Source organism: Dipteris shenzhenensis, chromosome 18, assembly GCF_047967505.1.
Source record: "Dipteris shenzhenensis isolate YYH24624 ecotype China chromosome 18, Dip_SZ_1.0, whole genome shotgun sequence".
Classification (NCBI taxonomy): Eukaryota; Viridiplantae; Streptophyta; class Polypodiopsida; order Gleicheniales; family Dipteridaceae; genus Dipteris; species Dipteris shenzhenensis.
The window spans coordinates 1,060,371-1,348,728 of NC_141613.1; the positions used below are offsets into that span (position 1 = coordinate 1,060,371).

A 288,358-nucleotide genomic window follows, 5' to 3' on the forward strand; every position below is an offset into this window, starting at 1 on the left:
TGTGTATGTGAGCCACAATTTTGGGTTCCATTCTTCCCAGACATAGCTCACTTCTCAGCTCCATCGATGCAACGCTAACAGCAGGGACGATGGGGTATTTGGCACCGGAATACATCCACACAGGGAAAGCCACAGAGAAAACGGATGTGTTCAGCTTCGGGGCGGTGGTGTTGGAGGTAGCCTGCGGGAGGGGGCCCTTGGAGAAGGATCTACCGTCGAAATAGAATGTGCTGGTGGATTGGGTGTGGGGGTTGCACAGGTTTGGGAAATTGTTGGAGGCAGCAGATCGGAAGCTGGGAGGAGATTTTGACGAAGAGGAAATGAAGAGATTGTTGCAGGTTGGGCTTCTGTGCTCGCATCCTGATCCTCTTGCTCGCCCAACCATGCGTCAGGTGCTGCAAATCTTGACCGGCGAGGCACCTCTTCCCCCTGTTCCTCGCTTTAAGCCCACTCCCTCCTTCGCCCTGCTCAGCTTGCCCGTCAGCTTGCAGGACATCATCTCGGAGAGCTGCCACAGCCCCAGGTAACCGGTCCTGCCCAGCAGTCCTTCCAATTCCTTTGACCTTTAATTTTGGTGCTACCATGCTACAGAGCTACTTTCAGACTTTCAAACTTCAACTTCGATAGTCTTTGAAGTGGGGTTGAATTTCAGATGATACGGTCCGATTTCCATAATTATTTGGATTTGTTGCTGGTGTGAGATCTTTTCAAGAGCGTTTTATTCTTTCGATTGTGCTCACCGCTGCTAGGTCTGCACGTAATGAATGAACAATGCATAGAGAAGCGATCATCTCTGAGATGGCTGAGCTTTGTTTTTGGCTTTCTTAGCATTCCATGAGTTAGATGTATGGCATTCGCCAGAGAATCTCCTCAACCATCCCAAGACTCACATGGATTTATTACTCAACAAATAAACCTGTTTGTATGTAATTTGCGCGGATGAGTCCGAACTGATTGTCTTTGTTTGCTCTGAAGTAGGTAGGACAGGCGCTTCAAATTTTCCGTTGTAAAACGCAGCTCCAGTAAGCAAGTTATTGGGCTACGTATGCCTGCTAACATTATATTGAAGGAATTGAGGCCTATGGCTGCTATCTTTATATGGAAGCAATTTCGGGCTATGGTTGTTGAATCATGTATCATGTTGTGGGTGTAAATTGGAGCGAGAGGAATGTTAGACTTTAGCGTAGAAAAGTTAAATGTACAGGAACGGGGAAAAGGCTAGCAAGCAAGCTCTAATTTTGGTTCTTTTGGCTATCATGGACGTGGTGGTGGTGGAGGATGGCGCCAAGGAAGGCTATGGCAGCAACTATGGTGGACATGCGAGCAGCGGGCGTTCAAGCAAGGGAGTTGGAAAATCATAGGGGGCAAAGGCTTCTTCTGCACCACCAAAACAACCGAGTTGGGATGAAAAGCAAAGAGGAGGCGGAGCTTGAAAGTGGGGTCATTGGGAGACATAGAGATATTCCTCCGAGCAGGCTTCTATATAGATTAAGGAGGGAGGGAGGCAATAGTCTGCCATGTGTCATTCAGGGAGAGCCTTCAACTGCCACATGTTGCGTGGTTGAGACTGGAGGGCACCACGTGTCACATGGTTGACAGGAGGAGAGCTTGCAGGAGGGACGCTGACGAGGAGTGGAAGGGAGTGTGAATTTGAATTCTGGAGACTCTGACGGGGAGTGGAGGGAAGGCATCAAAGGGAGTGTGAATTTGAATTCCAGAGAGTCTTTCTCCAAGGTTTGCCAAGAAACACTCTACTGTTGGAGAGCTGTCTTTATGGTCATCAGGGAAGAGATGGAGTGGGGTGCAAAGGAGAAGCGATGGAACCCCTCCCTGAACACTTGCTGTCTTCCCCGTTGCCTCTCCCCTTTCTCATCCTTTCACTCAGCGCCTTGAGCCCAAGAGAGAGAGGGAGAGAGAGTTCTCCTCCCCGTTGCCTCTCTTGCCCCACTACTCAGCCCCTCGAGCCCGCCTCTCCCTCTCTCCTCGAACACTTGCTGTCTTCCCCTTTGCCTCTCCCCTTTCTCATCCCTCCACTCAGGACTTGAGCCCAAGAGAGAGAGGGAGAGAGAGAGCTCCTCCCTGTTGCCTCTCTTGCCACTGCTCAGCCCCTCGAGCCTGCCTCACCCCTTTCTCCTACCTTCGTTTAGCCCCTCGATCCCGAGAGAGAGAGAGAGATCATTGTTGTTTGTGCTTGATGGTGATGGCTGTAAAATGGGGAGATCAAATGGTGTCGTGGTGGCAAACTACGGGCCTGGAATCAACAGCAAATGCAGCGAAGGAAAAGGTAGCCGAGAGTAGAGTAGACAGGGAAGCATCCTCACTTCACAAGAGATTGGGAGCCAGGAGACCCATTCACGATTGTGAAGTACACATAAGTAAATAAGTTTTGGATTCCGTAGTTAAACACTTTTGTGTGTAATTCTTGGGACACACTATTAGCCTTCGCTATGGGATACCCTTTGTGGGGGCCATTTCTAACGGACGACCTTGATTCAAAGTTCGGGTTGTTCAGGTTGAGATAGGTGTATGAGAATTGCTATTTGGTTGTAGACCTTGCCAGATGGAGGAGGGGCTCAGGTTGGATTGCTTGAGGTCAAATGCAGGTACGTGATTGAAGTTGGTGGGGCCATCAGGTGCTACCATAGATGGACCTATGTACTACACCCACCCCCCTTCTTGCACACACACAAATGCATGTTAGATGGTAGGGGCTTTGCTGGTTGGTTTTTAGGGTTGGACCCGGGTCAGTTTTGGACAGCATATGTCAGCCCACTAGGGCTGTTGGGTTGGCTACCTTTGGATAGGGATTTGCCCTATATAAAGGGGCCTTTGGGGCCTCACTACTCACTCACCTAAGGAGTAGATTGAAGCTGCAGGTAGCCTGCCTAAAGGACCAAGACATGCACAAAGGAGGTGGCCATCAGCAACAGACAAAGAGCTCATGAGGATCAAGACCCTTTGCTATGCTCAAGGGTAGCAAGGAGACTGGGAGTTAGGAGACCCATTCACGACTGTGAAGTACACATAAGTAAATAAGTTTTTGATTCCGTAGTTAAACACTTTTGTGTGTAATTCTTGGGACACACTATTAGCCTTCGTTGTGGGATACCCTCTGTAAGCCCCCATATGAGGAGTGTGCGGGGAGGCGGAGTTCAGCTTAGGGTTCTCACATGGCAACAAGCTCTGAGAGAAAGTCATAAAGAAGGGCTTCCACATGGGCAACAAATAGGCTGCCATGTGGGCAACACAATGAAGGACATATTTGGCATGTTAGAGGCTCTACTGTTGGTGTCTTTATGGTCATCAGGGAAGAGATGGAGTGGGGTGCAAAGGAGAAGCGATGGAACCCCTCCCTCAACACTTGCTGTCTTCCCCGTTGCCTCTCCCCTTTCTCATCCCTTCACTTAGCGCCTTGAGCCCAAGAGAGAGAGGGAGAGAGAGTTCTCCTCCCCGTTGCCTCTTTTGCCCCACTACTCAGCCCCTTGAGCCCGCCTCTCCCTCTCTCCTCGAACACTTGCTGTCTTCCCCTTTGCCTCTCCCCTTTCTCATCCCTCCACTTAGGACTTGAGCCCAAGAGAGAGAGGGAGAGAGAGAGCTCCTCCCCGTTGCCTCTCTTGCCACTGCTCAGCCTCTCGAGCCTGCCTCACCCCTTTCTCCTACCTTCGTTTAGCCCCTTGATCCCGAGAGAGAGAGAGAGATCATTGTTGTTTGTGCTTGATGGTGATGGCTATAAAACGGGGAGATCAAATGGTGTCGTGGTGGCAAACTACGGGCTTGGAATCAACACAGCAAATGCAGCAAAGGAAAAGGTAGCCGAGAGTTGAGTAGACAGGGAAGCATCCTCACTTCACAAGAGATTGGGAGCCAGGAGACCCATTCACGATTGTGAAGTATACATAAGTAAATAAGTTTTGGATTCCGTAGTTAAACACTTTTGTGTGTAATTCTTGGGACACACTATTAGCCTTCGCTATGGGATACCCTTTGTGGGGGCCATTTCTAACGGACGTCCTTGATTCAAAGTTCGGGGGAATCTACTTGGATGTTTGGAGGATTGTACCCTTGCGGGAAAGAGTATGTTCAGGTTGAGATAGGTGTATGAGAATTGTTATTTGGTTGTAGACCTTGCCAGATGGAGGAGGGGCTCAGGTTGGATTGCTTGAGGTCAAATGCAGGTACGTGATTGAAGTTGGTGGGGCCATCAGGTGCTACCATGGATGGACCTATGTACTAGGGAGTTTTGCTTGGATGGGACTAGACTTGGTGGAGTGGGAGCCGTTGGATGAAAAGCTAGGAATCAAGACCCACACCAAATTCTACAAGATTGTTTCAAGAGGGAAGCCAATGGAGCTTCTTCATTGATGATTTGGGATCGAAACGAGATGTGTCTGTGAGAGGGATTGGAGGTTACCTCCTCATCTATAAGCCCCCATATGACGAGTGCATGGACTTTGGGCTAGGGTTGTCACATGGGCAACACTTTGGTTTCCATGTGGACTTCAAACCTAGGAGGGGGCTGCCACATGGGCAACATCTAGGCTGCCATGTGGGCAGCAACCATTTAGAGAAAGCCATAGAGAAGGGGCTGCCACATGGGCAGCAAACAGGCTATCAAGTGGGCAAGCATAATGAAGGAAATACCTGGCATGTCAGGCTCTTTGGAGGACTCTATCAGCACAGATCAGAGGCAAAATGATTGCAGGACACATACGATTGTTTGCAGCAGATAAAAGACCAGCTCCGAGACTAAAAGTAGTCCGAGGGCAAGGTAGGCTTGGGGTCTTACAAATGGAGAGGATGTTCACTTCGGGCTAGGGTTGTCACATTGTCACATTGGCAAGAATTTGGTAGATGTGTAGCACCTAGGCTGCCATGTAGGCAGCAAGCTTTTAGACAGAGCCAGAATGATTGCAAGACACATGGGCTGTCACATGGGTAGCACCTAGGATGCCATGTTGGCAGCAAGATTTTAGAGAGAACCATAGAGAAGGGGCTGCAAATGGGCTACAAACAAGCTGCCATGTAGGCAGCACAATAAAGGACATACTTGGCATGTCAAAGGCTCTTTGGAGGGATAGATCAACATAGATCGGAGGTAAAATGATTGCAAGACACATGCAACCCTTCGCAGCAAGTAAAGGACCAGATTTGCAACTGAGAGTGGACCAGACAGAGTGCAAGATAGGTAGGTAATTTATGCACTATCTACACAAGGTGTACGGAGCGGTTGGATGCTGAAAGGCCCAAGAAACAATAAGAACAAGGGCAGATTGGCCAAGCTGAAAAGCAACACAAGGTTTAGGGTTAGAGTATGCCCTAGAAAAATGTAAACGAGTTTTAGGATATGGCGCACCAGATTTGGGCCAAGAAGAGCCTCATATACTCACCTATCTAGCTGAGGTTGTCCTGGGAGAGTTTTGTATTGTTCTGAGGTAGGCCATGAAGGCTTGCTTATAGGCCAGGTAGAGCCAGTTGACCAAGACAACTTGCATGTCCACTGGTAGGGACTATGTTGATCGCGGCCATGCCCTAGCGACTTTCAAGACAACATAGGCTAGCTCACTACGGCTGTTGGGTTGGCCACCTTTGGAGGGGGATCTTCGCTATATAAAGGGACCTTTTGGGGCCTCACTACTCACGAGGAGTCCATCTGAGGGGCAGATTGGAGCTGCATGGAGCCTCCCTCAAGGACCAATACATGGACAAAGAAGGTGGCCATGAGACCCGCAGACAAAGTGCTCATGAGGATCAACACCCTTCAGTTTCCTCGAGGGCAGCAAGGAGGGCATCAGGAAAGCCATTTCAGCCATCCAGTGTGGAAGCTTCGATATAGTCTGCTAGAAGGGCTTCCACAAGACCAAGGGATGTGGCAAGGACATGAAGGAAACACTTTGCCATATGGGCAGCAAATCCAGGAGGAAGAGCATGAAGAGGGAGTTGGCAGTACCTAGGTTGCCATCTGGGCAGCAAGCTCTCATAAAAATCCATAGAGAAGGGGCTACCACATGGGCAGCCAATAGGCTACCATGCAACCATCACAATCAAGGACATAATTGGCATGGAAAAGGATATCTAGATGACTGGACCAGCATGGATCAAAGTCAAATTGATTGGAGGACACATGCGGCTGTTTGTAGTAGGTTAAGGACTAGATTCGAGATTGAGAGTAGTTGAAAAGAGGCTTGGACATGTGGGTATTATATGGGCATCTTCATAAGGTGTACAGAGCTGTTGGAGGCTGAAAAGGCTAGGGAAATAGTTAGAACAGGAGTGGATTGGCCAAGGTAGATGTGTGTCACCATGGAGCAAAAGGTTGATAGATTCAGAAATAGAATATGCTCTAGAAGAAGGTGACTAGGCTGCAAGGTAAGGTGTGCTAGATTTGGGCTAGGAAAGGCCTCATATATAGGCATGGCCAAGCATGGCCATGAACGCTTTCTTATAGGCTAGGCGGAGGCAGCCAACCAGGCCAACTTGCATGTTAGATGGTAGGGGCTTTGCTGGTTGGTTTCTAGGGTTGGACCCGGGTCAGTTTTTGGACAGCATATGTCAGCCCACTAGGGCTGTTGGGTTGGCTACCTTTGGATAGGGATTTGCCCTATATAAAGGGGCCTTTGGGGCCTCACTACTTACTCACCTGAGTAGATTGAAGCTACAGGTAGCCTGCCTAAAGGACCAAGACATGCACAAAGGAGGTGGCCATCAGCAACAGACAAAGAGCTCATGAGGATCAAGACCCTTTGCTATGCTCAAGGGTAGCAAGGAGACTGGGAATTAGGAGACCCATTCACGACTGTGAAGTACACATAAGTAAATAAGTTTTTGATTCCGTAGTTAAACACTTTTGTGTGTAATTCTTGGGACACACTATTAGCCTTCGTTGTGGGATACCCTCTGTAAGCCCCCGTATGAGGAGTGTGTGGGGAGGCGGAGTTCAGCTAGTTGTCACATGGCAACAAGCTCTGAGAGAAAGTCATAAAGAAGGGCTTCCACATGGGCAGCAAACAGGTTGCCATGTGGGCAACACAATGAAGGACATATCTGGCATGTTAGAGGCTCTTTGGAGAACTGGATTATCATAGATTAGAGGCAAAATGCTTGCAAGACAAATGTGACTGCTTGCAGTAGTAGATAACCGACTAGATCTGAGACTGAGAGTAGTCCAAACAGTGAGCAAGACAGGTAGGTATTTATCAAGCTATCTACACAAGGTGTACAGAGCTATTGGATGCTAGAAAGTACTGAGAAATAGTCAGAACAAGGGCAGATTGGCACATCCATCAGGCAAAAGGCAGATCAATTTAGAGCTGGAATATGACCTAGAAGAAGGCGAATACGTTGCAAGATATGGCACACCAGATTTGGCCATGAAAGGGTCTCATATACATGTATACCTGGCTAAGCAGGTGTAGGCCAATGTAAGCTAGCCATGTGGCCAGGCAATGCCATGAAGGCTTGCTTATAGGCCAGGTAGAGGCAGCCAACCAACCCGAGTTGCACATCGGCGGGTAGGAACTGTGCCTCAACTTTCAATGATTGTCTCTTCCCCTCCCTGCTTCCCAAGAGCTGCGCTTCTTCAATAGAGGATTTGCTTAAGAATATTAGGGGATGTTGCTGCCATAGAATGATCATTAGGGTATTGTATGGCTATAGATCTATGTCTGTAATGATTTAACATCCTCTCTCTTCTATTTGCATGCAACATGTTTGGTGTTGTTTTGTTCAAGCATGGGAGGAACGAAAGCTAGCTACAACGTGGTGCACTCAATCTCAAATGAGTGAAGAAGTGTTAGTGCTTGGGAAGGCATGCATTCCACTTCTATGTGGATGGAGCTTCTATCCTAACATTTTTTGACAAGCACGGACAATAATTGGCAATCATCATCTTGAACCACCACTGCTCAAGGCAAGGACCAGAAATACAACTACCACGGCCATAGGTCCGGGCAAGAACCACAGCCAAACACAAGATGAAGGTAGGTCTGTATACTTTTCTAACTCTTCTATATAATCAAAGCTGGAATGCGATCGATAAAGGTAGGAGGTTTTGAAATTTGGTTTCAAAGCTAGACTGCGATTGATAAAAGTCAAAGAGTTTGAAATTTTCTGGCAAAGCGGTCAATAAAAGTAGAAGATGTATGGTCTCCTATTACTGAAGGAGCAGTATGTCTCTTGCTAAGATTTTGCAAATGGAAGGAAGATCAAGGACCTCTGAAGCAAGAGCCACTGATGTTATTACAAAGAAAACTCAGCAATATGTATTGATGAGTTAAATATGACTAGGAGGTACTGAGGCATTGCTGATCATGGATTGCATTAAGTTGATTATCTCATGGATTCCATTATGTTTTCTATCTCATACTTTTAGAGTCCATGACATGGAATGAATAGGTTGAGAACTTTAGATGGGATAGAATGAATTTTGAGGAGACGTTCAAACCACTATATCAAACTTTGGGTGGGCTGTTAAATAATGGATGGAATGTTTATGAAAAAAGTGGAGAATGTGAGTACTCTAGGCATGATGTAGTGTGGGTACTCTTTAGAGTGAAGCTACATGTAGCTCGAGGTATTGCACGTTGCCAAAACAGTAGGTCACTTATGAGCACTTTTGAGGGATAACATAGGCTATATATAGTTCATACTTAGCTCTTAAGATCTTCGGATGTTATAGTCTTTTCATGTTTCATGAGGGGACCTTCCATACATTCTTAAATCATCCACTTGACGTTTCTCTATTTGAGCCACTATTCCTACTCGAGCAAAGCATTCATGCGATGCTTTTATTAGGTAGCCTAGCAGCCTAACGGTTGTCTTATTATATTGCTATGGGCTCCATCGAGTTGAGAAACATAGAATTGCTATTTCTCTTTTTGGTTGTCATTCCTTTTGCGTTAATCGTTATTATGTTCTAAGATAGTGCATGGATTATTGCCAACATAGAACTCTTATTTTCCTTTGACAAACTGAGATGTTGCTTGCTTTGACCGAGAATTCTAGCAAACTTGCAATGGAGATATATATATATATATATATATATATATAGAGAGAGAGAGAGAGAGAGAGAGAGAGAGAGAGTTTAGTGCATGTGCGTGTGCATCATGAGGGACACAATCAAAGGAAGAGAGAGAGAGAGAGAGAGAGAGAGAGAGAGCATTTGTGTGTGTGCAAGAAGGGGGGTGGGTGTTGTGCGAATGCTTTGTCTCTCCATCAACATCACATGGTCGCTCTTCTAACTGAATAGTTCAGTAAAACTGAGCATAGAGCCAAGCCAAGTGGTGCCTATGGTGGAGGTTGAAATTCTATTGCTGGAAATTACAAACATTTTAAGATCTCACTTTGAGACCCAGCGGAGCGGGTCTTTAACCCGTCGTAGACGGGTCATGCTACTCGTATATCATAATGGCACAAGACTCAGTATGAATATAAGTCATGTTGGACACAAGCAATGTACCAAATCTTGTCCCATAAAGAGCTCTATATGTGCTTTTTATTTTAAAAAACCACGTTGTATGTAGTAGAACACTTGCACATCTCCAACGTCGGTTTTTCATACCCATGTTAGGTATCGATGGTCAAAATAAGACCAAACTAGGTAGGACTTTAACACATGATGGTATAAAGATTTTGGGTAGGTGTTATTGCATTTGGAGTAGTGTAGCGTCTTGTTTTAGGGTGGATAATTCTTTTTTTGCCGCACCTTTGAGCTAATTTTTTTTAATAGGGTAAGGTCAAATCCATGGCACTATATATTGCAATGGCACAAGAATTGGTATGACTTGAATTCATATTAAACCCAAGCATCGTACCAAATATTGTCCCATAATAGCTTTATTCACAATTTAAAAAAAAAAAACCTCATCACATGCACTAGAATGCGTGTGGGTCTCTAATGTCGATTTTTCATTACCCATGTTGGGCATTGTTGGTCGGAAAAAGATCAAACCTTCTAGGACTCTAATATATGATAGTATAAAGATTTTGGGTAGGTTTTATTGCATTTTGAGTAGCGTGGGATCTTATTTTAGGGTGGATAACCTTTTTCTTGTCGAACCACGAGTTGAAACATTTTTAATAGGGTAAGGTTGAATCCAAGGCTCTATAACAAGTCCATACATGCTTTTTATATTAAAAAACATGTCGCATGGATCTCCAACGTGAGTTGTTCACACCCATGTTGGGCATCGATGGTTAAAATAATACCAAACTTGGTAGGAATCTAATACATGACAATATAAAGGTTTGGTCTAAGTTTTATTTATTTGGAATAGCATAGCATCTTGTTTAAGGGTGGATACCCCTTTTTTGTCGCATCTCGAGCTAAAAAATATTTTATAAAAAAGGTCAATCCATGGCTCTATATATCGCAATGGCACAAGATTGGGTATGTCTCTAAGTGACATTGGACCCAAGTACCGTAGCAAATCTTGTCCCATAAATACGTATATACATGCTTTTTAAATTAAAAAATATGTGTCACATGCACTAGAACACATGTGGGTCTCCAACATCAGATTTTTATACCCATGTTGAGCATCGATGGTGTAAAAAAGACCAAACTTGGCAGTAATCTAATACATGTCAGTGTAAGGATTTTGGCTAGGTGTTATTGTATTTGGACTAGCATAGCATCTTATTTTAGGATAACTAACCCTTTTTTTCCCACACTCGAGCTGAACATTTTTTGATAGGGTAAGGTTAAATCCATGGCTCTATATATTGTAATTTCACAAGACTTAGCATTCCTCTAAGTCACATTAGACCCAAAAAACGTGTCAAATCTTGTCCCAGAAGTAGGTCTATACATGCGTTTTTAATTTAAAAAACTCTGTCACATGCACTAGAACATGTGTGGGTCACATGGGCTAGAACACATGTGGGTCTATACATGCTTTTTTAAATTAAAAAAACCCCGTCGCATGCACTAGAACATGTGGGTCTCCGATGTTGATTTGTCATACCCATGTTGGTCATCGATAATCGAAACAAGAATTTCTAAGACTCTAATACATGACATTATAAATATTCTAGCTAGCTGTTACTACATTTGGAGTAGTGTAGCGTCTTGTTTTAGGGTAGAAAAAACATTTTTTACTGCACCTTGATAGGGTAAGGTCAAATCCATGGCTCTAAATCTCATAATGTACCAAGACTTAGTATTCCTCTAAGTCACATTGGACCCAAGCATTTTACCAAATAAAGAGGTCTATATGCTTCTTTTTTTAAAACATGTCTCGTAAGCATTAGAACACATGTGGATCTCCAATGTAGTTTTTTTTGGGGGCAAAAAATGTGATATTTTATTATCAAAAAAATATGTACACACAATTCCTGTTACATCTCAATCTCTTGTAGAGATTTAGTAGCAAAACATCAAAACATATAGCTGAGTATAAGCCATGAAGTGTAACTAGTAGTAGACATATGGTCATTGGGAAGCAGTTCACAGGAAGGTAGCAGAACACGGGAGGGTAGCAGATCACTGGAAGGCAGCCAAGCACGGTAGGCAACAGAACCCAAGAAGGCAACATAGCTCTGGTAGACAAACAACTGATGTGAAGAGTCATTAAGATTCCAGAGGTAGATTCAAGGATTCCCTTGAAAGGACACTATGTGTGGTGGAAGCTCTAGTATCGTTTTCATGCTCTTGGATCTCCACACAAAGGGTACTTGATCCTGGTTGTACAATTGAATAACATGGGCTAGCCTAGTCCTTTCTTTTCAACCATTCAAACATCAATAGCTCCACATTTAGTATCTCTTGGTTAAATTGAAAAAGGTTTCAGGCAAGCCAAATGAACCAAATGCGTGCGCCCTAGTAGCTGTCCAGATACCCTGCTTGACTTTTATTGCATCTCCCAACAAGATAGATTTGCAATTTATAAGTTCCTCTAATAAAATTTATGTGGTTTTCTAGACCTTTATGGCCTAAGGGCAAGCAACAAATAGATGAAAAAGATCTTCTTGGGACCCTAGGCATCACCTGCACTCACCATTCCCTTTACCTAACCTCAAACTTCTAGCATTGGTCCACAAAGCATTATGAAGAATGAGCCAAACAAGGGTAGACATTTTTTCACTAGTTTCCTTATGCTAGATTTTGAGGAACTTGCCCTTCCCCCAAGCCTGAATATTTTGTAGATTCCATTTGACATTTAATGCCCTATACACATCTTCAATTTCCTCGAAGGGAGTTTGGATAGGAAGCAAGTGAGAAGAGTATGCCTAGCTAAACTCACGATCATAAATAAGCACCGATCCTCCTTTCCATTGAATATTAGCATCCCACAGTGCCAACCGCTCTCTCATTAACCTAGAATGAAGATTGGAGAGATGGAATTCCCTTCTGATTTTAGGCCACATTTTCCATCTCCTTTGATCTCTCTGTCACCATTGGACCTAACATTGTAGACCTTTCTTGAAGAGGCCATAAGTTGTGAGATGAAGTCCTCATTCTTTAAGGGGGAAAATCTATGCATAGCAAAAACCCATATGGAGTCCAAAGCCAAGACCCCTTGCCAATTTGATCTGGGATTTGATTGCCTCAAATGCAGTCCACAATGATTTCCAGAGTTGATCGCCTTTAGTAAAGTAGGGTTCTGGGTTAAAAACTACAGACAGTGTGGGGAAGTGCTTCCACTTTCTCTCCCTCAAGGGTTAGATCTGCAAAAAGTTTCTAGCAAAAAGATGAGCCCAATCTTGATCTCTCTTTACTAAAGCTTTGATAATCCAACTGGCAGCAAGCTTAGCAGAAGAGAGCTTATGTCAACTACACCGAGGCCTCCTTCAACCTTAGGCTTGCTGCAAAAGTCCCACTTTACTTTGGGTATCCTGGAGCTACCTCCTCAAAGAAAGAATCTACACTCAGAGATCAACTGACCCAAGCCCTTGATGCTGGGGTACGAGTAGGATAGATAAAAAATAGTGATAGGCTATAAACAGTGATTAAGAACCATCCTTCTACCAGCAAGATTAGCTTGGAAACCCTTCCACTTCTCCAATTTAGATCAAAAATGGTTAAAACCCAGTCCAGTTGCCTTTCATACTGATCCTAAATCCCATAGGGATTCCTAGAAGTCTAAAAACCTTGCCATGAGGTAGTGTGTGGCATCCAAGAGCATCAAGGAAAGGCTCCCACTGGCTGACCATTGAGAGTAGTATACCTCGTTTTGGTGTGGTTAATGCAGAACCTAGAAGCTGTGCAAAAGTGTCTAGGCAATCCTCCATCACTACACTAACCTCCTGTAGATTGTTTCTAGGAGTCAAGATTGTATCAAATAGGGAATTCTTGACTAACCAGCCGCTTGCTAGAGGGGAAGTCAATGCCCCTACTATTACCTTGATGAATTCCCTCAGCTAAGAGGCATCCTAAGGAGTCTGCAGCTATGGCAAAAAGGAGAGGAGCAATATGGCATCCTTGTATGATGGAGCATTTCAGAGGGAAAGAAGAGGATGTGACACCATTTACGCAAACTTTAGCTAAGGCATTGGATATAAGAGCCATACTCTTGACCTAGTCCCATATCCTGGAGGGATTGGATTAGGAAATCCCATTCTAATCTATCGTAGGCTTTGTCAAAATCAACTTTCATGAAATAGATATCCTGCTTAGTGTCTCCAACATACTCGCATTCTTCCCATAGATTGATGATGACCTCCAAGAGGTGCCATCCCTCAATGAACCCTTTTTGCTCAGATGAGATCCATCTGTCCATTTTAGCTTGAATCCTTAGAGCTAAATCCTTGGCCAGGACTTTATAGCTGCAATTAAGCAATGTAAGAGGGCACCAATTCTTCAAAATATCTACCTTGCGACCTTTGGGGATGAGTTTACTAATAGCACCATTCAGTTGGTTAGGTAGCTACTATCGATGTGAAGGCTCTCCTGCCACACATCAAGGAGACATGGACCTACTACCTCCCAAAAGGTTTTGTAAAACTCAATAGGGAGCCCATCTTCTCCTAGATATTTCTCGTCTTTCATTGACATGACAACCTCCTTAAGTTCTTTTAGAGAAAGAGGGGCTTCAAGATGGACTTGATCAAAATGTTGTACCCTGGCCTTCTTGACCCTCTTGCACTTTTCTAAAATAGGAGGATTAACATGTTTAGAGGAACTTGTGAAAGAGATTAGCAATGAACTCTAGGTTTTCAATCTCGCTCTTAGTCCACTAATTGTCAGCTACTTCCAAAAGGGGAATGTCCTCAAGGGGCCTCTTCCTTCTGATTAAATTAAAAAACTCCTTGGTTGGCCTATCCATTTTGCCAGCCCATCGGTTCTTTAAAAAAATATGAATTTCTCTAAGTCTATCCTTTTTGAGCCTCACCCTTGGTTCTAATGACTCCATGGTCTCCGTGATAATTCCCATTCTCCTGGTTCTTATTATTGCCCTAGTTTTTCTTGTACTTTTTAAAATCTGTTGCATGTGCCATGACAAAAGGACGATGTATCCTACCCACTTAGTATCTTACTCCATACCTCAGTAATCTGGCATTGAACTGACTTGAAACGAAAAAGGCTAGGGTCAACCTTGAACGACGATGAGGATTTTTGTCCTTGACCGAAATCACAACTAAGCATAATTGGCTTGTGGTTAGAAAGAGGGAAGGTAGAGAATGTTTGAGCACCAAACTTGGAGATGTTGAGCAAAAGATGGTGAGATAAGTAGAATTTGTCAAGATAAGCTTCCCATCTATATTCTCCAATCTGCGTGTTAGACCGTATACTCACCGATAGAGTCAGGATCTATAAGCTGAAAGGAATCCTTAAGGTCCTCTCAAGCCTGCAATTTAGTGCACCTTAGCATGGTGCCCTTGCCCATCAATCTCTTTTGAATTCCACCGTGTTAAATTCTCTTTTGAATTGCGCCCTTGCCCATCCATCTCTTCTAAATTCCACCATGTTAACATCTCCCATCAAAAAACATTTCCATCTAAAACCTCCATTGACTACCAAGTAGTCACTCGATCTTGAGAACTAGTAGGAGCGTAAATTGAAACAATCCAAAAAGGAATACCATTCCAAATGCAGTGAAGTGTGATCCATTTGTGGCTTACATATGCAACAACCTTCTTCACAATTTGTTCATAGTATGAGAGGATACCAATGGCTGTACCTCCCTTCCCTACCTTATGATTAGTAAAAAGCTACTCAAGATCAATGTTGCAACATTTGAATTCTTGATGTGATAAACAAGTGCATTGCCCTTTGCATGAGTTGCACATGGATTCTCTAGTGGACCCTCTCCTCTGTTAGAGTCATGGGAACCTACTCTAGTTGATCATCGGCCATGCCAGTCAGTGCATCATCCTTTTCTTTTGGCTTCTTGGTGCTGGTATGTGTATCTTCTCTCTATTTCTTTGGTCTCTCTTTCAGTATCTTCTCATATCCGACAACTGCCCAAAAAAGTGCTCATTCTGGGGATGCATAAAAAACCTCCCGTTGTTTGCTATAATGCCCCCACATAAGAGGGGTGGGATTCCGCACCTTGGCTTGTCTTGCTTTTTGGAATTGCTCTAGTGAATTCACTATAAGGAGCGCCTCTCACAGTACTCTTGACTACAAAACTTTCTCCCCTACTATTGCCGAAGGGCCTTGGTGTCACTTTTCCTAGGGAAGGACACAAATCTTGTTGAAGTTCAGAGTGCTGGTCGAGAGGTGGGAACTCTATAAAGTTAAAAATTTTGATATTAGATCTATCCCAACTGAAAGGGATGTAGGGGAGATGAAAGCCATCAGTTCGTTGAGTGGCAGTCACATCATAAGCAAGATTTTCATGCACAAGATTTGGAAAGGAGAGTTGGAGAGGATGGGTTGTCCCATCTGATTGTTCCATACTTCAGCCTCCACACATTTGACTTTTGCCAATGTAAGACTTTTATACTCGTGTTCGGCATCGATGGTCGAAACAAGATGAAACTTGGTAGGACTCTAATATATGATGGTATAAAGATTTTGGCTAGGTGTTATTGCATTTGGAGTAGTGTAGTGTCTTGTTTTATGGTGGATAACCCTTTTTTTGCCTCACCTCAAGCAAAAAAATCTTTAATAAGGAAAGGTCAAATCCATGGCTCTATATCTCATTATGGCACAAGACTTAGTATGACTCTACGTCACATTAGACCCAAGCACCATACCAAATCTTATCCCATGAATAGGTGTATATATGCTTTTTGAACTAAAAAAACCCCGTCACATGCACTAGAACACGTGTGGGTCTTCAACATTGGTTTTTTATATCCATGTTAGGCATCAATGGTTGAAACATGGTAGGACTCTATTACATGATGATTTTGGCTAGGTATTATTGCATTAAGAGTAGTGTAGCATCCTGTTCAAGGATGAATAACCCATTTTTTTGTCGCACCTCAAGCTGAAAATATTTTGATAGGGTAAGGCCATGGCTCTATATCTCGTAATATATGAAGATTTGGTATGACTCTAAGTCACATTGAATCCAAGCATTGTAAAAGACCCATGTTGGGCATCGATGGTTGAAACAAGAATAAACTTGGAAGGACTCTAATACATGATGGGATAAAGATTTTTTTATAAAAAGACCCATGTTGGGCATGGATGGTTGAAACAAGATGAAACTTGGTAGGACTCTAATAAATGATGGCATAAAGGATTTGACTAGGTGTTATTACATTTAAAAGAAGACCCATGTTGGGAATTGATGGTCGAAACTTGGTGGGACTCTAATACATGATGGCATCAAGGTTTTGGCTAGCTGTTATTACATTTAAAGTAGCATAGCGTCTTGTTTTAGTGTGTTGTTGCACCTTGAGCTGAATTTTTTTTAATAGGATAAGATCGAATCCATGGCTCTATATATCGTAATGGAATAAGAAATGGTATGCCTCTAATTCACATTTGAAGCACTATAACAAACCTTGTCCCATGAATAGGTCTATACAGGTATTATTCTCAAAATATCCTAGTAGCTTGCGCTCAAACACGTGTAGATGAGAACAAGTAGAAATGTGTTTCCAACCATCGAAATGATATCTAATCAGTATGATATTTTGCACATGCATTAAACTAGATAAGATGAAGGTGTGTGCAAAGTATCATACCCATCAGAGATAAGCACATAGGGTAGGAGCACACCCATTCATATTTTTTAACACCAATGCTTGATGAGTGGTAACAAACTAGGAGATATGCATTTCCTAACCCTGTAAATGATATTGAAATATTGCACACTAATGTGTGGCTCGATTTTAAAATTGAAGAACTACCAAACTACACAGAACTTCCATCTCCAATCAATCGTAGTGCATTTGTAATTTTTTGAAAAATATTCTAGGAGGTTCGGGTGGGAGGTTATGATAGAAAAAAATTGGATATGGCGCTTGAAGGTTTTTGGATATGGTGGTTCAAGTGGAAGGTTTTTGGTTGCATTGCCTCTCTCTACTTGCTCTCCTCATCTCTCACCCTCCACCTCCATCCCCCCTCTCCCTTTCTCTGCAGCCTCTCCCTTCTTCGCTCCCCCTATCCCTTCCTTCACCACTGAGGCTATCTGTATTTATGCCCTCCGTACTCTACCTCACACGGCCGTTGCCTCTTTCCTCACTCTCCTCTCCTCACGTCTCTCTTTGCTCTTCTCATTGCTCTTCTAAGGAGCAGGGTGTCACATATTTATAAGTGCCATCTTATAGACCTTACCAGCTTCAAGACTATTCCATCACCTGACCAGCTTCTAGACTCTTCTACCACCTTAAGTTTTTGCACCTTATGTTATTTTTGTTAATTTTGCACGACGACACCCTTTACTTAGGTTAATCTTGCAATGATGTAACCACATAGACGAAACTAATTGCTAATACCTATTTTTCAATATTGTGGGTACCTATTCGGATGGGTATGATACTTTGCAACTGAGTTAAATTGAGTAAGATGAAGGCTTGTGCGAAGTATCATACGAATGGTGACAAGTACATAGGGTAGAAGCACAGCTGAAAATAAATAAAAATATGCATTATGAACCATACAAATGATATTCGATGGGTATGATACTTTGCATAAGCCTTAAACTAAGTATGATGAAGGCGTGTGCATAGTATCATACCCATCACAGATAAGCATATATGTATATGTATATGTATACATATACGTATATGTATGTATGTATGTGTGTGTATATATATTTATATATATATATGTATATGTGTGTGTGTGTGTGTGTGTGTGTGTGTGTGTATAATATATATATATATATATATATATATATATATATATATATATATATATATATATATATATATATATATATATATATATATATATATATGCATGCATGCATGCATGCATGTATGTATGTATGTATGTATGTATGTATGTATGTATGTATGTATATGTATATATATGTATATAGTTTTAAAGTATATGTGTGTGTGTGTGTGTGTGTGTGTGTATGTATATTGCATGTACACACACACACACTTTTTTTTTTGTAATATCCAGTGCTGTATTTATATGCTCATAAATTTACAAGATGGGAAATCTCCAAAATGGAGAGTATCCCAAAGATCAGGAACATAAAAAGAAAAGCTCTATGCAAGAAGCATCTATATCACCCTCATGGTAGGCATCATATAAAGATTGCCGCAATGAGGCTCAGAAAGATTCATATGACTTGTGAATTTGCCAACCCAAGTATGCCAAATTATGCTCACTCCAGATTGTCCAAAGAGCCCAATATCTCACCCAAGAGAGAAATAGTGAGTATTGACACAAAGACCTCATAAATCTGCCAAATAACCAAAAATGTTTCCCAAATCTGTGACTTGGGAAACGGAGTCGAAGATGATCTGAAATTCTCCCGAGGAGGTTCCTAGAACACGGGCAGTGCCAAAGCAAATCAGGACAGTCTCTGAAGGATCCTAACATCTTAAACATGTGGATGGTACAATGCGTCGTTTGGAAAGTGTGACTCCCACTGACAATGTGCCTGTCATGCATCTCCAAAGAAAAAGTCTTTGTTTCAAAGGCATTTTACACCTGATATGCCACAGAGTATTAGCATATGGCTGAATGCATGGAGTAGGCTGAAGAAGCCTATAGGCTTTGATGGAGGTCAAGGCAGGCAGAGGAACAGGATGAGAGCATGTAGTAGAGGGTTGCAATTGCCAATCCAATAGCCTATCCGTGTCAGCCATAGGGGGAACAGGTAGAAAAGGATGTAACAAATCAGCAATTTTCTTCCATATCGACCTATGGTGCATTCCCAATGCATAGGAAGCAGTGGCCTGAGGAAAAGATAAGACATAGCCCTGATTATCTACCACATCATGTATGTATCTAATTCCCAATTTCATGAGATTGTATGCCCGAACAGGTTCCTGTAAAGCGAGTGGAATGTCAAAGATGGCACTCCAATGAATACTTTCTTTCCTCATTGAGTTTGTCCCCAAGCAATTATCAGCAACCCATTTGACCTTAGAAAGTACTTGTTTCCAGTCAAGTATCAGAGCAATAGAGAAAGGATAGCCAGGTATCTTCCCTACAAATCTCCCAATGACAACCTCCCAATGATCAATAGTCCAATGATCATAAGCAGAAGTCCTCATGTTGACACACATGGATGCTATCATACAAGTCCATGGCTGTTGTTGGCAGAAAAAGGTATGGAGCATAGTCGCCTTCCTTGCAAGTACATGATATCTTATATTGAGGATATTAAGTCCACCATGCATCCTAGGAGAGCACACCATTTCCATCTTCATCAGTCTCAATGCTTTCACATTAGCTTTTGTCCTCCATAACATCTCCATAGCTTGAGATATAAAGGTTGAAATATCTCTGGAGGACCAATGCAGCAAAGGCAAAAAGAACTGGACATAGGACATTACAATGGACTGTACTATTCTGAGCCTGACATGAAGTGGCCAAGTAGAAATTTTCCAGTATTCCAGTTTATGTTGAAGTCTTGGAAGATCCATTTTAACTGCTACTTCCTAGTGATATGCCATCCTACAAGATATCCCAAATGCCTGACTACATCTTTGGAATGCACCACCTGACCTGGCCAGAGAATAGAATGCCAATCACATTGTTTCAGGGGAAGCAATTTAGATTTGTCAAAATTAACATGCAATCCCACTGCCAATCCATACAATGATAGAGTGGTCATAAGCATGTGAACTTCCCGAGGAGAATTCTATGGCATAAAGAAGGAATCATCAGCATATGCTTGTGCCAAAAAAGATGCAGCCCCAGGAATTTTAAGACCAATCATCTGTCCTATGTTTGTAAGATGATCACGATACATTAAGAGGGGATGGGTCGAAATGGCATAGAAGAGAGCACTAAGAGGGCAGCCCTGTCTAACTGATCTACCCAATGTCCATGACTGAGATAGATGACCCCCAAGAATGCACTAAGAAGTCGAGCCAGAATAAAGCCAGTAAACTGCATTTGCTATCTTTGGACCAAGGCCCAACGTTATCATGATTTGAGAGATAAAATCCCATTGAATAGTGTCAAATGCCTTAGCAATATCTACCTACAATATGAGCACATCTTGATGTGAGTACTTAGCATATTCAATTGCAGTCAATGCATTGGAGATATTGTCATGGATTTGTCTTCGCGACACAAACCCATACTGATGAGGATGAAGGCCCGCATTTAGTATCCCGTGAAGCCTATACACAATCTTTTTGGCAATGAGTTTGAAAACTACAGGCATCAAAGTAATAGGCCTCCAATCTGACATATGGTCACACAGATGTTTTTTGGGCATAAGTTTGACTATGCCATGCTTCCAAGAGTGCGGTAACTGATTTTCTTGCTAGGCAACATTGATCATTTGCAAGAGGACATCTTTCAAATCATCCCAAAAAGAAATATAAAATTCCATCGTAAGGCCATCCTAGCCAAGGGACTTGTATTTGCTAAGGTGGAACAATGCATTATCAAGTTCTATATCAGTAAAAGGTCTCTCCAAGGTAAGAGCATCATCCATTTCCACTATTTCAGAAACATATTGGAGGAATTCAGTCCTCGCATCAATCATTTGATTTGATGGGGAACCAGGAGCAGAGAACAATTTCTGGAAATAATTTTGGTATTCATCTTGGAGATCAGAGAAAGAGTGCGTCCAAGAGCCATCTAGCTTCCTTACCCTTAGACATGAGTTTTTCTTTCGAGTAGCATGCAAGCCCTAGAAAAAGGCTTTTGATCAGCAGCCCTTATCCATGAGGGGCTTCATTCTTGCTCTAATCTACCATTTGTGCAATGTCCTCTATTTATTAGCAGTCAATTTAATCCGAGCATGTGAAAGGGAATCATTTTCTGAATCAGAGAGAGGCCTTGACTGAGAAAGTTCAATCAATTGTTGTGCTGTCCTTTTTGCCCATTTAACCTCATTCCTCCATTTAGTCATATGCCAGGTGCCATACTCACTAATGACATTCTGTATACGAGAACAAAACTGTCCCAAGCATAATTCATGTCCTCCTAGGCATGCAAAGGCAAAGGATGAATTGCAAGTCTGATCATTTGCTAGAAATAGTGATGTCGGAAGTAAGCCTGATTAACATGCAAGAATCTACTGGAAAGGGGTGGCAAATCATCCAGAGGCATGCCAATCTGCAAATTCATCCACAACGGGGCATGATCTGACAAGCCCAATGAGAAATATATGAAGAGATGAGGGCTAAAATTTGCAAATTGTTGTGGGTAAAACAAATACCATCTGTCTAGCCTTGCCCAGTATGTAGTAAGTGCATTATGATGAAAAGTATATCCAGGCATTGACCCTTGGAGAAGCAGCCATAAATCTTCAGCCTGCACAGGAAGTAGCATGCTATCCCATTTCTGCCTTTCTAATGATAGCATATGAGATCTTGAAGTGATGTTATCTCTTGGTAGAGGGGAATTATTAAAATCTCCACAGATCAATGCATTGGATCTCCATGGACATCTACATAAAGAATCCCATAATGAAGCCCTCATGGCAGAGGTTTGGGAAGCATAAACTGATGCAAACTCAAAAATATCACCATTGACATTACATTGTATGACCATCCATCTGCCACTGCTGTCATTGAATGCTAACTGAGGTTCCAGCTCATGTCTAACTAGTATCCATACACCGGAGTAGGTAGTGGTACCAGCAAAATATATATCATAACCGCCAAAGTGATCATGATGACCAACCATAGAGTGTTGATTGTGTTCTTGCAAAGAAACAATATTTTATGTACATAATTCCAGACAAGCCTCCACTTGGAGACATTGCAGAGACTCTGTACATTGTATGTAAAGCACTTAAGTGTTTGGGACATAAGAAAGATATATACAGCAAGGTATCAGAATAAAACAAGACATCAAAGAGGCAAAGCCTCTACTTGCATGGGCTGCATTCCTTCAGGATCCATGAAAGACAGAGCATTTTCCCCTTCTTTTGAATCACATATGGGGATGCCCTTCTTCAATACCCCCACCCAATTGCAAAGGATAGGAGCTGAAGTAGAAGCCTGTCCGGGTGAGGGAGAAGAAGCATCCCATTGACGAGATTGAAGGGGGCATTGCTTCAATATAACCACCTTCTTAGGTTGTTGAAAGCCTTCCTGATCAATCCTTGCAGATTCCGGATCACCCGGAGATAGGGTCCAGCGGCTGGTTCTCTTTTGCTTTATCTTTTCCTTTTCTAGTAAGTGGCTGCACCTGATTGATTGGTTTGGCACTCTTTGCTCCATTTAACACCTATTTCATTAATTTTGGACTTTTTGTGTTGTTTTTGGACGAAGCCCAAAAATCCTTCCCAAATGAAAACTTTACTTTATGAAAATATCCTTTCCAAATCAAAATTTTACTTTCTAAAAAGTTTCTTCCTAAATCAAAAGTTCACTTTGTGGCACTGTCATATTCACATAAAAATATTGTTTTTTCAATCTATACTTTTGCACCAACATGCAAGAATTTGAAATAATCCTATATTAGAAATTCTAGCTATATCTAAGTTATTTGTTAATTTAATTATTTTTAATATTTTTCCTTGACGTTTTTCCTTCCCAAATCAAAAGTTCACTTTGTGGCTCTATCATATTCACATACAAATATTGTTTTTTCAATCTATACTTTTACACCAACATGCAAGAATTTGAAATAATCCTATATTAGAAATTCTAGCTATATCTAAGTTATTTGTTAATTTAATTATTTTAAATATTTTTCCTTGACGTTTTTCATTGACATGATAAATTTATAAATCCATGAAAGGAGACTTAAATATTTCATGAAAATAACATTGTCACTCGGCAATATGCACAAAATTTAACAAAACTTTTAATAAATAGAAAGAAGACATGATGCCATAAGACCAAAGAGGGATAATAGCAATTGTAGCTTTATGTATATGATTACATTGAGAGACGTTGCTCTTAGCTACAGTCTTTATATCCAAAATGATATAGATTGAACATATGTTTACAATTTAAATTGTTGCTCTTAAAGAGCCTCAATTCGTGCCATCTGCATAATTTGACACCCCATTGTCTTATTGCTCAATGTCACGACAGTCCCTTGCCAGTTGCCATCTGCATAATTTGACCTAGGCTTGTCTTGCCAAGCCTTGCCCCTTGGGTGCATTGACTCCCCATTGTCTTATTGCTCAATGCGATAGTCCCTTGCCAGGTGCCATCTGCATTAACTCCCTGTTGTCTTGCCAAGCCTTGACCCTTGGGTGACATCCAGTGCAAAATACAGGTGCCATCTGCATTAACTCCCACAAGTTATCTTGCCAAGCCTTGCCCCTTGGGTGCATTGACTCCCCATTGTCTTATTGCTCAATGTGATAGTCCCTTGCCAGGTGCCATCTGCATTAACTCCCTATTGTCTTGGCAAGCCTTGACCCTTGGGTGACATCCAGTGCATATTTTGACTCTCATTTGACATACGAGGTGATGACTCTGATTATAATTGTCTTGGATTGGCTCCTTGCCTAGTACCCAAATAAAATCCTTCTGAATCAATGGACTTCAATACAAAGCTTTAATCATGGACATTCTTCATTTGCGCTATCTCCTTCTACTTCCTCCATGGCGAGCATCCTTAAAAATTCGTGTATATGCAAAATAGTTTGCTGTGGTATTTTTATTTTTCCTTCTACCTCATATCCCATGTGCTTCTTTGATTTCTTTGCCCTTGAATGCCAAGACACTATGATTGTCTCTGTCGAAACTTGAGAGACTGCTTCATCATTTGGGACCCACTCCTTCATTATACAATTAGTATATAATGTGTTGTTATCCATATTCTCCTTCCTGCCCTTTGGCTCATACCATACCGCTGTAAATGTTGTAGCTCTCCCTTGGTCATCTCTTTGCACATCAACTACTTTTGCAACCCAAAACTTCACATTCTCATATTCATCATCCGATGGCCGAACCACAACAAAACAATCAACCTCTATATCTACTTGTGGCATAAACTCTCTCTTCTTCGGTCCACAATATGGACGTGGGAGTAATGATACAAAATCATTTTCAAAGACTGGAGCTGGGCGCAAATCGTTATGAACATTTGGCCAAAACATATTGCATTCTTCCTTGACATCCTTTGAGCCTCGCATTCTCTCAAGGTCCTTTATTAAATTTCGTGTCTTGTTAATTACAGTGGTAGTGTGTTCTCTCCAAGCAGGCTTCGAATCAGGATATCTCTGGAGCATTTCCTCTTTGTATGTAATAAATGCTTTTAATCCATCTATTTCACAATTAGACCTCTCATTAAATTCTTGTATAGGAGCCCATGTTGGATACCTTTCCTTGCTGGGAATTGAAGTTAAGAGACTGTAAGGTTCTTCAGGTTCCCATTTTGTATCATGAGAATACTGTTGCCATTGCATTACGGGTTTTTCATCTTTTAAAAAAAAACAAAAGTAGTGTGGATTGGTATGACCTGTCAATGCATCACCACCCGTTTGTATGAAAGGTAGAATGAAGCTCTTCCAATCATACATTCTTTCGAGCCTCTCACATACTGTACTTTCCTTACGACCACCAACTTGCCTGCCACATCTTCTTACCAAGTCATCTATTGTCTCCACATCCTTGCATTTAAGCTCCCTTGAGACTGTGCTAAAAACCTGATCGATATCCTCATGTGTATGCCCAACATACAAAAATCCACATTCGACCTCATTGAAGATTCGATGAGCAACTAGCATGGAGCAGAAGGCAAACATAAGTACATTCTTATTTTCTCGCCAGCAATTATCAGCTTGTATTCTCAAAGTCGGTGGCAGGCGACCTTTTTCTGCATGTACATTGCGAATTGCCTTCATAATAGACGTTACAACTTGATTGCTATCATGTAGATGCAAGGAATCAATCCATATATCTGCAAAGAACTTAATTCCATGCACTAACACTCCACATAGATGTGTCTTTAGAAAGTGCTTTCCTTGTAATTTAGGTGGAGTGGCAACAAAACGAGGCAATGTTGTTGTATTCTGATCCATGCCATCTACAATAAGACACATGTAGTCATCAGGATGCGAAATAGCTTGCTCCTTCCAAAATGCATATTTTTGTCTGGAATGTCGAATAAGGTCATGATGAGATTTTCGGTTTTTTTTGTATAATTCCCTTTGATTTGGACATGTTGCACTCTCAATCGCTCGCTTTAAATCATCACAGACATTGCACTTTGACATTTTTTGCCTCCTTGGGATTTTAACATATCCAAAGTTCTTCTTCCAAAGAGTATACAAAGTATGAGAAGAAGCTACAGCATCCCCTCTTTGCCTTTGCTTTTCTGCAATAGAGTCAAATACTTCGAGCTTTGTCAAGCCCATTGGAAGGTGCATTTCAGTGATCGCGTCACCGTTAGGGAGTTTGGTAGATATATGGGGTTGAGGCAAAGCATTTTCATGTATGAAGTCTTGTAAAATTGCTGCTGCCCTGACAGTTGAGATTCTTGATTTGGACCTTCCTCTATTACCGTGAATGCTAAATTTGTTGCCGCCCTTTGCCTTGGTGACTAAATCCCAATATGTACCATGGGATAATCCAGTAATATTGCGATATGCCTTATTGCAAATCCTTTTTCCATTTACGAGAGGTTTTACCTTTTGTCTTGAACTTAGCCTTTTATTGCCATTCTGAAGAAAGCAAGAGAGACTTGTGAGAAGGTATTCATTTCTTTCGCTTCCCCTTCTTTGCCACACGTGTCCTCTACATTCCCTGATGTCTGCAAGATCAATGAAGCGCATACATCTTCGCTTGCAACATAGATATCCCAATGCATTTAACATGTTCTCCTCCTTCATTACTCTCTTCCTCTTTGGTTGCTTTTGTGGATCTGCCTGGATTCTCTTTCTCTTCATGCATATGTATGATCGTTTTCGTTCCTCGTACACATTGTTATCTGTATTTATGCACTTCTTCTCCTCACATTTGTTTGTAACCAAGCATCCATGATTGGTCGTTGCATCCTTGTTCATATCACAATCAAAGTTAAATACTGAATAATCCTTTGTTGATCTCATCCTCATTTTTAACATACTCTTAGGACCATTCAATGAATTCAATATTCTACGAGAGTATTGAGAACCTTGAAACTCTTCCACTCCAGAGAGAACATCACTCATTGGGACATCTTGCATGGCTTTCACAAATCCACAACCTTGATTGACACCAGGTTTGTTAATATGCATGAACTCATCCACACTTGACAAGACATCGCTATTGAAACCTTTGCCCTTCTCACTGTGCAAGAATTCATCCACCCTAGATAAGGCTTCGCTTCTAAAATCATTTTGTTTCTTGGAACCAATGAACTCATCCACTCCAGATAAGATGTCACTTCTATAATTGAGTATATTGAAATCATCCACATTTGAAGTGATAGAGCCTGGCACATGGGCACGCTTTTTAGGTCCTTTGATATTGTAGTATGCGTTGTCTTTATCATTGAAAACCACGTGCCTCTTTCTCATGTTTAAAAATTGCATGCTCCATCTCATATTCTTGCCTACCTCATAGTAGGGATCACATAAGGATGTTATGTTATCAACCATACCATCATCAGTGACTTTTAGAATCCTCATCTGCGCAAATGACCATTGCTCCACTTGTTCAAATCCCAATACTTCACCTTCTGCTACAATCTTATTTGCAAATGATCTCATTTGTAAAATGTCCCCTACAGTAAAATCCAAGGTGGTGCACTTTGTATTCTTGATAATGTATGTTGCATAAGTCTCATCTTTGTCCCATGCTATAAATGATTTGTTGGATGTATTGTAGGGCATAACATCTCCAAGTGTTTCCATATCTCCACATTTATACTTTAGCTCAACATGTGCGCTAAGAATCTTTGATACAGTAACTGCTACCTTATCTTCGCCAAGTCTTCGAAAGTGGCAAAGTGAATTGGGATCACTATCATGGATTGTAGCAAATGCAACTACTTCTCTTTTGCTACATAAAATCACATCCATCCCTGGAACAAAATCTATAGCCATCTCCTTTGTGAGAGTCCTTCGCAAGCAAGCTGCAGTGGCAACAATTACATAAATATTAGTCTCTTTTTAATAATCTACTTATTTATTATAATTTTTAATTAGTACTTAATTTATTAGTGGGAGAAGTTATCCGATCAAGTACTCATAAGATGGACATGCCAAGTTATCCTTTGCATGGTCAATCAAGCATTAAATACTATTTTTGCTCTAGTGTCATGCACATCCGTAAAAAAACATGAGCCTACTAGGTACGTTATCCAATCAAACACTAATGGGATGCGGGTGCCACTTTGCATGTAAGTCAATTCCACCTAGTTGAGGTGTACAAAAAGTGTTGTGCCCATCAGATATGCTTTGCATGGTCCATCGAGCATTAAATACTATTTTTGCTCCTATCATGCACATCCATAAAAAAAACACGCTGCTAGGTGTGTTATCCGATCAAGTACTTATGCGATGGGAATGCCACTTTGCATGTAAGTCAATTCCACCTAGTTGAAGGTGTGTGCAAAGTATTTTGCCCATCCAATATGCTTTGCATTGTCGATCAAGCATAACACACTATTTCTGCCTTACTGTCATGCACAACCATATAAAAACACGGCCATAGGTGTGTTATTCAAATAAGTACTTATCAGATGGGGGCTCCACTTTGCACGCAAGTCCGTTTTAACTACATTGAGGTGCGTGCAAAGTATTGTCACCATCGGATATGATTTGCATGGTCGATCACGCATTATACACCATTTTTTCCCTAATGATATGCACATTCGCACAAAAACACGCCATTAGGTGTGTTATCTGACCAAGTACTTATCGGATGGGTGTGCCTCATTGAGAACATTTCAATACCACCAAGGTTGAGGCGTAAAAAAAGTTTTGTGCCCATTGGATATCCTTTGCATGGTCGATCGAGCATTAAATACCATTTTTGCCTTAGTGCCATGCATATTCGTCAAAAAACGCAGTCCTAGATGTGTTATTCAGACTAGTACTTATCGGATGGGGGCTCCAGTTTGCACGCAAGTCTGTTTCAACTAGGTTGAGGTGTGTGCAAAGTATTGTCACCATCAGATATGATTTGCATGGTCGATCACGCATTATACACCGTTTTTCCCTAGTGGTATGCACATCCGCAAAAAAACACGCCCTTAGGTATGTTATCTGACCAAGTACTTATCGGATGGGTGTACCTCTTTGACAACATTTTAATACCACCTAGGTTGAGGTATAAGAAAAGTATTATGCCCATCGGATATGCTTTGCATGGTCGATCGAGCATTAAATACCATTTTTGCCTTAGTGCCATGCACATTCGTAAAAAAACACGCTGCTAGGTGTGTTATCCAATCAAGAACTTATGCAATGGGAATGCCACTTTGCATGTGAGTCAATTACACCTAGTTGAAGATGTGTGCAAATTATCGTGGCCATCCGATATGATTTGCATGGTTGATTGAGCATTAAATACCATTTTTGCCTTAGTGCCATGCACATCCGTAAAAAAACACGCTGCTAGGTGTGTTATCTGATCAAGCACTTATGCGATGGGCGTGCCACTTTGCATGTAAGTCAATTACACCTAGTTGAAGGTGTGTGCAAAGTATTGTGTTCATCGGATATGCTTTGTATTGTCGATCGAGCATAACACACCGTTTCTGCCTTAGTGTCATGCACAACGATATAAAAATACGGCCATAGGTGTGATATTCAAATAAGTACTTATCAGATGGGGGATCCACTTTGCACGCAAGTTCGTTTCAACTACGTTGAGGTGCATGCAACGTATTGTCACCATCGAATATGATTTGCATGGTCGATCACGCATTATACACCATTTTTTTCCTAATGATATGCACATCCGCAAAAAAACACGCCATTAGGTGTATTATTTGACCAAGTACTTATCGGATGGGTGTGCCTCATTGAGAACATTTCAATACCACCTAGGTTGAGGCGTACGAAAAGTTTTGTGCCCATCGGATATCCTTTGCATGGTCTATCGAGCATTAAATACTATTTTTACTCTAGTGTCATGCACATGCGTCAAAAAACACGTTTCTAGGTATGTTATAGGATCAAGCACTTATGGGATGGGCATGCCACTTTGCATGTAAGTCGATTCTAGCTAGTTGAAGGTGTGTGCAAAGTATCGTGCCCATCGGATATGCTTTGCATGGTCGATCGAGCATTAAATACTATTTTTGCCTTAGTGCCATGCACATCCGTAAAAAAACACGCTGCTAGGTGTGTTATCTGATCAAGCACTTATGCGATGGGCGTGCCACTTTGCATGTAAGTCAATTACACCTAGTTGAAGGTGTGTGCAAAGTATTGTATTCATCGGATATGCTTTGCATTGTCGATCAAGCATAACACACCGTTTTTGCCTTAGTGTCATGCACAACCATATAAAAACACGGCCATAGGTGTGTTATTCAAATAAGTACTTATCAGATGGGGGCTCCACTTTGCACGCAAGTCCGTTTTAACTACATTGAGGTGCGTGCAAAGTATTGTCACCATCGGATATGATTTGCATCGTCGATCATGCATTATACACCATTTTTTTCCTAATGATATGCACATCCGCAAAAATACACGCCATTAGGTGTGTTATCTGACCAAGTACTTATCGAATGGGTGTGCCTCATTGAGAACATTTCAATACCACCTAGGTTAAGGCGTAAGAAACGTTTTGTGTCCATCGGATATGCTTTGCATGGTCGATCGAGCATTAAATACTATTTTTGCTCTAGTGTCATGCACATCCGTCAAAAAACACGTTGCTAGGTATGTAATCCAATCAAGCACTTATGGGATGCGTGTGCCGCTTTGCATATAAGTCTATTCCACCTAGTTGAAGGTGTGTGCAAAGTATCGTGCCCATCGGATATGCTTTGCATGGTGGATCGAGCATTAAATACCATTTTTGCCTTAGTGCCATGCACATCCGTAAAAAAACACGCTACTAGGTGTGTTATCTGACCAATTACTTATCGGATGGGTGTGCCTCATTGCGAACATTTCAATACCACCTAGGTTGAGGCATACGAAAAGTTTTGTGCCCATCGGATATGCTTTGCATGGTCGATCGAGCATTAAATACTATTTTTGCTCTAGTGTCATGCACATCCGTCAAAAAACACGCTTCTAGGTATGTTATCCGATCAAGAACTTATGGGATGGGCGTGCCACTTTGCATGTAAGTCGATTCCACCTAGTTGAAGGTGTGTGCAAAGTATTGTGCCCATCGGATATGCTTTGCATTGTCGATCAAGCATAAAACACCGTTTTTATCTTAGTGTCATGCACATTCGTAAAAAAACGCAGTCCTAGATGTGTTATTCAAACTAGTACTTATCAGATAAGGGCTCCAATTTGCATGCAAGTCCGTTTCCACTAGGTTGAGGTGTGTGCAAAGTATTGTCACCATCGGATATGATTTGCATGGTTGATCACGCATTATACACCGTTTTTTTCCTAGTGGTATGCACATCCGCAAAAAAACACGCCCTTAGGTATGTTATCTGACCAAGTACTTATCGGATGGGTGTGCCTCTTTGACAACATTTTAATACCACCTAGGTTGAGGTATGAGAAAAGTATTATGCCCATCGGATATGCTTTGCATGGTCGATCGAGCAGTAAATACCATTTTTGCCTTAGTGCCATGCACATCCGTAAAAAAACACGCTCCTAGGTGTGTTATCCGATCAAGCACTTATGCGATGGGAATGCCACTTTGCATGTAAGTCAATTCCACCTAGTTGAAAGTGTGTGAAAAGTATTGTGCCCATCAGATATCCTTTGCATGGTCAATCGAGTATTAAATACTATTTTTACTCTAGTGTCATGCACTTCCGTCAAAAAACACGCTGCTAGGTACGTTATCCAATCAAGCACTTATGGGATGGGTGTGCCACTTTGCATGTAAGTCAATTCCACCTAGTTGAAGGTGTGTGCAAAGTATTGTGCCCATCGGATATGCTTTGCATTGTCGATCAAGCATAAGACACCGTTTTTGCCTTGGTGTCATGCACAACCATGAAAAAACACAGTCCTAGGTGTATTATTCAAATTAGTACTTATCGGATAAGGGCTCCAATTTGCATGCAAGTCCGTTTCCACTAGGTTGAGGTGTAAAGTATTGTCACCATCGGATATGATTTGCATGGTTGATCACGCATTATACACTGTTTTTTCCCTAGTGGTATGCACATGCGCAAAAAAACACGCCCTTAGGTATGTTATCTGACCAAGTACTTATCGGATGGGTGTGCCTCTTTGACAACATTTTAATACGACCTAAGTTGAAGTATAGGAAAAGTATTATACCCATTGGATATGCTTTGCATGGTCGATCGAGCATTAAATACCATTTTTGCCTTAGTGCCATGCACATCCGTAAAAAAACACGATGCTAGGTGTGTTATCCGATCAAGCACTTATGCGATGGGAATGCCACTTTGCATGTAAGTCAATTCCACCTAGTTGAAGGATCGTGCCAATCGCGGATATGCTTTGCATGGTCGATCGAGCATTAAATACCATTTTTGCCTTAGTGCCATGCACATCCGTTAAAAAACACACTTCTACGTTTGTTATCTGATCAAGCACTTATGCGATGGGCGTGCCACTTTTCATGTAAGTCAATTCCACCTAGTTGAAGGTGTGTGCAAAGTATTGTGCCCATCGGATATGCTTTGCATGGTCGATCGACCATTAAATACTATTTTTGCTCTAGTTTCATGCACATCCGTAAAAAAACACGCTGATAGGTATGTTATCCAATCAAGCACTTATGGGATGGGCGTGCCACTTTGCATGTAAGTCAATTCCACCTAGTTAAAGGTATGTGCAAAGTATTGTGCCCATCGGATATGCTTTGCATGGTTGATCGAGCATTAAATACCATTTTTGCCTTAGTGCCATGCACATCCGTAAAAAAATACGCTGCTAGGTGTGTTATCTGATCAAGCACTTATGCGATGGGCGTGCCACTTTGCATGTAAGTTAATTCCACCTAGTTGAAGGTGTGTGCAAAGTATTGTGCCCATTGGATATGCTTTGCATTGTCGATCAAGCATAACACACTGTTTTTGCCTTAGTGTCATGCACAACCATATAAAAACACGGCCATAGGTGTGTTATTCAAATAAATACTTATCAGATGAGGCCTCCACTTTGCACGCAAGTCCGTTTTAACTACGTTGAGGTGCGTGCAAAGTATTGTCACCATCGGATATGATTTACATGGTCGATCACGCATTATACACCGTTTTTTCCCTAGTGGCATGCACATTCGCAAAAAAACACGCCCTTAGGTATGTTATCTGACCAAGTACTTATCAGATGGGTGTGCCTCTTTGACAACATTTTAATACAACCTAAGTTGAGGTATAGGTACAGTATTATGCCCATCGGATATGCTTTGCATGGTCGATCGAGCATTAAATTCCATTTTTGCCTTAGTGCCATGCACATCCGTAAAAAAACACGCTGCTAGGTGTGTTATCCGATCAAGCACTTATGCGAAGGGAATGCCACTTTGCATGTAAGTCAATTCCACTTAGTTGAAGGTGTGTGCAAAGTATCGTGCCCATCGAATATGCTTTGCATGGTCGATCGAGCATTAAATTCCATTTTTGCCTTAGTGCCATGCACATCCGTAAAAAAACACGCTGCTAGGTGTGTTATCTGATCAAGCACTTATGCGATGGGCATGCCACTTTGCATGTAAGTCAATTCCACCTAGTTAAAGGTATGTGCAAAGTATTGTGCCCATCGGATATGCTTTGCATGGTGGATCAAGCATTAAATACCATTTTTGCCTTAGTGCCATGCACATCCGTAAAAAAACACGCTGCTAGGTGTGTTATCTGATCAAGCACTTATGCGATGGGCGTGCCACTTTGCATGTAAGTTAATTCCACCTAGTTGAAGGTGTGTGCAAAGTATTGTGCCCATCGGATATGCTTTGCATTGTCGATCAAGCATAACACACTGTTTTTGCCTTAGTGTCATGCACAACCATATAAAAACACGGCCATAGGTGTGTTATTCAAATAAATACTTATCAGATGGGGCCTCCACTTTGCACGCAAGTCTGTTTTAACTATGTTGAGGTGCGTGCAAAGTATTGTCACCATCGGATATGATTTACATGGTCGATCACGCATTATACACCGTTTTTTCCCTAGTGGTATGCACATTCGCAAAAAAACACGCCCTTAGGTATGTTATCTGACCAAGTACTTATCGGATGGGTGTGCCTCTTTGACAACATTTTAATACAACCTAAGTTGAGGTATAGGTAAAGTATTATGCCCATCGGATATGCTTTGCATGGTCGATCGAGCATTAAATTCCATTTTTGCCTTAGTGCCATGCACATCCGTAAAAAAACACGCTGCTAGGTGTGTTATCCGATCAAGCACTTATGCGATGGGAATGCCACTTTGCATGTAAGTCAATTCCACTTAGTTGAAGGTGTGTGCAAAGTATCGTGCCCATCGGATATGCTTTGCATGGTCGATCGAGCATTAAATTCCATTTTTGCCTTAGTGCCATGCACATCCGTAAAAAAACATGCTGCTAGGTGTGTTATCCAATCAACACTTATGCGATGGGAATGCCACTTTGCATGTAAGTCAATTCCACTTAGTTGAAGGTGTGTGCAAAGTATCGTGCCCATCGGATATGCTTTGCATGGTCGATCGAGCATTAAATTCAATTTTTGCCTTAGTGCCATGCACATCCGTAAAAAAACACGCTGCTAGGTGTGTTATCTGATCAAGCACTTATGCGATGGGAATGCCACTTTGCATGTAAGTCAATTCCACTTAGTTGAAGGTGTGTGCAAAGTATCGTGCCCATCGGATATGCTTTGCATGGTCGATCGAGCATTAAATTCCATTTTTGCCTTAGTGCCATGCACATCCGTAAAAAAACACGTTGCTAGGTGTGTTATCTGATCAAGCACTTATGCGATGGGCGTTCCACTTTGCATGTAAGTCAATTACACCTAGTTAAAGGTATGTGCAAAGTATTGTGCCCATCGGATATGCTTTGCATTGTCGATCGAGCATAACACACTGTTTTTGCCTTAGTGTCATGCACAACCATATAAAAACACGGCCATAGGTGTGTTATTCAAATAAATACTTATCAGATGGGGCCTCCACTTTGCACGCAAGTCCGTTTTAACTACGTTGAGGTGCGTGCAAAGTATTGTCACCATCGGATATGATTTGCATGGTCGATCACGCATTATACATCATTTTTTTCCTAATGACATGCACATTCACAAAAAAACACGCCATTAGGTGTGTTATCTGACCAAGTACTTATCGGATGGGTGTGCCTCATTGAGAACATTTCAATACCACCTAGGTTGAGGAGTACGAAAAGTTTTGTGCCCATCGGATATCCTTTGCATGGTCTATCGAGCATTAAATTCTATTTTTACTCTAGTGTCATGCACATCCGTCAAAAAACACGTTTCTAGGTATGTTATAGGATCAAGCACTTATGGGACGGGCATGCCACTTTGCATGTAAGTCGATTCTACCTAGTTGAAGGTGTGTGCAAAGTATTGTGCCCATCGGATATGATTTGAATTGTCGATCAAGCATAAAACACCGTTTTTATCTTAGTGTCATGCACATTCGTAAAAAAACGCAGTCCTAGATGTGTTATTCAAACTAGTACTTATCGGATGGGGGCTCTAGTTTGCACGCAAGTCCGTTTCAACTAGTTTGAGGTGTGTGCAAAGTATTGTCACCTTCGGATATGATTTGCATGGTTGATCAAGCATAACACACCGTTTTTGCCTTAGTGTCATGCACAATCATATAAAAACACGGCCATAGGTGTGTTATTCAAATAAGTACTTATCAGATGGGGGCTCCACTTTGAACGCAAGTCCGTTTTAAGTACATTGAGGTGCGTGCAAAGTATTATCACCATCGGATATGATTTGCATGGTCGATCACGCATTATACACCATTTTTTCCCTAGTGGTATGCACATCCGCAAAAAAACACGCCCTTGGGTATGTTATCTGACCAAGTACTTATCGGATGGATGTGCCTCTTTGACAACATTTTAATAACAATTAGGTTGAGGTATAGGAAAAGTATTATGCCCATCGGATATGCTTTGCATCGTCGATCGAGCATTAAATACCATTTTTGCCTTAGTGCCATGCACATCCGTAAAAAAACACGCTGCTAGGTGTGTTATCCGATCAAGCACTTATGCGATGGGAATGCCACTTTGCATGTAAGTCAATTCCACCTAGTTGAAGGTGTGTGCAAAGTATCGTGCCCATCGGATATGCTTTGCATGGTCGATCGAGCATTAAATTCCATTTTTGCCTTAGTGCCATGCACATTCGTAAAAAAACACACTGCTAGGTGTGTTATCTGATCAAGCACTTATGCGATGGGCGTGCCACTTTGCATGTAAGTCAATTACACCTAGTTGAAGGTGTGTGCAAAGTATCGTGCCCATCGGATATGCTTTGCATTGTCGATCAAGCATAACACACCGTTTTTGCCTTAGTGTCATGCACAACCATATAAAAACACGGCCATAGGTGTGTTATTCAAATAAATATTTATCATATGGGGGCTCCACTTTACACGCAAGTCCGTTTTAACTACGTTGAGTTGCGTGCAAAGTATTGTCACCATCGGATATGATTTGCATGGTCGATCACGCATTATACATCATTTTTTTCCTAATGACATGCACATTCACAAAAAAACACGCCATTAGGTGTGTTATCTGACCAAGTACTTATCGGATGGGTGTGCCTCATTGAGAACATTTCAATACCACATAGGTTGAGGCGTACGAAAAGTTTTGTGCCCATCGGATATCCTTTGCATGGTCTATCGAGCATTAAATACTATTTTTACTCTAGTGTCATGCACATCCGTCAAAAAACACGTTTCTAGGTATGTTATAAGATCAAGCACTTATGGGATGGGCATGCCACTTTGCATGTAAGTCGATTCTACCTAGTTGAAGGTGTGTGCAAAGTATTGTGCCCATCGGATATGCTTTGCATTGTCGATCAAGCATAAAACACCATTATTGCCTTAGTGTCATGCATAATCGTCAAAAAACACGATCGTAGGTGTATTTTTCAAACAAGTACTTATCGGATGGGGATGCCACTTTGCACACAAGTCAATACTGCCTATGTTGAGGAACGTGTAAAGTCTTGTGTCCATTGGATATGCTTTGCATAGTCTGTCTCACATGATACACCATTTTGTTCCTAGTGTTATGCACAATCGTCATAAAATACATAGGAGGTGTGTTATCCGAACAAGTACTTATGAGATGGGTGCACCACTTTGTATGCAAGTCAATAAGACCTAGGTTGAGGAGTGTACAAAGTTTTATGCCCATTGGAGAAATGTAGATGCGATAATATTAGAAAATTCTCGGTATATGTATATGTGTGTGTGTGTGTGGCAAACAATTTTGGCACAAAGTAAACACCTAGTGCACAAATTATGCACTTCATACCTTGAGTAAATAAGCTTGTTGATGAGGATAAATATACCCTTGAATAAAAGCACAGTTGTTGTATGACCACAATAGGATCGCTTTGACACCTGTGATTTTGCGCATATGTAAGTTTACAAATAGTATAAAAAATCATGTAATAATATATTAATAGTTTGCAAATGTGTATAGCAAGTGAGTAATGGGAAGTGGAAGTGGGAATGAGGAGGGAGGAGTGGAATAGGATAGGGAAGTAATAAGGGTGTATGATAATTAGTATAAAAAATAGTATAATAATATATTAATAGTTTTTAAATGGCAAGTGAGTAATGGGAAGTGGAAGTGAGAGTGGGGAGGGAAGAATGGAATGGGAGAGGGGAAGGTAATAGGGGAGTAGGCTAATAAGGGAGTGAAATGAGTGAGGAAGTTAATAGGGGATGAAAAAGAGGAGGGTGAGATGGGGAAATATGGGATTTTGGAAAATGGGACGTGGTGGAAATGTGGGATGGGAGTGGTGGCAATGGGGAGGAAGAAGAAATGGATGGATGGGAGGAGGGCTAATGGATGAGGGATGGGGGTTCAATAGGAGAGGGGGAGTAATGGGAGCCAATGGGAGAGGAGATAAATGAAAAGCCAATAGGAGAGAGGGGAGGAATGGAAAGCCAATAGGAGAGGAGGAGGAAAACCTAATTTTTCTTATATATAGTCTTCCTTCATTCATTCTTTCTCCCCTCATTTCATTCAAGCAAGAAAGCAAGGACGATCAAGAGAGCAAGGAAGGAAGAGCAAGAAAGCAAGAAAGAGCAAACTTACAAACTGTTTCTAGGTACTTGCAAACTTTTTTTTCTAGTTTCTTTTTTAAAATTTGAAGAGAGAGAAATTAGAGAGAGAAAGGTTCAGGGGAGGGGAGGGAGGAGGAAGGGAGGGGAGGAAGAGGGTGGGACGGGAGGGAGGAGGAAGGGAGGGGAAGAAGGGGCGAAGAGGGAGGTGGGTGTGAGGGTGGGAGGGGAGGCTGGCGCGGCGGGTGGGAGGGAAGCGGGTGGGTGCAGAGGGGAGGCTGAGAGGAGGAGGGGGGAGCGGCTGAGAGGGGGAGGGGGGGCGCAGCTGAGAGGAGGGGGGAGCGGCTGAGAGGGGGAGGGAGGGGGGCGCGGCTGAGGGGGGGAGGGGGGGGGGAGGGTGAAGAGGGGGGGCTGGCGGCTGCGGCCGCCAGCCAAGGAGGGTGAGGGAGCGGCTGAAGGGGGGGAGGGGGGGAGGGGGGGAGGAGGGGGAGGGGGGGGGCGCGGTGAAGAGGGGGGCTGGCGGCCGCGGCCGCCAGCCCGGGGTGAGGGGGGGAAGGGGGGGTGGGGGAGGGGTTGCGAAAGGGGGGGGGCGGGTGAAGAGGGGGGGAGAGGGGGAGGGAGGGGGGCGCGGCTGAGGGGGGGAGGGGGGGGGAGGGTGAAGAGGGGGGGCTGGCGGCCGCGGCCGCCAGCCAAGGAGGGTGAGGGAGCGGCTGAAGGGGGGGAGGAGGGAGGGGGGGCGCGGCTGAGAGGGGGAGGGGGGGGCGCGGTGAAGAGGGGGGGCTGGCGGCCGCGGCCGCCAGCCCGGGAGGGTGGGGGAGCGGCTGAGGGGGGGAAGGGGGGGTGGGGGAGGGGTTGCGAAAGGGGGGGGCGGGTGAAGAGGGGGGGACTGGGTGAGAGGAGGGGGGGGGGCTGGCGGCCGCGGCCGCCAGCCAGGGAGGGTGGGTTCCGAAAGGGGGGGGGAGAGCGAAGAGAGGGGGGCTGGGTGAGAGGAGGGGGGGGCTGGCGGCCGCGGCCGCCAGCCCAGGGAGAGAGGAGAGGGGGTTGCGAAGGGGTTGGGTGAGAGGAGAGGGGGGGGGGCTGGGTGAGAGGAGGGGGGGGGGCTGGCGGCCGCGGCCGCCAACCAGGGAGGGTGGTGAGGGGGGGGAGGGTGAAGACCCCCCCTGGGTGAGAGGGGGGGAGGGGGCTGGCGGCCGCGGCCGCCAGCCAGGGAGGGTCAAGGGGGGGGATGGGTGGGTTGCGAAGGGGGGGCGGGAGTGTGAGGGGGGGGGGTGGGTGAGAGGAGGGGGGGGGCTGGCGGCCGCGGCCGACAGCCTAGGGAGAGAGGAAGGAGAGGGGGGAGAGGGGCTGGGTGAGAGGAGGGGGGGGGGCTGGCGACCGCGGCCGCCAGCCAGGGAGCGTGAAGGGGGGGGATGGGTGGGTTGGGAAGGGGGGGGGGAGGGTGAAGAGGGGGAGGGGCTGGGTGAGAGGAGGGGGGGGAGGGGTGGGGGGTGGGTGAGAGGAGGGGGGGGGGGCTGGCGGCCGCGGCCGCCAGCCCAGGGAGAGAGGAGAGGGGGGGGCTGGGTGAGAGGAGGGGGGAGAGAGGAGAGGGGGGGGGGGCTGGCGGCCGCGGCCGCCAGCCAGGGAGGGTGAAGGGGGGGGAGGGGTGGGGGGTGGGTGAGAGGAGGGGGGGGGGGGCTGGCGGCCGCGGCCGCCAGCCTAGGGAGAGAGGAAGGAGAAGGGGGGGGGGGCTGGCAGCCGCGGCCGCCAGCCAGGGAGTGGGATGGGTGGGTTGGGAAGGGGGGGGGGAGGGTGAAGAGGGGGAGGGGCTGGGTCAGAGGAGGGGGGGGGGCTGGCGGCCGCGGCCGCCAGCCCAGGGAGAGAGGAGAGGGGGGGGGCTGGGTGAGAGGAGGGGGGAGAGAGGAGAGGGGGGGGGGGCTGGCGGCCGCGGCCGCCAGCCAGGGAGGGTGAAGGGGGGGGATGGGTGGGTTGCGAAGGGGGGGGGTGGGTGAGAGGAGGGGGGGGGGGACTGGCGGCCACGGCCGCCAGCCCAGGGAGTGAGGAGAGGGGGGGGCTGGCGGCCAGCCCCAGGGAGGGCGGAGGGGGAGCTGGGTGAGAGGAGGGGGGGGTCGCCAAGGAAGGAGGGAGGGGGGCCCAAAGGGAGAGTGGGGAAGAGGGTGGAAAGGTTGGGGGGGTCGCCAAGGGGGGTGGGGAAAAGGGAGGAAGGTTAAAAAGGGGTAGGGGGAAAAAGGGGTAGGGGAGGAAGAGGTTAGGCGACGGGAGAGGGGAAGGGTAGCAAGAGGGGAGAGGGATTTTGGGGAAGGAGGGAGAGCGGAGGGAAGGGAGGAGTTTTGGCGGCGGAGGGAGGGGAGGGGAGGGAAGGAGGTTGGAGGAGAGGATTGGGTCGAGGGATGGATGGAGGGAAGGAGAGGAGAGAGAGGAGAGAGAGAGAAGGAGAGAGAGAGATGGGAGAGGAGGATTTGACTTACTATCACGAGCAAGAACGAAAAATAAGATTTGACTTACGAGAAGAATGAAAAGGACTTACGAGAATGAAAAGGACTTACATGAAAAGGACTTACGAGAATGAAAAGGACTTACAAGAATCGAGAAGAATGTTGAAGAAAGTATCAAGAAGAATGTTGAACATAAATTTGAATTCAAAAGGAACGTATAAGAAGAAAGTATAAGAAGAATGTTGAACACAAATTTGAATTCAAATTTATAATGAATTCAAATTTCCCTCTCTTTTTTGAAAATTCAAATTTATGTGTAGGAGTGGACTAGTTTTAACTCTCTCCTCGTTTCATTGAAGCAACCAAGAGCGGAAGAGAAAGGATAAGCCGAGCCTTACTTTTTTCACTTTTTCCAGGTACTTGCATTCTTTTTTATTCGTCTTGTAATTCTATTTCTTTACTTACAATTCTTTTCAATTAGTTTCTTGTTAAGGTTTTTGAGTTCTATTTCTTAAAGTTCGTATTGTAATTCTTTTTCTTTACTTATAATTCTTTTTCAATTAGTTTATTCTTAAAGTTTTTGAGGAGGGTGGTCTTTTAGAAGGCATTACAATTCTTTTTAAATTAGTTTCTTATTTGAGTTTTTGAGTTCTATTTTAATTAGTTTTTTATTTATATTCGAGTTTGTAAATTTGAGAAATGGGAGAATAGGGAGGGAGGGAAAGAGAGAAATTAAGAGAGAGAAGAGGGGCTCCTTAAGAGAGGGAGAGAGAGAGAGAGAGATTCACACAGAGAAGAGGGGCTCCTTAAATGAGAGAGAAGAGTAGGGAGGGAAAGAAAGAGAGAGGAGAGAGGCGGAGAGAGATTAAGAGAGAGAAGAGTAGGGAGGGAAAGAAAGAGAGAGGAGAGAGGCGGAGAGAGATTAAGAGAGAGAAGCTGGTAAAGAGAGAGGAGAGAGGGGGAGAGAGATTAAGAGAGAGAAGCGGGTCTCTTGGGGGCCGTGGCTACTTGAGGGAGGGAGAGAGTAGGGAGAGAGAGGGAGAGAGAAAGAGAGAGAGGGAGAGAGAGAAAGAGAGAGAGGGAGAGAGAGAGAAAGTTTATGGGAATGAAACGTGGCGAGAGGAGAGAGGAAAAGAGAGAGAGAGAGAGAAGAGAAGAGGGAGACTTAGGGAGAGAGAGGGAGAGAGAGAGAGAGAGAGAGAGAGAGGGAGAGAGAGAGAGAGAGGAATGAAACTTCTGTGCTAGAGGGAGAGAGAGGGAGAGAGAGAATAAGTGGGATGAGGATAGAGAGAAAAATACTTAAGAGTTGTCAAAGAGAGAGAGAGAGAGATTAAGAGAGAGAATGAGGTGTCTTGGCTATGACTACAAGGAGATTTAGGAGGAGAGAGAGAGAGAGAGAGAAAGTAAAGAGAGTTTTATATATTTACATCTTTTATATTATATTTTTAAATGAGAGAGAAGAGTAGGGAGAGAAAGAAAGAGAGAGGAGAGAGAGGGAGAGAGATTAAGAGAGAAAAGCCGGTCTCTTGGGGACCGTGGCTCCTTGAGGGAGGGAGAGAGTAGGGAGAGAGAGGGAGAGAGAGAGAAAGAGAGAGAGGGAGAGAGAAAGAGAGAGAGGGAGAGAGAGGGAGAGAGAGAGAGGAATGAAAAATACTTAAGAGTTATAGAGAGAGAGAGAGATTAAGAGAGAGAATGAGGTGTCTTGACTATGGCTGCAAAGAGATTTAGGAGTAGAGAGAGAGAGAGAGAGAGAGAGAGAGAGAGAGAGAGAAAGTAAAGAGAGTTTTATATATTTACATACTTTATATTATACTTTTAAAAAATTATAAAAGAGTGAATTTATGGTTTGTTTTGAAAGTGAGATAATGTTTTTATATATATTCATCTTTTAAATTGAAAAATGTTAACTTTTCTTTAGATACTTGTTCTTTATTTATATCACATGCAGGTTTAGCCTCTACATCACAACCCCTTCTTTTGCATATTTAAGCCTCTTAAACCCCAGCACATTAAAATGAACACAGAAAAAGAAATTATTTATTGCTTTTCTTCGCTTCGACGGTTGGTTTAGCATAGTTTAGCATAGATTAGATTGCCTTAGAGGAGAGACAATTCTCCAAGTTGCCAATCGAAGCCATGCTCAAATTTTTCTAACTAGTTCCTATTCGTTGTCAGTCCCTTCGCTCACATGCGGTTTAACACTCATAACATGCTATTAAATAAGACCTTTTACCATTTACCAAGAAGTTTATCAGTGGGCAGATTGCATGAGCAGATATCAGTGGACAGATTGCATGAGCAGATATCAGTGATCAGATTGCATATATCAGTGGACAGATTACATGTCATGGGACATATTGGAGCTTGATGATTATTGGTTATTTTTATTGCATTTGTATAAATATTTAAGCTCATTTATTGTCATAAAAATCCTTGTAAAGCCTTTTATGCTATTTTTTACATTTATTGTCATATGAAGCGCCTTGTAATAAACCCGACCATCCCGACCATTCACTAATTAACGAGTATCAGTGGGATGCATAAGTGGATATCATGTGGGCTGCATAAGTGGATATCAGTGGAACAGTTTTTAGTGGATAGATTGCAACAGTTGGGTATCAGTGCTCAGATATCAATGGATGGACAGATTACATGAATCTTCACGAAGATTGAAGCTTTATCACTAGACGACATTTTATATTACTTGTAAAGCTTTATTGGCTAATTCTTTTACATTTGTACAAATATTTAAGCCTTGTAAAGCCTTTTAGGCTATTTCCCACATTTATTGCCATATGAAGCCTTGTAAAGCCTTTTGGGCTATTTACCACATTTATTGTATCAAGGGTTGTATATTGTACTTTACTTGTATGTATCTAAATTCTTCATTATCTTTTCTTGTAGGATTATGGAGCAATCAGCTAATGTGATGGCTATGCTAGATGACTCTGAGATCAGAGAATGGGTTTCTGATGTCACTTTGAATTTCAAAGGAAAGGAATATAGCCCCAATGGCTTTGGTAGGTGGACTCGATATCACATGGGTAGAAGAGCCTGGTTTCTTCATCAAAAGGAAAAGAGACTCTTTCTACTTATGTCAAAAAGGGAGTTCAATGGTGTTGAAGATCCATGGGATGCTACTTTCTTCAAAAAAGATATGACTTCAAGCCTTGTAGTAGGCATAATAATTCAGCGAAAAGACACCTTTGTGGATATTTTAACAAAGAGTTCAGATCCTGAAGTTGGCGGTATGCATTTTATTGTGTCAAGGAGAGACGCAAAGACCTTTGTGATGCCTCCTCCTCAACCATCAAAGTTTCCAGAGTTGCAAAGGGCATTGGAGACTCTTTCATATACTTGGGAGCAATTTCCTAGTGTGGTGGCAAAAAGGATGCATGCAAAGATAATGCTTGAATACTTTCAGGATGCAGAATATGCTCTCCATATGCAAGAATCATCACATGAAGGAGATCAAAAAGCTCAGACTTCAATGCAGGGACAAGAAGAACAGGCACACTGTCACAAACCTGTAGAACATGAGCGCAAACTTGTAGAGCCAGAAATGGTGAATGTAACTAAGGATGATGAAAAACAAGCCTTGAGTGCACGGGAATTAGCAAAAATTGAAGAAGATCAAGGTCGATTCACTGCAGTTATGCTAGAAGCTCTTGCTAGCAAGCCACGACGTGAAATGCAAAAGGCTAGTACTGCAAGAGCCACGGTTCCAAGCAGTAAGAAAAGACATCGTCCCACTGTAGAGAAAGATAATGTGGATGAAAAACGGTCAAAAAAAGAGAAAGATGAAGAAGACTCAGAATCCGAGGCTGAAGATGATCAAGATGAACTCACATCAATTAAAAATCTTAATCTGCGTCTTAATGAAGCAGTTACAGATGATGATGTGGGATATATCTGGGGTCAAAGGACGTGGTTTGTGAATGCCAAAGATGTGGAAGCTGCAGCTCTGTTTACTAATAGCCGAAGCCTTGATATATCCTATGCAATGCAAATATACGAGGCTTTGAGAGATGGTAAGAAACCTGTGGCAAGTAATGTGGTCTTGCACCCAATAATGTTTTGTCCAACCAAAAATAGTTTTCTGGATCAAATAACATTTACAGGACCTACACATTTCGAGGAGATCTTCAGTCAATTCTTTAAAAACACTCTAAAAAATATTCCACATGAACAAGGCGAAGAGGCACAAGGAGAGAATATGCTAAAGGAAGTCAAGAAGGAATTTCTCCTTCATTGCAGATTCCAGCCCATTGATGGTCAACATTGGGCTTATGCTTGTAATCAGATCGCAAGGGAAGCAAAGGAGGGCAAAAGACTCACTCCAGAACAATTTGTAAAGATAAGCTCATTCCATTATTATCCTGCAACGATCTGTATATTCAAGCATGAGATTAAGTATTTGATTGAGTCCGAAAGACTTAATCATTATGTCCATGGAAAGCGTAAGATATCCTCAACATCAGAGGTCTTACAGAAGGCAAGGGTGATATGGACAACATTTGGTTCCCCAAATCCTGATTTGAAGCGAAAGGTCACAAAAGCAGACGCCGACACACTCACAAACTTTTATACTTCTTTGAGTGCAGTTGTGCCTAGGGGAACCCAAGAGCGGGAAGAAAGTATGACAAGCCTCAAGGTGGTGAGGGACAGATATGCCGACTATACTTCTATCATCTTTCATCCTGTTGAAGTGTTCAATGAGATGCTTGAAACGTGCATTGCTTGTGAGCGTGGACAGCTGACCTATGAAGCTCCTTTGTTTATCTCCGGCAAGTCAAAGGTAATGGATAAGAAGGAGTTGACGGCAAGGATGTGGAGGCCTGTAAAGTACTTACCTGATAAGTATGCATCCATGGCAGCACAAAGAATTTTAAAGAAAGAATGGTTTTTTGGAAAAAAAGACAAAGACCACTGCATGGAAGAATGCATCAATGTACAGGTGAGGCGTGATGCAGTGCATAGTGCCATCAAGTATTTGCTGTCAGAGAAACAAATTCCACTTACTCATTGCAACATTGACTATAATGTGGTGAAGCATATAGCTTCTTTGTCAACACCCAAGGTAAAGCTATGGGCCAACAGGTGGATTAAAAAGGATGAAGATGGGTCGGAAATAGTAACCTCTTATATGAGAAAAGAGATCCCACAACAGGTGGTTGCATATGTGGAAAGATTAATCAACGAGATAAGAATGCCAACAGATATGCACCAAAGCTTTCAATTCAATGTAGAGGTTACGGCAGAGTCTGGAAAGCTTGTCAACTTCAGGGGAGTCTCAGAAGATGACTTCTTTAAGAATGAGTCAGCATGGGATAAGCCACAACTATTCTTTATCAATGAAGTTTCTAGCGATGATATCCATAACTTCATTGATAGAATAGTATATACCACCATTAGCAAAGTGGCGATTTGTAACATTGTCATATTTGTTGATAAAAAAGACAAAGAAGCCATGCAGGTTACTCTAGAGCGAGCATATTCATCAGATTTGAAGATCTATAGTGGTGTTTATGCAGCAAAGAGAGGCAAGAGAGAATGTGGCATAGCGATTCAAACTCTTGAATCATTCTTTCTATGTATGCGGAGTCCCAACCCTGATCACTCTTTACAAAAGAACATAAGAGGGAATTCAAATAATTTGAGATTGATGCTAGAAGAGCAAGATATTCCCAGGTCCATACATTATCAAAAAAACAACTACGGAAGTCCTGCAAAAAGTGGGAGTCTCTTGCTTACCATGATGGAGAATTTGCTGCCGGCAGGTTGGGAGGTCACCTTGTGCAGGATGGGATATTTATTTGAGGATCTCCTAAGAAAAGGCAACTCCACCAATATTATTGAAAATAAGCATTTCATGGCCTATTTCCAGCTTCAAGCAGATCTAACCACAGGCTATGAAAAAGAGATAGACCACAAGGACACCGATGACATGGATGATTACCTTGAAGATCATAATGTCCCAGTTGTTAATGATGAAAAGATGGACTTACATGACCCATTCACAGAGAGGTTGGTGGATGAAGACAAATATGATGATGCCCTCTTTGATAATTATGGCTCGCAGGGTTATGAAAAAAGGCCACTACGACAATACTTAGCGGTATGAACTCTCTATTTCTCAACTAAATACAATTTTTTAAATAAGATTTAAATTTAAAGATAATGACTCTAATCTCTCATATTTATTTACAGGCAATAGAGGGAGAAGAAATGGATGAAGTCAATACGGAGGCACTCCCTTCCACTTCAACAATGCAACCACCTCTAAATTTGATTGAAAAATCAAATTTAGCTGCATTAGATAAAATGGAGAGCTCATTTCAAGTTAAGATCGTTTTGAAACGAGAACCTCAGTATTTAAGCTTTGGTAGAGAGGAGGTTTCAATCCTCTCCAATCCTTTAAAAGAGGTTAATGACAATGTTATCTTGGCCATTCTCAGGTAATGTTTATTTATTTATTGCTACTTCAATAAGCTAACATTTGTTTATTTATTCACAGTTCAGTTATATATCAGTTTCCTAGTGCAGAATGCAAATCAATTCTATGAGCTAATGTTTGTTTATTTCTTGGTGCAGTGTAGTTATTTCTCAACTTCCTAGTACAGTGCAGCATCGTGTCTACATGCTCGATGCTCTCCTTTCTTCTATTCTTAGCTCTCCTCAAAAGACTATAGAAGATGTCTGTACCTGGTTAAGCCCTTTGAATTTAGATGGGGTGCGAGTCATCTTAATGCCTTATCATGAGGCGTAAGTATCAACTCTAACCTTATTTTTACTATTTCTTTGGCAAGTTTGTGTAAAACAATAATCATTTTTATTCTGGTCGTGTAGCTCACATTGGAGTCTGATCTTCTGGGACCTTGAACTCAACCATTTATGGTTTGTGAATTCAATAGAAGGCTATCATGCCAACTCCCCAAGGTAATTATTCTCTTAATATTTTTGATACTTTCTTATTTTGTATCTTATGATCATGACATATTAATATATTTCATATGTCATGCTGGACAGTGCTGCATATCGGCTAGTATCTGCTGTCAGAACAACCACGGAGCAACAAGACCAAGTAGAATTCAAAAGACGTCTGCCAATGAAGCAAAAAGATGGACACAGTTGTGGGTGGAGAGTCGCCTACAACTGCATGTTGTTTCTTAGAGAGATTTTTGATCTGGAGTTACCAGTCAAAATGGAATCATATACAGAAGCTGATCTGCTAGCATTTCGGGCTGAGAGTATTCAGCATCTAATTACTACCATTGGGAAACAACATGAAAATATGACTACATTGCAGCATGTATAAAACCTTATCTTTATACTTGTATACTTGTTCCAGCCTTTAATTGGGATGTATAAATCTCATAACTTTTTTATATTTTCCTCCAAAAGGAGAAGAGAATGAGTTTAATGAAAGCATACTATCTTTATACTTTTATAATTATTTAAACCATTAATTTTATTTGGGATGTATAAATCTCATAACTTGTCTAATGAAAGCATGCTATCTTTATACTTCTATGATTATTTAAACCATTATTTTTATTTGGGATGTGTAAATCTCATAACTTTTTAAATTTTTCATCCAAGAGAAGGAGAGACTCACTCTAATGAAAGCGTGTATGAAACCTTTTTAAATTTTTGCTCCAAGCAGAGGAGAGACTTACACTAATGAAAGCATATATGAAACCTTATCTGCTTGTTTAAGCCTTTATTTGGGATGTGTACATCGCATAACTTTTTTATATTTTTATGGCAGAAGGAGGATGTGGAGGACATAGCAAGTGAAGAAGAATACGATGTAGACTACTCCCTCAATAAGATGAGTCATAAAAATATGAATCTATTGGAGCAGATTGGAAGTTCATTCACTGCTATGTTGTTAATTCGACAACAACCTCATTTTTTTGAATTTGGTGAAGAAGAGATTTCAATCCTCTTGAATCCTAAGAATGAGGTTAATGTCAAAGTCATTACAACCATCCTCAGGTTTGATGCAGCCTTTTCCTTGGCTTTATACTTTGCTTATTTTGATTAAACCCAAGAAGCTAATACTTTTTTTTTAAATATAGCAATGTTATAGCAAATTTTCCGCAAAATATACAAAGCGTTTCATATATGCTCGATCCTCGTATTTCGGAAGTGCTTATCAACAAAGAAGAAACCATAGAGAATGTTTGCAAGTGGTTGAAGCACATTCCTATGAATGACGCACGAGTTATTTTTACAGCATATTATGAGAAGTAAGCATCAAACCCTACTTGTTTTTCCTATTGCATTTGCTAGAATTGTCTCAAACACAGTAATTATTCTTTATTGATAATGCAGCTCACATTGGAGTCTGGTAGTCGTGGACATCCTTGCGAAGAAGTGCTTCTTTGCAAACTCAATGACATCCGTCCATGGCAATGTGTTAGAGTAAGTATAGACTACACTTGTTGTCACTTCTTGACATGTAGATTGATATGCAATGCACATATTCACTGTTGTTATATGTTTTGATATGCAGATCAGCTCGAAAATTAGTAGATGCTATCGACATAGTAATGCGGCAATGTGACTTGGCACAACAAATAGAGTATATAACATGTCAGGTATCACATCAAGATAATAGCCACATCTATAATTGTGGATGGAGGGTGGGCTACAATTGCTTTTTGGTACTTGGTCAAATTTTTGAGATGCAAAATGACACCACACTATCAACATATACGGATTTGCATCTCTATGCATTTATAACATGTACCATTCGAGCAATCATTGATTGCGAAATGAATGCCATCAAAGAGTCAAAGAGGATAGATGACCTCAACTCTACAAACATGGCCTCATTAAAAGAATTGGGAAGCTCTTTTAATGTTAGGGTTATGATTCAACATAGACCTCAGTATCTTGAATTTGGGGGAGAAGAGATTTCAATTCTCTCTAGAGCTTCAAATGAGGTCAATAACAACGTTATGATGGCCATTCTCAGGTTTGATACAAACTTTTTCTCTACTTGATAATTCAATATTTTGATTTAATCTAATAAGCTAATAAGCTAATATTCATTTATTTTGATTAAATCTAATAAGCTAATATTCATTTATTTGTTGGTGCAGTATAGTTATCTCACGATTTGGTAGAGTCGTACAAAATCGTGCGTATATGTTGGATTCCCTCCTTTCTCCTATACTTAGCGATAGCAGAAAGACAATAGCCGATGTTTGTAAATTATTACAGCCTTTACATTTACATGGCGTGCGAGTCCTATTTATGGCATATCATGAGATGTAAGTATCATGGCAACCTTTATTTTCATCTTGTACTGGCAACATTGTGTTAAATAATAATGGTTCTTAATTATTCGTGTAGGGAACATTGGAGTCTGGTGGTTTGGAACCTTGAAGACAACTATTGTTGGTTTGTTAACTCCATTGCAGGCTTTCATGGCTCAGTGCAAACGTAAGTATTCTATTAATCTGTTGTTACTTCTATATTATGTACCTTATGTGATAGATACACTAAGTTTTTTTAATATGTCACGATGAGCAGGTCGATTGAGAAGTTGGTATCTGCTATCAGAGAAACAGGACAGTACAAAGACTCGGTAGACTTCCAAAAGCGTTTAGTAGTAGAGCAGGAAGATGGGCATAGTTGTGGGTGGAGAGTTGCCTACAACTGCATGTTGATTTTCAAAGAAATTTTCTCACTTATGCCACAGATCTCATCGGAAGACTCTTTGGAGCTCAAATATTCAGAGGAGGATATACAATTGTTTAGGGCTGAAATCATTCGAGACCTAATTGCTACCATTAGAATACAACGTGCAACTGAAGCAATACCAGAGCTTCCCTTTAAGGAAGAGGAGACTGAGTCTACTATGAAAGCACTGCATACTACAGAAGAAGTAGAGACCCAATGTACACCTACAGCACCACAGCCTCCACTGGAAGCATCAGAAGAGTTGCCACCGCCTCCGCTTGCATTTAAGGAAGAGGATACTGAGTCTACTCCGAAAGCACTACATACTACAAAAGAAGTAGAGACCGAGTGTACATCTACAGTACCACAGCCTCCATTGGAAGCATCCGAAGAGTTGCCAGAGTCTCCACTAGAAGCATCACAAGAGTTGTGATGCATGTATGATGTTGTGTTTGTAGTTTTTGTTGATTATACACCAATTTGTGACTTATTACTTAAGTGGCATAATCATGATATTTATATAATTTCTTTATGCACACAATTTTATGATATGAATGTGTGATGATGTGATTATTTGGAAATAAATCCTTGTGTGATGGGAATTCTGATATGAATATTTGATGATGTAATATTTGTAATATATTTATTTCATGCACACAATTTTATGATATGAATGTGTGATGATGTGATTATTTGAAAATAAATCCTTGTGTGATGAGAATTTTGATATGAATATGTGATGATGTAATATTTGTAATATATTTCTTCATGCACACAATTTTATGATATGAATGTGTGATGATGTGATTATTTGGAAATAAATCCTTGTGTAATGAGAATTTTATTCAGTTGGACAGTCTCCACTCACTTAAAGTAGAGCATTCGCAATGCTTCTCTCACTTTATTCCAACCCTTATCCTTATCATCTCCACTCACTTAAAGTAGAGCATTCAATCTCCACTCGCTTTATTCCAACCCTTATCATAGTGAACACATCGTGCCACTCACTTTATTCCAACCCTTATCCTTATCGTAGTGAACACATCGTGCCTTAGTGCACTTGTATTCTTCCATCCTAGTCTTTCCACAAACACTCTCTTATTTCTTACATCCTAGTCCTTCTGAGTAACTTGTATTCTTCTATCCTAGTCCTTCCGCAAACACTCTCAGAGTCTTCTTTCATCCATCCTGATAACCAAGTATCCTTCTGAGTAACTTGTATTCTTCTATCCTAGTCCTTCCGCAAACACTCTCAGAGTCTTCTTTCATCCATCTTGATAACCAAGTATTCTTCTATCCTAGTTCTTCCACAAACACTCTCTTCTTTCATCCATCCTAGTGCTTCTCATTAACTTGTATTCTTCTTGTATTCTTCTATCCTAGTCCTTCTGCAAACACTCTCAGAGTCTTCTTTCATCCATTCTGATAACCAAGTATTCTTCTATCCTAGTTCTTTTGCAGACATTCTCTTCTTTCTTGCATCCTAGTGCTTCTCATTAACTTGTATTCTTCTATCCTAGTCCTTCCGCAAACACTCTCAGAGTCTTCTTTCATCCATCTTGATAACCAAGTAATCTTCTATCCTAGTTCTTCCTCCGCAGACACTCTCTTCTTTCTTGCATCGTAGTCCATCTCCCTTTCTTTATCATCTCCCCACCCATGGATGTCCTTGGCATTGTCGAAGACGTGGAGTTCGGAATTAACAATCTCAAAGAATGGATTGCTGACCAAGGAGCACAGAGAGAGGCCAGAATTCGACAAGGTTCTCCTTTGACACACATGGAGAGAGAGGAATTTGCTGCACAAAGGCACGCAGAGAGGGAGGAGACTCTCAAGATAGCAGACAGTGAAAGACTTCTAAGACGTATGATAAAAGCACGACAAGATCTATTAGATTTCTTAAGTAACCTGCGTTATCGTAGCTCTCGTCATGGGCGATTTGATGCGGATGCTGAGAGAACAATAAGAGCCTCTCAGAGAAATTATAAAGAAACAATTTGTGATTGCTTAAACTTCTTCTTCTCATGTAATTATGTTGAGGATACAGCTGTGGAGGCAGTGAAGGATTGGGTTGTTGAGAAGATAAGAGAGACCAATGATGAGATCTTCTAGACTTAGATAAGAGAGACTGTATTAAGGTGTTTTTTGACACCATATGGCTTTGTATTAAGGTGTTTTTTGACACCATATGGCCTTGTATTAAGGTGTTTTTTGACACCATATGGCTTTGAGTAATATGATCTACTTCTTGTACAAATGTGATGTTAAGATGATGTTAAGAGAGACTGTATTAAGGTGTTTTTTGGCACCATATGGCTTTGAGTAATATGATCTACTTCTTTACAAATGTGATGTGCTCTTTTTGAAATGTACTCTAGTTTTCATAACATGTCACGCCATTTTTTCTAATTTGATTTTTTAAAATCTTACTTTTTTGTCTCTTTTAACAATGTGATGTACTCTATTTTTAACATCTCACGTCATTTTTTCTAATTTGATTTTTTTAAATCTTCCTTTTTGACTCAATGTTTTGTTTTATAAGAGCCTCTTTTTTTGAAATGTTTTATCCAGAATTATCTCACAAAATGAATTTGGACAGTGCAAGAGTCCAAAATTAATGAAATAGGTGTTATTTCTATTTGCTGTCTTAGCTTGCAAATTCTCATTCATTTCCCGTGTCTGGGGCAGCGAGGCATTAGGAGGGGGCTGATGCAGAACCATTGGGCATTCAGAGGCTAGATGCCCAAACTTGTGGCAGGCAAAACAAGCTCCTGCAAACACTCCCCACTTCAATTCAAAATACTTTTTTCCCAATTGCACTCCCTCAACTTCCACTGCAATAGAAGGAGGGGTAGGTGTATCAGTGTCCTAGAGAATGTAGAACCTATTACGATTTCCCATAGGCCATGGAGGACAAATGACCTATCCCAGAGAAGCAGCCAAGCCAGGCGACTCTTCACGCATATAGTCCGGGAAGTTAACAACTTCAACCTATACAGGACAATGATGTCGTATAAGACTTTGATAATCCTTGTTTGGGGACCAAGGCATAGCATGTACCATCTGCTTGCCATAAAATAGGGGAGAGAATTCAAGGAGCCTCCGCTTGCACGAAGTATCTAATAAATGCACCTCATAAAAGCCTCTGGAAGCAAAATACTCCCTCTACAAAGCATCCTCCAAGGATGGACTTAATCCATTGCACGACATCGCTGGCCGCTGGGATTCTTCCTGGAAAGAAAATTATAACTGCAGTTTGAGACTTCTTCCTGAGAGGATTCACAAGAGAAGGCAATTTCAATTTGTATGTGACCTCTGGAACCGGTTTGCCCCATTCCTATCGTGACTGCTGAAAGTCATCCGTATTGAGCTTCCACAGTAAGTTCATCATCTTGTGATGCAAGTTCTGATAGACGACGCTTAGCATCTGTAGGTCTTTCTTTGCGAGCATATGTACAAACATCCAAGTCTGAAGCCATGATTGAACTGTGGCAAGACAAGAAGGAGAAAAAGAGCGTACTGACATGGGACTGTACGGAGAAGTACTAAAAAAAACAACAGACGTGTAAAGTGTTGGAGAAGGAACTATACAAAGATGCAGACATGGGATTGGACAGAGTTGTAGACGGGATTGTACGGAACTGTGTGCAGATCCGTACGGAGATGCAGAGACTGGACCGTACGAATAGCATACGAGAGCTGTATGGGGACCGTACAGGTGTACGAAAACCTTGACAAGGCTGAAAGGCAGAGATCGCACCATAGCACACACACAAAAAACAGAGAACTGTAGGAGGCTAGAAACGAGGCGGAAAAGAGACTAGATAGAGGACTAGAGAAGTGGCCGGTAGCAGCAATCAAACCTAGGAGGACGCGGGCTTGTACCGAATAGCAGCGGCAGGCTGGAATCTGTTTCTGATCTTTGGGATACTCTCCATTTTGGAGACTTCCCATCTTGTAAATTTATGAGCATATAAATACAACACTGGAAAAAAAAAAAAAACACACACACACACACACATTCTTTAAGAAGTGAAAACTCTGGATGCTTTATATTACAAGATATCTATCCAGTAAGAAATTGGCAAAGTGAAATAATACATCAAGCGAAAATTCAATGTAGGACAAATATACATCTTGATCTATGCAGTGAGTTTGCAAACAATCAAAGAGTGATTGCTGTAAAGAACAACAGAAGAAAACAAAAGTAGAAAAACTGGATCACCAAAGACTCTGTGGTTTCTAGCCTTCCAGAGAGTCAAGAGTGCCCAGTAGTAGCGAACCTAAGTAAAGAACAAATCAAAATCTGACCGTTTAGGATAGATCCCAAACAATCCAAAAAGCTTGCCAAAAGCAGCCTGAGAAAATCTCAATCTTAATTTGTGCCGAAGAATGCCCAAGAAGTTATGTGTCTCAGGGCAATGTCGAAAGATATGAGATACGGATTCCCTGGGAGATAAACACCGATGACAAATAGTTGGAGCAATACGTTTGCATGATAAAAGCTATCCGGATGGAACAACCTCCAATAGAACATGCCATAAAAAGACTTGTTTTGGCATAATGGAACCTTGGAGTGCCAAATCTGTTTCAATCTCTTTTAACACCATTTGAGTGGATGGTGCAGTGTCCAAATCTGATTGACCCTGTTCGACACCCAAGGTGGTGATACACAACTACATAAAGAAGAGACTATGATATGAGAAAGCTTTAGAGGACGATTGATGAGTATAAAGGAAGAAGAGTACAATCTTGAAGCCTTTCTTGAATTTCTAAAGGCGGTACTAGTAAACCATTCGAGTAATGACTTGCCATACTGAATGATATTGCATGCCCAAACCATATTTGGCAACAACCAAAGGGAAGCAGTGTCCAGGGCTCTAATAAGTCTCGAGAAAAAATGCTTACAGGTTTGCTATCCTGATAAAGCTAGAAGATGACGCTGTAATTTCTGACCAAATCCCAAAGCTTGCATAGTCTGAGCTATAAAATCCCATTGAATGGTGTCAAATGCCTTTGCAATATCTACCTACAAAATAAGCACATCTTGCTTTGTATACTTGTCATACTCAATCCCAACATGAGCATTGGCAATATTGTTAGTAATATGCCGTCTTGGAATAAACCCATACCGAGCTGGATGCAGGCCATCATGTCAATATTCCTTAATCCAATCAACCACCATTTTGGTGATGATCTTATATATCACCGCCATCAAAGTAATAGGCCTCCAATCAGCTAATGACTCACAAATGGTCTTCTTGGGAAGAAGTTTTACCAAGCCGTTCTTCCAAGAATCTAGAATATATTGATTTTGCCAAGTAGTATTGATCATTTGCAGTAAAGGCATTTTCAACAAATCCCAAAAAACCAATAAAAATTCTATTGTTAGACCATCCTAGCTAGGAGATTTCCATCTACCACATGATTTAATAGCATCACTTAGCTCTCGTTCAGTGAAAGCAGATTCCATATCCAAAGCCTGTGCCAGCGAGATAATTGGAGTGACATGCTGTAATAAATTTTCCCTTGATGAAATAACCTCCTGCGAAGGTAAATATGCTTTCCCAAACTGAGACCTTATGTAATGTAGCCCTTTAAAAAATGCTTTGGAGGAGCAACCTTTATCCAAAAAAGCTCTCTGTCACGCACGTGTCTCCTATTTGGCTATTTTCCTATTGTCATTGCATTACAGATAATATTTTGCTTGACATAAAATCAGATTTTCTTGACTTCCCCCTGTATAAGACATTGGATGATCGGCCATCTACCTTGACTATCATTTAGAGCAACCATTACCTGTAACTCATGTTTCACTAGGAAAACCACCCCTAAAAAAGTATGTACACCTGCATAGAAAATATCATAACCAAAAAAATGCCCATGATGACCAACATACATATGCTGATTCTGCTCTTGCAATGCAACTATGTCAGGCTGTAATCGATGTAGATATCCCAAAACTAGCTTCCATTTCCTGGGATCACATAGACCCCATACATTGAGAGTAAGACACTTGATGTATGATAGCATATTTACAAAGTATTTACATTGAAGAAACTAAAAAATCAAGTTTGCATTTCAATCTCAAAATCTGACCCTCGACTCGGAGATGAAACTGATGTCTATGGAGAAGATAAAAGAGCAGCCACTTTCTCTTCAAGAAAGAGAGTACAATTGGTTGTTACTGCAACCCAAGGAATTCCAAACCCTGAATTTTCTTGAGGTGTGTTCCCACTCGATGATGAGCCGTTCCAAGTATGTAATGGAAGAGGTCTCCTTGCTGTCATAATTTTCTTAGACTCTGCCAAGCTTGCTGCAAAGTTTTTTCCTTTAGTTTCAATTGAGAAGTTAAAGGCATCAAGGCAAAAACATTAGCATTTGACGCAACAGGAGCTTTCCCTTATCCTGAGCTGCATTTGCTAGTTTATTGGACTTATTCTTAGCCTGAGAGGAGGCAAAAGTATAGTTAAGATGTATATCAATAGGCATAGCATCTAGAGGCATTTTGAGATGCCCAAACTTTTAACACGCAAAGCACGCACACGCGCACACACACACACACATACACACATTTTTCAACACCAATGCTTGATGAGTAAAAAAACTAGGAGATATGCATTCTCTAACCATGCAACAATTAATATCGAATTGATATGATACTTTGCACATGACTTAAACTGAGTAAGTTATGCAAAACATCATACGCATTGATGATAAGTACATAAGAGAAAAGAACACGGATGCATGTTTTTTTAATACATGCATGAACGATGGTAAAAACCAAGAAATGATGCATTTCTTACCATGCAAATGATATCCGACGGATATGATACTTTGTATGGATCTTAACCTGAGTAAGATGAAGGTGTGTGCAAAGTCTCATACCCATCGGACATAAGTACATAAATTAGGAGCACATTGATGCATATTTTTAACACCAATGCTTCACTAGTGGTAAAAAACTAGAAGATATGCATTCCCTGACCATGTAATGATATCGGATGGATATGATACTTTACACAAGACTTAAACTGAGTAAGATGAAGGCATGTGCAAAGTATCACATGCATCAATAATAAGTACATAGGACAAAAACACACGGATGCATTTTTGTTAACACTGATACATGATGCATGATGGTAAAAATCAAAAAATTATGCATCATTTTTGCTAACACTCATACATGATGCATGATAAAAATCAAGAACTTATGCATTACTGACCATGCAAATGGCACACGATTGGTATGATACCTTGCACAAGCCTTAAAATGAGTAAGATAAAGGCATGTGCAAAGTATCATACCCATCAGAGATAAGCACATAGGATGGGAGCACACCGATGCATGTTTTTTAACACCAATGCTTAATGAGTAAGTAAAAACTAGGTGATGCATTCCCGACCATGCCAATGATATCGAATGGGTATGATACTTTGCACAAGACTTAAACTGAGTAAGAAGAGGCTTATGCAAAGAATCATATGCATTGATAACAAGCACATAGGATAGAAACATAGGGATGTATATTTTTTTCACTCATGCATGAATCATGGTGAAAATTAGAAAAATATGAATTTCTAACCATGCAAATGATATCCGATGGGTTGCACAATACTTAAATAGAGTAACATAAAGACGCGTGCAAAGTATCATAACCATTTAACACTCATGCATGAAGCATGGTGAAAATAAAAAATATATGGATTCCCGACCATGCAAATGATATCTAGTGGATATGATACTTTAATAGACCTCAAACTAACTAAGATGAAGACATGTATGAAGTATCATACCCATTAGAGATAAGCACATAGAATAGGGAGCACATTGATGGATATTTTTTAACACCAATGCTTAACAAGTGGTTAAAAAAGTAGGATATACTATGCAAATGATATCGGAATGGTATGATACTTTCCACAAGACTTAAACTGAGTACGATGAAGGCTTGTGCAAAGTATCATATGCATCAGTGAATACACATAGGATACACATAGGGTAGAAGTACATGGATGGATATTTCTTTAATAATCATGCATAAAGCATGTTGAAAATAAGAAAAATACGCATTCCGTACAATGCAAATGATATCCAATATGTATGATACTTTGCACAATCCTAAAACTGAATAAGATGAAAGCATGTCTAAAGTATCATACCCATTGGAGATTAGCACATAGCATAGGAGCACACCGATGCATATATATGTGTGTAGAATTAGTTATATTATAAACACTTTTTTTAAAAAGTGAACTTTGAGTACAAGATAGCTATTCCAAAAAAAAAATGATAAGCTAAAAGATTACACACACATTTTTTGTGAAACCATTGCTTTTATATTAGAAAAGCTTTTTGCAATGAGAATAGTCTACAGAATAGACTATTCAAAAAAATCAGTTGCTGTGGGAAAATACCTTTAAAAAAGATACATCCAAGTCACACATACAAACTTTTTTTTTTTTGGTGAAATCTTTGAGTCATTATATTACAAAAAAGGCTATCCCAAAAAGAGAGCTATAATACATCAAGAGAAAATCTCACTGTAGGACAAATATACATCATGATCAAAGACATGAGATTACAAGCAATCAAAAAGCGATTATTGCAAAGAGTGTCTGAAGAAAGAGAAATTGGAAAAAACAAGATCACCAAAGACCCTATGATTGCAATCCTTCCAAAAAGTCCAAAGTGCCCAGTATTCAACCCAAATAAAAAAGAAACAACACAAACACACACACACACACATGCATGCACGCATGCAAACGTGTCAAGAGGCACTTACTAGCAAATAGGTGTGTATAACATCTATAATTTAATAAATGGGAGGGGAGATAAGCATGAAAGGGGAGAGTGAGAGGGATTAATGGAAAGTGGGAGTGGGAGTGGAGGAGAGAGGAGTGGGATGGGAGAGGGAGAGGCAATAGGAGAGAGGGGAGTGTGATGAGGATAAGGGAGATAGATAGATATAGGAAAATAGGAGCATGGGAAAGGAAATGTGGAGGTGGGAAAGGTGGGAGGGGAGATGAGTATGGGAGTTGAAGTGAGAGTGAAAATACGAGAGGAGAGGAGCATATGGAAGGGATGAAGGCACATGATGGAGAGGGAGAGAGAGAGTGTGTACGCTAGGAAGAGAGGAAGTGATACTCTAAGAGATGCATAATGATTTGAAAATGAATTGACTTAGCAATGAACAAAATGAGAGTACCCACATGTAGACCAAATAGCTTGTACCTTGATACTTGAGTGATTTTACACTAGATAAGTACAACTCTTATATAGAGCCACACAGATAGCAATGAAAAAAATGAGAGTACCCACATGTAGACCAAAGAGCTTGTACCTTAATACTTGAGTGATTTTACACTAGATAAGTACAACTCTTATATAGAGCCACACACACATATGAACAATGTATATGGGATAACTCCCAATGTGACACGTGGCATCCATAAGACACACTAGACTAGAACTCACACTCGAACACACTAGAACACACCAAACTGACTCAACTTGGCTTCATATTCTAACACTCCCCCGATGAAGGCAAGGTAAGAGACTACTGGAATGAAACCAAGGACAAAACATGACAATGACAGGACTACTAAACTGTGCAATGTTTGAAGTAGACATGGCTGCCATGCCAACTCAAATACTGCAGTCTAAGCATGGTTCAGAGGTCGGACTGAGCACTCACATGGCTTTACGTCCCAAACATGACTCAGACGCTCATGTCTCAGTATGGATGCATGAACAACTCCGAGGTCTAGAAGACCAATGCACCATCATCCTAGAACTCATATGCCAAGCCTGATAACTAGACCCTATTAATGCCAATACATGACTCCTATATAACATCTCCCTCTTGACTCCACGGACTAACTAGAAACATGGAATCACACCCCATAAAAGAAATACATCATTTTAGGAGGATTATCCAAGACAAAGGACCCTCATTGATGCTTCAAACATTCATTTTAGAGGAACTACTCAAGGCAGAGAACCTTTAACTCAAACATATAAAAAATATATAAGATTTCATTCATTTTATGTATAGCAAGGGCAGAGAACCCATGAGCCCGAAGTAGCTACTGCACAAGAGTGCACATCTTGATGCCCTCGAATGATGTGTCGACAAAGGCATAGGAGAAATAGAGTGGATAACTCAAAAGAAAGTCTGCAGATAGATTTTCAGACATTCAAAGGTACAGGAGAGCTGAACATAAAAGTCTCTCTTGATATTTTCTTGAACAATAATTGATCTCAGCTTGAACCAAAAACATACTAATACCTCAGTCACCGATAACTGTTGGCTGCATACATCATTGTACAGACAAAATCAAAGAGACTTCTTGGAGACAATTATAACTATTTTTCAGTTACAGACTATATTCTATTCCTGGAGGTAGTGGCTTAGTGGGATGGTGGAGTTAGGCCTCAACATCTAGCACTCCCCAGTGGTTAATCTTTTTGGGAAAAAAAGATGTAGACTCGAACCCTTACCCTACTAGAAATACTTTTTCATGCACTGAAAGTTGATAAATGGGCTACATTTGATTTCAAAACTCTCTTTCATGCCAAAGAGAGGTTCATCCCAAGTGGGTACCCATTGTCCTGACTTGCAGGTTTGCCCCCAATAGGCTCATCTACCATATTAGATTCACTAGCGTCAGTGATAGTTGGCTCCTTGCCACTGTTGTGTTCCTCCCTAGGTGCCTCAATTCTTTTGCAAGCATGGGTTCTGCTATTAGTTCCACCTCTACTGCAGCCTTAATTAAAATATCGAGCTTAGAGATGAGAAACTCTATTTGGGGTTTGTGTACAAATGGGAAAGTGGAAACAAGGCTTTGATAACGCATGAAGGCACATGGTGGAAAGGGAGAGAGAGAGAGAGAGAGAGGAAGTGATACTCAAAGAGATACATAATGAACTAAAAAGGAAATAACTAAGCAATGAACAAAATTAGAGTACTCACATGTAGACCAATAAGCTTGTATCTTGATACTTGATTGATTTGACACTAGGCAAGTACAGCTTTTATATAGAGCACACATACACATATGAATACCAATGTATATGGAATAACTCCCAATGTGATACATGGCATCCATAGGACACACTAGACTAGAACTCACACTAGAACACACGAAACTGACTCAACTTGGCTTCATATTCTAACAACAGGGAGAGGGAATGGGATAGTTGGATGAGGTATGGGGGGCCAATGGGAGAGGGGGAGAAAAACCCTAGTTTTTCTTATATATACCTTCTTTCTCTCGTTCATTTCCCCATTTCAACAAGCAAGAGCAAAAGCAAGAGAAAGACCGAGAGTTGTTGAGTCTATTAAACATTGGACAACTTAATAAAGATTAATGTTTGTGGCTACTTTATTGCATTACAGATTATCTTTGGGCATTATGATACCATGAAGACAATATCAACAAAGGCTAAAAGTCTCTTTGTTAGTTTTTGAAAATCAATTCTACAACACCATTATTTATTAGACATCAGTGATAAATCAAGAAGTTCACATAGTATGGATTCTTTTACATGTACCACTTGAACGAGCCGGTGTTACATCTGCTGCAATTGAGGAGGCAATGAAGAGTGCTGCACTGATCATTTCTATAAGGCTCTGATTGTGAGCCTTACAATTTCTTTCTTGCAGAAAAATCTTTGCTGCACCTTGTGTCATACATAAAAGCTGTAACACAACTGCCTATATGCGGCTATTTTGCCGCTTCAGGCACATCATGCAAGGTAGTCGCTCATGTTAAGTGCCATTGCTTGGAAAGTTGGTGTCATGGATTTTATTTAAATCCTACTGTTTCACCGATCATAGCCAAGCCAAAGAAACGTCTGGATCAAAGAATCTCACCAGAAAAGATCCTGCACATGTCAGCAACCACTTATGACACTCCATATCCATTTAATCTGCGGCATAGAACATCACATGCAATCTTTCAATCATTTTTTCTAGCAAGCAATAATACCTCTGATATTTTCCCTTGCAAATATTCCAATAATGATCATATAGTACATCCCGTGGCTCACTGGAGAACTTACAGCCATCGATCCAGATTGTCCTTGATCCGATTGCTAATGGAGCTCACTGTACAGCGCAAATACTCGTTCTTCCATATGAGCTGGGTATTGGCGTAGGTTCACTCCCTAAATATGACAAAAACAAGATAGAACATGGAAAAGGATCAATCTGCAAATGTAATACCGTCAGGACTGTTCATTGACAACCACTCACATAGGGAGAACACTATTAGAAACTACAAAACATTGAACAGACTCTGGTGATGGAACAAAATCACAAATTCATACCAGAAGCAAGGGATTCTCATTTCTTGATATCTCCTGTTCTGGTTTGCGTGCAATCAAGAGCCGCGAGCCTCTTCCTACTTCTTGAAGGAAACCCGTGTAGTCCAGGGCGCTTTATTGTATCTGCAAATTTCACGTCTCTGTGGCTCTCATCTTTGTCACCAGGAAGATGCCGACCTGCATATAAAATATTCAATTAAATTGGTATTTTAACTCTTAGTCTATCAGTAGCTAGGGAAGACGGGTAAGCAATGTATACGAAGGATACCTCGATCCGTGAGAATGTAAATACCTGCAGACCAAGCTTGCAAAAAATGTATATCCATAGCATGCAGAATATGAGACTCTTAGTCTACCCGTAGCTAGGAAGCGGGCAGCAACAACTAGGGGAGAGGGGTATACAACCAATGGATACCTTGATCCATGAGAATATAAAGATATTTTAGAGCTGTGGACACCTCCAACATGGGCATAAATTAAAAAGGACTTTTGTCTTTATAACTACACCACACATGATGGTTGTGTGGTTAAAGGTGTGTATAGGTGTTGAATGAGACGGCCTGAGAGTGTATAGGTGTATGGCACGTATTAACTTTTTTTACTTGCACTATTTTAGTAAGACGGCCTGAGAGAGTACATGGTCCTTTAGAGGACACAAATTGCCTTCATATCAAATTAAAGAGGTTCATCCTATTGTTTCTTGTTTTAAGGTATGGTCATTTACAGTATATAACCATACTAAACATGGTTTGAGATGGTCCTACTACATGGGATAATGATAAAAGGTCCTTTTAGAAGGATATAAAGAGAGTGCCCCACATATGGAGCATTTGGAGGCCAAAGAATCTATCACAAAGGTGCCTCATGAGGCACCGCCTACCAAGGTTGTTGGAGTTTATTGAGCCTGATATTGTGAACAGGTGGAGCTGAGCTTTGTGTTAGATTATGAAGCTAAGTTGAGTCAATTTGGTGTGTTCTAGTATGAGTTCTAGTCTAGTGTGTCCTATGGATGCCACGTGTCATATTGGGAGTTATCCCATATGCATAGGTGTTCATATGTGTGTGTGTGTGTGCGCTCTCATATAATGGTTGCACTTGTCTAGTGTCAAATCAATCAAGCTACAAGCTCTTTGGTCTACATGTGAGTACTCTCATCTTGTTCATTGCTTAGTCATTTCATTTTCAATTCATTATGTCTATCTTTGAGTATCACTCTCTCTCTCCCTAGCCTACGCTTTCTTTCTCCCTTCTTCACCATTGTTGGAACTATCGGAGTCCTAGTGTGTGTGGTCCTAGAGTCCTAGGAGTGTCCTACAGTCGTGTGAGTGTGAAGAGTCTTGAGGTCGCTTGTGCCACCTCATGTGGTAGGTGTGATTCCTCCCCTAGATTATAGGATCTAGATTCTCTTGTGTGTGACCTCATCTATGAGGTGTCAGTGTGGGAAGATAAGGCTTGCCCAGCCTATAAATGAGGCCATGTACTTGCTACGATTAAACCATCTATCAACATCAGCTATTGTGCCTCAGCTCTTGTCTCCAATCATGTGATGAGTATCTCTCACCCTCTTCCCATTTTCAACAAATGGTATCAGAGCTCGGGTAGCTCCACGTACTATTTCTGCCCGCCATCGCTCAGCCCTTGAGAGTATCCTGCACCACGATTCTGGAGGAGCAACATGCTCTCATGATTTCTTCTTTTGCCATGGAGAAAGTCCCTGCGCATTTCTACATGCTCCCCTGCCCAGTTTGTCGCCTGCTTCTGCAACTACGTCTTGTGGAGATGAAGCCACATTGAAGCAGTCGGCCTCCCTCGCAATCTGCTCACGCATCTATCTCGGCCAGGAATTCTGCCCCGACTTGGAGAAAAGCTACTGTTTTGTAGGACGCCACTTTTCTCCATCGCTCCTGGAAAAGCCTCTGCTGAAGACTGCGTGCTCCTCCCCCGTTTTCGCTCTTCACGCCACCATGGGAGAAGACTAAGCAGATCTATTGCTTGTTCCTGCTAGGGCCTTGATCATGGACTCGCACGTCACCATCTCACCCAGCCGTCAAAACTGCATCAAAGTGCCTCTGCACGCCATCTTGGAACTGTCGCCATCTTCTGATGCCTTGTTTCTGAGACAACTGCTGCCATCTTTTTGACAATTTCTGTCGCCACAATTTTGAGAATTTCTTATCTACTGGCTACCTGCTCCAGCCTCGCTGTTTCAGAGTATTTCATTGCCATATCTTGAGGATCTCTCCATCTACTGGCTGACCTACTTTATGAGCAGCACCGCCTCTGAATTTCCGATGTCTGCACTAGCCTACAACTGAAATCTTGCACCGACCTGCTGTCTGGGAAGCAGCGCCTGAGGAAATCTGCCCCACGCTGCTGTTTTTATGCTGCCCCAGTTACTGATTTATACCACCTATACATGGCTGGTCTGCTTCTGCTCATATTCAGTTCTGAATTTCAAGGATCTGCTGCCTATGTTCTGCTGTTCATACTCAGCAAGGAGACATGACTGAATTACATTTACTGATGCATTTATGAAGTGTGAATTTTCTGTTTTTAAGCTACTGTCGAGCATGTATCTAGTATAGCTCCCTATCTTCCAATTCCATTCCTGAAGTTATGCTTCTGAAGGCTGAAATCAACATTCTTTCTTGATAGTCTGAGGTCTCCTCTGTGCCTATTTTTTTGAGTAAACATTGTAAGGGATTTAGACACTGGCTGTAATAACAACTAAGACCTTCCCACCAATGGATAGCATAAAAATCTCCTCGTTCATCGAGAAATTCTCAGGGAGCAATTTCCCAACTTGGCAGACGAAACTCCGGCTTCTTCATATGCGAGAAGGCATATGGAATATCACCAATGGCAAGGAGCCAAAACCCCAAAGTGATGATGCTAGAATCAGTTGGTGGGAGAACCAAAATGATAAAGCAATGGCTATCATAGGCCTAGCGTTAGCTGACAACCTTATCCACCATGTGGATTTCGATAAGATTGCAAATGACGTTTGGGAAAAATTAGAGAATTTGTTTGGAAATAAGATCAATAATTCCAAAGTCTTTCTCAAACAAAAACTCTTCAAGCTCAAGATGAAGGAAACTGAAACCCTCAATGAACACTTGAGCAATCTTGGGTCAATTCTCCAATAATTATCTGCCATCCGAGCCATTGTTGAAGATGATGATCAAGTTGCTGTACTTCTCTCAAGTATTGAAGACATTTCCAAGTACAGTGAAATCCTTGCTGTCCTAAGAGTCAGCCACAATATGAGCTTTAAAGATATGGTAGCTCATCTCATTGATGAGGACCGTAGGCTTACAGAGAAAGCAGAATCTCTTGTGAACCTAACAAAGCATTCTTTCTCAAGAATAAGCCCAAGAAGAAAGGAAAACCTCTTAAATGTAATTACTGTCAGAAGCTTGGCCATACAGAGAATCGTTGCTTCAAGAAGATGGCAAAGGTACAAGCCGAAGAAGAAGCCTGCACTGTTGCTGTTTCTGGTCTATCCCTCCATGAGGTGATAGATGAAGAGTGGGCTTTCTAGAGTCATGTGTGTGTTAGGTACTCTGCCTTGGGAAGTCCCCCTAAAATGATGTAATAATTTGTCATTTTGTGTGCCTTGTCCTATAAAAGGCTCCACTTATTTCCATGTACCCAGTTAGGAGACAGGGGGGTTGTTATGTCTTTCCTTTATCAGGCCTAGCCGAGTTCCAGGATGTTGGTGTACTCCCTATGAGTTGGTCATGCATCCATGCCTAGATTTGAGTCTCTGATCACGTTGACACCTAAGCCATGAGAGTGCTTGGTTCAACCTCTAAATTATGCTCAGCTGTTAGCCTCTGAGATTGCCTGGGATGCACAGTCTGGATGATGTCATAGTTTCTCACCCTAGCTCCGAAGGGGGGTTTGTTGGAACTATCGAAGTCCTAGTGTGTGTGGTCCTAGAGTCTTAGGAGTGTCCTACAGTTGTGTGAGTGTGAAGAGTCTTGAGGCCACTTGTGCCACCTCATGTGGTAGGTGTGATTCCTCCCCTAGATTATAGGATCTAGATTCTCTTGTGTGTGACCTCATCTATGAGGTGTCAGTGTGGGAAGATAAGGCTTGCCCAACCTATAAATGAGGCCATGTACTTGCTACGATTAAACCATCTATCAACATCAGCTATTGTGCCTCAGCTCTTGTCTCCAATCATGTGATGAGTATCTCTCACCCTCTTCCCATTTTCAACAACCATGTGCCTTCATGTGGTATCAGAGCCTTGTTTCCACTCTCCCCTTCTTCCCACTCTACCTAGAGGATGTCATGACAACAAAAATCACTAATCCGTGATTAGTAGACTTTAAAACATTATTATATATTATACGCCAATGGTGTAACACGTATTTGTATTTATGATGGACACCGACCGATTTGTTATGGCGGTGGATCATCTAGTTCCAGCCTGCCTGTACAAATGTGACACACCCGCCATTGCTGCTTGCCCTCGGGACTGCCACCACCTCGATTGCAGCGACACTTGCAGCCACCCCTGCCCTCAATTTTCACACCATTTGCAGCTGCTTATAGCCTCGACTGCTGCACCATCTGATTCTGTCTACTGCTGCTGCTCCTGCCCACGAAATCCACGGAAAAATCTGCACTTGATTCCGCCATAGATTGCATCTGCTACCGTCTTCATTCATGCTCCCGTTTTGGTGGTCACGAAGTTGATTTGAGCTGCCCACAATTTGCTTCTCCAACTGGGCATCTTTCTTGAGCATCATTGAAACTTCCAACATATAAATTTCTTTGGGGCTTTCTTCAAATTCATGTAGCCTCATTCTAATTTTGTACACTCTTAGGCATTTTTCCTTCTTTGGGCATAATTGCTCAAATTTGAGCCTCTTTTTCGCATTCGGTGACTCTCCGATCGGCACATTGAGAGTCATGACATGATCACCCTTGGTAGCTGCTCCTATGGCCTTCATCGACACATCATTTGAGGGCATCCTCACCTGGTTCTTTTTTTTTTCAAGAAAAGTACTTCATTAAGTATGAATAAAAAACTGTAGAGCAAGTTCAAGTGCGGGAGTACATCATGTCAAGCATGAGAGAAAAACAGCTCAAAATGAGCAAACAAAAATCTCGGGTGGCGGCTGAAAATGCCACCTCATCCCTGAAGGAGAGTCAAAGAAGAAGGGACAATCCTTCCAGACTCTGATAAAAGCAACCCTCCTAGCAATAGCAGTCCTGGAGGTTCCCTGTATGTTCGCCCAAATGGCCATGAAAGTGTGTACAGTATCTACCCAGATAAGTGCCATAGTCTGAGAAGGGTGAACCTGGGAGTCCAGCCTCTGTACATCTGGCTCTCCAAATATGCCATGCTGTGATACTAGCCAGAATCTCCCAAGATGTGTCTACAGAAGCGTGGGGAGCTCTGAAGGGAGTAAACAGAACATCCCGGAGGAAGCATGACTCCACAAGATGTCATCGAACAAAGAAAGCGGTGTCCGTGTCATGTCCCTCAAGATAGCATGTGGACCAGTGAGTGACAACCAAGCAACTGATCCCCAGGTCATGAAGAAGGGTGCTCTATGAAAAGTGCAAAGTATCCTAGCAACACCCTTCCAAACCATCCTCGCCTAAGTGCACTCCCAAAGGCAGTGCTACACTGACTCAACTGCTGAGTGGCATCAAGGACAAGTAGGGTCAGCCCCGAACCTGGATCTCCACAAGTTCACTGCAATCCCTCCATGAATAGTAAGCCAGATGAATAACGTGATTTTCCTATTCTTGAGGGATTTCCAAAGTATCATCCAAAAGGTTTTCTGCATCTCTGCAGAAATCTGAAAAGTATCCCAATGAGGAGCTCTAGAGGGCCTCCAGCCTCTACATCTGAGCTGGAATCTCCTGGCATTTCTGACCGTGTAATGAAAGAAGGGGATGCTCTTCTCTCGGTGCCCTGCAACTATCCACTCCCATTCCCCTGGATCCCACTGCAAGGATCTAATAGGGAAATCTCTATATAGCCAAAGCCTCCTCGCCTAGTTCTTCACCGACATGCCTCTTCAAAAGGATATGCACACTCTTGTGCGGTAGCTACTTTGGGCTCATGGATTCTCTGCCCTTGCTATCAATAAAATGAATAAAATCTTTTATATGTTTTTATATGTTTGAGTTAAAGGTTCTCTGCCTTGAGTAGTTCCTCTAAAAAGAATGTTTGAAGAGTTAATAGAGGTCCTCTGCCTTGGATAGTCCTCCTAAAACGATGTATTTTCTCTTATATGTTTGGTGTGTGACTACATGTTCCTAGTTAGTCCCTAGAGTCAAGAGGGGGATGTACTGTGGGAGCCATATATTGGCAGTCATAGGGTCTAGTTATCACGCCTGGCATATGAGTTCCAAGATGTTGGTGCATTGGTCTTCTAGACCTCTGAGTTGTTCATGCATCCATGCTAAGACATGAGCCTCTTAGTCATGTTTGGTACATAAAGCGATATGAGTGCTCAGTCCACAACCTCTGAACCATGCTCAGACTTCAGCCTCTGAGTTAGCATGAGAGCCATGTCTAGTTCTTTTATTTTTTATGCAAAAAGAGACTTCTATTAAGTATTAAAGAAAACCGTTAGAGCAAGCTCCATACGGGATACACCATGCAATGCATGAAAAGCTCAAAAGCCAAATAGAAAGGATTGGGGCTGAAAGTTCCATCTCAATCCTGTAGAACCCTCCAAGAAAAAGGGAGAACCCCTCCAAACTCGTAGGAATACAATCCTCCTAAAAGAGGCTGCCCATGAAGGGCCCTACATGCTAGCCCAAATGGTTATCAAAGTATGAACCATGTCAGTCCAAATACCCGTGAACACCTGTGAAGGGTGTATCTCGGTGCCATCCAAGGCCTCTGTACACCTGGCTCTTAGATGTGCCAAGAGGAAATGCTAGCCAGAATCTCCCAGGAAGTGTCCACTCAAGCATGAGAAGCTCTGAAGGGCGTAAATGGTACATCCTGAAGAGAGCATGTCTCTATCACCTGCCTGCGGACCGAGAGTGCCTAAGAAGAAGGCTCACCCTCATAAAACATATGGGGCCCGATAAGGGATAACCAGGCAACCGAGCCCCAAGTCATGAAGAAGGGGGAGGTATGAAAAGTGCTGAGTATTCGAGTAACCCCTTTCCAAACAATCCTTGCTTGACAACAATCCCAAAGGCAATGTCGCACTGACTCCTCTGCAGAATGACAACGAGGGCAAGTAGGGTCAGCCCCAAATCGTGATCTCCACAGATTCACTGCAATCCCTCCATGAATAGAAAGCCAAAAGAAAAGAGTGATCTTTCTATTTCTGAGGGATTTCCATAGCCACCTTTAGAAGTTCCTACGCAAATCCATGTCTAGTTCAGACATTGCACAGAGTAGTAGATACCGTCATTGTCATGTTCTATCCTTGGTTCCATTCCAGTAGTCTCTCACCTTGCCTTCATAGGGGGTTGTTAGAATATGAAGCCAAGTTGAGTCAATTTGGTGTGTTTTGTGTGTTCTAGTGTGAGTTTTAGTCTAGTGTGTCCTTTGGATGCCACGTGTCATATTGGGAGTTATCCCATATGCATAGGTGTTCATATGTGTGTGTGTGCTCTTATATAAGAGCTATACTTGTCTAGTGTCAAATCAATCAAGTATCAAGCTACAAGCTCTTTCGTCTACATGTGAGTACTCTCATTTTGTTTAGTCATTTCATTTCCAGTTCATTATGTCTATCTTTGAGTATCACTATCTCTCTCCATTCCCCTCCACATTACCCATTCTCCTCTGCCCCAACCTACAACCCTGACCCACAGCCCCACATTCTGTCCCCTCCATTGAGCTCCCTTGCTCCCTACTAGCCCCCTGGGGGTACCTCCTGTCATGGGGGAGAGTGGGCTCATGCTCGCACTCCCACTCCCGCTCCCGCACTAAGACCTGCACTAAACACGGGTCAATCAAACGAAAAGGGGAAAGGTGGCAAAGATATGGAAAAAGCCGCCAAGAAAGATGACAACAAAGCCAAGAAACAAACACAACTGAAACTCGAGGATGTGAACACACGCTACAACTGCAGTGGACTTGGAGTTGACATCAAAGCAAAGGCGGGGTCCACCTCTACCTCAGCTTCAGTCTCAGCTTCAACTTCAGCTTCAGTCTCAACTTCGGTCTTAGCTACATTCTCATCCTGAGCTTCAGCGCCAGCCTCAGCTTCACTTCAAGCTCCACTTCCGTCCACAGCCTCTACAGTTACAGCTACTGGCTCTGATATAGCCCTACCCATGAAATTGATTGCTCCACCCTCCCCTAAGATAGAGGAGTGTCACTGACACCATGTCTTCCATCTCTCCCTTCTCCCACTACAGTTCTCTCTTCGATTATGACACCTACTTTGGAGGGGTCAGACACTGTTCTGCACTACTCGAACTTTTTCTTCCCTCTACCTCTCAATCAGCCCACGTTACCACACCCTGTTGGGATTGCCTCCTCCAAGCCACTATCATCTCCATACTGCACCCATCTCACCCAACCTCCAGTCTCATCCTCACACTTTCATGCCACAGTGCTTTCAATTTCCGCTAGAGCACGGACGAGCTAACCCATCCGAGGCTTGGGAGAACTTGCTGATGGAGGTGCAAGAGGGAGCTGTCATGCTTCGCACAGGAGCAGACACGCTTCACCCAAGAGCAGGCGCATCGCATACAGGAGCAATCTCAGGCTATCCGAGACCGGGCTGATATTATTCAAGGGCTCAGACAAGAGATCTTGCAGCTCCGATAGGAGGTCACTGCTAGAGCACCCCAGTTGTGGAGGCACAAATTGCGAGCATGTAATTTGCCATCGAGGAGACGTCCAAATGGGTCGACGTAGCTAAACGGGAACCTGCAAGGGTAACCATTTCAGCTACCCTCCTGGAGCAGCAACAGAGAGCCAGCAAGGCTCTCAACATCAAAGTACGTGGCATCCCACGCACTGAGGCTACACCGATGGTGGCATATGCGACGGCATTCGTGGCCACTACTCTAAGGGTGACTGAGCATAGGATTGAGAGAGCATGGCGGGTAGCGAGGGACCCCAACCGAGAGCAGCCCCTTATCATACGGTTCCATGACGCCCAGGCACGACTTTCGGCTTTACATCGTAGGTCAGCCTTACGAGACCAGCCAGCGATCTCCATGGATGAGCATCTCACTCCACTACAGATAGAGGAGAGGCGCTTTCTGTTGCAGCAGCGGGATCAGGCCCGCAAGGAGGGAAAGTGGGCAGTAGTATAAGATGGATGACTCCTTACAGGCCACCGTCGGGAACCCACCTCTCCTCCTACATAGGGAGGCAAGGTCTGTGAGACTCAGACATCCGAGACCCTATCTTGTACCCTCTGGAACTATAATGGTACCTTATGGTCAGAATCAGGGAACTTCTCGAAATCCTATACAGGTCACCACATAGTCTTTTATACAGAGACACATCAGAGCCCAGAGCACCCACTACCAATAGTCAGCGGGTATACATGGGATTCTGCCTACAGAGATGAGATGAGGGATACAAGAGGGGTTCGAGGGTCAGGAGGAGTCACAGTCCTTTACAAATCCACACTTTGGGGGCCATCTCAGTGGAGCAGAGAGATACACATTCTAGCTTTCTCTAGATCCGGATTCGGCACATGGACAGTCGGGATCTATTTATTGTAGTTTGCTACTTCCCCCCCTAGACCTCCCGCTTTGCCAGAGATATTCAAGGGGAGGATGAGACATCCCCATTTGCTGCTCTTTATTAGTCCATTGTTAACTTCTCTAGCCGCAGAGAAGTCCTCCTAGTTGGGGACTTCAACGCGAGGACAAGCGCCACTCCTCGACTTTAAGGATGATTCCACTCTTCTGCCGAACATTGACCTCGAGGAGGCAAGTATGCTACAAGTTTCGGCTGACAGACGAGGACCGTTCACATCTTATGGACAGGCCCTAGTAGACCTCGACCGGTTGCATGATCTCATTATTTATAATGGTCTTGACAGATGACCCGGAGTAGGTGGCTTCACGTGCTTTCCACATGGGGGAGACTTCAATGTTGTGGACTACATCATGGGATTCCCTACCTTCACATCTCGCATCACTGACTTTACCGTAGCACCTCTCCCTCTAGGGGCTGATCATACCTATCTTTTCTTTAGCATTTCTACCCCCCGTCGCACAACACTTTCTACCTCGTTGAGTTCTTACTCCACCTACCATGATATACACTTTGATCGCGATCACTCACCTACTTACTCTGGCCATCTGTACAGACTTCTCGCCTACATTGACTTTATACCCCTATTAGAGGATATGGGATTTCAGGCGGGATCATGGGACCATGGACCACATTCTCGTGCTTAGATGTATCATCGAGGAGGCGAGGGCATAGAAGCAGAGGGTTTATTGTTGCTTTGTGGATTTCCGCAAGGCATTTGACACGGTTCCGAGAGCCCGCCTCATATGATGCCTACGAGATTTGGGTTACGACTAGGATATCATTTGGGCTGTCATGGCACTTTATGAGCGAGTTTCAGGCAAAGTTCGGATAGGATCTCGATGGACAAACGAGATCATGAGCACTATCGGGGTCAAACAAGGGTGTCCATTATCACCTACCTTGTTTGGCCTCTACATTGACGACCTCGAGACTGTGATGCAGACATACGGGGGGTAGGTTGCTCTCTCGCAGGCACACTGATACAAATATTGCTTCATGCAGATGACGTGGCTCTTTGTCTTCCTGCGCAGAGGGGCTCCAGAGACACCTTGATGCACTACAGTCCTTTTGTGAGTCTCATGATTTGAAGGTCAACCTGGGTAAAACCAAGGTTATGATCTTCAATACGTCTCGAGCCGTCATGCGCCAGGAGTAGTTCGCATTTGATGGGTCCCCTGTTGAGGTAGTTTCATCATATACTTATCTTGGGGTCGTCTTTCCCATCTTCACTATGAGACCCGCGATGCATGCACGTCTGAGCACAGGATAGGCTTCATTGGCTAGACTAGAGAGGCAGTGCTTCCGGTCTCCCTTTCAGGATCCACGGACCAAAGGGTTGCTTTTTGACTCCTTGGTCCGCCCAGTAGGGATGTATGGCAGTCCATGCTGGGGGCCAAACGTGTCGGATACAAAGTGGGTCAAGGCGGAGCGGCTACAGGTTCTCATGTTGTCATGGATGATCCGTGGTAAGCCATCCGTTCCTCACTAGACCATTCGGGCGGAGTTTGAGTCACCCCCATTATAGCTAGATGATGCATTTCAGGTCATCACGTACCTGTACCGAGTCAGGGAATATGGGAATTACACCTCTGGGCGAAGCATGATACCATGGTAGCACTGTCCTCTTCTATGGCACTTGCAGTAGGGGGAGACCAGAGGTGCTGGTATGCACGCACAGAGAGAGTTTGAGGGACTAGGGCTCCACATGGACAAACTATCTCCATTCCAGTACAGCATGGATGCTTCATGCTCTCCCCTCCTATCACACGAGGTCAACCAGGTTATCCGTGAGGATCTACTACAGCTACACACATTCCGGACTTGGTTGGGCCCGAGTGATCTTCCAGTGAAGCTAGGCTTCTACAGAGATCACTTCTTACATATCACAGTGGAGGGTTTCATTGATCCACCAAGATACACACAGATTCACCTACCCCACTTGTTGAGGATCTCTCTTGGGCAGTTCCGGATCTCTTCACACAGACTTCGTATCGAGAGCGGTAGAGCAAAGCGGTTACCCAGGGAGAGGCGCATATGCACACTGTGTGACATGTAGGAGGTTGAGACAGAGGAGCATTTCATCTTCACGTGTCCTGTTTACTATGAGATCCAAGGGCGTTTCTACTGCCTCTTCAAAGATAGTTATGGGGTTTAGGCCCGTTTCCTCTCCTACCCAGACCAGCGTATTTGACTGGTTTCATACCTCTATTACGAAGTTCTTTCAGCCAGATCACATAGACCCCCACGAGACGAGACCTCGACATGACCATGACCCGGAGCTTGTGGCCCGACAACTCAGACAGAGGGTTGACACACAGATCATACTTGGAGACATCCCCTCCTTGTTTAGGGTCGGAGCACGATCGACGGGGGTCACAGTGGCCCTGGATAGAGGCAGAGCTATGACCAGGAGACGTACGAGGACTGCACCCTTGAGGGACCGACAACGCTCTATTGTTGACCTCATGCCTCCATTGCCTCATCACCCATCATGATGTCCTGCTACTGCTGATGATGATGATGATGATGATGATGACGATGATGATGATATTGATGATGATGTTGATGATGATGATGATGCTGAGATTGATATATAGTCGACTATCGACATGACTATGTTGTACTTAGGACTTAGTATTGCCATTTTGTATTTTTTGCATTCTGCATTGGTGTGGATGCTCGTTTAGTAGCTCCACTACTAGAACTTATTGTATTGGTCTCCCGAAGACTTTAATAAACTTTCTTTCTTTCTCCCTAGCCTACCCTTTCTCTCTCCCTTCTCCACCATGTGCCTTCAATTTGAAGCTTGCAGTCCCACTTTAAAAGGTGATACCTTTTTTGTGGATGGATGCAGGTGAGTGGAGCTCCTTGAATATCATGTGGTATTTGTACTTTTCTACCTTCTTCATTGAGCATGTCATATGTCTTCTCATCCTTTGATGTCTAGTAAAGATTTGAATAGATAATGTTGGTTTTTGTATGTCAACACCTAAAGAAACAAAAAACCAGCCCCTGCCCCTTCCCAAAAAATATGAAGGCAACCCAAATTTTAAAAAAAATCCCCCCACAAAAATCGAATAAAAAAGTTCCCAATAAAAAAACCGAAAGCAATTTTTACAATATTTCGTCTAAAAGCGCCAAGTTTCGCACGTTTTGTAGATACGCTTCAGCTAGAAATTTTTGTCAAGGTTCAACCTAATGAAACAGATATTTTGATGACACTAATCAAGCCATGCCATAGGAAGACATATTGATTGAATTGAGATTTGAATAGATAATGTTGGTTTTTGTATGTCAACACCTAAAGAAATAAAAAACCAGCCCCTGCCCCTTCCCAAAAAATATGAAGGGAACCCAAATTTTAAAAAAATCCCCCCCACAAAGATCGAATAAAAATGTTCCCAATAAAAAAACCAAAAACAATTTTTACGGTATTTCGTCTAAAAGTGCCAACTTGTGCATGTTTTGTAGAAATGTTTCAGCTAGAAAGTTTCATCAAGGTTCAACCTAATGAAACGGATATTTTGATGACACTAATCAAGCCATGCCATAGGAAGACATATTGATTGAATTGATTCTCAACAACACACGAGTCATGGAGAGGGTGGTTTGGGAATGCTGGATCGAAGGAGTCTCTGGGCCTAATTACCAGCAAGAGACTAATAATGGGAATAATGCATAGAGAAGGGGTTGCCCAATAAATATAATGCAGGGTGGTGCGCCTTGGTGTTTTCCTTCTTTTAAGTTGACCTCCACGGCTCTCCTCATCCTTCAAATTCTCTCTCTGGTTTGTCACGTTGGGCATACTTCCCACGTGTTTCAAGTTTTAATAATGACCTCTTTGCCCTTCTAATATTCTAGAACATTATCAACTCCCTCTGAGCCTTTTCTCCCACTCACATATCCCTCCTGCCTCTAGCCATTTTCTTCCCCCTCTTCCAAATAAAGTTCTTCAGGTTACTTTACACTTAATAAAATTGCTTGCTTTTGTTTAGCTCAGAGTAAAGACTTGTGGCTTGCCTATGTCCTCGCATGTATTTTCAAGCAATAGCACATTTTCTTTTTTATGAATGACATCAAGGCATGGTATTAACCATAAAGGTTAAATTGGTGCAAGCCCAATCACCTACAATCTTTAAAAGGAAAACATGCAAACAATTTTCCTACATAAGTTGCTCATTTGAAAAGACCTTTCAAGTACTACTTACTCGACAACTCCTTCACAACAGCACATTTGGCAGCTAAGCATCTTTCATAGAGCTTCCGGTGTTGCGTTGGAACAAACTCGCCAAATCTATACCCACAAAGATATTCATTAGTTTTTCCTTGCATTTGGCCAAAGCCCAAAGCCTCCATTTTATGGTTGAAATATACAACAAACATACACATAAGAGCAAATGTTAGAAAAGTCCAGCATACAAGGTAAGGTGTTGTGCCCCACTGCCGCCAACAACACTTTGACTTCTGTTAGAACCACACATCATGGTAAACCCCCCTGTCCCAAAAGAAAAAAAGAAACAAAGAAAGAAAGAAAAAAGACACTCAATCCAAGACCTGCAGCAAAGTCAGCATGAGGACTCAAAGCATTGAATGAACACAATCAATCAAAGCATGAGAGGGCTATAGATGGCACAGTTATAAAATATTTCCCAAGGCTTTAGCACTAAGAATTCAACACAAGATGGACCGATGGATTTTGCAGGAACAAAAGGTATTCATAAAAGGGAGATGTCTCCTAGAGGCTATTGTGAATATCTGGGAAGGTTGTGAATATGCTAGAGAGTCAAGTCAAGATATTTGCTTCATCAAAATAGATTTTGATAAAGCGTATGATAGACTGGATTGGGATTTTCTACTACAATCCATGAAAGACATGGGTCTGGCCCAAATTTCATCTCCGCAGACAAACTTCTGCTCACCAACACCTCAACCAAGGTTTGCGTTAGTTGTGAGATGTCTTCTCCTTTCTAGTTGAAAAGATCCATTAGGCAAGGCTGTCCCATTGCTCCTCTCCTTTATGCTATAGCTGCGGACGCATTGGGCTGGCTGCTCAGGGAAAAAACCTCTAAGGGAACAATAAAGCAAATAGAGCTGTCTACTGGGAAGCAGTTGATTATGCAACAATTTGCAGACGACAAGAATCTTATACCTAGAAATTCCGCCCGCGAGGTGCGAGAAGTCATGGAATGTCTTGAAACCTACTGTCTTGCATCAGGCTCACTCATCAATCATAGCAAAACAGGGTATTGCACTCTTAGTGGAAAGCCACAAAGGGAGCTAGATCTCCTTGGCTGTCAACCGATCCAAAAAGGCATTGTGTTCAGATTGATTGGCATACCTATGGGTTTTGAGGTATCTATGAAGGATCGATGGGATTGGGTTCTTAGATTCAACGCACAGCTAGAGAAGTGGAAAGGCTTCCAATCAAACCTGGCGGGGAGAAGAATGGTGCTCAACCATTGCCTGTATCCGATTACCATCTTTTACTTGTCTTGTTGGCATCCCAATTAGGAGGGTTTAAATAAGCTCATTTCCAATGCAGAGCCTTCTTGTGGGGGGGTTATAACAGAATAGCCAAAGTCTAATGGAATTTCTACACCCGCCCCAAGGGTGAAGGAGGTCTGCAAGTAGTTGACATCAAATAGGCGGCAACAAATCTGGCTGCTTCTTGGATTCTCAAAGTCCTTTTAAACCCTGATCTGGATTGGGCTATACTTCTAGCTCGTAACTTTAAGCATATTCGGCCTGTTAGAGCTAAGAGGTGGAAGAATTACACAATACTGTCTGCAGTCTTCTGTCGAGAACCCTGCACAACAAAGGAAAGTGATCTGTGGAAATCCTTGTGGAGGGCACTTGAATCTATCAAAACGAGCTGAGCTCCCCATCCGAGCTCCTCCCCGGTGGTATGCATAGACTCACAGATGGTTTGTGAGACTAGGGTTCCACATCGATAGGATACCTCCTTTTCAGTATAGTTTAGATCCCCCTCCCGTACTCCCACCCACCATCCCGATTGGGCCACATACCAACCAGGTCATTGGAGAGGATCTCCTGCAGCTACACACCTTTAGGACCTGGTTGGAGCTGAGGGAGCTTCCAGTGAAGCTGAGTTTCTACAGAGATTACTGTCTTTGCATTTCGGAGGAGGGATTCATCAAACCACCGGGGTACACTGAGCTTCATATGCCTCACTCACTACGGATCTCCATCAGACAGTTTCGGGTATCATCACACCGCCTCCGCATAGAGAGCGGCAGAGCAGAGGGGATTCCTAGGGAGCATCACTTATGCATATTGTGCGACTATCAGGTGCTTGAGTCGGAGGAGCATTTTATTTTCAAGTGCACAGTGTACTACGAGATCCGAGGTCGCTACCACTGCCTCTTCAAAGACGGCTCTGGGATCCTTTCCAGATTCCTCGCCTACCCAAATCAGAGATGCCTCACGGCCTTCATTCACGAGGGAGTCCGACATAGAGAGTACTTACTCAGGCGACGGAGCTTGGCCACATCATCAGACACCTCTCAGAGCAGGATCACAGAGTTCTTCCCATCGAGTGACATTGATCGTCCACAGTCTCTAGCCGCCGACGTGACAGAGACCTCGACCCGCCGACGATCGCAACACGACACACGAGACGAGGGGACACACAGATCACTCTGGGGGACCTCCCGTCATTGTTTAGACCCAGGATATGTCCCACGGGAGGCACAGTGGCTCTGGTCTTGCGTCGAGCCTCGTCTAGGCGACCGAGATGCACGACACCCCTTGACGGGCACCAGCATCCCATCACCAGCTATGCACCAACCAGGGGGACATGACATACGAAGGATTCCGCTCCGCTCCAGTCCTTTTCTTTTCATTGTTACATCCAGATGTATTTGATTATGTATGATCGGACTTAGGATTCAACACAGGTGATGATGCTCATTTCAGTAGCTCCACCCTTACTGTGATTTGTATCAGGTTTTCTTTCAATCTCATAGACCCATCGGTCTTCTGAAGACTCTAATAAAATTTATTTCTTTTCTTTTTCTTTCTCCCTGCCAGCCCCACCTCCTGGGATGCTGTTCGCTCCCCTGCTGCCCTCTCCCGCTCCCCTCACTCCCTCTCCCGTTACTCTCTCCCCCCCTGCCCTTTCTCGCTCCCTTTCCTCCCTCTCCCTCTGCCTTCTCCCGCCCCCCTCCCTCCCTCACTTCCTCGACCCCTTCCCTCCCTGCCTACCCCCCGCAGCCCCTCCCTACCTACCCTCCGCTCCCCCTACCCGCCCCTCCCTCCCTACCCCCGTTGCACTTTCCCCGCCTCTCCCTACCCCCCGCTGCCCCTCTCTCCTTACCCCCCGCTCCCCCTACCCTGCCTCCCTTCCCCTCCCCCGCCCCTACCCCCCTCCTCTCCCTCCCTTCCTATGCCCCTTCCCCAACCCCTCCCTTGTCCTCAGCAGTTCCCTTCCTCCCTCCCCCGCCCCTCCTTCCCTATCCTGCCCCTCCCTTGCTTGCACCCCCCTCCCCCCCCCCCTTAGAAAAAAGAGAGAGAACCTCTCTTCCCGACAGCAAGTTTTCGGACAGACACAGCATTTTCGTGTTTGCGTCGGCCTTTCCACTTTGATTGACGAATGAGTTCCCATTCCGCCAATCCTCGACTTCCACCGGCCGCAAGAACGGTTACCTTTTCCAAAGATGAGCTTTAGCAGCTCAAGACAGATTCAGAGCATGAGTACACTACCTCACTCTTTGCTCGCATCCACGGTTCCCACCCTTCCAGGCTACAGGCTAGGGATTGGATGCTTTCGGCTTTACCTGGGGACCTTGCAGGGCACCTCACCGATGTTCGTCTGCCTGGACGAGGACTCTTCCAGGTGGTCTTTGATTCTCCGGAGTCAATAGGTTCAATACTTAGGGCTGGTCCTTTGGCATTGAGCTCCAAGAGGATCTTTTAGACACCTTTCACTTTGGGTTCCGATCCGGTAGAGGAAGATAGCAGGGTTACCTCACTTTTCATCAGATTCCCCGGCCTTCCTCAGGTTTACCATCGACTCTTACCGTCCATCGGAGCCGCTTTTGGGTTGGTCACAGAGATCCCCCCCTCCCTAGCATGTCCTCTTCAACGGCAGAGGCTGTCAGATCGGATGGGGTGCCATGAGTCAGAGTCATCGTCTCTAACCTTGATATTACAAATGATCAACATTATGCTTCAGTGACCAGATGGCTCCTTTTTTCGACACAGAGTCGAGGTTACTAGGAGACATGATCAATGTAGGATTTGCAAGACCCTTGGGCAGTTCGCCAAACATTACGCAAGGAAGAAGAAAAGGCCTAAACAGTTTATTTAGGCTTTTCGTCCTACTTCTTCTACACATGCTACCAGAGCCCCTCCTTCTCACCCAGGACCTTCGGGACCAACCCCTAGACCTGGACCCTCTTTTCCAATGCGCACAGAACGATTAACACGTTCTGCTCCTATCGTCGCCCGTTGGGTGCCTGTGAGGGTTGCTGACACTCCGCCACCTCTACGAGGCACCTTGGACCATTCCCAATTACAGGCAAGAGATATTCCTGTAATTGTTTTAGGCGTAGATGTGGTTGCCCTAGTCCCCCCACTTGCTCATCAAGAGGGGCAACCCATTTCTCTAAGGCCTATCACTGATGTTCCTAATCAGCCTCTCAGTCTCCATGAGCAGCCCCCTCCCTCTATAGTCACTCTTCACCTCTTGATAGAGGTAAGGGGGTTATTTCTCCTACTCCCTTGAGTGCAGGGATTCTTTGCACTCCTATGCCAGTTCCCTCTTACAGGAACTCCTTTGCAGTACTGGCAAATTTGGCAGACTTTGAGACAGAGGAGGAGTTTGTACCCTCTACCCTGGGGGAGCCGATTATTGGGATTCCGTTGGACTGGGATTCCCTCTCTGCTCGAGTGGGGTTTCTTTCAACAGTTGATTTCCCTCCGCTTGACAGGAGGACTCTTTCGTAGGAGAGGATTTTCTCCACCACCAGGTTGGGTAGGGCCTTTCACTTGGCCTCCTCATGAATTTCTTTGTCAAAATATCAAAGACTTCATTCATTAAACGAGTGCCCTGATCACTTACAAACTCAATTGGACAATCCATATCTGCAAATGATGTTCTCAAAGAGAAATTTAACAGTAATGTGAGGCGAGTTATCTCTGACTCTCATGCTTCAGCCCACTTGGTAGCATAATCCATTGCAACAATCATATATTTATTTCTGATTTGTAGGGACAAATAAGATATAGGATCCATCGCTGAAAAGCTTCCCAAGGCTCACTAGGTATGCAGATCCGGTGGAAGCATCCTTCTTGTAGCATCACATTCAACTATAAAGGCATGGGCATCCCAAAACAGTATCCACCACGATAGTCCTACCTGCAAAACTTTCCAAGCTGTAAGGTTGCCTGCAAAATGACCACCATCAAGACTCTAATGAGCCTCAGCGAGCATCATAGGTCGCTCACGTGGTAACACCCATCAGCGTAATATACCATCAACACATTGGCGATACAACTGACCACCAATCAAAGTGTATTTCCAGGCTTTAACAGCAATTTGCATGCGTTTATCTTTGGGCATTTGCTCGAGAAAAGTACCCTAAGACAAATATTGGAGCAAGTCATCGTACTCAATTTCACTGAAATCAACAGCAAATAGATTGGCATCAAGAAGCTCGGTCGTAACTCTTGACTCGGTTGTTTGTTGTGGAAGACGTGACAGACAGTCTGCTCCTGCATGTGATTTACCTGACTTGTGAATAATTCTGAAATTAAACTCTTGCAACAAAAGCATCCATCTCAGCAACCTTCCTTGAATGACAGTTTTATTGATAAGACATGACAAAACCTGATGATCCACATAAAAAATGAACTGATTGCCCAATAAATAGTGACGGAACTTCTGAACACTATAAACCATTCCCAAAGCTTCTCTTTCAGTGGTGCTATAGTTGCACTCAGGTTGGATCATGAGTCTATTGGCATAATAAACAGGATAATCCATCTTACCATCAGGCTGAGCTATAATTTGATTCTAATAACATAACCAAAAGCGTCCACATGCACATGGAATATGACATCCCATCTTGCTTGTCTGAGAATTGGTGTCTGAGAAGCTTTTCGCTTCCGCTCATGGAAACTTTGGATAACTAGGGAGTCCATTGGAACTTAACATTCTTTTTAGTGAGCTCATATAGCAGAGCAACAATTTTAGCAAAATCTTGAATAAAACGCATGTAGATAGTAATGAAGACAATGAAAGATCGAAGTTGAGTCAAACTAGTTGGTTTAGGCATAGATTCAATGGCTTTGATGTTACCAAGTTCAGTCCTGATTCCATCTTTGGATATAACACGGCCAAGTAGTACACTAACTTGGACACAGAAAACACTTTTGGCTGGATTCCAAGAAATACCCACTTGTCTATACCCATTAAATACCTTACTCAAATAATGCAAATGAGTGGTGACGACCGAGTAAACACAGAAGTCATCCAAAAAAATGGCAATAAACTCAGTAAGATAGTCTCTGAAAGTTTCCACCATAAATCTATGAAAAGATTCCTTAGTCCAAAAGGCATAACCTTAGTGGCATACACATCCCATTCAGTCATAAAAGTAAATTTGGTCTAATGTTCTTGTGCATCAAAAATCAGATTATAGCCACTGTAGCTATCCACTAATAACTACATCTCATGTCCTGCAACTTGATCCAATATAGCATCTGTGAAGGGAATAGGAAAAGGATCTGGTACAGTCAAGGCATTCAACTTTCTGTAATCCACACAAACTCAGTGTTTCCCATATTTCTTAGGTACTACCACAATAGGAAAAAGCCAATCAGTCATGTCAATTAACTAGATAAAACCTGCTTGAATGAGCTTACCTAGCTCAGCTTTAATGTGTTTTGCATGATTTGGGTTCATTCTATATCTCTATTGCCTGTGGGTTTGGCTTCAGTGACTAAAGGAATTCTGTGCTCATGAATTTCTGTAGGAACTCCCTTCAGATCTATATAGCTCCAAGCAAAAACATATTTATACTTCATGAACAGATTCTTAACTTCAGTGAGGTAATCATCAACCACATAGGCACCGATGACTCTCGGGAGGACACTGTAAAAACCCCATATAGCATGTGCGATCAAGGGACATTTAAAAAAAACCCTACCTATGGATTTTTATAACCTATATATGCCTCTTCTGTAAATGTTGAAATGATTAAAGTTATCCCTTATGTATGAAAATTTTCACTTTTTGAATTAAAAAACCCCTTATAAATGTATATTTTATGTGACTTCATAAAAATCTAAAACCCCTTTCGTTGATCGCACATGCTATCTTACATATTTCTTAGTGACCCCTCGAGCAATGACTACTGTTTTAGGCTCGTGTTTTTATCCCAGATTTAGTTCCTGAGTTGGCTTTGAAAGCAATTGCTAGCCGAGTAATGGTGAGTTGAGGGTCAACAATATCTCTTTACCCAACTATATCTTAAATGAAGTTATTAGGATAAAAGTTTTGTTGTCTAGCTATCTTTTCTTCCTTACTCCTCTACTAGAGGTCAGCAATAGCTACCTGAAAGATATCAATCTCTCCTACTGACAAGATCTTAAGCTACATAAGCCAAGTTTCAACATCCTATGGAAATGGATCCTTGACTTCCAGATCTTCTGCTCTACATCACTTAGGTACCTGGTTGGAATCTGAATTTCCTTCTCCCCAGTTTTAATTGTCATCAACTCGATTTCCCAATGATGCAACACACTGGCACTTTTCAACAAGGGTCCTCCGAGTAATAGAGGATATGCATTCTCTTCCAAGGGAATAAGCAACAAACTCAATGTATAATGATTGCCACCAATAGTTAAAACAACATTAAAAGCATACCTAAAGGCTCTATAGGTCATTGATCAGCCATTTAAACTCAGAATGGTGATGGTTTCATATTCTTCAACTGCAACTTATTCACCACAACTGCAGAGATAATATTCATTCCAGAACCAAGACTTTCAACTTCTTAATTTTTACTATAGTCACAAGCACATAATTGTCTACCATCGTGGTATCAATGATAGAATTAGAATCCACGGTATTGACAATGGCTTTGTTTATTTGAAAGCTGTTGCATCAGGAAATCCCTACAATAAGGTGTAACTTAAGCAATTCCGCTAGAGTGAAGCTTACATTCATTCGTTGGAAGATTTTCCATGCTTTAGTTATTTCAGGACTCAGTTCTCCTTCAAAACTCAAAATTTCTGGCTTGTCGATGCTTCTGTCGAATTGTCTGCAGTGGTACATTACTTAAAATCAAGAGGTGTTCGAAACATGGTGGAGAGAGAGAGAGAGAGAGAGAGAGAGAGAGAGAGAGAGAGTTTATTGAAGTCTTCGAAAGAACGATGGGTCTATGAGACTGTGACAAACCTAGTACAAACGAGCTGTGAGGATGGAGCTACCAAACGAGCATCCACACCAATTTAGAATGCAAAAATGCAAAATGATAGTACTAAGTACAACATAGCCATGTCAGTGATTGACTACATATCAATCTCATCATCATCATCATCATCATCGTCGTCGTCGTCGTCATCAGGACATCACGATGCCTCCAGATATGCCAGGATGCTATGCTCGCTAGACTCTCCCAAGAAGTATCCACAGAGGCATGTACAGCTGTAAAAGGAAGGTGTGGTACCACATCCAACGATGTGGACTCAATCTAACGATGTCGAACCGAAATGGCCCGAGAGGAGTCAAATCTCTCATAGAATACCTGAGGCCCTGTAAGAGAAAGCCAAGCCACTGAGCCCCATGTCATAAAGAATGGGGAGTGGGCAAAGTGACTGAAAATCCTGGCTACTTCCATCCAAATCATCCTCGCCTGTCTGTAATCCCATAAGCAATGCTGAATAGTCTCTAAAGCAGAGAGGCAACGAGGGTAGGTAGGATCGGCTCCAGACCTGGATCTCCAAAGGTTCACTGCAATCCCACCATGAATAGAGAGCCAAAAGAAGATAGTGATCTTTCTATTCCTGTGGGATTTCTAGAGTCTCCTCCAGAAGCAGCTCTGCAGATCCGCAGTGATATCAAATGTCTCCCAATGAGGAACTCTGGAAGGTCTCCAACCTCTACCTCTGAGCTGAAATCTCCTGGCATTACTGACCGTGTAACAAAGGAAGGGGATGCTCTTCTCTCGATGCCTTGCGTCAATCCACTCCCACTCTCCGGGGTCCCACTGCAAATACCTGATGGAAACTCCCCCATAGAGCCAAAGCCTCCAAGACTCGGTGGAGAGTAGCCGAGGGTCTAGGTCTAGGAACCACTCTGAATCTGATCCCTCCACCAAAAGACCTACAACCCTGATAGGCTGAAAAGCAGACTCAAGCAAGATGTCCTCTGTGGACCTGAGCAATCTGCCACCATCCTGCACACTAAAAACTAAAGCATCCTCCTGTGCATCTCGGAAGGCCAAAACTTGAAGCGGAACATCGCCTCTCGTAAAAGTACCTGCCCAAGTGGAGCTAGTGAGTGGCATATCATCTGTGTCTACCCAAACCTCTGGAAGGGTTGCCTCAATCTGCAAGATCCTCCCTGCACTCCCTCTGAGATGTCCTGTCAGCCTTGATTTGGTCTCCTCTGAAAGCCTGCGGAAAGCTTTCCAAGACCCCATAGATGATGCAGGTCCCCTCTCCCACCTAGACCACTGCATGTAGAGTGAGGCACCCAGTTATCTGCCATGATCATCTAAAATACTGTCATTTCACATGATAGGTTGCCTATCAATCTCTTCACGAGAGGAAGGAGGAATTCTCCGAAGAGTGCTCCTGAAATTGGCCCAAGCTTTCAGAATGGCAACCATGAGAGGGGACGAAGGTGATCTGAGGTGTACTGTGGTGAAGATCCACCTAATACTGCTCATCCAGTCTCCTCTTGAAGAAGGTGTGCACCTTTGTATGCTGCTAATAAGAAAGTCCTTCCACGGTTCCTGCCCTGGCATAAGTCCGTTTTCATTTCGGCAAGGGCCAGAAACTCCGTTTCCCTGGTTTTTTCTGTTTTCGTTTGCAACTGCAAAAATAAAAGCTAGAACAAAATTAGGGTTTGCAATTAGGGCTAGGGTTTCAAATTTGGATTAGGTCTAGGATGACATGGCAGCTATGGCAGGGTGAACCTAATCTGATACCATGCTAGAAACATGGTGGGGAGAGAGAAAGAAAGAAAGAAAGTTTATTAAAGTCTTTGAAAGACGGATGGATCTATGAGACTGTAAAAATCTTGCTACAAACGAGCCATCGTGGTGGAGCTACTAAACGAGCATCCACACCAATGCAAAATGCAGAAAATGCAAAATGATCATATCTTCAATCTGTGAGTAGTCATCAAGGAGGTGAGCGAGATCCCAGAAAGTCTACGCATGCTTTGTAGGTAGAATTTCAAAAGGTCTTCCACACAATCCCATGATCTCACATCATTAGGCGACTTTAGGAGATGCGGATTCTAGGAGTCATGATTGGGGGTGACAAGTATGTACGACTCACTCAAAAGGAAATTGTATGCCCCTGAATGAGAGCACGATAGGAGTGAGACAGGGATGCCCCCTCTCACCGATACTTCTTTTTTGGGCAAAAAAACATAGAATTTTAATTAAATCCTTCAAGATAATTTGTACAATATAGCTCCTGTCTTACAAAAGAAAACTTTGTGTGAGTAACAGATAGCATAGCTAGAGTTGCATATTTTATCCTGGAAAATAGCATAGCCAAGTATAGAGTAGCGTCTCTAGTCCTAAGGTTTTTCTTTGACTGGCACCAAGGATGGAAGGACATGTATAACTTGATTCTGTAGATCCTGAGGGGTAAATAAGAAGCCAAATGATCTTGGACTTCATCCTGCAACTAAGAGATGTACTCATTGAAATTGTGTCTGTCTTGATTGAGCAAGAATCTAGCCTGAGGCATAAAAATAACATGTTAGTTTTTTAAAAAATTGGCATTTTTAGAAAACCAGTTAGAGAACAACTGCTCTGTCCTCATCCTTAAATTGAAAAGCATTTCTAGAAAGCCAAATAAACCATAGTGCATGTGCTCTTACCACTACCCACAGGACGTAAGTGGTTTTGAAAGCATCTCCCAACAGTATGGATTTCCAATTGGCGTAGCGGTCACGAACGCAGTCGCATCTACCATCGGTGTAGCCTCAGTGTGTGGGATCCCGCGTACTCTGATGTTCAGAGCCTTATTGGCTCTCTGCTGCTGCTCCATGAGGGTAGCCCAAAGGATGAGGCAGTCCCAACGGGGTATGGGAGGGTGGGCTGATTGAGAGGGAGAGGGGAGAGTGAAGCGTAATGCGGCACATTGTATGACACCTCCGAAGTAGGGGTCATAAGCTGTGCGAGAGCTGTAACAGGAGAAGAGGGAAAGGGAACAACAACCGGCGCCATGGGCATGAGTATGTCACTGATCGTAGATGTAGATGGAGCTGAGACTGGAACTAGAGTTGGGCCTGAAGCGGGGATTGAAGTCGAAGTAGAGACAGAGCTGTTGGAGCTGAAAACGAAACTGACACTATAGCGGGAGTTGAGGTTGAGGCTGAGGCTGAGGTTGAGGTAGAGATAGAGGCTGAAGAAGCTGAGGTGGGTCCTACCTTTGCCTTGCTGTCTACTTCGAGTCCACTTCGGTTGTAACGTGTGTTCACATCCTCCAAATTCAGTTGTGTCGTTTGCTTTTTTTTTTTTTTTGGGTTATTTTCATCTTTATTGGCTTTGTCCCCCATTTCTCTTGGGGTGCGGGTGCAGATCTTAGTGTTAGTGTTCAGGAGCACCGGTTCTAGTTCCGGTTCCCCTCCCATAATGGGAGGTACGTCCAGTGCGAGGTGGTGGAGAGGTAGGGCAGAAGCCTGAAGTGGAGAGGCAGCCAAGAGGTGGAGGAGGAGAGGCTAAGATGGCGAGGATGGCGAGGATGGAGAGAATGAAATGGCTGAGGACACTCTAAACCATTCTGGTCTCAAGAGTTTGAAAATGATGTTAATCAGCAGGATGCCAACATGAGTGACACAGAGTTGGATTACTCACAAGAAGAAGTACCTATGCCTAATATTGTGGAGAAAGATGTGGTGGTGGTTAAGGGTAAACAACAAGCTACTTTACAGAATAAAAGAAAGTATCTCCCAAGTCAAAGGCCAAGGAGGCCCCCCCCCCCCCCCTAAAAAAAAGAAAGCCCTGTCCCCAAGGCTAAAAAGAGAAAAAGCACAAATGGTAAGTAGCCCCTTCTCTTTTCTCACTTTGAATGTGTGTGGGCTAACTGATCTCCTCAGGAGCCACGAACTAGCCAGATGGCTCGAGGAGAATCTCCTCTCTCCTACTTTCTTGGCCCTCCAAGAGGTCAAGGTAACACAGGAAATCTTGGAAAATCGTTTAAAAGTCATAGACAAAAGACGAGTTTGGTACTATACTACCCATGAGGAAGGGAAAGGAGGTGTTGCAATAGGAATTCTCTCTCACTACAAAGACCGAATTTCTAGCTTTCATAAAGACACCAATAATAGATGGATTTGTTTACAATGTAAGGTTAGAAACATTGAATATTCAGTCACTTCTGTATATGCCTCTACTGGTGCATCAGAAAGACGGTTGACATCGGATACACTAAAGTGTTAGACAGCACAGTGTTGTCAGGGGACTTTAATATGGTAGAAGGGCCACAAGACAGATGGTTACAGAATGGATCAGTCCCAAGGGGCTCTGAACAGTAGATTTGGAAGGACTTAAAGGAACAACTACAACTGGTAGATACAGGTTGCTCAGGGACTTTCACTTGGTGCAACAGGTAGTGTGGAGATTTAAGGAGAGAGGCCAGACTTGACAGGGTCTATATTTCTCAAGGACTGCTAGATTTGGCTCTTCAAGCAAAAAATAGAGTTTTCTCCTCTCTCACTCTCTCAGATTACAAACCAGTTCTCACCTGGTTGGATATGAGTTGGGGTACAAAGGGGAATTCTTGGTTTAAGGCTGACCCTTCTTTGTTTGAGTTCAAATCTGTTCAACAAGAGATTAGCTCTCAATGGGTCACTGCTTTTTATGCTGCTGACAATTGTGCACAGGGGTGGCAAGATGTAGTAGCAAGCACACAAAGAATTATGAAAGAGGCAAGGAAAAACAAGGCAGCAATAAGGGCTAAAAGAATGGACAAGCTAAGAAAAGAGGTGGAAGAGCTCGAAGCTAGAGCTAGACTTGGAGATATCAATGCACAAGATCAATTACTCGAAAACGTTGTGAGATTAGATAGGAGAAACAACTAACAATTCAGAATGCCAGAATACACTTCAGAGATTGGTGGGTGGGTAAAATTGGCAGGCCAACCAAGGAAAAATTTAGACTCATACGGAAGAAAAGGCATCAGGAGGTAATACCCCTTCTCAAAAAGGAAGACGGCACTGTAGCCCATTCAGAGGAGGAAAATGTGAAAATAATACTCAATCATTTCAGCAAAATGCTAAGTACCAATAGTCAACGGATATACATGGGAGTCTGCCTCCAGAGATGAGACGAGGGGTACAGGAGGAGTTTGAGGTTCAGGTGGAGTTGCAGTCCTTTTCAGATCATAGAGAAGAGAGATACACATTCCAGATTTCTTTGGATCCGGATACGACACATGGACAACTAGGATCTATTTCTCGCAGTTTGCTACTTCCCCCCAGAGACCTCCCACTTTGCCAAAGATATTCGAGGTGATGATGAGACATCCCCATTTGCTGCCCTTTATCCGTCCATCGTTGACTTTTCTAGCCACGGAGAAGTCCTTCCAGTGGGGGACTTCAACGCGAGGACAAGGACCCGTCAGGTACCACTTCTTGATTTCAGAGATGATTTCACTCTACTGGCAGATGTTGACCTTGAGGAGGGAAGTACGCTACGGGTTTCAGCTGATAGGCAAGGTCCATTCTCATCCTATGGGCAGGCCCTATTAGACCTAGGCAGGATACATTATCTCATCATCTATAATGGTCTTGACAGATGGCCCGCTTCAGGTGGTTTCACATGCTTTCCACATGCGGGGGGTTCCAATGTCGATTACATCATGGGATCCCCTGTCTTCACATCTCGCATTACTGACTTCACTGTAGCACCTCACCCCCCAGGGGCTGATCATACATACCTTTTCTTTCGCATCTCCACCTCCCTTCGCACAACACCTTCCACCCCACTCAGTGCTTACTCCACTTGCCACCATATACACTTTGATCCGGATCACTCACCTTCTTACTCTGGCCGTCTGTACATACTTCTCGCTTATGTTGACTTCATACCCCTTTTAAAGGATCGTGTTGCCCTTGTCACCCGCTCACTACACGAGACTGCCATTCACACTTTTCCCCACACCACCCGCTCCACCTATCCACCACCCCCTGGAACCGTACCCTGTAATAGTTGGTACGATGATGAGTGTAAGGCCTTACGCCATCAACTCAAATTCGAAACCAAAAACAGTCCTCCGAGCGTACCAGATACGCTACGTGAATACCGTAGACTGGTACGGAGAAAGAAACTACACTTCGTTCGTCGAAACGAGGAGGAGCTACTGAACATTTTGTTTAGTAACAACTCTAAGGACTTCTCGTGGGATTTCTAGAAGGACGGTCCCCTCCGCCACTCACTGACACCCAGATCTGGTTTGATTATGCACGCACACTTTATGACATCCCAAATCAGCCAGTCCCTCGCCTCACACATGCCTCATCCGACATCATGCACCCTCTTCACTAGAGAAGGGGTAAAGGATGCTGTAATGAAACTTCATAATGGCCGAGCGAAGGATCATGAGGGACTATGCACTCAGTTCATTGCATATGGGATTAACCTCCTAGCCCCGATATTAGCAAAGCTTTTTAATGAAGCAGTTTGTTTGGGATTTCCACACTTGGACCATTAACACTATCTCACCCATCCACAAGGTAGGGGATCCCATGAGCCCGGAAAACTACAGGACCATTATGATTGGACATGTCATGTGCAAGATTTATGCATCAGTACTTGACTCCGAGGTTAGCAGACTTGCAAAGTGTCGAGGACTCAGAGCAGCAGGACAGGCCGGATTCCGGCGTGATCATGGAACCATGGACCACATTCTGACGCTCAGATGTATCATCGAGGAGGCGAGGTCACGGAAGCAGAGGGTTTATTGTTGCTTTGTGGATTTTCGCAAGGGATTTGACACGGTCCCGAGAGCCCGCCTCATACGGCGCCTACAGGACTTGGGTTATGACCAGGAGATCATTTGGGCTGTCATGGCACTTTACAAGAGAGTTTCTGGTAGAGTTTGGGCAGGATCCGGGTGGACAGACGAGATCATGAGTACCATCGGGATCAAACAAGGGTGTCCTTGGTCACCTACCTTGTTTGGCCTCTACATTGACGAGCTTGAGACAGTGATGCAAACACAGGGGGGTGTAGGTTGCTCTCTTGCGGGCACGCTGATCCAGATTTTTCTCTATGCAGATGATGTGGCTCTCGTCTTCCGCAACAGAGGGGCTTCGGAGACACCTAGACGCACTACAGTCCCTTTGTGAGTCTCATGATTTGAAGGTCACAACTTGGGTAAAACCAAGGTCATGATCTTCAATACATCTCTTCTATGGTGTACATGTGTTGTGCAAATACACTGTGGAATGATCAGAACGTCTCAGATCGCCTAAATCAAAATGTCAGCCCTCTCTACTCTGAAGACTAACTCGAAACGCACTACTGCGACAGATTTACATGCGTAATCGTACTTCAGAACTGCGTATGAAAATTCATAGAGTAGAACAGTGATCGACAGAATCATTCATGATAAAACAATAAGGTAGATGCAATAGAATCTCTGTATTACATTTCTCCGAGCAGTACAACACCGTACTCCCTGATACATAACAATGTTCCTCTTCTGATCGCACTGATCCTTGCTCCGATCCTCATCAATGAGCCCCCTGAATGATCGCTCTCTTCTCTTTTATCTAACCGGCACACATAACTCCTTCACGGTTGCCGTGCCTATTCAGTTCTCCGCCTGCCCCTAGAACTTCCGTCTTTTCATATCTCACTATAAACTAGATACAACGTATTAATGATAATAATCTAAGGACTAATGATCTAAGGACTCCCCCCCTAGTTCCTCTTTGCTGTTGCTGCTTTTGCCCTTAACACAAAACAGGATTGAATTAGACACTAATGAAATGCTGTCTTCAGATTTGTAAACTTAGAAAATGAGTTTCAAAATGAGCCAAAAGAGCCACTATCCTAGGTATGATTGATCTTAGATTGTAGACAAGGAAAACAAGTTGCAAAACTATTCTAGGTACACTTGACCTTAAAGTAAATAATGGACTTACTCAATCAAGATTGGTCCTTCAAAATACATAGCATGTTTCGTAATGCCAATGATAAAACTTACCTATGCAACAGGAAGATGCGCTCAAGAGCTGAAAATAAACTTGCAACACTTTCAAGCAATGCGTCCATGCTCACGACTTGTTGTTTCAATCCCTTCATGCAGTCCAAAACTCTTTTGTACTCTGTCCTTCAAAATACATAGCATGTTTCATAATGCCAATGATAAAACTTACCTATGCAACAGGAAGATGCGCTCAGGAGCTGAAAATAAACTTGCAACACTTTCAAGCAATGTGTCCATGCTCATGACTTGTTGTTTCAATCCCTTCATGCAGTCCAAAAATCCTTTGTACTCTGGAGTGCTCAACCGTGCCTTTACCTTATAAGAGACAAAGATACAACGAGCCAACAGACAGAGATTTGAATTAAAGGAAGAATACGCAAGCACAGTAAATCATTGCAGAAGAATGAATATGCAGGATTCGGAACGAAACAGTGAGAAACATGGAGAACACATGCCAACAGACACAGCTGGAATACCTCTTTCAAAAATTCAGCCGCATTTTTACTCTGCTTGTCTTCTTTGATCACTGATCCATTCTTGTTCATACTGATTTCACCTTTCAAATTTTCATGGCCACAAGGTACACTGTGGGGTCTAGTCACAGACATACTACTTCCAGTGGCAATGCCCATAGATACCATGTTACTCTCATGTCTAGGGTTGGAAACACCTAGGGTCAAACCCACGTCCTTCTCAGCATCATCTGTAGCTTCTGAATGCCTCACTTTTGTGTAAGGAAACAAAGTCGACGAGTAAGCTGATTGGCTGATTCCTACGTGATTCAGGGTCACATTGACTTTTTCAACAGGATTATCAGGTTTCTTACTCCTTTGGAAAACAAGACCCTGTGCAGCAGCAGGAGAGGGAGTCCCTAGTTCTATGACGTCTAATTCAGAAGTACTTTCAGAAAGAAGATCAACAACTGTTTTGCTTTTGAAAGTACTACCAAAATGAGATGTAGGCATCGCATGAACAACTCCATCATCGCTGCCTATTGCACGGTTGGCTGGAGTGATTGCAAATGTATGGGGATCTTTGTTTGATGCGTTTCCACGATAGTTTCCTAGAATTGCAGATAGCAATTGTTGAGGCCTTGCAGATGATGTATCCAAGAACAAGCCAGGCTGTAGACCCTGCACACATTAACAAGAACACAGTCAGTACCAGCTTGTGAAAGAAAACAACTTTTCCTTGCATTTTGACCAGTCATGTACCATTCCCCACTAAACTTTATGTCCGACTTCCAAGTCTTTCACTCAGGACAACTTGGTCCAGTCACCTGAGAAGATCTCATCATCTTATCAAGATTTTCTTCAGAGCATTTGCAATCAAAAATCTCAACAACAGCCTGATTCAAGAGACTACAGGTCATGATGCTCTCATGCATGAATTGTGCAAAGAGGTGCACCCCAAATAATTTATTACTTGCAGAGCTTGCAGCATGGCCCTTACACACAGATCTATCTTCCGGACCATCATCTACCCAGAAAATTAAAGAGGATGGCACGACCGAGTGGGCCGCGGAACATCTTGTCATCATCCATGCAGCTTGCAGTGGATAGAGATGAGAGGTCTAGGTATTCACATGCCTAGTCTAGCACAAGAGTCAATATTTGCCAGCCTATGTTGACTCTTGGATAGTACAAGGGGTCACGTTCTTGCATTGGCCAACTCACGAGATTGGTACTGAATTACTTGTAGTCCGGATCTAATGGTACATATGACATGAGGACCAAAGAGATTGGTACTAAGTTATCTGCAGTCCGGAGATAATGGTACATATGACATGAGGGCCAAAGAAGCCTAGAGCACTATCACCTTGCCCTTGTATGAGGAAGGCCTCGATCTGACATCTAGTACAGAGCCTTGCTAGGAAAGCTGGTTGTTAGAGGACTCCTTCCAAGCAATGAGCCTTGGAAGAACTTTTTCACTCAATAGGTGCACTTTCTATAGAGGTAGTGATTGGACGATACGCTATTCACAAAAATGCCCACATCAAACTCCCCTATGAGAGTAATAAAATCTAATACAAACAAGTAGAAGGGTGGAGCTACTGAATGCTAAGTCCTAAAACTATATAGTCATATAGGATAAGTGGTGTCATCAACATCATCCTCATAAGTACAATGTGACCTCATGATGGTGTAGGTGTCAAGGAGACTTGAGGGAAGGGCGAGATCGTGATGATGTGTAGCCCGTGAGGAGTGCTAGCGGCTGTCTGTGAATGCAGCCCGACTCGGTCTCTTGGCAATGGCCCTGCTCCTGAACAAAGCTATTGTAACTCTTATGGGCCGTGCTCCAAGTATAAACAAGTAGGGAAGGTCACCAAGTGTAATCTTGTGTTCGTCCACTGTCGAATGTGGCGTGTCTCGGACTCTCGGTCTCTGATGCATCTCTCGATAGGGGCTGTGTGGTCCATACGATCTAAGTGGAAAAACTCAGTAATCCTGCTCTGAGAGAGATCGGATTGTGTGTCGGAAGCCTGTCTCTGCGCCTTGAGTGAAATCTCTCTATGCCGAAGTGCCTCGTGAAGAAAGGCAGCAAGACACCTCTGGTTTGGATATGTAAGAAGCTTGGTGAGGGCTCCGAAGCCGGCTCTGATGAGGCAGTGATACCGGCAATGTATATCATAGTATATAGGGCATTTGAATGCGAAACTCTATCTCATGTCGATCACACAACGTGCATATGCAGCCCTCCCTTGGGATCCCCTCGGCTCAGCCTCTCTCAATACGGAGTCGGTGCGATGACACTCAAAACTGCCCGATGGCGATCCTCAATGAGTGTGGTAGATGGATCCACGTGTACTCTGGGAGGTAATTAAACTCTCCTCCAAGAAGAGCAAGCAATGATCCCTGTAGAAACTGAACTTCACTGAAAGCTCCCTCGGCTCCAACCAGGTCCTAAAAGTGTGTAGCTATAGGAGGTCCTTGTTCTATGAAGAGAGTGGAAGAGAGGTAAGGAGTCTCACTTGCAGCTTTCTCACATACACAATCCGAGAATACACACAAAGGTGGAGGCTGAAAACAGTTCTACTCTTCTTAGTTGTGAAAGCCCAAAAAACTCTCTTACAAAAAGAAATAGATGAACCCTATATGTGGATCTCAAACCAAACTCAACTAACCTAGGTGGCATACTAACTGAGCCACTAACTAGAGTACATAAAGATAGCTGTCATCGAACTTATTCATGGGCTGTGTACCAACCGTATCTGCAGCTAACAAGTCAGTGACATAAATGCACAACGATCACCCTGGCATATCACGAGTAGAGCTCGATATCTCAACACTCCCCCTCGAGCTCAGTCCCAATTCTTGCACACCAAGCAGGTCTCTGAACTTGCGCAGCTTCTCTGCGTACAATGCCTTCATGAATATGTCATCTACCTGATCCTCCGTGCTGACATAAACTAGATCAATAAAACCCACTAGAACCTTCTCCCGCACATAGTAGTAATGTATCTCAATGTGCTTTGTTCTAGCATGAAAGACTGGGTTATTTGTCAAGTATACACTGCTCATGTTGTCACAATAAATGACAACTGGCCCATCTATAGACTGATGCATATCATCAAGCAGCTTATGCAACCAAGCTACCTCACATGCAACCATTGCTGCACCCCTGTATTCATCCTCTGTGCTCCACAAGACAACTGTAGGTTGTTTCTTGCTGCTCCAAGTGACTGCAGCACTCCCAAAAGAAAACACATATCCACTGTACCTCACATGCAACCATTGCTGCACCCCTGTATTCATCCTCTGTCCTCCACAAACCAACTGTAGGTTGTTTCTTGCTGCTCCAAGTGACTACAACACTCCCAAAAGAAAACACATATCCACTGGTAGATCGTCTATTAGAAATACTACCAATCCAATCAGCATCAATGTATCCATGCAACTGTATCTGAACCCTAGTCTCATAAAATAGTCCATACTGCAATATGGACTTCACATACCTCAGTATGCATCTAGCCGCATCCAAATGTGGTTTCCTTGGAGCCTGCATAAACTGACTTACCAACCCAACAGCATACCTCAAATCTGACCTGGTAATAGTCATATAAATCAAACTTCCTACTATTCGTTGGCACATAGTAGGATCTTCCAGAAGCTCATTTCTGCATCTGCACTCAGCTTCACATTCTGCTCCAAATGAACTGAAATAGACTTACATCCTATCATCCCATATTTGAACAGCATGTGCAATCCATACTGCCTCTGCAAGAGCCATATCCCACTTGTGGATCTAATCACCTCAATGCCCAACAAGTAACGCAGCTCTCTCAAATCCCTCTTCTCAAACTTCTGCTTCAATAGTATTTTCACATGAAGGATATCTTCATCACTATCACCTGTGATGATTAAATCATCAACATAAATAACAAGCAGCATAATACCTTTTCTCTGTTTTTATCACATAAAGTGAGAAATCTGCCGTGGAAATTTGAATGCCAATAGTGACAAGATACTGTCCTATCTTGTCAGACCATGCTCTGGATGCTTACTTCAAGTCATACAAGCCTTTCTTCAACCTGCAAACAAACTCAGGATGAACAGCATGAACATAACTTGGTGGCTGCTCCATATAGACCTCTTCTTGCAAATCACCATGCAAGAAGACATTCTTTACATCCATCTGACGTAAAGACCATCCCTTCGATGCAGCCATAGCAATGACTGCTCTTACAGTTGCCATCCTTGCAACAGGACTGAATGTTTCCTCATAATCAATGCCATATGTCTATGCATACCCCTTGACAACTAATCTTGCCTTGCATCTGCTCACAGAACCATCTGCATTGTGCTTCACCTTATAGACCCACTTGCAGCCAATTGCATTCTTATCTTTAGGCAAACGCACCAATTCCCATATAGCATTTGCTTCCAAGGCATCCATTTCTTCATCCATCGCCTTCTCCCATGGCTTGCTCAAAAGAAGTGGATTTTGGTTCTTGTATAACTTTAACCATATAGGCATAGTGAATGGCTGTAAATCCATCATATTTCAATCTATCCACAGGATACTCGACTCTGGTAAACTTCTCTGGTAAACTTGCGCAAAATAGGCTCACTACCAGGTGCTCTCAAAACATCCCTGGTCTTCCTTACTCCAGGTGTAACAATAGAAGGAATACCCAACTCATCATCAATGCTATGTTCTGAGCCATTGGATTCACCATCCACATAAGAGTGACCTGCATTCACATCAACCATGGGCTGATCTACTTTCTCTTTTCCTTTTCGTGATACCTGCATACCGCTATCTATATTGCTTTGAGGAGATTCTCCTGATCTCAATCTGCTTGTCCATGACGAAGTATGTGGCTACTGCTAGAGGACACTACAGGTCCACTAATATTTTGTGATTGCTGTTGTGAATTCTGTGCAGCATTACCATTTTGTGCATCTATATCATCAACCACCTTTACTGGCTTATACCAACTGCTCATCTCATCAAAAACATCACTGCTTACTCTAAACTTACGAGTAGAAGGATTATAGCATCTATACCCTTTCTGCTGCAAAGAATAACTAATCAAGATGCACTTCTCAGCTTTTGGATCCAACTTGGATCTCAACTCATCTGGCATATGAACATAGACAATGCAACCAAAAACTTTCAAATGAGAAATATCTAGTTTCCTACCAGTATATCTCTCCTCTGGTGTCATGCCATGTATTGCTGCAGTGGGAGTCCTATTCATTATGTAGACTGCTGTAGCAACTGCTTCAGTCCAATAAAAATCTGGCAGGTCTATTTCGTTGAGCATGGCACGAGATATCTCTTCAATATGCATGTTTTTCCTTTCTGCAAGTCTATTTGACTGTGGGGTATGACTGCATGAATATTGCTGCTTTCTGTCATGCTCCTGCAGAAACCTTGCAAACTCATTTGAGAGGTACTCTCCCCCTCCATCTGACCTTAGGCATTTTATTTGCAAGCCTGTTTCTTTTTCAATCATAGCTTTAAAGACTTTGAAATGCCCAAGTACTTCACTTTTCTTTTTCATAAAATACACCCAAACTTTTCTGCTACAGACATCAATAAAAGTGACAAAATAATGACACCCTCCAATAGATGCAGCTTTAGTAGTCCACACATCAGAGTGGGTTAATTCCAATAGCCTCTTACTCTCTTGAACATGTCTAGGAAATGGTTTCCTTGCCTGTTTTCCAAATTGACAGGCTTCACAAATCTTATGCATTTCTGCAACCTTGAACTTGAGCAATCTTGCAACAATATTTTAGGCCTACATTAATTTAAGTCGTTGTACATTAACATGACCGATGCGTTTATGCCAGATATCAATATCTGCAACTACACTGGTCCCATGTGCAAACATTGCTGTACTGAATTCACGCATGTTCGCATCCAACGTAAACATTGTGCCCTTTTCTTCCCTTTTGCTATCAAGCGACCTTTATTTTTCATATCCTCAATAAAGCATCCATGAGAATTAAATCTGGCCTGCAAGCCCTGCTCAACCATATGACCAACAGAAACCAGGTTCTTGATGATGTTCGGACATGAAATACATCAGACAAGTATTTCTTTTTCCCATCCTACATAAACAAAGGAATTTTACCAATCTGCACAATAGGACGTGCTGTATCATCACCAGTCTCCACAAATCCTGATTTTTTCATTTTCCTTGCATCCTGCATCCATTCTGCATGACCTGTCATGTGGTTTGACGCACCTGAGTCAACATACCACACATCATTGCTTTCTTCTGCACTTGTCACAGAATTGGTCATGTGCTGCACCATAAACAAATGCTCATTTCTGTCATCATTCTGTCTACTAGAGGATGCATAATTGCCTTGCTGCAACTTTCCATTCATAACGGCATTCTGCTTTTTGTAGCAGTCTTTAGTCATATGACCCATTTTACCACAATAGTAACATTCAACATTGTTGTTTGCATTTTAGCCTCTCTGCCATCCACCATGACCTCTTTGGCTCCCCCTGTCTCTAAGGTTACCACGTCCTCCTCCATAGGATTGATTTTCTTGAATTTGCTGCATATTCTGATTTCTGCCATGGCCTCCAGATCGGCCTGCTCTGCCTCTGCCTCTGCCTCTGCCTCTTCCAGCATTTGAGTAGAAGACAGTTTCTTTTGAACTTCCTCATGAAGAAGATGCACCACCATTTCTCTGCTTTTCAGAAATTAAAAGAGCAATCAACTCCTCAAAATCAGAAAATTTTTCACGGAGGGCAATGGATGTCCAGAATTGTGCATAATCCTTTCCTAGACCATTCAAGGTCACAGAAACTAAATCATCTTTCACTGGCGACCCAATGGAAGCAAGTGCGTCTGCAATCTTCTTTACCTTCATGTGATAGTCATTGATGCTCATATTTTCTCTCTGCACATTATGCAACTCCTGCTTGAGTTGCATTTTCCTCGCTTGCGTATTTGTGTTGTACATTTTTGCCAAAGTATCACACGCCTCCTTTGGCGTGCTTGCATCTTGAATATGCACAATCATAGAATTTGAAATACTGATAGACAACCAGTACATAACTTTTCTGGCTCTCTCATGCCAGCCTTTAAATGCCTGCATTTCCTGTTGATTGGGAACATTAGGAAGAACTGGTTCTTCTTCATTTCCTGTAATGAACTCCCAATAGTCTTTTCCCGTAAGGAAATTCGTCATTCTAAACTTCCATGGTTGAAAGTTGTTCTTGTCAAGCTTTTCGGGGACAATCTGTAAAAGAGAGTCAGACGCCATTACAGAACACTGTAAAATATTATGTCACTGCAAAAAACACAGCTTTTGCCTTACAAGGCAAATCTGCAAAACTGACGAAAGTGGTATTTGACCATACAATCACTTCTTAGTGATGATTTTTCATCAGCAGGCAATAAGAATGATACTGTCACTCCCAATATCTCTGCGCATAGGCATACGATGCAATTTCAGCATCAACTTTTCACCGACCTGCAAAACAATGGTCGCACAGCTAAAACAGGCCACTTTTCTACGTGCCTACGAAAAAATTTCCGCCACTAAAACGAGCCTCGAAACGGCCTCAAATCAAAAAATAATGTCACCCATGGCTTTGCTCTATCTCGTGGCATATACTATCCTCTCGCCGCATCGCGAAGGACGTCTCAATCTGAGACAGTGCACTCTTGGACTTTCCGACTGTGCTACCTACAGAGATTTGCTCCCAAAACTCGAAAAAGGAAAGCACCACTGATCCTCTTACCAAGACACTGCGAACTTCGTTTGCTTCCTTGAGCTCCTTACCACGAACCGAGCTCTGCTGATACCATGTGAAGAGACTGGGGGAGAGGTAAGAAGTCTCACTTGCAGCTTTCTCACATACACAATGGGGGAATACACACAAAGGTGGAGGCTTTGAAAACAGTTTTCCTCTTCTTAGTTGTGAAAGCCAAAAAAACTCTCTTACAAAAAGGAATAGATGAACCCTATATGTGGGTCTCAAACCAAACTCAACTAACCTAGCTGGCATACTAACTGAGCCACTAACTAGAGTACATAAAGATAGCTATCATCCAACTATTATTCATGGGTGGTGTACCAATCGCATCTGCAGCTAACAAGTCGGTGATATAAATGCACAACGGTCACCCTGGCATATCACGAGTGGAGCTCGATATCTCAACATGTTCATCTCATGGTACCCAAGTGGGATAGATGGAGCGTCTAAGTTGTACTGGAACGGAGGCAACCTATTAATGTGGAGTCCCAATCTCGCGAACCACCTACGTGTCTGTGCATACCAAGCCTTATCATCTCCTCCCTTTGCACATAAGTCAAAGTGCTATTATAGGTCCAAAAAAATCCAATGCGAATGGTATAAATAAATGTGAGTGTGAATGTGTGGCATTAATAGCATAAATATAGTGTGCAAGGGCCCAAGGTTGAGATCATTATATGCTACACAGGGCTACAAATCATGTCTGGCTAGAATGCACACCCCAGAGAATTGATCAAAGCCTGCATAAAATATATCATATCCTGAAAAGAACCCATGCTGGCCAGCAAAAGAATGCTGATTATGCTCTTGCAGACACACAACATCTGGATGAGTTGTATTTATATAGTGCCAAAGGAGCCTCCATTTATTCGGGTTGCAGAGGCCCTGTATATTGTAAGAAACACATTTAAGAGAAGCACGCATGAAAATATGGACAAGAAATGAGTAGTCCCTAGAAAGAAAAGGAGGCATCATGGGGCCTCTGCCATTGCCTCAGGGTCTTGCTAACCCTCAAATCCAATTCCCTGACAAGATCATCTCCTTCACAAAGGGGAATACCCTTCTTGATTGCATTGACCCATGCCTTTTGAGATGGGGCTATCAAAAGATGTAGATGGTTGACCAGGAGAAGAAGCAGAAGCATCCCAATTACGAGATTGGAGAGATATTTGTTTGGGAGGCACTATCTTCTTTGCAGTCTGCCAACCCTCATGAGAAGATGAATTATTTTCTACTTGCTTGCCCTTTTCTTTATCTTTGTTTTGAGCTGAAATGACTGGACTCCCTGTATGAACTGAAGGCTTTGCTCCTTTGGCTTCTGTCTTTTCCACATAAGTCTTCTGACCTCCTTTATTAGATGGCTGAGGAATGGCAGCTAGAGGAGGAGGATGAAGGATAGAGGGACACTTAGAAGCTAGGTGTCCAAACTTGTGACAAGAGAAACAAGCTCCAGCAAAAATTCCCCATTTCAAAGTGAAATATTTATTCCCCAAATTAACACCCTCAATCTCAACAGCAATAGAAGGAGGGGTTGGTCTATCAGTATCCCATAAGATGCAAAAGCGATTTTTATTACCTGTGGGACGAGGGGGACAGATCACTTGTCCCAATGTTATTGCTAAGCCACGAAGCTCCGTTCTCATGTAATATGGGAAATCAACCACTTCAACCCATATAGGGCAATGGTGCTTGATGAGATTCTGATAGTCCTTATTAGGAGACCAAGGCATGACATGCACCATCTGACGGCCAAAAAATAAAGGAGACATTTCAAGCATCTTTTGTTTTGTCAAGGCATCCAAGAGATGAACTTCATAAAATCCTCGAGAGGCAAAAAAAACTCCTTCCACATAGCAGCCACCTAAGAGGGAATTTACCCATTGTCCCACATCATTACCCGAAGGTAGTTTCCCAAGGAAAAAGATGATGATTGCAATCTGAGAGAGCTTCTTCAGAGGATGCACAAGAGAAGGCAACTTCATTTTGTAAATGAGTTCCGGAGCAGGCAGCACCCATTCTCTTCTACTTTGTTGAAATTCCTCATTCAACATGTCAAACACATAGGAAGCATCTTCAGATGAAGGGGCTATGGGGGGCAGAGTCTCCCTTGACTGACTTTTGGGTTCTAGAGAGAGCGCCCTCTTTACATAATACTTATTTGTTTCTGTCATTTTGAAGCTAGTTGATTCAATAGAAAGATTCAACACTGAAATTATACTCGCGTAACAAGCTATGAAATAGAGGGAGATGAGGGCCAAGACGAAATAAATAGGTAGGACATAAAATTCAGTCCGAGCAGATGGCAAGCAGAAATGGGATAGACAATCGGGGCACAAACCAAGTGAGAGAGGGAGTAAAAAGATGGGATGCGAACCAGACAGGTTGGGTTAAAACCAGAATAGGGGCGACGACGCTGGAGCGGTTGGGCCAGAAAATGTTCAGTAGAGCAACGAGAAGAGCTGGACACGGGACCTAGATAGAAGCGCACGAGACCTAGACAAAAGGGCACGAGAACCTATTGCGACGAAAATACTTGCAGGAATACTGTCCCACACACAACATACACAAACTCAACGCACTCACAGAGTGAGCAAAAGCAAAGAGAAAACCAAAAACGAGGCGCTGAAGGTGGCTTTAGAGAGCACACAAGATGGCAAACAGAGACGAAATCTCCCGCGAGCAAAGGTAATGGCTCCGAACTGGCGGCACACAATGCAAAGCAAACGTGGAGCAGGTCATCTCACTCACACGCACTTTTTTTTTTTTGTGAAACCAAGAAAATTATATTATAAAACATTCATTTACATCAGGGCAGTGCTCAAGAAAAGAGCCAATGCCCTATACATCAGAAGCAGTAAAAGAAAAGCTGAATACAAGAAACATCTAAATCGTCCTCATGTAAGGCATCATATAAAGATTGCCGCAATGAGGCTCAGAAGAACTCATAAGGGTGCTGAAGGGGTGAATTCAGATATGCATGATTTCGCTACAACCAGAGGGTCCATAAGGCCCAGTATCTCATCCATTGGAAGAAAAGAGAATACTGTGACAAAGAAGCTGATAGTTTGCCATACATAAAAAAAAACCTGTAGAACCTGTGTGCAGGAAATATGAGAGATAAGAAATAGGAGATCTTGTCTAGAAGGTCTCTGGAATATGAACAAAACCACAATAAATGCGAAATACTCTCAGGAGTGTGATGACATCTTGGACAAAGAGGTGAGGCAATCCTTCTTTGAGTCAAATATCACTCCCACTGGAAGAATACCAACAATGCATCTCCATAGAAAGAGTCTCTGCTTCAATGGCATTTTCAACTTCCATATCAATTTCAATTTTCCTTTCCACCAGGCTAATGACTTATTCAGATGCCATAGAGAATTAGCATGATGAGCAATCCAAGGAGGAGGTAATATCAATCGATAAGCCTGTATAGAAGTCAATAAATGCAAAGGCCGAGAAGATAATCTTGGACTTCAAGACTGAAGGTGCCAATCTTGAAGCCTGTCTCTTACATTCAATGTTGGAATCGGAACCAAAGGGAGTAAGAGATCAGCAATAGCTTTTCAAATAGGTCTGTGTTGCATCCCAAGATTGTATTGTCGGCATGCTACCGGAAAAGAGAGAATATGTCCTTGCGTATCTACTACGTCATCAATGAACCAGATGCCCAACTTCATAAGATTGTAAGCTCTGATTGGTTGTTGTACAGCAAGGGAAGAGGAAAACACAGCACTCCAATGAATGCTTTCCATTCTGAGTGAGGAAGCTATAGAAACAGGATGGGGAGACCATTTGATGTGAGAGAGAACTTGCTTCCAATCCTGAATCAAGAAAGTAGAAAATGGACAACCAAGGATTTTACCTTGAAATTTGCCAAGTACTACTTCCGATGGAACAACTAGCCAATGTCCATAAGCATTTGTGCGCATCTAACCACACAAAATTGCCAACATGATAGACCAAGGCTGCTCTTGTTGGAAAAATGTCTTGAGCATAGTGATCTTTCTTGCCAACACATGAAATTTGATGTTTATTGTATTCAAACCACCATGCATTCTTGGTGAGCAAAGCAGGTCCATTTTGAGTAACCTTAAACCTTTTCTATGAAGCTTAGTTTTCCAGAAAATCTCCATGGCTTGAGACATAAAAGAAGAGAGATCTCGAGATGACCAATGTAGAGGAAGGTAGAACTGGACATAAGCTAGAACAATGGACTGGACAATTCAAAGCCGTACATGCACGGGCCAAGTGGAGATCCTCCAATATTCTAATTTGTCCTGAATTTTGTTTAACACCCAAGATATTTGTTGCTTATTTCTGATTTTCCAGCCAATGGGATAGCCCAAATGTCTTACTATGTTTTCCGGATAAATAATATGACCGGGCCACAGGATAGCATGCCAGTCACAATGCTTGAGAGGCAAGAGTTTTGATTTCTGAAAATTAATTTTAAGACCAGCTGCCAACCCAAAATCTGAAAGGGCATCCATCATTAGGCGAAACTCCAAAGGACTGTTCTTTGGCATGAAAAATGAATCATCTGCATAAGCCTGTGCAATGAAAAGCCGTGAACCAGAAATCTGAAGCCCCACTAACTGTCCAGTATCAACCAGATGATCCATATAAAGAAGCAAAGGATGTGAAGCAATGGCATAGAGCAAAGCACTGGGAGGGCATCACTGTCGAACTGATCGTTCCAGAGTCCAAGACTCAGACAAATGATTCCCTATAAAGCATTGAGCAGTGGAATCTGAGTAAAGCCAATATATGACATTAAATAGCTTTGGCCCAAAACCAAATTTAAACATGATTTGAGAGACATAATCGCACTGTACCGTATCAAATGCCTTTGCCACATCCACCTGCATGACCAAAACATCTTGAGCTGTATATTTTGCATATTCCATTCCGCTGAGAGTATTAGAGATATTGTCATGTATATGCCGTCTTGGAACAAAACCATATTGCCTGGGATGAAGTCCATCATGAAGGATATCCTTTATCCGATGTACCAACATTTTCGCAATAAGTTTATATATAACCGGCATCAAAGTGATGGGCCTTCGATCATCCATTGTCTCACATAGAGGTTTTTTTGGCACAAGCTTAACCAGACCATGCTTCCAAGCTGAGGGAAGATGTTGATGCTGCCAGGCTACATTAATGAACTTCAAAATTGGACCCTTCAATTCAGCCCAAAAGGCTACAAAAAATTCAACCGTCAAACCATCCCAGCCAGGGGATTTATGTTTACCCAAATGCTTGAGGGCTTCATCCAATTCAATATCTGAAAAAGATATTTCCAGCATTGAAGCTTTTTGCAAAGAAACAATAGGAGAAACAAGCTCAATAAATCTGGTCCAAGCTACTGCAACCTGAGGTGTAGAAGAAGATGGCTGAGAAAAAAGAAGCTGAAAATGATCCAGACATTGTTTTTCTAGCTAAGATAAAGTCTGGGTCCAAAGACCATCAGGTTTCCTGACCCTCATGATAGATTGACTTTGTCTATGTGCATGTAAATTCCAAAAGAAAGATTTCAAGGAACAACCCTTACCTAGCATAGGTTTAACTCTAGCCCTGGTCTGTCATTTGGAAAGCTTGCGTTTATCATTGGCATCAATTATGGAGGAAGCACAAGACAATAAATGCTGCTCAGAAGCAGATAAAGACCTTTGATGGCTAATCTGTACCAAATACTGCTTGTATGATTTTGCCCACTGGATATGCTGTCTGGTTTCTGCCATGTACCATCTTCCATATTCCTTAATGATATTTTGAATACGATGTACAAAAGAGTTCCAAGCAAAGTCCAGATCCTCATGAGCATGGGATAACAATGGCCTGCAAGCCAGTCTGATCATTTGCTGGAATTTTTCATGAGAAAGATATAATTGATTGACCTGTAAATGTCTGACTGAAGAGAGCTGCATGTCATCCAGAGGCATTCCAAATGAAAGGGAGAGCCAAAGTAGAGTGTGATCAGATAGTTGTTGAGAATAATCAGTCCACATTTGACATGTATATTCATCATATTGCTGAGCATGAATAAGATAACATCTATCAAGCCTGGCCCAATATTCTGTAAAAGCATTATGATGATATGTAAATCCCATAACTGAAGGGTGAGTTTCTGTTCATAAATCTGCAAATTGTGTTCATAAATCTGCAAATTGAAGTGATGAAGTCATATGTTCCCATTGCTGGATTTCAGAGGGCAGCATATGGGATTTATGCATGGTATTGTCCTTCCAGTTAGGAGAATTATTGAAGTCACCACAAAGTAGAGCATTTGAAGACCAAGGATATTGCTTTATGGAGTCCCACATTTGAGCTCTAGAAGCTGAATTTTGAGAGGCATACAAGGAGCCTATTTCAAAAATCTCTCCATTGATTATACATTGGATAATCATCCATCGGCCACCAAGATCATTATATGCTATCAAGGGCTGCAGATCATGTCTGGCTAAAATACACAGCCCAAAGAATTGTTCAGATCCTGCATAAAATATATCATATCCACAAAAGAACCCATGCTGGCCAGCAAAAGAATGCTGATTATGCTCTTGCAGACACACAACATCTAGATGAGTTTAATTGTATATAATGCCATAGGAGCCTCCATTTATTCCGGTTACAGAGGCCCTGTATATTATAAGAAATACATTTAAGAGAAGCACGCATGAAAATATGTACAAGAGATGAACAGTGCTCAAAAAGAAAGGGAGGCATGAAGCCTCTGCCATTGCCACAGGGTCTTGCTGACCCTCAGAATCCAATTCCCTGACTAAATCATCTTCTTCACAAAGTGGAACACCCTTCTTGACTGCATTAACCCATGCCTTTGAGATGGGGTTGCTCGAAGAGGTAGAAGGTTGACCCGGAGAAGGAGCAGAAGCATCCCAATTACGAGATTGGAGAGGTCTTTGTTTGAGAGGCACCGTCTTCTTAGCAGTCTGCCATCCCTCATGAGAAGATGAATTATTTTCCACTAACTTGCTTTTTCCTTTATCCTTGTTTTGAGCTGAATTGGCCGGGCTCCCTATATGAACTGAAAGCTTTACTCCTTTCGCTTCAGTCTTTTCCACATGTCTTCTAACCGCCTTTATTAGATGGCAGAGAAATAGCTGCTGGAGGAGGCGGATGAAGGATAGAGGGACACTCAGAAGCTAGGTGCCCAAACATGTGACAAGAGAAACAAGCTCTAGCAAAAATGCCCCATTTTAAAGTGAAATATTTCTTTCCCAAATTAACACCCTCAATCTCAACAGCAATAGCAGAGGGGGTTGGTCTATCAGTATCCCATAAGATGCAAAAACGATTTTTATTACCTGTGGGACGAGGGGAACAGATCACTTGTCCCAATGTCATGGCTAAGCCTGGAAGCTCTGTTCTCATGTAATCTGGAAATTCAACCACTTCAACCCATACAGGGCAATGATGCTTGATGAGATTCTCATAGTCCTTATTAGGGGACCAGGGCATGATGTGCACCATTTGACGACCAAAAAATAAAGGGGACATTTTCAGCATCTTTTGTTTTGTCAAGGCATCCAAAAGATGAACTTCATAAAATCCTCGGGAGGCAAAATAGACTCCTTCTACATAGCATCCACCTAGGAGAGAATTCACCCATTGTCCCACATCATTAGCCGAGGGTATTTTGCCGGGGAAAAAGATGATAATTGCAGCTTAACAGAGCTTCATCAAAGGATGCACACGAGAAGGCAACTTCATCTTGTAAGTGAGTTCCGGAGCAGGTAGAATCCATTCTCTTCTACTTTGTTTAAAATCCTCATTCAACATGTCAAACACATAGGAAGCATCTTCAGATGAAGAAGCTATGGGGAGCGAAGTTTCCCTTGATTTTCTTTTAGGTTCAGGAGAGACTGCTCTCTTGACATAATACTTGCTTGTTTCTGCCATTGAGGCTAAGGGATTCAACAGGTACCAAATGGAGAGAAGCAGACGGGGCACGAGAAGGACTAACAGGTTGTACGGTAAACTAGAGAAGGAATTGTACGGAGAAACTGGACTGCGGCCGTACAGTTGTACGAAAACTGTACGACAGACAGGACAGAAGGGCAAAAGAAAAGAAAATTGTACGGCAAAAGCCTACGTGGCTGTACGGAAAGCAAACGGGATCAAACGTACGAAATCTGTACGGCGACCGTACAAATGTACGGAAACTGTACAACTGAAAACAGAGATCACACCACAATACACACACAGAAAACGAGGAGCTGCATGAGGCTTAGGACTAGGCGGAAAAGAAACCGACAACACATGCAAAAAAGCCTAGAAGAGGCGGGGAGAAGCTCGGGATGTACGGCGGAAGGCAGCAGCAAGCCACGGGAACCTGTACGGCAGGATGGCAACATGAGGAATCAACATTAGAGGCCATGAAGCAGGTGAAAGGCTGAAATCGCCACAGCTAGAGCTCTCCTCTCCTCAGCGCGCACACACACACACCACACACCAACACACGTCTCACTCACACACACACCTGTGCACACCTCTCTATCACACACACACACCTGCGCATACCTCTCTCTCTCACACACACACACTTTTTTTTTTTGGTAATATCCAATTATGTATTTATATGCTCATAAATTTACAAGATGGAAAGTCTCCAAAATAGAGAGTATCCCAGAGATCAGAAACATAAAAAGAAAAGCTCTATGCAAGAAGCATCTATATCACCCTCATGACAGGCATCATATAAGGATTGCCGCAATGAGGCTCGGAAAGATTCATATGACTTGTGCATCTAGCGACCCAAGTATGCCAAATTATGCTCACTCCAGATTGTCGAAAGAGCCCAATATCTCACCCAAGAGAGAAATAGTGAGTATTGAGTCAAAGACCTCATAAATCTGCCAAACAGCCAGAAATGTTTCCCAAATCTGTGACTCGAGAAACGGAGTCGAAGATGATCTGAAATTCTTCCGAGGAGGTTTCTAGAACACTAGCAGTGCCAAAGCAAATGAGGGACAGTCTCAGAAGGAGCCTAACATCGTAAACATGTGGATGGTGCAATGCGACGTTTGGCAAGTGTGACTCCCACTGACAATGTGCCTGTCATGCATCTCCAGAGAAAAAGTCTTTGTTTCAAAGGCATTTTACACTTCCATAATATCTGGAGATTCTTCCGCCACCATGAGAGGGGCTTCTTGATATGCCACAGAGTATTAGCATATTGCTGAATCCATGGAGCAAGCTGAAGAAGTATGTAGGCTTTGATGGAGGTCAAGGTAGGTAGAGGAACAGGAAGAGAGCATGTAGCAGAGGGTTGCAATTGCCAATCCATAAGCATGTCTATGTCAGCCACAGGGGGAACAGGTAGAAAAGGATGTAACAAATCAGCAATTTTCTTCCATATCGACCTATGGTGCATTCCCAATGCATTGGAAGCAGTGGCCTGATGAAAAGATAAGACATAGCCCTAATTATCTACTACATCATGTATATATCTAATTCCCAATTTCATGAGATTGTATGCCCGAACAGGTTCCTGTAAAGCTAGTGGAATGTCAAAGATGGCACTCCAATGAATACTTTCTTTCCTCATTGAGTTTGTCCCCGAGAAATTGTCAAGAGCCCATTTGACCTTAGAAAGTACTTGTTTCCAGTCAAGTATCAGAGCAGTAGAGAAAGGACAGCCAGGTATCTTCCCTACAAATCTCCCAATGATCTGTAGTACAATGACCATAAGCAAAAGTCCTCATGTTGACACACATGGATGCTATCATACAAGTCCATGGCTGCTGTTGGCAGAAAAAAGTATGGAGCATAGTCGCCTTCCTTGCAAGTACATGATATCTTATATTGAGGATATTAAGTCCACCATGCATCCTAGGAGAGCACACCATTTCCATCTTCATCAGTCTCAATTCTTTCACACCAGTTTTTGTCCTCCATAACATCTCCATAGCTTGAGACATAAAGGCTGAAATATCTATGGATGACCAATGTAGCAAAGGCAAAAAGAACTGAACATAGGACATTACAATGGACTGTACTATTCTGAGCCTGACATCAAGTGGCCAGGTAGAAATTATCCAGTATTCTAGTTTATGTTGAAGTCTTTGAAAGATCCATTTTAATTGCTGCTTCCAGGTGATATGCCATCCTATAGGATATCCCAAATGTCTGACTACATCCTTGGAATGCACCACCTGACCTGGCCAAAGAATAGAATGCCATCACATTGTTTCAAGGGAAGCAATTTGGATTTGTCAAAATTGACATGTAATCCCGCTGCCAATCCATACAATGATAGAGTGGTCATAAGCATGTGAACTTCTCGGGGAGAATTTTGTGGCATTAAGAAGGTATCATCAACATATGCTTGTGCCAAAAAAGATGCAGCCCCAGGGATTTTAAGACCAGTCATCTGTCCTGTGTTTGTAAGATGATCAAGATACATTAAGAGGGGATGGGTCGCAATGGCATAGAAGAGAGCACTAAGAGGGCAGCCCTGTCTAACTGATCTACCCAATGTCCATGACCGAGATAGATGACCCCCAAGAATAAAGCCAGTAAACTGCATTTGCTATCTTTGGACCAAAGCCCAGCTTTGTCATGATTTGAGAGATAAAATCCCATTGAACAGTGTCAAATGCCTTAGCAATATCTACCTGCAATATGAGCACATCTTGATGCGAGTACTTGGCATATTCAATTGCAGTCAATACATTGGAGATATTGTCATGGATTTGTCTTCGCGGCACAAACCCATACTGATGAGGATGAAGGCCCGCATTCAGTATCCCGTGAAGCCTATACACAATCATTTTGGCAATGAGTTTGTAAACTACAGGCATCAAAGTAATAGGCCTCCAATCTGACATATGGTCACACAGATGTTTTTTGGGCACAAGTTTGACTATGCCATGCTTCCAAGAGTGCGGTAACTGATTTTCTTCCCAGGCAACATTGATCATTTACAAGAGGATATCTTTCAAATCATCCCAAAAAGAAATATAAAATTCCAACATAAGGCCATCCCAGCTAGGGGACATGTATTTGCTGAGGTGGAACAATGCATTATCAAGTTCTGTATCAGTAAAAGGCCTCTCCAAGGTAAGAGCATCATCCATTTCCACTATTTCAAAAACATTTTGGAGGAATTCAGTCCTCGCATCAGTCATTTGATTTGATGGGGAACCAGGAGCAGAGAACAGTTTCTGGAAATAATTTTGGCATTCATCTTGGAGATCAGAGAAAGAGTGCATCCAAAAACCATCTAGCTTCCTTACCCTTAGACATGAGTTTTTCTTTCGAGTCACATGCAGGCCCTGGAAAAAGGCTTTTGATGAGCAGCCCTTATCCATGAGGGGCTTCATTCTTGCTCTAATCTACCATTTGTGCAATTTCCTCTGATCATTAGCAGTCAATTTAATCCGAGCATGTGAAAGGGAATCATTTTCTGATTCAAAGAGAGGCCTCAAATGTGAAAATTCAGTCAATTGTTGTGCTGTCCTTTTTGCCCATTTAACCTCATTCCTCCATTTAGTCATATGCCACTTTCCATACTCCCTAATGACATTCTGTATACGAGAGACAAGGCTGTCCCAAGCATAATCCATGTCCTCCTGGGCATGCAAAGGTAAGGGATGAATCGCTAGTTTAATCATTTGCTGAAAATAGCGATGTCAGAAATAAGCCTGATTAACATGTAATAATCTACTGGAAAGGGGTAGCAAATCATCCAGTGGCATACCAAGGTGCAGATTCATCCATAATGGGGCATGATCTGACAAGCCCAATGAGAAATCTACGAGGAGATGAGAGCTAAAATCTGCATATTCTTGTGGGTAGAGCAAATACCATCTGTCAAGCCTTGCCCAGTATGTAGTAAGTGCATTGTGATGAAAAGTATAGCCAGGCACTGACCCTTGGAGGAGCAGCCATAAATCTTCAGCCTGCACAGAAAGAAGCATGCTATCCCATTTCTACCTTTCCAATGATAGCATATGAGATCTTGAAGTGGTGTTGTCTCTTTGCAGAGGCGAATTATTAAAATCTCCACAGATGAATGCATTAGATCTCCATGGATATTTGCTTAAAGAATCCCATAAAGAAGCCCTCATGGCAGAGGCTGATCCAAACTCAAGAATATCACCATTGACATTAGATTGTATGACCATCCATCTGCCACTGCTGTCATTGAAGGCTAACTGAGGCTCCAGCTCATGTCTAACCAGTATACATACACCTGAGTAGGTGGTGATACCAGCATAGTATATGTCATAACCGCCAAAATAATCATGATGACCAACCTTAGAGTGTTGATTATGCTCTTGCAAACAAACAATATCTGGCTGCATGTTATGTACATAATTCCATAAAAGCCTCCACTTTGAGACATTGCAGAGGCTCTGTACATTGTATGTAAAGCACTTAAGTGTTTGATGCATGAAAGAGGTATATACAGTAAAGTATAAGGATAGAACAAGATGTCAGAGAGGCAAAGCCTCTGCCTGCATGGGCTACATTCCCTCATGATCCATGAAAGAAATAGCATTCTCCCCTTCTTCAGAATCACATATGGGGATGCCTTTCTTCAAAACCCCCGCCCAATTTTGAAGGACATGAGCTGAAGTAGAAGCCTATCCTGGTGATGGAGAAGAAGCATCCCATTGACGAGATTGAAAGGGGCGTTGCTTCAATACAACTACCTTCTTAGGTTGTTGAAAACCATCCCGATCAATTCCCGCAGATTCCTTCATCTTCTCTTTTTCTTTATCTTTTCCTTTTCCAGAAAGTAATTGCACCTGATTAATTGGTTTGGCATTCTTTGTTCCATTTCTATTTGTTGTCTTAGCTTGCAAATTCTCATTCTTTTCCCGTGTCTGGGGCGGCAAGGCATTGGGAGGGGGCTGATACAGAACCATTGGGCATTCAGAGGCTAGATGCCCAAACATATGGCAAGCAAAACAACCTCCTGCAAACACACCCCATTTCAATTCAAAATAGTTTTTTCCCAATTGCACTCCCTAAACTTCCACTGCAATAGAAGGAGGGGTAGGTGTATCAGTGTCCCAGAGAATGCAGAACCTGTTACGGTTTCCCATAGGGCATGGAGGGCAAATGACCTATCCTAAGGAAGCAGCCAGGCCGGGCAATTCTTCATGCATATAATACGGGAAGTTAACAACCTCAACCATACAGGACAATGATGTCGTATAAGACTTTGATAATCCTTGTTTGGGGACCAGGGAATAGCATGTACCATCTGCTTCCCGTAAAAGAGGGGAGAAAGTTCAAGTAGCCTCTACTTGCACAAAGCATCTGATAAATGTAGCTCATAAAAGCCTCTAGATGCAAAACATACTCCCTCTACAAAGCATCCTCCAAGGATGGACTTAATCCACTGTGCAACATCACTGGCTGCTGGGATTCTTCCTGGAAAGAAAATTATTACCGCAGTTTGAGATAGCTTCCTGAGAGGATTCACGAGGGATGGCAATTTCAATTTGTATGTGATCTCTGGAACTGATTTGCCCCATTCCTGTCGTGACTGCTGAAAGTCATCCTTGAGTGTATCAAACACGTATTCAGCTTCCATAGTAAGTTCATCATCTTGTGATGCAGGCTGTGAAGGACGGCGCTTGGCATCTGCGGGTCTTTCTTTTCGAGCATATGTACAAACATCCGAAGCTGAAGCCATGATTGAAATACGGCAAGGCAAGAAGATTGTATGGAGAAGTATAGAGGGAAAGAAAATGAGACAGGGAACTGTACGGTAATGCACATGAGCAAAACCCAAAAATCGTACGGAAAGGATACGGGATTGTACGAACTGTACGGAAAGCCTAGATTGTACGGAAGAGAACTGTACGGTACTGCACAGGAGCAAAAAACCCAGAAATCGTACGGAAAGGATTCGCGATTGTACGAACTGTACGTAAAGCCTGGACTGTACAGAGACTGTACGGGGATTATAACAACGGGACTGTACGGCAAGCCCTTGATCACAAATATCCCAACAAGATGGAGCCATGGGGCCTCTTAGACTTACGATAAGAAGGTTTGACTTTTTAAGGAATAAAATTGTCGCATGCTATTGATGATGCGCACCGCTAAACCCACATGGCAGAGCCTCCACCCACATCATGCATGTGGGAGGATGCATTTATGAGGGGAGCCCCCTTCCTTTGGTTATAAAAAGGAGGGACTATTGCTTGATGCGACACGCTCAAGCCTGTATAGCTACCATTCTAGCATTTTGATTTCACATCCTCCCTTTCAATAAAGTATGCCCCTCTCCTTGATGTCTCTCTTTCAATAAAGTATGCTAGCCTCTCCGCTAGTCCCTCAACTCAGCCTCTCCACCTCAGCGACCCCTCACCCGCTCTGCCTCCCCTCCACTCAGCCTCTCCACCTCAGCCGCCCCTCACCCACTCAACCTTTTCGCCTCTCTCTCTCTCTCTCTCTCTCTCTCTCTCTCTCTCTCTCTCTCTCTCTCTCTCTCTCTCTCTCTCCCTCTCTGATTCAAACCAAAAATAGTCTTCCGAGCGCACCAGATACGCTACGTGAATACCGTAGACTAGTACGAAGGAACAAACTAGACTTCGTTCGTCGAAATGAGGAGGACCTACTGAACATTTTGTTTAGTAACAACTCTAAGGACTTCTGGCAGAGATATCTAGAAGGACGGTCCCCTCCGCCACTCACTGACACCCAGATCTGGTTTGATTATGCACGCACACTTCATGACATCCCAAATCAGCCAGTCCCTAGCCTCTCACACATGCCTCGTCCCACATCCTGCACCCTCTTCACTAGAGGAGGGGTAAAGGATGCTGTAATGAAGCTTCATAAAGGCCGAGCGAAGGATCACGAGGGACTATGTACTGAGTTCATTGCATATGGGATTAACCTCCTAGCCCCGATCTTAGCAAAGCTTTTTAATGAAGCGGTTTGTTTGGGATTTGCACACTTGGACCATTAACACTATCTCACCCATCCACAAGGCAGGGGATCCCATGAGCCCGGAGAACTACAGGACCATTATGATTGGACATGTCATGTCCAAGATTTATGCATCAGTACTTGACTCCCAGGGTTGCAGACTTGCAGAGTGTCGAGGACTCAGAGCAGCAGGACAGGCCGGATTCCGGCGTGCTCATGGAACCATGGACCACATTCTGACGCTCACATGTATCATCGAGGAGGCGAGATCACGGAAGCAGAGGGTTTTTTGTTGCTTTGTGGATTTTCGCAAGGCATTTGACACAGTCCTGAGAGCCCGCCTCATACGGCGCCTACAGGACTTGGGTTATGACCAAGAGATCATTTGGGCTGTCATGGCACTTTACGAGAGAGCTTGAGATCACGGAAGCAAAGGGTTTATTGTTGCTTTGTGGATTTTCGCAAGGCATTTGACACAGTCCTGAGAGCCCGCCTCATGCGGCGCCTACAGGACCTGGGTTATGACCAGGAGATCATTTGGGCTATCATGGCACTTTATGAGAGAGTTTCTGGTAGGGTTCGGGTAGGATCCGGATGGACAGACGAGATCATGAGTACCATCGGGGTCAAACAAGGGTGTCCTTTATCGCCTACCTTGTTTGGCCTCTACATTGACGAGCTTGAGACAGTGATGCAGCCACAGGGGGGTGTAGGTTGCTCTCTTGCAGGCACGCTGATCCAAATTTTGCTCTATGCAGATGACGTGGCTCTCTTGTCTTCCTCAGCAGAGAGGCTTCAGAGACACCTAGACGCACTCCAGTCCTTTTGTGAGTCTCATGATTCGAAGGTCAACCTGGGTAAAACCAAGGTCATGATCTTCAATACATCTCGAGCCATCATGCGTTAGGAGCAGTTCACATTTGCGGGGTCATCTGTTGAGATAGTTTCATCATACACTTATCTTGGGGTTATCTTCTCCGGACCTAGCTTCACTATAAGATGCAAGCACGCTTGAGTAGAGGGTATGCCTCATTGGCCAGGCTAGAGAGGCAGTGCTTCCGCTCACACTTTCAGAATCCACGCACCAAGGGGTTGCTTTTTGACTCCTTGGCTCGCCCAGCGGGGATATACGACAGTCCTTGTTGGGGGCCAGACTTGTCGGATACAGAGTGGGCCCATGTGGAGCGGCTACAGGTTCTCATGCTATCACGGATGATTCGTGGTAAGTCATCCCTTCCTCACCAGATCATTCAGGCTGAGTTTGGGTCACCCCCTTTACAGCTAGATGCTACATTTCAAGTAATCACATATCTGTACCGAGTTAGGGAATATGGGAATTATACCTCCGGGCGTAGCAGGCTACCAGGGATAGCTTTATCCTCTTCTATGGCACTTGCAGCAGGAGGAGATCAGAGGTGCTGGTATGCATGTACAGAGAGATGGTTTGAGCGACTGGGGCTCCACATGGATAGACTACCTCCCTTCCAGTATAGCATGGATGCTCCGTTCTCTCCCCTCTTATGACACGAGGTCAACCAGGTTATCCGTGAGGATCTACTACAGCTACACACTTTTCGGACCTGGTTAGAACCGAGTGAACTCCCAGTGAAGCTTAGCTTCTACAGAGATCACTTCTCACATATCACAGCGGAGGGTTTCATTGACCCACCAAGATACACACAGATTCACCTACCCCACTCGATGAGGATCTCTCTTGGGCAGTTCCGAGTCTCTTCACACAAACTTCGCATCGAGAGCAGCAGAGCAGAGCGACTACCCAAGGAGCGGTGCATATGCACACTATGTGACATACAAGAGGTTGAGACAAAGAAGCATTTCATCTTCAGGTGTCCTGTGTACTATGAGATCCGAGGACGTTTCCACTGCCTCTTCAGAGATAGTTATGGGATTTTAGCCCATTTCCTCTCCTACCCAGACCAGCGGTGTTTGGCAAGTTTCATTCATAGGGCACTTAGACACCGCGAGAGGATACTTCGAGCACGGAGACAAGAGCAGACTTCTTCCTCGGTTGATCCCTCTCAGAGCTGTATCACGGAGTTCTTTCAGCTAGATCACATGGACCCCAACGAGACGAGGCCTCGACATGACCGTGACCCGGAACCCGTGACCCGACAGCTCAGACAGAGGGTCGACACACAGATCACACTTGGAGACATCCCCTCCTTGTTTAGAGTTGGAGCCCGACCGACGGGGGTCACAGTAGCCCTGGTTAGACGTAGAGCTACGACCAAGAGACGTGCCAGGACCGCACCTCTGAGTGGCCGACAGCACTCTATTGCCGACTTCATGCCTCCACTGCCTCATCCATCCTGATATCTTGCTGTTGCTGGGGATGATGATTATATTGATGATGATGCTAAGATTGATATATAGTCGACCACCGACATCACTATGTTGTACTTGGGACTTAGTACTTCCATTCTGCATTTTTGGCATTTTGCATTTTGCATTGGTATGCACGCTCGTTTAGTAGCTCCACTACCACAACTCGTTGTATCAGAATTTTCACAGTCTCATAGACCCATCGGTCTTCCGAAGACTTTAATAAACTTTCTTTCTTTCTCTCTCTCTCTCTCTCTCTCTCTGTGTCTCTCTCTCTCTCTCTCTCCCTCTCTCTCATAGGCCATGTATGGCCTTCCGTGGACCTTTAATAAAATTTCTTTCTTTCTTTCTCTCTCTAAATATTTAGGCATTGACATACAAGCCGACCACAGATGGTGGCAATGTGCACAAAGAAGGTTGGACACAAGTTGGGGAAAATACTATCAATTTGAAAATGATTGTAGGCACACTGACACCCGGAACTAGAAGATCTTGCATATGTGGTCCAAACAGTGCTCTACGGAGTAGAAGTATGGGGAGGCAGCATCTCTCCATCTACATGGAATGAGATTGAAAAAATGCAGAAAGCATTCCTATGATGACATCTAGGAGTCAAGCCTACTACCGCGTACTCTGTGCTCCTTTTGGAAATAGGCAGGAGGAAAATTGAGTGTCATGCATTGATCAGAGTGATGCAATATCTAGTGGACGTGCAACAAATGCCAATAGACAGATTACCACACACAGCAGCATGGACAGCAAGTATGAAACTTCAAAAGAACCATAATAAGGAAATGGTTCAGCAAATGGAAAGTGGAACCATACTTAACTATGCCACCTGAAAAGATCAACCTACAGGAATTCCAATTGTCCTTACTATGCACCCTACAGGCTCAATGGCTGACAGTAGAAAGGAAGACCAAGTTAGAATACTACCAAGATCAAATAAATCCTCTATGTTGGTCATCATTCATGAAATCAGATGCCTCTGCTCAGCCATACATCAGCACTCCCATCCCTCTTCTCTATCGCAGGAATATTGCCAAATTCTGCACACGGTCACATGCCTTGGCCATAGAGAAAGGAGCTTGGCTGAGTTTGCCACGACATGCCAGAGTTTGCAGATTTTGTGATTCACAAACAGTTGAGACAGAGGCACATGTAGCCCTACAGTGCCCCAGATATGCACATATTAGGGATGATTACTAGAAGATACTGCTAGACACCACACAGCTCTCATCCGTTCTCTCCACCACCACCTCTCCGGCAACGTTGGGGTCTTTTGTCACTCTCTTTTTTGCTGTCAACCATTGGGTTTGTAGGGACAACTGGAATTCTTGCATCTTGACCTTTTCAGGAGGTATGATTCCACTTTCCATCTGCTGAACCATTTCCTTATATCTGTCCCCCATCCTGTGCAGATGATCTTGCTTTTATGATTCTTTTGAAGTTTCATACTAGCAGTCCATGCTCTATGTGGCTATCTTTCTTTTGGCATTTGTTGTACTTCCACTAGGTACTGCATCACTCTGATTAGTGCATGGAATTTAATTGGCCGCCTGCCCGTTTCCAATAAGAGGACTGAATAAGGGGTAGTTGCCTTGATTCCTAGATGTCTTCGTAGGAAAGCTTTTTGCATTTTTTCAATCTCATTCCATGTGGAGAGAGAGATGCTGCCCCTCCATACTTCTACTCCATATAACACTGTTTGAACCACATATGCATCAAACAACATATTCCGAATCTTCCAGTTCGAGGTGTTAGTGTGCCTACAGTCGTTTTCAAATTGATAGTACTTCCCCCAACCTGTATGAGAGAGAGAGAGAGAGAGAGAGAGAGAGAGAGAGAGAGAGAGTTTATTAAAGTCTTCGGAAGATCGATGGGTCTATGAGACTGTGAAAATCTTGATACAACAAGCTGTGGTAGTGGAGCTACTAAACGAGCATCCATACCAATGTAAAATGCAAATATGCAGAATGGCAGTACTAAGAGAGAGAGAAGTAGAAGTAGAATTTATTATCGTCCTCGGGGGGCAAAAAATGACCCATGGGACCTAATCCTCAGTGCAAAAAATCTCCTCCGATGTGGAGGGGTCAAGAGTTTTCAAGTTCTTGACAATACGAAAAAAGACCAAGCTAGAATACTATCAAGATCAAATAAATCCTTTATGCTGGTCATCTTTAATGACAACAGATGCCCTTACTCAGCCATACATCAGTACTCCCATACCTCTTCTCTATCGCAGAAATATTGCCAGATTCCGCACACGGTCACATACCTTGGCAATAGAGATAGGAGCTTGGCTAAATCTGCCGCGACATGTCAGAATTTGCAGATTCTGTGATTCGCAGACAATAGAGACACAGGCACATATAGCCGTACACTGCCCTCGATATGCACACATCAGAGATGACTATCAACAGATACTGGCAAACACCACTTAGATCTCGTCAGTTCTCTCCATTGCCTCTCCCGCAACGTTGGGATCTTTTCACTCGTCTTTTTTTGTACCATCAAGAACTTGAAAATTCTTGACCCCTCCACAGCAGAGGAGATTTTTGTACTGAGGATTAGGTCCCATGGGTCATTTTCTACTTCTCTCTCTCTCTCTCTCTCTCTCTCTCTCTCTCTATCTCTCTCTCTCGACATCGAGGGGGGACACAAATCACTTTGGGGGACCTCCCGTCATTGTTTAGACCCGGGATACATCCCATGGGACTCACGGTGGCTTTGGTCTTGTGTCGAGCCCCGTCCAGGAGACCGAGATGCACGACACACCTTGACGAAGGCCAGCGTCCCATCATCGGCTATGCACCAGCCAGGGCGACATGACATAACGGAGGATTTCGCTCCGACCGCTCCAGTCCTTTTCTTTTCTTTTCATTGTTACATCCAGATGTATTTGATTATGTATGATCAGACTTAGGGTTCAGCACGGGTGATGATGCTCGTTTCAGTAGCTCCACCCTTACTGTGATTTGTATCGTTCAGTCTCATAGACCCATCGGTCTTCCGAAGACTCTAATAAAATTTCTTTCTTTCTTTCTTTCTCTCTCTCTCTCGCTCATCCGTACAACCCGTCGCCCGTCAGCCGCCATCTGTCAGCCGTTCACCTTAGCCAACAGTTACCTCAGCCAACAGCAAACACACTAACCCTAACCTCGAGTTGGGCTAAACCCCTAACCCAACCCGGAGGTTAGGTTCAGCTAGGGGGTTCAACGGACAACAAATTATGGACTGGCCTACCCTCTCCTCAAAGTCCCCATCAACTCCTTACAACCTCCATCAAGACTCCGTACTCTACAATTGCAGCCATGACACCCTCTCCCTATGCATGGAATTACCAACAAGAAGGCTCAAAACGACCCATCCTTGGGCAACAGGATCAGATTTTTTATATGCCGGTAGTGAGAGAGCTACAATTGGAACTGGCAAAAGTAAAGGCTCGACTTCACATTCTGGAAGGGCCTGGTAAGCAGGCAGTAATTGATGAGGCTGTAAAATCTTGTAAGGATTCCCCCCCTACCCCACACCTAGTCTCTACAGTCAAAGATCTTGTTCACATTGAAGTACCAATTGCTAAGAAGGAAGTGGTTGTGGAAGTGGACACCAAAGCAAGTAAGTTTGATATTCAAGCAGAGATTAAAGAAGACGAAGCTAGAAGCAATAATGCACTGAAGATTAGAATAGGGGGACTCCCAGAAGATTGGTACAAAGAGAAGGACACATATAGTGAAATATTGACAAAGCTCAAAGTAAGCTTGCCCAACACTGAATGGGTGGATGATGATGAGCAGGATGATGATGACTCCAGGCCAACTTCTATTATGCACTATAAAGGTCATGCAATCCTTACACTGAAGTCAAATGATATGCAAATCAAGCTCCTTCCAGTATGGATAGCAGAGGAGCTTACACACGCTCAACTCAAGAATAAGGCAACTGAATTAGCTAAAGTCAAAGCTGCCAGAAAGGATGGAAAATGGGCGGTTTACCATGAAGGCGTAGCTCTAATCAGAGAGTTTAAATCAAAACCAAAAGACTCTCAGTCTTAAACTGATGTATGGTTGTTTACCCTTTCAGAGTATTATGTGGGTACTCTAAACTAATGTGGGTTGCTTTTGCACTCCTTGGGAGCTGCCATGTGCCCTCCCTAAAGCTGATGTACTAGAGGGCTTCTAACGGTCCCATAGACCTTTTGGTCTCCAGTGGACGTTAACAGACTTTCTTTCTTTCTTTCTTTCTTTGTATCTCTTACCATATGCATGCCTCTGATCCCCCTCCCCCTTCCCTCTTGTGCAATAGCCTCCTTCTTCATCTCCACCCCTCTTCTTTCGTTTTTCCCACCCATGCTATCGCTTTCTTCCTCTCTCCCTCTTCTCCATGGCTCTACAGCATCCTCATGGTTTGCGCCTTACGGCATGTGGTGGCTTCTTTTCCGCATAACAGTGCACCTCAGTCATCCCACAGCTTATTACTCAAGATGCAATGCCTATTTCTTTGCAGAGATATAGACTAGCTTGGGAGATCATTGCCAATCTAGAGATCTAGATACACAGAGGCCTTAGATGGGACTCATATTTTGGTCTTCAGCCACTCATAGTGATTTGGCAAGATAGTGCACACACCCTCCTGGCCAACTGGGGCATTATTTAGGGCTGCTTACGTGCTGCAATGGCCCAAAGAGCTTCTTTAAGAAGGACTTGGAATCATGGTTTGTTTTCCATAGATACGCCCAAAGGGCCTTCATGGCACTTTCACGCTTGGGTTTGTTGTAACAGCCTCATTTCTTTTCCCCGGGATTTGAATGAGGTTTTCAAAGGATTCTATTATGATTCTATGAATTTTGGTCATACTTAATAGAAGTTCACTTTTTTTGCAACAAAAATAAAAGAGCATGGACAAGCTATTAACAGGAAAAAAGAGAACATTAACTAACGTCAATTAAAGCTCAGAAAACCAATCCATAAAGCAACATGTTACACATCAAACGGCATTAAAAAGGGCCTCCTTTTTATGAAATGATAAGATCAAATGCAAGGTAATGCATTTTATGCAACTTTGAAATACTACTTACACAAGGTCTTGTAAGCTTCTGCCCTAAAATCCCCAAATCGCCAATGTTCTTATCTCCTTGTGTGGAAGACACCCCTTGAGCTGCATCACAAATGCAATATTTTAGTTGCAAGGAAGAAACACCATGGTAGTTGTCAACCCCGATTCCAAGCAGATAACTGTAATTGTCAATATTTTATAGCAGCTAAGTTACAGATAGTTCAATGTGACCCCTCCCAAAAAAAAGTAAAAAGATCCTTTATGACGGAAAAGAAAACCAAGACAAAACACATAAGCAAAAAAGCCAAAGCAAACCTAGGTACGTAGCTCAAATCAAGATGCAAGACTCCCTAGCTGTGAAAATTGCCATTATGCAGAAAGCTGTGAAAATTGCCATTATGCCAGACATGATCTGTGAAAATCCCCAGCTATGTCTACTCCTTGTGGTAGGGAAGAAAATGAGAAACCAAGCTGCTCTTAGAATGATGAAAAATTGCACCCTTGTAAAGGTAAAAGTTGCATGAGTCTCCTTGCAACTAAGAGAAATGTCCATGTGGTCGGTCTGCAGGCCCAATACTATAGCTACAATGATTTGATCCCAAATGCGAGCCTGTTCTTTTCTCATCACATACCTCGTTGCAAGCAATTTTGTTAGCACACCTCATCGCAAGCCACAAGACATCCAAATTTGAGGACTGATCATAGAATCTCCCAAAATCAGTGGCTCTAGGCTGCCTAGCTGGGAACCCGCTCTGGTTACCCACAGCACAACTTCTTTGCATGTAGGCGTTGCCACAAGAGATGAACCCAAGTCTCCTTGAAAAACAAAAATGCAAGCAAAAACATACAACTTGGGTGCTCAAATCTAAGCACAAATGTGAATGCCACAGCCCGAATTAAAGACACACGATTCGGGAATCCACCAAGTGAGAGAGGTATCGAGCTGATCGCGGACCTGGCTGCTCCCGCTGCCCACCATCGCCACCCCACCTCTAGCTTCCCCTTTGCCTCCTCGTTGCCTCACCCCCACCCCCGCCTCGCCTCCCCTCCACCTAGGCCGCCGCTCCGCCCCTGCCTAGGCTGCCACTCCGCCCTCCTCCCGATGCCTCCCCACCTCGCCATCTCTCCCCGCCTGCACCTCCCCTTCCACCTTTCGCTCCACCTCCCTGCTCACCTCCTCCTTCCCTCCCCCGCCTTCTCTTCACCACCCTCCCGCCCCTTCACTCCCTCACCCTTGCCTCCCTCCTTTTTTCGCCCCCTCCTGCCTCTTCTCTGCCCCCCCGAGCTTCCTTCCCCCTCCACCTCCCTTCCGCCCTCTTCCTAACCCCCCCCCGCTGCTTCTTCATCCTCCCCCCTCCGCTTCTCCCTTTCTTCCCCCTTCTTCGCCTCCGCCCTTCCGCATTGTCCATTCCCCCTCCCCCACCTCCCCTTTTCCCTCCTTTCTTCACCAACAGCAAGAGCATTTGTGTTTGTCAGTAGGAAAAGCATCTTCGTGGCGACCTTTGGTCTGGACAGAGGGGCTCTATGGCAGCACCGTTTGATCAATGCAGTGGGATCTTAAACACACCCCGTTTGGAGATTCCTAGTCCCCAGAGGTGTTTGATGCTATTATGGGAGATCAGATTTCACGCATGATGGACGAGTGGATGGGGTCACAAGGACTCGACCTTTGCCACGCCCATGGCGCGGAGGTGAACTTTCAACTGAGCTTCACGCACGAGAAGCCGATGTGTGGTTGGGCGCTAGGAGTTATCAAATTGCCGCTAGAGGCAAAGGTGGAGCATGCATACTTCTAGCCCCTCCAGAAGTGTGCGGAGCAATTTGGGGTGGAAGTCTCCTTCATGATGAAGTGGGCATGGAAGATCCATATTGAGCCGGTATCCACCCTAGTACGTCGCCGCACAGATGCGGACTATTCGCCCTCCAAACCCCCGGCAAAGTCACAGAAGGCAGTCTTTCTGGAACAAGCACCCACTCGCAGGAGAGCCTTCTTCTCGACACCCCCGACCAGAAAATTTTGTTAGAATAGAGACCAGAGTAGCACGAGAGTCCTCCTGGAGGGTCAATAAGCATTTCTTCTCTACTCATTCTCTGAGATGCCAGCAGTAGAGTGTAGCACCTGGGAGCAGTTTATTTTCATGATCAGTGGTGGCAGAGACCCGTGGAGAGATCCAAATTCCAGCAGGACACCTGGCAGCCTCCTCTTCTCCTTTGGACAGAGGAGACAGGCTGGATTGCTTGAGAGACTAGACCCTTTCTATGTTGGGAATTGGGCACTACATAGAGACGGCTCTACCGGGATTCTGGCAGGTACCACGATGTCAGACCACTCTCCAGTAGGACTTCACTTGAATCAGCCCCGTTGAGGTCTCCCCCAGAAGGGGGCCCACATTCCAAAGGACCTCCTGTAGGACGAGGAGATCCAAAAGGTCCTCGCAGGGATTTGGAAGCAGTCAGAGATGTCACCATGCAAGGGCTGGGCTACGTGGGTGGCCGATGTGATTCAAAGGAGCAATGAGGAGTTGCAAGCTCACACCCTTAGGCGGAGAAGGACCCTTCAAGAGCGTGAGCAGGCTTTGAGGAGAGACCTCGCCTCCATCGAGCAGCTCAGGGAGCAGAACCCAAGTTCTCAGTGGCTTAGCGACAAATTCGAGAGTGCTTCGCCTTGAGCTTCAAGACACAGAGATTCAACGAGCTAAGTTCTCCTACCACTCCTCCCGAGCCCGTTGGGTGCAGCAGGGGGACAGAATGACGAAGCGATTCTTTCAGACCACTGGACCCGGTGGGTGCAGTAAGGGGACAGGATGACGAAACAATTCTTTCAAACCACTGGGCCCCGATCAACAGGCACACAGCTGCAACGTCTCCGGGATTCGCAAGGCATCATGCACACTGACCCGCAGGAGATTCTAGACCTAGCCACGGGTTTTTATAGCCAGCTCTTTCAAACGGAGAGGATGACCCCAGCCAGTCTTGTGGCCCGAGATGTACTCTAGGATCACGTTCCGACAATAGTCTCGCAGGATTTATGCAGCAGACTTGAGGAGCCTTTCATAGATGAGAAGCTCTGGGAAGCCCTCAAGTCTCTCCCGACCCAGAAGTGCCCAGGTGAGGATGGCTTGATACCGGCCTTCTTCCAGAACTCCTGGGAGATTATCTCCACCCCTTTTCGTTTAGCTTGCCAAGAGATATTTGACACAGGCTCCCTTCCTCAGTCCATGAGAAGGGAGTGGATTTGTTTGATCCCGAAAGGGGGAGATAGGTCAGACATCCGACAGTGGAGATTGATCACTCTGCTTGATACTGCATACAAGATCCTCGCCAAGGTCTTGAGCTTGCGGTTACAACCCCATCTTACCGACATCATTCACGACAGCCAAATTGGGTTTGTCCAGGAGCGTAGCATCCTAGATAGCATCTTCACGCTCTAGGAGGCAGTGGATTGGTCCAGGGAGGAGTCACAACCATTGGCCGTCCTTCTCTTGGATTTTGAGAAGGCCTATGACAGAGTGGAGTAGTCCTTCCTGGAGGGGACTATGCAGAGATTGGGTTTCCCAGACAGCTGGGTCAGAGGAGTCTCAGTGATCTATGCAGGAGCTCTAGTCAGATGCTTATCGTAGGACACGGGCGAGGCCTTTTCTCTCTCTCGCTCGGTCCGCCAGGGCTGCCCACTCGCTCCCTTCCTCTTCTTGTTTGTGGCAGAGGCTTTGAGCTACTACTTGAGATCATAGGTGACGGACCTCATAGGGTTGAGGCTCCCAATCAGACAAAAGGAGGAGCTGCTTTACTCGGAGTTTGCAGATGACACGGCCTTGTATGTTGAGGGCACCATGGCGAGTCTGAAGAGAGTCAGGGGTGCCCTGGCTATGTACTGCGAGGCCTTGGGTGCACATATCAACTGGACAAAATCCATAGGTTTCTTCAAAAGCTTTGATGAGAGTTTGAGTGGGGGAGTGACTTTGGCTTCAGATGGATACCGCACGGCCAGATCGCACGGCCAGATAGCGAGATACCTCGGATGGATACCGCAAGGCCTACTTCAGCCACTCACTAAGAGAGACCCTAAGATGGATGGGAGTCTTGATGGGATTCACTGGCAGATGATCAAAGTGGTCGGATGTTTGGGGAAGGAGTGGCACATTGACCCTCCCAATATCTCAAAGCAAGACGCCCCTAGATGGTGCGTTTAGCCGAGGAAGATTTCATACTTCTTTTGGCTGGCCGCCCACGGAGAATTGCCCATCGGACCATGGTTAGAGCGGATGCGAGTGGAGGGGCAGTGCCATTGTTGCTCCGATGGTGTCCTGGAGACTATCCTGCACTGCCTCTGGAGCTGTCGCAACGCAACAAGGATTTGGATGGGAGCCCTCAGGATCATGATACGTATGTAGAGTCTTTAGAGAGACTATACTTGGGCGATGATGGCCTGGTTGACAGAGGGAAGACATGCATTTCAGATTAATGAGGTCTCTCCAACCTACCGGATACAAGGTCAGAGCATCCAGAGGATAGCACTCCACGAGGCAATCCCCCCTGACAGCCTAGCTCCTCCTCCTCCTATGGAGGATAGCATTTGGGAGGTGGTAGCCAGCATCACGGCATGGAACATTTTGGTGGCTCGTTGCAGTCTTGTGATGGGTGAGCACCCGGTTCCACCCTCGGCTACCCTAGTCGCCATGTGGCAGGACATCATATACACACTACGGTCCACCTGGAAGCGTGGGACTCCAGGGTCCAAGGCGACTATTGAGAGGCGTGCTCGTTTTTGCAAGGCTTGGCTTGTAGGAGTTTTCTACATCTTCACCCCGCGAGGTATTCGCTGGTTGTATAGTCCCCCCACTTGGTTGTTAGCCCCAATACCAGAGATCCCCTAGAAAGTGAGATGGGTTTCTCTCGAACAGGCCGGTTCTTTCTTTCAACCTTTCCGGTTTTTTGCATACTCAGCACCTTCGGGGCTGCTTTCTTGTATGAAAGCTTTCAAGCATTAATAGAAGGTTCCTTTCTTTGAAAAAAAAAAGAAAGACACCCAATTCTTGGCTGCATAAATAGCATTTATGCAAACCACAGCATTCAAACGGGGTCAACCAACCCTGAGCAAGCAATAAATCCTTAAGTGCATCAAGAAAAGAGAAAGTCATAGCGCCATGTCCACAAGAAGGGCTCTCATAGATGTCTGAGGATTAAACTCACATACATACATATTTATTTATTTATTTATTTATTTGTATATTTATATTTATTTTATATATTTTTTTATATTATATTTATACTTATATTTACATTTACATTTATATTTATATGTATATGTATATGTATGTGTATGTGTATGTGTATGTGTTGTATATGTGTATACGTATATGTATATGTAGATTATGCATGTATATGTGTGCATACATACAAACATACGCACACACATAAGTGTGCATGCTTTTCTTTTTTTGGCAAAATCCATTTATATTAGCTACAACATCAAAAAGATCTCATTATAAGACAAGAAAGCAAGAAAAACTAAATCCCGTGCATGGAGGCACTCATAGAAGGATTGCCATAAAGGTGCCTAGAAGAAGTGACAGGACAGGATACCAAAGACCCTATTGTTGCAGTCTTTCCACGAGTCCATAGTGCCCCAATAGCAAACCCAATGAAAGAAGAGACCATACCCTTGCCTCATATGATGAATACCAAACAACCAAAATAACTTGCCAAAACATGCACTAAGGAAATGAGCTTGGAGCCGCTGCTGAAGCAAAGAGAGGGAAACCCCAGATCCTTGGCATCGCCAAAACAAATGAGGCATAGTCTCATGCAATGACAAACATCAGCAACAAGTGGCAAGGGCAACGTGTCATCATGTCCAAATCTGCCCAAATGGGAGCAGCCCAAGTAGAACGCGCCAAAAGAAAATCGGTTGCTGAAATGGAAGTTTGGATGCCCAAATTTGCAGCAATTGTTTGCACCATCATCAAGAAGATCACGCCATGGACCAAATCTAATTGGCTGCTCGGCATGAGGAGAAACCCAAGCAGGAGGCAGCAAAACCTTATATGGCGATGCAATCGTGATGCCTGCTAACAACAATGAATGACCAGCAACATCATCCAAAAAACGATCCCAGTCTTTGAGATGGTCTAGAGACACAAGACGAGGCATTGGCTCTAAGGCATGAAACGTATGTGATAATACATGCCAAAGAGACCGATATGGCTGTTACAAACCAAACTGTGTGACTGTTGCAGGAAAAGATAGCACCAGACGAGCATCATCAACTACAACCCCCACAAGACAAATGCCTTTGGACCAAATAAAGTAGAAGCAGTGGGGTTCTTGCAATGCCAACGGAAGCGTGAACACCTTAGACCAATGAAGACTCTCCGGACGGAAAGAATTTCCAGCAAGAGTATCCCGTCCATCCCATTTAAGGTGGGAGAGTATTTGCTTCCAATCAAAAAGCAAGCTCGAGACAACGGACATTTGCTGACCTTGCCACCAATGTGACCCAAGAGAAAATCCCATTGGGTAGGCTGCCAGCACGACCAAAGGCTGCAGTAGACAAATGAAAAAGTAAATGCCACATCAAATACCCAAGGCTGATCACCTTGCATGAACTGAAGCATCAATTTCCCCTTGTGAGCAAGAATAAGCATATGTTCGTTCCAAATATTCAAGCCCTCATGCATCTTATGTGAGCAAAGGTGATTGACAAAAGGTAATCTGAGAGCTTTAAGTCGAAGAGATGACCACAAGAAAAGCTCCATAATATGAGACATGAAAGAGGATATGTCCTGTTTAGCAAACACCATCAATGGCAAATAAAACTGCATGTACGCAACCATGATTGATTGGACTATGCATAGGCGAACATGTGATGGCGAGGTAGCCAACTTTAAGTATTCTAGTTTCTTCTTAAGTTTATCAAGCACCCAATCCAATCGCTGGTGCCGAGTGACTATCCAGCCCAAGGGTAACCAAGATGATGCACAAGATGCGTGTGTAAGACAATCTCTCACGGCCATAAAATACGGTGCCAGTCTTTCATATGCAGCAGAAGATGCTTAGACTTCCAAAAATTCACACGTAGACCAACTGCCATACCATATAAAGATAAGGCATGCATGAGGCAAGAAAGATTCCTTTCAGTATTATGGGGCATGAAGGACTCATCAACATACGCTTGAGCAATCAACAGCATTTTATCCTCAATCTGAGTCCATGTAAAGCACCCGCACCTAAGGGATCCATAAATCAAAGAATAGGATTGGTTGTTGCTAAAAACAAAGCAATAAGAGGGCAGCCTTGACGTACTGAACAAGAAAGAGTCCCTTCAGCGATAATGTTACCCGCTAGAATGCCCATTTCAGTATTATGGGGCATGAAAAAGGAGTCATCGACATACGCTTGCGCAATCAACAGCATTCTTCCCTCAATCTCCAGCCCATGTAAAGCACCCGTAGCAGTAAGTAATCCATAAATCAAAGCATAGGATTGGTTATTGTTACATAAAACAAAGCACTAAGAGGGCAGCCTTGACGTACTGAACAAGAAAGAGTCCCTTCAGCGATAATATCACCCGCTAGAATGCCCACACACCTAATGTCTTGATATAGCCAATAAATGACATGGTCCAGCTTTTTCCCCAATCGCTTGCATACTCTACAAGATGAAGTCCTATTGTACAATAGCAAAGGTATTAGCAATATCCACTTGCAATAAAAGAGCATTCTATTCAGTGTATTTGGGATATTCAATCCCCACACAGGAATTTGCAATATTATCTGTAATATGTCTACGGGGAATAAAGCCATACTAGACCAAGTGCAAACCCTCATGCAAAAAGCCATTAATACAAGTCACTATCATCTTAGCAACCAGCTATGATAGGCAGGAGAGTAATGAGCCTCCAATCCGCAAATGACTCACACAACTATTTTCTAGGAAATGATTCAATCGAGCCTTTCCTCAAACTAGGAAGCATTTCCCGAGTTTCCTAGGTATGATTAACCTTAAACAAAAGGGCACGAGACACAACATTCCAATAATGCAAAAAGAACTCCACTGTGAAACCATCCCAACGCAAACATTTCCATTTGCCACAAGACCTGATGGCATCTGTCAATTCCCTATCCTTAAGAAGAAGTTCAAGTTGCAGAACCTGTTGTAGAGATAGAATGGGGATGAAGTGTTGCAGAAGTTTCTACCGTGCAGACAATACGGCATGCGATGGAGAAGCAACATCCCCAACGAATTTAGCAAAGTGACCAACACAAGCATCAGCAAGTTGAGCCCATAAATTAGTCCCGCTACCATTCCCAGTTTTAAGTCTGCAAATATTTGCAGCTTGCCTCTTATAATGCATACCTTTAAAGAATTCCTTCGATAAGCAGCCCTTATCAAAAAATGCACTTTGCCTGGCCCTGGTTTCCCATTTCTCCATCTTTCTACGATCACTATGTTGAAGGAAATGTCTAGACTGACAGAGGCACGTACCCTCATTTTGAGATAATTCCCGGAGTTGGCTGACCATCAAGTTTTGACAGGTGCTTTTAGCCATGGCAACATTCTCCCTAAGAGTATCCATCTAATGCCTGGCATACTCACAAATTACATGCTGCATGCGTCTGAAAAAACCAATTCATGCATAATCAATATCTATGCAACTATGATCCCAATAGGAGCAATGGCATAACACACAAAACTTTGCATGCTCATGCTACAAATAACTAGTATTTGTAAAGAGCAGCTTTTGTCCCGACAATATCCTTCTGCAAATCATAAAACTAGAGCTGCAGCCAAAGAGGAGCATGAGCGGAATGCGGTAAGGCATAATCAGCCCACATGTTACAAGTGAATGCACTATATTGATGTGCATTTAACATATACCAGCCATCCAAACAGGTTTGATATGCAAACTGCGCATTATGATGAAAAGTAAAGCCAAGAAGCAAAGGCCGTGTCACTTTCCAGAGGTTACAAGACCAAACTAGAGAAGCAGCTCATTCCATCGCACTCACTCAGAGACAAGCATTTGTGTATGACCAGATGTATTATCTTCTTCTTTTGCAGAAAAGTACTTCTATGAAGTATGAAAGAAAACTGCAGGAGCAAGCTCAATGTGGGAGTACATCATGCGATGCATGAGAAAAACAAAAACTCCAAAAGAGCTAGCAAAAAACCAAGGTTGAGGCTGAAAATGCCACCTACCCCTGAAGCAGAATCAAAGAAGAAAGGCGATCCCTCCAAACTTTGAAAAATATATCCCTCCTAGCAGAGGCTGCTCTCGATGACCACTGCATGCTCGCCCAGATGGCCGTCAAAGTATGTATCATATCAGTCCAATACTGGCCAATGTCTACTAAGAAGGGTGAACCTGGGATCCAAACAATGCCTCTGTCAGAGGCCCCTGAGACCCTACTCACAGAGATACATAGTTTCCGTGAGCGTGAGATGGAGCTGGCTCGCTTCGCACGGGAGCAGGTCCGCTTTAACCAAGAGCAGAGCCGCATCATACAAGAGCAGGCTAGGGCCATTCGGGAGCAGGCAGGTCTTATTCAGGGACTCAGGCAGGATATCATGCAACTCTGACAGGAGGTCACAGCCATACACACTGCCCCAGGGAGTACCCCGGTGGTCGAGGCATAGATTGCGAGCATGCAATCTGCTATTGAGGAGACTTCCAGATGGGTTGACGTGGCCAAACGGAAACCCGCAAGGGTCACCATTTCGGCTACCCTCATGGAGAAGTAGCAGAGAGCCAGTAAGGCTCTCAACATCAGAGTACACAGGATCCCACGCACTGAGGCTACACCGATGGTAGATGCGACTGCGTTCGTGACCGCTACAGGGCGTCCCATCACAATTATCACAATTATCAAGTATCAAGTATAGAAATAGCCCAAAGTTTCCATAAGGAGTAATGAAAAAGACTCCAAAACATTATTTTGGTGGTTCAAAATCTCCATCGCAAAAAGTATTATTGTAATAGTCCTTTCAAATTTTGTTCAACATCATGAAGGTGTGCAATCTGCAAAAACCAAGCCTTGAGGCATGCAAGATAATGCTGTGAAGATCTCTTTTGTACTCAAGTTAGCTTGGTGACCAAAAATATTATCTTTTCTATCCATATAAGTAATATGTAAATAATATATAGCCCAATTTTAAGTCAAATACACTCACAATATTTTCTATTTTGTTATTTGTTGTATATTCCAATACATGTTCATATTATTTCAAATAAGTTTCCAACCTATGCAAATGAAAATGAAGACATGATTTATCACATAGAAGATATGTTCAAACTTTTGTGATGTAAAATCATCCTTCAAAATGTCCTACCACAATTATCAAGTGGAGAATAATTAGCACACTATCCTTGTGGTTCAAATTACTCATGGAAAAAAGGATTTCTTATATCCAATCCAAGGTACAAAAGGAAATGTAACAAATATAGCCAAATTTTAAGTCAATATTTTACACTCATAGTTTGGTATTTTGCTATAGATGTGTTGAGTTCATGTTATTTCAAATAAGTTTCCTACAAAGCGTCCTGCCACAATTATCAACAAGTAGAGAAACAAACCAAAAATTTACACAAGGAGAAATGCAAAAAGGCTCCAAAAACATTGTTCTTGTGGTTCAAAATCTTCATGAAAAAAAGGATTATTATAGATATCTTTTCATTTTGTATTCAACATCATGAAGGTTCAGTCTTCAAAAAAATACCATTTTTGTGGTTCAAAATCCCCATGGAAAAAGAATTATTATAATAGCCCTTCCATTTTCTGTTGACCATCATGAAAGTACAGTCTCCAAAAACTAAACCTCAAGGCATGCGGGACAATGCCTGGAATATCTCTTTTTTACTCAAGGTGGCTTGGTGAACAAACATATTATTTCTGCTATCCAATCCAAGGTATGAAAGGAAGATGTAATAAATATGTTTGCATGGAATATAGGCATCCAATTTGCATGATCATCCAATGAGGTCTTCAAAACTGCAAGAAGGAAATGGAGAAATATCAACCTTGTATTCAATACCTTTTTGCATTGATCCTTCTGTAGAAACAATGAACTCAGCATGCTCCATGGCCTTCACGACTGTTGCGTCCTTAACAATGCATTTCATGACCAATGACCTCTGAATTCTATCTTCCATTTCTTTGGAGATTTTGTTTCGCCATCTGATTGCTTTGCCATCTCGACGCCGAGGTCGATCTTCATGCAATACTATTGTTTCATCATGGGCTTGAATTGGTGAAGCACAACTTGCACCCACCATCGGAGTTGACAGTCCTAATATGACAAACCCCGAGCTTGTCAACCTGGCAATCTCTACACTTGTCAAGGATGTTCCTGATTGAACCTTCCACCTTCCTGGTGATGGTCCTGGAATACCTGTAATGCTACTTGTTGGCTTCCAAGTGTGGGTTACATCATTTCCATAAAACCAAATCATTTGGGAGCGCACTCCAATTGGTGTTTGAATCCTCCCAAAGAATGATGGTGCAACAACTCCACGTCGATTTTCACGATCCTTTATATTGACAAGCTTGTTACATTTTCCTCCTTGTCCAAGCCAAGCCTGGCAACGGACTTGGCTTGTTATAAGAACTCTTCGTAATGCCCAATTTGCATCATGCACTTCATATTCTTGTACACTCTTGAAATCATCATCCTCAAAACTCTCTGTTGCAAATTTAGTACTAGATTTTGAAGACATGGAGTATCTTTTCTTATTTGCATAACTGTACTCAGGGCGGTGACTATCATCCTCACATATAATTGAAGGCATTGACTTTGGCCTTTTCCTTCGCACAGTCTTGTCATCTCCATCATTAAAACATACTTCAGATACAACACCCATTTCCTTTGCAACATTACTTATTAGATCAACAACTATTTTGGCACTAATGTCAATCCGCGATTTCGAAGATCTTTTTTTTAAGGTCTCTAGACTCGGCCCACTTTCGATAAACTGGCTCTTCAAAAAAGATGTGTATCTAGAGCTTTGTAAAATTGCATTTGAGAGGTCACTAATAGAGGCATTGTAGAGACCAACATATTTGACATGGTTCAATCCAGCTCTCCAACTACCATGAATAGACTCTGCTAGATTTGTTTGAGGTATCAAGTACTTCTCGTTATCTAACATACTCTGCAAACCAAGCATTGCAGAGATATTGTAATGGCAAAATTACATTATTAACATGATTAAAAAAAATTCAAGAGAAATACAAAACCAACCTCTATAATGCTGTGGCCCCAATGGGAAATCCTAGCATGCCACCATGCAAACCAAGTTTCAAGCTGTGGCAAGTCTGAATCACTTGCATGGCCTGCATTCCACCATGCCCTTAGGCTTCTCATTTCGACTTCTGCAGCTTGCTCTGTAAAGGCATCCTTCCAACATCTACATCGGATTTTAAATTCCTCTTGGCCGCTAACTTTTATACATGCCTTTGCATGGGAATGAAAACTTTGCTCTCAATAGAAAAGGCAAGAACGCTCTTTCCCTTCCATTATATTGTCAAGGCCACCATTGAAAGTGGCACGTACAGCTCTCCAGTTGGCTTGGGCCTCATCTGCAATGAACCCTTTGAATTCAGCATTGTCAAACCCTTCTGAAACCATTACTTTGTTGAGAGTATCCCAAAATAGAATTTGTGCATCAGTATCTTCCACCTTGAAGTCACAAGTTGCAATTGTTTGCAACTCTTGGATAAAAGGATTATACACATGGCAAGCCATGGTAGTCCAATCTTTCATTCGCTTCACAAAGTCAAACAACACCCAACAATGACCCAATTTTCCTCTAGGTCTCGTTTTATTTACCAAATCAACCCCTGAACCAAAACCTTCGGTAAGACATTTTAAATACATGACACCTGCTGAGTGAACTATGTTGCAATTGTCCAGGAAACACTACACTTTGGAAATAATTATATCTACAATGTCTTTTCAAGTATAAAATTCCATCTAGCCCATCTGACACACGTCGAGAGTCACGTCGACCCTCCTCAATCCATATTGATAATCTATACATTGTCAATATTCATTGTCAATAACATAATTTAATAAACCAATGCAATAACAAATATTATGGTAGTTACCTTCTTTTGTCGAGCAAAGGTTCACATTGTTTTAGCAAATCTTGTAGCTCAACATCCAACATCTTAATCCCATCTTGCACTTTTTTAGACAATAAAGTTTTCAGAATAATGTCTTGGACAATTATATTTTGTATCCCTTTAGGGCATACAACACCACCAGCCCTCACCATTTCAAAAACTTTGGTTTTAATGGCATCCTTTGTTCTTCTAGTCAAACCATCTCCAACGGGATGATTATGATGGCCATGGTGTATGACTGCACGAGTAAGATTCACACCATCTCTACATTCTGGCATGCAAAGTAACATTTCACAAAAACATCTCTCCAAGCAAATTGGTGGACGACCACAATGTATACATGATAAGGAGCCATATGATTCAATTGACACATTTGTTGGGGCCACGGTAATCGATCTCCCATCCCATTGTGTCTCATTCTCTATCCCAATTCTTTTTTTATAACCACAAGTTGCATTTATACAACGGAGGTGACCTCCACATTCCTTTCTACGAACCACACCAGGAAATACTATATTTGTTGTAATAGGATCACTCCAAACATGACCATCAAATTTTGACTCCGTACCTTTTGTGCGATGTTTCATTGAAGTAGCTGGTAGCTTAAAGAAAACATCACCATCATAAGTAGAAGGCAACTCATCCACAGTGACGTGCATTTCAACCTTCTCATAGGCCTCACGCAATCTGTTCTTTATAGATAGTTGCATAATAATCTCAATGACACTATGTTGTTTGTCATTCTCAATGTTGCTAGCTGAATCATGTTTCCTTGCCTCATCATTTTTGTTGCAAACAGAGTAGAAATCTTTTTTGTTTTCGTGCACTAGAGTCTTATGAAGTTCATTGTCATCAAGCTTGAATCTTTCTCCCTTTACGGTGAAAATATCACCAAACTGCACCTCAAGGTGAAACATTTTGTATCCATCGTCATGGACTTCGTATTGCAGCTCCATTGTCAAATCAGACCCATTAACACCAAAGTGCTGATGGACAGATATGGACCCAAGTGTAGCAAGCACCATCTCTGACAACACTCCTCTACCTATGGAAGTGCGAACAAACATATGCAAAGACCTATGCTCGTTCTGAATTGTGACAGATTCCATAAGAACGGAATGGTTGAGCTGTGCAACTCAATGAGATGAAGTGCAAAGGGTGAGATCAAGAGCAGAGTGTTCGTTTCAAGAACTCATTTGAAACAAGAGTCTGCCGCAAGAAAGTTGCTCACAAATGCTTTGCACACACTGCCCATTGCTTATACTCACAACTTTGTAAGATAGGTCTTGTGAAAGTCGGCACAAGTGTGACAATGGTACTGAACCACAATTATTAATGAAAGGTAGAGGCCAATAGACCCCTTTCGTCAACGAAAGGGGTCTATGGCATTTAATTATTTTCTCCAAAAGGGGTCTATTGGCCTCTATCTTCCATTAACAATAAATAAAAATTATTTTCTCCAAAAGGGGTCTATTGGCCTCTATCATTAATTGAATATTAATCAAAAAGATATTTAATTGTATGTCGATAAAAGGGATCTATTGGGCTCTATTTTTTCAAAAACAATTATGAAAAATTATCAACCTCACACAGTAATGATGTTTAATTAAATGATCACTCATCATTGCTGCATTCTCATTAGCAATCGAATTCGTATGATAATCATTATAAGTCATGGTTCCTATTAACATCATAGTTTGGTAGCATTTCTATAGCCAGATGTCGTCCGGTCATGGTGAATAAAATAAACGCATTGATTGTAATGATTTGAAATAATAAAAACGAGTGCTAGCTAATAAAGAGGCAACGTTAAGTACTTGGGTCGGTCGAGGACATGTGGTGGTCCCTTGCTAGCAAAGGTGTTCTTTATCATGGAAGACGGATGATTATATCTACAAACATCAATGTGAACTTTAATTTTTATGAGAGCCCTTAAGAAAATTAAAGGCCAATAGACCCGTCGACGAAAGGGGTCTATTGGCCTTTCATTTTCATGAGAGCCCTTAAGCCCTTAATAAAATGAAAGGCCAATAGACCCCTTTCGTCGACGAAAGGGGTCTATTGGCCTTTCATTTTCTTAAGGGCTTTCATTTTCTTAAGGCCCCTCCCTCCCTCACTCCCTGGCTCTACCTCCCTCCCTCCCTCCCTCCCTCCCTCTGCCTCCCTCCCTACCTCCCGCTCTGCCTCCCTCCCTCCCTCCCTCCCGCTCTGCCTCCCTCCCTCACTCACTCCCTCTCCCTCACTCTGCCTCGCTCCCTTGCTCTCCCTCGCTCCCTCGCTCCCTTGGTATCCCTCGCTCTACCTCGCTCCCTCCCTCACTCCCTCCCTCCCTGTCTCCCTCCCTCCCTCCCTCCCTCTCTCCCTCCCTCCCTCCCTCCCTCCCTCGCTCTGCTGCCTCTCTCCCTCCCTCCCTCCCTCCCTCCCTCGCCTCGCTCCCTCCCTCGCTAGGCCTCCCTCCCTCCCTCGCTCTGCCACCCTCCCTCCCTCCCTCCCTCAGTTCCGGTAGCATTGGATCGGCTTCTTCAATCCGATTGCCTTCAGCTAGACCTCAGGCAGCAACAGAGAAGCTGTCTTTGTTCAAAGTTCAGCCTACAAACCCATCGCGTCAGAGTCCTCTCACACTGACGGTTGTTGCCGAAGCTGGTAGAGACGAGGCTCGCAAGGAAGTAGAGCGAGCGGGTTTAGTGCTTGCTCTTCGTACACTTTTGACCACCGTCAATCCTGCCCGAGCTGTCACTGCACAAGACATCACGACTGTGCTCTTGAAGGTAGGATCTTCCACCTCGTCTTGATGTTTCCAATCGCCTTCATTTCTCTTCAAGCCGGTTTGGATATTGCTTCTGAGCCATTCGCGTCCCTCCCTCGATAAATACACAGATGGCTGGCAAGGAAGCAGGTCTATGATTTTCTACTTTAAGTTTATGGTCGCTCACGAGAAGCCATTGCTTGTGTTGCAAAACCACTAAAGTTCACAAGCATATATACCATTCAAGTGCAAGGCTTACATTTCTTTACCCTTGTAGTCTAATACTGAAGGCTTCACAGTGGATAAAGTAGGCCATGTCCAATCTACTAGCTTGTAAAGTCATGCAGCCTTGGCATTGTAGCTAGGTTCGTCTAGAAAGCAATTATTACATGATATAGGATCCTACGATTCATCATCCTTCACAAGAAATTTCAATGTCAAGGACACTTGTAGCTCACTGATGGTGGTGATTTTCTTTTCTTTGGCTTGGAAGTTTTTTTGTAGCAACGTAAGTATTGGCGGGCTCAATCACCATTGCATGGTCAAGTGCTAGGCTGCATGGAAACTCTTTGAGTTTGTGGGGTCCTATGAAATGATTCCAATTAAGTACCACCAATGGCTAGCTTCATTTTGTGGTACTGGGGCTAGAGGTCGATTTCCTTTGTCTTATGGATCTTTTCCTTCTTCAACATTAGCACTTCATCCTTTGTCTCAAACATTGTGAGTTTTCAAAACGCAACAACTTGCGAGTATTAGAGGGGAGGCTTGGCCTTTGTGATGGGTGCTAGACTAAACAAGGGAGAGGATTGGAATTGTGAAAGAGTGCTAAAGTGAAGAGGGGGGGGGAGGGAGAGAGAGAGAGAGAGAAAGAAAGAAAGAAAGAAAGAAAGTTTATTAAAGTCTTCGGGAGACCGTGAAGGTCTATGAGACTAAAGATAACTAATATAATGAGCATAACGGTGGCGGTCTCAAAACGGGCCAGCCAACCGTTTCTACAAAAAAGAGGTAATGAAGGACGGTGTGTCTAGTCCTGATACAAAAAATATGTGTCTACCTCCACATGATACATAAAAGAAGGGAGGGGCACCAAAAATGGGGCAGAGGGGGGAGATACAGTATATATGTGCAGGTGGTGATCGTCAGAAACCAATCATAGAGAGAGAGAGAGAGAGAGGGAGAGATCAAATATGGAATTGTTCAATAATTTGTTATTTGTATATAAATACATCGATTTCTTTTCTTATTTGCAAAAGTTTGAGTATGATGGTACCATGGATATATTTGTACGTGTTTCAATTACAATCACTACTTGAATTGGTGGCTTTTTTAGCAAGAATTTTTATTGCAAGAGGTTGAAACTTCTCACAACTTGACCCATTTATATCATTAATTGTTTATGACATGTCCTTGGCCATTTTCTTCACATAGTTAAAGTTGAAATATCCTTGTTCAATGCAATACTTATCAAATTCCTACATGCCACATGCATGTTCAAATCATGGGGTTTTGGGTTACATGTGTGTACTATGTCATAAAATTTTCAATTTTCTCTAGTAGTTACTAATGTTCCACCACTCAAAATCTAATAGCAAGCTTACACTATGTGGAGGAATGTACCTACCACCAACTTTTTCTTCAATAAGAATGCAACTACGTCCATCTAGCTACACTAAAGGGTGCACTTCATCCTGTCAGGCCAAGAAAATCTTGTTCAAAATCCCACCATATCTTGTAAGTTTTTCCCAAAGTAGGCACTTTAGCATCAAAATCCCTTAATGCAAACATGAAAGGTTGACTCACAACAACTTTCATCTTCCACTCCTTTCCAAAACATTGTGTTTGTAATGATAGCCTTCACATCCCAAAGATTTATTTCGTTCTCTTGTTCTCTAAATTTAAACCTCTTTCCCAAGTTATATAATCTTGTGAGTGGGATGTATCTATGATAGCATCTCGATTCTCTAAGATGGATTCAATTGTATAGAAATCAATAACTCTGCAATGTATTGGCCAATTTGGATCTCACCACTTTTTTTGTAAGACTTCTAGAGGGCTTCTCCTTTGGGAGAGACAATCATCACATTGGTGAGAGAGCAATGCTATATCCATCCATCCTTTAGAAACAAATGTATAGCCTATTGAAGCTAGATCATCAATTATGGATTCCTTCAATTTGTTTTGCATATCCTTATACGCGACCTCCAACAATGTGGTGCACATGGCATAATAGGATGGAATTATAGAGTTTTCAACATGATTGCAAGGATCTATGCCATGAAGGATAATGAAGAATATTAAATGATAACCTAGAGCAGCATACTATGTTTGCAGCATCAACTTGGATATTTTGAAGTTCGGTACCTCTCAAGGCTTCTATGATTGTTGGTTGCCTATTTTGAGTAGTAGAAGAGACTCAGTAGGAGTTTAATGATCAAGATTCTTGGTGCTTTCCCCCAATATCTCCCTTGTGATATTAGGGAGGTTTTTAGTACATATTTTTTGAATTAAATATGTTTAAAATGCAAAAAAGCATGTCTTTTCTAGTCAATCATTGCAAATTGGCTGACTAGATCATTATTGCACAGTGAACATATATACCAAGCTGTATAAACAAAATACACTGTGTGGTTTAAGGGCACATCACGTGGTTTTCCTATACACCACATGATATTTTGACATATGTACGCATAGCACTTGGAGATTTTTTGTTTCCCTTTAAGACACATGCACTATTATGAAAATAAGGCAAGGAGGGGGAGGCAAGGAGACGAGAAGGCCTTAGGAGACACAACACAGTATATTCGAGATATTGTACGCTTTTGTGGTTAATAACTTGTTCTTGTATGCTTAATAACTTTTCTTTGTATGCTTTTGTTGTCCAGATAGTCTCCTCAAGCCCCATCATCTAGTCAAGTGCAGCTTCAATTAGCAGCATCACGATCAAGCTTCAGGTATTTTCTATTTTGAAGCCTCTTGGGCTTTCTTTGTATGCTATTGAAGTAATGCTGGGACTTAATTGACCTTGTAAGTCTATTATATGCCATGCGATGACTTCTTTTTTTAAATGCATTTGTGTCACATTGACAGGATGGTAAAAATAAAAACTTCTGAGAGGAGGGAGAGAGGTGGAAGAGGAGAACGAGGAGGCGAGAGAGGTGGAGGGACAAGTAGCAAGAGAAGTTTGCAAGTGGAATCTACACCAAATTTAGAGTTTCAAAAAGAGGTTGAAATTGGAGTTGAAGAGAATAAGGAGATGGAAGATGTCACGGGGGCGTGAAATTCTAGGTACTTTAATGTACTACAAGACCGTGACAACTTTGGTTTTAAAAGTCCAAGCGTGGGCTTAATAATGTGTAATTAAACGCGGCATGGTGCCTAGCACATAAGCGTAATTAATCCCTAGGCCCAAAGGCATTCCAAGGAATTAAAAGAGTGGTTGTTGGGAAATGATGACGTGGCATTTTTAATGGGCCCCCTAGAGGGCCATGTACCTTCAGTGGCCCCCCTAGAGTTCCAGGTGGCTCTAGTGCCTTCTACATGCTCCTTTGCCATTCCTGGACCTTCCTGGGCCTTCTAAACTTCACATGTGTGGTTTTCTCTCTCATCTTCTCCCTTTGTTGAGATTTTGGACTGGTTTTTCAGCCTCCTTCAGCTGAATTCCGTTTTTCTTCATAACTCCTCACCCGTTTGGATTCCTCGACTTCCGTTTGGCCCGATGGCTTCCCCTCTGCCTCCCCTTCGTAGTGATATGCTTTTCCCTCCGTGCGTTTGGTAGAACGGGCAGAGCTGAGCACTTCTTTTGCTGGACGAATTTGCAAAAGTGGCTTTTTCTGGACCTTTTTGCTTCTACCGCCTCCTGGGCCTCTCCTCTTGCAAAGCTACAGCTTTCTGTTGAATTTCGAGTGGTCCGACGTGCTGGTTGACTGGTTTTTCTCAGTTTTGGAGGACTTTCCGGCGATGAAACTTCTCCAAAACCTTCTCAATGCATTCCTCTCTGAAGCACGCTTCTTTTGAGCCCAAGAACTCCCACTTCTTCGCGACAGAAGTGTTTCTTTTCGCATTTTTCAGTGGAATTCTTGCTGGTCGGCTCTTGTAAATGCTCTTTCTTCATGCCTTTGCACTCCTCTTTGGCTGAGAATGCAATTGGGCATTGGCTACTATGTCCTCTTGGCGATTGAGGACTTGGTTCGAGTCTTCAGGGCTTGGTGAGTTGTGATTTTGCTACTGCAATTTCTTTTTGTCATAAGCTATTGGTTGGCCTCGTGTGCCGCCTCTTTCTTGGCTCACAGGTGCCCAGGCAGTGCTACATGAGTCATTCTTTGGTTGGGTACTTTGCTGATTTTATTTCGGAGCTTTGAAAAGCTTTGTGAATGCCATCTGGAAACCACTCAAGGAGAGTGCAGCTGGGGTGCAGTGTGATTGCATCTGGACAGCCAATGGAATTGCACTCGGAAAAGAGAATGCCTTTGGGTTGAGCCTACGGGTTAAGTGCACTTATGTGATGGTGTTATATGCTTGAAAGCCTTGCGAAGGCTTAGTGAATTGGGGCTGCGTGCTCAGTTGCAGGGAAGGTCTCCCAGATGCAACTTGTAATCATTTCACTGTGAAATATAAAGAAATACCGAAAGGGGCGCCACGGTGTTTGGGGCCAATCGGGTGCACTTGTCCATGTCTGTTGAGCAGGGGCATTCTAGCCTCCATCCCTTTTTCAGTGGTTTTGTTTGTGAACAAATGGGTAAATGCCAAATGGTGATCATGCAATGGTTAATGGTTGTGATATATGCTTTGTGAGCTGTAAATAAGTGCTGAAGTGATTAAAGGTTTAGTTCCACTGCCCTCTGAGTGATTAGAGGCCGGTTTCATTGGTTCCATTGCCGGGATACCACACACTCTTTCTCAAGAGGTGGGCCTCGGTAGTTTGGTGGAAGGATATCTTTGCTGCACTTTTTGACAGCTGAATATTACAACCATAAACATGGTGAGTACCCATGAGCAAGAGAGCTCCACAACTCCTCAAAGGAGAAGGCAGGAAAGCCTTAATGATCCAGCTAGTGTACAGCTGCAGGGAGCACAACAAATGCCTTTTGAGCAGGCCACACATGAAGCTACAACTGAGCTCAACGGTGATACTAGTTCTAGCAGTGAGTCAGATGATGCTACTATGTTGAATGCACAGCTTGCAAGTGCAGTGACTGCTTTGACTCAGCTGGCTCAAAATTTGGCTCAGATTGTGCAAACAAATGCCAAGAAGAAGAAAAAATCAAGAAAGCACAAGAACGGAAAGAGTGAGTACACACATGCATCAGTTTCCCATGAGGGACAGCCATCAAAAATGACTCAGAAAGTGACTTCCAAGAGAGAGGAATCGCCCAAAAGAGCACTTGAGAAAGAGGTACAAAAAGTACATCCAGTGCAACAGTATGAGCAGCCAGCACAAGGCCTTGGTTTGGGTATTTCTACTCCTCAAAATAATAATGTGCAGTCCATAAATGTGGCTCAACCACCTCAGCCATATTTGAGGCAGCAACCTGAATATTTTGGTACAGATTCTATCTTTGATGCTATGTTGATTTCACCGCCAATTGGGCATAGAAAACAAGCCATGTATGACAATGTGGGAATGCAGCCAGGCATGCAAGCCACAGCATATGCTCCCATGCCTAATGTTCAGCCAAGCATGGCTCTCCCTAGTGAAGGGAATGCTGCAAATATACAGCCATCTTTGGGACAGCCAATATCAAATGTATATAAAGAATTTAAGGATGGTGGTTCTCATGTCAAGTTTGATACATATAATGGAGTACAGGACAGGTACAAAGCCCTCACATTCCTTCAACAGTTTGATGCTGCATTTCTTGGGGGTTTGTTTACAGAAGCATCCAAGATGAGGAAGGTTGCCACATTTTTGAAAGGCAATGCACTTAAGTGGTACACTAACCTTATGCTTCATGGAGATGCACCTGCTACTTGGCTGGAATTTAAGCAAGTGTTCTCTTCTACTTGGCTTACTCCAACTTTTGAAGTTGAAGTACTTTCACACTGGCATGACTTGTCATACAAACTTTGCAAGAATCTTGATGATTACACCAAGAGGTTTTGGGATGTTTTGCTGCCATTGAGCTCTTACAGGCATGTTTCTTTGAAAGAGCAAATAGAGAGGTACTGTTGTGGATTGCCTAGTGAGCTACGTGATTATTGCATCAAAACCAAGGTGGGTTCTATGACTCAATTAATTGAGAATGCAAGGACAGCATATGCATGGATGCAGGAGAAGAATTTAGGCTTTATGGACAGCAAGAAAGAAGACAACAAACGGGCTGCCAAACACCAGGATAAGGACATCAAATCTGAAAATAAAAATTATGGCAAACGACCGTTTCAAAAGGGAGGAAAAGCCCAATTCAAAGCTGGTCAAAGGCGTGGACAGCCTAATAAACAGCCCCGTACCAAGTTATCTGATGAAGAGAAAAAGTCACTCATGGAGCAAAACAAATGTTTTATATGCAAAGAAGAGGGACACCGCTCTTATGATTGCCCATTCAAGAAAAGAGACAGGTCAGATGATGATAAGAATGGTGATAAACAGGCTGATCGGAAGGGCAAAAAGCCTAAACCTTCTGCAGGACTTCTTCCAGATGTGATTGGGAGTTTGCCACATGCACATGATGAAGAGGAAATGAAAAAGACTGAGATGTGCAGAGCATGGGGAAAAATCAGAAATCAGAATTGTTTGTTTTTCTTTGATTCTGGGGCAAAGGCAAATTTCATAACTCCCGATATGGCAGGAAGGCTTGGCATCGAGCCTGAGGAAATGGGGCCATCCGGCATGTGTGATATGGCCAACCCTGAACTCAACACACCTGTCACTCCTATCATTGGCAAGTTGAGGATGCATATCCAGGGATATCAGGATGTAGAGGACTTCTACATTATGCCTTTGCCAGAGTGTGATGCTTTGCTTGGGATGCCTTGGATGTACAGGGTGGGGGCTGATGTGCAAATGAGAAACAAGAAGATTTCTATAACTCATAGAGGCAAAAATCATGTACTTGATGTAAAGTTGAAAGGGGAGTCCATCCCTGTAGTTTCAGCTTCTTGTATTTCCAATGTAATAAAGCGTCATATTTCAGCGTACTTGATTTTTGTCAAAGAGGACAGCCAACCAGTTCAGGAGGGCTCTACTCTTTCTGCTTTAGATAGAGAAAGGGCTGCTTTTATTTCAGATTTTCAGGATTGTTTCTCAGATGCACTTCCTCAAGAATTACCTCCCAAGAGGCCCGAGGATCATCAAATTGATATAATTCCAGGAAGCTCACCGCCTAATATACCTCCCTATCGTGTCAGTAAGGCACAACAGGAAGAGATAATGTCACAAGTGAAGGAACTCTTGGAAAAGGAATTAATACAGCCAAGTAATTCTCCTTACTGTTCCCCTGTGTTGCTTGTGCAAAAGAAGGATGGCAGTTGGAGAATGTGTATTGATTATAGGGCTTTGAATAAAGTCACAATTAAGAACCGTTTTCCAATTCCACGCATTGATGATATATTGGATCGGTTGGAAGGTTCCTCAATGTTCAGTCGTATTGACCTTAAAAGTGGATACCATCAGATAAGGATACGGCCTGAAGATGTCTACAAGACTGCCTTCCGCACTTCATTTGGCTTATATGAGTTCCTTGTGATGCCTTTTGGTTTGACTAATGCACCTGCCACTTTCAATAGAATGATGGACAGAATTTTTAGAGCACACAGAAAGTTTGTGGGCACTTTCTTTGATGACATCATTGTGTTCTCTAAAAATGAGCAGGAGCACAGGAAACACCTCACTATTGTGTTTCAAGAGTTGAAAAGACACAAGCTATTAATAAACACCAAGAAAAGTGAATTCTTTATGCATGAGATTCATTTTCTCGGTCATATAGTGTCAAAGGATGGAGTCAAGATGGATCCTGCAAAAGTTGAGGCCATAAGGAGTTGGCCAATTTTGAAAAATCTGCATGAAGTCAGAAGCTTTCTTGGGTTGTGTTCATACTATCGGAGGTTTATAAAGTACTTTGCAGAAATTGCTTCTCCCTTGCATGCTTTACAAAAGAAAGCTGTACCGTTTCGATGGGGACCAAAGGAAAATGCAGCTTTTGAAGAGCTGAAGCAAAAATTGTGTTCTGAACCCGTTATTATCTTGCCAGATCTTGCAAAACCCTTTGCTGTAACTTGTGATGCATGTGGAAACAGCATAGGAGGCACTTTGATGCAGGATGGCAGAGTGGTTGCATATGAGAGTAGAGTTCTCAAAGATGCTGAATTGTACTTGCAGACATACGAGAAGGAAATGTTAGCAGTGATACATGCTTTGACCACATGGAAACATTACCTTCTTGGAGCTGATTTTTATGTGCAAACAGATCATCAGTCACTTAGATATTTTCTCACGCAGAGAAAATTATCTGAAAAGCACATGAGATGGGCTAACTTCCTCTCAATGTTTCATTTTCAAATTGTACATGTACCGGGTAACAAAAATGTCGTGGCTGATGCACTTTCCAGGAAACCACAGCCTGAAGCAGTCTCCAAGAAACCCAGTGTTTCAGCAGTGAGCATTGCTTACAACAATGTGTTAGATGTGATGAAAGATCAGTATGTTAATGATGCTGATTTTTCAACTATTTATGATCAGCTTTCTGATGGTCAAAGGCATAATCACTATATGTTGAAAGAGGGTTTCATTTTGATGCATGGACGACTCTGTGTCACTGATCAGATGCGACAGAAAGTCATAATGGAAAGTCATGCTCCTCCATATGCAGGACATAGGGGAATTACAGCAACAATTACAGCAGTGGAGCAATACTTTTATTGGCCATCTTTGAGGAAAGATGTGGAAGAATATGTGAGAACATGCATGGTTTGTCAGAAAGTAAAGTTTGACAGGCAGAAGGCACCTGGGTTGTTACACCCTTTGCCAATTCCTGATAGACCATGGCAAAGCATAGCTATGGATTTTGTGTTTGATCTTCCACGTACTCCTACTGGACATGATGGATTGTGGACAATAATTTGCAGGTTTAGCAAACAAGCCCACTTTGTGCCAGTAAGAAAGAAAATTACAGCAGATCAAATGGCCAGATTGTTTTTGCAGCATGTCTTCAAGTATCATGGGATGCCTGAATCCATAATCAGTGATAGAGATCCGAGGATGACCAGCCTCTTTTGGAGAGGACTGTTTGAAAATATGGGCACTACACTGAATTTTTCGTCATCTTTTCACCCTCAGTCTGATGGACAATCGGAGCAGGAAAACTCTACCATCTTGGATATGTTTAAATGCTATGTCTCAGACCACAAAAGCAAATGGGAGCATTATTTGCCTTTGCTGGAATATGCTTACAATAATACGGTGCACACATCCACAGGTAAAGCACCTTTTGAAATAGTGGAAGGTGCCAGGAAGATACCTCCCATTTTGCATACAAAAGAGAAAATCTTCGAAGCTGATCGTTTTGTGGAAAGCCTTGAAGAGGCTTACAAGAAGATCAAATATGCCTTGCAAAGAAGTCAAGACAAGCAGAAAAGAGCAGCAGATAAGCACCGCAGGGAATTGGTATTCACAGAAGGTGATTGGGTTTTGCTGCGTTTTCAGAAGGCAAGGCTGAAAAATAAGAAAGGCAAGGAAAGGTTGTACACAAAGCTGAACATGCGTTACTATGGTCCTTTCCAGGTTTCTGAAAAGATAAACGAGGTAGCTTACAGGCTGAAGTTGCCTCCGCATTGGAAGATACATAATGCCTTTCATGTGAGCTTATTAAAGCAATATCATGGAGATATTCCCGAGGATGTACTTGATGAGGTGCAGCCTGAAGTGGAAGAACAGGATGAACTTCTGGTCCCAGAGCAGATTCTGGCACACAGAGATAGAAAGCTCAAGGGTAAAGTTATCCGTCGCTACTTGGTAAAATTTCAAAATTACCCATCACTTGATGCGAAATGGATGGAGGAAGGTGAACTGGCAGATTCACCTGGGATATTGCAGCTTTACCTTGATGCTTTCCAATTAGAGCCGACTGCGGTCCGGGCTCCTACAGGTAGTTCAGCAGAGCGAGCGTCTGGAGCATTACCTGATGTTCGAGAGGGGGGTAGCACCTCCACTCCCTCAGTACAGACGGGCTCACCGTGATTTCATGAGGTCGCTTGATGACACTGTATGTTTCATCTGAGATACTGAGCTGACAGTATTTCTGCTGTGAGACTTCATGATATTGATGCATCTTCACTATTGATCGCCGAGGATCACATAGATTTTGAGCAGTATATATGGATGGATGCATGCCTCTCCTAGCCATATTTTCACTGTCTCTGTATACTATAGCTGCGGCTTTCTTGTATACTCTTTTATGCTATATTTCATGCTCGCTCCTGTGTTTTGGGGCAGCAAACTGTGGTTTGCTGTTTCAAGAGAGGGGTATGTCACGGGGGCGTGAAATTCTAGGTACTTTAATGTACTACAAGACCGTGACAACTTTGGTTTTAAAAGTCCAAGCGTGGGCTTAATAATGTGTAATTAAACGCGGCATGGTGCCTAGCACATAAGCGTAATTAATCCCTAGGCCCAAAGGCATTCCAAGGAATTAAAAGAGTGGTTGTTGGGAAATGATGACGTGGCATTTTTAATGGGCCCCCTAGAGGGCCATGTACCTTCAGTGGCCCCCCTAGAGTTCCAGGTGGCTCTAGTGCCTTCTACATGCTCCTTTGCCATTCCTGGACCTTCCTGGGCCTTCTAAACTTCACATGTGTGGTTTTCTCTCTCATCTTCTCCCTTTGTTGAGATTTTGGACTGGTTTTTCAGCCTCCTTCAGCTGAATTCCGTTTTTCTTCATAACTCCTCACCCGTTTGGATTCCTCGACTTCCGTTTGGCCCGATGGCTTCCCCTCTGCCTCCCCTTCGTAGTGATATGCTTTTCCCTCCGTGCGTTTGGTAGAACGGGCAGAGCTGAGCACTTCTTTTGCTGGACGAATTTGCAAAAGTGGCTTTTTCTGGACCTTTTTGCTTCTACCGCCTCCTGGGCCTCTCCTCTTGCAAAGCTACAGCTTTCTGTTGAATTTCGAGTGGTCCGACGTGCTGGTTGACTGGTTTTTCTCAGTTTTGGAGGACTTTCCGGCGATGAAACTTCTCCAAAACCTTCTCAATGCATTCCTCTCTGAAGCACGCTTCTTTTGAGCCCAAGAACTCCCACTTCTTCGCGACAGAAGTGTTTCTTTTCGCATTTTTCAGTGGAATTCTTGCTGGTCGGCTCTTGTAAATGCTCTTTCTTCATGCCTTTGCACTCCTCTTTGGCTGAGAATGCAATTGGGCATTGGCTACTATGTCCTCTTGGCGATTGAGGACTTGGTTCGAGTCTTCAGGGCTTGGTGAGTTGTGATTTTGCTACTGCAATTTCTTTTTGTCATAAGCTATTGGTTGGCCTCGTGTGCCGCCTCTTTCTTGGCTCACAGGTGCCCAGGCAGTGCTACATGAGTCATTCTTTGGTTGGGTACTTTGCTGATTTTATTTCGGAGCTTTGAAAAGCTTTGTGAATGCCATCTGGAAACCACTCAAGGAGAGTGCAGCTGGGGTGCAGTGTGATTGCATCTGGACAGCCAATGGAATTGCACTCGGAAAAGAGAATGCCTTTGGGTTGAGCCTACGGGTTAAGTGCACTTATGTGATGGTGTTATATGCTTGAAAGCCTTGCGAAGGCTTAGTGAATTGGGGCTGCGTGCTCAGTTGCAGGGAAGGTCTCCCAGATGCAACTTGTAATCATTTCACTGTGAAATATAAAGAAATACCGAAAGGGGCGCCACGGTGTTTGGGGCCAATCGGGTGCACTTGTCCATGTCTGTTGAGCAGGGGCATTCTAGCCTCCATCCCTTTTTCAGTGGTTTTGTTTGTGAACAAATGGGTAAATGCCAAATGGTGATCATGCAATGGTTAATGGTTGTGATATATGCTTTGTGAGCTGTAAATAAGTGCTGAAGTGATTAAAGGTTTAGTTCCACTGCCCTCTGAGTGATTAGAGGCCGGTTTCAGAAGACTTTGAAGACACTACTATAATTGTGAAGGAATCTTCTAAGAAGAGAAAGAAAGAGGATAAACAACTAGATGAGGAGTTTGAGCAAGAGTTTCCTGTTGCACTTGATATTGGCCAAGGGAAGGATGTTATTGAATCTCTTGCAATCAATCCTGGAAAGATTGCTCCCTTGATCCCATTATGTCGTTGTGTTGTAAACACAAGAGTGAGAGGCCTACGAACTGTTATGGATAGCCTAAAGCAAGCTCTAGAGGCTGAAAAATATATTCAACAGAAAGGAATGTTTATTTTATCTACAACACTTCCAGATGGTGTTTCACAAGAGGTGACAAATGAAATTGAGCAATCATGGGATTCTTGTTGGAGGGATGTAAATGTAGAATTTAAGGCACAGATTGTTGATGATGCTGATTGGTCATTTTTGTCTCGAAAGATGTTTTTTGTGTAGGAGGGGAATCACCGTACTGTTGCATGGATGTCTCTAATTGAAGAGAAATTCAAGACATCAAAGGCATGGCATATTCAAGTTTCAGCAAGTTTTATTACTCCAGAGAAATAAACAGAAATGAAGCTAATAGCTGCTCTTCAAAGGTTCAATCTGTAAGTGCGAGTTCTTGCTTATATGTGTTACCTTTTTTCGAGCTTTTAAGGGTTTTGTGAACAATTCGTAATATGTTTGAAGCTATATATTTTTTATTTTTCAGCCTTAATGAAATAGCAATTATTAAAACAAATCTCAAGGATTATTTGTACAACACGAAGACAATGTGTTCGTGCGATGAGAATGAGTACTTATCACTTTTTTCTGAGGAAGAAAAAAAGACACTAGAAAAGCATAGGGCAAATGAAAGCAGTAAAGGATCAAGTACTTGGTATCCTTTGACATCTCTGATGCTAGGGAGAATGGTATTTGCAGTAAGTTTCATACCATTTGTCATGGATGTCTTTTGAATTAGAACTAACTAATTCATCGTACTCATTCATTTCTTTGGAATATATTTTAGCCACTATACAAGCAAGATTATGAGGCAAAGCTAAAGGAACTTCAGCCAAATTCGAGTGTTGCTCAGATGAAGAAAGCACTTAAAAGTATTCGAAAGGATGTGAATCTCAAGTATGGTCGAAAAATGATCAAGGTATGGTTAATTTAATGATTCTTAACATAAAGTTGATTTTTTAAAGTGTTCAAGTGTTTTTTGAGATTGAGAAAGATCTCATAATATTAAAAAATGATGTAAATATGATGTTTGTTTAGAAAATGATCAAGGTATGGGATATGCATGTATTGTATGATCAGAAAATACAGTTGAGTGTGACGATCTGTCTATTGTCAAACCAACAAATGGTGAAGATTGGTTTAATATCTTGTGGAGCCTCCCATTTGATGATAAATCATCCATTGTCACATTGGAAAAGATGTATAACATCTCCATTGCAAAGGTCTCAAAGGAGACACAACTAGCAACCCTCAAAATCTTAGGGTCAGATTCAAATTTGAGAACAAGTTATGGGATGCCAAAAGCTGATAGAGAATTCATAAAGTGGATGGCAAAAGAGGCATGGATGGATCAGTTGCTTTGTGAATCTAAGAGGTTACTCTCTCAGGTCTTGGTTGCTAGTCAACAAGCTAGCTTTGTGCTTTCTCAAGATCCTACGTTGATAGAGTATTTTGGGGAGATACAAGCAATGAACAGACTTGAACTTTATGAAGATTTAAAGGATTCAATGACTATTGCTACAGCTGCAACATGACAAATGGAGATGACCAGGGCATCTCGACAATTGGTATTTAGGTAAGCAATACATGTTTTTTCCTTTTCAATTAAAAATCCATCCTTAACTATTTCGCTTTTGTACTAAGACTCTTATTGTATGCAGATTCTTGCAATCCTTAAAAGCTGTTGGTAAGATTGAAAAATTGTTGCCCATATGTCGAGTATGGACAAAAATTCAAGACTTAAAATTCTATATGTACTCTCCAAACATGATAGAAAAAGAAGGGAAGCAAGTGCTCTCTGAGTAGAAGAGAAAGAACTACCCGTGGTGGCTCGATATGAAAAAAGGATGTTGCATCGAGGAGGAGATAGAGCTGTACACACAGCATAAAAAGGGAGAGATGGGTTCATCAAGCTCAAATTCAGTCCACGAGGATGATGCAGTCATTGAGATTCAAAAAACACTTGAGAAGATGACTAAAAATGACAAGGATTCAAGTATGGAACTAAAGAAGGGTAACATATGTTGTTATCACTTTGTGTCTTTACATATGTGGTGTGGATACAGATGTGCAAGTACTGCAGTCTACACCCATTTTGAAAGGATATAAATGGAAAGATAGGTCTATCCGCTTTTTGTACATTCCATTGACCTCTGTAACTTTGAATCGGAGTGGCACATGTGATGCTTCACATTGCAAGGTTTGGTGCTATGATTATGTCGAGTTTGGGAAGCAATTGTTTGTCTCAAACTTCACACAAGCCTATATAGACATGAAGGAATACTTTGTGGGTCTTGGAGGTGAAAGAAAAACAAGAAATGGTAAGAGTGTTGCTTGGGCTGCAGATTGTGTCATTCTTGATCTGCCTACACAGCTAGAAGCTCTTGGAGTAGAGAATTCCACATCTCCATCTTGGAATTTATTAACAGAGGACCATGTACACTACTCCTTGCTAGTAGCGGCAACAGTTGTTTCAGATTCTGGCTGGATCCTAGTTATGTGTGCTCCTCATGTTCTTCATTTGGTTGAGTGTTATGCTAGGATCAGTAGATTGGAGTTTGCATGTTGAATGTACATGCAATGCTTGGATGCATATTGTACAATCAAAGTTGGTGGTATTGATCATAAGGTGAGACAATTGTCTTACAATGACCTGTTGAAAGAATTTATGCTCTTGTATAATGAAATGGCTCGTACTAAGCATAAGTTTAATTCTTTTCTTGTCTTTAGGTGGATGTTGTGGTTTTATGCCTTCTTCATCGGGCTGGTATGTCTTGTGTTTGTAATCCTGGAAATGCTTCCGTGGTTGGTACCAAATTGGGCATTGCTTTTGGAAGTAGTTTGTTTCATCATTATTTACCAACAAGTGAGCAGACTATAAAACATGGAGAGAGTATTCCATGGAGAGGTGCATTGGAGAAGACTCCATGCATGATGTTGTACTTCTTGGAGTTGTTGTGTCCACTTTCTGGACATGTGGTGGACTTAGCTGCTCGGACTGGTTCTATGCAAAAAGCATGCGTGCATTCTGGGAGAGCATACTTATCTATTGAGAATGATCCTGACATTTGTAATTCTATATTGCAACCATTTTTGGATGGACAAAAAGGAAAGGGAAATGTGTTAAGAAACTATGGGACTCTAAATGATTCCGAAGATGTGGAAATGGTTGTTAATCTTCCAGATGACTAGTAAGTATGTTACTCTCGTCTTTTATCTTTTTAACCTATTTGTTGGAGAATATTATTATCAATGAGGCATTGATATTGATTGATCTATACCTTCTTATGCAGGTGCTATGGCTAAGATGATGTGTAATGACATTGCATTCAATGCCCCCATCAAAGAGAGAAGGCATTATCGCAATATCTATGTGGATGACATCAGTAAAGAAGATTGAGTCTAGTGATTTGACATGAGTTTTTCCCTTCAAGCAATTCATTTTGCTTGTGATGCCCTAGTATTGAACATGCATAACTTTTGTGGTGTCTTGCACCTATTTCATTTGCTAGAGATGTAGTAATCATATTGAAGAACTATTAGTACATCATGTGAGTACCCATGAATATAAATCTCAATATCACATATTCAATTTTGAGCATGTTGGTTTCATAAAACTTTTTCTATTTGCTAGAGATGTGACAATCATGTCATATCTTAGTTAAGGTTTGCATGTCAAAACTGAGTTGTGTACAAATGATCATCATGGTGAATTGAATCTTAAAGTATCTCCTTGATGCAACTAATAAATGTTTCGGCATAGATGCATGCAAATTTGCACCCTAAATTCTTCACCATGTGACTTGCAATCATTTCATCGATAAATCACTATCTATCATGATAGTATGAATGATGTATGATATAGGTGGAGGGTGTTGAAATGAAGTAGACATGAAAAGTAGTTTTGTGAATAAAGGGATCTTATAAGCCCTAAATACTATTGGAAAGAAATGTAATTAAATGTATATAGCATCTTTGTGGGGTAGTTTTATGACTAAAGGGTGTGTGATGTTAGCGGCATCTTTGTGGGGTAGAAATGTATATAGTATCTTCTTGGAGTAGTTTTATGACTAAATGGTGTGTGATGTTATGATAAAATTGTCTACGAAATCACAATATAGGCCATGCTCAGAAAAATATGCTCAGACCAAGACGCTCAGAGAAAAGACGTACCCCCAACTAACCCACAAACACAAAACGCATGCACCCACACACAGCAAGCTGCAGCAAGGAAAGCTTGGAAGTGCTGCACAAAGCGAAAATTGGGGGCACCAGAGACAGCGGATGTCAACTTCTATGTCCTGTGCAGAGAGATTCACTGACTAAGGAGGCTCCTAGCAAGACAATTTGCAGGTCACAGCAACAAAGAAGCTCCTGAGCAGGTCGCCATGGCTGAGACAGGTGGTCACAAGCTTTGAGTACACCAAGGAGGTGGCACAGGAAAGGGGCTGAGCCCTAGAAGGCATAGCAGCAGAGATTCGCCATAGCCCAGCGCCACAAACACACTCTTTGTTTTTTGGGTGAAACCAATGTTCCACCTCTCCCATGTATCTTTATATTAAAAAGAGGCTGTCCCCGAAGTGGGGATCAGCAAATACAAGATCAAAAAATTTCATTGTAGGACAAGCAAACAGTGTAACCTATCTGACAAACAGACAGGAAATCATAAAAGAATTGTCTGAGGGACATCCGGAAATAGTAGAACATGAAAGAAGTAGGCTCTCAAAAGATTCTGTGGTCCTGTCTTTCCAGTTCCACACACACACACACACACACACACATACACACATGTTTAGCCAGATACCAACAAGAATGCTAGCTTCATTCCTGGCTCCAAATGTTGGTGAAAATGCAGCGGGATACGCAAATAGGTTTGCTATTTATGTCACTGTTAATTGTAAGTTGAAATTTGGTATGGTTTTCCCCACCCTCATTTTCCAAATCATCAGAAACGTACTTTTTTTGGATGTGATAAGCTATCACATTGTAAGCAGAAGCCATATCCAGAAAGAAAAGTTCAAGCACTCTGTCCGTATTACACTATGCCCATCCAGATAGACAGCGGGGTCATTCCCAGATGCAAATGTATCTCCAGGAACTCTGGATCTTTCACGTCTCTTGCACTTTGCATTACTCATACAGAAGAGCTAGTACATCTCGAAAGTCCTTACTAAGATTGAGAACCTAGAGGGATTTCCATCACATGTTTGGACTCATCAAAAGCTCTTGAATGCTACCTCTGTTTCTGTTCTCTAACATATGTTATTTCCTTGCATAATATGCACTTCGCATATATACAGCAGAAATTCTACAACATATAGTAACTTACCTTGGACATTTGAATATAATCCTCTGAGGGTCTTCTCTCCACCAGAGTTTGGAGCACCGTCCCTTAGAATTAAGTCTGCATGTGATTCAATGGTGACTTCTGCAAAAGCAAGCACACCATCTTCGCATTGTAAGAGATCATACACATTTCTAGGATTAATCATTTCCTGAACCAAATCACCAGGTGATGGAATATGAAAATTGGAAACACCTTTCTTTTATATCAGAAACTGCACATTCATTTAAGGTATAGATCAGAATTTATTTTTAACTTGTACAACTTGATTTGACATCCAAGATGGCCACTGTAAGCATTAATAATGCTAAATCCCTAGTGTCAATAGTCATCATCTCTACATCTACTGAACTGCAGAGAATTGCAATCTCTGAATAATATTGTCTGGGATCTGCAAGGTACGAATAATGTATGTATAGTTACCAGTTGGGATGAAGGAACGTAGACGGGGAACAGGAATGCCATGTCATATGACAAATCATCAAATCACATGGAAATTTACCAAAATATGAAAATGAAATCGCTTTTAATGACATAGTGTCAACACCGAACTGCTGAGCTCCCCGTCCTGCTGCTCCCTGCTGCCCCCCGTCCTGCACCCCTCTCCCCTCCCTCCCAGCCCTTCCCTTCCCCTCCCTCCTCTCCCCCTCCAGCCCCTCCTCCCGGGCTGCTGCCCCCTCATCCGCTGCCTCACGCTCCCTTCCCTCCCTCTCCCGCTGCTGTCCCCCCTGCTGCCTCTCCCGCTCACCTCCCTCCCTCTCCTGCTGCCTACCTCTCCCTCCCTTCCCCCGCTACCTCTCCCTCCCTACCCCGCTACCTCTCCCTACCTACCCCCACTGCTTTCCCCGCCTCTCCCTGCCCCCCCGCTGCCCCTCCCTCCTTACCCCCTGCTCCCCCTACCCACCCTCCCTCCCTACCCCGCTGCCCTCTCCCCTCGATCCCCCCCGCTGCCCCTCCTTCCTATCCCCCTGCTCCTCCTACCCCCGCTCCACCTACCCCGCCTCCCCTCCCCTCCCCTGCCCCTACCTTCTACCCATCCCTCCCTCCCTCTGCCCCTTCTCAGCCTCTACCTCACCACCTCTATCCTTCCCTCCCCCTCCCCTCCTTCCCTCCCCCTCTCCTCCTTCCCTACCCTGCCCCCCCTTGCCTGGCCCCCCCCCCCGCCACCCTTCACCCCCCCCTCCACACTTCAACCCCTTTAGGAACAAGAGAGAGATTTTCTCTCTCTGGCAACAGGTTGTCAGACGGAGAGAGCATCTTCATATTCGTGTCGGCCACTCCACCTTGATTGACAAATGGGTTCCCATTCAGCCAATCCTCGACCGCTTCCACCGGCCACAAAAACAGTTGCCTTTTCCAAAGACAAGCTGCAACAGATCAAGACAGATTCAGAGCATGACTATGTCGCCTCACTCTTTGCTCGCATCCACGGTTCCCAACCTTCCAGGCTACAGGTTAGCGATTGGATGCTTTCGGCTTTACCTAGAGACCTCGTAGGGCACCTCACCGATGTTCGTCTACTTGGACGAGCGTTCTTCCAGGTGGTATTTGATTCTCCAGAGTCAACAGGTTCAGTACTCAAGGCTAGTCCTTTTGCATTGATCTCCAAGAGGATCTTTTTGACACCCCCATAAGCTGGATGGTAGAGATTGTGCCAAGTCAGGTAAGCTTCTTTCTGGCCATACTTTTTGGTCATCTACCTTGGGCACCACGTCTAATCCACTCCACAAAAAATTCCTAATACGTCTCTTGAGATGAGTGATACTGCTTGTAGATCGGCACCAACAAGAGCAAACAAACCAGGCTGTAGCCGATAGTACCTGGTTTACAACCATCACTCTAGATGCGAGGTCAAGTTTGGCCGAACTCCAAAATCGGAGCGAACTGCTGTGCTAGAGAAATGCCCACCCCAACCTGGCATCCAAGATACCTAATAGAGACACCCCTCTTAATCCAAGTAGAGCTAATATCAGCACCCCAATCTGGAGTGTCCTCACCACTAATCCAGAAACCATTGGATTTGTTCCAGCAATGTCAGCCCCTGCTGCAATGCAAAATAAATCCAAGGCTGTCCTGAAAGAGGTGAGTGTCTATGGAGTCGCATCCAAAAAAATAGTTGAGTCCTCTGCCAGCTCACTATCCAGCAACTCCTCTTCCAGTCTCAACGGAAGTCTCAGCCCAAAAATATCAACTTGAGCTCTAATATAGAGGCTCATAGCTTCCGCCACAAATAAGAATAGAAAGGGGGCTAGAGGGCATCCCTATCGGACTGATCTGGATATCTGAAACCTATCTCCCTTGACTCCACCTATGAGTATCTGGTTATGGGCTGACCTGTACAGAGCAGAAACCCCTCTAATCCACAAATCTGAAAATCCAAAGCGAAGAAGGTTTCCCTGTAGAATACCCCAATCTACGATGTCATATGCTTTTTCGAAATCCAGGAGTAGAATTGATAGTCTATGGCCCTCATGCATAGCCCAACTCAGAGGCCTTCCAAAATGAGAATATGTTATAAAAAATGCTTCTGCCATGGACAAAGTATCTGTGTCTCATGTATAAGATCTGGCAAGATGGGCTGCAATCGCAAGCTGATGGCTTTTGCCAAGATCTTATGAAAAGTGCCCAATAAGGTGATCGGTCTCCATTGAGACACTAAATTTCTGCAACCTCCTTTTGAAATAAGACGAATGAGACCCTCCGAGAGTGAGTCCGGCATCTCACCCGAGTCCCAAATGCCTTGTGGGACTGAGGTGATGTAATCCCCAATCTGATCCCAAAAAATAATAAAAAAAGAAGATGAAAGTCCATCTGACCCTGGACAACTATCCTTATGCAGGGCAGCAAGAGCGGTCCTTAACTCTATGTTGGTGAAGCATGCATCAAGTGAGGCTCTCATACCTCTATCCACCAACATAGGAATATTCTACCAAATAACTTGTCTAGCATCACCTCTGGCCTGTGAATCAAGATCTACAGTAAAAAGGGAGGCATAGTAATCTGAAGCAATCTGCATGACGGCATCTGGATGTGTCTAAAGTATCCCGTCTGAGTCAACAAGCTGCAAAACACTCTCTCTACTATGTCTAGGGCCGAGACTAGAGAAGAACTACTTGTTGACTCTACCTCCGATCTGCGTCCAGAAAGACTCTCTGGCGTGAAAGGCATACTTTGCTCTCTGATCTAAAAGCGTCTACTGATGAGCCCTCGCTGCAGCAAGGCGCTTCTAAATCCAAGCATCTGTAGGCCTTTTCTGCTCTTCTCTCTCAAGAGCTTCCACATGCTGTCAAATGGCAATCTCTCACCTGCGAATCTCATCTCTGCTGATACTAGCAACAGAATACTAATGTCAGTGAGGGCTGCAGCCACATCTGAAGGGGACGAATGCCCACCCTACAGGTGAGAAACCCAACTCCGTAGCACTGCCTCTGTGAGGCCCTCCTCTGCATAGAAGGCATCTGGAATCCTGATATTGGCAGAACGGCCTCTCGCCGGAGGCTCTGAAACCACCAAAACAATCGGAATATGATCTGAAGTGGACACCCCAGCACTGATGCATACTGTCCCACCTTTGTCCAGTGCCCAATCATCCACATAAAATCTGTCAATCCATCCGAGGATAGGCAACCTTACTCTTCTGTTCGACCAAGAAAACAAAAGAGACTGTGGCTGAGTGTGAAAAGCATCATCATACCAAACATCTCTGCCACTGAACTGAAAAAGGAAGGCCTCCCATGCTGCTCTCTCAAGGGAGTGAATGCCACCTTCCCTACCCCCTCTTTTGTCTAAAGGCATCTCAACCATGTTGAAATCGCCCCCAATAATCCAAGAATCTACAAATATGTCACCAAGAGAGTAACTCCTTCCAAAGGAGAACACGATCCCCTCTCAAGTTGGGTGCATAAAGGTTAACAAAGCCAACCTTATGCCCACCAATCATCAAAATAACCCACCGTGCTCTAGAGGGGACTATGACTTCGCGTCCAATGCTGTCCCAAGCTTTTAGAATGGCAGCCATGAGAGGGGAGGTAGGAGATCTAAGACGGACTGACGTAAAGATGCATCTACGGCTGTCGATCCAATCTCCTCCTTGAGAAAGTGTGCATGTCTGTATACTGCATAAGAAAAAATCCTTCCATGGCTCCTGACCAAGGATCAAACCTCTGACTACCATCTTGCAGAACAAGCCTCTACACTGCAAGTCTGGATCAATAATATTGAGGCCCCCTTACTCAATGGGTAGAATCAGAGTCTCCCAAGACACCCTGGCTATCACATCTGGCATTTGCATTTCTATCTCTTCTTCGATTCCACCCTCCTCTCGTGAAGAAATTGACAGGCAACCTGTCATGTGGAATGATTGCATACTATATGAGCATGGCAAATCACTGGGCATGTCACATTATATGCAGTAGTCTAGATGGGAGTTGGACCTACATCTACGGTTGGTGCCTGGAAAGCTTTCAGGATGCTTCCAGAAGATCAAAGAGCTTGTTCACTTAGTCACATCAGAGCAAGTGCAGCCAGGATGCAGCAAATAGATGCAGCCATACCAATGGAGTAGATGGATACAGACCATTTGCCTATTTCCAAGTCCACTTGGTTGGGGGCTTTTTCAAGGACAAGTATCCCTCTACAGGTTATAGCCTTGTGGGATGCACATAAGGATACCCTTGTCTTTCAGGTTCATGTAGGAGATTGACTCCATAGATCTTCAAAGGACATTCTTTTGGAGGCTCCTTTGCAACCTGTCAGGATTGCAGGATACATGGAGATGGGTAGAGACTCACAGTGGTATCTAGATCCAAACCCCGTTCTCCTAGCTATTCGATCTTGGAGGCTTTGGTTGTATGGAGGTTCCCCTATTAGATCCTTGCAGTGGGATCCAGGGGAATGGGAGTGGATAGATGCAAGGCACCAAGAGAAGAGCATCCCCTTCTTTCGTTACACGGTCAGAAATGCCAGGAGATTCCAGCTCAGTTGTAGAGGCTGGAGGCCCTCTAGAGCTCCTCATTGGGATACTTTTCAGATTTCTACAAAGATGCAGAAAAACTTTTGGAGAAGACTTTGAAAATCCCTCAGGAATAGGAAAGTCATGTTATTCATCTGGCTTACTATTCATGGAGGGATTGCAGTGAACCTGTGAAGATCCAGGTTCGGGGCTGATCCTACATGTCCTCGATGCCACTCAGCAGTTGAGTCAGTGCAGCATTGCCTTTGGGATGACGTGGCATTTTCAACCGCCACCTAAGATTTTTGTTTACTCATTCTGAGCTGTTTTTTCTCATGCTTGACATGATGTACTCCCGCACTTCAGCTTGCTCTGTGGTTTTTATTCATACTTAATGAAGTACTTTTCTTGCAAAAAAACAGAAATCGCTTTTAACAGCTCTAAACTTTCCATTTCAGCTTGGAAGAAAGAAAGTTTACTAAAGTCTTACAAAAGATGATGCAACACACACATGGTATGAAACGTCAACGTATGCCTGATGACGGACTGGGCAGTGTAGGCAAGAAGCCCATGATATATTGATGTCTACTGTCTGGAGGAGTAGTAGTTTGTTGTGCCCTCTTGCTAAAGCTATACGCCTGACAAGTGCCATGGTAACCCCTATCGGCCATATTCCAGGTTTGAGCATAGATGAGATGTCACCTAGCGTTATTTGTGCATCCATCCTCTGTCAAATGAGTTGTGTCTCAGTCTTGGGGTCTCTATACCTCTCCTGCTATCTGTGGCCAGGGAGGCAGCATGCTCTAGCTGAAAGAACTCTATGAGCACACTCTGAGATGGGTCAGATAAGACCTCCTGCCCCTGTCTCTATAATCTAATGAAACGCTCTCTATGTTGGATTGCCTCATGAATGAAAGCGGCAAGGCACCTCTGGTCTAGGTATGAGAGAAGTCTGGAAAGGCCCTCGAAGCCATCTCTAAAAAGGAAATGGTATCGCCCACGGACTTGGTAGTAGACTGGGCAACGGAAGGTGAAGTGCTCCTCTGATTGTCACTCACACAGTGTGCAGATACGACTCACACAATGTGCACATGACGTGGCACTCTTGTCGTCCACACCCGAGGGGCTCTAGCGACACCTGAATGCACTGCATGCTTTTTGTTTATCCCATGATTTGGTAGTCAACCTTGGCAAGACCAAGGTCATGATCATTAACACCTCTCGAGCAAACATGCAACGGAAGCAGTTTACTTTTACTTTCAGTGGGTCACCAATTGAGATCGTATCCTCATACACTTACTTGGGGATCTTCACAATGAGACCAGCGATGCAGCCAGACTGAGCAGGGGATACGCCTCATTGGCTCGGCTAGAGAGACAATGCTTTCACTCCCACTTCCAGGACCCTCGCACCAAGCCTCTTCTCTTCGACTCCTTGGTCTGACCAGCCGGTATGTATGGCAGCCCTTGTTGGGGGCATGACATGTCAGAGATAAAGTGGACACGGGTGGAGTGCCTGCAGATCCTCATGCTCTCACGGATGATCCGGGGGAAACCGTCTGTACCACATCACATCATTCAGGCCGAGTTTGATGCTTCTCCATTCCAACTAGATGCAGCCTTTCAGACCATCACATATCTACACCGAGTTAGATCATATGGGGATTTCACATTAGGGAGAGGTTGCCATGGTTGGCTCTCGATTCCTCCATGAGGTTGGCAGCAAAGGGAGACGAGCGATGCTGGTATGCATGGACTCACAGATGGTTTGTGAGACTAGGGTTCCACATCGATAGGATATCTCCTTTTCAGTATAGTTTAGATGGCCCTCCGGTACTCCCACCCACCATCCCGATTGGGCCACACACCAACCAAGTCATTCGAGAGGATCTCCTGCAGATACACACCTTTAGGACCTGGTTGGAGCTGAGGGAGCTCCCAGTGAAGCTGAGTTTCTACAGAGATGCCTCACGGCCTTCATTCACGAGGGGGTCCGACACAGAGAGTACTTACTCAGGCGACGAGCTTGGCCACATCATCAGACACCTCTCAGAGCAATATCACAGAGTTCTTCCCATCGAGTGACATTGATTGTCCAGTCTCTAGCCGAAGACGTGACAGAGACCCCGATCCGACAACCGCAACACGACATACGAGACATCGAGGAGGGACAGAGATCACTCTGGGGGACCTCCCGTCATTGTTTAGACCCGGTTTTGTGTCGAGCCTCGTCCAGGAGACTGAGACGCACGGCACAGACGGGTGCCAGTGTCCCATCACCGGCTATGCACCAACCAGGGCGACATGACATACAGAGGATTCTGCTCCGCTTCGCTCCGCCGCTCCTTTTCTTTTCTTTTCATTGTTACATGCAGATGTATTAGATTATGTACGATCAGACTTAGGGTTCAGCACGGGTGATGATGCTCGTTTCACCAGCTCCACCCTTACTATGATTTGTATCAAGTTTTCTTTTAGTCTCATAGACCCATCAGTCTTCCGAAGACTCTAATAAAATTTCTTTCTTTCTTTCTTTCTGCTCATCCACTCTCGATACGGAGTCAATGCAATGACACACGGAACTGCCCAATGGCAATCCTAAGCGAATGTGGTAAGTGGATCTGAGTGTACCCTGGCAAGATCGTCATGACAAGAGAAATCACTAATCCGTGATTAGTAGACATTAAAACATTATTATATATTATACGCCAATGGTTTAACATGTATATGTATTTATGATGGACACCGACCGATTTGTTAGGGCAATGGATCATCTCAGTAGATAGGACTAGTCAAGTTGGAGCCACTACTTCAGACGGCATCGAATTTGGACATGTGACACTTATTCTATTAATAAAAATGTGCACACATATGTCTAAGTCCTAGGGGCAATAGGAAGGGAAGGGTGCATTAAGGTGCATTGAATGGTAGATGCATGGGTCATAGGCTAAGGGTAGGTGTAAATGGGAAGATGGAACTTGAGTGATCTCAAGGGACAATAATGAAAGAGAATCACCCTTTCATTGTGAATCTCATGTAGCATTTTTCATTCACCTTGCATTCATCCGCCATCTCACACACACCTTGCATGTAGGTCGAAATAGAAATAAGCGAGGGCGCTCTTCCCCATTGGAGGGTGAATTGGCATTCAAATTCTGCATGCATTGCACACATTTGCATTCTCGAGAACGCTGGCTCTTCACATTTGATATTCGAGCTATAACAATCCACGATCGGGACAGAAGAAGAGCGTGCAGGACGGAGGCACGGACAACAAGCGGGAGTGCATGAGAAGATCGAGACGCCCCCCCCCTGTTCTCCCCAACAGAAAGTCAGATCGGATCAAGATTTTAAGGGGGTGATCCACCCACCAAGTACCCCCTATAACGGTATCTAGAGCTCCAATCCACTCAAAATAAGTAGCCCAAACAGAGCGCACCAGTTTACAGCAGAAATACAAGAAGAAAAGCCTAAAAGAGAAGGAAGAAGAGGTCATTTGAAGTGGTTTTTTGACACAAGCGAAGCGGGAGTCGGATAAGTACCACCAACTTTACAACACTTGACTTTTGCTGTAAAATTAACCCCTTTTTCTGAAATTACAGCAAGTCATTTTCTCTCTTGTATTACTAAAAGGAAGAGTGAGGATGATAGAAGGAAGAAGTATTTAGCAGCCCTAACCTCGAAAGTGAGGTATGAGGTTGAAATGTTCAACCCAACCACCTTGAAAGACCTCACTAAATTGGCTGAGATTGCTGAGAGGAAATTGAATCCTCGGAAACCTTTCAACAAAGGAAAAGAGAAAGCTAATGTACAAAATGTTCACCTCCTGGATGGATGCCATTTCCTTCCATGACTGACGATGAGAAGAAAAAGCTAATTAAGGAGGGTAAATGTTTCGGATGTAAGAAACATAAGCCAAGGCATCCATGGCATAAATGTCCTACTCTATTAGCCAAAATTGCCAAAACCAATTCTGTAAAAGGGAAAGGCAAAGCATCCAAGCAGGAGGGTGAGGCTTCTACCTATGATGAACATAGAACCAACAGTAAATGCTATCCATTCAGCCAACACTGGTGTATGGATGTGTGAACTGAATAGAGAGTAGGCATATTCATTGTAGAGTATGGACAAAGAATAAATATTTTTCTTCTCCATGTAGCGCGTCTTATAGGATGAATAGGGCTGAAATAGGAGAGTTGAAAAAAAAAAGGAGATTGAAGGTCTATAGTTTTTATAGACTAAGTAGTTCTCCATCGCAAAATCAACTATGGCCAAGGTCTATCTTAGTCATAGGGAGGGAGGAGGAAGAACCCGTTGCCCTCTCCCCTAAGGGAGGAGGATCGGGGAGAGGGGGAGTGTGAAGAAGGAGGGAGGGGGGTTGAGGGGGGAACAAGGGCGGAAGCTGACGGAGTCGCCTGAGGGGCGAATGGGGAACACCTAGTCAGAAGGCGCTGACACTGCTGGTGCTGCTAGAGCTCTCTGATTCTAGTGTTGGGTCGGCTCATGAGAAGACTACCTTGCTGGCAGGCACAAGAGGGCTGTCTGAGCTGCAACGGCTGCCTGTGACTGAGGGCAGTCCACTGAAGCATCCTCCGCCTGCTTCCCCAAGGCTAGGGGGAGCCTAAATACTCTGAGACTGAGGAGTGGCCTCTCGCTCTGTCCTCCTCCACTCCTACTGTCGAGTGCGCTGCCGCCTCTGCTTTAAGGCATTTTGGCTGGGCTTCTTCCATTATTCCCTAGTCCAAGCCCCTCCCAAAGGCTCAACACAAGGTATTTGGGACTCCAATTGCTGACGACACCATGCTGCCCACCCTCTAGTCAACCAGTCCGCTGTACAGGGTGCGGCGGCTGAGGTAGATCCATGCTCTGGCCTCTCCTGCAATCCCTGGCCAGGTGTCCCATATGCCTACACCATAAGCACTACCCTAGCAAACCAGAAATCTCAACACGCTGTCGGAGCTCTCCACCATCCAGCGTCTCTAAAAAAATCTCTTCCGGTTCCTTATTGGCTGTTTTGAATATTCTTCATGATTGGGACCCTCCCATGCTGCCTTTGTGATTTTGCATGTTAAGGGTTGTTCCCTCATGTTGTAATTCAGGGGGTGGGGAAATCTTTTCCCTTCCCATTCCTTCTTTGTTGCTGAGATTTTGTTTTGCAAAAGAGGAAAGAGGGACAATCATGTTCTCCAATCTAAAGGATGCCCTGCAACCAGCACACAAAAATAATTGAAAACAAATCCAAGTCATTCCTAAAGGCAATCAAGACCAATACTGCACTACCCTGACGAAATCACACCTGCAATTATTGTTTCCTTATTATCTTGGGTGGAGAACCTCGACCAGTAATGTGCCTATTGCCAGACGAGGAAAGTGCTCCCTCCCCCCCTCGCCAGCCCAAAAAAAAAGTCCCATTCTCATGGAACTCAAACTTGAAAGGATTCCAAATCTAGTGCCAATCTCTTTAGACTGAGGGCACCCTAATACATACCATGAGCAATGGCTTCAATTGAATGAAAGCAACGAGAGCAGCTAAAATAAGTAGCTCTAAAAAGCTGACTTTGTTGCTTGTTGAGAGCTGCAGTCATCTTAAGAAGACAAGCCAAAGAAAGAAAGAAAGAATGTTTATTAAAGTCTTCGGAAGACCAATGGGTCTATGAGACCGTGAGAATCTTGATACAAAACAAGCTGAAAGGGTGGAGCTACTAAGCGAGCATCAAAACCCAAACTACATGCTGCATAGTCATAAAGAACATCAATACAGAGTCATAATATAATGTCAATACGACCCTCCACATCACCTATGTCATCATACCATCAAAGTACAAAGCAAATCCGGCCCATATCATGGAGGACCTAGCAACCTGTGGGACGGTGGTAGAATAAAATCAGAGATAGGGTGCTGCCGACTATCTGTGGGTGCTCTACGGCATGATCTAAACCACTTAGATTTCCATTATCACCCTTGATAGTCATGTTTCTTTGCAGAAACTAGTCAAAGTCTTGCTAACATATCAGCCATATGTACCCATACTAAGCTTAAATGTTCCATCCTTTCCAATGCTCAATTAGCTCTGTCATTGAGTTTCTTTAGAAAATGAATGCTAGCAGCACCCACTTCATCTTTGTCCTTATCAAAAGGCAATACTTTAACACCTGGTGCCAAAATCATCATTTCCTCACATCTGTTGTCAACATCCTATAAAACATCTCTGCCCCACACTATCTCATAGACAGCAACGCTTGCTTATTTCAACTCTCCCCCAATTGTATTGTTGAGAAGAAATATGATCCAGTGTTTTATTACAATGGTCCAGAGTCAGCTTCCAAAAATTGCAGCCATTTATTGCCATGCATAGCAATGATTACAACATCACTTCTAGGCAATTCCTTTGCACAAGGGTACAGGCAATGTTACTATTCGAACCATATCGAGCTTCCAAAAACATGGCAGAGTGAGCAATGGCAAAAGTTAACACTAGAGATCAAAGTTAATAATTCAATGGGAGATATTTTCATCCATTTGGCATTCTCACTACCAAAAGTTCCAAGGATACATGCACAGAAGGCAACTACTTAGGCAAACCTACCACAGATTATCATAAAATATAATCTTTTTCTTTATCATCCTGTATAGAGAGAAAGATAGAGAAAACATATGCACAGATGTCTCCTTGAAAGTACCATGCTGCTCAGCCCCACTTAATCACTCCATCTTTTGTACTTTCACAAAGCACTCCAGAAGTTGCTATTACTCCACTCTTTCACAAACCTTCTGAACAAGAGACAAAGCATGACTCAAGGCCGAAGAGAAGAGCTTGTATGATAATTTAACATCTACCTTTAGCAGAGTGACTGACAATGGAATCCGTGCAGGACTTGGTACTAACTTTGTCTCGAAAGAATCTTGTCAGTGTAAATGCAGCATCGCCAAATTTTGAGTAACACTGTTTTCAAAAGATTTGCATTATGATCTACATCATTACAAACCTCATATGTACTCTTTCAAATCAAGCACCATGAATAATATGTCAATTAAAACTGAGACATGCCATGCTGCTACAATGCACTCTGAAGCAAACTCCCCCAAAACAAAAAATAAGGAAATATCCCTAGTTAATATTCCCTGCATCATTCAGACTAAACATTAGCAACTTTCAGCAAAGGACCAAACCAAAAAGGTTCACCCCAGGAACAGAGAACAAGGTGACAAACCCAAATCCTTTAAAAGCTTGAATATATGTATAAGTATATGTATTTGCATATGTATATGTATATGTATGTGCATATGTATATGTATGTGTATACACACAGTTTCACCAAAAAAAAAGTATGTGTATACACACATATAAACATATATGTATATATGTGTGTATATGTATATGTATACACACACATATACATTTACATATACATACGCATATACATATGTGTGTTACCGGGCACCTTGGAACCCCTCCTTTGCTAAATATAACTCCTCTGTACAAGAAAACAACTAGAAGTTAGTCGAAGAGAAAGGGAGAACGAGATAAAAGAGACGGACAAAACCAAGAAGGACAACAAAAAAAAACAGCAAACACAGCTGAAACTCGAGGATGTGAACACACGCTACAATCGAAGCGGACTTGGTGTGACTGCAAAGCAAAGGCAGGATCCACCTCAGCCTCAGCTTCAGCTTCAGTCTCTACTTCTACTTCTACTTCTACTTCAGCCCCCGGTTCAGCTTTAGCTTCAGTTTCAGCCCCCACTGCATCCTCATCTTTAGCTTCAGCCCCAGTTTCAGCTGCAGCTCCTACATCCACAGCTATAGTTACTGCCAGCGACATAAATCTGACATCGGCCTCCTCCCTCTCCCCTGGGATAGGGGGGTCATTATAGATTTCATCCCTCCCTTCCTCTCCCGTTACAGAGCTCTCACCGATTATGACACCTACTTCGGAGGTGTCACACACTACTCCGCATTACGCCTCAACCTTTCTCTCCCCTCTCTCTCTCAATCAGCCTCTGCTCCCATACCCCGTTGGCATCACCTCATCCATGCCACTGTCATCTCCATATTTTACCCAGCTCACCCAGTCACCACCTAGCTTCCGGCGGCCTCATCCTCATACTTTTATGCCTCAGCCCTTCCAATCTCAGCTAGGACACGGACGGGCTCACCAACCAGAGGACTGGGAGACCTTGCTTATGGAGGTACATAGTATTCGTGAGCGCGAGATGGAGCTAACACGCTTCGCACAGGAGCAGATCCGCTTCACCCAGCAGCAAGCTTGTGCCAGTTGGGACTAGGCTGATCTCATTCAAGGACTCAGACAGGATATCTCGCAACTCCGACAGGAGATCAACCCCATACACACAGTCCCAGGGAGCACTCCAGCTATTGAGGCACAGATTGCGAGCATGCAATCTGTAATTGAGGAGACTTCCAAATGCATCAACGTGGCCAAACGGGAACCTACAAGGGCAACCGTTTCAGCTACCCTCATAGAGAACAGCAGAGAGCTAGTAAGACTCTCAACATCAGAGTCAGTGGGATCCCGTGCACTAAGGCTACACCGATGACACATGTGACGGCCTTCCTGGCCACTACGCTAGGAGTAGCTGAGCACAGGATTGAGAGGGCGTGGCGGGTGAGGAGAGACCCCAACCGAGAGCAGTGCAGCCCCTGATCATACAGTTTCATGATGCTCAAGAATGACATTGCTTTATGACGCAAGTCAATCCTGCGAGATCCGCAAAAAATCGCCATGGATGAGGACCTCCCCCTCCTACAGGTTGAGGAGAGGCGCTCCTTGCAGAAGCGGTAAGGATGGAAAATGGACAGTAGTACGAGATAGACGGCTTCTTACAGGCCCCCATCGGACATCAGCCCCCCCTCCCACATAGGGAGGCGGGGTCTATGAGACTCAAATCTCCGAGACCCTATCCTCCACCATTTGGAACAGTAATGGTACCTTATGGTCAGAACCAAGGAACTTCTCGGAATCCTATACTGATCACGACATAGTCTTCTACATAGAGACACACCAGAGTCCAGAGCGCCCGCTACCAGTAAACGGGTACACATGAGTACACTACAAAGATGAGACTAGGGACACAGGGGGAATACGAGGGTGGTGAGGAGTAGCAGTTCTTTACATATCCACCCTTTTGGGGACCCTTTTAGTAGAGCATAGAGTAGATGCACATTCCATGTTTCTTTGGATCCAGATCCGCCGACACATGGACAACCGGGATCTGTTTGTTGCAGTATGCTACTTCCCTCCCGAGACCTCCCACTTTGCTAGAGATATTCGAGCTGAGGTTGAGACATCTCAATTTGCAGCCCTCCATCAGTCCATTGTTGACTTCTTGAGCTGCGGCGACATCCTCCTAGTTGGGGACTTTAACGCAAGAACAGGCGCCCGTCAGGTACCACTCCTCGACTTCAAGGATGATTTCTGAGGAGGGCCATCTATCAAAACCATTATAAATAATGAGATCATGCATCTTGTCGAGATCTAATAGGGCCTCCCCATAAGATGTGATTGGATCTCGTCTGTTACCCGAAGCCCGTAGCATACCTGCACGCTCAAGGTCAATTTTTGGCAGTGGTCTCACATGCTTTCCACATGGGGGAGACTCTAGCGCTGTTGATTACATCATGGGATCCCCTGCCTTCACATCTCGCATCACCGATTTTACTATAGCACCTCTCCCCCCAGGAGCTGATCATACCTACTTATTCTTTAGTATTTCCACTCCCCATCGCACAGCACCTTCCATCCCACAGATTTCTTACTCCACCTATCATGACATACACTTCAACCGCAATCACTCACCTATTTACTCGGGCCGTCTGTACATACTTCTCGACTATATTGACTTCGTATCCCTATTTGAGGACCACGCTACCCTGATCACCCGCTCACTACACGAGGCTGCCCTTCACGCTTTCCTTCACACACTCGCTCCACCCACCCACCACCACTAAGGACCGTATCTTGTAATAGCTGGTACGATGATGAGTGCAAGGCTTTACGCCGTCAGCTCAGATTCAAAGCTAGAAATAATCTTTCGAGCGAACGAGAGATGTTACATGACTATCGCTGATTAGTACGTAGAAAGAAACTAGATTTCGTTCACTGGAACAAGGAGGAGATACTGAACATTTTGTTTAGTAACAACTCTAAGGACTTTTGGCGGAGATTTCTAGAGGGATGGTCCCCCTCACCACTCACTGACACTCAGGTCTGGAATAACTATGCACGCACACTATATGACATCCCAAATCAGCCAGTCCCTAACCTCTCGCACATATCACGCCCCACATCCTGCACCCTCTTCACTGAGGGGGGAGTGAAGGATGCCGTGATGAAACTTCATAATGACCAAACGAAGGGTCATGAGGGGCTATGCACTAAGTTCATTGCATATGGGATTAACCTCCTAGCCCCGATCTTAACAAAGCTCTTTAATGAAGAAGTTTGTTTGGGGTTTCCACGCACTTGGACCATTAACACTATTTCAGCCATCCACAAGGCAAGGGATCGCATGAGCCTGGAGAATTACAAGACCATTATGATTGGACATGTCATGTCCAAGATTTATGCATCAATGCTTGATTTCGAGATCAATCGATTTGCAGAGTGTCGAGGACTTAGAGTAGCAGGACAGAATCGATTCCGATGGGATCATGGAACCATGGATCACATTCTCACGCTCAAATGTATCATCGAGGAGACGAGGGCACGAAAGCAGACGGTTTACTGTTTCTTTGTTCATTTCCGCAAAGCATTTAATACGGTTCCAAGAGCCTATCTCCTCCGACACCTACACCATTTGGGTTATGACCAAGAGATCATTTGGGCTTTCATGGCACTTTACGAGAGATTATCAAGCAAAGCCCCGGCAGGGTCTGGGTGGATAGACAAGATCATGAGCACTATTGGGATCAAACAAGGGTGTCTCTAGTCTAGCCAATGAAGCGTATCCCCTGCTTAGGCAGACTTGCATCGCGGGTCTCATAGTTAAGATGGGTTTGGAGAAGACAACCCCCAGATATGTGTATGATGAAACTATCTCAATAGGTGCTCCTGGTGCATGACGGCTCGAGATGTATTGAAGATCATAACCTTGGTTTACCAAGGTTGACCTTCAAATCATGAGACTCACAAAAAAACTGTAGTGCGTCAAGGTGTCTCTGGAGCCCCTCTGCTGAGGGAGACAAAAGTGCCACGTCATCTGTATACATCAATATCTGGATCAGAGTGCCAGCAAGAGAGCATCCATCCCCCCCTGTATCTGCATCACTGTCTCGAGCTCGTCAATGTAGAGGCCAAATAGGGTAGGTATGTTTCCGCTCACACTTTCAGGATCCACGGAGCAAGGGGCTGCTTTTTGACTCCTTGGTCCACCTAGCGGGGATGTATGGGAGCCCTTGCTAGGGGCCAAACTTGTCGGATACAAAGTGGGCTCTTGTGGAGCAGCTACAGGTTCTCATGCTATCGCGGATGATTCACGGTAAGCCATCCGTTCCTCACCAAATCATTCAGGCTGAGTTTGGGTTATTCCCATTATATCTAGGTGCTGCATTTTAGGTCATCACGTATCTACACTGAGTCAGGGAGTACTGGGATTACACTTCTGGGCGTAGCAGACTACCTTGGCTAGCATTGTCCTCCACTATGCCACTTTCGGCAAGGGGGGACCAAAGATGCTAGTATGTACGTGCTAAGAGATGGTTTGAGCGACTAGGGCTCCACATGGATAGACTTCCTCCCTTCCATTACAATATGGACGCTCTGTTTTCTCCCCTCCTGTCGCACGAGGTCAACCAGGTAATCCGTGAGGATCTCTTATAGCTGCACACATTCCGAACCTGGTTGGGAACGAGCGACCTCCTAGTGAAGCTCAGCTTCTACAGAGGTCACTGCTTGCACATCACAGAGCAAGGTTTCATTGACCCACCAAGATATACGCAGATCCACCAACCCCACTCACTAAAGACCTCTATTGGAGAATTCTGGGTCTCTTCACATAGACTTTGTATCGAGAGCGGCACAGCAGAAGGCATACCCAAGGAGAGGCACATATGCACACTATGTGACATGCAGGAGGTTGAGATGGAGGAGCACTTCATCTTCAGGTGCCCTATTTACTATGAGATCCGAGGACGGTTCTACTGCCTCTTCAGAGATAGCTTTGGGGTTTTGTCTCGATTCCTCTCCTACCCAGACCAGAGATGTTTGGCGGGCTTCATCCATGAGGTAGTCAGGCACCACGAGAGGACACTTCAATCAAGGAGAAAAGAGCAGACTTCTTCTTGAGCGGATCCTTCTCAAAGCTCTATCACGGAGTTCTCCCTGCCGGATCACATGGACACCCACGAGACGAGGCTTCGACATGATCGCGATCCAGAGCTAATGACCTGACAGCTCAGACAGAGGGTTGACACGCAGATTACTCTTGGGGACATCCCCTCTCTGTTTGGAGTCAGAGGCTGGCTAGTAGGGGTTACTGGGGTTACTGTGGCCCTTGTTAGACACAGAGCTATGACCAGGAGATGTCACAGAGCTGCACCCATGAGCAGCCGACAGCACTCTATCGCCGATTTCATGCCTCCATTGCCTCATCCACCCTGATCTCCTGATGACAATGATGATGATCTGATGAGAATGATGATGATGATGATGATGAGACCCATCGGTCTTCCAAAGACTTTAATAAACCTTCTTTCTTTCTTTCTCTAAGCCAATTATTACATGATTTTCTACAAGCTCGGGATATACAATATCTTGCTTTCTTGTCATATCATGGCATCTTCTGATGTTTATAGCTGGTTGTCCCTTTCTTTACGATTGTTCTTTGTAATATAGTGACAAATGGATTTCACCCACACACAAAAAAGTGTGTATACACACTAAAAGATGCCAAAAGTAGCGTCTCCAAGCCCGGTTTCCTACTGCTTGCTTTGGCAAGCTTTTTTGGCTATCACCCATGACTCTATGGAAAGACAAAAATCATATTCTTTGGAGATTCTATTTTTTTTACTACTTTCGGATGTCACTCCGGCAATCTTTCTATGATTGTTTGTGTGTTCGTTAGATAGATTACTCTGTTTACTATCTTACACTGAAATCTGAATATCCTTCATATTCATGTGCACATTTTAGCTCACAAAGGCAAACTGATGCTTCGGTTTCTTCCAGATCATCACTTGGGCTGCTATGATGCACTCCTTACTTATTCACATCACCACTCCTGCTTTTGGCTTTTGGCACCCACGCAATGGGATTTTCTTTTGGGCTGCATTGAAGGCAACATCAAAGGTTGCCCTATGGTTTCTCAAATGTTTCTAGATTGGAAGCATATTCTTTCACATTTGGAATGGAATGGAAGAGCCTCCTTATAGGGTAACTCTTTGCAAGCTGAGAGCATACATTGGTCACGGGTTTTTTCTCCTCCTTTGGCTCTGCAAGAGCCCCGGCGCTCTTATTTTCTTCATACAAAAGGGATTTTCCATGTTGCTGATGTACTTAAGGATGATGGCACTCTTTTATCTTTCCCTTTGGACTCTTCTTCCTTTATACTCGTCCATTCGTCCTTAAAAGGTGTCACATATAATAGTCTCATAAAGTTCTGTTATCACCACCTTGGGTGTCAGACAGGGCCGACATTGCATCATCCACTCAAATGGTGGAGAAAGAGATTGAAACACATTTGGAATTCCAAGCCAACAGGTCTTTTTATGGCGTGTTCTGTTGGGGGTTGTACTGTCTGGACAGCTTTTATCATGCAAACGTATTGCTCCATCTATCGATCATAGGTGTTTAGCTCCAAGGGAATCAATACCTCATATCTTTTGACATTGTTCCGAGACACAAAGATTTTTGGGCATCCCCCCACAAAGATTAAGAATGCGCCCTCATTAGGAGTGACCCAGAGATGGATGGGAGTCTTGATGGGATACACAAGCAGATGATCAGAGTGGTAGGACGCTTGGGGAAGGAGTGGCACATCGATCCTCCCAGTATCCCAAAGCAGGACCCTCTAGATGGCACCTCTGGCTATGGGAGGGTAGACCCCCGAGGGAGGTCCAGTGGGAACCCATGGAGTGGTACTGGCCCTCCAGGGGCGGCCTTGCTGGACGACAGATGAGGTGCCTTTCTTTTCCTACACCACACGGATTGGTAGGAGACTTCAGGTGGGCTCGTCGAGATGGACCCCCTCGAGGGAGAGACACTAGGAGACCCAAAGAGTGCCCCGAGATGTTCGCACCAGGTTTTGGCCGCGGTTGTGGTCCAGCTTGCGATCGAGGAAGATTTCTTACTTCTTCTGGCTGGCAGCTTATGGAGACTTGCCCATCGGCCCATGGTTGGAGCAGATGCGAGTGGAGGGGCAGTGCCATTGCTACTCAGATGGTGTCCTAGAGACTATCCCACACTGCCTATGGAGCTGTCGTAGCGCAACGAGGATCTGGATGAGAGCCCTCAGGATCATGAAACACATGCAGAGCCTTCACAGAGACTACACCTAGGGGATGGTGGCTTGGTTGACAGAGGGAGGACATGCATTCCAGATTGATGAGATCTCCCCAGCCTACCGAATACAAGGTCAGAGCATTCAGAGGATTGCACTCCACGAGGCAGCCCCCCTTGACGCCCTAGCTCCTTCTTCCCCTAGAGAAGACAGTGTTTGGGAGGTGGTAGCCACATAGTTACTAGGGAACGTGAACGGCAACGAAACATCGACCCCCTGGGAAACGGGAACACCCAAATCCTAGGGAATGTGAACAGGAAGGGAACGCCACGTCACCATACCCATAAACAAACATACTATTCTATATATTAGAAAGCTTAAACTTAGAATCCAAGACTAAAAGACATTGCAATTGCTTTTGGAGTAAGCCTTAAGGACTCAAGACTTAGGACGTAGTTCACGAATAATCATTGATAATAGAATCTAGATTAATCATTATAGCTTGCCAATGGCATGCAAGGCACAAACATATGAGATTATCTTGAGTCTTGGAATCTTGAATCTGGATACAAGAAAAGGAGAGCGACACCTCCTACTATTGAGGCTCCTAGAACTTAAAGAACTAGCTGCTACATGCATGATCCACTCAACACTGTCAACATCAATGATCAATCTAAATCTGCAGCATTGTGGTTGCTGCCCTCTTCCTCCTCTTCATCATCTCCATCATCTGGATGATCTCCATCTTCTTGGTCATCTCCAACATCATCCATGGATGCACCCACCACAAGAACGATTTGCTGGCCTGTTGCCTTACCATTCTTCTCTTGCCTTCCAATGAATTCCTCACGGCTGTACCCAGCATTCATCTTCTGAAGCAAACGTAAGTTTGCATGCACAAACACAAGGTCACTTGCCTTTTGTGTCCCAAGTATGTTCCTCTTCTTTGATGCAATGTGCCCAAAGCTACTCCACAAGCGCTCACAAGGAGAGGAACTTGCTTCTTGACTCAAAATGCGGATAGCCAAGTTCAGCAACAAAGGTGTATCAGCCCCATAATCCTCCCACCATAGAGCAGACCCCACAATATACCTGTCCCTTTGTGCATCCTCAAAGCCACACATTCCATATTTCTTCCTATAAAAAGCCAACTCATCCTTTACTTGCCTTCGCTCTTGTGCATCTGGTACCATTTGCTTCAGTATCTTCTCCCATCCTCACATCACCTCCTTATCCGACTCTTGCTTGTTACCCACCACCTCCTTCACATTTTCAATCACTTTGTCCATCCCCTCATAAGCTTTGCCAATGCATGGCTCATCACTATCCATAAGCCTCATCAAAAGGATGATGGGCTTCACTATTTTCACCATATGATTGACATCCTCCCAATAGGCATCAGATAAGCATAAAGACTTGCATTCCAAGGCATTTGCATTGTTTGATTCCTTCCACGCCTCCCATTCATTACACACAACAAGCTGCCTTAGAGTATTTTTTACCTCTAGAAGACGCTCCAACATGATGAAGTTGTATGCAAAACGTGTCTTTGAATACTTCAAGAGGTCTTTGGAGGCGAGCTTACGATACACTGCAAGAATGTAGTGGTGTCGTGTGATAAAACCAATAATATACTCTGCAAAATCAATTATTGGATGAGCCCAAGCAAGCTTCCCTATGTCCTTCAGCAAGTTATTCAAGCAATGTGCCATGCAAGCACTACAAGTGAGCTTAGGATAACGTGCCTCCAAAATGCGACTCCTTGCCCTGTTGGAATTCTCCCCATCTGCTATGAATTGAATGACATAATCAGCCCCCACCTGATTAATAGATTCACTCCACCAATCAGCCAACCTCTCTGCTGTCTTTCCGCCCTCTAAGTTATCAATGGACTCCAAGAGGCATGACTTACCCCTAAAATATGCAACTATGCCCTGAATAGATCGACTACATGTATCACTCCATCCAAAACCCATCAAGGTAGCACCAAATGTCTTCCATTCCTCTTTAACAAGCCTCAAAGCCCGCTCTATGCTATGCTTCTCTCCTTCTAAAATCTTGGTTCTCAAGGCTTCATAAGATGGCAGTGTGTAAGAGGGACCAAAAGCTGCAATAGCCCTCACCATATCCACAAAATAAGGATTGCGGGCTTGATTCAAGGCAATGTCACCACTATAAAAAAATTGCCCCACTGCATCATCTACCTCTGCCTTCTTGCCAAGGTGCCAAGTGGCAGCTAAGGAAGCTTGTTTCTTGCCCTTCCCAAGACTGGAAGTGGCAACTGAAATAGAAGGCATTGTTGAAACGGAATACTTGTAGACACTGCACTTCCAACATGCACAAAAGCTCGAGCACCATGCTTAGATGCTTTTGCCAATGCTTTTAAGCATAAAAGAACGATTTCTGGCACTGAAGGACATATGCTAATGCCTTTATTCTGCTCTCCTAACAAGTGAGCTTTCACTCTCACTGAATTGCTAGTCTTTGGCTGGCCACAATAGCGGCATGTCCATTTTCGTGAACCTCCTGCAAGCAACTCCTCTAGATTTAGAAGGTCCGCTTCCTTCCACCAAGGGGATTGGGCATCAGGGCGTGGAGAAGCCATGAGAATTCAAACTTCAAAGTTGATTGTTATAACTTATTTGCTGCTCTCACAGTTCACTGTTAAAGCAACAAATTGAAGTCCATCAATCTCAACTTGGTACATTGCACAATAGGCAAATATATGATGCATTGATACATTATACCTGCAATTCATTATGACCGAATTGTGCTACTTGCACACAGCATTGGCACTGTGCATATGTATATAATTTTTGTAGTAATGTGCCTGCAGGTTGCTAGTGAAGAGAACGCCGTTCCAACATTCCATAACTATGGAACGGCATATAGCTAGCATCACAGCTTGGAACATTTAGGTGGCTCGTTGCAGTCTCGTGATTGCAGAGCACCCGGTTCCACCACCCTTGGCTACCTTGGTTGCCATCTGGCAGAATATCATTTACACTCTACGGTCCACATGGCAGCGTGGGACTCCAGGCTCCAAGGTGACTATTGAGAGGCGTGCTCGTTTCTGCAAGGCTTGGCCTGCAAGTGTTTTCTACATTTTCACTCCGCGAGGGATTTGATGGCTGTATAGTCCCCCCACTTGGCTGTTAGCCCCAGTTCCCGAGATCCCCTAGGCAGTGAGTTGGGCTTCTCTGGAACAAGCCGGTTTATCTTTCAGCCTTTTCTGGTTTTTTTCATACTCAGCACCTTCGGGGCTGTTGTCTTGTATGAAATCTTTCAAGCATTAATAGAAGGTTCCTTTCTTTTTTTTTTTAAGAAAAAAAAAATAAGAATGCGGTTTTCTCAGGCTTCTTTTGGCAAGCTTTTCTGGTTGTTTGGGATCTATCCTAAACGGCTGGAATTTGATTTGTTCTATACCTGGGTCCGCTACTGGGCACTCTGGACTCTTTGGAAAGCTAGAAACCACAGAGTCTTTGGTGATCTAGTTTTCTCTACTTTTGTTTTTTTCCATCATTCTTTGCAACAATCGCTCTTCGATTGTTTGCAAACTCGGTGCATAGATCAGGATGTATATTTGTCCTATATGACCATTTTCACTTGATGAATATTTCAGCTTGCCTGTTTCTTCCTGGTTAGCCATCTTGTAATATAAAGCATTTAGAGCTTTCACCCAAAAAAGCGTGTGCATGCATGCGTGCGTGCGTGCGTGCGTGCGTGTGTGTGCACAATCACACACACGCATGCACGCACGCACGTGTGCATGCGTGCATGCGTGTGTGTGTGTGTGTGTGTGCACGCACAGTATGTCCAGTTCTACCTTCCTTTATTACATTGGTCATCTCGAGATCTCACTTTTTTTATGTCTCAAGCCATGGAGACTTTATGAAAACCTAAGCTTCATAAAAAGGCTTTAAGGTTGCTCAAAATGGACTTGATTTGCTCAACAAGAATGCCTGGTGGTTTAAATATAATAAACATCAAATTTCATGTGTTGGCAAGAAAGATCACTATGCTCAAGACTTTTTTTCAACAAGAGCAGCCTTGGTCTATCATGTTGGCAATTTTGTGTGGTCAGATGCACACAAATGCCTATGGACATTGGCTAGTTGATCCATCGGAAGTAGTACTTGGCAAATTTCAAGGTAAAATCCCTAGTTGTCCATTTTCTACTTCCTTGATTCAGGATTGGAAGCAAGTTCTCTCTCACATCAAATGGTCTCCCCATCCTGCTTCTATAGCTTCCTCACTCAGAATGGAAAGCATTCATTGGAGTGCTGTGTTTTCCTCTCCCCTTGCTGTACAACAACCAATCAAAGCTTACAATCTTATGAAGTTGGGCATCCGGTTCATTGATGATGTGGTAGATACGCAAGGACATTTTCTCTCTTTTCCGGTCGCATGTCGACAATACAATCTTGGGATGCATCACAGAACTATTTGGAAAGCCATTGCTGATCTCTTACTCCCTTTGGTTCCGATTCCAACATTGAATGTAAGAGACAGGCTTCAAGATTGGCACCTTCAGTCTTCAAGTCCAAGAATATCCTCTCAGCCTTTGCATTTATTGACTTCTATACAGGCTTATCGATTGATATTACCTCCTCCTTGGATTGCTCATCATGCTAACTCTCTATGGCATCTGAATAAGTCATCAGCCTGGTGGAAAGGAAAATTGCAATTGATATGAAAGTTGAAAATGCCATTGAAGCAGAGACTCTTTCTATGGAGATGCATAGTTGGTATTCTTCCAATGGGAGTGAAATTGGCTCAAAGAAGGATTGCCTCACCTCTTTGTCCAAGATGTCATCATACTCCTGAGAGTATTCCGCATTTATTGTGATTTTCTTCATATTCCAGAGACCTTCTAGACAAGATCTCCTATTTCTTATCTCTCAGATATCCTGCACACAGGTTCTACAGGTTTTTTTGGATGTATGGCAAACTATCAGTTTCTTTATCACAGTATTCTCTTTTCTTTCAATGGATCAAATACTAGGCCTTATGGACCCTCTGGCTGCAGCGAAATCATGCATATCTGAATTCTCCTCTTCAGCACCCTTATGAGTTCTTCCGAGCCTCATTGCGGCAGTCTTTATATCATGCCTTACATGAGGACGATTTGGATGTTTCTTGTATTCAGCTTTTCTTTTACTGCTTCTGATGGATAGGGCATTGGCTCTTTTCTCGAGCATTGCCCTAATGTAAATGAATGTTACATAATATAATTTTCTTGGTTTCACCCCAAAAAAAAAAAAAAAAAAAAAGTGTGTTTTCTCGAGCATTGCCCTAATGTAAATGAATGTTACATAATATAATTTTCTTGGTTTCACCCCAAAAAAAAAAAAAAAAAAAAAGTGTGTGTGTGTGTGGTAGAGAGCTTGAGGAGAGAACTCATGGCAGTTGTAGCTTCCCCCAACCCCTTTTAGGGTTTTTGAGGCCTCCCAGCACCCCGTGTACGGCTCCCGTGAAGCCCACACCACTACCTATCTCCTCCGCTCTCCTTTTTCTGTCCCATTGTGCACCGTACAGCTCCCTATCCACCCTGTTAGCACCTCTGCCTGTACGAAATCTACCCTGTATACTTTCTATCCAAACTGTACTTTTGTACTTTCTATCAGGTACTTTGTCTGTACTTTCTGTCAGGTACTTCCTGTCAAGTTGTTCGTACTTTCTATCAGGTACTTTCGTCAGGTCGTACTTTTTGTTAGGTACTTCTATTCGATCATACTTTCTGTCAGGTACTTCTGTCCAGTAGTACTTTCTATCAAGTACTTTCTATCAGGTCATACTTTCTATCCGTACTTTCTATCAGGTACTTATGTCATGTACTTGTCCGTACTTCTGTCGGATACTTCTGTCAATACTTTCTGCCTGTACTTCTGTCTGTACTTCTGTCAGTACTTTCTGTCCGTACTTCTGTCAGGTCGTACTTTTTGTCAGGCCTGTACTTTCTGTCAGGCCCGTACTTTCTGTTCAGGTTGTCAATACTGTGTTAAGTTGTACCGTCCGTACTTTCTATCAAGCCGTACTTTCTGGTTGTCAATACTGTGTGTCAGGCTGTACTGTCCGTACTGTCAAGCGGTCCATACAGTTTTTGCTGCTGCTGTACCTGCTGTGCTTTCCTCTTTGTAAAGCCTTGCTGCTTCCAAGCCTTCTAGATTCAAATGGCAAATTATTCCTATGAGAAAACCTTTCACAAAGACAAGTCGGTTTCCAACAAGAAACAAAAACAGGTGATGGATTCAGATGATTCCCTTCATGACTCTGCTGAGCTCAGCTTGTTTATGAGGTTAGGCATGAAGGGTTTGAACACACCCGCAAAGGTTGGAAAGTTCCACTTCCCACCACTGGTATTATGGTGGAAGTGGATGCTATATTTAATCCAGTTAAGGAATATGCAAAGCGTGCCATTATAATTTTCTTCCCAAGACGGATGCCTGCTGCAATAGATGTTGGGAATCGGTTGACTCGAACCCTGGGTGGTTATTATGTCAAAAAAGTTCATTATGTAGCGAGGGGGTTTTTTGAGATTATCATGGCTGATGAGGAGCACCATCAGGTTTTGCTACAGCACTCTCCTCTCTTCTATGGCCAGCAGATGGTCCATGTCCTATCCTGGTCTCCCACCCGGGATTATCAGGCATTGATTGAGCATCATTGCCCTGTTTGGGTAGAAGTTGTGGATTTTCCTCAATGCTTGTCTTCTCTTCTACCTAAAATTGCAGCTTCCCTCGGTAAGGTGGTATATCCACCGCGACCCAATGAAAATTCGAACCGCTTCTGCATTTTGTGGGATACGGATCATCCCACTCCAACTTCATATTCGGTTACTGTGAATAATGTTTCCATGGGGAGTGCCTTTTACAAGCTCAAGTGGGGGCTGTTTACAGGTGCTTGCTTTGAATGCAAGCAATTTGGGCACATGGCTTCACAATGCCCTTCCCGAGCTCCACGGATGCCAGTGCAAGCTGAAATGGTTCAGCCTTTGAATAAGAATGCAAATGCCTCTTCTGTGGTCAAAAACAAAGGGGTCAAACAGTTTTTCTCTATTCAAGACAAAGGCAAAGCCCCAGCTGTCTCAAATGGTAATGCTTCTTTTCCTGTGCCTTTGTCCTCTCCACCTCAGGGGAGGGGGGAAATTTTTTTGACTAATGGATGGCAAACTCCTCGCAAAGTGATCTCCCCCAGGCGACCTTTGCCTTCTCGGACTTGGAGTGGTGCATCCTCTCATGGGAAAACACCTGTTGAAAACTCTGCTGTTGGCTTGACCTGGGCTGCTATGACTACAAATCGGACCTTGTTTCTTGAAGAAGAAGTTGCTGCACTTTTGTCCTCTCCTCAGGCTGATGCTTCATCCCAGGGCAAAGGCCCAGACATTGAGGTGGAAATGCAAACGTAGATAGTTGTTGTACATACCTGTCCCATAACTGTAAATATGCTTGATCATCTGAAATGTGTTACTCTCAATGTATAGGGAATGTGTGATGGTAGCAAATGGAAACTGGTCTAGATGTATATCAGGAAATTGCAGCATGATATAGTTGCTTTGCAAGAGCATAATCAGCATATGTATGCTGGTCAAATAGGCCATTTTGCTGGTTATGATATCTTCTATGCTGAAGAGCAGTCCTTTTTTGGTGTGGCTTTTTTGGTAAAGCACGACCTTCAACCTGTTGTGGCTCTCAATGATCGCCATGGTAGATGGATTATTAATCAATGCCTTGTTCAAGGGAAAATTTTTGAATTTGCATCGGTTTATGCCCCCAATCTTCTCGTGATAGAGCTTTGATCTGGGCTGCCATGCACCCTTATCCATGGCGACAACATGCCTTCATTTGTGGTAACTTTAATAATGCCCCTCAATCGGGTGACAACACCTCAGGCCACACTCATATGTTGGCTTCTGAGCATGGTTTGATTTTTTGCTTCAGTTGCGCCTCGATCTCTGGAAGGAATTACAACCCATGCTTCCGGGCTATACCTTTCAGCATAATGCTCAATCTTCTTATCGGGCACGCTTGGACAGATGGTATCAGATTGATTCACAGCATTGTGATGCCTTTACTTGTCAAATTTGGGTTCATCATGCTTTCACGCATTCGGATCATGCTCCTCTTTGATTGAGGCTTTCCTTACATGAATTTCCCACTGACAGATTGCCTTGCCGAAGGCTTTTGCTGATTAATAATAGTTATTTGGAGCATGCTGACTTTAAAGCCTTGGTTTCTGATGCTATTCAACCTCTCTCTCGTCAGATACGCATTGGTTTGGATTATGCCTCGCAGGCTTTTGTTGCTTGGATGCAAGCAGCTATTCGAGATTATGGCAAATCCTATATGCAAGCCATAAGGGAGACTGTAGCACATGCCAAATTTACTTGTCAGAGTTTGACTGAGGTTGCTCATCTTCGCCCAAAAGCATGCTCTTATGTCAGGCTCAATTCTCTCTTCAATCCAATGATCGCAGAAAGCTTGCTAAATGAGAAACTCGATCTAGACAACGGGCATTTTTTGATAAAGGCTGCTCTTTCAAGCAATTTTTTAAGAGATTACACTACAAAAGACAGGCTGCCAATATCTGTCAGATCCGGATGCCTGATGGTTCTTGGTCAACATCTCGTTCAGAGCTTGCTGATTTATGTGTGTAGGACTTCTCCACTCATTTTGGACATGTGGATACTCTTTCCCCTCGGGTCGTGTCTGCACGTCAACTTCTTTTACAGCATGTTCATCCAATTCTATCTAATCCTCAAGATTTGGAAATTGAACATCCCTTCACTGAAAGGGAATTATCTGATGCACTGAGATCCTGTGGCAAATGGAAATCTCCAAGATGAGATGGTCTCACTGTTGAATTTTTTCTGGCATTCTGGGATCTTCTTGAATTCACCTTGCTACAAATGGTAAGTACATCATGGCTAAATCAACAGATGCTGGTGTCATGGAAAAAGGATCTTCTCAAGCTGATTCCAAAAAAGCAACTATGTGATTCACTTGGTGATTGGAGGCCCATCACGCTCATGCCAATCATTTACAAGATCATTGCCAAAAAGGTGGTTGATCGGATTAAAGGTTGGTTGCATGATGGATTGCATCCCTCCCAATATGGCTTTGTTCCACGTCGTCATATCACAAATAACGTTGCCAATGCTTATATTGGGATTGAATATGCCAAATACACGCAGCAAGATGTTCTACTCTTGGAGGTAGATATTGCAAAAGCCTTTGACACAGTTCAATGGGATTTCATCTCGCAAACTATGCAAGCTTTGGAGTTTGGACAAAAAATGCAGCAGGTTATTTCCTGGCTTTACAGAGATAGCAATGTAGCCTGCATTCTTTCTGGGGATATCTTTGATGAGTGGACTCTTCGTTATTCGGTCCGCCAAGGATGCCCTCTCAGTGCTTTACTTTATGCCATTGCTACTCATCCTATGTTGCAATATATTGATCATCTTGTGGCTACAGGATCACTTCATGGCTTGCAATTTGATGCTAATCGCAGCATGGTTGCTCAAACTTATGCTGATGATTCTTTCTGTACCCCGAAGAATACGCCCCATGATCTTGGTGCCTTAATGCAGGCCCTCTCTATTTATGGTTTGGCAGCTAGTCTTCATGTTAATTTCAAGAATCTAAGCTGCTTCCCTTGCATTCCAAAGACTGGCATAGTCTATTCTGGCCCGGGGATATCATTCCACCCACTTAGTTTGTTCGTCATCTTGGTTACCCTTTGGGGTGGGAACTCACTCGCCCACAACAAACTAATTGGGTTTTGACTAAGCTTCGGAAAAAGCTTGAGTATTGGAAACTGGCAACCTGGCCTTTGCACGTTCGTCTTCGAATAGTGCAGTCCTTGTGGCATATATTCAATTTTACTTGCCATTGACCATGTTCACTAAGGCAGATCTTACATCTTTCATGTCTGTCTTTATGGAAATCTTCTGGCGATCCAAACATGGCAGAAAAAGTCTCAGGCTGCTTTCGATGCATCACATTTGTTCTCCCAAAATGCATGGTGGATTGAACATCACGGAGATTCATGTGCATATTCTTGCCTGTAGGAAAAAAATGTTGCTGCATTTTCTGCAAGGTGATCAGCCTTGGGCTCTTATGATTAGGACTCTGGTCACTCATATCAGTATTTCTACGTTTGGTAATTGGCAACTTGATCACTGGGATTTCTTTTTTGGCTGCATTGATGGCACTTTGCCAAGCTACCCTTGTCTCCCGCTTGCTTCTTGACTGGAAGCATGTTCTTTCTTATCTAGAATGGAATGGACGGCAATCTTTGCTTGGGAATTCTTTGAGAACTGAAAGCATTCACTGGTCGAAAGTCTTTCAGCCTCCCTTGGCTTTATGGGAGCCTCAAAGTTCCTACTTTCTCTCATTTAAAGGCATCACCTCAGTTGCTGATGTTATAGATGATGCTTGTACTGTGCTCCCCTTTTCTCTAGCAGCCACTACATATGGATTGGGCTCTCATTATCGTCCTTTGTGGCGACAAATTACTTCTATGATTTTGCCTTTTGTTCCGATTCCTCCTTTGGAGCTCCAGGATTCGCGGCTGGAAGATTGGATTTTGACTTCTCCAAGGTCCTCTTCTCGTCCTTTGAGGCTATCTCAGAACACTGTACCTGCATTGTATAAAATCCTTTTGCCTCAACCTTGGGTTTCAGAGCATAGTTAGAGGAAACGGAAACGGGGAAACGGGGAACGAAAACGGAAACGGAAACGTTTCGGGATTTCTGGGAGGGCTGAAACGGGGAAACGCCACGTCCGCAAGGGAGGGGAGTAGATGATGATGGAGGGCTGAAGCAGGCTGCAGGAGAGAAAGGAGAGGAAAGGAGTGAATGGGGCTGAAGGAGGGCTGGAAAACCTTGAGGATGGAGAGAGTATGAGGCTGAAGGAGTGGAAGGAGCCTGGAGACCAAAATCAAAAGCAAAAAGACAAAAAATGTGATTTTGGAGACCTAGCAGCCTGTGTTGTCTGAAACGGCATGTTTCAGGGCTTTGAAACGCGTTTCAGACTGGCTGAAACGTTTCAGCCAGCCGTTTCAGGGTCCTGAAACGCGTTTCAGGAAACGGGGCTTCTCTGAAACGGCGTTTCAAGCCTGGCTCGGCTCTGAAACGCGTTTCAGCGTAACTGTGTTTCAGAGAGAGGTGATTCTGTTTGGCGAATGCATCGCCCAGCCAAGTGGTGGAGGAAAAGATTACAGCAACTTTGGGCCTATAAAGTACCGCTTCGGCGACAAGTTTGCTTTTGGCGAGTTCTTTTCCATCTGGACAGTTATTAGCTCATCAACACATTGCTCCTGCACTTTGCCACAGATGTTCTGCTTCATCGAAGACTGTGCCTCACTTATTTTGGCATTGTTCGTGCTCTCGTGAACTTTTTGATCTGCTTCGACAGCGCCTGCGAGCGAGATTCCCGTCTGTTCCGTTTGGGAAGTTCTTCTAGCTATTTGGGTTTCATCCATCCCGATCGGAGTTTCATCTTTTCTTCATCTGTATTCCCTACTGGGCACTACGGACATTATGCACATATAGGAATTATAAAGTCTTTGGTGATCCTGTTTTCTCGCTGTTAGGCTTTTTTAGGCATTCTCTGCAGCAATGTCTGTATACTGCGTAAGAAAAAATCCTTCCATGGCTCCTGACCAGGCATCAAACCTCTGACCACCATCTTGCAGAGCAAGGCTCTACACTGATAATATTGAGACCCCCTTCCTCAATAGGTAGAATAAGAGTCTCCCAAGCCACCCTGGTTATCACATCTAAAGTGCCGTCCAATCCACTCCACAAAAAATTCATGATTGGTCTCTTGAGCTGAGTGATACTTGTAGATCGGCAACAACAAGAGCAAACAAACCAGACTGTAGCCAACAGTACCTGGTTTACAACCACCACACTCGATGCAAGGTCAAGTCTGGCCGAACTCCAAAATAGGAGTTCCCTCCTGATGCTCTCCAACACGGGAGCGAACCACTGAGCTGGAGAAATGCCCACCCCAACTTGGCATCCAAGATACTTGACGGAGAATCCAAGTAAAGCCAATATCAGCATGCCAATCTGGAGTGTCCTCATCACTAATCCAAAAACCATTGGATTTGTTCCAGTTAATGTAAGCCCCTACTACATTGCAAAACAAATCCAAGGCTGTCCTGAAAACGGTGAGTAACTGTGGAGTGGCGTCGAAAAAAATAGTCGTGTCATCTGCCAGCTCACTGTCCAGCAACTCCTCTTCATGTCTCAACGGAAGTCTCAGCCCAAAAATATCAGCTTGAGCTCTAATATAGAGGCTCATAGCTTCAGCCACAAATAAGAATAGAAAGGGGGCTAGAGGGCATCCCTGTCGAACTGATCTGGAAATCTGAAACCTGTCTCCCCTGACTCCACCAATGAGTACCTGGCTATGGGCTGACCTATAAAGAGCAGAAACCCCTCTAATCCACAAATCTGAAAATCCAAAGCGAAGAAGGGTTCCCTCTAGAATACCCCAATCTCTACGTTGTCGTATGCTTTTTCGAAATTCAGGAGTAGAATTGCCAATCTATGGTCCTCATGCATAGCCCACTCAAAGGCCTCCCAAAATGAGAATATGTTATCAAAAATGCTTCTGCCATGGACAAAGCCTGTCTGCGTGTCATATATAAAATCTCGCAAGATGGGCTGCAATCGCAGGCTGATGGCTTTCGCCAAAATCTTATACAAAGTTCCCAGTAAGGTGATCAGTCTCCACTGAGATACTAAATTTTTGCAATCTCCTTTTGGGATTGTGGGAAGGGAGAGAGGGAGCACACCGACACACACAAGCAGGATAAACACAAGAGTGTGGGGATAAAACATATGTGTGTACCTCCCCTAGCACACAGTCAACCTTTTATATGAAAGGATAAGGTTACAACACTAAGTACGGTGTACTTAGTGTACTTAACAAATAAAAGTACTAACTGTACTTAAGTGTACTAATTGTACTTGGGTGGCCATAGTGCCTTTACCCCAACAACCTCCCACTTAAAGGCAATATGCCCTCAAGTAAAAATAAATGAGACTCAACCTATACCCATCAACTGTCGGCAATGTGCAAACCGCTCTGCAGGCAAGCCTTTTGTCAACAAATCTACTGGATTATCATCTGTGTGAATCTTGACAAGCTGAATCAGCTTATCATCTATTACCTCCCTGATGAAGTAATACTTCACATCAATGTGCTTTGTCTTTGCATGAAAGACAGGATTGTGTGCCAACTGAATAGCACTCTGACTGTCACAATGCAACAATGGAATATCACCTGTAATGCCCAAGTCTCCCACTAGCCGAGATAACCATAAGGCCTCCTTGCATGCCTCTGTGGCTGCAATATATTCAGCTTCCGTGGTAGACAAGGCTATGCACTGCTGCATCCTTGACATCCATGACACTGCACCTCCAGAGGATGTATAAACATAACCGGTAGTAGACTTCCGGTTATCGGGATGACCAGCAAAATCTGAATCCACATAACCATGCACCTTTGCATCTCGCTTGCCAAAGCATATGCACAACTACTGTGTGCCCTTCAGGTATCTCATGATACCTTTCACTGCATTCCAATGCTTTTTGCCTGGATTTGCCATATACCTGCTAACCACTCCCACTGCAAACGCAATATCAGGTCTGGTAGCAACCATGGCATACATGAGACTGCCACAAGCTGAAGCATACGGAATCTTGGCCATTTCAGCCCTATCAGCATCTGAGTGTGGGCTGTCCATTGCACTGAGTTTCACATATGGAGGCAATGGAGAACTAAGGGTCTTCCCCCAACACTGATATGCATAACAATGTCAAAAGCCCCAATTTTAATTACACATTCAATACTCAATGTAACAATGTGGTACACACTGTATCATATGCATCTGCCACTGTCCCGTAAGTCATAAAATGCATCAAATCCTTGCACAAATCAACTCCAATCAGGAGGATATACGCAAACAAGTGCGTGTATAAGCCAATGCTTGGCTGTGGCTACAAAAGCCCCTTGACTCTGTACCTTGTGACTTGAAATTCTCAACACCGACTAGGTACTCACGGGAGTGTAGTCTGCATCATTTTGTAAGCCAAAGCTCTCCAAAGATTTTAAGGAATACCAAAGGCATTAATCAACAGTTTGTCCCGAAATCAAGGCGAGGACGCTTGGCGGGAGGCGGGGAAAGAAGCGATACTGGCGCCCATAACAAGATTGCGATGGAGACGCTGATGGCGGAGCTGCTGGCGCCTGTGGCGCTGGTAGCGCTGCTACTGGCGCCTATGGCGCTGGTGGCGCCGCTTCTGCTGGCGCCTGGCGGCTTGGCTGCTGGCGTCGCCGGTGGCCACGACGGCTGATAGCGCTGGCAGCGCTAGCAGCTGCTGGCGCTGCTGGAGCAGCTTGCTGCTGCTCCTAGCGTGATGCAGTAGCGAATGCTGCTGCTGCTTCTCCTTCTCTGTCTGCTGCTGCTAAGACCCACGTTTGGGCACACACAAGAAAGACGAAACTAGGCAACTGCAGAATAGGCGAGGATAGGGAGAGTGTGCTGCTCCAAGCTCTGATACCAGTTGTGGGAAGGGAGAGAGGGAGCACACCGACACACACAAGCAGGATAAACACAAAAGAGTGTGGGGATAAAACATATGTGTGTACCTCCCCTAGCACACAGTCAACCTTTTATATGAAAGGATAAGGTTACAACACTAAGTACGATGTACTTAGTGTACTTAACAAATAAAAGTACTAACTGTACTTAAGTGTACTAACTGTACTTGGGTGGCCATAGTGCCTTTACCCCAACAGGGATAAGATGAATGAGACCCTCCGAGAGTGAGTCCAGCATCTCACCCGAGTCCCAAACGCCCTGCAGGGCTAAGGTGATGTAATCCCCAATCTGATCCCAGAAAATTTAAAAAAAAGCTGCAAGTCCATCTGACCCTAGACAACTACCCTTATGCAGGGTAGTAAGAGCAGTCTTGAACTCTTTGGTAGCTAAGCATGTATCAAGTGAGGCTCTCATACCTCGATCCACCAACATAGGAATATGCTGCCAAATAACTTATCTAGCATCATCTCTGGCCTGTGAATCACGATCTGCAGTCAAAAGAGAGGCATAGTAATCTGAAGCAATCTGCATGACGGCATCTGGATGTGTCTGAAGTATCCCGTCTGAGTCAACAAGCTACGAAACACTCTCTCTACTATGTCTAGGGCCAAGAGTAGAGAAGCACTACTTGTTGACTCTACCTCCGATCTGCATCCAGAAAGACTCTCTGATGTGAAAGGCATACTCTGCTCTCTGATCTAAAAGTGTCTGCTGATGAGCCCTTGCTGCAACAAGGCGCTCTTGAATCCAAGCACCTGAAGGCCATTTCTGCTCTTCTCTCTGGAGAGCTGCCAACTACTGGCGAATGGCGATCTCTCGCTTGCGAATCTCATCTTTCCTGATACTAGCAATAGAGTGATAAAAGCTGCTAATGTCAGTGAGCGCTGCAGCCCATCTGACAGAGACAACTGCCCATCTGCAGGTGAGAAACCCAAATCTGTAGCACTGCCTCTGTGAGGCCCTCCTCTACATAGAAGACATCTGGAATCCTGATACTGGCAAACCGGCCTCTAGCTCGAGGCTCTGAAACCACCAAAACAATCGGAAAATGATCTGAAGTCTCCGGAAAATGATCTGAAGTGGACACCCCAGCGCCGATGCATACTGTCCCACCTTTGTCCAGTGCCCAATCATCCACATAAAATCTGTCAATCCGTTCGTGGATAGGCATCCTTCCTCTCCTGTTCGACCAAGAAAACAGAAGAGACCGTGGCTGAGTGTGAAAAGCATCATCATACCAAACATCTCTGCCACTGACTTGAAAGAGGAAGGCATCCCATGCTGCTCTCTCAAGGGAGTGAATGCCACCTCCCCTACCCCCTCTTTTGTCTGAAGCCATCTCAACCATGTTGAAATCAATCCCAATAATCCAAGAATCTACGATATGGGACCAAGAGAGCAACTCCTTTCAAAGGAGGACACGATCCCCTCTCAAGTTGGGTGCATAAAGGTTAAGAAAGCCAACCTTACGCCCACCAATCAACAAAATATAACCCACTGTGCTCTGGAGGGGACTATGACTCCATGTCCAATGACCAAGGGGAGCATCGAAGAAGAGATAGAAATGCAAATGCCTCCCTTGGTGCCCAAGGCAGGTGACCAAAAAGTATGGCCAAAAAGAAGCTTACTTGACTTGGCACAATCTCTACCATCCAGCTTATGCTCCTGAAGCATAAGGATATTAATGGGACCACCTGAAACACTTGGATGGAGTTGGTTACGAATCAGCTGCCTACGGTGGCGATGAAGTATACCACCGAGGCCCTGAACGTTCCAACTAACGATCCTCATCGACGGGAGGAGGAGGCGAGGTGAAAGGCCCTACCCGACCTGGTGGTGGAGAAAATCCTCTCCTGTGAAAGAGTCCTCTTGTCAAGCGGAGGGAAATCAATTGGTGAAAGAAACCCCACTCAACCAGAGGGGGAAGCCCTGTCCAACGGAATCCCAATAACCGGCTCCCCCAGGGTAGAGGATACAAACTCCTGCTCTATCTCAAACTCTGCCAAATCTGCCAATACTACAAAAGAGTTCCTGTAAGAAGGAACTGGCATAGGATTGCGAAGAATCCCTGCACTCGAGGGAGTAGGAGAAATAACCCCCTTATCTCTATCAAGAGGTGAAGAGTGACTAACAGAGGGAGGGGGCTGATCAGGAACATCAGTGATAGGACCTGAAGAAATGGGTTGCCCCTCCTGATGAGTAGGTGAGGGGACTGGGGCAACCACATCTACGCCTGAAACAATTGCAAAAATATCACCTGCCTGTAATTGAGAATGGTCCGAGGTGCCTCGTAGAGGTGGCGGAGTGCCAGCAACCCTCACAAACATCCAACGGGGGATGACAGGAGCAGGATGTGTTGATCGTACTATGTGCGCTGAAGAAGAGGGTCCAAGTCTAGGGACTGGTCCCGAAGATCCTGGGCGAGAAGGGGGGGCTTTAGCGCGTGTAGAAGAAGTAGGATGAGTAGGATGAGAAGGCGGAATAAACCATTTGGGGCTTTTCTTCTTCCTTGGGCAATCTCTGGCGAAGTGCCCAAGGGTCCTGCAAATCCTACACTGATCCTATCTCCCAGTAACCTCAACTCTCTGTCGAAAAAAGGAACCATCTGGTTGTTGAAGCATAATGTGATCATTTGTAATATCACGGTCAGAGATGATGACTCTGACTCGTGGCACCCCATCCGATCTGACAGCCTCTGCCACTGAAGAGGGCATGCCAGGGGGGGGGATCTCTCTGACCAACCCAAAAGTGGCTCCTATGGATGGTAAGAGTCGATGGTGATGAGAAGGAAGGTAACCCTGCTATCTTCCTCTACCAGATTGAAACCCAAAGTGAAGGGAGTCAAAAAGATCCTCCTAGAGCTCAATGCCAAAGGACTAGCCCTGAGTTTTGAACCTGCTGACTCTGGAGAATCAAAGACCACCTGGAAGAACCCTCGTCCAAGCAGACAAACATCGATGAGGTGCCCTGCGAGGTCTCTAGGTAAAGCCGAAAGCATCCAATCCCTAGCCTGTAGCTTGGAGGGGTGGCAACCGTGGATGCAAGCAAAGAGTGAGGTGGCATACTCATGCTCCGAATCTGTCTTGAGCAGCTGAAGCTCATCTTTGGAAAAGTTAACCATTCTTGTGGCCGATGGAAGCAATCGAGGATTGGTTGAATGGGAACCCATTCGTCAATCAAGGTGGAAACGCTGACGCAAACACGAAGATGCTCTGTCCCTCCGAAAACCTACTGCCGGAGGGAGGTGCTGAGGCCGAGGAGGGGCTGAGAAAGGGAGTGAAGGAAGGGAGGGAGAGGCAGAAGGAGGGGGAGGGGGGGTAGGAGCAGGGGATAAGGAAGGAGGGGGAGCGGGGGGTAGGGAGAGGCGCGGAGAGGGCAACAGGGGTAGGGAGGGAGGGGCGGAAGGAGCGGGGTAGAGGGAGCAAGGGGTTAAGGAAGGAGGGGCAACAGGGGGGTAGGTAGAGGCAGGCAATGGCAACAGGGTAGGGAGGGAGAGCTAGCGAGGGGTAGGAAAGTGCAGTAGGAGAGGGAGCGAGGGGAGCGGGGGAGGGCAGTGGGGGAGAGGGCTGCGGGAAAGGGAGGGAAGGGAGAGGGAGAGGGCTGCAGCGGGAGAGGGCTGCAGCGGCCCGGGAGGAGGGGTTGGCAAGGAGAGGAGGAGGGAGGGGAAGGGAAGTACGCAGAATGATCTTTCTGCTTTGATGCAGGCGCTCTCTGTTTATGGTTTGGCAGCTGGTCTTCATGTAAATTTTCAAAAGTCTAAGCTGCTCCCATTGCATTCTAAAGACTGGCATAGTCTTTTGTCCTCGGGGGAATCATTCCACCCACTCAGATTGTTCGTCATCTTGGTTACCCTTTGGGTTGGGGTCTCACTCATCGTCAACAAACTGATTGGGTGATGGTCAAGCTTCGAAAAAAAGCTAGAGTATTGGAAATTGGCAACCTGGCCCTTGCATGTTCGGCTTCGGATAGTGCAGTCCATCCTTGTGGCTTATACTTTCGCCTTTTGTTCCGATTCCTCCTTTGGAACTTCAGGATAGGTTGGAGGATTGGACTTTGAGTTCCCCAGGGTCCTCTTCTCGCCCTTTGAGGCTATCTCAGATTACGATGCCTGCATTGTATAAAATCCTTTTGCCTCAACCTTGGGTTTCAGAAAAAGGCAATTCTATTCGACGAATGCATCGCTCAGCCAAGTGGTGGAGAAAGAGATTACAACAGCTTTGGGCCTACAAAGCCCCTCTTCGGCAATAGGTTTTCTTATGGCGAGTACTTTTGGGCATTTTCCATCTAGATAGATGTTGGCTCGTAGACACATTGCTCCTCCTCGTTGCCACAGATGTTTGAGTTCTGAGGAGACTGTACCTCATTTATTCTGGTTTTGTCCATGTTCTCATAAGTTCATTGATCTTCTTTGGCAGCGCCTACGAGCGAGATTCCCGACTGTTCCTTTTGGAAAGTCTTTCTGGCTCTTTGATTTTCATCCACTCAGATCAGAGTTTCATCTTTTCTTTGTTTGGGTTCGCTATTGGGCACTCTGGACTTTATGGACACATAGGATTTGTAAAGTCTTTAGTGATCCTATATTTTCCTTGTTTGGCTTTTTTAAGCGTGCCCTTTGAGGCTATCTCAGATTATGGTGCCTGCATTGGGTTTCAGAGAAAGGCAATTCTATTTGGCGAATGCATTGCCCAACCAAGTGGTGAAAAAGAGATTACAGCACCTTTGGGTCTACAAAACTCCTCTTCGCCAACAGGTTTTCTTCTAACGAGTGCTTTTGGGCATTTTTTCATTTAGACACATGTTGGCTTATAGACACATTGCTCCTGCTCATTGCCACAGATGTTTGAGTTCTCAAGAGACTATGCCTCATTTATTCTGGTTTTGTCCATGTTCTCGTGAGTTCATTGATCTTCTTCGACAGCGCCTGCGATCGAGATTTCTGACTCTTCTTTTTGGGAAGTCTTTCTAGCTCTTTGGTTTTCATCCACCCAGATCGGAGCTTCATCTTTTCTTTGTTTGGGTTCGCTATTGGGCACTCTGGACTTTATGGATAGACAGGAACTATAAAGTCTTTAGTGATCCTATATTTTCCTTGTTTGGCTTTTTTAAGCGTTCTCTGTAACAACCCTCGGATTGCTTGCAGACGCGCTGCAGAGATCATGATGTATATCTAGCATACACTAAGATTTTCAACTGATGTAATTTTGGCTGCCTTGTTTTGAGGTCGCTACTCTTGTAATATAATCAATCAAAAGTTTTCACTATTTAAAAAAAAAGTGTGTGTGTGTGTGTGTGTTTGTTTGTTTGGGTTCGGTACTGGGCACTATGGACTCTCTAGAAGGATCGCAATCATAGGGTCTTTGGTGATCCTATTTTTTCCACTTTCTCTTTCTTCAGACACTCTTTGCAGCAATCGCTTTTTGATTGCTTGCAATTTCGTGTCTTTGATCATGATGTATATTTGTCCTACAATGAGATTTTCTCTTGATGTATTATACCTCTCCCTTTCTGGGATAGCTTTTTTTGTAATATAATGACTCAAAGATTCTACACAAGAAAGAAAGTGTATGTCTGTGTATGTGTGTCTTTGGTGATCCTATATTTTCCTTGTTTGGCTTTTTTAAGCGTTCTCTGCAACAATCCTTCTTTGATTGCTTGCAAACGCGCTGCATAGATCATGACGTATATCTAGCATACACTGAGATTTTCAGCTGATGTAATTTTGGTTGCCTCGTTTTGAGGTCGCTACTCTTGTAATATAATTAATCAAAAGTTCACTATTTAAAAAAAAGTGTGTGTGTGTGTGTTTGTTTGGGTTCGTTATTGGGCACTTTGGACTTTGTGGATAAACAAGAATTGTAAAGTCTTTCGTGATCCAACTTTCTCTTTATTTGCTTTCTTCAAACGTTCTCTGCAACAATCTTTTTTTGACTGCTTGCACACTCGCTACATCGATCATGATGTAAATTTAGCAGATACAGAGATTTTCAGTTGATGTGATGCACTTTGGACTTTGTGGATAAACAAGAATTGTAAAGTCTTTGGTGATCGAACATTTTCTTTATTTGCTTTCTTCAAGCGTTCTCTGCAGCAATTTCTTTTTGACTGCATGCAGACTCGCTACATCGATCATGATGTATATTTAGCATATACAGAGATTTTCAGCTGATGTAATTTCTAGCTCCTCGCTTTGAGGTGGCTGTTCTTGTAATATAAACAATCATGGCTTTCACTAAAAAAGTGTGTGTGTATGTGTGTGTGTGTGTGTGTGTGTTAAGGTACTTCTGAGGTTTCCCATAGAGAAATATAAGATTTCACTAAAAAAGGTGTGTTGGGAGGAGGGGGGGGAGGGCCTGCTGTAGGAAAAGGGTTATGTGATGGGATCAGCATTAACTATTACTATTTAGAACATGCAATGTTTGAACAATGAGACAGTTTTCCTCTATCGAATCTTAACTATATTTGTATTGATTGTTGCATTATTAAATGACTTGAAACAGAAGGATTATTTACACAATGATAAAGCACAAAATGAACAAGTATGTTTTTTAAGCAATAAGCCCTGACATCATCGATTAGATTGAGGGTCTCTGAAAACAGGATGTAAATAACGCCAAAGAGTATAATTGTAGGAAGTTCCATTACCTTCACATGAGGTCGAAGCCAGAGTGACATTTGCTTCTGTGCATTCCCTTGTGCAAACCTGCAATGTAAATCCATTGCCACAATTTTGTATTTCCATTAAAACCTAGATAGCATTGCATTGTCTAGAGACATGTGGGTAGTTGTACAAATGCCTTCTTGCTGATTATTTGAACTTTATACAGTTGAAAATGCAAAATAGCATTACTAAACATGTGCCATGGTTGGCATAAAGAGCAGATGATCACCATAGACAAGAGACTGAAATCACAATGAAGGGTAGAAATGCAATACCGAGGAGGGCGAAGGACTTTCCACAAACCACAGACCTCAACTTGTGTTCATGCTTTGTGTAGGTGTTATGATAGCATACATTTTAGCAAGACCAGCCCATCCTTTTTCAAAAGAGAATCTTCAACACAAACAAAATATGGGCCATCTTCATTCCAAGAAAGGCACTCAGAAAGCTTCAAACAATCAACTTCACATGTCCACATATTCACTAGGAAAATCTGCATAACAACAGTAGTTAGAGAAAGATGCTTCTTGGGAACATTTACTATAGGCTATAGAGAATTGAGAATTTTGAAACAACCACCAGCCACAATCTTAAACAAAAACCTGAAGAGAGCTTACTGTTTCTGATACAGCAAAAAATAATAGAAAGAAAAGGCAAGGAGCTTCGAAAGAAGCTAGATCCTAAGTCTAGGAAATGCATCTTTATGGGTTATGGTGAAGGTGGAGAGATGGACTATCGTCTCTGGGATCCAGAAGCAAAGAAGATCATACACAGCCATGATGTAACCTTAAATGAGAAGAAGATGTATAAGGCACCCATAAGGGATGTGGAAATGAAGAGAATCACTTTCTAGGACATGAATCCACCTGCATATGTTGATAGATAACAAGCTGTCCATGCTCCAAATGTGCAAGAAATGGTACCACCAAGTACTCCCACGGGTATACAATCAAGGGTAGATGATGGATCATCTATTGGTCAAAATGATGAGCCAAATGTGGTTGATATGTAGGTGGGAGAGCAAGCTGAAATGCCCTTGAGAAAATCATCTAGAGTGTCTAGACCGCCTGATAGGTTTGTTCCAGGGGTAGACTATGTGATGCTTACTGATTGCGAGGAGCCTTCTTGCTATAGAGAGGCTATGATGCACAAGGATCAATGCAAGTGGGAGTATGCTATGCAATCAAAGATGAGTTCACTTATGAAGAATAAGACTTGGGACTTGGTTTCTTTACCACATGGAAAGAAAGCATTGCCATGTAAATGGATCTACAAGATTCAATTTAGCATCCATGGAACGAGGGATACCGTAGGAGGCAAGTCTCGCGTACACTTTATTCTGCAGGAGTCCAAAAAACTTCACCATCTGTAGCATCAATTGCTTATCATGACATCCGCCCCTAAGCTAGCTGCCCTCCACCCTAACACACTCACTTTACTCCCTTCTCATCCCTTCCAAATCAGCCCCTCCAATCCGGAACTGCACAATAGAGATCCTCAGTGAGTCGGGTAAGTGGATCTGCATGTATCCTGGTGGGTCAATGAAAACCTTCTCTGTGATATACAAGCAATGATCTCTGTAGAAGCTAAGCTTCGCTGGGAGTTCCCTCGGTCCCAATCAAGTCTGGAATATGAGACAAGAGCAAAGAAAACGGAGCGTCCATACTGAACTATAAGGAAGGGAGTCTATCCATGTGGAGCCCAGTCAGTCAAACCATCTCTCAGTGCGTGCATACCAGCATCTCTAGTCACCTTCTGCTGAAAGTGTCATAGAGGAGGACAATGCTAGACATGGTAGCTTGCTGCATCCAGAAGTGTAATCCCCATACTCCCTGACTCGGTACCAGATACGTGATGACCTAAAATGCAGCATCTAGCTGTAATGGGGATGACCCAAAATCAGCCTGAATGATCCGATGAGGAACAAAGGGCTTACCGTGAATCATTCGTGATAGCATGAGAGCATGTAGCCGCTCCACCCAAGCCCACTCTATATCTGACAAGTCTAGCCCCCAACGAGGGCTGCCATACATCCCCGCTGGGCGGACCAAGGAGTCCCAAAGCAACCCCTTGGTCCGTGGATCCTGAAAGTGTGAGCGAGAGCACTACCTCTCTAGTCTGGCCAATGAAGCGTATCCTCTGCCCAAGCGTGCCTGCATTATGGGTCTCATAGAGAAGATGGGTCTAGAGAAGACAACCCCAAGATAGGTGAACCATCAAACGTGAACTGCTCCTGGTGCACGGCGGCTCAAGATGTATTGAAGATCGTAACCTTGGTTTTACCCAAGTTGACCTTCAAATTATGAGACTCACAAAAGGACTGTAGTGCATCAAGATGTCTCTGGAGCCCCTTTGCTAAGGAAGACAAAAGAGCCACGTCATCTACATAAAACAATATCCGGATCAGCATGCCAACAAGAGAGCAACCATCCCCCCCTGTGTTTGCATTACTATCTCGAGCTCATCTATGTAGAGGTCAAATAGGGTAGGTGATAAAGGACACCCTTGTTTGATCCCAATAGTGCTCATGATCTCGTCTATCCACCCAGATCCTATCTCGGACTCTGCCTGAGACTCTCTCATAAAGTTACGACAGCCCAAATGATCTCCTAATCATAACCCAACTCCTGTAGGCGTCGTAGGAGACGGGCTCTCGAAACCGTGTCCAATGCCTTGCAGAAATCCACAAAGCAACAGTAAACACTCTGCTTCTGTGCCCTCGCCTCGTCAATGATACACCTAAGCATAAGAATGTGATACATGGTTCCATGATCACGCCAGAATCCAGCCTGTCCTGCTGCTCTAAGTCCTCGACACTCTGCAAATCTGCTGACCTCCGAATCAAGCACTGATGCATAAATCTTGGACATGACATGCCCAATTATCATGGTCTTGTAATTCTCTGGGCTCATGGGATCCCCTGTCTTGTGGATGAGTGAAATAGTGTTAATACTCCAGGTGCGTGGAAACCGCAAACAAACAGCTTCATTAAACAACTTTGTTAACATTGGGACTAGGAGGTTAATCCCGTATGCAATGAACTCAGTGCATAGCCCATCATGATCCTTCGCTCGACCATTATGAAGTTTCATTACGGCATCCTTCACTCCCCCCTTAGTGAAGAGGGTGCAGGATGTGGGGCATGATATGTGTGAGAGGTCAGGGACTGGCTGATTTGAGATGTCATTTAGTGTGCGTGCATAGTTATGCCAGAGCTGAGTGTCAATGATTGGTGAGGGGGACCGTCCCTCTAGAAATCTCCGCCAAAAGTCCTTAGTTGTTACTAAACAAAATATTCAGTAGTTCCTCATCCTTCCGGCGAACGAAATCTAGTTTCTTTCTACGTACTAATCGATGATACTCGCGTAGCATCTCTAGTTCACTCGAAATATTATTTTTGGCTTTGAATCTGAGCTAACGGCATAAAGCCTTGCATTCATCATCATACCAGCTATTACAAGATACGGTACCAGGTGGTGGTGGGCGGGTGGAGCGAGTGGTGTGAGGGAAAGCGTGAAGGGCAGCCTCATGTAGTGAGCGGGTGATCAGGGCAGCGGAGTCCTCTAATAGGGATATGAAGTCAATATAAGCGAGAAGTATGTACAGACGGCCAGAGTAAATAGGTGAGTGGTCGCGGTCGAAGCATATATCATGATAGGTTGAGTCAGAACTCACTGGGGTGGAAGGTGCTCTGCGACGAGGAGTGGAAATGCTAAAGAATAGATAGGTATGATCAACCCCTGGAGGAAGAGGTGCTAAAGTAAAATCAGCAATGCGAGATGTGAAGGCAAGGGATCCCATGATGTAATCAACAGTGCTAGAGCCTCCCGCATGTGGAAAGCATGTGAGACCACCTCTAAGAAGGGCCATCTATCTAAACCATTATAAATGATGAGATTATGCATCTTGCCGAGATCCAATAGGGCCTCCCCATAAGATGTGACCGGACCTCGTCTGTCAGCTGAAACCCGTAGCATCTGCACCCTCAAGTTCAATGTCTATCAGTAGAATGGAATCATCCTTGAAGTTGAGGAGTGGTACTTGATGGGCGCCTGTCCTCGCATTGAAGTCCCCAACTAGGAGGACTTCTCCGCAGCTCAAGAAGTCAACAATGGTCCACGAGGGTAGCCGAAACGGTTGCCCTTGCAGGTTCTCGTTTGGCCCCGTCGACCCATCTGGAAGTCTCGTCAATTGCAGATTGCAAGCTCGCAATCTGTGTCTCAACAACTAGAGTGCTCCCTGGGACTGTGCGTACGATAGTGACCTCCTGTCGAAGCTACAAGACATCATGTCTGAGTCCCTGAATGAGATCAGTCTGGTCTCGAATAGCACGAGCCTACTCCTATATGGCGTGCCCCTGCTCCTGGGTGAAGCGAACCTGCTCATGTGCGAAGCATGTCAGCTCCATCTCGCGCTCACAAATACTGTGTACCTCCATCAACAAGTTCTCCCAAGCCTCTGATGGGTCAACTCGCCCATGTCCTAGCTGAAACTGGAAGGGTTGTGGCATAAAAGTGTGAGGATGAGGCTGGAGACTTAGTGACTGGGTGAGCTGGTTACAATATGGAGATGATGGTGGCATGGAGATCCCAACGGGGTGTGGGAGCGTAGGCTAACTAAGAGGGAGAGGAAAGAGAAAGGTCGAGGCGTAATGTGGAGAAGTGTATGACACCTCCGAAGTAGGTGTCATAAGCGGTGAGAGAGCTATGACGGGAGAGGAAGGGAAAGCAAGAACACCTGATGTAACTGGCTATAACTGTAGCGGGGGATGTAGGGGCTAGAGCTGAAACTGAGGCTGAAGCTGAAGCTGAAGCAGGGGATGTAGTGGGGGCTGAAACTAACTCAAACTAAAGCGGGGATTGAAGTAGAAGTAGAAGCGAAAACTGAGGCTGAAGTGGACCTTGCCTTTGCTTTGCTATCGACCCCAAGTCCGCTTCAGTCATAGCGTGTGTTCACATCCTCGAGTTTCAGTTGTGTTTGCTGTTTTTTTTGTCGTCTTTCTTGGCTTTGTCCGTCTCTTTTTCACCTTTTCCCATTTTCTTCGGATTCCTAACTTCTATATCCTTGGTGCAGGTCCTAGTGCAGGAGTAGGAGCAGGAGACTAGCCCCCCCCCATTTACGACAGGCACACCCAAGGTTGGGACCGGATGTTAAGGAGGAAGGAAGAAGGAAGAGGCGTGGAGGGTGGCCAACGAGAGACAAAGGGCTGCAGGCGGAAGGAGCAAAGGGGCTGCAGGCAGAAGAAATGGAGCGGAACGGGCTGGAGGCTATAGGCGGGCAGAGGAGTTGCTATAGCAGCAGTGAGGGGAGGAGCTGAGGCAACGCAAGGAGGAGCTGAGGCGGTGCAAGAGAAAGCTGCCGTGAGGGGGGCTGAGGTGGCGCAGGGAGGAGCTGAGGTGGCACAAGAGGGATCTGCCACAAGGGGGATCGAGGCGGCGCAGGAGGGAGGGGCTAAGGCAATGCAGAAGGGAGCTGCCGCGAGGGGCTCTAAGGCAGCGAAGAAGGGAGGGAGGCGAAGAGCCTAGGCGGAGGGGTGGGGAGCCTAGGCGGAGGGGTGAAAGGGAGGTGTGGAGGAGCGCAGCAAAGAGGCGGGAGGGTCAAGTGGGAGTAGCAATGGGGGTATTGAGGAGGAGAGAGTTGGGAGTTTGGGAGAGAAGACCAAAAGAGACGTACTGATGCTTGAGGTTCCAAAGCCATTGGTTCCAGCCTGAATGAGGAAATGGGGTTTCACCAAAGGGCCAAATCAAACGAAGGACTACGACCAAGGAGCGAAGGCACCAGCAAGGACGAGAGCAAACAACTCGGTTAGGAGAAGCAAGGGGTGATCCATTTGCCCAAGTCAACATCATATTCATCGAACCAAAATAGACGTGGCATATCAAATCAAGCTGGCGGGGGCCGCCTATGTCAAGGAATGTCAGAGCATTTCAGCACTCGCCTCGATGGCACTCACCCTTCTGACAAGTGCAGACGTATGTAAATGCAAGCGAGTGGTAAGCACCACACCTTGTCAGAAGGCTTGTATATAAGACAATGGACATGAGGAAGTTAGGATCGTCTTCTTGCCGATGCAACTATTGGGTGCAGAGTTCGGCCAATGAGCAGGTTGTAATTGCACAAGGGATTTGCTTTGAGTACTTTCTTTTCCCTCCTCTTCCATTCATTACTAAGCAACATGTTTACGCACCTTCCACCCAACATTTCATCCATTCATTGTACACACCTAGCACTCATTCCATGCAGCACGCCATCACTTGACTTCTAGAAACAACAATCTACCCTGCATACCCAGAACGAATGTGAATGCTCTAAGCATGTACAGACGAAGAATGCATCTATTGCATGCCACCATGATTCGAGCTTAACATTTAGCAATCTTGCTTGGTCTACGCTGGATGAGGCAGTGAGGAGAATGGTGTGAATCACCTTGCAGTGAATGTCAGAAACAATGAACACAAAAAATTGATGCCAACGAAGTTATCAATAGCATAAAGAGAGAGAGAGAGAGAGAGAGAGAGAGAGAGTGAGAGAGAGATGGAGAGTGGGAATAGAAGCTCAAGTTAGTGGACTGTCAATTGTGAACAAAAAGAAGCCCAAACCAAGGATGGAATTGAGTAGACCGACCAATCATCGGATATGAGGCCGAATGAAGAGAGGGAGAAGGGGAAAACCAAAAGAGTGAAGAAGGAGATTCGAAAGAAATTCCTGGCAAAAACTAGAAAGCAGATCCTCACAAATCTCATGAAGCAAACTTCAAATTCGACACTGCAAGTTTTAATGGAGATACTCAGTGGAAGCCTAGCACCAAGTCCGCGCAGAGCTATAGAAGCAACAAAGTGACCAAAGATGAGGATGAAATTCACGGAACGAGAGGGTGAGAATTCCCGATCCCATGTGCAAAGTTTCCTACAAATGGTGGCAATATTGCAAGAACATACGGAAGAAGAGTACTTGATCCACTTCCCCACCACATTCGTAGACAACACCATCGAGTGGTCTAATCAATATCGAGATGATCACTTTACTACGTGGGACGAATCGAAGAAAGTCTTCTTGAGAGGGCTTCAACACAGTTTCAGCAAGGGAGGTGTCATGCTGAAGCTCAACAGAATCAAATAGAAGGCGAGAGACCCAGTGTATGACTTTGCAACGCAAGTCACGGTGATGACCAACCAGCTGATTTTCTTTCTTTCTCATTCTAAATGCAAAGCCAATTCGGCAACAACAGTACCGAATGAATCCCAACTATGCCAAGTTGGTAAAAGCCAAAATAGATCAACTACAGAGGGAAAGATTTATTTACCAGGTAGATAGAAGCAATTAGTTGTTCCAAATCGTGCTTGTGCAAAATAAAAATGGCAAGTTGAGTCTATATCAACTACAAGAAGCTTTAAAAATAGACGATCAAAGATGGCCTTCCCTAGATGCCAGGTCATCTATACCATGGGCTTTATCACAAGAGTCTTAGGCCAAAGGCTCTCGACATATCCATCCACTTTATGAGTATCTCTAATATCAATCATTACAACGCTCTCTAATACTATAAAACTCATTTATACAAACTACGTGACAATGCATTAGCACCTTTATTATCCTTCCCTCTTCGTTAGCGAATTTCCATATTAAATTATTGCATCGGTTCTACCCACCTAGATTGATGGCCCTCTCAAATCAGGCTGTTTACAAATTTTAGACTCCATGATTGACATCAACATAAAAGCCTGCACCATATAAGTAACATCTCCATAGTTTCAAAGCATGAATCATAGCATGCAGCTCTTGTTCATACGTTGGCCATTTCCTTTGAGAGGAAGAAAGATTCTTGCTGTCCAAGGTAACGCACTTTCCCTCTTGCAATAGAACCACTCCTACCGCATGATAACATGCATCAGTTTCTAAGAAAAAACGGTATTCGAAGATCAACAATCTTTAACACACATCCTTGAGCCACTACTCTCTTTACCAGGTCAAAACTTTCTTGTTGGTTCTTTCGCCAAACGTAACGTACTTTATCTGAGGTTGATTCATACATTCTCACTGATACCAAAATATGCTTTCATGTGTCTTCTTTAAACCTAAACAAATCCTAAGAATGATCGTAAAGGTGGCCACACTAAAATGTAGCCACTTTCTCTGACTCCATTTCAACCTCACCGGGAGTTATGATGAACCCCAAATACTTTAACCTAGCCATGCATAACATAGTTTTCTTCTTATTTACATAAAGACCAGTTTGTCTCATGATACTGAGCACTTTTCTTAGATGTTCTCTTCGTTCAGCAATAGTATTGATTAAACCAATATATCATCAATAAAAATGCACTATGAACTTCCCAATATATGGGCGTAGTGGATCATTCATCGAAATAACGAATGTAGCTAGAGCATTGATTATCAAAAACTCATAATGAGCAAACTTGCTTCTAAAAGCAATTTTATGCACATCCTATTCTCAAATTATGATCTGATGGTGACCGCATTTAAGACATCAATCTTACTAAAGATTAGAGCCCCATATAATGCAACCAACAGATCATCAATTCTATTATTCAATCCTTGATAGTGATACACAACCAAAAAGTATTCTCTTTCTTTTCGTTTTTATCATTGATGAAGCAAAAGATGTTGAATTGCTGCCCCTACACCTTGGCTTCTTTTGTAAAACTCACCCTGTAAGGTAGATTATTTACAAGTTCGTCCAATTTTATGTTTAACATTTCTTTCCGAAGGTAACTCAAATGTTAATTCATCTTTGAAACAATCAGAAAACTCACAAAGAATCCAATTGGCTAATTAGGCCATCTCCCCATCTTGGGTAGCCAAGGAATCTGTTGGTGCATCCATGCATGACTCAGCAAGACTGAAGGACGTTAAGGAAGATTTTTCTTACCTTGAAGACCATAATCACACTCTCAAATTCAAATTGGTAGATGTGTTTCTACCAATCTACAATAGGATTTTTCTTGACGTACAACTATGTGATCCTTTGGTCCAACACCTCAGGTCAACTATAGTCTACCATCTTGACTGTATAAGCAAAGTCACATGGACTTGTTTTCAGCTTCAGTCGTTTTCAGCTTCAGTCTTTTTACCAATTCGCAATTAATAATATTGTGTGTCGGTGCTGAGTCAAACAACAAGACGTGACTCAACAAGGATGATATGTTTGCCTACTTGTCCTTTCATCTTTATTAATTTCATTCCAGCAAAATTTGAGTATCATGTTGTTGCTTCAAGCTTTGATAGAAAATTATTAGACACATCTTTACGATTGTTAGAAACGAAAACACACAATAAAGCAATTTCTAGCTTGTGAGGGGATCCCGCTAGCTAGATTTGAAGCCCCTTAATTGTAGGACTCTCCTCCATTTTTGCATCACATTTTGAGATTACCATCTCAGCCATGCTACGGCTTTTGTTTTTTGGTCAATCCTTCTAAGAGGTGGTTGAAGGCATCTAAAGAATCACTATGCTTTCAGATGCAGTGTATACTATGAGATCCGCGGACGGCTCCACTGTCTTTTCAGTACCAATTTTGCGATCGCGGAATGTACAACTTTTATTTCTTGTCAAGGCATCAGCCTTGGGTAGGGGTGCCCATTTTAGTGGCCGCCACCCTTAGGTTTCTTTGTATCTACTTTCTTTTCAGTCTCATAGACCCTTTGGTCTTTCATAGACATTAATAAACTTTCTTTCTTTCCACCATTGTAAATAGCCCATTCCCCTGCTTTCTTTCTTCCTTGACTTTCTCTAACTGCCTTGACTTCTGCTTCAGTTGAGCTTGGGTAGACCATCTGACAACCAAACCTTTGTGCCTTTCAATTTCTTAGCTTGTTTCAGAAATTAAATTTTATGTTCTTTGATTCATGTGTAGCAATGATAAGCTTACCGACTTGATTGATGCCAACTATCAGATCGTAATCCCATTTTATCTTTGATACGGCTTCCCTTAGATGCCTAATGCAAGTGTAGAATCTTCCTTTGTTGTACCAATCATCTCTTGGGAGGCCCTCTGCTTCCTCTCCGCTTCTTTAAACTTCTTTGCATATCTTCAAGTTTGTTTCCTTGTGATTAGTCTCAACCATGTTTCCATAAACTGCACCTTCTCTATTATTTTAGATTTCAAGAACCCCTGTCTTCACTAACTTAAAGAAGATGGACATCAACTCGGATGTTGTAGACGAAATGCACTTCTCAATCACCTCATGGACCCTTCTTTGCTAGCTGTAGTATTTGTCTGCTCCATTTTCTTCTCCCTTTGTTGCAGACGTGATTTGAGTTCTGCAATTTTTTGTTGTAGTGAAAAGCACATTCATGCATGTCAAGTAGAGTCGCCTTGCGTTCGTAGGACTTCAGGAAGGGGATGAGCAGCCTCGGAGTTGATGTCATAGCTGCATATGATTTGTTTAACCCATCGACCAACTTGTATGGGCTGTCATTGAAAGTCAGCCCTTTCAGCATCAATTTGGATATGGATGTCTGAGTCTCCATTTTGAGCTGCTGTCTGCAAATCTCTCAGCTGCTTCCCCCTGTTCTTTCTTTACTGAGACTAACCCCTAGATTAGGCCCGGGAGGAGCCCAATCTAGGGAGGGAAGGGCTGTACGAGTTAGCTACGAGGAGGACTAGAGGAAAAGAGAGAGGACGGGCTGAGAGGACGCATTTACCTTTCATCACAAAGTATAATTGCACCATAGTCATGCCTATGGCGTATGACCCGACCAACAGCTTGATTTACAGCCCTGGATGCTTGTTGTACATACCATTCCTCCCCTCTTAAGGCCTGAAAAGAGGGCACACATAAGATATCATATCATCATGCCCTTTGACATAATTTATGAAAGGCTTTTCAAAGAAAACTCCAGGTACGATGTTAACTCCGATCACTATAATTTTATCATTGTGGAAATGAAAATATATCTACACACCTTACTTTTGTTGCTTGGAAGCCGAGCTTGCTCATCCAAAAATTCGCGCTTAAGCCTTACCTGCCATAAAGTTTATGTCATCAACATTTTCTTGAGAAGATTGAATTGGTGATTGTGTCCTTTCAAACCATAGTACCTTTGGATCAGTTTTCATTGCATATGGTATGCCCGTTATTACAACAGCACGCCCAGCTTTATCAGCAAAATCAAGCCCCTCACTTACCTGAAAAACACTTAAGAGCACCCCTCCAAATCAATTTAAAATTCGGAATCATACTGTCTCAATGAATAATAACAATGCATCAGAAAGGGTACTGACCTTGCCTCTGCACACTGCAAAGAAAACAGCACCAGCAGAAGTAGCATCATTCAATTTCACAAGAAAATCCTGTGCAGCATCCAAATTAGCTCAATTCCAATTTCCAAATACTCATCTAAAGAGGATTCCTTCAATTTATTGTTTCAAAACACATTAGAAATCGACACAAAAAAGGCCGAGTTCAAGAACTGTAATATCTGCTGGATTAGCTTTAAGATCCTGAATTATATAAGTTAACAAGAAAGTAATATACACACCAATTTTTTTACAAAAAAAAAGGAAGGTCTAGGAAAAGAACCTCATTGGCTTGATTAAACAGGGCTGATTCCTTGGGCTCTATAACCGGCTGTTTATGCTTGCATATTCTCTCCCACACAGTGCTTGATCTCGCCGATGCTCCCGAACTCTAAATTGTATCATCCAAAACAATTTATTCATTATAAGCAATTTAAACATGCAATGTGCTTATTCCCCTAGACGTTAAGTAAGAGTGCAATGTGCACATAGAAAGAAGCAGGGCCAGCGATATGAGACCAAACAAACTTGAATGACCGGTTTCAAAAGTACATCAGAAAAGCTCCCTCCAGAACCTTCATACACCAGTAAACTTGTGTGTTTATGTAAGCTCCTTCTACTTTCAAATAACGGCATTTGCTTGTGCTTTAAAGAGAAATTTCAAGCCTCTTTAAGTCTTTAATATTGATTGAAAAATTTCCAGCACTAACCGATGTCTGCCAAGCTTCAATGCATTGATTCAGCAGGTAGTAAGACGGAAAAAAAATAAGAAGGCCATCTGGGACGATACGTGCAAAATTCACTGCACCAAATACATAAAACCATTGTGCGTCGTTGGGGAGAACAGTCAACCTAAAATGTCGTTCAGATGTTTCAACTTCGCTAATCTTAAAGAAGTAAGACGTGTTTCACACGAAATTCTATTTCATACTGTACCAATAGTGTTGCCAAGCTCAAGCTTGTACTCAATAGAGTCCCGCATTCGATATGAAGAATTCAACGATCGTCCAGATGGTCCAGAGGATACTACTCCAACCCATATTTGGTCTGGTCCGATCACATGAGGGTTTTCTAAACGTATTTCGAAGGGCCTACCAGTGAAAAAATAAATAGAACTTTATTAGCAAGCTGCTAGCAAAAAATACATTCATTACTTTGCAAAAGCTGACTGTGGCTAGGTTGAGTTTTTTTTCAAAAGAATCAAACTTGGCACACTGAGCCCTTACAATTTCAATCAAAAGCAAATGAATCAAGAGGGGCCAAAGTGCCTGATCAAACTGAAAGACGAATTTGGCACACTGAGCCCTTACAATTTCAATTCAAAAGCGAATGAATCAAGAGGGGCCAAAGTGCCTGATGTCAATATGACAGAGCGGACACCAAGTTGTGAAAATTCCTCCATAGCAATTCCAGGATTGAAACACCACCAGCTTAGCATGCGGGTGCTTTTCATCCCTGCATCACTAGCATGAGTCAGAAGACTTTTTTCTTCCATAAACTTGTTGAAGTGAGCCATAATGCAAGCACTAGGGCTTGCAAAAAGCACTACTGTAACACTGTAAAATTAAACAGCCCAGAACCAAAAACAATTTGTGTAAGAATGCGAATTCTGTTCACAAATAAGTCACCACTGAGAAAAGTTAAGTAAAAACCTTTGCGTAGATCTTTGTCCATATCCCGACCATAGGGCTCATGAATGTGAAACTGCAATAAAACTCATGTCCCTTAGAACTTGGATTGCAAAACCCTAGTGCTCAAAAAACTTAGGAATTGGATTTATCATAATGTACACAGTAATAATATATACTGACCCGATAATAAGTTGCATGGGACGTGTCTTGTCCTCGAAAAACAAGACGTAAAGCATCTCTTAATGCTTGAAGGCGGTAAGCAATACTAGGCCTTGTGTGCACCTTCACAGACCCCAAATTTGCTTCTGCTCTCAATCGAACAGAGCAATATTATAAGAGGACCTCACATGCATTCATGTCGGCAAAAATAACAAAGTTAAGCACATAGCATACCATCTTCAAGAAGATTTATTGCATAATCAATGGTATCGAGAAGCATGGTCACTGTCTCCTGAGTTATCTTCATGTCGCCAAGAAATTCATACATATATGGTCCCGGTCGTGTAAAACCCGACTCTTCTTCTGTGAATGGTACATCATTAATTCTTTTCTCCAGCTCAAGCAAAAGCGCTGAAAAATACCACGGAATCAAAATTGAGCTTGAAGCCACATTTTGAAGAATAATATAGAAAATGTAAATTGCAGAGCATTAATTAACCAGTTCCATTAGTCACCCTTGATTTGCCACTTTTTATCAATAAACATAGTTTACCCTTAAGTATGGCAAAATTGTCAGGATCTACCGATGTGTCAAATGCATTATCCCTGTTTCTATGAGCAAGAGCAAGATCCACACATTGCTTGGCTTCCATTATACATGTAGATAAATGTGCTGCAGGTAAGTCAAATGATGCAGCATCTGCACAAATATTCTCCTACAATCAGAAATAGATGATTAGATGCTCATTAAAAGCTAGGAAAGTGACTTTAAAGATATTATAAACAAAGTGCCAGTTGTTCCAAATCAAGCACCTGAATCAAAAAAACTAGACAAAGCTTTGAAGAATTCTGCTGGATGATAACTTTTACTTAAGAAAAGAAAAAATAGGAATTCACCAGGTTGTGTGCCTCATCAAATATAAGCACAGTATTCTCCCAATGGATGCCTGTTAGTGAGTGCCTGTTTTCCTTTTCGATCACGTAGTTGTACGGAACAAATAGAACTTCAGCTGAATTATGGAGCTCGCGCGAGAGATAATAAGGACATCTGCAGGTCTTAATGTCAGATCAAAAAACATACTGACAAAATATGAATCAAAGCATATGCGACAGTAAAGAGTAAAGACCAATCAAAAATTTGCACACGAGCAAGTAACATGGCAAGACCAAGGAATACATACGGGCCTTGTATCCTGCCAACGCTGACCAATTCTTCGATATCAAAAGGCTCTTGACCCATTTCTGGATGGCTCTGTAGGTATTCTATAAGATAAGCATAACCCAACCCAATAAGCTACGTAGTTAAACAAAGGAATGCCTAGTAAGGTTGCATTATACAAAATCAATCCACCGTGCGTAAATGCATTGGTGTGCATATATCCTTTGGCATAACCAAATTCATCAAACATGTAAAAAGTGTTAATGCAAAACATAAAAGTTGTATGATTATAAAGATTTGAAATTCATGCTAAATCAAGAAAAGCTAGGTGGGCTGTAATGATGCAAGTTTGATATTCAATTGACATATCGGAAAGGAAAGTTCAATGTGGTAGCAAACTCCCTATTACCCAATTCCAAAATGATTTCCTGGAGTCCTTGAAAGGAAAATGTGAGTTTGATCCTCGCTTTTCTGAAATATGGAAAGCAATAATGAGGAGGGATCCAACTAATCGAGGAGTTTTCACTTAAGAGTCACATGGAAATGGTGACACACGACAAGTTGGTGATAAAGGACTCAAGTGGAAAAAGTATACTAATAAAGATGGCTACCTGCTCTACAAGGGTAGAGTATGTGTCCCGGACATTAAGCGCCAAATTCTTTTTTAGTGTCATGATACTCCGAGTTCTAAACACCTGGAAATTCAAAAGACGTACGCACTTCTGAAGAGGCTGTTCTTTTGGCCTAGAATACATAAGGACGTCCAAGATTATGTAGTGAAGTGCCAAAAATGCCAAGTCAATAAGGCTGAATGCATTAAGGTACGAGGTCTCATACACCCATTGGAGATTCCATTTGGCAAATGGGGAAGCATCTCCATGGATTTTATTATTGGATTACCTAGGATATAGAGGCGGCACGACTCTCTGTGGGTAATTGTGAATCGATTGACCAAGATAGCTCACCTTATTCCAACCAACGAAGAGGTTAAAACTCTAGAATTAGCTAGGCTATTTATTAAGCATATTTATAAATTGTAAGGGCTACCAGCCCATATTGTTAGAGACGGTAATAGCAAACGGAACAGCCATTTTTAAAGGTTGTGTTTATGAGGTTGGAAACTTCTTTGAATATGAGCACTACAAATCATCCACAGAGCGATGGTCAAACTGAAAGGATCAATCAAGCCATTGAGGATATGTTTCGAGCATATGTAAGTAAACGGAAAAATTATTGAGAACAAGATTCGCCCACATTAGAACTTGCATATAGCAGTGACAAACATTTAGCTGCATGTTTTAGTCCATTCATGATAATGTATAGATTTCAACCTAGAGCCCCAGTTGCAATGGGACTGAAAAGATAAGGTTCCTGCAATGGCCAAAGACTTTCTTGAGGATATGAATCAAATGCTTAAATTAGCTAAAGATAGTATCAAAAGGGCTCAAGATAGAGCAAGAAGCTATGCAAACCCACCGTAGAAGGTTGGACTCTGGTACATGAATCTTCGGAATCACTAAAGACATGTAAATGTCCAAAGTTGTCCCCTAACTTGCTTACAAATTAGCCTTATCAGAGGGATATAGAGTACATCCAGTTTTTCGTGTAATTAGGCTAAAAAGGGAATTAGAAGATGATGATAGTCTCATTGGAAAGGCATACAATATGGCAAGAATGTCTTGTTAAGTTTGAAGGATAGACTCGAAGAGAATTCAACATGGGAGAGGGTAAGCAATCTCCAAAAGAGGTTTCGTAAAAAAAATTTTGAGAACGTGGGAAGGGAATGTTACATCGACCATAATCACGAAAGCCTATGGCTCGGTTATGGCAAGGTAGGAAACCAAAGGGCTCGCCAATGCTTTTGCATATCATGGGACCTACAGACCTTGGGTCTAGGGTCACCCTAGGCCTAGCCATTTATGAGGAGGTGCATAGGATAGCCCAGGAGAGGGCTTAATGGAAGCAGTCCATTAGGGGACACATGGCACTAAGAGATGAGGCCATTTGGCAAGCACTGGGCTCGGGGGAGAGTTCTAGAGAGAACTCCAAGGTGAAGGAGAGAGAAAGAAGTCGACTATCTCACACAGAACTAGGTGTTTCTCTCACGAGCTCATGGCTGGGGAGGGAAATCAAGCAAAGAGCCCTCTTTGTTGTGGTAGATGCTTCACGAGAGTCTCTCCATGAGGAGATCTATCTCGAGACACTAGACGGGGGGGAGTTACGCTAAAGGGTAGAGATATCAAGCCTCGTAGGCCAGTGCCTTCTATGCCAATTGATGGGTACGTGGCACGGGACTACCCTAGAGGTCAGAGACGAGCTCCCCCTCCCCCCCACACTAGAAGATGCAACAAGGACCATAGACTGCTTCACAAGCAGCGAGACCTCAGTGGGCCTATAGAAAGGAGCAGCAACACGATTCCCAGACCCCTTGGGTGGAGCCATTGGAAGGGAGTGGACCAAAGTTGGGAAGAAAAAGAAAAAGCGAAGAAAGCAAGGTGAATGGAACCGCATAAGAAAGGCAAAGGGGAAGGAGAAGTTGTGGGCAAAGAGTGAGGCCGCTTCCGAGGCAATGTGCATCCCTCCGCACACCCTCAGATACCAATGGATGAGACTTTCTTCGACCTTCCGGAGGACCCATAGGAGACTGGGACCAAGGCACACATGCACAGGTACAACAGCAAGATGCGGGATTCTCCGAGGTTCCGGGTCAGCTGCCCCATCTACCAAGCCCCCCTCCTCGCCCAAAGTCCCTAGGATAGCAACCGTCGGTGTTGCAGAGGGTCTGCAATAGGTTCAACAACAGCCTTTTCTTTGGCTAGCCATCCTCCCCACTTGTTCTTCCCCCTCAGCCCAACCCTCCCCCTCCCTCACACCCTTCATTTCCTCCACCACCACCTCCCACTGCTGTAGCATCCGTCACCACCCGCCCTTATCCATAGGTGCCACTCATTCCTCGGTATGTGTCTTGTAGGCCTAGTTACCATCAGTTAGGTCAGTTGGTACAATTAGTACATGTACCACTTAAGACAATTAGGACACTTAGCCCTAGGGTTTTGTTATATTGGCTCTCTCTTGAGCCTCCACTCAGTTTTCAAGCAATTCATTACAGCATCTCGTTTTTTGTCTTCTCCCCTTCATTTTGAGCTTCCATTGCTTGCCATAGCCTATAGTGGTATCAAAGTAGGTTGGGGATTCATTCCTAAAACCATTGGCAGCTTGTTCAAGCTGTTTGGCAGCCCCTAGACCTCTCTTTTCTACTGGTTTGCTGGTTTTCTACACACCCATGAGCATTTGTGGCCTCTCCAAGCACTTCTGTCACGAAAACTTTGCATTTGACACATGAAGACCGCATTTTGGAGCAGCTACCACAAAGGGAGACACATTTCAAGGCATTTCGAAGCACGTTCTGCAGCAACAGGTCCACGTGCAGGATTCACCCTACTGCATGGAGTCCATACAACTAAATGAAACTGTACGTCCATGTTTGACAGCATTTAATGCACTGTACGAATCTGTACGGCAGTTTTTGACAGCATTTATTGCGGTGTGCAGCCTGTACGGATATCTGCGCTTGCAAATAATGTGTTTTGGGATCAGCAAGGCCTGTTTTGAACATTTATTACTCACATGTGTGGTCCGCACAACAGTGCGGACTGCTGTATGACCACTTCCACAGCTATACGGACCTGTTTGAGGCTCATATCACTTTGTTCAAAGTTCATTCCCACTATTCAAAGCTTTTTTTGAGCCCTTTGGAGCTTTCTCGTGCTGCGTGCCAATGCTAGAAGACATTTGGAGATTGCTGCAGTGATCTGGAGGTCCCTCCTTGAGCCCATTCCTCTTCATTTGGCTTTCCCTTGCCTCAGGCTGAGAGTTCCCCTCCATTGGATCACCCTCCTCTCATCTCAAGTGCTCTCCTCCTCGTGGGAGCACTTTTTCTTGCTGTAAATCTCATTTCCATCCTTCTCTTGGCATCTCTCTCTGCCATTTGTTGTCTTTTTCACCTCTCCCTCAAGGGAAACTTTTACTCACATTCGGAGCCTTTTCCCTGTTATCTTTTCGAGCTACATTGTTGGGTAAGCCTTTGTTGCATTAGTTCTTTCCAATTTATGCAAATGATCCTTTTCTTTGAATTATTTACATTTTGGAAAAAATCCATGTTGCCGTGGAAGACCCCGTGTTGCCTTTCTTGGGAATTTTTGCAACAAGTACACCTTGAGACAACAAAGTCTTTTGTAGTGAGAAGTTGAGCAGTGTTTCGCCTTTTGATCTTGAGAGGTTGCCCTTCTCTCATTTGCCTTGGCAGTTGGTGCATTTGCCTTGAATTTCAGCACCACGACTAGCAGCAAGGATGATTTGTTTGGGATGCTTGGGGCTGAGGACAAGCTTGGTGGCACAAATTACCCCATGTGGGCATACATGATGGGGCATGTTTTGGTTGCCAAGAATTTGTGAAACATAGTTTCAGGCACTGAGGTCAAGCCTACATGTAATGCAGCTTCTGCTGCTACATCTCCTGCCTCGATACTACAGGTACTGCTTCAAGCTCATCTAGTGATGGGAATTCTACTTCTAGAGCAGCTGCATCTTCTACTAGAGGTACTTTGCCTCCTACATAGTAGCAGATTCAGTGGGATGGTCGTGATGCCAAAGCAGATGCCTTGATTGCTCTTTCAATTAAAAGGGTCATTATCCCTCATATCCGCTCTTGCAAGACAGCAAAGCAAGCACAGGATCAGTTGCATCCTTATATCAGGTGCGGAATGAGGCGCGGGTCGCCTATCTCTACAAGCATTTGAAGGACTTGAAGCTTGAAGAGGGTGGTAACATGGATGCCTGTCTTACCAGTGTGAAGGATTTGAAAGAGCAATTGGCTAACATTGATGAGGTGGTGCCTAATTCTCAACTCATTTCCAAAACCCTTGATGGGTTGCCTGACTCTTATCAAGGCTTTGCTACTACATTGAGGTTGGTTGCAGGTGGCAATGCCAACCATTATTCCTTTGACTAGCTGGTTGCCCTTCTACTTCAGAAGGAACAAAGCCGTGCAAACCGCAATGCTTCTATGGCTAATGATCAAGCCTTTGCTGCCCAACTTAAAAACAAAGGCAAAGGTAAGGTTTCAGCTAGTAAACCTCCTCATTCACATGCTGGTCACTCCCATGATGCTTCTTCTTCGGGGGATAAGAAGAAGAAGAAGAGATGCAGCTATTGCAAGAAATCTGGGCATGATATTTCTTAATGCAAGAAGAGAATTGCATCTAAGAAAAAGAAGAAAGAGTCTGGTCTTGCATTCTCTGCTTCTCCTATAAGGAGGGGACAGTCACATGTGCCAATAATGCATCATATACAATGAGGGGCGTTGGGCAAGTTACTCTTATGTTTCCGGTGGTCTAGTCACTCTAGAGAATGTACTTTATGTTCCAAGCATTCACAAGAACCTCATCTCTATTTCAGCCATAGCTACTTGTGGCTATCAGGTTCTCTTTGATGGTGTTCAATGTGCCATCTATGATGCTACACATGGCTTTACCATGATCTTGACTGTGACATTGACTAGAGGGCTGTATAGACTTGATACCTATGATAGATGCTTGGATGATGCTGGACTTGCACATGCAGATGCCTTTGCTGTTGATTCCTCTACCATGGCAGATACCCATTTGTGGCATGAGAGGTTTGGACACCTCAACTTGGGGGCTTTGATGAAGGTACAAAAGGATGGTATGGTTCTTGATCTTCCCAAAATGTATATGCCTTCAAAGCATGATCGTGAACCTTGTTTGCTTGATAAGATGCACCGTTCTACACTTCCCAAGGATGGGAAAGTTGGTGCCTCACGCAAGCTTTATTGTGATGTTTGTGGACCCATGCAGGTTGCAGTTCTTGGGGGGTTCTATTATTATGTCACATTTATTGATGACTTCACCAAGTATACTTGGATTTTCGCATTGAAATCCAAATCTAAAGTTTCCACATGCTTTAGGCATTTTATTGCCTTGGCTGAGAATGAAAGTGGGCTGAAAATTTCTCACATTAATACAGACATAGGGGGTGAATATATGTCAAAGGAGTTTGCTGTTTTTTTGGCCTCACGTGGCATTCATCGTCAGTTCACGGTGCCTTACACTCCTCAACAGAATCCCTTGGCTGAAAAAAGAATAGATCAGTGATGGAGATGGCCACATGTATGTTGAAAGGCAAGCACTTGCCTAACAAGTTGTGATTGGATGCCGTTATGTGTGCGAATTACATTTTGAACAGATGTCCCACAAAGGCATTGAAGACCATCACACCTTATGAGGCTTGGACAAGTCATATCGCCTGTGAAGTGCATGGATGCTAGGATGCACCGCTCGTTGTCCTTCGTAGGCATCATTGAAAAATAACTTTCGAATTGATTGAGCCACGAAGTCAACACTAAAGGTTCCTGCTTACCATTGTAGCGTGTGAAGTTGAGCTTCCCCGGAAAAGAAGGCTTGGTTGGAGGTGGAAGTCTCTCCTTTTCTCCCCCCTCTTGTCGAAGTAGAGAAATGAGAAGCTGCCGATCCCATTCTTCCTTCTCTTCTCGAGCAATACATTCTCGGAGCTCCTTGGCCTCTTGAGCCTCTCGGTCTCGGAGTTCCTTGGCTTCTCGAGCCTCTCGATCGTGTTCGTCTTTTGCTTCCCGAGCTGCCCTTTCAGCTTCTCGAGCTTCCCGATCACGTTCTTCTTTTGCTTCCCGAGCTGCCCTTTCGGCTTCTCGAGCTTCCCGATCGCGCTCTTCTTTTGCTTCTCGAGCTTCTCGATTGCGTTCTTCTTTTGCTTCTCGATCCTCCCAATCGCGTTCTTCTTTGGCCTCCTGAGCTAGCCTTTCACGCTCTGTGGCGGCATGCTCACGACCTTCCCGCATCTCCAGAAGCTGGGTCATGTGGGTGAAGAGAGCCTCGGACTATTGTTGTTGCATCTGCATCATAGCCCACAACATGGCTGTCATGGCAGACATGGAAGTGTCTGTAGGGTTTTGTGGTGGGGGTGGTGGCAGTTGAGGCACTGAACCCTCACCCCCCCCCCCCCCCGGTGTTGGAGTGCTCACTAGTACTCATGGTATCCTTGTTGGATTTTGTCTGGACCATAAACCAATAGAGCTGCCCCTATCTTAGGAAAGAAAATTGAAGCTGTGATACCAATGTAGCGGGAGATAGACCATCCTCAATTTCTCTCTTGCTCAATACTAACTGCAACTGCAAGATGATGCACTCAATACACAAAGTGATGTTGTGGATGTGAGTGAGAGAATCAGAGGGAGAGAATGTAGTGGACCTTCGAAGAGGAAAATAGATACAATTGAATAATGAATGCCCAAAGGGCTGAATACAACTGTATGAAGGGGCTGAAACCCTCACTGTAAAACTGGAAGACTAGACTACCTAGAGGAGGTGAATCCTTACTAGGTCCCTAAAGAGGCTGAGGCTACTCTGCTGGTCTGTTGCGGGGAGGCCTAATGCTGCTGCTCTGAAGGAATGAGGGCCAGAGGTTGCTCTTTTATAGGCTGATAGGTTAGCTTGGCTAACTTGGTCAACGCTGACCATTGATCTTGGTCAGTTGGTCAACGTCGAATGTTGACCAAGGTTGGCAAAAAGCCAACGGCTATAAAAAGTCAACGCGTTGACTTTGACTAAACAATCAACTCTTTGTTTTTTGGCTTGCAATGGTGTGGCGTTGACTTCCCGTTGACTGTGTGCTGATTGTTGATTGCGCAGGGCTGCCTAAGTGGCTATATGGATGCCTACGTGGCCGTTGACCATGTTGCCTGCACTGGCATAAGCTAGCATGGCCACGGGTGTGTGGATGCCCGTGACAATGCCTTTCACACTTTGCCGCATTCGCTCCAGTTTTGTTGTTTGAATAGGAGGTTGCAAATGCCCATACATGCACGGCTAGACAGATTTTTCGTTTCTTTAAGCGGCATACCTTCCGTTTAATTTTATAAACCCACTTAGTTCCAATGGCATTCTTGCCAGGAGACAAGTCACATAACTCCCAAGTGTTATTCTGATAGATAGAATCCAATTCAGCTTGCATAGCCTTCAACCATCAATCATTCTGAAAGGCATCCTTATGGCATAATGGCTCTTCATTGCATGCTGTAGTAGCGCTTTATCATCCAACTTGGTGCGTGTATGAGAAGGCACATGCAGATATGCCAAGCATCCAAAAGTCCTCAGGGTTGGGTACACAGTCCACCGCTCAAGGTCGCACCTACTCAAGCAACGGACGTATCTTGGGAGCACGATGGTGGCACCAGTTCGAAGTCCAACCAAATTATCAACACCACGGCTTGGATGTCAAAATCTCAGGCCATGGGTCCAAGTTCATCTATTGGAGTAAGGGTGTTCCACCTCGGCCTTTGATATCAATTATTCAAGGGGTTTGAGGCTGGCGCCAACAAGACACAGTATTACAATAGAATACAATGTTACAGCAAGCAACAGGGTTACACCAAGACCGGGATGCCTCTCTCAAACCAATCTTCCTCCGTCCCTATCACCTATATGCACCAAGGAAAACCACAGGGAGCATCATCCTGGAATATTAACCCACAACAAATATCCATACCAGAAGTTAGCACCAAATCCAGGCATTCAGTACTTGCAGATCAAGATTCATGAGTTCAGCAACCATTTTCGGATTCAGGAACCAAGCATTCGGATCAGGATTTATCATCCAGGTATACCATAGACACTCACCTCCGTCGGCACGATGGGAAGCCTCTTTCATACACACGCCCGTGGAGTTTCAGCAAAAGGGGATCTCACGGGCATCCACACGCCTGTGGCCATGCTAGCTTGTGCCAGCACAAGCAACCAAGTCAACGGCCACATAAGCGTCCGTATAGCCACTTAGTAAGAGCTATGCAATCAACAATCAGCACACAATCAACGGGAAGTCAACGCCACGCCATCCCAAGTCAGAAAACAAAGAGTTGACTTTTTGGTCAAAAGTCAACGCGTTGACATTTTTCCACCGTTGACTTTTTTACCCGACCTGGTCAACGGTTGACGTTGGCCAGCCGACCAAGGTCAACGGTCGACGTTGACCAAGTCAGCCAGGCTGACCTATCAGCCTATAAAAGGGCAACCTCTAGACCTCATTCTTCATCCACTCCTCAGGCCTTTAAAGCCTTCAGAACAACAGAGTCACGCCTCCCTGCAACGGACCAACAGGGTAGCCTCAGCCTCTTCAGGGATCTTGTGATGATTCACCTCCTCTAGGTAGTCTAGTCTTCCAGTTTTGCAATGAGGGTTTCAACCCCTTCATATAATTCAGCCCTTTGGGCATTCATTATTCAATTGTATCTATTTTCCTCTTCGGAGGTCCACTACATTCTCTCACTCACATCCATAGCATCAATTTGTGTTTTGAGTGCATCATCTTGCAGTTGCAGTTAGTATTGAGCAAGAGAGAGAGTGAGGATAGTCTATCTCCTGCTACAGGCATCATCTGTTCAAGCATCTCTGTCATTGTACTGAAAGAGAAAGGCATCCCAAGCAAATCTTGGTTAGAGGCATTTACAAGATTAGGGATTCCACTTCAGGTCCTAGGATTTCGAGGATCGGACAAGGATGCCTTGGTCATTGATGTCCATTTTGGGGGCAAGCTGTCCAAATCTATAGAAAATATACTTATGCCTTTTCCAATTCAGCTTGTCGTGGTCGTAAGTCATGTGGAGACCCCAACTTAGATTACATTCCCTCGGGTTCATGGAGGATTTGGCTCTATGGAGATGTCCCCATCAAATACTTGCAATGGGATCCCGAGGAGAGGGAATGGAGTCATGCAGGGCACCGAGAGAAGAGCCTCCCCTTCTTTTGATAACATAGTCAGTAATGCCAAGAACCTTCAACTTAGCCTTAGAGATTCAACGCCCACCAGAGCCTCTCATTAGAAGGATTTTTAAATTTATGTTCATTTGTAGAAGCTAGTACCATCTAACCACACCCAATGTTTTTAAATTATCATTTTCTTGACGTGCAATAGAAAAGCATGTTGTGGATTACAGTGAATTAGTGGAGATCCAAGTTCGAGACAGATTCCACATGTATTCGTTGCCTTTCTGCTAAAGAGTCTACTCAGCATTGTTTATGGAACTACAGACAAGCGAGGGTCATTTGGAAAGGGATCACTAGACTATGAAGCACTTTTACGCATCCTCCTTTCTTCATGAGCTGGGGCTCAATAGCTCGGCTCACTCTGTCCAGACCTTAGGTGTTTTACAAGAGACACAACTCTTCTTGGGCTATTTTGGTTCGACAACATTTAGTTGAGTCATGCTCTTTGGATGACATTCTTGCCTAGCTGTATAAACCGCCGCATGCCTCTGTAGACAATTCTTGGGAGATTCTAGCAAGCATAGCAATGTGGCATATTTGGAGATCCAAATGCAGTTGATTCCCAAGTCCATCCGAACATACATTGGCCAATATTTGGATAGAAATGGTGGTAACACCTTAATGGCCATTTGGGGGAGTATGCAAGGGTCTTAACGGGCAACGTCTACAAGGAGGAATACCTTCTTTAAAGAATGAAGCCGCTTGCCCCTCTTCTCTGAATCCCCCCAAACTCTTGAGGTGGCATTTTCAACATCAATCTTAAATTTTCTCGAGCTCTCTTTTGGGAGGTTGATTTTGCCTTATTTGGGTTTAAATGTTTTCAAATGATTACATGATGTATTCTTCCCTTGAGCTATGCTCTAAGAGTTTTTTTCATACTTATTAGGAGTCCTTTCTTTGCCCCAAAAAAAAAAAAGTTACTATCCAATCATATCTAATGATCAACTATTGCCAGTGAGAAAAACATGCAACAGGTTTTTGGAGAAGTGCCAACCAAAGTGGAGAAATAGAAAGGATTCCAAGGTACTCTAGCAGGCATAAAGATGGTTCATTGCATTTATCCAATTGGCACCTTCTTTCTGTCAGTGTGTTATCATTGACGAGGAGACTCATGTTTGCCAGAACCTACTATTCAGAGAAGTTTGAGCGCCAAGCCCTTCTCTAGCATCTGGAGATCCGAGATCTAGAGGTACACAAATCCTTGTTCTGAACCAATAGAACTGGAGAGTAATAAAGCGATGAACTAGACTGAATCAACCCCTTCTCCAAAAGTTCATTTACCTGACTCATGATCTGCTCCTACTGCACCACACTAACTGAAGATGCAAGACACGGAATGGAATGGAATGGAAAGGAAAAGCAAGACTAGGAAAGCATAATGGAAATGAAATAATGCGAGAAAGAAATACACAACTAAGCAAAGTACTTACATGATCAAGAAAGGCATGAGGCTTGATGAAAATGACAATGAAAGTACAATGCCTTTATAGGATAGGCACACACACTCTAAGTGTCAAATGTATATGGGATAAGTCCCATAGTGACACATAGCACTCCAAGATATAAAGTAGTATAGTACTACTCTAGAACACACTAAAAGTCACTCAAATTGACTCAATTTCCTAACACCCCCCCATGGAGGAAAGGTGAGGGACTACTGGGATGGAACCAAGAACAGAACATGACAATGATGCTCATCAAAACTATGCATGCCGGTTTGAAACTAGACATGACTCCCACACAATCTCAGAGGCAAGTGAGCATGGCTCAGAGGCTAGTGAGCATAACATAGAAATCTCATCTAGCATGGCTCAGAGGCTCATCATGCATGGATGCATAATCAACTCAGAGATCTAGGAGACCAATGCACCAATAAATAGACCTATCAAAGCCAAAAACACATGGCTCCCACAATACATCCCCACCTGGCTCCAAAGACTAATGAGAAACAGGGAGCCACACACCAAAAATATAAAAGAAATACATCATTTTAGGAGGACTATCCGGACAGAGGACCTTTATTGACTCAATACACATGATTTATTGCATTCATTTTTTGGAAACACCCCTAGGCCAAAGTACCCAAATATATTATGCTTTAGAAAGCAAAATCATGATCTGCCACCTCTCTTCTCCTTCCTTCTTAGCTACATCTTTCTGTGACCTGCGGACGATGTGACGCTTCTATTCGGATCTAGAAGCAAAATCACAGCTTTGTGTCTTCAGCAAAGTTTTCTGTAAAAAGTTACAGCCCTTGCAAGAAGTGACGAAATTTGTTTTTGTGCACGAATTTTGTTCTAGAGCTCAATGATTTAACAGACCAAGCATGATGCAGCCAGCTCAACGTGGAGCTGTCCATCCTCTTCATCGTTGACCTCTAGTCCAACCCGGCCATTTGCTCCTTCTGCCTAACATTCTCTTGGAGCTGCTACCCGCAAGTTGGTGCCCGTATTTTGCCTGCCATTTCTTTCTCTCCTACATCTCCACTGTGCCCGCCATTTTTTTTTCCTTTTGCTCGCCATTTCTCCCATTTCTTCCTCAGCCCTTCATTTCTCCCTCAGCTCGCTTGTGCCCTTCATTCTATCCATCACTCTTCTCTCTCCTAGCTACCAGCTTTATGGGTTCACTTTCCACCAACTCTCTCCTTGTGGACCAATTCAAGGGGGACGGATTTCCCACATGGCAAACAAAAGTGCAACTCCTTCCCATGAAGAAGAATGTTTGGGATGCCATCGAAGATGATGAAGCACTTGAGGCATCAACAGAGCTTCAAACACAAAAGATTTGGAAGCAACACAATTCGAGAGTCATCGCAATCATCGGGCTTTACCTAGATGATTCATTGATTCATCACATCAACTTCAAGTCTAAGGCAAAGGAGATTTGGGCACGCCTCGAGAATACATTTGATAACAAGATCACCAACTCCAAGGTATTTTTGAAAATGCAATTTTACAAGCTGAAAATGGAAGAGTCTGATACTTTAGGAGCACATATAGCAAAAATTCAATCTTTAGTTCAACTCTCCAATTTGAAGTGTTGCCCGGATGACGAGGACAAAATGGCTGTCCTGATGACAAGTATGGAAGGGATTTCTCGCTTTGAGAATGCCCTTGAAGTACTTCGCATTGCATCGACTACATTTGAAGATATGATGTCTCTTTTGCTTGAAAAGGATTGCCGCAACAAAGAATCTCCATCCTATTCAACGAATACTACACAGGCACTTGCCTCCATCAACAAATGGAGACCTAGGCCATCGACTCCACCAGCACAAGGCAAGACATTCAAGCCAGGATGATAGATCATGGCGTGGAGAAGAGAGCTCTAGATGGAATTGAAGAAGCCATTCCTCCAAGGGGAATGAGGGAGAGAGGCTTCAATGTCCTCAACCTCTTACCTCAACCTCTTGGAAGATAGTCTAGCTCTGATACCATATGAAGATGCAAGACATGGAATGGGATGGAATGGAAAGGAAAAGCAAGACTGGGAAAGCATAATGGAAATGAAATAATGCGAGAAAGAAATATACAACTAAGCAAAGTACTTACATGATCAAGAAAGGCATGAGGCTTGATGAAAATGACAATGAAAGCACAATGCCTTTATAGGATAGGCACCCATACTCTAAGTGTCAAATGTATATGGGACAAGTCCCATAGTGACACATGGCACTCTAGGATATAAAGTAGTATAGTACTACCATAGAACACACTAAAAGTCACTCAAATTGACTCCATTTCATAATACTAACTCTATAAGGTGGTTTATTGAGTAGACTACTACCAAGTATGATGTCAATCCCATGGTCCTCCGGTCTTTCTGCTGAAAACTCACTAGGCAACTCATTAGAAAAGCAATCTGAAAATTCAGTTAGAAAAACTGCCCTTTGCTTTCCAAACAGGAAACAATATGCTCTTCATTTACAAGGGGTATCTCTCTAGCAAAAACCATGTACGCAAAAATATGACATTTCATTACAGAATTAATGGCAGAAGCCGTTATAATTGGGACAAACTCCCCTTTTAATTTTCCATCAATTACATGGGTCTTCCCCTTATGTGAAACTGTAATTTTTCTCTTCTTGGCTTCTATCACCGCATCCAACGATGCATCCATGGCATACCCAACAAAATGTCACAACCTGCAAGGGGCATAATATAATGCTCCCCTTCGCAAAAAGGTCCCCACTAATTCATCAAAATGCACAGGTGGTTTTTCGGGTGGGGAGAAGTGTCAAGAAGAAAAAGCTGGTGGTACTTCGACACAAGACCCAAGGAGGAAGGAGACATTGGTGTTACTGATGTACAAAATGCTGCTCAAAAACTTTCTCGTTCCTGGATTCTCAAGTCTAAAAGTTCACAAGGTTTCACAAAGTGTTTGTTTCCACCCTCGAGGACCCTATGGTGGACAGGAAATTGTCTCCAACCGTGAAGGAGAACCATCTCTAGTGAGCAAGTCTTTGCATCCACTGACATAATGCTTTTCTCTAGGGGCAGGAGCTGGTTCCTTCAACATTTATTTCGCCACTAAAAGATAAGCCCATAATGTGATAAAAACGGAAACACTCAAAATTTATGAAATACCAGAGACACGATTTTGATGATGACAGGATCTTGACTTGCACAACGAACGGCAAGCTTGGTTTTGAGCCCTCCCACGCAACAGCTTGATATCAGAATGTATGCACATCTGCTCTCTAGAGCCAAGTACCACCATCTTTGGCCTGCATTTGGTAATTGCAAAGCTACCCCTTTAGTGGAAGCAGATGACTGAGGAGGTACAGTTATGACTATCAATAGTGACACTTGAGATGAATGAGAGAGAGAGAGAGAGAGAGAAAGAGAAAGAAGAGGGAGGGATCATCCGACCCTTTATCTATAAATGAGCCATTCTTTACAGAGAAGAAAGGACGTTTAGAAGCCTTGAAACCTGTAGGCAGTTGATTTCAGCTCACGGATCACTTGCTGCAGTTGGCTGTGCGTCCGTGATGCATAGATGATTGTAGGAAGTTTCCGTTTAACGATGTCTTGTGACAATTCTAAATCCAGCTTAGACTGAACGGTCTCCATCTTGAGCCTTGCCTCTAGGGAAGATTCAAGGCTCTCTCTCCAGGCCAAGGACGCACAAAGTAAGCACAAAGTTTTCCCTGTGCCTGTGGGGCTCTCGAGAAGAGCATTACAACCCTGCAAATGAGTAGTATTAGACTAAGCCAAGGAAAGCTGAAACAAGCTTTTGCAACGAAAGAAAGGACACAATTTGAAGACGAAAGCTGAACAATGGAACCTGTTGAAGAGATTGAATGACACGCTCCATATAGACAAGCTGGCAATCGTAAGCATCGAAGGGAAAGCTGACGTTAACGCCAGCAATCTTGTAGGTGGGCATCCTTGACGCCAATTCGCGAGTGCACGAGTGGCGGGAAATTCCTACGCTCCAGCGTCTTTACGAGACTACTACTCTTCTTATAATGATTTAAATTTAAAAAATCAGAGTGTCTTTTATGAATTATTCTTTGGCCTGCCGTAATAGCAGGTCTAAGTAAAGTCTCTGCCAAAGAAGCCAAAATTATTTTTTTGGCCTGCCGTGGGTGGAAAAGTGAAAAATATTTTATGGTTATTTATTTGGTGTTTCCGGTGATGTGGATTTTCTGGTCTGGCTAAGTGCCCTAGGTGGTCGCCACGTTTTGAGTTGCTATTGGTGCGAATGGTTGTGGTCCGCAATGTCTTCATGGGCCAACACGTGTCCATTTGATTTGCCTTCGTTCTTGCTTCGCCCCGCTTCATTCTGGTTTCATGTTTCTGCAAGATTGCTGTCTCCCAAATCTGTCCAGAACATCTTCGCTACTCTCTTGTCTGCTCTTGTATGCAGGGATTGCGCCATGAAGATGGTGGGTGAGCTCTTTCGCCCTTGCCTTGTTCGGCAATGAAAAAGAAGCCTGACCGCATTACTGTTGTAACTCACGTTATCATTCTCTGCATAGATATGCTTGGCAGGAAGGCTACCAGGAGAGAACACTACAGACATTTTGCCCGCCTGGCTGTACATGGTTTTGCCCAAGTACGAAGCTCCACATCATTATGTTCTCCAGCAGTTATATGTGCTACGCAAGGCAACAATCAAGAGAAATAAAATTGCGAAGGAAGCACTCCAGTCAAACATCAATATGAAGTTTGGCAAACTTCGTACATCCAGAACATGAGATGAGCCTGAGCTATGTGAAATTGTGTGTTTGTATGCTCGAGTCCCATTTCGCTGGATTTTGTGTGTCCGCTTTGGGTGAGGTGCACGTATTCATCTGTACAAGAATTAACTTCCATCTCGAGGTGTTTGTTGGAAAATACATTTTACTATCAAATGTGTCTTTCCAACTCCAATGCGTCGCAGGAGAGTGAGCGATAAGGAACACCTTAGCTAGTGATTGGGGGTCTGCAGCTATAAGCTTATACGTTTCTATTTGCGAGTTCCTTGTTCATTTTTTTCCCAGGAAAATTGTAAAGTTGTGAAAAGACTTCGACAAGATGCGAGCTCATAAAACCATCTAACGATTTACGCTCTCTGTGCCTTTTTTTTTCTTCGAGCAACATTGTATATTATGAACGAGCCTCAATATAAGGCTCCAACAGACTAGTGTTCCTGGCATTTGTGATCGTATGCATGGCGGCCGTCACTTTAATAGATTTCGTCTGCCATCGTGCTTGAGCCTACCTTTTACATGTTACATAATGATTCCTTACGTATCTCTGAGTATTCAATAGTCTATATAATGTTTCCTTCCTGATCCCACATCGATCTTCCCCTCTTAACTCTCTCTCTCTCTCTCTCTCTCTCTCTCTCTCTCTCTCTCTCTCTCTCTGTATAATTCTCTACGTTGGTTGGAATCCATGCTCTCTGCAGCTGCTCTATAGTGTGTGCTTCCTCTTCCCATGTCGTTGAACGATTGTTCCAATGGTGAACCTCTAGAAAGAGCTCACCATTAACAAACAGATTTGCATTACCTTAGTTTTGATTTTGATTCAAAGCCGGGAGGGCCATTCATCAGCGACGCCAACAAGCTCTACTTATTACTTAGTGAACCCGGAGCCTTCTGCATACGTGATGTTTGAATTTTGAGTCTTTTCGACAATGCTTTGAGTTTTATGCGTTGCTGTTCAAGAGCACTTACGGGAACCAGCATGACTGCCAGAGGTCTTAAACCATCACTGGCTTGTTTCAGTGGTTATGATATTTCTTCTTCCCGCGAAGGACGTCTTTGTCCTTTGATTGCTTTGTTTTGCCTCTCCAATGATTTTTATAGGCCGATAAAGTCGTTCGCCCCTTCAAAAAATTTCGGTCTAGTCACCTGCTGCAGCAGTGCTTCCAATGGCGCTATTCTTCGCGCTGGCGTTTAACACTTCTATAAACTTCCCCGGCTTGCAGAAGGGGACGACTCTCTCGATTGTTCCAATGTTGGGATACTTTTTTGGTGCTTCCTGCCTAGCTCGACCCATCGAACATCACGCTAAAAGATGGATACCGTTTCAAGACATAGCACAGCTTGCCCGTATGTTTGTAGCTCTACATAGTTTCTTCGTTTTGTCCGCGATCATGGGTGGCGATCTGGAAGAGAATGAGTTCTCGGGTAACTCCGAAAACCAGGACTCTGCAGACTCAATGGACACTAGTAGTGGCCAGTTTGAGAAAGGTGCGAGTGCGTGTACTCTGCATTTCTAAATTCCATTTCGACATTCCCGTTCTCGTTTTCTTTTTTGTGTTTTCTGGATTCGTCGTTGTCTTGCATTGGTTGTTGAATGATTGCTTATTGCTGCTGTCTCCAGATATGATGAGCCTAGCCGAGCCTCGCCCAGCCTGCGCCGAAGAAGCCACTTCACGCTTTCATGGTCGATTGTCCATTTTCTCCCTCTCAATAGAGCCTTCGTGTTGATGTTGTGTAACTCTAGTCGAGCCGATTCTCTTTCTCCTTCTGCTCTTTCGTTGCATCCCCTCAAATGGCTCATTTCGCAAATGTAGGTGAAGATACTCGGGAGCAAGCAACAAAGTTTTATTCAGACGAAGTGAAAGCCAAGGATCAAGGTAATTGCTTCGGTGGACGAACGTTTAATCTTTGTTGGCCCAGCCTAACTCAAATCTGCGCTTCCACAGTGAAAGCAAAAATTGATGAGACTGCAAGTGGATCACGTAACGCACGAGGCCACGGTAACTCCTGCGTAGCAACACGATTCTGAGGACTCGTTGGCTAGCGTTGAATATCTGTCTCTCTACTTTCCTGTTGCGCTTTCTGAACCAACGTCTGCTGGCCCTCCAAATATCGTTGCGCTGCCCGTCTCCCTTGCTTTTCTATTTTAGTGTCCATGCGAGTATTTGGTTTTGATCTTTGGAAATCTTTCATGCTGTTCATTCCTTCCGCAATCACACCTGTAGCAGATGTGCCTGCGTATGTTCCCTCAGTTTCAAAGCCAGTTTATGCAGCCGACTATCAGCGCGGATGTCCAGGCTCTTGCCAATAAAGGGTTTGTGTTTGTCTCCGGGGGCTGCCTTCTCAAAACTACAGCACCTGCTCCACCCTGCTTGATCGATGTCCCGTTGGTCCTGGGCCCCTCTAAAACGCTACATAAGGATGGAACTCTTCTGAAAAACACCGGGTTATGGCTTTGCTTATAGGTACTTTGTTATTTTGGCTAGCTCGAAAAGAGATTCGCAACTAGGGTTGTCTATTGGAGATGCGTTGCCGAATTGAAATTACCACATCTTGAGAAAGACAGTGAATCAGACGTCGCTACGGAATAGCTAGTCGCTTTGCTTTTCTTTTCTTTTTTTTTGGGTTGAAGGAGGTGCTTGCAAACATTCACTAGCCCACAAACTTTTGGATACATGGTATTGAGAGTTAATGTGCCCACGTCATAGCCCAATAAACAAGGGTCCTGTAGGTCACCTAAGGGGAATGAATGCAAAGAGTAATCTATAATATGTTGATTATAAATTAAAGATGAAGAAAGGATGACAGGCCGGTGTTTGAAAATATATTTTATATAACCACACATAGTGTGGGCGGGGAGGCGACGCGCTTCCTTTCCCAAATAGTTATAATTCGAGGGAACTGACCCTTCCTCGTGCGTTGAGGTTGTAATCGCCGAGAATATTAGCGTCGAGATTGAGTATCGCGAATATGTAAGAGAATTATATATTACCTAAATCTCAATGAGTGTATCTGTATTCCAACTCGAGCATCGACAAAATTCTTGTCATGATTTCTTCCATCATTTGCCGTGGAAATCCTACCTCTACCTCTAAAGCGGTTTCTCGATGTGAGCGATGTTAGAGAGAGAGGGCGGCAGAGCCAACATCAGCTAGATGATGCAAAGGGTTGAAATTTGTGAAATATATAGATTTAGAGGCCTTCAAAAGTGCTCATGCCTTCCATCAATAGCTTTTCATCCAAAAGCATGCTTTAGATCAATATTAAATCCAGGGCTTATATTAGGACACGTGGCTCAAGGAGAGGCCAAGAAACTCAAAATTCCCCATAGGCTGCCTACCGTAATGAAAATACTTTGCATCTTCTTTCAATAGTTTGTCTCCATCATTTGTGCACTACAAGCCATAAACTTTGATGAGCGTAACGTATGAGGGATTGCAAAGCACTTTAACGCATAAAAACCATTAATAATTACATGCAATTAACACAACTAGGGTTGCAAAGTGCCGCCTGTTTGATTCAACACTTTCATCCAATCTTGCGTTACTCTAACCAGCAAGCTCCACCGTTCCCCCAACGCTTGACCGCGGCAAGGGCATAGCCCCCCCTAGACTTTGTTGCGACGCAGTCCTGTTAACCCTATGGCAACAAGGGCCAAAAGTGCAGTCTAGGACAACAACTATGAGAGCATTGTGTGTGTAGAGTAGCGGCAAAGCTCCAACTCCAATTACGGCACATGGAAATACTGAATGGAGTCCATTCTTCTACTTCAAGACAAATGGGAGTATGTCGATGGGTCTATACCTAGACCATTGGATGATCCAACCAGTAGTGGCTCTACTCCACCTGTTGCCATAGCTCCAGCAAGGAGATCTATAGCTACACCAAGCGTGACTGCATCAGTAGTAGCAAATCCTGCCATTGCCCGTGCAGAAGCAGAATGGGACAAGGAAGACAAGTATGCACATCATCTAATCAAGCAGAATGTGCAAGATGTCATGCTAGCATAGCTCAACATAGTGCAGACATCAAAAGAAGCATGGGATATGTTTGCAGCTCTTTATGAGTCCAAGAACACTTCCAAGATTCTCACGCTGAGAAGATCATGATTTTTTCACCAGCAAGCATAAAGCCCGCTTGGCAAGCAAAAGCTCTTTTAACAAAATAGATTTCTTGACAGTATATATTTTTGCAAAATAGGTTTTGGCAAAATAGTTTTTTGGGCAATTGGCAAAACAGAGTGAGCAAGGACTTGCAGTAACCTTCAACATTTAGAAGCCCCACTTACAGAACAACATTGCATGTAAATAAATCCAAAGCAAACTCTTTACACGATTCGATTGTTTCTGCATATTCCAATATTCTCTCTAACATGAAGTTTCCAAATGCTAGCATGAAAAGTATGACAAAACTCCTCCTCCTCCTTCCTCCTCCCTCCTCCCTCCTCCCTCCTCCTCCCTCCTCCCTCTTGCTCCCTCCTCCTCCCCCCTCCTTCTCCTCCCTCCTCCTCCTCCCTCTCCCTCCCTCCTCCTCCACTCTCCTCCCTCTTCCTCCTCCTTCCTTGTCCCTCCTCCTCAACCCTTACCCCTCCACTCTCCTCCTTCCTCCTCCTTCCTTGTCCCTCCTCCTCAACCCTTACCCCTCGAATCCGCAAAGGAGACTAGCTCTCCACCCCTCAACCTTGGACTCCTCCTAAACCTTGCAACCCCTCTAAACCCTGGAACTCCTAGTTAGCGCTCTCAACCCTATCCCCCTTTCGAACCTTTTCTAAACCCTTGAACTCTCGTGGAGGCCAAAGCCTCTATCAATCGTTATAAGCAGTCCCTCTTTCTCATTCACGCACGCATGAGATCTGCTTTCCACACTTTAGCCTACACCTCTCACTGAAACACAACCCGAGGAACTATGCTACACTTGTGAACACCTATGCTACAACGAGCAACAACACGACTGTAAGTGACCAACACCCTCGGAACCTGCACTTGGGTAAACAGAGATAACATTTGGCGTCGCTGCCGAGGAGGTTAGCGAGACTGAAGCGAAAGCGGAGCACGTGCTTGCATGTGTGAAAAAGAACCCTCTTCAAAAAACCATTCAAGATACATCCCTCAAGGCAAAGGAGTGAAAAAATACTTCCAAATGATGCAAAAGGATAACGTTGACTTACAAAATCATATTAATACACTAAACACCCAAAATTAACCCTTGATCCACCCCCTCATTTCTTTCCCCACACTTTTGCTAGCCACTTCCTTCTCCAAATTCCGTTAAGCCTTCATATTTTCCATCTATCTCTATTTTCTGTCCTCCAACTTCCAACCACCACCACCACCACTTTTTCTGTGAACCCCCCCCCTCCACCATCACTTTTTCCATCACCCCCCCTTCCATCTCCATCTCCACCTCCCATCATCTTCCTCCCCACCACCTCCACTTTTTCCGTCCATCATCCATCTCTCCCACTCAAGGTAACCATCCTTTTCCCCTCCACCATCTCTCTACACCTCTCTACAGCCCATCTCCCCTTTTCCCCCTCCCTCTCCACCTCCCATCTCCTCCACCACCCCCCATCTCCTCCACCTCCCATCTCCATCACCCTCCACCCCACCATCTCTCTACCTCTCTCTATCCCCCACTCCCTCCACTCCACCATCTCTATACCTCTCTCTACCTCCCACCTCCTTCACCCCCCCATCTCCATCACCCTCCACTCCACCATCTCTCTATCTCTCTCTACACCCCATCTCCCCTTTTTCTCCTCCACCCCCCATTTCCTCTCCCCCTCCCCCTCCACCTCCACCCCCCATATCCAGCATCTCTCTATCTCTCTCTACACCCCATCTCCCCTTTTCCTCCTCCACCCCCTCCACCTCCACCCCCCCTTGTCCACCTACCCCCTCCACCCTCCCTTTTTCTCCCCTCCACCCCCACTCCCCCTATCTCCACCCCCCCCTCCACCCCCACCATCCCCACCCCCCATCCCCCCTCTACCTTCCACACCCTCCCCCCCCCCCCCCCCCCACCACCCCCTCTCTCTCTTTCCTCCACCCCCCCTTTTTCTCTCGCTTCTCCCCCTCTTCTATCTCTCTCTCTCTCTCTCTCTCTCTCTCTCTCTCTCTCTCTCTCTCTCTCTGTGTCTCTCTCTCTCTCTCTCTCTCTCTCTCTCCCCCCCCGCTTCCTTCCACCCTCCTTTTTCTCTCTCTTCCCCCGTCCTCTTCTCTCTCTCTCTCTTCCTTCCACCCCCCTTTTTCTCTCTCTTCCCTCCTCTCTCTCTCTCTCTCTCTCTCTCTCTCTCTCTCTCTCTCATCTATCTTATAAGACCCTTAAGGGGCCTTGGGGCTTGGCTACCCCAGCACCACGAGGCGGCGCCCTAAGCCAGTCAACAAAGGCCATAAGGCCTTTACATTATCACCCCCCTCCCCCTCCTTCGCGGCCCTCTCGCCCACCTCCATCTTCTCCAAACTAATCCCGCCCGCCTTCATCTTCTCCAAACTAACCCCCCCTTCCTCCCCTCAGCCATCGCCCGCTACCGCCCCCCCTCAGGAAAACAGACCCAAAAAAGGAAAAAAAAGAAAAAAAGGGAGTTAAACTAACCCTTAAAAATTACTCGTATTTGGGTTAGTTGCACTTAGGTTAGGCTAATTAACCACCGGTTAGATTAGTTGTCCATAGGTTAGGTTAACTAACCATAGGGTTAGATTAAGTTAACTATGGATTAGTTAGTAACAAACTAACTGATATAGTTAGATAAACTAGGTTAGGTTAAGGACCAACTGAGTCCAAACTAGCTATAGCAATTAGTACACAACCCTAATTAGGTCAAAGGTTTAGGACCATTCACACTTAGCCCTAAAGACAAAAAGGCCCCTAAAATCCCTTAACTTTGAGGGTCCATATCTTGCCCGTTTGGGACCTGAATTGGACCCAGATTAAACCACAACTTCACACAGGGAACCATTGAGCTACGAGAACTTTTTCCAGCCAATCCCACACCATTTAGGCATCCATAAAACACGTCAATTTGCACCCCCGTGTGGGCCTCTTTTTCGCACTATTTCGCTCATAAGATTCCACCGTGACCTCCGATTGACAAACCGTCTGCACCAACACATTTTTCCACTCATGTGGAACAATCCTAGCCACGTTTTTAGCATGATGATCCCTATGACACTAACACATCTCTAACCCCCCTAACAATTTTCAAGTCTTTTTACCATCATTTTCAAACTCGGTAGTCGCCATTACGTAGGCACTGATTTCAACTCGTTGATTGCATATTTTTTGCCATTATCGGGCTACGAAGGTCGAAATCAATTGCACATTTCAAAGTCAAAGGCACTTACTTAAAGGATACACTTAAGCATTGTGTATGCACCTCAGATCTAGATGAAGACTAGCCCCTACATACTTTCACGAGCTTTCTTTGGCCCTCGAAGCTCTTCAAGAATTTAACCTACAAGTAGCATGGAGGACATAACAATTGAAGAAGCAATAAGTAGCGACGATCAAAATCCTTCAGAACACCTTAAAGAACAACGCAATCGCAACAACAATAATGGCAGATGAGACTTTGGTAAATTGGAAATGCCAAAGTACAATGGACGAGGAGATCCTGCCAGGTTCCTTCAACTCTTCGACGTAGCATGTTGTGCTGGAGGCGACCAGTCAAATGAAACCAAAGCCGCCTAGTTCCCGATGGCTCTAATCGATGAGGCTTCGGAATGGTACCTTGACCTTTTCGTAGAGGAACGAGCCACATGGGCACTGCGAACAAGCATTCGAAACCCTCAAGTGGAGATTGATCACAGTCCCTATTCTAATGGCACCAAATTGGGACATAGACTTTCATGTACATATTGATGGTTCCAATTATGTAGGGAGTGTGTTATGTCAACTTGGCAAACACAACAAAGACTACCCATTATACTTTGCAAGTAGACAGTGAAATGATGCGGAGGTGAATTACACCACAACATAAAGAGAATCCTTGGCAATGATCTCTAGCGTGAAGAAATTTCGACACTATCTATTGGCTACTGACTTTATCTTCTACACAGATCATCAAGCCTTATTATATCTTGTGAATCAGCCAGTACCACAAGCCACATCACCCGAAGGCTTCTACTGCTACAAGAATTCAATTTCAAGATCATGGTGAGAAAAGGAGCTCAACATTTGATTGCCGATCACATGTCACGATTGAGGACATTAGAAGAACTGGAAGAAATAGAAGATGACCTACCAGATGCCGCATTATTTCAAATAGTCGTTGTGCCTAATTGGTGTGCATACATCATTGGGTACTTAATGGCAGGAAGACCACCTCCTAAAATGAAAGCAATGGATGCTCGAAAACTAATTCTGAAAGCTGCACCCTATCAACTCATTGCGGGACAACTATACAAGATGCGCAAGGACCAGGTTTTAAGGAGATGTTTGATGCCACATGAGATCCTCAATGAAGCACATGAAGGCATTGCAAGTGGACATTTCCAAGGGGAAGCAACAGTAAGAAAAGTCCTTCTCGTAGGATACTGGTGGCCAACACTTTGGTCAGATGCCTATGAATGTGTCAAAAGCTGTGATGTATGCCAACGAACTTCTAAACCACAACACAAAGACTTCAATCCCCTAACAACAGTCGTTGCATAAAAACCTTCGAAAAATGGGGGATTGATTTTATGGGTCTCATCCATCCAATAGCAGCAAAAGGAACATAGGCACGCTACATTATTGTGGCCACTGATTACTTTACTAAGTGGGCTGAAGCTAAAGCTGTCAGAAAGACAGATGCCAGAAGCATAGCAAGGTTCTTGTACGAGAATGTGATAACCCGATTTGGATGTCCCATTGAAATTGTGTCAGATAAAGGCACACATTTTGTCAATGAGGTCATCCAAGAACTCTTGTCTGGCTTTATGGTAATCCATAGAAAGAGCACACGGTACTACCCCTAAGGGAATGGACAAGCCGAATCCACCAACAAAATTCTATGTATTGTCCTCACCAAGGTAGTAGAACCAAAGTGTTCTGATTGGGCAGAGAAACTAAATGCAGCCTTATGGGCATACAGAACCACACTCAAGGTCAGTACAAGAAATACACCTTTTTAATTGGTGTACGGCCTTGAAGCTATGATCCCACTAGAATTTGTAATACCTAGTCTATGCATAGCGATACAAGAATGTATGGGAGATCATGCATCGCTAAAAGAAAGACTCTACCAATTAGAGAAGCATCCAGAGACCAGATTAGTTGCCTACCATGCCACGACAACAGGAAAACGAAGAAGGAAGGCATGGTTTGATAGAAACCTCAAAGATAAAGACATCAAGAAAGGTGACCTGGTTTTATTGTACAATACCAAAGTCCATACGGGCAAGCTTAAATTTCTAGGTCAAGGACCTTATAGAGTCAAAAAAATGAATCCCGTCGGAGTTGTGCTATTAGAAACACTGGATGGAGTCCAATTCACAACAACAATAAATGGGAGCCAAGTGAAGCACTACTACATCAACATGCAAGCCATCCCCAACAATAATAAAGATTTGGGGGCCCCAAGTCTTCCATATTTATGACTAGATTGTATCACGAGCACTCACTAGCATATGTGCACCTTCGCACATATAGGTAGTTTCAATTGATTTCAACCTAGAGCTTAGAGGTGATGACTGAGTCCTAGCTGCCCTATGATTCCCTTAGCAAATTAAGCATATAGGAGGAATGCCCACCTCACTAGTCATGCATAGCGCACCCACACGACATTTCGAGCACCACGAATAAATTGCACAAATAAAAGCCCCAAGAGATACTTGTTTTGATCCACACACACGGCACCCTCATCACAAAAAGAGAAAATGTATTAGCCACTTCACAAAGAAACATGCACTCTTAGCACATGGCACTATATTGGCACTCTCAAACTGGGACCTGATTCATGTGTGCAATGCCAGGGTAAAGACAATCCAACAAGAAGGGAAAAGGCCTACAACACCATCGACAAAGTGACATCATGCCAAACGGCCCAAGCCTCAACCTCAATAGCCCTCCTCAAATCACCAACCTAAACAAGGGTATGGTCCAGAATCAGTAAGCCAGAGGTCAGCACCAAAATGACCACGGCTAGTGGTTCTGGACAGTGATACTGATGAGCAAATAATTGCAACATGCCAAGAAGAAATGCCACAGAACCAAGGGATGCTAGAGGCAGGAGAAATTGAGCCAGAGCGATTGACTATGCAGGATGCAGGTGCAGAACACCTTGAGGACTAGACCAACAGAAAGCTAGCAACAGATGGAACAATACAACTTGTATGGCTACGAGTCTCAACGTTTGCCATGTCACCCGATGCTTACAACTTCTTGTAGTCAAAGGGACTAGGTAGTCTTTTTAAGAAGCTAAAATCCTTCTTACCAACACCTGCTATGACAGAATACATTTGTTAATTCATAACATCATATAAAAGCAGAGAGTTGGAGAAAGATAAGTATGGCACAGTAACATATAAAGAAAAGCCCTTACAGATCTACCTCAGTAGATCCACTATGTAGGATGCTTTCTCATTTCCAAAGGCACAAGAAGAATATCCAAAGAAACATTTGGATGCAAGGATTTATTCCCACCTAACACAAAGTCACAAAGTGGCGGAATACGCCATGATATGATTCTGGACCCCATATGCAAAGAGGCAGCTAAGTTTTTGGCTAACATTTTCAATCATACAAGATTGAGAAAAAACTATATGTCAGTAAAAATTGTTACACTCCTTAGTAGAGCAAAACTACAAGACTGGGCTCAACACATATCCTTGTTGCTGCTAACCAATTATGTATCCACTACCCATAAATGGCAAAAGCTACATTGCCCATTTATTGGCCATAATAATTGGGTTTGCAATAGAGCAAGAGGATGACTCTACACCCCTCTCAACACAAGATATAGAGGACTTTGAAACATTTATATTATCGCCAGAATGGGAATTAGACCCTCCACCTACTCTCAATGTGGATAGTATGGAAGGGCAACAATCTAAACAAACTCCAGAGAATGACAATGTGGAACTATGCCAAAGAATACTGCAACTCAGTTCAGTCTTGCTCCCGCAACAGAAGGACTCAAGCGTGGAAATCCAAGAGGATACCATTCCACATAATGACTTTGCAAGAGAGCCAAATAGCATGCCTATCAAGGAATCACAAGTCACCAATGTTGATGGCTCCACGACTCTAGAGTCACAACCCCCAAATGTCTCTAGTGGCACCATACAACAGATTGATGTTCAAGAAATAGATCAACATTCCACATGGGCACATGGGAGTCAACTGAATGTCCAATACAAGCAAGGCCATAGCACATTGTAGATCATACAACATCACAACCATCAGTTACAACAATGGTCTCAATTATTTGCTACCATGGCGTCAGATAAGCAGGAAAGAGAAATGGAAAGACAGATGCTCCCATCATTCCAATCCAAGTTGCAAAGTGCCGAAACTAAAATTATGAAGCTCAAGGAAAGCATGGCAGAACAAATGCAACAACAACTCCTTGCACAAAATGCTCCAGCATAAAGTAGAAAGGATGCCCTGTAAGCCACGGTTTCTCTCCAAGAAAAACACCTATAGTTATCCGATGCCTTGAACCAAAAGGAAAAGGTCGAGTTATCCCTTTCCCATATGCAACCCACTTGTCATGGTATCAAGAAGGAAATGGTGCACTTAAATGAAAGATTACCACTTAAAGAGGATCAGCTCCATGCCACATTAGACACAAACAATGAGTTGCAGAACAGTCTCAAAGAGGATGAACATCAAATTCAAGCACTAGAGAAGGAATGCATTGCATCAAGAGAGATACTTGTGCACACCAAAGTAGAACTAGATGCTCAAGAACAAGAGATACTCCAACTCCGCATGCTTAATGATCAATTTCAAGGGCATCCAAAAGCAGCTCAACAATTCAATAGTTTAAAGCTTGTATACACCTCCACATTGGGTAAGTATAAAGATAAGTGCATGGAGTGGCAAAATCAAAAAGCAATAATTTCCAAGTTGGAATTTCAACTACTGGGTCAAGCCAATGATGATGCAGAGGGGTCAGCACAAGATCTTTTGCTCTACAAGGCAGCACTACATTATACCAAGAGCTTGTTGCAGTCCTCCAGCAAGAGGATCACCTTGAAGGAAGAATACACATACTCTGGAAACACTTGCAAATCAAAATATTACATGCAGTATCTGGTCTTGATTGGACCAGGCCAATAAGCACAAAGACTATCCGACATCTATGCCAGCATATGGATGAAGACGAGACGAATGTGTTATGTCTCTCAGTGCATGCAAATCTCATACGGTTAAAAGTTAATCCAATACTACTATATGAATGCTTGATGAGAAGCCCCCCTCTTCAGGTAGTAGTCAGACTCCTACCTTTACTGCAACAATCACTAGCAACTTCCATGGGATACAATTCCCGTTGCAATCCAAAATTAAAGCTGTTAATGCCTACCAGAAGCGACAGGGATCTACCAAAGGAATATGTGGTCTACCTTCAATCTAATCTCCCCTATCTTGCCAGTCTTATTCTCATCTACTCACATCCCTACCTAACTCCAGTTGTTGGCTCTTTCCTACAGTTTCCGTAGGAAGAGCAGGGTATTCTTAGTATGCACAGTTCAGAGGCTTTTTGTCACCTACAGATATATTGGGCTTGTCGTTTGTAGTATACGTGTAGCTTAGGACCTCGAGTCATATTTCGGTGAGAGACGTAGGCTTAAAAGTGGTAAGCAAACATATTGCATGCATGTGTAAAAGGAACGTGTATCATCATGGTTGAGGTAATGAAGGCTTTCGCCTTCATTGGGGGTTGCAGGGTTTAGGAGGAGTTTAACGGTTAGAAGGAGGTTCCAGAGTTTAGAATGAGGTTCTAAGGTTTAGAGAGAGGTTCCAGAGTTTAGAAGAGGTTCCAGGATTAGAAGGAGGTTCCGAGGTTTAGAAGGAGGTTCCAGAGTTTAGAAGAGGTTCCAAGGTTCAGGGTAGAGTACATGGTGGAGAACTCCTCTCCCTCGTAGATCATGGAGGTTAAGGTTTGAGGAACTAAGGGTTTAGGGGGAGCATAGGAGTGGGAGAGGAAGAAGGTGTAAGAGCATGGGGGAAAGAAGAGAGAGGAGTAGGAAGAGGAGGAGGAGGAGGAGGAGGAGGAGGGAGGAGGAGGAGGAGGAGGAGGAGAAGGGAGGAGGAGGACGGAGGAGGAGAGGGAGAGGATGGGTTGTAAGGTTGGAGGAGAGGGGAGGAGGAGTGGCAAGGTTAGGACATGCTTTTAGACGTGGAGTGCAAGGAAGCATGGACACTTGAGACAATTGCTTGGAATACCAAAGTAGAACTCAACACAATGCCCCATAGAGTCCGGGCTTCATTCCATTATGGGGTATTTATATAAGTTGGAGAGCTTCTCTCTCTGCATGTAGGAATTGTAAGACATTCTATCTCTACATGTAGAACTTGCATATAGAAGTTGCATGTAGGAGTTGCATGTAGGACTTGCATGTAGAGCTCGCAGGTAGGACTTGCATGTAGAACTCGCATGTAGGACTTGCATGTAGGACTTGCACGCATGTAGAACTTGCATGTAGAACTCGCATGTAGAACTTGCATGTAGAACTTGCAAGTTGGATTTCTAGGAGATTATTTCTAGCTCTATGCAAGTACAAGTGGAGCTTTGCCGCTACCCTTACACACACATTCTGTTCTACCTAAGTCCATGTTGACACAGAGACAACATACTTTCGGATCCATTTTATTACCTGTCCTCAGGTTATTGCTTATTGCGAGCACATACCTGGATTGCCATGCCTTCAGCCCAGTGGCTATGGAACTTGTGTCGTGCCAGTCGATCTTGCTGTAAAGCCTTGGCACCATACAATTTTTGCTCAATTTTTAGGTAGCCTATATCCACCATTTGTTCGAATAGAGATATGTGGCGTGCTTCTAAGAAGATCACTCTTTGATAGAGTTGGCTTGTAACCTGAGCATCGACCCGTTCATTGGGATTGAAACTGAGTGGAGGCAAATGGGTATCGAGGTAACATGGGACCTCCGGAATGAATTTCAATGTTTTACAGAATGTAGCACTTAGGTGAAGGAAGCGATCAATGTTGCCGCACATTATTTGCTCATGCTGCTGAAGTGCTCGGATCATTGTGCCTTGGATATTCCATTCTACACCACAGTATGGTTCAATCATTGGCCAATTAATGGTTCGATCTTCATCCAAAGTGTGTATGTTGGCTTTATATTTTTTACATTGTGGAACTACAGAACTTAGGATGGGTTCTGAGACATGGACGTGCACGTAGGTACTCCTCCAAGAAGATTACATCAAAGAGCTTGGGATCCAATCTGGTTGTGGATTCAAGTTGCTAATCCAACCTTCACTAATTTGACGCTGATGAAGGTTGGTAAGAAAGTTGTCCAGGGTCCATCCACCTCGAGTTTTCATATCAGGATATTTGCTCCAAAATTCCTTGATGGGGTTACTGGGAAGTGGTATCTCATCAAAATCATACCCATCATTGGAACTTGGCATGGGAGTATGAATTGGATTATCCGAATCCTGATATTCAAAATCAAATACTGTCATTTTCTTCTGATGGAAGCACAAGTAGTGTTGGAAGTGATGGCGGGGCAGGGAGATAATCTAGGGACATGGGGGAGAAATATGGAAGAGTGTTAGTTGCGGAAGAGGGAGCAGAGGAGAGAGGGGGAAGAATTGGGCAAATGGTTTGAGCAGCTTGGTAATCCTCAAGGGTAGGATTAGCAAGGGAGGGGAAGAAGCTAGGTGTGAGGGGCTCATAAGTTTGTGACTGTTGGGTTAGTTGAAAATGGTGAAAGGCATGAGCAAAGAGACGATGCAGGGAATAGATGTTAGGATGGAGCTGGAGGAAGGTTAAGAGGGTGATAGCAGCAAGGGTAAGTGAGGTTATGAGGTTGGCAGAAAGAGTAGTTAGATATGGAAAGTTGGATGTGAGATAGGCCCTGTCATCTTCCGACACTTCTTTTTGCTGGTGCAATGGGATCATCAGTTGCATGGGTGGGATGTCGATTATGTCGTGCCTTGCAAATAATAGTGATGGTCTTTGTAACAATGGCAACAAACCTGCAATAACCCTAAGGGGAGGACTACCCATGAGGCATATATATGGAATGAAAGCATCCGTCTTGAGTGCTATAAACCCAGCATGTGTAGACAGGCAGAAGATATTTTTCTCATCTTTGGACAAGTCTTGGCAAATTATGCGCAGGGTTTTGGTCCCTATGGAGCGTTCCCATTTGATTGTTGGATGAGTAGATATGATCCTGATTTGGAGTTGCTTCCATTGGATAAGCGCACGTGCGTTGAGGTGATCTTCCACTTGTAGAGCAGCCACAAGCTCTAGGTACACCACCGTTGTGCATTGTAGTGGGGCTTCATTGGTGTTGTCTTCCAATGCCTCATTGTTGTGCATTAGCAATTGGAGTTTAAGCTTGGAGATGATTATCTTTTAGGAGTGCATCTCATTCATTTTTTCTTTGTATTGCTGGTAGATGGTTGTATATGCCTCCTTAAGCTTTCTCATTTGCAATGTGACCTTTGCCTGTTGAGGAATGTCTTCAGTGGTATTAGACCATTGGTCCAAGACTTGTGCTTGTGAAGTGCTGGCCTCTTGAGCGGTAGCAAGTTGGTCCTTTAAGATTCTGCGAGTATTACCAGAATTCAAGCGACTACGTTCGAGCGAGGTGATGGATCGAGTGAGGAATTTCATAACTTTTGACATTCTAGTGTGATGTTTTATGTTCAAAAAGTAGCATTCATTGCTTACTTTTACAGTTGTTTTCCTACCCATGATATTGTGAGTAATCAATTGTCTTATAGACAAACAACAATTTTTGAAAATGTTTGGCAATGTTTTTCAAGGGTCAACGAAGGAGGGGTGGAAGAAAGGGGTCAAAGTATGTGTTTTTCTTGTGCAATTTCCATTTTCAAGGCAAAAAAATAATGGGAGGAGGAGCCTCCCTAGAGGCCGCGATATCGTGGCCTCTTGGGAGGCTCCTCTTGCCAATTTTATTTGGGCCGTAACTTGGTCAATTGGACTCTAAATATGGTCATGTTTGTAGTCAAAACGATCGGAATGATATGAATGAATACATTTATCATGTTAAAGTATCAAAATACTAGATCTTTAGAAATTTTATACTTATCTTTGTTTCATGAGAGTCGGACCTTATCAAACTCTATATTTAAGTATGACCATGGATTTTTCTCATATAGAGTCTGGGTCCTTGGTTTCCTCCCTCCATCCTAGAGGTGTATCCATGGTCAAGGACATATGAAGGTGATCCATATTTAGTTAGCATCATCATGGTCATAAGGTGATCAATAATTTATTATTTCCATAGTTTAAACATTGATCATTTTGTATACAAAATGGATCAAATCATGTCAGTAGCATAAAAATCGATGAGCTACAAATAGTTGTTTGTGAGAGATTTTGCTAGGAGAAGCTTCTATATCATCGGTGGGACTATTGTTGCCATGTATGTAACTCATTGCAACATTTTTCCTTTTGTATCTATTGAATGATTACTAACTTACATGTATTTATTATTTATCGAATAATAGGTTTTCTCTTTGTATGTTACCAAGAATTTTTCCTTTGGTATTCATTAAATGATTGCTGACTTGCATGGATTTATGAGTTATCCAATAGTAAGTTTAATCTTTGTAAGTTGCCAAGAATCATATAAAAAATAATTTAAAACAATCTATAATAGTGTCATGTAGATTCAACCTTTTTTACTAAAAAATTTATTGCTCTTATAGGTTTAGACAAAGTTCCTCATAAGTGTCGCTCGAACTTTGGGCTCGCTCGAATGCAGTCACTCGATGTTTTGACTTACTCTCTGCTTCTTCATTCCCTTGTAAGCTCGTCAATGCTGAAGGCATGTACTGCCAAAGATTGTTTCATGTCTTCAAGCTTGTCTTTGCAATCCCAGAGCTCTTCTTCTTTGTGAATTAGAGTGAGTCGAGCTTGTGCCACTACCTCCGTCTGTTGAGCATGTGCGGATGTCAAGGAGTTATAGTAGGTCTGTAGGATTGCCGTTGCTTGTACTGCTGCTGTCAACTATGTTTGACTTTGGTGGAGGTTGGAGGTCACATCCCTCATTGTCTTCTCTTGAGCTTGGAGAGCTTGGTTCATGCGCACTTCTTCTACCTCCTTCTCATCTATCTGCACCCGAAGTGCCTTGACCTCTATGGCGATTGCCTAGAATTGGTCTTCGATTTCTGTTGCGGTTTGTCTGTCCAATTCTCTTCCATATTCTTCCTTGGCCAAGCTAGTGAATAGTTATGACATTTGGATCATTTGGCTAGCTTGATGTTGAAGAATGACAGACGGTGATGAGGTTTGGCGATACTACTAATACAAGTGGTGCCCATGTAGCCATCCCGATGATTCTGTAGTACTTGGGGGAGGTTGTTCCAATGGTATCTCAGTCCCTTATGTATAATAGTCATACTGTTGATCTAGCACTAGCTCCCCTTGTGCCTCATCGACTGGCATGGCATCGATGGGCGGTTCTAGTGATGATGTAGCCTCAGGTTTTGGTGTCGATCTTTCCTCAGGTTCTGGTGCCGATCTTGCCTCAGGCTCTGGTTGATGCTGTTGTTGGAGATATATTGGTTGCAGTTGTGCACCGAGCTGTAGCATCTCGTGGGGCAATTTCTCAATCATGACCTCCATAATAGGTATTTCTTCTAAGGCCTCTGCACTTATCAATGTGATAGTAGGAGAAGTTGGTGACGGCTTCCATACTGGGGGTGAGAAGGGTATGTCCAACTCCTCAATTGGTTTTGGTGACTAAGGTAGAGTCATTTCTCTTTCTTGTAGTTCTTTTTTGATGATTATAGCCAATAAGTGTGGAATTTTGCATTTTTGGCCTGATGAACCATCTGGTTTCTTTGTAAAGAAGATAACTAAGTGCCGGACCAAGTCTTGTTTTAGCTTTCTACTCAACAAAACAAATGTGTGGAGTAGAAGGGATCGATTCTTGCCGCACTTAACCCCCAGGATTGTGGATAGGAATTGTGCTGCTTCCTTGAGGCGATGGTTAAGGATTGTGCGAAGCAATATGCCGTCCCTATGGAACAGTGTGCCCTTGGTAAGGAGAGACTGTACTTCGAGAAACTTTGCATCGGTAGGTCGTGTAGGGTATTTGGCACGTGTGTTGGCAGTGAGAAAGCCCTTTGAATGACTGTACTATTGAGGATAATGTTTAGTGGGCTCTGATGTACAGTGATTGTACCATACTTGCCAACCTTTGCATTGATGGAATGGTAAGAATTGAGAAAGTACCTGATGTATGTGGTCATTGTAGGATTGTCTTCCAAGGATTTTAGGCTCTCATGCAAACTGCCTAGACCCCTTTGCTCTAAGTTAGATGTTGCTTCCTGGGAAAGAACATAAGTCGATGTGGGTGGCCAAACAAGTTCTAGTGATTGGGCCTCGTCAATGGTTGTGTAGGCCGGTGGTGACTGGGGTGGCATTTGTTCTTCTTGGTCATGCACTGAATCCTCTTCGGAGCTATCGCTCTAGACCGCAAATGCCTATGGTCGTTGTGGTTGAGAGGATGTAGATGGCTGCGAACTCTAGAGGGGGTTCTCATGGTTGAGGTAGTGGGCTCTTTGTGTGCATCCTCTTTAGTGGCGGCATCTTGTTTGAACCTGTATCCATGTGCATGTAGTGTACCATTGATTATTAGATTTGTTGGCATGCAGGTATGACCTTTTTGTGTGTTTGTGGGAGATCTTATTTTTATACATGCTTTGAGAGTGGAATGAAAGTATGTGGTATAATTATTCATACAATCATCTATGTGTCTAAGCAAAAGTGTGTGAGTGCACGTGACCTAGTAACTAGGTAGGGACTAACTATATGCTTTTTTTGTTGCTAGGATTGCAAGTGAGTGCTTCTGATACAATCTAATCCTAACTTAGGAAGACTTGGTTTCCCAAATCTTCATTTTTGTCGGGGATGGCTTGCATGTTGAAGTAGTAGCGCTTCAGTCGGCTCCCGTTTATTGTTGTGTTGAATTGGACTCCATCCAATGTTTCTAGTAGCACAGCTCCAATGGGATTCATCTTTCTTTCTCGGTAGGGTCCTTGACCTAGATACTTCAGTTTCCCCTTGTGTACTTTGGCATTGTATAATAGGACCAAGTCACCTTCCTTGATGTCTTTAGCTTTAAGTTTTCTGTCAAACCATGCCTGCATTTTTCTATTGTCATGGCATGGTATGCAACTAGTCTTGTCTCTGTATGCTTCTCCAACTAATAGAGTCTTTCTTTCAAGGATTCATGGTCTCCCATGCATTCTTGTACTGCTACGTGTAGACTTGGTATTACAAATTCTAGTGGGACCATAGCTTCAAGCCCGTACACCAATTTAAAAGGTGTGTTCCCTGTACTGACCTTGAGTGTGGTTCTATATGCCCATAAGGATGCATTCAGTTTCTCTACCCAATCAGAACGCCGTGGTTCTACTACCTTGGTGAGGATAATGCATATTATCTTGTTGGTGGATTCGGCCTATCCATTCCCTTGGGGGTAGTAGGGTGTGCTTTTTCTATGGATTGCCCCATAAAGCCATACAAGAGTTCTTGGATTACCTCATTGACAAAATGTGTGCCTCTATCTGACACAATTTCAATGGGGCATCCGAATAGGGTGATCACATTTTCGTATAAGAATCTTGTTGTGCTTCTGGCATCTGCCTTTCTGATTGCTTTAGCTTCCATCCATTTTGTAAAGTAATCAGTGGCTACAATGATGTAGCATGCCTGTGCTCCTTTTGCTGCTGTGGGATGGATGGGACCCACATAGTCAATCCCCCATTTTTCAAATGGTATTTGTGCAACAACTGTTGTTAGGGGATTGAAGTCTTTGTGTTGTGATTTAGTAGTCCGTTGGCATACATCACAACCTTTTACATATTCATAGGCATCTGCCCATAGTGTTGGCCACCAGTAGCTTGCGAGGAGAACTTTTCTTGATGTGGCTTCCCCTTGGAAGTGTCCTCCTACAATGCCTTCATGGACTTCACTCAGGATTGACATGATCTCATGAGGCATTACACATCTTCTTAATATCTGGTCCTTGCCCATCTTGTACAGTTGTCCTGCAATGAGTTAATAGGGTGCAACCTTTAGAATCAATTTTCTGGCATCTACTGATTTGATTTCAGGGGGTCGTCTTCCGACCATTAAGTACCCAATGATATCTCCACACCACTTTGGAACAGCATCTATTTGAAATAGTGTGGCATCTGGTAAGTCGTCTTCTACTCCAGTGGCTTCTTCTCCCGACTTGACACGAGACATGTGATCGGCAATGTAGTGTTGGGCACCTTTGTGGACCACTATTTTGAAGTTGAATTCTTGAAGCAAGAGGAGCCATCTGGTTATTCTTCCTGTTGTACACGGACGGTTCACAAGATAAAGCAATGCTTGATGGTCGGTGTAGAAGACAAAATCATTTGCCACCAGTAGATAGTGCCAAAATTTCTTTACACTATACACCATTGCTAGGGCTTCTCTTTCTATGGTGGTATAGTTGATCTCTACATCATTGAGTTGTCGACTGGCGAAGTAGAAGGGTAGTCTTTCTTATGTTCACCAGGTTGACAAAGCACACTCTCAATTGCATACTTGAATGCATCAGTATGAACATGAAAATCAATATCCCAATTGGGAGATATAAGGATGGGTGCTATGATTAGGCACCACTTTAAAAGCTCAAAGGCTTGGTCGCACTCTTCGGTCCATAGTAAAGTGGTCTAGCTATCATGGCATACCGCAATATAAATCTTCTATAATAGCCGGCATGTCCCATAAAGACCTATACACCTTTGGAATTTGTAGGAGGAGGCAATTCCATGATGATTTTGATTTTGTCCATGTCAGTTGCAATCTCATGTTGAGAGACGATGTGTCCCAAAACAACTCCGTGGGTGACCATGAACTGGCATTTTGTTAGATTTAGGGAGATGCCGTACTCCCTACAGTTGATTAGTACTGCTTCAAGACATTTGAAGTGGTCTTTTTTGTTTGAATGGATGCACAAATCATCCAAGAACACCTATAAATAGTTATTCAAAAATGACTTGAAAGCTGTGCACATGACGGTCGATATCCCCATCATTGTCGCGACGGCGTCCAGCCATGTTATGGCGTGGAGGAGTTAAAGGGAGTGATTGAATTTCAAAGGGGGATTCAGGATAGAGGATTGTCAGGGGCAGTGGTTGCAGCGGAGTTGTATGCGAATTTGGCAAGCGTTGGAGTCGGAGGCATTGGCCAGAATGTAGCTGCATGCAGATTGGGCGAGATTTGCAAAGGGTGTCTCTACCGGCAAGTGTAAGTATTGATGTAGTTTTGTTTGGAGGATTAGAGTCGTGTTAGTTTTGTAAGGACGGTCGTGTTAATAATGTGCCTAAGATTGTCCCACGTGTGTAGGGAAATGTGCCGGTGCAGACAGATCGTCAATCGGAGGTCATGGCATAAAGATACGAGCGAATTTGTGCAAAACGAGGCCCTCACAGGGGCACGAATGAGCGAGTGCTAGGGATGCCAAAATGGTGTGCAATGGGCTGGAAAAATGCCCCGTAGCATGGTGTTTCTGTGTGTGAAATTTTGGTTCAAACGGGGTCTAGTTGAGGTCCAGTTTGGGTTCCAAACGGGCGCGATACGAAGTGTTGAAGTAGGGGTAAAATTGGCCTTTTTGGGAGGGGGGTTCTTGGTCTTAAGGTTGGTGTGAATGGACTTTAAGTCCAACTGAGGGGTAGTAACTGACCCAACTTAGTTGACTTAACTGACCCAATCCAATTGATGTATCTAGATGTTCACCACTAACCTAACTAATGGTTAGCCACAATTAGTACCTTTACTCTAACCTGGTCAATAAATCTCATTAGTTAAACTAACTCAGTTAGTTTATTAACTTAACTGTAGTTAATCCCTATGCTAAACTTAACCTAAGCTAACTCAAACTTAACCTAGGTTAGAACTAACCTAGCTAAGGTTAAGTTAGGGTTACTTTTTTTAAAATAAATAATTAATTTTTTCTAATTTTTATATTATTATTATTTTTTTGGGTGCGTGAAATCGCGAGGGGGGGGGAGGGGAAAGGAGGGGGGGGGGGGATGGGTGGTGGTGAAGGGGGTGAGGGAGTGGTGGGAGGGGGTGGTGGATAGGGAGGGGGGGGGGGGAAGGGTGGGGGTGGAGATGGGAGGGGGGTTGGTGGAGGGTGGAGAGGGTGGTGGAGATGGAGAAGGAGGGGGGAGGAAAAGGGTGGTGGTGAGGGGGGGAGGTGGAGATGGAGATGGAGGGGTGGGCGGAAAGGGTGGTGGTGAGGGGGGGAGGTGGAGATGGAGGAGGGGGGGGGGGAAGGGGGTGGTGGTGGAGGGGGGGGGGAAAGGGTGGTGGTGAGGGGGGGAGGTGGAGATGGAGGAGGGCGGGGGGGGGAAGGGGGTGGTGGTGGAGGGGGAGGTGGAGAAGGGGGGGTTGGTGGTGGAGATGGAGGGGGGTGGAGGGGGAATGGAGGGAGGGTAGGAGGGGGGGGAAAGGGGAGGGGGAAATGGTGGAGGGGGAAATGGTGGAGGGGGAGGGGGAAAAAAGAAAAAAAGAAAAAACTTGACGGATGAAAAACTTTGACAAAAATCCAAAGGGGGGAAGAGATGGTCACTTGAACGCTCTCCAAGTCTTTGTCGATATAACGGATGAAAAACTTTGACAAAAATCCAAAGGGGGGAAGAGATGGTCACTTGAACGCTCTCCAAGTCTTTGTCGATATAACGGGATTGTTGAGGACCAATGGATGGTGGGTGGATGGTTAGGTTATTGGTGCGAGATGGGCTCGAAGTAACTTACCATGTGAGGATGGGAGTTGGGTGGTGGTCGATGGAGAGAGAGGAGTGTCTTGCATAGGGCTTGGAATGGTGGAGAAGAGGATGGAGGCAAGATGTGAAAGAATAAGTATGAGAGGGATGGGTGCTCTTTCATAGGAAAGGAGGGGGGGCTATGGATTTATTCAAACACATGTGTACCTTTGAATTTTTCCATGTTTGACTAGGGAGGTGGTTTTAATTTTTCTTATGGGTTATGGCATTTAGAACCTTTAATCATCGATTGCCCATAACTTTTGGTGGTTGTGTCAGAATGTGCTTTTGTAAAAAAGAGAAATGTTCAAAATTTCAAGCTCTACACTCTGACAACCATCACATGGTCTCATATATTCCTTAAGGTGCTATTTTTCCAAAAAACATGTATTTTCCAAAACCGGTAACGAAGAGTTTCAGCTAGGAATTATTTTTTTAATTTTTTACTTGAGTTGGAAAAATTTCAGCTCTCCTAGCTCTTGAGTGATATGTTTGTGAAAGTTTGAAGTAGTTTGTTTTTTACACATACTTGTGTATGTTTACTCTTTACTTGAGATGCTAGTCTCCCCGACAGTGGCGCCAAATGTTGGCTCTTTCCTACGGCTTCCGTAGGAAGAGCAGGGTATTCTCAGTATGTAGGGTTTCGAGGCTTTTTATCACCTACGATATATTGGGGTTGTCGTTTGTAGTATATGTGTAGCTTAGGACCTCGAGTCGTATTCCGATAAGAGACGTAGGCTTAAGTGTGGTAAGCAAACATAGTGCATGCATGTGTAAAAGGAATGTGTATAATCATGGTTGAGGTAATGAAGGCTTTTGCCTTCATTGGGGGTTGCAGGGTTTAGGAGGAGTTTAAGGGTTAGAAGGAGGTTCTACAATTTAGAAAGGTTCCAAGGTTTAAAGAGAGGTTCCAGAGTTTAGAAGAGCTTCTAGGATTAGAAGGAGGTTCCAAGGTTTAGAAGGAGGTTCTAGAGTTTAGAAGAGGTTCCAAGGTTCAGGGTAGAGTACATGGTGAAGAACTCGTCTCCCTCGTAGATCATGGAGGTTAAGGGTTGAGGAACTAAGGGTTTAGGGGGAGCATAGGAGTGGGAGAGGAAGAAGGTGTAAGAGCATGGGGGAAAGAAGAGAGAGGAGGAGAAAGAGGAGGAGGAGGAGGAGGAGGAGAAGGGAGGAGGAGGACAGAGGAGGAGAGGGAGAGGATGGGTTGTAAGGTTGGAGGAGAGGGGAGGAGGAGTGGCAAGTTTAGGACATGCTTTTGGACGTGGAGTGCAAGGAAGCATGGACACTTGAGACAATTGCTTGGAATACCAAAGTAGAACTCCACAATGCCCCAAAGAGTCCGGGCTTCATTCCATTATGGGATATTTATACAAGTTGGAGAGCTTCTCTCTCTGCATGTAGGAATTGTAAGACATTCTCTCTCTACATGTAGAACTTGCATATAGAAGTTGCATGTAGGAGTTGCATATTTCATGTAGGAGTTGCATGTTGCATGTAGGAGTTGCATGTAGAACTCACATGTAGAACTCGCATGTAGGAGTTGTATGTAGGAGTTGCACGTAGAACTTGCCTGTAGAACTCACATGTAGGAGTTGCATGTGAGGCTTGCATGTAGAACTCACATGTAGGAGTTGCATGTAGGACTTGCATGTAGAACTCACATGTAGGAGATGCATGTAGAACTCGCATGTAGAACTTGCTTGTAGAACTTGCATGTAGAACTTGCAAGTTGGATTTCTAAAAGGGATTATTTCTAGCTTTATGCAAGTACAAGCAGAGCTTTGCCACGCTACTCTTACACACACATTCTGTTCTACCTAAGTCCATGTTGGCACCAAGACAACACCAATACTATCCTCCATACCTTTCCAGAAATCCACGCTAATCCATATTCCTTGCCATGCCTCTCAACACTATCGCCTAATGCAAGAATCTAACTCCTATCATCCAGTTACACCTAACTTTTTTCCAACACTTGACAATCCGTCCCTTAAGGATTATCAAGTTACTGAATCAATTTGCCCTGCTCTCCCTCCACTTTCCACCAATATCCCTACTTCTACCTTCTCAAATTCTACCTTCTCAATTTCACTACTTGCTTTGACCTCAAGCTTTTTCCCTATAACCTCTTCCTCTCCCCCAAGACCACATGTTCCTCCAATCTCCCGTGAGTTTTCAATGGAAGACACCATTCATGATTCCATCAATGAGCTTCAAGAATTGGATAATCCAATTCGCACACCCACAAGGGAGTTGCAACAAGATACAGATAGGATTCCGATGCCCGGTAATCCCATTGGTAATTTTTGGAGGCAATATCCAAACATACAGTGAAGGGGAGGATGGGACCTCTTTGGAATTTCAATGAGTATTCGCCAAGCACAAATCACTCCAGACATCAGCATGAAATTGGAGCCACAGCCTGCTTGGCGTAGACTAAAGCTACTCAATGGAAATCACCTCCTTGAATAGTTGCAAGCTCCATCTTCCTTTCGCACGCATCCACATTTGATGTGGTGCCACGTCGCTATCGGCGGGATGCCAATCATCATGATCCAGATAATGTAGATGCTCCTCTCGCAATTGGCCGTTAATCACAATAGAAACTCTAAAATCAAATGGACAAGCCAGGAAACACTCATCAGAGCCTTGGACAGACATGTAACAATTATGCAAAGCAGTTATGACAAAACACTCAAGGAAAGTGCAAGATACAGTGAAGCTTTAGCAGTCATCCTAGAGGTGTCCCTCACCACCATTAATGACCATTTGCCCAACCTCAGCTTCAATCCAAATCAATAGACACTGGCTTCTTAAAGACTTAGCAAGCATTCTATGGTGTTCGTGGATTACAAGGAAAAGATCGACAAGAAGCTCGCTCCCCATCTATCACCGTCCCCATCTATCAGTGATTGGGTAAAGACAACCACATCACAACATCTTTTATAGACCCAACCATAACCCAAGGCAGGTAATCAAATCGGTCTAGGGGAGTTGTTAACCCTATGGCAACAAGGGCTAGAAGTGCAGTCTAGGACAACAACTATGAGAGCATAGTGTGTGTAGGGTAGCGGCAAAGCTCTTCTTGTAAATATCTTGAGCCTGAAAGATGGTATGATAAATCTTAAAGGATGAGGATAGCCAAAATCCTCTCTAGAAAAGATCCAATCATAGTTGCAAAATTAGGATCTAGAGAGAGAAAGACTAAAAGCCTACACTTTTGGAGGTCCCTCACCCAAAAGGTCCCCCCCAAAAGTTAGGGGACTCTTGTCCAAAAGGTCTCCTACAAAAGAGGTCCCACCACAGAGGTACCTACGAATTGTGTAGAGACCAACATGTATTAATATCTCTCAATGGAATGAAGCTTCCACTCTTTGGGGTTCAATGTTCAAGCTCACTATTGTGTTCATGCGATTGATCTTCATTGCGTCCATGCTCTCTTACACTATTGTGTTTTAGCATACCCTTACCCTTGCACTCTCTACCCTTGTACTCTCTCCTCCTTCCTCCTCCTCCTCCTTCCTCCTCATCCCTTCTCCTTCTCCTCCTCCCTCCTCCTCCCTCCTCCTCCTTCCTCCTCCTCCTCCCTCCTCCTTCTCTTCCCTCCTCCTCCTCCTCCTCCTCCCTCTGCCTCCCTCCTCCTCCACTCTCCTCCCTCTTCCTCCTCCTTCCTTGTCCCTCCTCCTCAACCCTTACCCCTCCACTCTCCTCCTTCTTTCTCCTCCTTCCTTGTCCCTCCTCCTCAACCCTTACCCCTCGAATCTGCAAAGGAGACTAGCTCTCCACCCCTCAACCTTGGACTCCTCCTAACCCTACAACCCTCTCTGAATCCTGGAACTCTTAGTTAGCTCTCCTAACCCTATCCCCCTTTCGAACCCTGAAATCTACTTCTAAACCCTTGAACTCCCGTGGAGGCGAAAACCTCCATCAATTGTTATAATCAATCCGTCTTTCTCATTCAAGTGCGCATGAGATTTGCTTTCCATGCTTTAGCCTACACCTCTCACCAGAATACGACCTGAGGACCTATGCTACACTTGTGAACACCTATGCTACAACGAGCAACGACATGACTGTAGGTGACCAACACCCTCGAAACCTTCACTTGAGTAAAACAAAGACAACAAGTCCCCAAACGTGGTTGTGCCGCTCGATCAGAATTTCTTGCATGACAACAGCCTCCCAGTTTTATCCATTGAGGCCCTGTCCGAGTACGTGCCATACCGCTTCGCCTTCGAGGGGAAGGTGGTGGCCAAGTACGGCACCTCCAAAGTAAAGGACGTGTCCTACTCAATTTTCATCTGAGTAGACCTAACAGACTCACACTTTTCCGAAACCATAATGCTCCATGTCCCCCACGCTTTTGTTTCACAACTTAAGGACGTTCTGGAAGTCGATGGATTCTTTTGTATTGAGGGCCCTGCTATCACCAAGAAAGGCACTGGAAGAGGAGGCATCACTTTGGTATCCCTATGCGTGGATGCAACAACAACAATCCTGAAGGGAGAGACTTTTGATGGCGACATTTCATTTGTCCCTGAGAAGGCAATATGAGCGTATGCACCTTGGGTGGCAAACGAGGTGGAGAGCACCAAATCTTCATTCGTTACACTGATGGCCACTGTTGCGCTCATTGTTGTGAAAGTGGATTTGGATGGCCCACCTTCCGACCAAATCATTATTGCTAACGGGCCAAACCTAGAAGATCGTGCCATGGTACGACCCTACCCTCGCAACAGCACAAAGCATGTACACCACTCTTGTGCACCCCAGCTTCACAGATCCTTTTCTTTTCACAACTGACTTTTATGGCGGATAGAAAACAAACACTCACGCACTTGGTTCAAGAGTTTGTCGCGATGGCATTGTCATGTATGTGGCAAGAATATTTGACTTCACGATACTTGCATCGAGGGAGCTCTGTGAACAACTTTGGAGGAGACATTCACCAGCCAGGTTTCCTAGTTGGGCTACGCGAAGAAGGTACGGGAAGCTAGCCTCACCAGGTTGTACATTTGTGAACATTGCTTCTAAACACTACTGGATGTTCTGTTGCATGTCACTGGTGTTTTGCATTTTATTAGTTTGAATAGCCCACTCGTGGAGTTCCAGTGCAGCAACTGCTGGGGTTCCAAAGTCAGCTGCGACCCGCAACGACCTTTCTGCTCTCAACGACAGTCCCCAAGTCATCCACCGAGTCCCTTGCCTGAAAGGGTGTGTTGTGGACCATGATGGGCTCCAGGTTGCCATACAGATCCGTGGTGCCCATGTTGACGATGTCCTAAAGCTCCGGTACCCATTCATCGAGTTTCACAATCGCAACATTGCAGCCACCAGGAACCTCCTGTTCAAGAAGAAACTATTCGGGGAGTTCACCACCATAAACAATGCTGGATATGTCACAACATTTGTAGCGAGCGCTTGACACTGATCCCCCCCACATGACGCTCTCCCCTTGAGCATCTGTCCTTTGGTGTTTTGTACATATCTGTTATTTTCGTGAGCAACACTTGTCAAAAGTGTGAGCCCTTTGCACAAACAAAACTCCCCCGTGCAAGTAAACTTGCTAATAAAGCAAAGGCGGCCACTCCCCTTTCTCTTTTTTGTGTCCAAACACAAGGACGCAGCTGCTTCTCACTTTCAAAGGCAGCAAGAGGGTAGTCGAGCCATTGTTTATTTCTAGCGAAGATTTGCATGCCATGCTTAACAAACTTAACTCGACATCTCCAAGCACACAGCTTCTATACACAACCCCCCCTACCCCCAAAAGCATCATGGTTTTCATCGTTTGGCGTAACAAGTGACGACTCTTCCCCTTCACTTGTTTTGCGGGTCAACTCAAAAAGAAACCTTCTTTGGAGTTCATCGTTGCCAGTGCTGCATGTGTGACAACATATTTGCATGGTGCATCACACTGCTCCCCCAACATGACGTCTCTCTTTCAACATATGTCCTTTTCTCTGTATTGCATATATGTCCTGCGTGTGAGCAACACTTCCTGAAAGTGTGTACCCTTTCCTCAAAGAAAACTCCCTCTAGTGAGTAAACCCACTTACAAAGCAAAGCAGCCCACTCCCCTTTCTCTTTTGGCACCCGAAAATGAAGAAGCAACTACTACTCAATTACATCTCCATCAAGAGTGCGCTCAAACTAGTGTTTGTTTTTGGCAAGGTTTCACATGAAACGCTTTCCGAACTCAACTAGACATGCCTCCAAGTGCAGCCTTATCGCACAACAAGCCCCCCCCCTTCCAAGCATCTTGGCCTTTTGGGTATGGTGCAACAAATTGCAACACCCCCCCTTGACCTGTTGAACGGATGCTCGGATCCTTCATTCACCGACAAAATGGCTAGGAAATAGCAACATCCTCAACTGCATCACCCACATTTTCCCCATGGCTTCTCCAGTAGACCTCCTGGACACAATAGGGAAACATGTTCGGCGAGACCTAGTGATGTTGCACCTAGCGCAACACCTAGTGATGCGGCTAAAATTAGCAACGGAGACATGGGCTAGCAAAGGGAGATCACTGCTGGGTTGTTCCGTGGCACACATTGCACATGCTCGATGCGACCAGTTGCCTATGGTCCATGCCAAGTTCCATGACTGCTTTGACCTCCTCATATTGAAGAACTCCAGGAGCGTTGAGAGTATTAGGGTGGGTGACACGTGGAGAAACAACACATTTACTTTTATTCTTGGAGGCCACCACCCTGAGCACAATTGAGCCACTACTTAAACGAAGGTGCAAAAGAGCATACATGAATTGGGACAAGGACAACGAGGAAAGACTGGTTGCCCTCATGCATGCACACCTGAATAAGGCTGCAGCTGAAATTGCAACCCTTTACAGGAGCGAAAACCCTGGTGGAAAACACAACCTCTTAAGCACACATAGCAAAGTGTACATGATCCAAAGCAAGGCCGTAGGACACTGCGCCCCGCAATGACCAGACATGCCTACCATCTCGCAACACGCTACACCCACAGTTGGGCGACAGCCGTTACGTAGCAGGTGGAGGGTCGACGATGGTGGCAATAAACCCTGCAACAAGGCACAGGGGCATTACTTGCGAAAAGTTGAGGACACACTGGCCACAGAGTTGTGGGTGCCTGTGCTTCACGACTAGCACTAGACTAGCCAAAGACATCCATGAGACATTCATGAAAGAGCATGGGTTTTGTCCCAATAGAACGTCGATTGAGGGCCGTCGGATGTGCACACTGTGCTACCGCTACATTGCCGATGACATTTCCCCAAAGTTCTCATCCCACACCATGCCTTTTCCCAAGAATACAAAGTACACCTCCACCTTGAACAAGGTCAAGGAGCAACTAGTCTCAATATGAATACTATTTTCTCAAATTTGTGACCTAACATACGAGGGCCAATTCACGCTGCACGACAGTGTAGTGAATGTGTTTGCAGACATTGACCAAGCACATACAGTGCTACCACGTTTCATAGATGATAGTGCGACAGTGGCGGTTGCTGTGAAGCGACGCCTGCAGTACAAACACAACTACATTAGCGGCCTGGTGTGCCCAACAAGTACCATGTGCACATTGCAAGAGCCTCCTTACCACACCTTTGTACGAGGAGAACAACGTAAAAATCAACACACAATGGAGCCAGCACATCGCAAGCCTCCGTATCCGGCAACGGCCCACCAACGGCATGGCTAGCAACGCATGCCCCGATGATGAGAAGGATGTACATTGCATAGACACGTTGGTGCACGGGCTCTACACAAGCCAGCAGGTTGTGGATTTTGAAGACAAGACTTTGGTGCTCGCACCTTCGGGAGGGTTCAGGCCTCTAGGACTGTTCTTTGATGAGCATTGTGAGGAGTTGGGCTTCCCCACTCTTTTTTGCGGGCAAAAGAGGGCGTATAGGAAAACCAAGGAGCGAAGTTACCAGGACATCGCAAAGTGGGAGTTACGGCACTGGGATCGCCGCTTCGCATTCAACATTCGCATTCAACATAGAGAACTTGTTCTTCAAGTGTATGAAAGTGCTGGTGCAACAGGTTATATCAACCAGCTGGGTCTAGATGAGGAAAGCAAAGTTAGAACGGGTTGTGTTGCATGCACGAAACGCGTTGGTGGACACCAACATAGAGCAACTGCTATAGTCCAGGATAGGTTACAAGGAATTTGTCTACATGCACACGTATGCAGACTACAAAAGAAGGCTCAAACAAAACATTTTTGCAATGCTCAGGCAACTAGGGCCCCCCACATTCTTTGTGACGTTCTCAGCGGCCAAGAAATACTGGGCACCTTTGTTGGGTTGCTTGGCCACCCTCGCGCAGGGTGAAGAATGTAATCTAGCAACAACAAGTAGCATGGAACTACAACATGTGGTCCGATCCAACCCTATCAACTGCACAATACTACGCGCATAGGTTTTGAGCAATGAAGACCTTGTTGCACCAAGACGACACAGTGCTTGGGCGGATGGAAGATTTCTTCTTCATCACAGAATTCCAAAACCGAGGGAGCCAGCACGATCATGGCCTGCTATGGATAGTAGGTGCACCACTTCTTGGATGAAGCAGCGTGGACGCTCTGGAAAACTTTGTCCGACAGCCACATCACCATAGACAGCAACAAGCTAGCACCACTTCTAAGGGATGCACAGATGCATAGCCACATGAAAACTTGCAAGAAAAACAAGAGAGTTTGCCGGTTGGGCTTCCCACGCCCTCCCCTTAGAGAGACAAAGCTGTTGCAAACCACTGCATGACAATGCAAACGCGGGGAACCACAAGAGCAACTACAAACTCATAAGCACCGCTTTGCTGAAGAAGGAAATAGGCACACTAGGATACACCCAATTCCTTGAAACACTACAACTTTCAAACGAGGCGTATACTCAAGCGATGCATAGCAGCATCACAAAGTTGACTATTTTCCTGAAAAGGGACCCAAAGGATGTATACACGAACAACTTCAACATTGCAATATCAAGTCTTTGGGGAGCCAACACGGACATCCAATTTGTGCTCAACCGACACGGGGTAGCATCGTACTGCACATCGTACATCACTAAAATTGACAAAGAAACAAACGCGGTGGTCAAGGAAGCCATTGCCATTAGCATTGACAACAACTCCCCACAAATGAGCGCACTCGCAAAGTTGGCAATGCAATACTCAACATGCAGCACAGTAAGCAGTGTACCTATGCTTGTCACTGCCACTGACAAGCACAACTAGGGAGGATGTGGACCATGCATGACTACCCAGGATATGGAGAGTGCGCAGGTGTAGAAGTGGATTGAGAGAATGTGATAAAATGTACATTTTTGTATTATAATCTCTCCATTCAAATACAAAGAATCTTCATAGCCTATACCTCCTCTTTGCTACCTCTAATACATAGAAAAAAGAGGCTTTTGAAATCCCCAAGTAAGATCCTAATACTAATACCATTAAGAGTCTTCATAGTCTACTACAGGTTTGCCCCATTTCTCTGCTCTGCTCTGGTCCAATTGCCCTCTCTAATGAGGATGACTCGGTAGTTGTGTTGTGTTCCGTCATCTGACCTACTAACAAAAGGTTCTTTCTGAGCTTCGGAACATAGAGTACATCTTTCACCAATTCTTTCGTACCAGTGAAATTGTTCATCTGGATAATTCTTGTCCCTTGAACTAGATTCATGAACTAGATTCAGTGTATTATTTGCTACTGTGTAGATGACATTCTTCTAACCTTCTAATGGTTTCATCTCTGTGAACCATTCTTGATGATTTTATCATGTGAGATGACGCACCGTTTTTGTTGTACCAAGGATCTTGTTCTGCTTGGTCAACTTGATAGCTGAAATGCTCTTTTAAATTGCAATCAGTATCTACGTACACTATATCAGTATTATGCATTTCCTCATTTGCAAGAACATATTCCCATGTTCATTTGCAAAATGACTGTGACTAGAATATCCACCACGATGATTTCCTTTTCCGCAGAAATTCCCTCAATTGCTTCTGTACTGGTCGCCTTGGTCGTACTACTTCTTATGGCAATATCTTTCATACTGTGCAAACTTATGATAGTAGTTGCACTGGATGTTTGACACAGTGGATGCATTCCCTTGTCCTTGGAATCTTCCTCAGTTGGAATGATTTCATCTTTGTTGATTCTGATGATGTTGAGGATGATGCTAATGATGATGCTGACTTTGCTGATGATGACCACTTCTCTGGAATGATCTACCTCTGCCTCTGCCTCTTCCTCTGCTTTTGTCTAAAGCTGTGAATGCCTGATCATTAAAATGACCTTTGCATGCATGGATGGCCTGAGTTCTAAGTTGTTCACCAAGTAAGACTGACTAAGTTCTTCCAGTGTCGAAATTTGCCATTGGATGGCAATACATTGGACTAGATTCTCGTATCCCTCTCCTAGTCCATTCAAGATGACTTGAACCATTTCTACTGGATTCATGGTCTCTCCTACTGCTGTTGCGAGTTGATTATTGTAGTCTTTGTTTCGGAGTACATAAGCATGACCGATTTCATTGCTATCATGGAAACTTTGGTTGATTTCGTTTCTCAGTGTGAGAATCTTGGAAGTGTTCTTGGACTTGTAGTAGAGAGTTGCAAACATATCCCATGCTTCTTTCAATGTCTTGACAATGTTGAGCTGTCCTAGCATGACATCTTGCACATTCTACTTGATACGATGATATGCATATATATAATCCAATTTGAATTACAAGTCTTGTGGCAAATGATGCTAGGAATAGCCAAGAGGCTTTACAAGGCTAAAATGATGTGCACAATGCCATGAAATAGCCAAATAGACTTTACAATGATGGCATGTGTGACTGAAATCAAATCATGTGCTATCTACTCCACCACTGATCAATTGGCAATGCCTTTGAACACTTTGAATTCTACTCATTGAACTAATGAACGGAAGCTTTTAGGTAATGGGATGATGTGAAACCGTATGTGAGCATAGGGAGTGACTCCAAGTAGAAAACTAGTTGGGAATTCTGCGCATGGTGTGACATGAAGTTGGGGATAATAAACTTCATGCACCTCTTCACTTCCTGCTACTTTCGAACTGAGTGATAGAGATATTCATCACTGGGAAAGGGACATTAAAAAGAAGCTACACCATACTATCCTCCCTTATATGAGAATGAAAATAGTAACATCCCAAGTGATGTTGTACTCAAGCATAGGGAGAAGGAAAGGATCAGCGGAGGCCATAATCTCAACAAGCCGGTCTGCACCAAAGAGAAGAGCGATACATTGTTGAAAGAAGATCTTGCAGCTCAACATGACATGAACTGATCTATATCAAGGAGTTTGAAGGGGCTGATTGGGTCAGATGGGTAGGTTCCGGGGAAACATTGCACCTCCTTCATAGATACCTTTACAATTAGCTCAAAACACTCTGTAAACTATTATTAGATACAGAGGCCTATAACTTTCAGTAGAGACATGATATCATATATTCAAGCACAATCGAGATGCGCCTTGGCTTCGCTCAAATGTAAGTTTCGTAAGAAACAGAGAAGCGGTCGAAAAGATACAGCCAATTTACTGGGCAGGGGTAAAAATTGTTTGAAAAAGAAATAGTCAAACACAAAGAGCCATAGATTTTTGGTTTTACATCTAATACAATAATTAAAGACATAGGATGATGCTCCTTGAAGAGAGCTTCACGCTGATATAAGTTTCGTTCAAATCGGACCATCGAGCAAAAAGTTATGAGCAAAATACTGATAGGGGGTCAAACTGTCATGAAAAACACCTACTCCTTCTACTGGTGCCGACTTGGGAGAATACTACCTCCATGATTAGACTTCATCACGATCAAAGTCCCATAGAGGTCACCTAGGAGGGAAGGAAGAGCTTCTTTTGTGACTTGGGAAATAGATAAACCATGTATGTGCAATGAGCGGCCAAATAGACAACACTTTTGAGCACTTTGGAAGAGAAAACAATGGAAAAAGGGAAGAGACACCCAAGAGAGAGAACCTGAAGTGACCTTCATTACCAATAGAGTGATACTCCACTCCAATGCAACTCAAAATACTACAAACACAAGAGAGAAGAAGAGGTTCATACGTACAAGAGGGAGCGGAAGCTCCAAGACTACTCATAGATAGAGAATGAACTAGAGAGAGATGGACTCAAGAGTCTACATAAGAGAATATCTACAAGAGGGAGAGAAGGCTCATGGAAGAGGCTTGAGGAGACTAGAGCTACAGCAACATGAGGCCTAATGGTGGAAGAGATGATGAACAAGGGAGAGGAGGGCTCCTTTTAAAGAGATTTTGTCACCCTCCTTCACCCATTTACAATTGCTGCTTGTAGATTCCTTTCCCCATCAATCACATAAGCCCGTATGGCACCATCCATGTCCTTTTTGTCTACTCTTGCCATGTGTCCCATCAAAAGATGCTCAAGACTCTTAAAATATTGAGAAAGTCAAGAGTCTCCCCACATGGAGCCGATAGGGACCCTCTCTTTTCCATATGTCCACATCCTCCTTATTCCACATAGGAATTCTAGAAGGATTCCTCTTGACTCCACACTCCTCCACATTCCTTCCATATGCTTGGCATGTGGACTCTCTTACATTATTGGAACACATGGACATGAGCCCACCTCTTTATATAACTCACTCTTCCTATTTTCTAAAAACCCCATAATATCCCATACACAAATAACTCTCACCCCATACCAAGGTATTTATCATTCATACACATGGTATTTACAATGATCCATTCCACTCATCCTCTCAATCCCATATAATATCTTAGAAAATAGAAATAAGTGAGAGCCACTAGGCTATCACTTGATACTCAAACTCTTATCAAACATAGAAGAAAACAATACCAATGCCAAATAAAAAATATCAAATTTTGGCGTCACATCTTTCCCCCCCAGCAGATCCTCTCTAGTGACAGAGAGGGTCTGCTAGCCCTTAAGGTAGTCAAGCATAGAAGAATTTAAGGCGATACTCATTGGTGCGTCCGGGTATCACCATGCCATCAACATCCTCAAGCTGATAGGTTTCATTCATGAACTTCTTTTTGACTCGATATGGTCCCTCCCATCGGCCGATAAACTTCTTGTCTAGCCGCTTGTCCAGACGGCTATCAAATCTCATGACCAGATCTCCTTTTGCAATATCTTTCTTCTTGCGTAATTTGGTGTCAAAACGGGCCTTGAGCCTTTTTTGAGAAGCTTCCAAGTTTTGTAAGGCCTATAATCTGCATTCATCCAAGACTTCTAGCTGTACCAAGCAATGAGCATAGGCATCCTCCTATCCTTCTTTTCTTGCAACAGTAGGGCGAAGACTATGTATCTCCGATTCAATGGGCAAAATGGCTTCTATTCCATACAATAGTTGGAATGGTGTAAACCCAATAGCTAGCTTGTGTGTGGTTCTGTAAGCCCATAAAACTTCTGCCAAGTGCCTATCCCAATGCCTTTTCTTGGCGTCTACATGTTTTCCCATTGAATTGCACAACAATCCATTTGTTTTCTCAGCCAAGCCATTACATTGGGGATAGTATGGCGTGGACATGCTATGATTTATCTTTAGCTTATGCACCACATCTTCAATTAGCTCATTTCTAAAAGAGGTTCCTCCATCAGTAAGAATTTCCAAAGGACAACCAAAGCGTGAACAAATTTGATCAAAGAGAAATTTTGCAACTGTGCGTGCCTTGCTATTGACTATGGCCTTGGCCTCTGCCCACCGAGTCACATAATCTGTGGCCACCAATAAATAATGCTTGCCTTGAGATGAGTGAGGGAGTGGTCCCACAAAGTCCAACCCCCACCTCTCAAATGGTCCATATGCTCGAATAAGCTTCAAGGGCCTAGGAATCAACTGTTACCTTCCAAACTTTTGGCATACTTTACAACTTTGACACCATTCATATACATCCTTATGGAGGCGTGGCCAAAAGTAACTTGCATTAAGAATTCTCCTAGCTGTACTCACTGAAGCAAAATGACCGGAGCATTCATGACACATTTCTAGGATTCTCCTAGTCTCCATGGGATGGGGACCACCCAACGGAGCACCTTGTCTTTTCCCAATTTATAAAGAAAGTCATCAATAATAGTATAGGGACAAGCCTTCCTTACCAATCTCTGCTTCCGTTTGCTTCCATTGTGGAGTTAACCCTCGAGGAAACATGCCTTCTTCCACATATTGCTGAACATCTTCCAATTCTGGCCATCCAATGTCTACTAAAGAAACCACGCCTTGGTCTTCTGCTACAATGGCTTGAGTAGCTAACACATTTGCCCTTTGATTTTCTTTTCTGTTTATATGAACAAACTTGCAAAAATCAAATTGACTACATAGGGGGACGAGCATTTTCCAAGCGAAATCTTCCGAGCGTCCGAGCGAAGGAAAAAAAAAGCTTCCAACTATGCAAAAATATGACAAAAATGGATCAGAAGAAAACATAGTTTCACTTAGAAATATGAAAAGTATTATAGGAATGTCTATTTTATACACGAATATTTATTTGAATCTTTGGGAATGGTGAGAACATAATGGGATGGCTTTTGAAGAAACCCACATGTAGATTACCTTATGATCCTTCTTACAACTTTTTACTTAATAGGGGGTGACATTGAAAAACCTCTCTCAACCTATCTTCATGAAAGGGTTTCTCCAAAGAAAACTCATTGAAGCAAGCCATCAAGATAGTTTCGCCAGCGAAACCCCTTTGAACAAGGTCTTTTAAGGTAGTTTCGTTGGCGAAACTACCTTGGACAGCACTTTTAAAAGTGACATAACTTTCACATCCAATGTCCAAATATAGTCATTCAACCACTCAAATTGATCGGAAAACCCCATTCAAGCACATCTATGGGGTTATATTTTGGAAAACCTTGCATATATAGTATTAAATATTACATGTATTTTATGAGAGTGATATACAAGCCTAAGTTAATACTTATTTACAGTAATTTAAACTTCTGTAGAAACATGTCCATAAATATCTTGTTATTAATACTATAAAAACACTTGAAAGATATTGCCATATGATATAAATGTGTTTAATAAGTAATTATTTATGTATAATATTATTATATCGAGAGTGATTATGAGGGACGTTTCTTAAATGAATTATTTTTCAATACTTTTTTAAGGTAATAACAAGGGTACAAAGGGATGTCTATGAATAAGAAGATTTATGTTATGTATGAGTGACTAGTCTGTATATTTTTATGATAAAGGGATCTAGTTCTAATGAAAATAAAAGTGTAAAAACCATGTTTCCTAAAGAAATACTATTTTTAAAATCTCTTGAAAAACACGCTCGTATAAACCTGCTCATAGGTTTTTGCTCGTAAAATTGACGCATCCACTACATAGTGCCATAGCCTTTTGATTAAGCTCCTTCAAATGAGGACTCCTTGTCTTGTAATGCCCTTGCATTTGCTTTATAATAAGTTTAGAATCTCCTATTACTTCCAATTCTTTAACTTGACTTTGAAGACAAGTCTCCAAACCAAGCATGAAGACATTATACTCAGCTGCATTGTTAGTTGTGATACCTGGAAGCTCTTGTCCTCTTGTCCACACCTCTTGATCTTCAGAATTCATCAAGACTATCCCCCCGGCTCCTTGTTGGCATGAAGGACTAAAAGCCCCATCAAAATACAAGACAAAAGCTGTTGGTGGTGTCTCCCTTTCATCATTAATTTCCTCCTTATATTTCTTTTCTTCTCTTAGATCCTGCCGTCCTGTGAGCAAATCTGCCATAGTGGACCTAGTGGTATTTTTAGTAACAAAAGACAAAGATAACTCTTGAAGCTTTGACAACCATTTTGCAAATCTCCCCTTAGGATTAGGCTTGCAAACTAGATATGCTAATACAGACTGAGAGGTAAGGAAGAAAAATGGCCGAGGTAATAAATAGGAGCGAAACTTTCTGACTGAAAACACCAAAGAGAGGGCTTGCTGCTCCATTTCTTCATACCTTGTTTCCACCTCTATAAGCTATCGGCTGGCATAATAGATGGGTTGCATTCTACCTCCCTCTCCTTTTTGTAGCAATACAGCACCAACCAAATGCAAAGATACACTTGGATTTTCATAAAAGTCTTGGGATCAATCAGGGGGCTTCAATATTGGGCCCTTACTCATGGACTCCTTAAGTTGCTGAAAAGACTCTTGTTGCTCCACACCCCATTGGAAAGAAACTCCTTTTCTTGTCAATAAGTTCATGGGATGCACTATCTCTGTGAAATCATCACAAAAGCATTGATAATACTTGCTCTTTCCTAGAATTCTGTGAACATTAGTGACACTCTCAGGACTTGGCAATGCCATGATTGCTTGAACCTTGTTAGGATCCATTTGCAGGCCTTCTTCAGACACAATATGCCCCAACAAGACTACTTTTATTTGAGCCAAATGACACTTGCTAGGATTTAGACACCCTTTTGCTTCATCAATCCTAGCTAAGTCCATCTTTAACTTCTCCATGTGATCTATGCGCCGAGAATAAATGCAAAATTCATCCAAAAACACCCTTATGAACTTTCCCAAGTAAGGCTCGAGCACTTGACTCATGAACCTTTGAAATCTAGCTGGTGCATTGGTCAACCCAAAAGGCACCACCACCACTCTGTAAGCAGAAACTCCCCAAGGTGTGACAAATGATGTTTTCTTTTGATCTTCCTCCCGAATACGAATTTCAAAGTACCCAGAATACCCATCACATATAGAATACATCTCATACCCTACTACTTGTTCTAGTATATCATTGGAATGGCAAAGGAAAATGATTTCTCTTAGTGCATGCATTCAAAGGACGAAAGTACACACAAATCTGCCACTTATTTTCTTTTTTTGGTGTGACAACTATAGGAGATATCCATTCTGAATCATCAATAGGAAAGATGAATCCCACCTCAAGTAGTTGTGTTAGCTCTTTCTTTAGTACCTTAGCTTGGATCACCCCCAATCGCATTAAGCGTTGCACAAATGGCTTGCTTTCTGACTCAATCTTGTGCTCCACAAGAGAGACTGGTCGAACCTGTGAATAGCTTGTTGCAAAGAGACATGGAAAATCATCTAACATATCCAAGTACTGGAGCTTCTCACTTGATAGAGAATCACGAAGAAGCTCTTCATTGCGTTGGTGTCGTTTAGTGTGCTTCACATCCTCCACATGAAGTGTCTCTACAGGTTCTTCTTGTACCACCAGCTTGTTCCGTCTTGACTCATCTCGATCAGCACCAAGACAAAGACCAAATGCCACTCCTACCACCTCACCCTCTAAGTTGGACTCCTTAGAGCTACACCATGTCTCTTCTTCTTCATCGGTTAAGTCTGACCTCGAACTCTCTGATGTTGAAGACTCCTCCTTGATAACTTCCTTTTTGCGACTTCTGATGTTGTAGCACACCTTCTTATCATTTCCCTGCAAAATCAATTCTCCAGTATCCCACTTTTGAACAGCCTTCAGCTTGCATAGCCAAGGCCTTCCCAAAATCAGTGGATAGGCACGTGCATCTGGCTTGGTAGGGATCACCTGAAAAGTAGTCGGCATAGAAATTCCACATACATCCACTTCTAGATTCTTCACAACTCCCAAGGTCTTAACCCTAGTGTTGTCAGCCAATTTGATGCGATAAGGAGAGGTAGTACTAGTTAGAGTATTTTAAATCAGCATCTATCATGGTCTTCTCACTCATGACATTAATTGTTGCACCTCCATCAATGTACACATTAGAAATCACTTGACCATCAATGATCACATCAACCACAGGTACATCATCCAACATCTATATCTATCTTTTGAACAATAGGAATGGCACTTTTCCTCTTTTTCTTCTTTGACACTCTTGTGCTTGCTAGCTTTCCCCTTTCCTTCTGTAGTTTTGGAGACAAAGCAAGTAATTGACCAAAGGTGATATGAGCTTTCTTTTCTTTAAGGTCGGACAACAAGTCATAGCTTCCAATGCCTTGTCCTAAAGGAAAGTATGACTGGCTAATTCTCCTTCTAGATGCCTTCTTTTTCTTACTATGGTGTTCCTCTTCCTGATGTTCCTCATCTACTTCTTCCTTGCTTTTTTCTTCTTCTTTTGCTTTACCACGCCCCCGTTTAGCCATCATTACCTCTCTTTCCTCATCCCCTGAAGAAGCTTCTAACAAGGATACTTGTTTTTCTTCTTTCATTCTCAATCTAGGACACTCGGGGCAATAGTAACCTTTTTCATTACATTCATAACAAGTGACCTCACGGGCAGTAGCTAGGTCTATCAAGGCCTTGGTGGACGTTGCATGAATAGCAGGGTCATGGGAGCCTTTGGAGATGGACTTGTTGCCTGGCTGTCAACTATCAAGAGGCTCTATGGGGCCTTGTTGCATGTAGAGAGAGCACGGCTATCGAGCCTATGAGTCTAGAGGCTGTAAGGAGGCCATTTTGGGAGGTATTTGCAACTACTGGGTGTTGTTTGAGCCATTGCTATTGATCAATCGTTGGAGAGCTATGAAGTTGCAAGCATTGATGGAGGAGCCCATTGTCGTTGGGCTATTGTAGTTTGTGTAGGTAGATGGAGCAGAGTGCTAACGGAGCAATGAAGGCTTTGAAGAGTTGAAGGTCGTTGCAAGGAGCATGGATGGGCAGACGGCTCTTGAGTCACTATGCTCGGCTTTTAGATGGGCTTGCAGTAGCTCAGGTGGTCTTAGCTCAAGTGGTCATAGAAGTTGCTTTGTAGGAGGCTTATGACACTATTGTAGAGTAGATGGATTGCTTGAGTAGAGTAGCTTGATGTAGAGTAGCTTGTTGTAGAGTAGCTTGCTGCCTTCTAGAGTAGATGGATTGGAGCAGATGGCTACCCAAGAGCAACTGCCTGTAGTGGTTGAAGGAAAGGGAGTCGTGAACTACTGTTTGGTGAGTTGATGGAGCATCATATTGTGCTGTGTCATAGGACCTTGCTGATATGTAGTTGTAGATGTAGATAGAGGCCGAGCTAAGAGGCCGAGCTAAGGTAGGTGGCCTTTGTTGATGCGAGCTATCCTTATTGCTTGCTTGTAGGTCTCTCTTATCTCTCACACAATGCTCTATTCATGCTGTAGTATTCCTCCAAATGAACTCTCTCTCTCTCTCACAGACAAGACTCTCTCTTAAAAGAAAGAATGACACTCTCTTTCTCTTAGATCTATCACAAATGAATCTCTCTCTTGAAATTAATAAAACAATGTATAGAAATTCTCAAGAATGACAGGAATTCTTTCTCAATGTAATGAATGGAAACTTTTCTCTACGAAAGTGAACTCTCATAAGAACAATCGAGAAGCTCTCAAGAATCGCAATGCCTCAGCGGAAGACAAGGGAGCTCTGATACCATGACAAAATATGAAAAGGGGAGAGGAGAAGAGAGGAGATGAGGAGAGAGGGAACAGCTAGAGAGCACACCACAAATGACTAACTGTACACTAGATTTAGTTGAAAATGTAGAATATATACAAACCCATTTAGGGTTAGGGTAAGGGCATCTAACCCTTTCCTTTATAGCACTCTATTGGGTTAGTGCTATGCACATATGATCACATGATGTTGAGCGTGATCTCTCAACAGGGGTGTCCACCCATGAGAACACTGTGTGTGAGTTGCCACTAGGTGACTTATGCTAAATTATTAGAACGAAGTCATGTGAGAAGAATTGTGTGTCAAGGATCAAACCTATAAGAAAGTGATGACAACTAAGTGTTGGGCATAGCCAAGAGGCTGTACAAGGCTGATGGATATTTGTGTAGGAACCAATGCCAAAAATAGTCAACAATGTGTGACTTTACATGGGTGGCATGTGTGTGTGCAAGATGTGTTTGATAATCCTAAATCCTAGAGGAAACTCTCTTCCAAGTGTCACATTGAGTGATGATTGCCAAATGCCAAGAGAATGAGCTGGTGTTAGATGTGTGAATGTGGATCACCGATGATAGATCCGGTGGGATTGATGCTAGTGGGTAATGTAGCAATGGATTACTTGGCTTAGTGTAGTTGGATCTCCTCTATGGCAGTGCTAGTCTACAACTAGAATACATGCCAAAGCATCCAATGCAGTAAAATGAATTTTAGTTCATTCATTTTTATATGTTGGGTGCACTGCAAGGATTAAGAGGTGGTTCCAATGAGTATTGCATGATTTTGTCCTATGGAAAAGTCATAATGCAGATCTGAGGTGTTGAATGCATAGATAAGAATCTATCAATCATTTTTTTCTTTTTGAATTACCGCAAAATTCCTCTTGGATCAAAAGTTATGGCTCCTAGAAGGATGGACCAAACTTTGATCAAGGGGAGTGATCAAAATGATGAAGTGGCACAGTGGTGATGTGGAATTATGGGTCACATGCAGCTTACAACCTTGCTTGTGTAAAGGAAACTGTGCCTAGAAGGCACCCATGACATGGCATTGCCACATGGCCAATGACATGGCATTGCCATGTGGCCAATGACATGGCACTTAGGGCTGACTATGCAAGATAATGTGGCTAATGCTAATGTGGCACATGTTTATGTCAGTTGATGATGTCATTGATGATGCAGGGTGCCTATGTGGCCTCAATGATGTGGCAGGGGATAAGGCTCTCTGATTTGCCATGTGTCAGATGACTAGCCAAACCTTGGTGTGTCACGTGTTCAGACAACAACCAAGGCTGAGTTGAGACAAGGTACTAGAATCTAAATAATCATAGAATGATTGTCACATTGACATCTAGAAGAAATGAAACTTGAAAAATATTGGGTCACCAAAGTCCCCAATAATGAGCCCGGGTTAGGGTTTATCCCTATGCCCTAGAGGTATGGTGCAATTTACACCATCCTCAACAATTATATCCACTCCCTATTCTCACATCTGATCATCTGTATGTTGATACCATTTGAGAAAAAACCGCTAAGAAACTCAAAGTGGAGAGAAAAAAGAAGGAGAAGAGGAGGGCAAAAAGAGCCGAGGAGGCTAGATCCATTGCACCAAAGGAGGGCCATGGAAAAGTAAAGAAGAGCTGAGCAGTGGCATGCCAAAGCATCCCAAAAGGCATGGAAGATGCAACAAGCACAGTTTGAGGAGCAAATGGGGGGTGTCCTATGGAAGGTCTTCCCATACATATGGAGAGACAAGTCTCTTTGCATGTGTTTATTATAGACCACCGACTCATGGCTCATGCCCATTGACTTGAAACAATGAGGGCAAAGAGGGTACCACACAATCAATCGGCTGCAATGCCCCCCTTGCCTTTGAAATAGCTCTTTGGATGCTCTTTGAAAACTAATAAAGGTCCTTCATTTGCAAGAGTTTTGCAACCTTATGTTGCCCAAGAAACTATAAGATTTCTTTGGACTGCTATATGCTAATATGAAGCGATGAGAATCAACATATGGACAACAATATCTTAGTTTTGGAGAAAATAGCCATCCTTATGTTTCCAAGTCACATGTGAATTCTCTTTGGACTAGTAGTAATATGCTATAATTATTGCTCAATGTAAATTATATGAGTTTCTTAAAAGATGGGCTTTGAGGTCTTGTTTCAATTCTAGTAAATTTGATTACTAGAAAGCATGTGGAATAGGTTAGTAGCTACCAAAATTACTATCAATTAAGAATAAATTATTATGATTCTCTCCTCCATGCACTGCTCAATGTCTTGTTGCCCTCAAGTATGCTATTAGAACATGAATTTTTTGTCTCCCTTCTTTATGTTGTAGCATGTCGTTGATACCAACACTTGTTTTCTTTTTTGCATACCAGAGATGTCAAGAATGGCCACAAACTGCATAGACTTAATTGTCGTATTGATCACAACATGTCTTATCAGGTTTGGTATGTGAACTACCTCCCCTTCTTCAATCCCTTCGCTTGCTATATATGCTTACCCTTTTCTATTACATTTTAGCCCTCAAGTCTAGAGGCAGATTGTCTAAAAGCATTCAGAATTTGCCTACTTTCCACCTTGTTACCAAGTCCAAGTGAAGCCCATAGCTAAGCTAATGGTAATAGAGCTATCAATATTTAAGCTTATTGTGGTCAAGAATGGCCACAAACTGGATAGACTCAATTGTCATATTGATCACAACATGTCTTATCAGGTTTGGTATGTGAACTACCTCCCCTTCTTCAATCCCTTTGCTTGCTATATATGCTTACCCTTTTCTACTACATTTTAGCTTTCGAGTCTAGAGGCAGATGTTGGGGTAAAGGACAATGGCCAAGTCTATACCCCTTTGTACCATACATACATAATAAGAGCTTACCTTGATCTGGGTGAGTTAGCACCCACAATTTCAGTGTTCTGCCTTTCTTTGTTGCTCTCTGATTAGACCTCCTCTCCATCAACTAGTATCAGAGCTTGGTTGAGTGAAGCCAACAAGGAGACTGTAGCATTGCGGTGTTGCTATGCCAAGAGCCCGAACTTGTTGTGTGGAGTCTCCTACTGCCCGTGGGAGCTGTATTTTGAATATTAGCTCGTCTTTACTATTTCAACCATATATATCAGGTTGCCTCGACTGTTCTAGCAATCTATTGCCTTGTTTGAGCGGGGGAGAAGGAATATTATCCATCTACGGTCAAAAGTGACTTGCTACTTTGCAATTCTAGCCACTGGAAGTTGCTTTTTTGGGACTCGAAAGCAAAAACGTCTTTTGCTTGTGGCAGACTTTAGTTGATCAAAGGCGGCTGGTACATTCAGATTTCAGTTGGGTTTATGCCTTCAAGTTGATGCATATCAAGCCAAAGGTTGGCTGAAAGTGATTGCTTACAATTGATGCATTTTTGAGCATTTGTTTAGCTGAGAAAGTGACATAAGTGAGCAGTGTTTTTCTGAAGCTGTCTTGTATCCCAGGAAGGGATTATTTTTGTGAGTGCAATACTCTTCCCACTAAGGGAATTTTTTGGCCAATAATTTTTAGAATTATTGGGCTATTTCATTGGAGTTTATGCCTCATGCTTCAGGAAAAGTTGGTGATTGGCAGTTTGCAGTCTTGTGACAGCTAGAAAAAGTGAGCAGGTGGTTGTTTTCAGAAGTGAATATCAGAGAATCTATGAGGAATTGTCTTCTGAGTTGAACTAAGAAGTTTTAGTTTTTTGGACAATCTACAATCTTGTTTTTGAAAGCGTTTCAATTCAAGATTTAGAGAAAAAGTTATGATGCCCGGTATGCCCATGATTTACAATTTTGACAGTTTATGACAGCAGCTATAAAAAGTGAGTAGGGGCTTGCATTCAACAGTGAATATCAAAAAATCCATAATGAATTTGGACTTGTAGTAAACTAGAAGTTTGTAGATATATTGATTGTCTACAACTTTGGTGTTTACAGTAAAGGCAACCGAGTTACGGTTGGGAAGATATTGACAGTTTAAAACATGCCAAAACTATTGCAAACTGTTATTACAGCAGTAAAAGTTTGCAGGTGATGGTTTCCAACAGTAGATATAAGGAAATCTGTAAGGATTTTGGATTTGCTGTAAACTGAAAGTTGTAGAGTTTTCTACAAGCTACATTTTCTCAGTTTACATGTTTTGCATCGAGCTACTGTGCAAAAGCTATTGGCTAGTTTTGGGATGCCCTGAGGTCACTTACAGCATAACATGTATTTGTGACACTGACTGTGTGGCTGTTGTCATTGCAGTTGATATTTTTTGGGCTTGAGTTTAGTACATTGGTGCAGTGTATCCTGGTTGTTCTGTCATCCATTGTGATGGCTTTGGCATCAGAGAATGCATTATTTAACATTGAGAAGTTGGATGGCACAAACTTCCCCCATTGGAAGGAGCAAATCTACAGTGTTTTGGTGCAGAAGAAGCAAGTAAAGCCTATAAAAAGCAAAGGCATAAAGCCAGAGGATTGGGAAGATGATGAAGAGTGAAAGGAATTGGATGAGCTTGCATGCTCCACGATCATGCTCACACTTTCAAAATCGGTGTATTTCAATGTGAAAGATATTGTAGGTGGTGCCTATGGTGTTTGGACAAAGTTGCATGATCTTTATGAGAAGCAGAGTGCCGCTTGTCAAGTGTATTAGCTAAAGAAACTCATAGATCTTCACATGGACGAAGGGACTTCAATGTCTAGCCATTTAAATGAGTTTAACACAATTTTCAGTCAACTTTCGACTTAGAAAATTGCCTTTGATGACTCAGTTAAAGCAATGTTCTTATTGTCACCCTTCTTGAAAGTTGGTACACTTTTTGGACTGCTATAAGCAATTCAGCCCGTGCAGAAGGCTTGATAAGTAGTGATGTTGAGAGTAGCCTTCTCACTGAGGAGGTAAATAGAAAGAACAATGCTGGAACTAAAAGTTCAAGTGCTCTCAATGTGAGAGGGAGGTCATATTCTAGGGGGAAATACCATGACAGAAATACAAGCAAGTCTAGAAGCAAATCTAGAGGAAATTCCCATGCCAAAAAGGATTTGGAATGCTTCTATTGTGGGAAGAAAGGTCATTTCAAAAAGGATTGCTACAAATAGAAGAACGATAAAGGCAAAGGCAAAGCTAATGTGTAGCCCAAGAAGGAAGAGAAATCCACGGTCAACATAGAGGAAGTGAATGCCATAAGTAACAATAGTGACGAGGGTGACATTCTTTATGCCTCTATGTTTGAGCATGCTTTTCTTGTGACTAGTGATGATGCATTGTCACAAAATTGGATACTAGACTCAGGAGCATCTTTCCATGTCACTCCACATAGGGAGTGGTTTACCATTTATGATGCAGGAAGGAAAGGAACCGTGAGACTTGGAAATGATTATCCATGTGACATTGTTGGAGTGGGAGATATCCACTTGCCTCTTCCTAATGGTTCTACATTTGTACTCAAGAATGTTAGGCATGTTCCAAATCTGAAAAAGAGCTTGATAAGTACAAGACAGCTTGATGATGATGGCTATCATATGTTTTTTGGCAACAATAAATGGAAAATTAGCAAAGGGTCACTTGTGATTGCTATAGGTTTCAAACATGGAACATTGTACTCAATGCATGTGTCAGGTATAAGAGATAATGTAATCAATGTGACTGAGCAACCATCCGTCTCTTTGTGGCATCGTCAGTTGGGACACATGAGCATGATAGGAATGAAGATATTTTCTGGTTTGCAGTATGTTCCCGTGTTTAATTTTTGAGATTTTAGCATGTGTGAGAATTGCATGTATATGAAGCAAACACGGCCTTCACATAAAAAATCTTTGGGCAAGAAGAGGCTTGAACCATTGGAGTTAGTTCACAGTGATGTGTGTGGACCTATGTCTACTGTCTCATTGGGTGGTGCTTCTTACTTTGCTACTTTCATTGATGATGGTACACGAAAAGTGTGGGTCTATCCTCTTCGAAAGAAGAGTGATGCCTTTGATGCATTTCAAAAGTTCTTAGCATTTGTTGAAAATCAATCGGGCATGAAGCTCAAATGCTTGTGCACTAATAATGGATGAGAGTATACCTCTCATGCATTTAAGAATTTTTGTGAGCTACGTGGCATCAAGCGGGAGTTAACTACTCTTGAGAATTCTTCTCAGAATGGGGTTGCTGAGAAGATGAATGGAACTATTCAAGAAAGAAACATAAGCACGCTTTCTAATGCCGGTCTACCTCATGGCTTTTGGGCTGAGTCTATCAAGACAGCAGTACATCTTATCAATAGATTGCCTAGCAAGGCACTAGATGGGAAAGTGCCAGAGGAGGTTTGGTTAGGCAACCCACCATCTTATGGGAATCTTTGTGTATTTGGCTATGAAGCTTATGTTGATATCCCTAAGGAAAAATGCAGCAAGCTTGTCCAAAGTCAAGGAAGTGCATTTTTCTTGGATATGGTGATTCAGGCAAGATGGGATACCGATTGTGGGATCTAGAGGCCAAGAAGATAGTATGCAGCCATGATATTATCTTTAATGAGGACAAGATGCACAAGAAGCTAGAAAAGACTGTTGAGATATGCAGAGTGGTGTTTCAAGAGGATGGACAACCACCATATGAGAGGCATGCACAACCTATTCCACATGATGTAGGGCATGGACAGCCCATAGATCGTGAGGTGGGAGAGCAACATCTAGGTGGACAACCTCAAGTTATGCAAGAAAATCAGTTGGGGCAGCAAGATGCTCATGGTGAGCAAGTGTTGAGACGTTCCACTAGAGCCTCACGACCTCCACAGAGATATGCTCCATCTCTAGATTATGTCATGTTGATAGTTTATTTGCTCAAAGGAAAGCATGCATTGCCATGCAAATGGGTTTACAAGCTGAAGATGTCTCCAGTAGATGCATTGCCTAAATATAAGGCAAGGTTGGTAGCCAAGGGTTTTAAGCAGGAGAAGGGTATTGACTTTGATGAGATCTTTTCCCCAGTGGTGAAGATGACTACCCTTCATATAGTGCTTGCATTGGTTGCCAGAGAGGACATGGAGTTTGTCCAAATGGATGTAAAAATAGCTTTTCTACATGGAGATCTTCATGAGAACATCTATATGCAACAGCCAGAGGGGTTTGTTGTGCAGGGCAAAGAACAGACGGTATGCAAGCTTCAGAAAAGACTTTATCGGTGGAAGCAGGCTCCTAGAGACTGGTACCATAAGTTTGATGCATTTATGTGATCCCAAGGATACACACGGAGTGAGACAGATCATTGCCTCTACACAAAGAAGGCATTAGATGGCAGCATTCTTATTTTGATTTTATATGTTGATGACATGCTTATTGCTAGGAAATCTATTTTGGATGTGGATGCCTTGAAGAAAAGGTTGCATGAGACCTTTGACGTGAAGGATTTGGGTGATGCCAATCACATACTTGGCATGAGGATTGTTTGGGATAGGAACAAGAAACTCCTTTTCATTTGTCACAGAAAGAGTACATTAGCAAGGTACTTGAGCATTTCAATATGGAGAGGGGGAAGTCCATAAGTACTCCGTTGCCTCCATATGTGAAACTTAGCCAAGCAGACAGCTCTAAGTCAGATGAGGAGCAGGCTGAAATGGCAAAGATACCTTATGCATCCGTAGTATGAAGCTTGATGTATGCCATGGTTGCTACACGTCCAGATATTGCTTTTGTAGTTGGAGTTGTTAGCAGGTATATGGCAAATCCTGGCGAGAAGCATTGGGAGGCAGTGAAAGGTACCATGAGATACTTAAATGGTACAAAGAACATGTGCATTTTCTTTAGCAGGAAGGACACATCTGTTGTTGGATATGCAGATGCTGATTTTGCAGGGAATATAGACACCAGGAGGTCTACTACAGGATATGTTTTCTCATTCACTGGAGGTGTAGTTTCATGGGTCTCTCATTTGTAGCCATGTACAGCTTTGTCTACCACACTGAGGCAGAGTGTGTTGCAGCCATTGAGGCATGCAAGGAAGCTATATGGCTTACTCGTCTAGTGGGAGACTTGAGCATTGCAGGAAAGGTTCTAGTTTTGCAATGTGATAGTCAGAGTGCCATCCAGTTGGCACAGAATCATGTCTTCCATGCAAAGACAAAGCATATTGATGTGAAATATCACTTCATCAGAGAGGTGATTGAGGACAAGCGCATCCAGTTTGTCAAGGTTCACATAGATGAGAACCCTGCAGATCTTCTTACAAAGAGTCTTTCCTCAGAGCGGTTTGCACATTGCAGAGCATTGATGGGTGTCGGATGACATTAGGATGCCCATCTTCTCCCTTAAATGCGCATTGGCCTTTAAGTGGGAGGTTGTTGGGGTAAAGGCCAATGGCCTAGTCTATACCCCGTTGTACCATACATACATAATAAGAGCTTACCTTGATCTGGGTGAGTTAGCACCCATAATTTCGGTGTTCTTCCTTTCTTTGTTGCTCTCCGATAAGACTTCCTCTCCATCAGTAGATTGTCAAAAGCATTCAAAATTTGCCTACTTTCCACCTTGTTACCAAGTCCAAGTGAAGCCCATAGCTGAGTTGATGGTAATAGAGCTATCAATATCCAAGCTTATTGTGGTGCCAGTAGATATTTTGTTGGTTGCATTGATGCTTGTTGTTGTAGAGAAAAAGAGATGAATTGGCTAGGCCTATGTTGTATACAATCTTTAATTATCTCCAAAAGTTGCGAATGGCATTCAACGATGCTTTGCCTACCTATCTGTGGGAAGTGTGTGAGGGGGCAAAGAGTGAAAGGAAACCAGCGTGTAGGCTCCTTGTAGGCAGCATTTGAAGGGGGAGAGAGTAGCACAGTATTGGCTTGATATCGTGCAAGCTTTGTGGTGTGAGCAGGGGGCCGCCCATATCCGCCTAACCAAACAAGGGTTTTGCATTCAACTAAATAGCTAGCCTCACAATGCACCAATTGCCTCTAAAAGTAAATTGGGAGGTGACAGAAGCACCCTTCTCAAAATGTAGAGCCAAACATTGCAACAAACGATCAATCATTTGTGGAAGGAGGCCCTCATTTAAGGCGGCACAATACTGGCCTGCTTACCCTATTGGGAGAAGACTTTTTGGCCTACCCTAGGGTGTGAGCTTTAGTAAAGGGTTGTGTTGTTTGTCCTTAGGGTGAAGGGTTATGTTCTTTGGGAAAGGGAAAATGTGGTAATTAATAAAATCATTATTTACCTTTTTTTAATTGGTGTTTCTAGGTCTGCCAGCATGTTGTGGTCAGTGTGGCATTGATTTCCTCGAGACTTTGCATAGTTTTGGCAGATTTTGAAGCATGGTGCATGGTAATGAAATTGATAGTGCGATAGAATTTAGAGCATTTGCAAAGAATATTCTGCACTTCTTGCCAACTCCTTATTGGATGTTGACTCTGAATCTACTCATTTCTACTCTTCAAAGGCATTCCTATTGCCGCTGATGGATCATGATCCTCATCTTTTCCAATTCTAGGTTGTTGATAGACCACGCTCAACATCATGTGATTACATGTGCATAGCACTAACACATATAGAGTGCTATAAAGGAAAGGGTTAGATTCCCTAGCCCTAAACCTAAATGGGTTTGTATATATTCTACATTTTCAACTAAATTTAGTGTACAACTAGTCATTTGTGGTGTGCTCTCTAGTTGTGCCCTCTCTTCTCATTTCCACTCTTCTCCTCTCCCCTCTTCATATTTTGTCATGGTATCAAAGCATGGTTCTGCCTTATGCTGAGGCGCCATCCTTCTTGTGAGAGCAAGAGAGATCGATCGAGAGATTGAGAGACTGAGTATTCCATTCACTTCCATTGAGTGATAGAGAAAATTTCCATCCACACATTTCATGAGAGATAGAATTTTTGTCCAATTCATTTGAGAATTCCGTTCATTGCATTTCTTTCGTGAGAGATCTTGTAAGGTTTTGTGAGAGAGAAAGGTTCATTTCTGAGTCTGAGAGACTCTAAGGTTCTGTAAGGTTTCATTTCCTTGAGAGAGAGAGATATTTTCTAATTGTTCCAACGAAGGACCAACTCCAAAACCTTTGCACTACACACAACTGGCTTCTACGATTAGGCTCCAACGATAGCCATAGCCAATCTCTACCAAGCAGCTTCTAAGACTTAGAAGGCACTACTGGGGCTAGGTAGCTTGGATGGCATTAGAGTTAGAGAGGCTGCTGTGTTAAAGGTGCTGTTGCATTAGAAGGTACACCATCAGAGAGGCAAAAGGAGCGATGGAGCTCGAAAGCTATTGCACAGGGCCAGAGTCACCCTCATAGTGCTTGTGTTTCTTTAGCGGAGGTTCGATCGCCATAGCTCTCACCTCTTCTACCATCGACCAACCTCTCCACCATCAACCACAAAGCCAAGCCAACAGGCCAAAGAGATGGCTTACACCAGGCTCCTTCATAGCACATAGCCAACAGACGATTAACGCCCCACACTCACTAGCAAGCAGACAAATAGAGATGGAGCCCTTAATGATAGAACTCCAACACAAGCAACCTCTACAACCATAGCCAACAACCCACAGCCATGAAGAAATGACTCAGCTCCTATGCCTTCTCTGCCCATCTACACAGCATGAACTTCTGTGGCCTCTACAACTCCTAGGCCTCCACATGCTTTGCCACCTCCTTCATAGGCAGACATGGGCAACAGTAGACTTAGCCGACTGGGATGCCAGTAGCGCCTAGCTATGCAATTCTACCATGAGCCATCGACTTGCAATGCCTGCAAATCATCCACGATGGAACAGCGGCCTCCCACAACTCCATACTATGTAAACAATTCAACTGCAATCTGCTTCTCTAACACGTAGCCCCGCTCATGACTGGACAAAACTACACGAATGGTAGCGGAATCTCAAGATTTTGATGAGCCAACAAATGACATGTGGCACCTACCTTATCACCAAAGGGTAGCCAATTCTCTGAAACGTGGAAGTATTTTGACCAGGGGCTGAGTCACTCTAGACCGAGTATAGGAAGCCATGGGTCATTTTTTATGTGGATAGGGTTTGTTAATATCTTACCATGTGGCATCCACAAGCTTATCTACCACGTCCTCAAGGCAACACATGTTAGCCCCTTAGCTTACCTTATCTGCCATGTGGCAGTAGCCTACCACGCCAGTAGTCCAGATGTCACTACTACATCATCACTGACATCAACTACCACACCATCACTCCAGCTTGGTAGCCATGCCATCAATGCCACATCATCCTACCACATCACCCATGCCACATCATCAGCTGACTCATCACAACCATGTCATTTGTTGACCAATCAAAGTGACACATCATCCTTTGACCAGTCAACCTACCACCTCAGAAATGCCATGTGGCAGTCTCTTGCAAGCACACAGTCACTCTGCAGGCACACTTGGCACTGCATGTGAATCCTCTTGCCACCTCACTAGTGCTCTATAGGCACACCTCTCCACTTGACACTATTACAAGCACACAGTCACTCTACGAGCACACTTGGCACTGCATGTGAATCCTCTTGCCACCTCACTAGTGCTCTATAGGCACATCTCTCCACAGGCATTGTTACTGCATGTGACCCTGAGTGCCACATCATACATTGAGCACTTTGCACCCTTTTTTGCCCCTCCACATAGATCAAGTTGTATCTCTTGATCCAGGAAGAATTTGAAGGTGCTCCAAAAAGGAAAATCGCTCGCTTTTTTGTGCTCTACGTGCTTATCACATCACCATGCACATTTCGGTGCAAGTATCACTCATTTTTTAGTCTCACCAACAAATCAACTTCCTACACACACATCGGCCTCTACATCAACACATCTGATCCAGCACATAAAGCACATAAAAAGAACCAAAGAAAATAAATTATTTGTTGTTCTTTTATTGATCGACAATTGGTATAGATCTAGATTAGAGTATACTAGATCGCCATAGAGGAGACACTTTGAATTTCTCCAAGTTGCCAATCTAAGCCATGCCCAAAATTACCAATTAGTTCCTACTCTAAGTCGGTCCTTATGCTCACATATAGTTTCATACCATCACATTACATGAAACCCGGTGTTCATTAGTTTAGTGAGAAGACTTTAGAGTGTTTAGAGGCATTGTCGATTGATCAGTGGGCAGATAGCACATGATTTGATTTCACACACACACGCCATCATTGTAAAGCCTATTCGGCTATTTCATGGCATTGTGCACTTTATTTCAGCCTTGTAAAGCCTCTTGGCTATCCCGGCATCATTTGCCACAAGCCTTGTAATTCAGATTGGATTATATATTACAGTTCTACCTTCACCGACAGTTTAAATTTCACTTGCTACAGTTAATGTTTTTGTAGTTGATTCAGATAGTGATTTTCACGACATTTTGAGTATATTTCCTGCACCATGTCTACATCTAGCAACCTCAATATCGAGGCATCTGCTAAGCTAGACAACTCCAATTACGGCACATTGAAATATCGAATGGAGACCATTCTTATACTTCAAGACAAATGGGAGTATGTCAATGGATCTACACCTAGACTGTTGGATGGTCCATTCCTAGCAGTAGCTCTACTCCACCTATTGTTAGTGCACCAGCAGCGGGATCTCCAGCTACACTAGTAGTTTTTGCACCTATAGCAGATCTTGCCATTGCCCGAGCATAAGCATAATGGGACAAGAAAGATAAGTATGCATAACATATGATCAAGTAGAATGTGCAAGATGTCATGCTAGGAGAGCTCAACACCGTCACAACATCCAAAGAAGCATGGGATATGTTTGTAGCTCTCTATGAGTCCAAGAACAATTCTAGGATTCTCACACTGAGAAACCAGATCAACCAGAGTTTCTGCAATAGTAGCAAAACCAATCATGCTTACGTACTTAGGATCAAAGACTACAACAATCAACTCGCAGCAGCAGGAGAGACTATGAATCCAGTAGAAATGATTCAAGTCATCCTAAATGGACTAGGAGAGGGATACGAGAATCTAGTTTAGAGTATTGCCATTCAACAGCAAATTCCCACACTAGAAGAACTTCAGCCAGTCTTACTTATGGTGAAGAGCTCAAGACACAAGCCATTCATGCATGCAAAGGTCATTCTAATGATCAGGCATTCATAGCTTCAGAGAGAAGCAGAGGTAGGGTGGATAAAAGAATCACTCAATCCAAGAGCAATCTACTACCTTTTCATCCTTAGGGAGCCATAAAGCTTCTTCTTCCCTATTCTTTTCTTTTCCAGATCCCCTTCTTCATCAGAATAAATTTAGTTTTAGTCTGCCAAGTATGAAAACCCTCTCCCTCAAACTTATCTATCTTGGTTTTGGAGGCCATAGGAAAGGTCTTACCCACTAATATGGCAGTGTCTAGTCCCTTACAAAGATAAATCTTTCTCTTGGCCAATGGTTACAAATGTCTCAATTATTCAAGACAATCAAAGTCAAGAGAGTCAAACCAATGCTTTCCAAAGTCAAATACATGCTCGAAAAAAATCCCTCAATAAATTTCTTAGTTTGACTTGGCCAACTCTGTCAAACACAGTCAAACATCTAGAAAATAGTCAACCATGAGACAGTGAACTTGTAGGCCAAAATTGGAGTGATCAGAAGCGATTCAAGGAGGGCCTTTGGTACTAATTCAAAGCTCACACCCAGGCAAGAAGCCATGAAAAGGAATTGTGCCAATTCGGCAAGAATCGCATGGCATTGTATGAGGAAGATCAACTGTGTTTTGGTCGATTATTGCAGGCAGATTACTAGACCAAATGGGACCAAACTTCATCAACATGCTCCTTGTAGTGTTGCCCAATAGCGGCTAGAGCCATTTTATGAATGGTGGCTCCTACAAGGAGAATTGCATGAATTTTTTACGATTGGAAAACGTGTCGGCACAGGCAAATGAAGAAACTATTCCCTAGTTCCTCATAGCCAAGGATTTGCCCCAACATGAGAAAGCTTGGGCTCAGAGGGCATGGGAAATATCTCAAAGATGGAGGAGAACAAGCCTAAGAAAAATGTATGGGAAGAGAATGAAGAAAAGCTTCATTTGGGGAAGATGATGACATGGCACTCAACAAGGGCTCAAGGAGGGTGGACGTGGCTCTGATACCACATGATGGAATAACATGAAGGATTCAGCAAATGGAACAAAAGAGATGTTTATTCAAAAGAGGAGAGGCCCTTATAAGGGCAACTGATACAATGCATGTGCCCCAAAGGAGAGCATCTCCAAATCCACAAATCACTCCACTGATCTCTCAATCAAGCCTATGAATCTCTCAATCACACCTAATAGAACCTTCTACCGCCTAACATGGTCACACTAACCACCATGTGGTGACACACAAACTCACACAAACCTTGTACCCCTTGGTACACCCCATTACATCAATTTGTCCTTCAGAGATGCCCAATGTGTGGCTTGTGTAGAGTGAATGCTTCATAAGGTGTCATACCTCGTATCGGTTTGGTAGGAAGCCGATTAAGCAAGTAGTTTATAGTGGCTAATGCTTCTGCCCACCAGTATTGATTCGAAAGATGCCTCTCACTAAGCATTGCTCTAGCATTGTCTGCTAAAGTACCATTCTTCCTTTCAGCTCTTGCATTCTGTTGAGGAGTATCTACACAAGTGAATTGTCTTTGAATGCCATGACTTCTGCAAAAGTTCATGAATGTTGAAGACATGTATTCACGTCCTGTATCTAATCTCATGATTGTGATCTTTCTGCCTATCTGGTTTTCTACCATGGTTTTGAATTCTTGAAATTTGGAAAAGACTTCAGATTTCTCTTTCAGAAAGTAGACCTAACAATATCTACTATAGTCATCGATGAAAGTCAAGTAGTAAAGTGAACCATTGATGCTACGGCTGGGCATAAGAACATACATCTGTATGTATCAAATCAAGAATACCTCTTGCTTGAGAGGTGCTTGTCCCGAAATCGGCTTGCTTCTGTTTACTAAAGCAGCATGCTTCGCAAACTTTTCCAAGAAACTATAGCTTTTTAATCCCAATTGCCATATTCCAATTCATGAGATCTAGCAAGCTCTTGAAATTGACATGGCCATATCTCTTGTGCCATTTTGTAGATAGTAGCATTTGTTGTAATTGAGCTGACATGGCATGCATATCTGGTACTGTAGCTAGCATTCTGTACAAGCGTCCTTCCTTGAGTCCTTTTCCTACTAGCTAAAATCTTCTGGATTTTTTGTCTGTAATAGTGCATTCATCTCCGCCGAAGATGACTCGATAGCTGTGTTCCATCATTTGACCTACTGACAAGAGGTTCTTGCTAAACATAGAGTACATCTTTCACCAATCCTTTAGTACTAGTGAAATTGTTCATAGGGATAATGCATGTCCCTTGAACTGGATTTGGTGTATTATCTGCTATGTAGATGACATTCTTTTCACCTTCTAATGGTTTCATCTCTATGAACCATTCTTGATGATTTGTCATATGAGATGATGCATCGCTGTTGTCGATGTACCAAGGATCCTGATCTGCTTGGTCGACTTGATAGATGAAATCCTCTTTTGTATTGCAATCAGTTGTATGATCCCATCAACTGCTGCAAGGTCATTATCTCAAGAGATGTAATCTTTGATGAGGAATCAACATGGAAAACCTCAAACACATAGGGAATGGACGCACCAATTTCACAGTCATCTACAGAAAAGGTTGATGAAGAAGAGCTAGAATTGCCAAAAACACCCCAAGCAAAGCCACAATAGCTTAGACAGTCTACTAAGGAAATTAGACCACATGCCAGATTGACATATGTTGAGAAAGGAAAAGCAATTCAGGTTGCTCTTATAACTACCATCATGGCTACAAAATAACTAGTGTACTTCAAAGATGCAGTAGACAAGCTAGAATGGTAAACTGCTATGAATGAAGAAATGGATGTATAAGAATAATGCTTGGGAATTATGTGACCTTCTACCAAGAAAGAAGGCCATAGCAAACAAATGGGTATACAAAGTGAAGTATAATCTAGATGGAAGTATTCAAAGATACAAAGCCAGACTAGTTGCAAAAGGATTTGCACAGCAATATGGTCAAGATTATGATGAGACTTATGCTCCAGTAGCAAAGATGGATTCCATATGGTTCTTTATATCACTAGCGACACTCAACAGATGGAATGTGTACTAGCTCGATGTTAAGAATGCATTTCTCAATGGTTACCTAGATTAGGAAGTCTACATGCAACAACCAGCAAGTTTTGTTGAACCAAGAAAGGAGAATAAGGTTTGCCATCTGAAGAAAAGTCTCTACGGCTTAAAGCAAGTACCCAAAAGTTGGTACAACAGAATCGACAAGTATTTTGCTGATTTGGGATAGATGAAATCCAATGCAAATCATACTCTCTACTACAAAGTTCAAGGGGAACACATTACTATTGCACTTTTTTACGTAGATGATCTGATTGTGATCTGATTGTGACCGGGAAAAAGGATAGCTTCGTCAAGAAATTGAAACAAGACTTATCTGCAAAGTTTGACATGAAAGATCTTGAACTTATGCACTATTGTCTTGGTATTAAGTTCTGGAGAGATTCAGATAGCACCTTTATGAGTCAGCTCAAATATGTTGACAGTCTTCTGAAGAAGTTTCATATGGCAGATTGCAAGATTGCAACCACTCCAATGGAACAAAGTTTGAAACTTACAAAAGATTTAGAAAAGCCTACAGTTAATGAAAGGTACTTTAGGCATCTCATTGGATCTCTTATGTATCTCACTATCACATGGCTAGATATTTGTTATGCAGTAAGCTCACTAGCATATTATATGGCAAATCCAAAATAGTCTCTTTGGAATGCAACCAAAAGAGTCCTAAGATATATCAGAGGTACAAGTTTGGAATAGAATACAGAGGAAGTCATCCAAGGTTGCATGGATACTGTAACAGTGACTATGCCAGAGATCATGAGACGAGGAGATCCACACAGGGATATGCATTTTTCCCTGGGCAAGGTGCTATATCATGGTTGTCAAACAAACAGCCAACTGTTTCTTTGTCTTCAATTGAAGCAGAATATAGGGCACTCACTATAGGAGCATGTGAGGCTATATGGCTCAGAAGACTATTGTTAGAAACAGATTACTTTGATGAGTCCAAGCTAACAACAATATACTATGATAACCAATCGCTCAAGTGTTGGCCAAGGATCCAATATATCTCTTCAGGACAAAACACATTGATGTCAGAGAGCACTTCATCAGAGAAAGAGTGTTACTTGGTGACATCACACTGCAGCATTGTGATAGCTAAGAGAATGTTGTAGACATCTTTACCAAACCACTCGGTAAAGAGATTTTTGAGAATCACCGACAAGCTCTTGGTTTGATGCAGAGGAAGGACATTCCCATTAAAGGGGTGTGATGGATGTAATGTTCAGTCCTTCTTCGATTCCCCATAATCATCATCTTGAGGGAAGGCCTACTTCATGATGTTGATCTTGAGGGAAGGTGTTGAGAGACCACGCTCAACATCATATGATTACATGTGCATAGCACTAACACATATAGAGTACTATAAAGGAAAGGGTTAGATGCCCTAACCCTAACCCTAAATGGGTTTGTATCTACATTTAAAACTAAATCTAGTGTATAGTTAGTCATTTGTGGTGTGCTCTCTAGCTGTGCCCTCTCTCCTCATCTCCACTCTTCTCCTCTCCCGTCTTCATATTTTGTCATAGGTCTCATCTGCTTACAAGCCAGCTCCTCCTCTCTTCCTTTTGCATCGACATGAAGCGAGTTGAGGATCTCTAACTCTTTAGCCTCCACACTTCTTCGCCGCCACCAGACACTCTACCTACAAGATGCTACTAAAATGCTAACTCGACATCTAAAATTTCGGGATTATAGCGTCCCCAATCTTATGTCTACTTTCAAAATTGTGAGCCACCCTTCTTGTCCCCATGGTTGTATAGTGTCTCTAAGAAGCCTTTCGACCTCCTTCATAGCTTGATTCGTTCCCGAGACTAAGCTCTCAACCATTCGAAATGTCGTTGTACAAGAAGCATGGCCTTGGGAGGGTAGGTCTAATTGGAGATGCACGTTCCCAAGAAGCTAAACTCCAATTTTTAATTTCAAAAATTCATTTCTATTTGTTTCTTTTTATGATTGGTCCATGTTCTAGTGTTGTTTTCATCCCTAAAAATCCTCCATCCTTTTCTCTCCCCCCCCCCCCCTCTCTCTCTCTCTCTCTCTCTCATCTTCTTTTTCTCTATTTTGGATTTTGGGCAGGCCTTATGGATGATTTCAATCATTCATATTGTTATTAACAAGAGAGAATAGAACACATAATTCTTATGACGCTAACACATAATTCTTATGACGCTTAGAGCAAGTTCCCGCTATGGCATATATGCCAAGATATGCCAACGCTTGCTCATGCTTGCTCTGTTCCCATGAGGAGCAATGTGATCTCGATGCCAAAACTTGGCATTTTTGCGCCAAGCTGGAGAGCCAAAATTTTGCTCTCCACCCTAGCGTTGTAGGGCCAAGGCTCACTGTAGCTCTCACATTTGTTGTTCCAACCCAAATTAATGCCTTACGTGTTGTCTTGCTTCCTAATTTTATGCCTCACATGTTATCGCAGCCATGTGGGAACACCTTCCAATACTTTGCCTGGA

The 288,358-nt window shown here is 43.5% G+C and overlaps 1 protein-coding gene and 1 pseudogene across 1 annotated transcript; one reads left to right on the forward strand and one right to left on the reverse strand.

The window, feature by feature from the left end:
• Window positions 1-61,417: 61,417 nt before the first annotated feature.
• Window positions 61,418-226,620, reverse strand: LOC147890684 (RAD3-like DNA-binding helicase protein). The gene is made up of 27 exons (XM_087389325.1): window positions 226,490-226,620; window positions 226,136-226,389; window positions 225,790-225,929; window positions 211,354-211,435; window positions 211,070-211,220; window positions 210,726-210,888; window positions 210,407-210,583; window positions 210,194-210,318; window positions 210,035-210,086; window positions 209,693-209,837; window positions 209,319-209,473; window positions 209,093-209,184; window positions 208,666-208,773; window positions 208,368-208,436; window positions 208,185-208,271; window positions 208,049-208,108; window positions 207,788-207,903; window positions 197,107-197,164; window positions 168,224-168,329; window positions 156,421-156,519; window positions 122,968-123,047; window positions 92,870-93,526; window positions 92,563-92,708; window positions 76,175-76,260; window positions 62,236-62,419; window positions 61,906-62,079; window positions 61,418-61,801 (listed from the first exon to the last, which is right to left on the reverse strand). Exons 1-25 carry the CDS (start codon window positions 226,589-226,591, stop codon window positions 62,262-62,264), a joined length of 3,468 nt encoding a protein of 1,155 aa, XP_087245451.1. The 5' UTR covers window positions 226,592-226,620; the 3' UTR covers window positions 61,418-61,801; window positions 61,906-62,079; window positions 62,236-62,261.
• Window positions 152,844-154,283, forward strand: LOC147890685 (uncharacterized; annotated as a pseudogene).
• Window positions 226,621-288,358: the final 61,738 nt, after the last annotated feature.

What these genes read in the sequence shown, in the direction of transcription:
- LOC147890684 (XM_087389325.1), bottom strand. Translation starts at nt 226,591, where the DNA reads ATGCCCACCTACAAGATTGCTGGCGTTAACGTCAGCTTTCCCTTCGAT. An exon ending in TTCGCTTTTGAATTGAAATT is followed by an intron (nt 209,474 to 209,692) that starts GTAAGGGCTCAG and finishes TTTCACTGGTAG; the next exon opens with GCCCTTCGAAATACGTTTAG. An exon ending in TGTTGTGAAGGAGTTGTCGA is followed by an intron (nt 62,420 to 76,174) that starts GTAAGTAGTACT and finishes TTTTATATGCAG; the next exon opens with GTCGGCATCTTCCTGGTGAC.